The sequence below is a fragment of the Canis aureus genome, chromosome X (assembly GCF_053574225.1).
Source record: "Canis aureus isolate CA01 chromosome X, VMU_Caureus_v.1.0, whole genome shotgun sequence".
In the NCBI taxonomy this organism is placed as follows: domain Eukaryota; kingdom Metazoa; phylum Chordata; class Mammalia; order Carnivora; family Canidae; genus Canis; species Canis aureus.
In genome coordinates, this window is record NC_135649.1 from 89,686,624 (window position 1) to 89,969,375 (window position 282,752).

The window sequence follows — 282,752 nt, forward strand, 5'->3', positions numbered from 1 at the left end:
CCTCAAACAAATTAGGTGCATATTCTCAGGAATAACACATGGTTGCCATTAACGCTCGTGATGTTTGGGGTTTGGTGTAAACCCACATTTTATCCATTGAACGATTTCTTTTTTCCAAAATAGTGAAAAGAACTACAAAACACAAAAGCAATTACATGATTTAACTTTCCATCTCGGTCAAGCCGTGATTAAAAGTGGAAAATAATACTGGCACTTGGGTTTCTCGCTGGAAAAGCCAGAAAAGGAAATTTGTTGTGATGGTTGTTTTTTTGAATGCCATAAACTACCAGCGAAGAGAAGTGAGGCTGGAGATTCCCAACAGCGCAAGAAGCTGAGACAAAAGGCCTGTCTCCTGAGTGACAAGGGATGGGTGACGACTTGGGTCCTAGAAAAATGTGAGATCTCACCATGATGCTCCAGATTCTTGTTTAACCTCAGGTGCCTCATTTACTTCTCGTAGAATCCAAGAAGGCTCACTGTGATATTGTCATTTATAACAAGAAATGGGCATTGGGTCCTCACCCCATTCTGGCCCAGAGCTCCTAAAACCCTTGGAATTTCTTAAGCCCAGAGAGTGATCAAGATGTCTTTTGTTATGTTAATGAGGCGACTTTTGGAAAGCCCCAGATCACCTAAGGGTGGGGGCTGGTCAAGAGGAATCAGTGAAGTGATTAAAGGGTTGGAAGTTGCATTCCCAGCCCCTGACCCTGAATCGGGGACAGAGGCTAGAGGTTGAGTCAATCACAAATGGCCAGTGATTTGATCAATCAGGCCTAGGTACTGAAGCCTGCATAAAAACCCAAAAACGGGGCAGCCTGGGTGGTTCAGCGGTTTAGCGCCTGCCTTCGGCCCAGGGTGTGATCCTGGAGACCCAGGATCGAGTCCCACATCAGGCTCCCTGCATGGAGCCTGCTTCTCCCTCTGCCTGTGTCTCTGCCTCTCTGGCTCTGTGTCTCTCAAGAATAAATACATAAAATCTTAAAAAAAAAAAATATATATATATATATATATATATATATTCCGGAGAGCTTCCAGGGTTGGCAAGCACTTGGAGATGTGGGGAGAGTGGCTCCCCTGGAGAGGGCATGGAAGCTCCTCATCCTTTCCCCAAACCCTATGCTTTTCCATTTGCTGCTGTTCCTGAATTCTATCCTTTTGTAATAATCCAAGGATCTAGTAAGTGAAATGTTTCTCTGAGCTCTATGAGCTGCTCTAGCAATTTAATTGAACCCAAGGAGGGCATCATTGGAACCTCCATTGTACAGCTGGTTAGTCAAAAGCACAGGTGACAACTTGGATTTGTGACTGGCAACTGAGATGGGGGAGGAGGGCGATCTTGTAGGACTGAGCCTTTCCCCTGTGGGATCTGACACTATCTCTAGGGAGGTAGTGTCAGACTTGAGTTGAATGTAGGACCCCCCTCAGCTGGTGTCCAGAGCATTGCTTGTTGTTGGTGTGAGAATCCCCCACTGTCCCCACAAATTGGAATTGGGATCTGGACATTCCAATAATGTTTATCAATGAAGGGTAAGAACCGGCTCCTGATCCATCAGCCAATCAAGTATGAGCTCTCTGGATTCCCTAAAGGATTGGTTGTTGTTGTTGTTGTTGTTGTTGTTGTTGTTGTTTTAAGTTTTTTTTCTTTTTTAGGTAATCTCCATACCCAGCGTGAAGCTTGAGCTCATGCCCCCAAGGTCAAGAGTTGCATGCTCCAGTGACTGAGCCAGCCAGGCACCCCTCTTAGCAACTTCCAAATATGCAAGACCGTATTATTAACTATAGCCATCATGCTGTACATTACATTCCCAGGTCCTCCTCATTTTGTAACTGGAAGTTTGTACATTTTGACTCCCTTCACCCATTTCACCCATTCCCCACTTCTGGCAACCATGGACTTGTTTTCTGTATCTATGAGCTTGGGGTTTTGTTTGTTTTCTATAGACTCCACATATAAGTGAGATCATACAGTATTTGTCTTTCTCTGTCTGATTCATTTTACTTAGAGTATTCTCAAGGTCCATCCATATTGTTGAAGATGGCAGGATTTCACTCCTTTTATGGCTGAATAATATTCCATTAAATATATATCACATTCCCTTTAATTATGGTGTGGTTTATGTTTACACTTTGTTTCAGCCAATAGTCTGGGCCTTCCAGTGATCAGATTGCCATGGACAGTTCAGAAATAGGTCCTACCTGGGGCACCTGGGTGGCTCAGTTGGTTGAGTGTCCGACTCTTGACCTCAGCTCAGGGCTTGATCTCAGGATTGTGAGTTCAAGCCCCGCATTGGACTCCATGCTGGATATAGAGTCTACTTTAAAATATATGGATATGGAGGGGCACCTGTGGTCTGCCTTTGGCTCAGGTCAGATCCCAGGGTCCTGGGATGGAGTCCTGAATCAGGCTCCCCACAGGAAGCCTACTTCTCCCTTTACCTATGTCTCTGTGTCTCTCATGAATAAGTAAATCAATTCTGCTAAAAAATTAAAATTAAATTTTAAAAGTTTTTAAATGGGTCCACCCAGATTTCTCAGTGTTTCTTGTCTTATTTTACTACTGATATTGGATGTGGGGTGGGTTTTTTAATTTTTTATTTATTTATTTTGAGAGAAAGAGCAAACGAGGGGAGGGACAGAAAGAGAATGAAAGAGAGAATCTCAAGCAGACTCTATGCTGAGCAAGGAGCCATCCCAGGACCCTGAGATTGTGACCTGAGCCAAAGTCAAGAGTCTGACACTTGGCTGACTGAGCCACCCGGGCGCCCCTAGGGTATGTTTTTTAAAAGTTGGATTCATTTGATTGTTTGAGAGGCCAGGAATGAGAAGGAAGTTTCATATCAAATATAGAGGCACTCAGAAATATTAAAAGAGAACCTCTGCACCTCTGCCACTCTCAATTTTCATGGCATTCAGCATCTGAAGAGCCGCTGGAGTAATTAACCTGTTTAATTCCTAGAGCAGTAAAAACTGCTTTCTGTTAGAAGACATAGAAACCTCCACTAAAACTGGCTTCAATACCGATTGGGAGATATCTTGGTTCCTATGACCTTAGAGTCCAGAGGTAGAGTTGGCTTCAGGCACGCCTTGATCCAACGACGTAGTCTCCCGTGCTCTAGTACCTCCCCATTTCACTGACCTGCTTTCCGAGGCACAGGCTTCTTCCTCAGCTTTGCTCCCTGAGGCAGACACCATTGATGCCCCATTCCTTATCCCCTCGGCCTGCCTGAGTTCACTACAGCTGTGGGAGACAGTTAATTATACTCACATGCCTTCCCTTCCTCCAGCATATCTCCAATGCTCTACCTGGATACCATCTTCTGCAACAGGGGAGCTGGAAATTGATGCTGAGAAGGCATCCCCTCTCCCTGCAGCCACATATGTGGCTTGCACTGTGTTTCTATCAGACAGTGCAGCTATAGACTCTATAGAACTACACACTGTACGCCAAATCTGGCCAGCAACCTGTTTTTGTCAGTAAAGTTTTGTTGGAACCCAGCCACACCCATTCGCTTATATATTTTCTGGAGCCTGCTTTCGCTGCAGTGGCAGAGGTGAGCAGTTGCAACAGAAACCATGTAGCCCACAAAGCCTGAACTATTTTTTTCTCTGACCCTTTAGAGAAAAAGTCTGTCAATCTCTGATAGAGAATACTGACCCTAGGAATATTTTTAGGCTGCAAAAATATTACTGGTTTTCAGTAAACAAGAAAAGTTTGGGACACCTGGGTGGCTCAGTGGCTGAGCGTCTGCCTTCAGCTCAGGGCGTGACCCCGGGGTCCTGGGATCCAGTCCTGCATGGGGTTCCCCACAGGGAACCTGCTTCTCCCTCTGCCTGTGTCTCTGCCTCTCTCTCTCTGTGTCTCTCATGAATAAATAATAAAATCTTTAAAAGAAGAAGAAGGAGGAGGAGGAGGAGGAGAAGAAGAAGAAGAAGAAGAAGAAGAAGAAGAAGAGGAGGAGGAGGAGGAGGAGGAGGAAGAAGAAGAGGAAGAAGAAGAAGAAAAGTTTAGTATTTTTTGGAATATGTGAAAAATATATATTTAATATGTGTATATGCACATCTTATATGACTGGTGTGTGTGTGTGTGTATCTCTTGGACCAGGACGTTGAAGTCCCTGCTTCCAAGTGATGACTGTCCCCACGTGAATTGTGGTTAAAATGAAAAGTGTCTCTAACAAGCCCTTAACAACATGCCAGAGAATTATTTAAAAATATTTTTTAAAGATTTTCTTTATTTTTTTGAGAGACAGAGTAAGGGTTGGGGGAGCTGGTAGAGGGAAAGGGAGAAGGAGACTCCTTGCTGAGCAGCGAGCTAGACCTGAGGCTCAATCCCAGGACCCCAAGATCGTGACTGAGTCAAAGCAGACACTTAACCAACTGAGCCACCCAGGAGCCCCTAAAAATGATTCTTATTAGACTTAGGATGGCAAAGTAACCTGCCCAAAGTCACACAGCTTATAGGTAATAGAGCCTGCTCTCCAGTCTTTTTAAAGGAAACTATATTAAGGACGCCTGAGTGGCTCAGCGGTTGAGCGTCTGCCTTTGGCTCAGGGCGTGATCCTGAGGTCCTGGGATCAAGTCCCACGTCGGGCTCCCTGCATGGAGCCTGCTTCTCTCTCTGCCTGTGTCTCTGCCTCTCTTTCTGTGTCTCTCATGAATAAATAAACAAAATCTTAAAAAAAAAAATACAAAGGAGACCGGGCTTCGGAAGGTTACATAGCACACCTGAATTTACACCTCCAGGAAATTGTAGGGCTGGAATTTGAAGCCACTCCTGGCTCAACCCATCCTGGACTTTATTTTTTTTTTTAAGATTTTATTTATTTATTCGTGAGAGACAGACACACAGAGAGGCAGAGACACAGGCACAGGGGAAGCAGGCTCCATGCAGGAGCCTGACATGGAACTCGATCCCAGGTCTCCAGGATCAGGCCCCAGGCAGAAGACGGTGCTAAACCGCTGAGCCACCTGGGCTGCCTCCATCCCCGGACTTAAAAAAAAAAAAAAAAAAGTAAAGGAAACTATCTTAAACCTCCCAAAGAAAAAAGTTACCAAATAAAATAAAGCTGATATAATGTACCTATTAGTTTAGTGTGCCCAGGACACATTTTCACACTCCTTCTGATACTGCTTTGATCTCAGGGTCATGAAATCAAGCCCCACATCAGGCTCTCCACTCTGTGTGGAGTCGGCTTAACACTTTTCCTCTCCCCCACCCCCCGTCTCTCTCTCTCTCTCTCTCTCTCAAATAAATAAATCTTAAAAAAAAAAAAAAAAGATGTAATCCTGGGCTCTTTATTCCACATACTATTGGTATCTAACAGGTTATGGCAAGATGCAGCACCATAAAACAAGCATTTTATCATACTCCCAGATTCTGTGGGCTGGAAATTCTGATAGCACAGTGGGGATGGCTTGTCTCTGCTCCTCAGTATCTAGATCCTCAACAGGGAGAACTCAGTGATGGGGAAGGGTGGGGGATGGAATCATCAAGGGGTATCTTCACTCACAGGTGGTGGTTGACGTTGGCTGTTAGCTGGGACCACAGCTGGAGCTCTTCTTCACAACACTCTCATATGGCCTCTCCCCATAGTTTGAGCTTCCTCACAGCGTGGATCTCAGGGTGGTGGGGTTGGGCCCCACGTTGGGCTCTGTGCCAGGCATGGAGCCAACTTGAGATTCTCCATTTCCATTTCCCTCTCCCTCTGCCCCTACCTGCCCCCTCTTACATGTGCTCTCTCTTCCTAAAACAAAACACCCAGAAAATATAGATTCCATCTCTCAATGGGAGGAGTATTGAAGTCACATTGTAAGATGAACATCTGGGATGGAAGATATTCTTGATGCCAGTTTTTGAAAACAGAACCTGCCATTTTTTGATAGCCATGTGATCTGAAAAAAAAATTTTTTTAAAAAGGTCAATTGCCTCAGTGATAGAATATGGAGAGAGGATCTAGCAGGTGTGTGGTCCCCTGTGCCAATACCTAAGGCCCTGATTCCTATATTCACTCCTTAGATGTTAGAAGCTACCCCAGTCATCTGACCTGAAAGATTTTCTTCTTGTTTCAACAACTGTAAGTGGGTTTCTAACACTTGCAACCCTGAGTCCTAGCTGATAAAATAAATAATTGCCCATGTTGAGACTGAGAGACTTTGTTTGCCAAAGACACATAAACATGGACACAAGGTAATGCACTAAGTGCTGTGGGGGTGGAAAGGGCAGCATGATGAGCACAACATAGCCCTGAGTCACCCACAGGGGGTTTTACAGGCTGTCTTGGTCGGCTTGGGCTGCCATAACCAAATAGCACAGACTGGAAGGGCTTAAAAAACAGAAATTTACTTCTCACAGATCTGGAGGCTGGAAGCCCAAGATTAAAGTGTCAGCAGCTTTGGTTTCTTCTGAGGCCTCTCTCCTTAGCATGCAGTTGGCCATCTTCTTGCTGTGTCCTCACATGGCCTTTTCTCCTGGGGTCTCTCTGTGTCTCCAAATCTCCTCCTCTTAGAGATGCCTGGTTGGCTCAGTGGTTGAGAGTCTGCCTTTGGATCAGGTCGTGATCCCGGGGTCCTGGGATCGAGTCCCACAGCGGGCTCCCCACAAGGAGCCTGCTTCTCCCTCTGCCTGTGTCTCTGCCTCTCTCTTTGTTTCTCATGAGTAAATAAATAAAATCTTTTAAAAAGTCAAAACAAAACAAATCTCCTCCTCTTATAGGGACACCAGTCAGATTGGATTAGGGCCCACCCCAATGGCCTCACCATAATTTAATCCCGTTTTTTCTTCTTCAAGATTTTATTTAAATTCAAGTTAAGGGGCAGCCTGGGTGGCTCAGTGGTTTAGCACCTGCCTTCAGCCCGGGGCATGATCCTGGAGACTCGGGATCGAGTCCTCTGTCAGGCTCCCTGCATGGAGCCTGCTTCTCCCTCTGCCTGTGTCTCTGCCTCTCTTTCTCTCTCTCGGTGTCTCTCATGAATAAATAAATAAAATCTTTTTAAAAATTTCAGGTTAAGGAGCACCTGGATGGCTCAGTGGATTAAGCATCTGTCTTTGCTCAGGTCATGATCCTGGAGTTCCTGGGATCCAGCCCTGCATTAGGTTCCTCACTCAGCAGGAAGTCTGCTTCTCCCTCTACCCCTTCCCCTTGCTCATGCATTCTCTTTCTCTCACTCTCTCTCTCAAATAAATAAGTAAGTAAGTAAATAAATAAATAAATAAATAAATAAATAAATAAATAAATCAAGTTAATTCATATATAGTGTAGTATTAGTTACGGGGGGTAAACTAATCACTTTTTAAGGCCGTATTTCCAAATGAAATCACACTCTAAAGTCTTGGGGAGTCAGGGCTTGATATATGAATTTTGAAGGGACACGATGCAGCCTTTTTGGGATGCTAATCATGAGAGACTGGTGTTCGGCAAACATTCACTTGCCTCCCTCTCCCTCTTGGGGTGCTGTTTCCCCTGCCCCACTGACTTTGGGTTTGACTCTGTGACTTGTTTTAGTCAATGTATGTCAGCAGATAAGAGGCCAGCAAAGGCTTTAAGTGTGCTTGCACCATTCAGCGTGACTTTTGCTCTCTGGTGATCTACCATACGCCAAGAATGCCCCCAGGAAGTTGCTGGTTCAAGGAGAATGAGGAGACATGGGAGCAGGCCTGGACGCAAACTCCAGAATGAGCCAAACTCAGCTGAAATCAATAGAACAAGCCTCCCACCCATGAGCAGGAAATGAGCATTTTAAGCCACTGAGGTGTGGTGTGTTTAAAAGTTTTGTTACACAGCATGATTGCACCAATAACTAACCAATGTGATAAGTAATAAAGTAAATTACTACACCATGTAGATGGAAAGCTCTTTCTCTATGCTGAATTTCATTTTACCAAGGATTCCGAATAGATATTATTTCTTTTTGTCTAACGATTAAACCGATAAGCCATAAATTATTTTGATTGTCTAACATATTTGACAGGGAAGGGAAGTTTTTCCCAAACACGTTGCATATGTTTTCACTTTCAGGAGGATTGTTACTATTTCATGAGTGTCAGCAATGTGCTAAGTGCTGACCTGGGAATCCAGGAAACGCAGTTTATGCCCAGAAACCTCAATACTGGAGTCACCTAAGGACCATCAGACAGATGAGGTCATGAGCTAAGAATTCCTTAAATATGTGAAAGGATTGTGAGTAATTATGTAATTACACTGGTGATTAGAAGTCCAAGTTCACATACCATTAATCTCAGGTATGACTCCCTACATATTTTCAGACTGACATTTTCAGACTTGCATGGCCCTGGTTTGTCCAGTTTCTTATTTCTTTTTAAAGATTTATTTATTTATTGGAGAGACAATGAGAGAAAGAGAGAGTGAGTGTGGGTTGTGGGATGGGCAGAGGGAGAGAGAAAATCTCCAGCAGACTCCCCTTGAGTGTGGAGCCCAACACGGGGGTTGATCCCACAACCCTTGAGATCATGACCTGAACCGAAACCAAGAGCCAGACGCGTAACAGAGTGCACCCCCAGGCACCCCTGTCCAGTTTCCCATTTCTGATCCTGTGAATCTGCTCTGCAAGTTGGAAGTACGTTTCACATCCGACAGGGTTCAAACACTGGCAGCGCCATTAGCCACTCTTTTCCTAATAACCTGCCATGATTCGAGATTTGCAATCAACGGCATGGGATTTTGAACATGAGTTGGAATTACACTTTATATAGTCTCCAGATCATCTGTTTGCATTTATTTGGGCTCACCGGTTTCCAATGCATCTGTAAGCAAAGGTCACGACCTCTTGAAAAGGGCTCTATGGAAGGAAAAACAGCAAGTCTACGTGTTGAAGTAAAAGAATTTGGTTCACAAAATAAAACTAAGGCAACAGAAGGCAAAGGGAGTTTCCACTGTTTGAAAAGGGGCTTTCTCAGCACAAGCTTGGAAAAAAAATGTTGATGATTTATGCAAATGAGAAAGGAAATGTGCCCCGAGGGATCTTGGCACAGAAGCTCAAGTTGGAATTCTGAATTCAAGGCTGGCGGTGTCTCTGATTCACTCTGTGACTGGGGCTGAGCCATTTAACCTCTCTGTTTCTAAATACCCTCATCTATAAATGCAGGCTAACAACGCTGTTCTTCCTGCCCCTGAAGGGGAGGCAGTAAAAATGAATGAAATGTCGGGGAATTACTTCTAAGAGCCATCGATTAGAAATACAGCATATGGTCTTAATGAGAGCTTGTTTCTGCCACAAATTTTTTCCCGCTCCCTATGATCACTCCAGCTAGAGTGCACAGAAATCAACTTCTCTCCTCAGCTATCTTCACATGCTGCTCTTAAAAATCACAGAGGTCTTTAAAACAGAACTCCTGCCTCTTCTGGGTATGCATTATGAGGCCGTGGCTCCTGGCTCTTTTCTACACAGAGCCACGCAGCCCGGATTTTCCGAGACGGTGGTGATTTAAAATATTCTGTCCCATTGTCAGACCATGTGTTGGAACATGTGTCGGATCACGTGTCCTGATCATTGCTTCAGAAAATATGGTCGCTCACACCTTCACAGGAAAGGAAGCACCTGCTTGCTGCCTCAAGTCCTCTTTGGAAACGGATGGGAATAAGCAATAAAGCCATGGAGAGACCAATTGATTGATTGAGCAGCAGATATATACATAAGGGCGGGGGAGAGTGTTAATTTGACTCAACCATTACTACGTGCCAGGTGGGGTGGGATGAGTTATGTATTTATTAAGTAGCTAAGCTTGCGCTGGGCACTGGGCTAACCACTGCACTTACCGAGAGTGATCGACAACATCTCGGGCCTTGGCAGCTGGCAGTTCAGTGAGGGAGAAAAACAGGTAACAATTGACCAGGGGAAAAAAAAAAAAAAACAATTGACCAGGGAAGGGTTTGCTTGGGGGCTGTAGAGAAAGCGAGGACTGTTTGTGGGAATGCAGGGAGGGCTTCATGAAGGTGGTGACACCATGGCTGAGTACTGAGGGAGGAGGAGAAGTTCAGTGGTGGGCTGAGAGGGGGCAGACATTCCAAGCAGGGGGAGGAGCCCAGCAAAGACCTTATGGTGAGTTCTGTTGGTGCCTCACCCATGTCCCTCTGCCCACCCTGGAAGGCACCTGAAAGGACTTCCCAAATACAAAGAGGACTTCCTGAAACTCCATCAGAGAGAGTTCTCTGGCCTCTGAAGCATGTTCAGCTGGCCACCATATGTGTGGGCAGATCCTAAGTGCTTGGCTTCCCAGAAATAACCCTCAACTAATGCAGAATGGAAGCAGGGGTGTGTTGGAGCCGTGGTACTAGCTCTGGAGAGCCTGATTGTTACATATTCAGAAAATTTGCAAGCCAATTGTTAAACCATTGCTAGCTTAGAATCAGCCACAGTGGGAATATTTATATCATGGCAATTGGCAAACACTACAAATTGAGACTTTCTTTGTCCTCCCAGAAAGCTGGTTTACCAGCACACCACTGGATGGGAGTTGGTGGATAAATACTCCAGCTTCTTCACTCCTCACGAGGACAGTGCTGAGGGGTGTGCTACACAGGATCCCAGAGAGGCATCAGTGGGGATGGAGCCTCCTTGGCCACATCAGCAACCTACTCACCAATGCACCCTTTATTGGCCTTTCTCAATTCCCACTCCTTCACTGTGCTTCCTGAGATCACTGCTCTTATGCCCCCAAATTCGTGGCTCAGGGTCAGCTTTTGGAGGTACCCAAATTAAGACAGTAACAGAGCAAGAGAGCATGGACGGTGTGCATCAGTAGTGAGCAGGACAGTGATTACAGAGGGCTATTGTACCATTCAGAGGATGCTGAATCTAACAAGGTGTCTCAACATCTTGAAGAAATTTAAATAGGGAAAAGATGGCAAGGATCAAGGTTGCTTTTTAGGAAGATAACCCCAGGAGCTGTGTAACAGATGGATGCAAAAAAGAGCAAGACTGGAGGCAGGAGAATGGTGGCGATGTTTGCACAAGCAGATGGGTGTGCTTAATACCACTGAATTGTACACTTACAATGGTTAAGATAGCAAGTTTTTCTTTTAGGACAGTAAGGTTCACATTATGAGATTGCACCATAATAAAAAAAAAAGTGGGAGGAGAAAAGATTAAAGATGGGACAGTTGAAGACTAGGTCAGTGAGACAGTCCAGGGAAGAAATGGTATGAGGGTGTTAGACAATCATGGGAGGTGCCATCCATGTAGACCATGATGTAGTTGTGCTCACCACAGCACTGCTTATGGACAGAGATCTGGGCGTGGCCAACACTGTAAGGGTGGATACCAAAAGAGGAGGTTGGGAGAGAAATCTGGAGGGAAAAGAGGACAAGACACAAAGGAAGATAGTTTCAAGGAAACCAGAGTAAAGGGAACGTCAAGGAGGAAGCATCACCAGTGCCACAGGCCAAAGAGCAGTGGTTGTGAAAATTAAATAGGTAGGAGTTTAGTATCTGATATAAGTTTCCCATTAAAACCCCACAAAAGCCCTATGTTAAATGGCTGAATTCCTTTATTAAGTCTAATAGCTGGATTGTGAGGCTTTTTTGGATTTCTATGTGCACAGCCATGTCATCTGTGAATGACAGTTTCAGCCCTTCCTTTCACTTTGGATGCTTTTTATTTCTTTTTCTTGCTTTATTGCACTGGCTACGACTTCCAGAATAATAATGAATAAGAGGAGTGATAGCAGATGTCCTTCTAGTTCCTGATCTCTGGAGGGAAAGCTTCCAATATTTTACCACTAAGGATAACGTTTAGTGTAAGTTTTGTATGTACATACTCTTTATCAGACAAAGGAATTTCCATTCTCTTTTAAGTCTACAAAGCATTTACCTCATGAATGAGTGTTGAAATGTATTTCTGGTTTCTCTGGCTTACCCCAGGAAAATTACTTAAAACTGTAAACTGTAAAATGACCTCTTGCTTTGGCATTAGATACGCCTGAGTTCAAATTCCAGCTGTACCATTTTCTAGCTGGTACTCTAGGCAATTCAATTCAGTCTCCTTATAGAGAAAATGGAGATAATTATAGTCACTCCCTCATAGAAACCTGAAATTTTTGTGTGTGTGTGTAAGTTTGAGAGAAGCAGGACTAGGGTTTAACATCCAAAGCCCAAGGACTCAGACGCCTGAGTGGCTCAGTGGTTGAGCATCTGCCTTCAGCTCAGGCTATGATCCTGGGGTTCTGGGATGGAGTCCCACATCGGGCTCCCCACGGGGAGCCTGCTTCTCCCTCTGCCTATGTCTCTGCCTCTCTCTCTGTGTCTCTCATGAATAAATAAATAAAAATCTTTAAATAAAAAACAAAGCCCAGGGACTTAGCTCTCAGATACTCTGCAGTAGCTAATGCTCCCAAGAGCTTTTCCATCTCCTGCTCCTTACCCAGGATCTCTCGGAAGCCTTCTTTTTTTTCTAAGATTTTATTTTTATCAACCCCACGTGGAGCAGAAGAATCACCACTCCTAGTCTTGCTCCGATTCCTGGCTCACAAGACCATGAGCTACACTAACATGGTTGTCATTTTGAACCACCAAGTTGGGGCTGTTCACTGTGCAGCAAGAGATAACTGGAATATCTACCTTACGTGTTCAGTCTTCCGTCCTGGAAATGCGCCAAGCAAACCTGTCTCGTGCTCAAACCTATGACATCCCTCTTGGTTGACCCTATTCTAACCACTCAAGTTAACCAGATTCAAATAAGCAGTTTTTAAGTACTGAGAAAACAGTGAAAGAAGGAAGTAATTTCACTCTAAATTTCCTGCATGCTTTGTGCCTTAAGCTCCTCCATCAACAAGAAAGGGCATAAACATAATTCTCAGAGCAGCCCACCAAGCTAGTACCATTATATCCAGTTGTTTTTGAAGGCTGAGAAAGTGAAGGCTCAAAGAGAATGACTAACTTGCCCAGTGTCGCACAGTCTGTTAAAAACCAAGCTTTTTTTTTTTTTTTTTTTTTTTTTTTTAATCTTGGTTGGGGAACTCATAGCTGGCAATCAGGGAGACCCATTCATAGTAGCACAAGGAACAGAAGAGAATTGATAAGAAGAACAGAGGAACACAAGCACAGCCAGGCCTCCTCGGGGGCAGGACCTGGGCACCGGAGCCCCTCCAGGAAGCCATCTCTGCCCTCGCCGAGGCCCCATAGTTCTGAAGGCGCTCTGTTACTTACTGCACTTCTTCATTATTCTCTGCCTTTCTGCAGACCGCCTTTCCCCCGCCTGGCATACACAGGCTGGAACACAATGGCCCCACGGTCAGGCAGGACTGCCCACAGAATTTGCAGGGCCCGGAACAAAATTAAAACACACGGCCCCAGTCAAGGGCCGGGAAGACAATCTCCCTTTCCCGCCTCTTTCCTGCCTCCACTCAGGGATCACAGCCACCACGCTGGGACACACTCGGTGCCTGTATCCGCGGTGGGCGGGAAGCCCCTGCCAAGTTGCCAGCCAAACGTGCTGTGGCCCTCCCAGCCTCCCTACCCCAAGACGCCATGACCTCCCCAGTGTTAGCCCCCGAGTCCCAACCAGGATGGTATGAGGAGGGCTGGGCAGCATTGGGAGTTGGGGAGCAGGCATCAGAGAACCCCCCTCGGGGGAGGTACCCCAGGAGGTGAGACCATACAAGAGCCGAGGCTCCCCGCCCCTGGCTCATGCTCCATTGTCCCATCAGGCTTCACCTACCAAACATGAATTAGAAATGATATTCTTCAGCATAACAAGATGGCAACTGAGCGTGGGGCCCTTCTGAGCCAGGGGGCTACGTGATTGCGATGGTCACACACAGTGGAGCCACAGCCCCGGCCCGACTGATCAACTTTCTCTCCCAATCGGCGGTTCCCAGGAAAAAGAAAAGAACCGGCTCAGCCAGCGGCAGGCTCCACCTGGACCTACAGCCACAGTGAAGCCTGCTGGTGTCCCGACCCTGGGGAAGAAATAAAGGGCCACTTCCCAGAGAACCACAAAGCAAGCCAGGAACAGAGCCCCAAAGGTCCCTCCCGCACCCTCTCCTACCACCTACAAAGTGCTTTCCTGCCATCTGCCATACACTCTGTGAGTAGATGAGCAGAGGTGGCCAGTTGCCTATCCCAATGGCCATCCCTCCTCTGCCCTAGTAATAGGAGGTGGCCATGAACCCAAGCCAAAAGGCGACACTTCTCAACCTCCCTTGCAGCAAGAGGTGGCCAATAAGACAGAAGTGGAAATCACTGGGTGACACTTCTGAGAAATCTTTTTAAAGGAGGCTGATTCAAATGGAGGGGGGTGTCCCTTTTGCCTCTTGTCCCTCCCCTTCTTGCTGCTTGAAAGATTTTTAAAGCAGTGAGTGGCATGATCAGATGGAGGAGGCAAGTCTGGGGATGGTGGGTCCAATTGTGTCACGAAGAGTCCTCAAGGCTCTGAATTAAGGCAGAGGAGTAAGAGTATAGGATAGATGTCACAGATGGAGGACCCACAGGATTTGATGGCGGGGACCCCACATCCTGCACATTTTGTGCACCAAGACAGTAGAATGTAAACTCTGTGAAGGCAGGGCCGCTGGGTCTTCTTACCTTTGCACGCCCAGACCTAGCACAGTGTCCAGCACAACGTGGGAGATCCTGAAATATTGCCCAATAAATGAACAGAGAGAATAAATGAAAAGCGCTCCAGAAGGAAGCGGGCTCAAGGGGTCAGAAGCATCCATGCACCAAGAGGAAATGATTCTCAAGTATTACTTCTCTTGCAGTGTGCCACTTGTGAGTGCCCACCATCCCTACACTCAGACCCAGGCCAGGTTGCTTGGGGGCCCGGGGGAGACAAGCCCTAGGAATGCCACCCTGCATCATGCTATTCCCAACACTGGCTCCGACGCGGTTTGTAGGCCAAGTTAATGCGACTGTTTCCACAACATCACTTCCTCTGCAGCGTGAGAAAAGAGGAAGAAAACTCGCTCTGTGACTCTCCTCTTCCCCCAGGGAAAGCACAAAGCTGTTGGAAACAATGAGGGCAGCCCTGTGTAAAGGGGAGACTTTTGTCTGTGCAGTCAGGGGTTGCTGCGCCGGAGACTTCCTGCAGGGACATTCGGCAGCTTTGCAGAGAAATAAATGCTCACATTCAGAATGACCAGCCTAGAACACTTTTATGAGCCTTTTCTCCTCCCCAGGCTGTACACAGATAATAAATCAAATTAGCATCCTGAACCTCCCGTTCAGCATCACTTGTCACCCGTCCCCCTGCTCAAGGGGTAAGTGAGTTTCGGCAAGGCTGTCCTCAGCTACAATTGGGCCCACGTGAGATTGAGGCTGGTGGCCTCTTTGGAAATCATCTGGTGCTTCCAACCTGGGCTGGCCACGAGCTGAGGTCACAGGGTCTTGCTGGTCACTCCAGACAAGATTGTAAAAGAGGCCCCCAAAACCCCAGCCTTATAGTCAAGACCGGGTCGTCACTTAGAAAATAAATGTTTTCATTTCTTGGTTAATAATCCTAGGAGTATGAGCCAAAATAGACAACTGTCAGAAAGGGAGGGAGGGAGGGAGGGAGGGAGGGAGGGAGGGAGGGACAAGAGAAGGGGGAAGAACAGACTATATCAATAATCAGAAACAGAGACTAGGCATTTTCTTCCTCCATGTTCTGCCTAATATAGTGACTTAGACCGCAGAGGCATGCAACAGATGTTGGAAGGATCAAACTGGAAAGGAGAAAGTTTGCTTTCAGGTAACTGGAAGTGAAACTGGTCCTCGTTTACGCATTGCCCAATCAGTAGCATAGAAGGGACAACTGGTCAGGTTTAGAAAATTAGGAGGGAAGAATAACAACACAGTATAAAAGTACATTCTATGGGATTATCTAAATAGACGAAACAAATTTTTTTGGTCGCATCCTCTGTTAGGGGCCACCAGAAGGAGGGGGACAGCACAGAGGGCCAAGTGGCAGGTCTCCAAATGGCAGCTGTTGGTCCCACTGATGAGCATCTCAGAGCTGTCTGCCTTCAGACAGATGTGGCCTCACAGCTGGTGAGGGTGGTGACTGTGTGATGGTGGTGGTCCTGACGTGGTCCATGAATTCAAAAAAGAACCACTGAGCTGCAAACCATGCTTCCCCAACCAACCCGCCTGTGGAAGGGAGGCCAATGAGCCATGTTTGGTGGGTATACACTCCTTCCTTCTTGCTATATGTTCTGAATCACCTCAAATGCGGTTCCAGGCTGCCTGACCCTGAGCAGAAGCCTCCAGAGAAAGAACACGGTGGGAGAGAAATGGCTGACACCAAGTAAAAGCTGCTTTGGGTATGTGCCCCAGCAAGTTCAAATGCTGCCAGGCTGATTGGCTGGGAGGGAGGGGTGGGAGGTTAACATATTTTTTAATAAGTTTCCTGTTACCTGCTAACACTCAAAAACCAGAGATTTTATTAAGGCAGGACAATCATCTCGGGAGAAACAATAGTCAAGGCTACTTTCTGGAAAATCACTTGCACCGATTCTATCAATCATTCACCCACTCATTGATTCCACCAGCATTTGAGTGACCACTAGGTGCCAACCACAATGCGCCCTGCAAAAACATAGAGCCCGCAAGTGAATACTAGCTTTTGCAGATGGGTCTTTTTGATTCCAAGGTGAGAGCACTACAGCATAATGTTTAACCACCCTGGACTCTGCGTGACCTGGTTCAAATTCTCACCAAGTCATTTAACTAGCTGGGTGATCCTGAGCTAGTTATATAACTGATCTTTCTCTATGCCTCAGTTTCTTGATCTGCGAAGTTGGGGGTTCTGAAATACTAGCACAAAGCGGAAGTGGGAGCTACTATTCATTACTTGACGCACTCTCTCCATCCCACTCCAGCTCTGATCGGTGCCACGGGCCCACCGCTGGGTAGTATGTCTGAGGTTGACCAGGCCCTCTGCCGCTGGGCCGTGACCCTGGAAATCGGGTCAGACACTAGTCAAGGCGGCATGTGCGTGTGTATGTGTGTTTGTCTGTGTGTGGTGGCAGTGGGGTGGTTTCTTTTCGCGCTGCTGCAAGCATTTCCCCGGGGCCTCCGGATAGTCTAAAAACTCACTTCGGAGGAGAGGAAGGAGCGTGTAGTGGCTCTTTCGATCTGAGACACCCCCTCCTGGAGAAATCACCCCCCTCCCCCCAGCCCAGCGCCGAGTGAAATCTTAGAAGCCGCGGCGGCTGGGTTCGAACGGAATGCCGGAGTCGGTGGAAGCAGGAGCTGGTCGGCCCGAAGGTCAGCGAGTTGTTTTGAGTTCTCGTACCCGGAAGGGGGGGCAGGGAGGGGAGGACGCCAGGGCCCGAGAGACCCCGCGTAAGAGCAGAAATTGTTTGTGCTCCGGAACAGGCAGCTCAGCGGAAGCCACGACGGGGGCGGGTCACGTGCGGCGGTGGCGGCGCAGCTGGCGGGGGAGCCAGGCTGGGACAAGGGCCCGTCCGGGCGGGGGTGGCGGTTTCGCAGCCGAGGGTAGAACCGGCGTGCTCCGGGCGCTGAGAGCGAACGGCGCCCCGAGCCCCGAGCCCCGAGCCCCGGGCGAGGCGGGCGCGGGAGTTACGGGGAGGAGCGGGGGCTGCTGGTGCGGGAGCCCGGGTGCTCGGCGCTCCGCGTGGTGCGGCGCGGGCGGGACGAGGAATTGCTGCGGGGGGGGGGGGGCGGTGCGGAAGCGGGCCCCCGAGGCCGGAGTGGTGATAGCGGGACCGACGCGGAGACCGCGCGGGCGTCCGAACCCCGAGAATGGAGGCGCCGATCTCGTAGTCGCCGGCCTTGTTTTCTTCTTGCACGCAAACCCCGGAACGACCGGAACCGCCATCCCTGCCTGCGTCCTTGGGGCGCCCCATTCCGCGTGGAGGAGGCTGCATCCCGCCGGGCGACTCCGGGCGGGGATCGGCTGAGGCTATGGCCCGGGAGGGCTGCGGAGGTGGCTCCGCGGAGGGTGCGAGCCCGAGCCGTGGTGCACACGACACACACGCCTCCCCCTCCCCCGGAAGAGCCGGCGAGTGAAGGCGCGGCCGTCTCTGGGGACTCCCCGGGGGCTTGCGAGCCGTGAGGCGGCCGCAGAGCGGGGGAGGGTGCTGTAGAGAAACCATCGGCCCACCTTGAAGACAGGAGTGGCCTCGTGGCCAGGGGTGAGGAGTCTCACGCTTCCCCAAGCGGCGCGCGCTACTCCAGCGTGGGAGGGAAAGGACACAAACTTGGCCACCCGCCAGAGCCCTTGAAGACGCCGGACTCTGGTGTCCTCCCTCCCAGCCCCGTGGCCTGAAATGTATCCCACCGCCGCCGCCGTTGCCCACGAGGTCCAGGTCCGAGGCCTGGAAGAGTGGGGCTGCGTGGTCAGGCCTCGGACGGGAAACCCACCCACGTTCCTCTCCCGCGCCACGCGAGGAAGGCGCGGAACAGTTGTCTCGCAAAGTTTCCCGCGTCCCCTCACTGGCCCTCCCCCCAGCCGGGGAAGGGAGACTTTTCCGGACGTGGGGCAGGGGAATGGCCTCGAAACGGGGAGAGGTGCTAGTTCCTTTTCCCGAAACCGGGACGCAGGAGAGGGACGCTGGCCGCCAGCGTGTCAGTGTCCCCAGGGTGGCGGCGCTTGGCCCGCTGCGACGTCTGCTCGGGGTCGTGGGGCAGCGGGAGCTGTGCAGAGTCTGGGACGACGTGAGACGCCATTTGCATCCCCCCCTCCCTCCTGCAGGTTGGCGGGGGCGGGGGTGTCGCCCGCCGCGGAAGCGTATTCCTGGCAGTGACACTGATTAGATGCTGTGTCGGTACGTGCACAGAATCGGGGTGGGCCTTCACCTCTCCTGTGCGCATACACTTTCTGTTGGAAAAGTTGCAGTCCCCCCCCCACCCCTCCCCTGCTCTCGCCGCACAGCTGCTGTCTCCAGGGCGGAATTAGGCGAGCACGTTTGCTCAGCCGGAGGGAGAGAGGTTCGCGCCGGCGCGGGGAGGCCGCCGGGCCCGGGCCGCGAAAATCCAGCCCTGGCTTTGCGTCGAGCTGCAGAGTGCGGCGCTTACGCGCGCCGGGCCAGCGGAGGCCTGGTTTCCATCTGCCCCTTTTGCCTCCGTGTTAAGTTCGCCGGGGAAAACCCAATGATCCGTGCAGAGCCCCTCGGAGGAGAACCCACCGCCCCCCCCCACCCTAGCCCGATCCTGACCGATGGAAAAAATGACAGTATAGGTCAGAGCAGGCTGCCCGCGAGTATTAATGCGGCCGCCTCCGTTCCCGGTGCTTGGGGAGGGTGGGCGCCTCGCCAGGAAACCGCCGAAGGGGAAGCCACGAGGGCCGCCTGCCCCTTCCCGGGCTAGAAAACGTGGATTCTTAGAGAGACTAGACAAATGTGGTCAGACAGCGACGGGAACTTAGCCTATCTCAATACAGGTCGTCCATGTATCTTTCGAGCAGGATCATTTTTTTTTAAATCGAGTACACGTTGAGTCAGTTATAAATACTAGGAGAACTGGTTAATTACTAGATGCGGATGAGAACCTCGTTTTTTTGCCTAGTATTAAACGTATGCGCAGGAGGTGCTGGGCTGAGCACGATGTATCTTGGCACGGCCGTGTGTGTCCTAACAAGGCGCGCTCCCCTTTTTGCACTGCACCGTGGAGGACTTTTAATATAACTCTAAAAAGGGATTTATTTTAGTTGTAGTTTCTATTTGGAGGTTGCTTACTCCTTGCAAACTCCTGTCTGGGATTGTTTGTACTTACTAGTAGACTGCCCTGGGTTTGGGCTTTTAAAGCCCAAGTTTTTTCTCAGCTTTTTCTTTTCCTGCGAACGTGCAGCTGGATGCGGGGGAAACCGCCCGCCCCCTCTCGCGTCGTCCCCCACCCCCCGCAGCCAGACTTGTGCTGCCACCACCTTTAATCTCTCGCTGGCGCACCACGCGGCCTCGAAAGAGGGGAAATGTGAGCTCTCCGGGTGGCGCTCGAGAACTGGAATTCTGACATAGGGCTGCGGCTGTGTTTCGGGCAGCGGCTTGGGGGCCGGAGGCTGTAGAGGGGAAGCCCTGTAGGTGACCCTGAGGCTTCGGGGGAAAGACCTGGAGGCAGCCCCGTCTTTGTCTTCCCCCGGGGCTGGCAGCCTGGCACGCACAGTTCCGATAAGGATCAACCAAGAGGGAGAGCGCACCGCCAGCACATTTCAGTGATTAGGCAAACGCCTGCAGCCACGTAAGGCAAAGGCCATTTGCGTTGTCTCTGAAAAGGAAAAGGCTGTCCCACCTAATGAATTATGAGTGACCCAGAGAGGCCCAGCCTGGGAGCCAGGGGCACTGAGGCCTCTTCGGACCCTTCTTTGCCCCAGCTCCAAACCATCACACAGGAGACCCCATTTCAAAGGAAATGGGAAGCTTCTTGTAATTAGATATCTGACCAATTCTATGGACATAAATAGTAGTGCATTTATGTGTCCCTAAAATGAGGCCCAGCAACTAGGCCTGCCACATTCCAGGCCTGGACCGGTGTTAAACTCTGGCTAAAGTGCATCCCCAGAGGATGTGGCTTTTGCCCAGCGCCTCCAAGAACTGATTTATAGGAGGTGGCTTTGAGCCATCAAAAAAAAAAAAAAGAGGAAAGAAAGAAAAAAAAAAGAAAGGTGGCCTGGGAGAGTCTACTGGAGGTCCTCTTTCCACTGGTGCTGTTTACCCAAGGCCTCAGGGAGAGGATGGTGGGTAATGGTGCCTGAGCCCTGGCAGAAGCTTCCCATTAATCCAGTCTAAATGAGCACCATTAAAGCGCACGTTCCTCCCTACATCACCACCACACACTCAGGCCTTTAAGGGAAAGTGTAGCTCAGACAGTTTGAGCCCATCTTGCCTTCTGGCCCTTTCTGTTTGGCTACCAGTGCCCTCTCCTCCCTGCCCAAATCCCTGCCTCCATATGGACCTTTGGGAACTTTAACCTGGCCGTTTTCAAAAAGAGAGTACCGAATTATAACAACAAACACATCATAGCACTGTTTGAGAGGCAGTGCTCTAGGTGTTTTACATGTTAACTCATTATCCTCAAGACAACCCTGTGAATTAGACACTGTTGTTGGCCTCCTTTTACAAATGAGATCATTGAAGCTCAGAACTGTTCAGCAGCTGGGCCAAAGCAACACAGTTTAGGATAGGGCAGGGATTGCCCCGAGGGAGGGAGGCAGAGCTCTGGTGCTCTCCAGTGTTGGGTAGTGAAGGCGAGCCCTTTGGGGGATGTTTCGGGGTCGTCGGGGTCGACTGCCTGAACCCCTACCTTCTAAAGGAAAAAGTTAAGGAAAGAGCGGTGAAGGCCCAACATCTGGCCCTTATTTAGCAAAAGAAAGTTTCGGGTCTTCATACAGAAGCACGTTATTGTGGCTCCGCGTTGGAGAAGGGGTCAGAGAAGGCAGTGCAAAGGCCCCATGCCCGATCTTGCCGCATAGCATCCGGTGGTCACGACTACCGGAGGTGACTGGGGGCTGGGAACAGCCGATTGCGGAGGAACTCCTTATCACAAAGTGTCAGTGGTCTCGGGAGGCGGGGCTAAACGGACGCTTGTGGGGGCGGCTCGATCCCTGGGCTCCTCCCGCAGAACTGGATGGATGTCTTAGCGCAGCCCGCAGTTCCTGGCTCCCCTCCTCTTGAACCGCCAGTCCCGGGCCTGGAGCCCCATGGCGGGAGGCTGAAGAGGCCAGCCAGTTAGTCCCCGCGGGGATGGCTGGTTGTGGGTTGCTCACACCCACCTTGCCTCTCGTAAACACGGGACACCCTTTCCGGGCGAGAGCGCGCGCAGGCACACACTCACGCGCGCGCACGCGCAAGCACGGGTTCCAAGCGCACAGCCGGCCGCCCGGGCCTCCGCCTTCCCTTCCTCCCTCCCGCTACGGCGCTTCGGAAGCCCTCGGCGGTTGTGTGCTGCGCCGGCTGTGGAGTCAGGGTGGAGGGGCCGAGGTGCCTTCCTCTTCCCGGGCATCCGTGAGCACGCCGCACCCCGGGGCCCGCAGCCAGGCCTGTGAATCTCCCCTCCACCCCACCCCCTCCTGGCGGCGGCTGGCGGGGACCTGTGCGCCGTGTTTCCTAATGGCGGGGGCGGGGGGAGGACACACACACAATGGGGTGAGCGCGTGGATGGGGTTGGGGATAAATCCCCTTTCCCGCCAAGGCCGGCTTGGCCTCCGGCCACCGCTAATAGGAGTCAACCCTGCAGGTCTTGTATTGGCCGCAGCTTGACGCCCCTGCCCCTGCGTGCCTGGGCCGGCGTGAGGGTGTGTGTTGGGTGGGGCTGGAGGGTTCGTGGTCAGAGCCGCGCTGGGCGATCAGATCTCCACCTCCTCCAGCCTTTACTTTCTGCACGCGACGACTCGGCCCGGCTGCCCTGGCCACCGCCGGGGCCGCAGAAGGGCAGGCCGGCCGGCCTAGCCGCCCCTGCGGCGGTTGAGAGCGGCTCCGAGGGCCCGGGCTGGCCGCCGAGCGGAGGGAGGGAGCGCAGCAGCCCGCGCGCCTCGAGGCAGAACACACGCCTTTCCCGGAACCTTGAAACCCAGGGGAGCCGCTGCCATCTTCGCGTGACGAGCAGCGAGACGCCGGTGATTAAGTGTTTCTTTCCGGCTCCCTCCCCGGGTTGCGGCTCTCCTCCTTTCCACAGGGCTGGGAGAATAAAACCTGGAGAAAAACACAACTGCGCTCTCTCCACTTGCACTCCACGTCCCTGCTGCGCTCCCAGGGTGCTCGACGCGAGGTGCCCTCGGGCTGCCGAGCCAAATATTGAGGTCCGGGGCCACATGCCTCAGTTTCCATCGGCCCCGCCCAAAAATCGAAGAGTCTAATGGGGGGGGCACCCGTTTCCAAAGCCACCCCATTCCCCCCCTCCCCATCTCTTCTCCTCCCAAGGGGATTAAACCTTAACACAAGAATCCCCCACCCACACCAGGGACTAATCCTGCCGCCCCTCCTGGGATTAACTCGGCTCACAGGTCCATAAAACACTTCCGGCGGGGCCAGAGGGTCTGTCTGCAGAAACACTTTAAAATTGTCCTCCCGGGTCTGCAGTCGGAATTAACTTGGTGGAGGCAAGTGAGTAAACAGGAGGCTGTAAGAGCCGATCCGGGTGGTTTGTAGGCTGGAGAGGAGCTGCCCCAGATGGAGGCAGTGGGGGGCTGCCTCTGCCGGAGGGTGGCCCGGTAGATGGAGCTCAGAAATGGATGCGGCATTTGCTACAAGACACCGAACTGGAGGAGGGTGGGTGCGAGCAGGAGCAGGCCGGGGTCATCTGGCTTCTGGCCCTAGTTCAGTGAGGAAGATCAGATCCCTAAAACTTGGGGGGCGGAGGGGGCTCAGGCTCCTCGGCTGCCAAATGGGAACAAGGGCGGTGACCCTGCCCAGCTCAGGTGGGATTCTGGGGCCCACAGTGTCAAAAGCACTTTGTTAAAAGGGCACGACCCCTCCACTTAACCGGGATCAACGCCCAGCCTCTCCTCCTCTAGAAAACACAGTGATTTGATAATTAGAAAACAAAACAGAGTAAAAAAGCAGCCCTTCCTCAAATCCGTGCGGGAATGCACAAGAAAAAGGGAATCCAAAAGCAACTTAATATTGTGAACCTCTTTTTCTTTTTCATCGCTTCAAAGTAAGTTTCTGAAGTGATGGGAGAAGCTTTGGGATGTTGCAAGAAAAATCTCGGTCAAAAACGGGGGCGGAGGGTTAAATAGAAAGAAAAAAGACCCTCGAATTGGCTCAAACCACATTGTGAGGAGGAGAAACCGGGATGAAGAATAGATAAAAATTCAAAGTAGCTTTCAGGCTCCTTCAGTTAGTCTGAAGAGCAGATGCCATAGACAGCCACTCCACCCCGCAGGACCCCGGAAGTAGGCCCTGACTCTGCCTGGGTCATCTAAGTACGAGGTGACATTGGAGTTCAGGGCGAGGACAGTGACGACTGGTAATAATATGCTTAAAATGAACATCAGAAGAAAGACCTAGGCCTGCCTCCGCATCCTGAAGGCCCAGAGCTGCCCAAACTGTGTGGGAGGGGGCGCCCCGTGACCTCTGTACCCACAGATGGACTCACACAGCGTGACCAGCCCCAGGTGGCACCCAGGCACGCTGGGGAGAGAGGCCCTGGGCGTGCATTCACCCAGCCTAGCAGATTGTAGGCGGGGCGCGGGGGCGGGGGGTATGCTCTGGCTGGACCGCCCATCGACCTTCCTCTCCCCTCCCTGGCCCTGAGGCCTCTGGACAGGGTCAACTCGCCTCCACCCCACTGCCCCTTCTGCTGCACCCTCCCCTCCCTGGCACCCAGCCTGAATCCCGAGGCCTCCTCCGCCCGGGAGTCCCATTCCTCCCCCTCGTGATTCATTTAGCAGCGGTGCAGAAAGCCTGTTTACCTCTGCAGCCCAGGGCTACTCGATCTGCTTTAAAAGCCCTAACGCCAGCGCCGACCAGTAGGGGGGGGATTGTCCTATAGATTATTTCTCCTCCTGGGTTGGGTTTTTTTTTTTTTTTTAACGAGAAGGCTTGGTTGCAGAGGGGGTGGGGTGGCGTGTTGCTGCTGTTTTTTAAAACACCGTATTTGAAAGAGAAACAAAAGCCACACAAAAGCCGTTTAGGAGGTACCAAGGCTGTTTTTACATATAAAAAGTGCAGCGAATACCAAGGGGCCCCCAGCAGTGATAAACTAAATGGTTGGCCGATTCTGCCAATTAGCAGTTAATCTGTTATCTGCGATCTGCAAACAAGTTTTGAGGCTCGAAGGACACCGAATTCCTGTTCCCGTCAACAGGATCCTAAGCACTCCGATCTGTTGGGCACCTCTGATGCTCTGGGTTTCTCTGAATCCAGCTGCCACAAACACGTTTCCCGGGTTGGAGGACAGACTTGAGCCACGGAAAATTCACTTCGGCAGCCGAGGAACCCCCGCCTGCATCGCCCCTCGGCCTGAGCTTGTCCCACCCCGATTTCTCCAAATTGGTCACCCCACCCCTCATTTCGCCCACCTTCTAATTGTGCACGTAGTAGGCCTCCGACCAACGTGGAATGAATGTCAGAACCTAAAATGAGGCTCTTGGCCTGGAGGGCAGCCGGCTGCGCGGCCTCACCTTAGGAACCCCACTCTGGTGCCCAGAGCCCCCAGGTTGCTGCAGCCCGTGCGCAGCTTCAACCTGCGCGGGCCGGGCGGGCGGGGGAGGCCGGGAGGCACGAAGCGCCTGGAGCCTGCACGATGATAAATATTGCGCAGACAGCCCATAAATAATTTGCATTATGTTCAGCTGACAACGCAGGGCGATTAATTTTAATAGCTACATATTTGCCTGGGCTGCTGCTTTCGTAGGCCCGGTAATGAAAGGCGAGAGGCCGCCCTGGCTCCGTGCTCGCGGTCTCAGAAGACAGCCAGGAGGTGCGGGAGGGCCGGACGCGGCGTCTCCTCCACGCAGCCCCCGGGGAAGCCCTAGCCCCAGGGCCCGCCCTCCCTGCCGTGTAGGGATGGGGTGCGCGCGCCGCCGGAGCACCCCGGGGCCCGAGCAACAGGAGCCACCATAATGACACCGCACATTTGCTTGTATGAGGAGAGCCACTTGTGGACCAGAGACCCTCCCCGAGGCGATGCGCCCCACCCGGCCCAAGTCCGAAGTGAACTCCGGAGGGGATTTCGCGTTCCAGTCTGGTGGAGGTGGGGGGGTTGCTGGTGTTAGGCGCCGCCAATTCGCCGGTGGGCCCCAGCGCGGCGGAGACTTTTCTGCCCTCCGGACCAGGACAAGGGACAGAACAAAGCCCAGCTGCCCATGCGTCCTCTCCGCGCGCGTCCTGAGCCCTGCCGTCCCGCGCCCCGCGAGAGGACCCCCTAAAATGCTTCCCTAGCTCCTCCATTTAAAGGACCGCTTTCATAAAGGAGGGAAGAAAGTGTTCGGTGGAGCTCTTAAAAAGGGGGGGTGGGCGGGGAGGGGAGCGCTGGGAGGAAGGACACAGCGCAGCGGCCGCCGCGGTCCCGTGGTGGCCGGGTGCGCGCGTGTGCGTGTCTGTGTGTGCGTTCCGATGACAAAGCCCCGCCGCCGCCAGCAAGCTCCTGGCAGCCTGAGCACTGGTGGGGGAGGGGAAGGGGAGGAGGAGAGCCAGCGCTCGCGTAGGTAGCGGGGAATCGAAGCTTCCCCCAGAGAAAGAGTTCATTCATGAGCTGGCGGAGGCCTCCTGGCCGTGCCAGGTGGAGCCTCCCGAAGCCAACACCTGTGTATTTCCCTTTTTGGAAAGGGGGGGGGGGGAGCGCATCGATCATTACCATATTTTAATTGCCTTTCGCAAAGGTCATCTCTAATTACGGGTTGCGAGGAGGGTTGGCCAGAGGTCTGCAGCCCTTTATTATCTCTGTGTGTGCGCGCGCGTGTGTGCGTCTCGCCACTGAGACAATGCACCCAGCTCTTCTCGAAATGCCAATCCGAGGGTGTCCGTGCGCGCCTGCGAAGCGGTCACGACGTGCTGAATCCACGCAGACAGACCAGGCTGCGTGCACAATAAAAGCCGAGCAGGCGGCGAAGGGCCGCGCAGACCCACGGGTTTTCTTTTTAGAAACGGTGGTGCGAAGAGACTTGACAATAATAACACGCAGCAGGATTAAATCAGGGCGGGAATAAGAAAATGCATTTTCGTTTCTAGAACCGCGGACTGCGTTTAACCCATCCGGTCCCCCAAGAGTTTTTGTACCCACGTGGAGTCCCGCGCAGGGACAGGTGCTGGGCAGTGAGCAGCCCGGGACTGCCTGATGACGTCCTGGGACGGCCGCGTTATTTTAATATCAAACTCTTCCTTTAATTCAGCATGTTGTCAGTTACAGGGACGCGGAATCCTTAACGATGTCTGTTTGATGGGAAATGATCATCTGCGAGTCGAAAAGGAGAAAGAAAACGTTGAGGGGTTTTCAACTTTGGAAAGTCTTCATTTCCTTAGTTTTCGTCGCTTGCGCAAACCCTTGAGGCAGAAGTCTATTTTAACTTCATCAGAGGGAGAGGAGCAGTCCCGGAAGGTTGTTGGACAGTCAGGGGCTCTTGGGAGGGTATTTTGGAGATGAAGTGCAGGTGATCAGTAAAGAGCTACGTGGTCAGGAGTGGGCAGCAGCCACTCTGAACTTGACTTTCTCAAGGGATCCTGGCACCTCTGAGCCGCCGTGCTGTTTTGGGGACTCATGCCTGGCAGAGCCAGGGGCTCCCGTGAGGAGCCTTGGAGAGTTGGGGGCTTTTGTACTGGCTCTGCTTCCTGCCTGCCACCCCCCCACACCTGGCCTCCTGGCCTCACCAGCAGCCAGCTCTGCCCGGAGGAAGGCAGAGCCAGATGACTGGTCCAACCCCCGAGAGACTGCCTGGCTTTCTCCTCCCCTGTAATCAAAACCAGATGCACTTAAGCGCCTTTCATCAGAGGAAGCCCAAAGCCCTTTAACAGGCTTCAATAAAAGCCTTACTAGGGCCTACCAGCCTGCTCCGTGTCTGGACCCCTGTGCCCATTTTCCAGCTGAGGAAGCCTAGGGCTGTGGTCAGGGGCTAGCTCCTTCTCTGAGACCCCAAAAGCCAAAGGCAACTACTCAACCACTGTGGCCCCTCCAAGGCAAGTAGGGTACCAGGATCCCTGCCAGGTGTGTGGGTGCAGACCCTGTGGACAGAAGACAGACATGGGAGGGAAGCCAGCAGCCAATGCCTAAGGTAGAAAAGAAGAATGGCCTATGAGAAGGAACCAAAGGAGCTAAGAAAGTAGAGGTGGACTGGACAGGCAGTGATGCTCAGAATAGTCAGAAGGGCTCCATGGTACTCGGACCACCTCCCATTTGGCCCTCTTGTGCCACTGTATTGTGGGGTTTCTGTCTCCCCCACTAGACTACAAACCCTCCAAGGACAGAGACTGTCTCGTTTATCTTCTCAAGCCCACCTCAGGGCCTGGCACAAAATACATGCTCAAAATGTTTGGGAGATTGGAGTGCCTGGCTGGCTCAGTCCGTAAAGCATGTCATGTGACTCTTGATTTCAAGGTAGTGAGGTCTACCCCACGTTGTTGAACAGAGAATTTATTTAAAAAAAAAAATATTTGGGAGATCACAGGTGTGGTGGACATCTCAGGAACAAGACATATCTGGGCTTAAGATGGGAGCCTCTGTGCACCCCCCTCCCCTGCAGTAGTTGTATAACTTATCTGAACTTCAGTTTCCTTATCTGTGAAATGGGTATGAGAATGCCTACATCACAAGATTGGGGAAAGATTAGATGAAGTGATTGCATGTAAAACACCAGAAAGATGGGTAGCCCTGGTGGCTCACTGGTTTAGCGCCGCCTTCAGCCCAGGGCATGTTCCTGGAGACTGGGATCAAGTCCCACGTCGGGCTCCCTGCATGGAGCCTGCTTCTCCCTCTGCCTCTCTCTCTCTCTCTCTCTCTCTCTCTCTCTCTCTCTGTGTCTCTCATAAGTGAATAAATAAAATCTTTAAAAAATACAAATAAAAACACCAGGAAGATAATAATAAGAGCTTAATAAATATTGTTGAAGGAGTGACAGAAGGTTTGGGCTGATGTTATTTGGAGTATAGGAAGGAAAGTTCGTGCCAGGCCCTAGCTGGGCACAGATCTCACTGGCCTGGGATTTCGGTCAGAAGAGAAAATTGGTTCTAAAATGTGTGTTCCAGTAGCCCTGTAAATGGGAGCCGTGGGATCTCACTGTCCAGAGGGGACAGGCAGCCCCACCAGGAGCTCCGGGAGCCTCACCAGCCTTCATCTCAGGCTCTGGGGAAGGTGGGAAGGGGCAGGTCCCAGGCCTTTGGGCTCTCTCCTCTGCAGGGCTGACTTGTGCCTGAGCCCTGGCCGCACTCTGACGGTCAGGCCTCCTGGGATGAGTGACTGGCAGATAATCCCAGTTGGTGCTGGCTTTCTGTGGTCGGGGAACCGTCCCTTCCGCCTGACCTCTGCTCCTGTTTCATGGCTGTATTTTATCTTCGACAAGTTCATCCTCTGGCCTTTGGCAGGGCAGGGAGGGGGTGTTGCCTGCTTCTCTTTGCTGCTTGTCTTATTCTGGCCTGTTCAGCAGCGACCCACCTCTCACTCCCCACCCCACCCCACCGCACACACAATTTGGCAATTTCACCTCGTGGGCTCTTTCCTCTTGCTCCCTGACTGCCTTGCTTGTTGGGGGTGAGTGGTTACCACTCGGGCTCCCCACATTCCCCTCCTCAGTCTTCTGCATGCTAGATTGTTGCAGCCCCTCCCCAGGACTCATCGTCTGAGCTCAGCACTTCCCCAGGAGGGCCGGGTATGAATAAGGGTCTGTGAAGGAGGACAGAGGGTAGGACAGGCCAAAGGGCACTGCTGGGTGATTCTGTGGGCATATGGCCCAGCCAGTGTGACTCTGAGTATTGTGAATGAAAATACACGTGTCTGGAGGGTGATACCGGTGGAGTAGTTGGAGACAGGGAACGAAAGACATGGAGTTTGTGGGGGAAGAAACTGATGCTGACACTCCTTCTGTATTTCCATCCTTCCCCATCCCAGAAGGGAGAGCCTTCTTCGGGGAGAGGCAAGAAGAATGTGGAGAGAGAAGCGAATAGATGGGAGAGCAAAGCTAGCCAGGTGGAAATGCTTGGTCCAGGTCTCCTGCCCAGCTATCTGGCTGCCTTGTGCAGCCACTGTAGGACAGGAGGGGACAACAGATAGGGTTCTTTCAGCCAGGTCCATTAGGGAAGTGTGAGATCAGATTTGAGGAGGAGAAGGACACTGTCCTAAAGGGATTCCCTAAAGAACAAGAGATCAGTTATGTCATCAAAGGTGGAGGATTTGGGCCATGATCAAGTGTCCTATCCTCCACACTTCTGTTTTTAATCCAGCTCACCTTCTTCCACGGATTTAACAACATGTTTTAAAACTGATGACTACTTACTATCACAAAAATAAGGGTCAGAATGTGTCAGCTGCAGGGAAGCTCACTCAGAGGCAACTGAATTCGCTTGTGGGTTCTGTGGGTCCAGAATTCGGTGGAAATACAACAGCTGGGAGCTAGAATCGTCTGGGGGCGGCTTCACCCACATGTCTGGCTGCTGCCTGGGACCTCAGTTCTGTCCCGCAGCACAAACACGGGGCTGTCCTTGTGGCCTGGGCTTCCAGATGATGTGGTGGCTTCGGGAATGTAGGCCTTGGAGTCCCACAGCCACAGCTCAGAGCTCCAAACCCAGGCCTGCCCCCAGACGGGAAGAAAGCTGCATCACCTAGTCTGCCCCATCCTCAAAAGTCATGTGGTGTCATTCCTACTGTATTTTACCAGTTACAGGGAGTCACAAACCCACAGTAGAGGGAAGAGGACTTAGACCCTACCTCTCATCGGCAGGAGTGTCAGAGAACTTGTGGCCATAGTGTGTGGGGGCATGCCAGGCACTCTTGAGAGCTAAGCTTAATTAGCAGTGGCGGCTCCAAACAGAATAGTCTACATTGTAATAGGAACTGGTAATCTCAAGAGGCCGCATAAATTATACAGGGAGGTGGGTAAGAGCGCCTGGGTGGCGCAGTTGGTTGAGCTTTGGACTCTTGGTTTAGGCTCAGGTCGGATCTCAGGGTTGTGAGATCAAGCGCCTGCCTTGGGCTCCACGCTCAGGGGTGGCGTCTGCTTGAGTTTCTCTCACTACCTCTTCCTCTGCCCCTCCCCCCTGCTCTCTCTCTCTCTCAAAATAAATAAATAAATATTTTAAAAAGTTATACAGAGGCTGGGGGAGGCAGAATTAAAATTAGGCCAGGGTAGAAGAAGCAGATCCATAAAGCAAATACGGATTTTATGAAAAATGGACAGTATCAGGACAGCTCTGTGAGCTTGGGAAGCGTGGGAAGGACGGAGGAGAATTTTGTGTTGGGATCTGAAGCAGCACTGAAAGGGAAAGCGGTAGGGGACAGGACTCAGCTGCTCCCCATCCTTCGCCCTCCATCTTTGGGGGATCTGTGGCCACCCTTCATTGCTTCAGACAACAGCACTTGTACTATTTGCCTACCAATCGCTTTTTGTTTTTTCCAACATACGGATATCTCCGTGTTGGTACAAAGCTGGAGATGTAGTCAATGCATTTCCTAAAGTGAGTGTGGAAAAAATAATACATTAGTCTCATAATAAATTACTCTAATACTTAATGTTTGCCCCCTACCCTCAGGTGTGGTTTTAAATATCCAGCACAGAGAGCGTTGGGGCTGCGTACATCTCTAGGGCCCCAGGTTCTCATTATCTTTGTCTCTAACCCCTGAATGGAGAGTTTGACTTCTAATTTCATGCTAGGGGTTTCACAGGCAACATAATTGTATTTGCCTCTGCCTTTGATCTGCTACTTGATCCGCTGTTTCATTGTGGCTCAACTAGGAGACAGAGATGGAAACGTGGTGGAAAAACATGATTTTGTTTTGCTTTGGAATTGGCAGTTTTTCTTTTCTCTGGCTCCCCTAACGCGACACACCTTCCCTAAATCTGAAATCTAATCATTTTCCCGTTTTTGAAAATCCAAAAGGCATGTGCACCCTCTGGCCTGCTTTCCTTTTTGCTCACAAAGATTTAATTTTCAGCAAGGCTTTGGGGGCAGGATGCTCATGTTTTAGATCTCAATGAAAACTAAGTCCCCAGGGTTAGTGGAAAACTCCTGGGTGAACTTTGACCCACTTGCCCCTTTCCTGACCTCACCTCCACTTGCCTTGCTGTACCTGGCCTACTCGGGGCCTCCCTGCAGGTGATTTCGTTCTGTTTGTGGGGCTGGCTACTTCTCTTTCGGAAGCCAAAGAAACCCAGGTACTGCAGGAACCTTGTAGGTCAGAACCAAGCAACAGTCAGGGTGACCCCTGAAATAAGCTGGCTTCTCAGGCTGGGTCACCACATTGGTTTGTGCATTCTGTGCATTGCACAAAGGTCTCCAGCCAAGACAGGGAGGGCTGGAATTCAGGCCCAGGGCACCTTTCTCCCATTCTTACAAAATCACTGAGTAGGTTAGTGGCAGTTCTCTTCTCAGGGCAGAGGAGAAACAGATTCTCTCTCTGATCAAGAAGAAAAGAGATGGTGACACAGGGCAGAGCAGGGGTCAAAAGGGCATCTTGGGAGCAGAGTGGGCCTGCCTAAGGCTGCAGACCAAGCCAGCGTTGACCCAGCAGGTTGGAGCAGTAGGCCATTTACTCACTCTTTGCTTTGTCAGCTCTCATCTGAAGTCTACTGTTCCTAAATTACTGGGTTCCTTCTAGGCTTTATTTGGAGTATATATATAAAAAAAAAAAAAAGACAGGGTGTCACTCTATCTATGTATCTTGTTTAGCAAGCAAGGTGGCATTGGGAATGGGGGTACCATGTTTTCTTTGGTTTCAAATGTGAAGACTTTAAGGGATGCTGCTAACTGCAGGCCCTTACGGACTGGGTGTAGGCATTTGAGCGTAAGACCCTAACAGGTAGTGCAACGGAGTTTAACATCTTAACAAGTTACCTGTGAAGGAAAATGCATGCTAATGTGTAATGGATGAAGATAACTTACATTTAAAAGCAGAAGATGCCAGGGATTTCCTGGGTGGCTCAGCAGTTTAGCGCCTGCCTTTGGCCCAGCACATCATCCTAGAGTCCTGCATAAAGCCTGCTTCTCTCTCTGCCTGGGTCTCTGCCTCTCTCTCTCTCTCATGAATAAATAAATAAAATCGTAAAATAAAATAAAATTTTAAAAAATAAAAATAAGAGCAGAAGATGCCTGGCTGGCTCCATAGTAGAGTAGACCACTCTTGATCTTGGGGTCATGAGTCCGAGCCCCATGTTGGGCCTAGAGATTACTTTCAGAAATACAGAGGTAAAAACAAAAATATATAAAATAAATAAAAGTGGAAGATCAGGGTGTGTCTGGCTGTTTCAGTCGGTAGAGCATGCATCTCTTGATCTTGGGGTCGTGAGTTCAAGCCCCACATTGGGCATAGAGCCTACTTAAAAAAAAAAAAAGTGGACAATCATCCAGATAAAGCAATTCCTAATCAAAATTAAATAAGTCCAGAGTGGAATTTTTCTGGTGTTAGCAATAGGCTGGTAGGGAAAGCCTTTAGAAGCCTTCTAAATTAGCCCTGTAGAGCGTACTCCTGTTCATTTCTGTACTGGACAGTATTGGTATTCGGAATGCCATTAACACTCGGAAAGGTATTGAGAAAGGCAAATTTAGAGGACTCGCTCTTCCCCTTTAACCAGGAATGTATAGCCTGGAAGCCCCAAATCCATTCACTTCTCTCCCCATTTTTCCCACACTTCCGATAATTTGAATTGGGCATATTGAAGGATGGTTTTGAAGGACTACATCCTTGTGACTGAGAGTTTGCAGAGATTTTTCTAAGATTGTGGGTGGGGTCGTGCCCGGGTGGCTCATTCGGTTAAGCCTCCCACTCTTGATTTCAGGTCATGATCTCAGGGTCCTAAGACTGAAGCCTGCAGGGGCTGGGACTCAGTGAGGAATCTGATGGAGAGTCTCTCTCCCTCTCTGTCTCCTCCTTCCCCTGCTCACACTTTCTCTTAATGAATAAAGAAAATCTTAAAAAAAGAAAAAAAGAATGGGTGTGTGTTTCTTTAAATTTTAAAGTTTTATTTGAGTGAGAGAGAGCCTGCACATGAGTTGGGGTGTGGAGTTGGTGAGGGGCAAAGGGAGAGAGATTCTCAAGCAGACTCCCTGCTGAGCACAGAGACCAACCAGGGGCTTGATCTCACCCCAAAGATCATGACTCTAGCTGAAACCAAATGTCGGATACCCAACTACCACACCACACAGGTGCTCAGAATGTGTGTTTTTAATTTTTTAAAAATTGGAGTTGTTGGGCAGCCGGGGTGGCTCAGCGGTTTAGCGCCGCCTTCAGCCCAGGGCATGATCCTGGAGACCCGGGATTGAGTCCCACGTCAGGCTCCCTGCATGGAGCCTGCTTCTCCCTCTGCCTGTGTCTCTGCCTGTCTCTCTCTCTCTCTGTGTCTTTCATGAATAAATAAATAAAATCTTAAAAAAAAAATTGGAGTTGTTTCCAAAGGAATATTTGCCCAAAGTTTATGAGGCCAAATAGTATGCAAAGTCTTGGTACAAAAAAGCAGACCCCTCCCTTGTTCTGCCTGTTTCTTCTGGTAGATACCATCATATTTCTTTTTTTTTTTTTTTTAAAGTTTGTTTATTTATTTGAGAGTGAGGGCCGGTGTGGGCACAAGCAGGGGGAGGGGCAGAGGGAGAGGTAGAAGCAGAACCCCAGCTAAGCAGGGAGCCCAATGGTGGGGGGAGGGGGCTCAATCCCAGAACCCCAGGATCATGACCTGAGCCACCCAGGGGCCCCTACCATCATATTTCTAAGTAATATGTAGGTGTGGCCTTCTCTTAAATACTCCGTGGTAACTATCATCTGTTGACCTCCTAGTATGGGACAGGAGGATTTTAGTTCTCTGCATCGTACTTCCCCTCTCCCACTCTTACAGTAGAGCTATATAATTTCTTATGAAATTCATATCCACTGTTTACTTCGTGACCACATATATACTGTATATTGCTGAGGCAAATGAGCTTCAGTGATCACATTTCCTTTCTTGAACATTCCCCCCCCCCCCCCGGGGTTAATAATTGCCTCAGTTTTTAATTTGCTTAATTTTCTTTGACCTATGACTAACTTTCCCACACTCCCCAACCTCTGTACAAATCATCTTGGGACAGTTTTCTGCACGTTCACATCCTGGAGACCATCTGCAAATAAATAGGCCGATCTATTTTGTTTTGTGTGTTTTCTTTTTAATTCCCATTATCTTTAGGTCTGAAAGCTTTCTGGAAGTTTCTAATCCCCAATTTAGCTTTATTTTTCAAAACTTTTCTTTGTATGAAGTGTGGTGGGAGTTTTACCAATTTCAAACGAGGGCATTGTGTCTTGTTAGAAAATTGCATCTCTACCACCCAGCTAATGTCAAGAGCTGAGAGATGAATCCGAAGTTTCTGATTCTTGGTATTTTGCTTAGTTTAAATAAACTTTCACCATTTTTCCTAAACATCAACCTTTCAGAAGTGATGACTGTTATTCCCTGGAACCCTGGAACTAGCCAGTGTTAGTAAATTTCTATCCTTTCCGCTCCTCCCCTCTCAGAACGGATTCTACATTTTTAGAAAGTAAAGGTCATTTTAAAAATAATTAATTGGCCCTTCCCCAGGCCATTTACTGCAGGATTCCTGCCCTTTGTTTACATTCATTTCACGTCGCCTTTTATTTGTGTTTAGTTAGTCATTTACAAGTCTGTCTTCCCACCTAGACTGTAAATCATTTGAGGACCAGGGGTGCCTTTTTACAAAATTCACTTTTGTACTTTTGGATTCCCCTAGGACCTAACAGTGCCTTGCCCTTAGCAAGCTCTCCATAAACGCATGTCAAAAAAGTGGACAAATAGAGTGACAGTCTTCTCCAATCAAGATCCCCTTAAAGAGAGGGAACTTTCCAATCTTCTCTTGCCCCGAAAGCGACTGCGAAATCTGTCGAACAGCGGGAACTGCGCTGCAGGCCTCGCTCCCCGGCCCCACTGCCCACGCCCGCTGCCCCCACCCCCGGGAGCTGCCACCGCACGCTGCAGTCGGGAACAGCAGCCCAAGTTCGGCGGCAGAGGTGACAAGGTGTTGACCGTTGCAGGACTCCGGGAACGAGAGGTCGTTGCTTGGGATTAAAATCCGCTCTGGCGGTGCGGCGAGGGGCGACTCCAGACCGCGCTCCAAGCAGGAGCGGCCGCCCGGGGCCAGGGGTCAGCCGTGCCCTGCGGCGCGGAGGGGGCCCGCGAGGGGGCGGGCGCGGCGGCGTCCCGCGCGCCCCCCGCCGCCCCCGCCCCGGCTGCCGGGGAACGCCCGCGCGCCCGCCTCGGCCCGGCCTGCGGCTCCGCAGTCCCACCGCCGGGGGCAGCGCCGCCCGCGCCGCCCGGGCTAAGATGGCGGCCGACGAGCAGCCGCGCGGGCCCCGGGCGCCCGGGGTGGCGGGGGAGGCAGGCAGCGCCCCCCGCGGGAGCCGGCGCGGGTGGCTGTGTCTCCCGGGGGACCGCTCCTCCTCGACCCGCAGGGACCCCCGAGGACCCAGTCCTGCGACTTCCCCAGACAGGCACCCTGCCAGGCGCTCTACCTGGACGGGCCCTAAAGGGACATTTTATCAACCAACTCTCCCAGACTCGGGTTCCGAAGGGGTAGGGCCAGGCCTTGGCTGAAATAAGGACTGTGAGGGAGGCAGCCGGAGTACGCACGGTGGACGAAGGGCCAGCGGGTACCACTGGGTGCGGGCCTCACCCTCACCCCCGAGCCTTTTCCTCTCGCCTCGGCAGCTCGGCCAGTAAGCCCCGGAACACCTTTGGTGCACAGTTACGCAATGCCAGTGACCGCAGGGAGGGGGTCATGCCCGGCGAAGACACAGGGCCCAGGGCTCTTGAAATCAGAATTCTCTTGGAAAATCTGGTACATCCGGTTGTGAAATCCGTAATATTACCTAGTAAAGGCTATAGGACGTGGGCCGCTGGTCACATTGGCTCTGACATCGGTATGCGCACAGTGTAGGCTGCCTTCCTCCTAGGACACTCCAAAACCTGAGGTCCAATTTACCAGAAATGGCATTGATGAATGCGGTGCATTCTGAGTGATCTCGCCTCCGGCTCAGGTTGGGAGGTCAGAAGCCGCCTCTCCCCGCCCCGGGAGGGAGCAGCTGATGCAGGTAGAATCACAATGGTAGGAACAGAGATGTACCTGGAAAAGCTGGCCATTGTCCTCTGTAAACTTCCAGGCCGGCACCTCCCATGAGTTCAAGCTTCCATCCAAAGTTTGCCTGTGGTTTATCGGCTGAGTGTGAGAGGCTGAATCTGAACTTGTTTTGTTTTGGTGAAATAAACTTGTTCTGCATAAGGTTTGCACAGGCTTGTTACTCTTATGGAGAACACTTCCTCCACCCACCTAAGCAACAGCTACACCAGCCTTTCCAGCCTTCTGCAGCCCCTCTTTTAATTACCTCTCTCTTGCCCCAGTTTGGGCAGCTCCCAGTGCTTTGTTCATGGGCAGCAATAAACCCAAGATTGGACCTAACCTTCCGTCTAGTGGACCTGGAGCCTCGAGGGCTGTCCTGGCTCTCCCCAACTGATGAGGGCCAAGGACGCCGCTGGTTGTGTTGATGTGTTGTCTCCCCTCTGTGCACTTGTTGGTATTCAGACACAATGCTTTACCAAAAAATAAATCATATGCAAGAAAAAGTTCAAAGCGGCCCTTTGAAGCCAGGCCTCCAGGAGCTGGGAGTCAATACTGCCAGGGAGCCATCCCTTTGCTTTGGAAACCGCAGCCAGCGCCAACGGGTTACCGCTGACCACGTGCCCACAGAATTCCTCTGGTAACACCAGCTCCGATGGCCAGGGCGCACTCACCTCCAGCCCTGTCCAGCCCCATGCCCCTCCTGGGAGGCGCAGTAACCATAAAAGGCACGACAGGCAGCCCACCGAGCAGGTTTGGTGACGATTCCCAGGAGACCGCCGCCTGGAGCGGCAGGCCCCATCTGCAGTGCAGCTGAACGAGTTAAGCTGCCCCAAGTGTGAGCGGCCCGGGGTGGGGCCTGGATGAGAAAGAACCAGCGGCAGCGCCCGGCAGCCTGGGTCTCAGGATCCCGCAGTTACAGAACTGGGTGAACCTGACTCTTCTTTCGAACGGCTGTGTGAGAGGCCTGGAAGACCCCCCGTGAGGGGTTGGGGAGGTGGCCTCAGAGCCCAGTGTGAAGCTGTGAAGCTGCGCTGGGGACCTTGGCGTCTCAGGGGGGTCGCGCCCTAGAGGTCTCCCTTGGCATCTAAGGCGCTTCTGCGCCCTACCAGCAGTGAGGAAGTGCAGCATCCCACCCTCGGGCTCCGGCGGCCCAGATGAGCCCACTGAGCCGGCAGGCAAAGGAGGCACTGCTCTCGGTACAGCTCCACGTGCGCTGAGGTTACTCGCCATCTCCGGGCCAGTCAGACCTCGCGGTGCCACCCCTGCCCTCTGCCATCCGTCACCTGCCAGAACCTAGGCTGCGGGCACCAGGGCCCTGGAACCGCCAGACTCAGCCCGATGCGACCCCGCCTCAGCCTCACAAAGGCCGCGTGAGGCTGGGGCAGACGAGGAACGGCCACGACTCTCAGATCTTTAATTACGCCCCTACCCTTCCCCCCACCCCATCGTCGGCTTCCAGCCCTTTAATCAATTTCACGATATTAAATATTAATTTCCCGCCAGCCAGGCTTTCTCGGAGGAGGGGGAAGGGACCGGCAGGGCAGTTCCGAGGACGGGATGGCTTTGTAGGGTGTGACCCAGGTGGTAGGGCACCGAGGATGCAAGGGCTCCTTAAGTGACCTGCGCCAGGAACTCGGTCTGCGCTTTGCGGCGGGGGAACTTGGAGAGTTCTGCAGGCCTCGGAGAGGGGCGGCTAGGTGCGCCGGCAATCCCAATGCGCTGGGCGACCGCTTCCTGCTCCGCAGCCCCCCCCCCGCCCCCAGCCCCAAGTCAGCCTCACGCGGGCCCGCGGCGCGCAGCGATGATGGATCGCGCCTGGCGGGGGTGATTTGGTGTTGATCGCACATTATCACTGGCAGGTTGGACTGGTTGCTGATGGACGACTTCTAGCGGCGGCAGCAGCAGCGTCTTCAGACACGGTGTGGGGACTCGCTTGCTCTGCGAGGGTCTCTCTTTCCCCTGCCCCCACAACCGTCCCTCGCCCACTTGCCGGCGTCAGGAGGACTTGAGAGTCCGAGCGGGGTCCTGCCGCACCCAAGGCCGCCGGCCCTCGTCCGGGTCCTGGTGTGGGCCGCAGGCCGGGCGAGGAGGGGAGCCAGGACGCCTCTCCCGCTTCCTCCCATTCCTCCTTCCCTTGCCGCCTGCCCACCCACTCCCCATTCTTTCCTGCTTCCCCATCGAAATCGGGAGGGCCTGGGTCACCCGCCGGTTGGTTTCCCAACGCGGGTGCAGGCCGCGGGGGGGGAGACACCCCCCCCCGCCCTGCGGCCTCCGCCCCTCGCTCTCGGGGCTCGCTGCACCGCGACGCTGCGGTGCGCCCCTCCTCGCCTCTTTTTCTAAAGTGCCTGCAGATACAAAAGCGGTTTCGTAATGCCTTCCGTCTGCGAGAGCCGGAGGACCTTGGCTGACCTTTCGGAAACTGATTGCAACTGCCTGTTAACAGCCCGTACTGACCGCACCGAGCAGAGCGGAGGACAATCATTTAAGTGACAGACGGCGAGGTGGCCTCGGCTCAGTCGAGCGGCCTGGTTAAGCCCGCCCCACCCCTCCCCCCCAAGTGCCCCCCCAAGCCCCGGGCGCACTGCGGGCTGTGGCGGGCGCCCGGGCGGGCGGGGAGGGCGCGCCGCGCGCGCGCGGTGTGTGTGTGTGTGTGTGTGTGTGTGTGTGCGCGCGCGCGCGCCCGCCCGCCCGCCCGCGATCACCGGTTGACGGGTTAACCCTTCGCCGAGCTGCCGGCCCCTTTGAGGCCGGACGCTGTAGGCTTAATCTGCCATCTGCAAAAGAGGAATAAAAGGGCCGCCTCCGCCGACTTTCCCTAATGGATAAACTGTCTCCCCTCAGCGTGACCGGGGCTGCGTCCCCGCTGCTGCCGGGGAAAGATCCCGACCCTCAGCTCTTCCGGCACGTCCCTGGGTCCCCTCCCTGCGCCCCCTCCCTTCCCCGCACAGAAAGACGCCAAGACAGGAACAGCACAGGGACAGCGCGAGGGGTCCAAAGGCTCCGAGAGACTCGCGGTGCAGTGGACGTGGGTGTTCCCGGTGTTTTCTGTTTTGGAAACTGGAGAAAGGTGGGGACGGGGGGTGGGCCCGCACTGGGAAGGCGAGGTGGGGGAGGGGAAGCTGGTGACAGGGCACCTCGGGCTGCGCTCGCTCCCTCTCTCGGGAGAGATCGCCAGCTGCTCTCCAACAGGCAGCGCCCTGAAATCTATTTAAAGAGAGGGAAAGGGGAGGAGAACAAAGGGGGAGGAGGGGGGCGGTGAGCGGAGCCTGGGCGAGAGCGAGCGAGCAGGGAGGATCCGCCGCTCCGCGGGCACATCAAGCGCTCACATCTGTACACTCCGCGATCGATGGGGAGAATGGATAATATTTGTCAGCTGCAGACCTTTCTCTTCCCGGTTCCCGGGGAGGGGAGGGGGCGAGGGAGGGGGAGGGGCGGGGAGACCAGGCGAGAGAGGCCGCCTCAAGGACAGCGCGCTTCCCGCTGCAGCCACACGGAAACCTAGAGCCATGAAAGCCCGGGGATTTTTCTCTTATTATCATTATTAATTATTTTTTATTATTCCACAGCAGCCAGCGAACGCTCGGCGGCGCCCCTCCCCCGCTCGCCTGCCGGCTCCCTTTGTTGATTCTCAGCTGCGAGCGCGGCGGGCCCGAGCCGCCGCCGCCGCCGCCGCCCGCCGCCGCCGCCGAGCACGATCTGCTCTTGCGCCCTCGGTCGCAGCTGCGGCCCAGGAAGCCGGGGCTGCGTCCCCGCCCCCCACCCCCCACGGCGCGGCAGCCCCCGCAACTCCCCCCTCCGCCGCCCGCCACGAGGCCAGCCCAGCCTCTTCGCGGCTTCTCGCTGCGGCTCCGCGTCCCCAACGCCGAGCAGAGGCGCTGGCTGCTGCCGCCCCGAGCCTCCGGCTGCGCGGGCCCTTCGCCACCCCTCACCCCCCGGCGGCTGCACTCTGATGCCGCCGTCCCCACACATGTTCTTCATTTCGCACACTCGCGGCGTGCTTCCTCTCGGCTCCTCTCCTCGGGGCTTTTCGGAGCGAGGAGGGAGGTTTAGAGGAAGTTAGAAACCCAGAGAGCCCAGGGGAAAGGGGGAAAACCCTCGCTCTCAGTCTGAGCTTCCCAGGCGGAGGGGAGCGCCCCGCGGGGTGGGGGGCAGGGCCTGGGTGCCCTCCCCTTCCTCAGATGCGGGAAGGTGAAGTGAAGGGTGGTGGCCGGAGGACAGGGAGCTGGAGAGTGAGTGAGCTCCAGGTTTGCTTTGGCTCGTCCCCCTGCACGACGCTACCGGCCGGGGCAGAACTGACCCACCCCCTCGGAGCGGCACAGAGGGCCTGGGAGCCGATCGGATTAGCGGTCATCAAATGACACCAAAGACACCTCAGACTGTCCCCCACCTTCCGCGAGGGAGTTCCCCGGTCCTTCACCCCCTCCCTCCTCCAAGGTGTAAAGCCTGAAGCTGACGCCCCACAGGCCCGGGGTCCCGGCCCACTCTGGGGTGTGTGTGTATGTGTGTGTGTGTGCAGAAAGTTCTAGTCGGAGGTTTACTTGTGGCTTCGCGCACCCACCCCCACCCTCGCTGTCCTGCGATTCCGGGCCAGCCTGCGGCGGCGTCCCCGACTGCTCCGCGGTCCTGGGCAGGGCAGGAAGCTGGCACGGCCGCCGGCTGGGCCGGCGCCACTTGGCCGGGCCGGCTGCTCGCTGGAACTCGCGCGGCACCTTCGCGCCGAGTCGGGTTCCCGGGTCTCCCGCCCAGTCACCCTGAGCGGCTCCCCCGCCCCCCCCCCCCCCCCGTTCTTTCCGTCGTCCTCTCTCCGGAGTCTCCCAGTCTCCGCCCGCCCTCTCAGCTTTTCCCCTCCTCGGTCTGTCTCGGGAGCCCCGTAGCGCAGTCAACCGCCCTTCCCGAGATTCAAAAAGAAGTTTTGTGTTTCCCCGGGGGCAGCAGCCTAATGCTTCCCTTGTTTTCCGGAACAAAGCAGACATTCAGTGGGGAGGGGGCAGGCGCTGACTCCTTCCCCTCCCCGCAGCACCCCGCACCCCTGCAGGTTCAGAACGCTCGCTCCCGGGCCGGGCGGCCCGGGGATGGGGTGGGGGCCCTCTGTCCCCAGGCCCCTCTACAAAAGCCGCGCCCCCCGCGGTCCAGCTCCCCTAGCCTCCGCCCGGAGCCAGAGAGAAGGCGACATGGTGTTTGGGTGAGGTTCCCAGCCCGGGCTGGGAGGGCGCGCACGCAGCTGTTTACAGTGTGCCTGTGCTGCTGGAACTCACCCACCGCCGCCTGACAGCGTGGGGCACCCGCGCGCTGCCAGCTCAGAGGAGGCGCGCAGCGGCGAGCCCTCGGGCACTCGGCCGGAGGCCTCCGCAGCCCTGGGGCCAGGGCGCGCTGGGAAGCTCGAGGTCTCCAAGCGCGCGAGCCTCGTCTAGCCCGCAGACCGCCCCCTCCTCCCCAACAATGGCCTGGATCGGGTAGTATATCAAAGGGACTGGGGGAAGAGCTCGCGAGGGGCGCTCAGGGCAGTCCTTGCGCTGGGGTTCTTAGCAGCCCTTTCCCTCCCAGGGGTGAGCCCTCCGGCCAGAGTGAGCAAAGCTCTCCACTCTAGCGACTCGAAGATGCCTCTCGCTGCAGATAGCGCCCCGCGGCCCCACCCTGCCCGGCGGACTTCCCCTCACCCCGCCCCCGGGGGGACCGCAGCACTAGCAGTGCCCACGCGAGCCGGGCCTTGTCCGCGCATTGCTGCCTTAGATCCCGCTCCAGCTCTTCCCCTCTCCCGGGCCTGTGGCCGGCCCCCGGCGCCTCCAGCGCGTCCTGAAACTTGATCCCGTGTCGGAAGGACAGTGTGTAAACACCAGGCGCGCTCCGAGAGCCCGCGGGAGGGGCCGGGCGAGGGCCGCCCGGGCAGCGCCGAGGCCCCGCGCCCTCGCCCGCCTGCTCGCCCCGGGCACGATCGACGGGGCCGCTGCCTCGCTCTCTGCCTTCCCAGTTGGCTCAGCTAATTGGAACCGCAGCCGCCGCCGCCGCGGCGGCAGCCTCTTGTTGAATTTTCTAGATCGCAACCGTTCAGTCGTGGCTGCCTCCGGCTCCCCTCCCCCTCCCACAGCTGTTATCTCGGCGGCAACTTGTTGTTGATGGGGACGCCCCTCCGCTGACCCTGGCCTCAGACTCTGTGTTGACCCCAGCAGTTCGGGGGTGTTTTTCTGTGGGGCGTGGGGAGGGAGGTAGAGTCTTATCGAAGAGTGAGACTTTGCGCCAGAATCTGAGACTCGTTTTGGTGGGGTCGAATACTATCCAGGGGATCCTCTGGGCAGAGAGCCATCGTCCTCGCAGTCTTGCACCAGGAGTGGTGACAGTACCTGAGGGGCTTCAGGAGCAACTCCAGTAGTAACTACAGTCCATTCCAGAAAGATGTTACAGAAGGCTGGGGTGTTGGGAGGAGGAAACTACCTGCTGCCTTCTGCCCTGCCCCCAGTCCCTCTCAGGCTTTGGAACTTGCTGCAGCAGAGCTCTCTATCCAGCGCCTAGCCCACCTGAATGGGCTGGGGCCACCTTCCTGCTTAGTTTGAAGTACCAAGTGGGTCCAGGAGGCACTTGTCAGCCTCAGTGGGTTCTAGAGGTGCACCTTCCCCAAGCTGGGTCAGCTCTAAACTTGTGCCAGCAGGCCTTCCTGGGCCTTGGGTCCCTCCAGCTGAGCCTCCCTTCTCCCTTGGCCTGCCATCATATACCCTATCCACAGGTCCCTGCTTGGTACAAGCTATGGAGTCTGCAGACTGTCCGCTCTGCATGGGTCTAGAGGAGGCCCAGAGCCTGACCTGATGGCCAAGGGAGAAAGAAGTGAGGCAGTTGGATAGTACTAAGAGACTCAAGGAAACACTGTTCATGATACTGGAGAGTTGCCCTATATCCAACATCCGCCTTAGAACGAATTTTCCTCAGAGTATGAGTTTTTCCTAGTGGATTTCACAGACTCAGGGCCTAGGCTGTAAAAGTGGCTGCACCCCCAGCCCAGAAACGCCTAAATACACACCCGCAAACTCCCAGGGGGCTGGGTCTGCAAACCACCACCCAGGGGATCAGTAGCAGCCAGAGAGCCTCAGCTTTTCCTGTGACTCTTCTGAGAAAGGCACCGGTTGCCCTCCCCTTTGATGATTATCTGGCAACTGTTAGGGAACAAAGAGGCAGGGCCATTGGCTCATTTTCCAACACCTTTTTCCTTCCCTTCTAACTTTTACCCAAACCCCTCTTTGGAGGTTTTCCTGAGGTGTCCTCTCTATTCACAGAGCAAGGTTTCCAACTCAGTCCATATTGATTTGAGCTATGATAAAAGGGGAATCTGTAAAATTAATATGAGAACTTGGTGTCTAGGATGGTGCTTCAGTAGGTCGAGTTCACCTAGTTCTTTGGCATCTAAAAGCCTCCAGGCCCTTCCAATCAGATAATCAAAGTGTATTTTCCCACTGCTAGTTTCTCTTCTCTTTCTATAGTGGAAAAAAAAAAAGATTCTCCTCAAAGATGTTTATTCTTCTTCCCTTGTATCCTATCAGTCTGGAGAACCTTGTTTCTGTGTAGGGTAAAGTATATTCCTGTGTTTTGATAAAGAAAAGAGTAATTTGTGTTCTTCTTCGGGCCTGAAAAGATAATTATGTGTCCTGGGAGCTCGCTCTTCTCCTGGCTGTGTAATAGACAATCTGGATTCTCGTTCTGGAGCAGGAGTGCTTTGGTGTCCCAGCTTTCTCCTCGTCATCCCACCCAGCCATTACCAGGTCCTTGGGTGGGCCACGTGGAAAGAGGATTTCTGTCCTGAAGGCTGGTAGTGCCCCAGCAGACCTTGCTACTCTTGAGTCTGGTAGTAGGCATTCACGTTTCTTTTGCTGTGCAAAGAATATTCTGAGCCATTGGAATTCCTTTTCCATCTCCCTGAAAGCTTATGCCAAGAGCTCTCCATGGGGCCTATGGTGATGGATGTCATGAGGCCAGGGGAAGGAGCCCTCATGGTGGGAAGAGTTGAGTACTTGCTTGCAGGACTCAGACCTGACCCGCACCAAAATGCAAACAGCAACCCCCCCCCAAAAAAAATGCAAAGAGCAGCTCCATCCACCTGGTAGATGGCCCAGAAACAAATGCTACCCCTCCCCACCCACCCCCAACTCATAGAGCCTGGGGACAAACCATTCCTTTGGCCTCCCTTTAGCTCCACTTACTTGGGTACAGTTAAGCATACCAGGAAGCTGAGCGGCATCCACTGCTCCTCACTTCCCCTGGCGCTGGGCTCGGCTTGGCTGAACTCGCCGTTCCTGTCTTTTTAGAGGAGCTGGTTGTGTTCCTGAGGCGGGATTGCACTGCGCTGCCTCCCCAGGGGTCCTCAGCTATTGATTTTTAATATCCGTATTCAATATTGTGTATTAAATATTGAATCCATGCACGAGAGGATGTGATGCAAATCACCAGCCGTGCCTGAGACTTTAATAGTTGTTTTATTGCCCGGAAACCACAGTTGGACGCAAGGCATCCTGCAGCCGAGGCTGGGGGCGGGGATGACAGGCAGAGAGGAGAGCAGAGCAGAGGAGCGGAGCCAGGCCTCCCAAAGATAGGAGATCTCAGGAGTAGCCACTGCTGAAGGCACAGCCAGGCACACTGACAGCTCACCCCTGGGCAGGTGGGCTGGGGGCCAACTCTCAGGCCGCTACCGAAAGAGTGGCCAGATCTGTGAGACCTGGGGAGAGGAAGAGGTGTGGGGCTGTGTCCTTCCTTCCTGGACTTCCCTGCCTGCCTGGACTGTGCATTCCTGGCCGGCCATCCCCCTTCCCCTCCACACGGATCTTCCCCCAGACACACACACACACACACACACACACACACACACACAGAGCTGTTGAACAGGAAAGTGAACTTGGGGGCAGGAAACTCAGGCCTTGGGCTTCCTCTACCACTCTTAGCTCTATGACCTTGATACAGACTCTCTTAACCTCTCTGGGCCCGTTTCCCTCCTTTGCCAATGGGGGTAATGCTATCTGCTTTACCTCCCTCACAGCCCGGCAGTGAGGCTGGTGCAAATGATATAATATTCAGGGAAAAGGCTTTTGTAGACTCAGGCCCCACCATCGGCAGGCTGAGGGATTATTAGTGTTGGCTTTCCCTTTATACTCCTCCTCTCCCGCACGCTGTGTCTCCCGGTTGGCTTCCTTCTCTCCTGCATGAGCCCCCTCCTCCATTATGGGTTACTCCCCTCCTCTCCCTTGGCCACCTCCACTTGGTCTCCGTCCGTGGCTTCTGGCTCAGCATGGCTCTGGGCTCAGACTAGACAGTCAGGTTTCGAGGATGCCCAGCGGGAGACAGGAAGGACGAGAACGACTCTGTGTGTGTGTGTGTGTGTGTGTGTGTGGTGGGGGTGGGTGTAGCTAGTGTGTACAAGGCCAAAAGCCGAGGGAGTGTGCCAGTGTGCCGGGCTCCATTCGAGGGAGGACAGGCGTGCTCAGCCGCAGCTGCCCCAGGACTGCGAAGCTGGGGTTGGCGAGACTGGGGGGAAGCAGTGGGTTGGGGCTGCTGCTGGCCCAGTGGGGGGGGGGGGGCTGGTGGGCTCACTGTGCAGGCAGTGGGAAGGAGTGGCAGAGAACCTGAGCCTGGGGACCTCTTTGCCACATTGCACTGTTCCTCATGGCAGGTTTCCCGCTTGTTGGGAAGTCAGGGAGTGGGCTTTGCCATAAAAGCCTTAAGATCGGGAAGCCCAAATGTTCCTTCAGTGGAGGGTGGCGGCCCTCCAGAACCGTCCAAGTCAGGCAAACAGTTGCCAGAGGCCCCTAGGGCAGAGACGCAAGTTCTCCAAGGGCCCTGAGAAAGTGTCGAACCCCTCTAACCCATACCTTTGTCTGGGGCTCGGGGAACGGCAGAGACAGGACGGGTCCCTATTAGTTAAGACCACCCCGGAGCCGAGGAAGGCCCAGGCTGACTCGCTAAGGCGGCTCAACAGTGGTTCGGCAGTAGGCCCCGTCAGGAGTCCAGGTAGCTGTCCCCTGGGAGTGAACTGGGGTATGCCAGGACCAGCCTGGCTGCGCACGCCTCCGCGTCGGGGCTCCGGCGTCTGCTGCTGCCAGTGTTTCCGGGTCTGCGGCTGAGCCTCCCCGGCTCTCTCCTCCCGCTTTGTCTGGCTGCCAGCGCTTCGCCTGCCCTCGCCAGTCTCCTGGGTCGGCCGGTCGCGCTCTGCCTCTCCGAATGCATCTTGGCATTTACGCTGCCTTGCTCTTGCAAGCGCGCGTGTGGCCCCCTTCCCTAGATCCGGGCTCAGCTCGGGCCCTTCCCTCGGGCTAGTTGGCACCGCCTTAGGATCGCTGGGAGTGTCCACCCCTTGCACCCCCTCCCCTGGCCCAGGCCGGCGTGTCTGGGTGTCTGCGACCTTCGTAACTGAAACAGCCGGAGACTCTGGTTTAGCTCCACCAGAGCAAACCCAAGAGGGTCGGAGTATCCCTCACGGCGTTCCCTGATGCTCCCGGCCCTAGGCAGCAACTGAAGGGGGCTTTTATGAGACCTACTTTTCGGAGTGAAGGGGGAACTCTTCAGTGGCCGACCTGGCACCTCTGCGCGTTCTCCGAACTCTCGAGACTGTAAGCCCTTAAGAATTTGACTACGGGGTTCTGCCTTTGACCCGAAAGTTGGCCAGAGTGTGGGTCCGGGCAGGGCTGCCCGGAGTTCGGGTACATGTGTGCAGATCGCAGGGACTCTCGGTTAACGCTACAAAGGGGGGGAGGGGGCACTGGCCTCGGGCGCTTGGCGGGGGGCGGGGGAGGGGAGGCAGCCAGGGGCCTGAGAACACCCTAGGCCTCGGGACAGGTGAAGACACCCTTTCGGGCCCGCCCCCTCCCCCTGGGCCCGCACTCGGCCGGCCTTTGAGGCGGAAACAGCGACCAACTCCTTGAAAGTAAACTTGCCGCGAGGGGAGCGAAGGAGGGAGGGGGCTGGCGGGGGGGTCTGCGTCGGGAAGGCTTGTGTCAAGTTTCAGCCCCTAATGACACTCGGTGGCAAGGTGCCAAGGCCCTGGGAACGGCGGCAGGGGGAAGGGCAGCCGGGGTCGGGTGAGAGTGGCCGCGCCGGGTGGCCGGAGCCGCGAACCCCGAGGCGCACCGCGCGCTTTCAGGCTGGAGGAGGCCGGGGGGCGGGGGCGGCGGGCGGGGAGGGGGCGCTCCGAGAGCCGCCTGAGCGGAGAGGAGCGCAGGCATCTTCCGCAATCCATTCATGCACTGAAGCGCGTGCAGAGCTGCTGATCGCTGCCATTGTTACTCGCGGGCGGTGTGGGAGCCGAGCCTCCACTCTGGCGAGAGATAAATGGCCTCTGACAGCCCCTCCTCGCCAAGAGAGCTCCTCGGATTTCACCGCGCGGCGGCTCTCAGGTCTGTGCCTCGCTCGCTTCCCGGTGAGAACCTTTAAATCAGCCTCCCGGCCCTCCCTCCGCCCCGACGCTGCCCCCCGCCTGCTCAGGCCCCAGCAGGGCCCCGGGCACGCTGCGCGCCGTCTCTGGCCTCCTCCCCATCTGGGGGGAGGACGAGATGGGGAGCTCCGGGAGGACCCGGGCCGCGGGGGAGGCGGCTGGCGCCCCCCGCCCTGGGTCCGCACCTCCCCCGGAGCGGAGCCCCGCGCCCCGCCTCCGCGCCCACAAGATGGATCAGGCTACCGTGCGGAGAGCGGGCTGTAAATATTTAAAAAGTCTCTCGCGCGCCGGCGGTAATGGCTTTCGCAGTCGGAATGTGTGCTAGGAGAAGAGAGGAAGGGCGATGTGTGTACAGTGTTGCGAGGTGGGGGAATCGTTCCTATGCCTTCCACACCGGGTCCGGGGTGGGCTGCAGGTTCCGGCTGCCTGATTTCCCGCCCTCCGCCTCTCCACCGCCGCGTCCCACGGTAGCGTCGAGAACGCCAGTCGATAGGGAACTTGAGCATGGAAGGGCGACGCAGGCCCGGACGAGGTGACCTGGAGCCACTATCCCCTCCGGGGTCTCCCAAGGTCCTAGGCTGGGACTGGCCAGATTCCCCGTCCAGGTCCTCCTCTCGCTGATGCACGGGGGAGGGCGGGAAAAGCACGGGTTAGAACCCTCTGAGTTTGGGCGATCGCTGAAAGCCTGGGCCGGGATTTCTGCCGCGGGGGCCTGGGGTCCCCTCCACATGCCTCTCTTATGCCTCCATCCACTCTAAAGAAGAGCCCTTCCCTGCCCGCCCGCCCCCCCTTTCTGAATCTGAAAGTAGCTTTGTGGCTGCCGGGACAGAAAACCTGCGAGGAGGCGACGCGGGGAGATGGGGTGGGGGGCGGTGCCTAGCGCCCAGGCTTAGTGGAGGTCACACGTGGATGTGGAGGGGGATCATTTGCTTCTCTGGCGAGAGTGGGCCTGGGATCTTGAAGGCCGAACCCGGCCGGATGGAAGAGGTGGGGGAGGGGGCATCCCGTCTTCCCGGCTGGGAGAGGCTTAATGGACCCACCAAGGGGTGTGTGCCGGGTGAGGCCGTCGCCTTTGCCAGCAGCCCCTCCCTGGCGGGGCGGGGGCGCCGAGTCGCCCAGGGCTGGGGCGGGCCGGGCGCCGCTGGTTCCCGGGGAAGGTTGGAGGGATGTGCGCCCAGGCTGGGGCTGCCCCCCCGCACTCGTCCGCTCCGCCCGCTCGGGGACGGCCAAAGTGTGGGTGCTGGCGGCGTGTCAGGGCGCGCCGGGGCTGCTTTCCGCGTTCGAGCGCGTGGAGCTCCCGACTCCTGGCAGCTCCGCGCGCACTCCGCTTCCAGGGGCTTGTGTTGTGCCCTGCTCGCTTGTTTGTCTCGTGTGAGCCTCGTAAACCGCCCTGATTTATTACCCAGACTAAATGCTTAATTTGTGAATATGAAACAGATTAAAAGGGGCGGGGGGGGGAGGGGGCTTGAGGTCGGCATATTTTAGCAATCAGACCAAAGCAGCCAGGCAGATGTTTCAAATTTGTCGACATTTTCAGGCTCATGTGGAAAGCCAGCCAGAATGGTCAAGAGGTCTTCTCCTTCCTTCAACCTGAGAACTTGGCAGTGATCAAAAGGAGGTGATTAGTAGCTCCAGAGAAAAGACACCAGCAGGCAAGGAGTTAACAGAGGCTGAGCTCTTCACCTCCAGGATTGGGATTGGGGTGTGTGTGTGTGTGTGTGTGTCTTGGGGGCTGGGGGTCTGTGAGAACTGGTGAGAGCTGGTCACAAAGGCGAGAGAAGTCCTGGCTACAAAAGCTCCCAGAAGCTAACTTTGAAGAACAAAGTAGAGGATCCATTTAAAAGTTAATTCAGTAAATAAACTTCATTGGTGATAAAACAAACAAGAAAGATGGCAACTGAAAATGGCCAAAAGACAGTACAAATAGTTGGACGTGGCCTAAACATGTGCCTTTCACCAGGCAGGTCCCTGCAGCCAGCCACCTCACACAGGCCTCCCTGGAGCACCCTCTCCCTTTGAAAAGCCTTCGTGTGAATAGGCGATATTTTTTGGCATTTGTCATTTTTAGGCAACTTCACACATCAAAGGCAAACACAGTGTTCTTTGCGGCTCCCTGGTTGTAGCCGCCCAGTGAAGCAGATACAATTTCTATAAATTGGCCTTCTCCTCTGGGTTTTGATTGATCATCACCATATGAGATTATTGAAAGTCTAATGTCTTATTTCACTTTCTCCAAGGGGTGAGGAGGGGAACAGTTTATTGGAAGTCAGGCCACGTGAAGACTCTGGTGTTTGTGCAATAGTAATTTCCATTAGCCTGGGTAGATCAGCCTCCAGAAACTCCCATGCATCTCCTGCCAGTTCCTCAGAACCACCCCCCTCCCGCGCCTCTGCCCCCCACTCCAGCGCCTCTGCCCCCCACTCCAGCATCCTTCAGTGGCTAACAGGTACAGTACAAACTAGAGCCTCTGGAGCCTTTGTCACTGTAAGGAGAACATGGCTGTTGGCTAAAATAAGGCACCACAAGATTCATTTTTTTTAAGATTCATTTTTTAAAGCATATTTATTCTAACTCAAGAATTCCCTCTTGAGAATCCTTTCCCATTCCAAACTTTTTTGTTCCCCTTTTGCCTTGATACCATCTTTCATTTTATTAAAGTTGATTATGGTTCCTCTGCCTTGTCCTCAGCCAGACAAAGGCTTAGGGAAAGTCAGAGAACGTGTTAATTATATGTTTCTTGTAAACCGACTTTTCATTTCCCCCTAACACATTTAGTTGGCTTGGTGTTTAGTTTAACACTCAATTGCTGCAAATATGCTGCTTAAAAATGCTGTCTTTATTAAAACAAATAAATGAATGCAAAGACCTTTCTAATTTCAACTCGCGTGGGCTAGAAACAGAAGAGAAGACCGAAATGGAGAGCAAGAAGGAAGGAAAGGCAGTGCGGAAAGGAAAGAAAAGAGACCAGGAAACACACACACACACACACACACACACACACACACACACATACACATATTCCTTCTGCCATCCCTCCCCCAGCCGAGTTAAACTGGTCCATACAATTGTCCCTCACTGCACCCTGCAGCTCGCCAGCCCGCCTGGATTTTCCATCACTTGGCGCCTAAGGCGATCATTAGCTGAGAATGGACAACCTCTACCTGCTGGCAGCCCATCACTTACCAGTGGGGGGAGGCTGGCTGCAGGCTCCTGTGCCGGGGCTGGGCCCCATTTGCTCAACCCGAGAGGGGTCCTTGGTTCTTGCCCCTGGGTGCATTGGTGCCTAATTAAACTCTATCCAGGGCAACGTGTGCTAAATATACGGAGGCTGAGAGGAAGCTGGGAGGAAGAGGGGGTCATTACCTGGGCAGAGAAAGTGAATCTTCTGAGAGACAGGAGGACTGGGATCCTTCTGATCACACTTTCTGTTTACCTTCAGCAGAGCCACTGAGTGCACATTAACTATCTTGCTGAAATCAAGGAGAAATGGAAATTAGGGAGAAAAAAAATCCAGAGCCCACAGATAACGAAACAGGGCCTGTGTCACCACCAGGCAAGAGGGAGGTCTACCGTAGCTCCAAACAGACAATGCTGGCTGCAGAAAAATGACTCAGGTGCCCTTGTGGCATTGGAGTTATTGCTCATGTGCCATGGCCCCGTCGCATGCGGGAGCTGCAGCTGTATATATAAATGGCTGTGAGGACAGAAAGGAACGGATATGTCAGGAGCCCAAGGACCAGGTGTGTGTTGTGAAGCTAAACAGACCGTGGAAAAGCAGGAGGAGAATCCTCAGCAGAAGGCCAGGGACCCTACTAAAGATCCGGGCCCAGGAATGATCAAAGTGGCCCGACCTGGGTCATTGTCAATTTACTCTGACCCCGGGGTAAAAGTGACAGCCAGCAAATAGAAGTGGATGCATACCTTCTAGAACAGCCAAGCTACCAGGGCTTTAATTGAGCCCCCATTGAACCCAGCTGAAGAAACAGGTTCAGAGGGTGAAAAGAACACTCGCTCAAGGTGACCCATTACTGGCAAGAGTGAGACCAGAACCCAGAGCTCCCTGCTTTGGGAAACGCATAGGAGGAGGAGGGTGACCCATGGTTAGAGGGAGATCCAGGGTGCTCTTGGCCACTGCAGAGGCCCAGTATTTTAACATTTAGTAGGTACTTGCAGTGTACAAAGCACTACTCTGGGCATATGAGGCCCAGTGCTGTGAGACCTCCAAGGAATGTGCAGGGGAGCCACGGTCCTTTTTCTGTGCCTGGTAACAAAGGCTCTTAAAGGACCAGGTTGAGGGGGGCTGGAGAAGGAAAGAGAGAAGCCGACCACTCGCAGGGGTCCGCTTTCATACGCAGCTCACAATGAGGTTTTCCAGCAGGGCAGCCTGGATGGTGAGACTCTTCTCCCCAGGCAGGAGGTGCGAGAGAGGACATCTGGATCAGGCCCTCCACCTCACTTGCCTTGCAATGCCTGCCGGGGAGGCAACTTGCCCCACTCCAGGCGCTCTCTGTTGCCCTGGACAAACAGAGGAGGGTAGCTTATCCCCAAAAGCTCCTGGACAAATGTAGGCTCTCCAGGGGAGCTGGTAAGGGAATACTGCTTCCCTTAACAAAACAAACCCGAGACTCTCCAAGGTTTAGCACTGGAAACAGAATATCCCAGCAGAGAAGGGGAGCTGGTTTCAGCGTGTCCCCCCCACTCGGTACCCCCCAGATTCCACCTGCCCCTTGGGGCGCTCACAGTGTGATCACAGGTGCCCTCCCTGCAGCCATCTGGCCTCGGCCCAGCCTCTGCTCTCGGTTTCCCTAAGCAGAGGCGAAACATGCTGGAACCTTCAAAGCACATTCCTAAACACTAAGGGAGATCTGCAGGGAAGTGAAAACAAAGAGGCCAAGGAGCGCTGGAGCAGTTCAGCTTACAGAGTCTGTGGGCCAACAGGGCTGGCCCAAGTTCAGTCAGACTTCCTGGCCGTGGGCCAGCCAGAGCTGGCAGCGTGCCCTTGCCAGCCCACCACTCAGGCCCGCGTTGGCCCCCAGACCTGGGCACACCCTCGCGCCCAGCCCTGGCATCCCCCCACCCACCTGAGCCCGGCCGACCCCTGGTGGCCCCCTCTCGGCCCGCCCTTTCACCACTCAGGTGGCCAGCTCCAGTGCCAGTCGGCAGCCCCTGCAGGCCCCCAAGCCCACAACTTCCCAGGAGTGAGGGGCTGGCCCTCAGGGTGTCCCGGTGGCTCTGGCGTTGGCCCAGGCCCCTGACGGGTGGCTTTAGGCCTTGAGGAGCCATCTTGGGCGGTGGCTAACACTTGGTCACTTGTTGGCCCTGGCGCACTAGAAGAAGAGCACACCATCCGGCCGAGTGGTGACAGATGTGACATCCGGGCTCCAAGAGGTACCTGAACACATAACGGGGAGAGGGTCAGGCCCTCCACACCTAGCCCCTCTTGTGTGTTGGGCATCGCCTTTATGGCCATTGGGGAGTGGCTGGGGGATACCCCAGGGCCTGAGCACCTCCTCAGAGAACTTAAAATGTCCCCAAAGAGAGATAAGCCCCACTTGGCTGAAAACCTCACTGTGCTCACCCTCACTGAAACCTAGAGAGAGAGCAGCCCTGGCTTTTCCTCCTCGGGCTTATATTTTTCAAGCCAAAGAGTGGATGGTGTGCTTTTGCCCACTTTCCACTTATAGCTGGATGAGCAAAGGTTTCCCGCCAACTCTGAGCTGCGGATCTGCTGAACAGGGGCGGGGGGCAACGACTTGGGAACTGGGAATCCTGTGTTCTTTTCTGAGGCTCCACCCAGACAATGTCACAGTGGTGGTGGCAGACACTAAGGGGAATACCTGCCTGTGCCATTAAACTCTGAAGATTGATATCAGGAGTGTGCAGTGGGAAAGTCATCCGGTTCGTCTCTCTGTAGGGAGTCACTGCTCCTGAAATCTTGTTCACCCACCCTGAGATTGAGATTATCTATTAAGGCTAATTCTTTTTAAAAAAAATTATTTTATTTTATTTAAAAAAATCCCAATCCCACAGAAAAATCGAAGGAACAGTACAATGAACACCCATATATGAAGGCAGATTTTCAAAAGCGCTATATTTATTCAACACGCCTACCCTTGGAAAGAATTCAAAACCCCTTCAAAGACCTGAATTAATTTAACTTTATCTTCAAATGTTAGTTAGGAATACTTTGCCCTCGCAGATATGCCGCTCGTCCATCCTTCCTCCCCAGCCCCTCCAGCCCTCAGCACCTTATCAGTGTGCCCTGGTCAGAGTTGACCTTGAATAAATCTTGTGGGGTTCAAATAGCTAAGACCATGCAGTGGTTGGCAGGGTGGAGCCAAGGCTGATGGCCTGGCCTGGAAACCTGGCTCTGCCGCCTGACCCACTGCATGGCTTTAGGCAGTTACTCTCGGGGGCCTCACTTTGCCCTTCTATAAAATAGAAGGTAATAATATGGCAATTCAATTGGTAGATGGACAGAAAACACTTAAAATAGTGCCTGGCATATTTATACACACACACACATACACATATAGAAGATGCTTAATTTTTTTTTAAATTTTTATTTATTTATGATAGTCACAGAGAGAGAGAGAGGCAGAGACATAGGCAGAGGGAGAAGTAGGCTCCATGCACCGGGAGCCCGACGTGGGATTCGATCCCGGGTCTCCAGGATCGTGCCCTGGGCCAAAGGCAGGCGCCAAACTGCTGCGCCACCCAGGGATCCCAGAAGATGCTTAATAGGTATGGGGGTAGAGTGAGGCTGGACACTTAAACACATTAGGTATCAACTTTGCTTTGGTGATTGCATATTGCATGTTGCATGTGAGTCCTTTGGCTCTGAGTTCATTGGTTAGGGCAGGGGAGGCCCCAGGAAACCCAGGATGCAGCTGCATAATCCTCCCCCTGAGAGAATTGCCCCAGCTCAGCTCTGCTCTGAGCTGAAGCAGAGTGGCGTATAAGTGGCACGGGTCTCCCATGGACAGTTTCCACACTCATGGAGAGTTTCTAGCCATGCTTATTAAAAAGGCATTTGGAGGGAAACTCTCCCCCACCCACCTCCCACTCCATTTTCTGGTCTAGCTAGTTGCTGCCCTGCTGATAGAACCATCTTCCGAGATAGAACTAGCATTTTTTTTTTAAGATTATTTATTTATTTATTTATTCATGAGAGACACACACACACAGAGAGAGAGAGAGAGAGAGAGGCAGAGACACAGGCAGAGGGAGAAGCAGGCTCCATGCAGGGAGCCTGATGTGGGACTCGATCCTGGGACTCCATGCACGCTCTGGGCCAGAGACAGGCGCTAAACCTCTGAGCCACCCAGGGATCCCCGAACTAGCATTTATTTAGGGACAGAGCCAAGAAGAGCATCTCTCTCTCTCTCTCTCTCTCTCTCTCTGAGTTTCAGGCTCATAGAAGGCCCACTTTGGGCCCAAGGTCAGAGTCGGACAGCAGACAAGTGGGTCTCAGGCATCCCCCTGGTCTGATAAGCCAGAGAGGGTCCCTCAGACAAACTTGTCCTGGATGCTCTTCACATAAGACTGGTTGAGTGGTGGATGTCTTAACAGCCAGAGGCAAGAGAGGATGCAGGAAAGATAAAGAAATTTGTTTAAAGGTATACTTTGGTCTGTGCTATAAAATATTGTGCCTAATGTTAGGCTTTGATGGCTGTAATATCTGACCTTGACATTGTAGTGTTTCTGCCATATAATTCAATTAACGTGTGATGCTGGCACGATGCCAGAGAGTCAAACGTTCTGACAGCTCTCGGAAGCCACGTAAGTCCCTTTGAAGTTCCCCCCAGTGAACTAGCATGCGGAGACATCTCCTAAGGTGGAGGACAGCCCTTGATACGGGGCACAGAAATTCAGCTGGGTTGCGGTGACATTGGATGGCACTGGCCAAGCCACCTGCTGACTGGTCATGGTCCTAGAGGCCTGCTGTGGTTTCCAAGGGCCGCAACCACTGTGAATGGCTCCTCGAGGAAGAATAACTCATCCTTCATTGGGGAAAACATGAGGAGGTCTCCTGTGTGCAGATTTTTCTCCACAAAATGTTTTCTTCTCTGTCCACTTTGCCTATCACCAAGTCACCGAGCTTCATGCAAGAACATAAATTAGATAAGGGGCATATTACCTAAGGACAGAAAGGACTATATGCATCCACTCTGCACATAATTGACACTCACTGTGCACCTACCAAGGCTTTGGGCATTTATAGCAGGGAACAAACTGGTGTCTTGGCCATTCATAAAACTTCATTTCACCAGAGAGAGAGAATAAAGGAGCAAAAATATGTATGTAATATTTTAGGTTGTGGTAAGTATTATGAAGAATTAAGGAGGGTCGGGGTGCCTGGGTGGCTCAGTAGGTCAGGCGTCTGACTCTTGATTTCTTCTCAGGTCATGATCTTATGGTCATGAGGTTGAGCCCCATGCTGGGCTCTGCACTCAGCATGGAGTCTGCTTGACCATCTCCCTCTTTTTTGTTTTTAAGATTTTATTTATTCTTTTTTTTTTAAAGATTGCATTTATTTATTCATGAGAGAGAGAGAGAGAGAGAGGCAGAGACACAGGCAGAGGGAGGAGCAGGCTCCATGCAGGGAGCCTGACGTGGGACTTGATCCCAGGCCTTCAGGATCACACCCTGGACTGAAGGCGGCGCTAAACCGCTGAGCCACCTGGGCTGCCTAAGATTTTATTTATTCTAATGAGAGACGCAAAGAGGCAGAGACTTAGGCAGAGAGAGAAACACTCCTTGCGGGGAGCCTGGTGCAGGACTCCATCCCAGGAGCCCAGGATCATGACATGAGCTGAAGACAGGTGCTCAACCACTGAGCCACCCAGGTGCCCCTGTCCCTCTCCCTTCTGCTCCTCCCCCTGCTCCCTCACTTTCTCTCTCTCATAAATAAATAAATAAATAAATAAATAAATAAATAAATAAATAAATAAAATCTTTTAAGAAAAGAATTAAGAAGGGTAAGGGAATAGAGAAAGGTGGGATGTTCTTTTAGCTGGTAGATTGTGCATTAGGAGTCTGGGCTTGATAGAGTCACATGCTTAAGTGGTGTATCAGTCAGTGCTTGCCACCATAATGCCGTATAACAAACCACCTCAGAACTCAGTAGTTTACATCAATAAGTATTTTTTTCTCAAAAAAAAAAAAAAAGTATTTTTTTCTCACATATGTATCTGTGAGTCACCTGTGATTAGCTCTTCTAGAGTGTGCTCAACTGGGCTTGACTCTGGATTGTGGGTTGGGTCCAGTCCGCTATATGTGTCTCTTATCCTCCATGAACAAGTGGACAACCTAGAAGATGTTCTTCTTGGGGCAGTGGCAAAAGTGCAAGAGGGGAGAGTGGAAAGGCCGTGCCTGGTTAAGTCCTAGTCTCAGAACTTGCACACTGTTCTGCTTACATTCCATTGGCCAAAAGATGTTCTGCAATCTGAATGTCGATGGGATGGGAGGCACACTCCACCTCTAGCTGGATGAGTTGTGAAGTCACATGACAAAAGGGTGTGGCTACAGGGCAGGGTGAAGAATTGGGAACAGTAATGCAATCTGAAACAGATGGTTCAAACCCAAACTATGTATCTCTAGCTATGGCATTTATATATACAAATACATACTATCAAATGATATAACCACCTTTGCTGGAATCTTCTGTTTTGGATTAAATTTAAATAAATCCATGCAATAATTACACATTAGCATTCCTAAGGTGGTTTGTTATGGGACCAGAGGCTTCTGGGTCATGGCCACAAACCTCAGGAAACCTGGGAAGATGGACCACAGATCATCCCAGTGCTCAGAGAGAAGCATTGAGAACTGATTGAGAACTTTCTTCCTGCTTGGGCTTCCCTTGCAGGACTGCTGCAGGTGGGAAAAACCAGAGGAGACCCCCAGACCCAGTAAGTGTCCTTCTGGCCTCTGAGCATGTCCTAGAGTGACACAGATCTGGAGTAGGCCCCAGGAGGTGTCACACGGGGCCTCACTGTACTACCAACTAGATGTTTAGCTAACCTCCTTGGCAGTCTAGGATAGATAGTCATGTGTTCGTTGTATAAGGGCATCCAGAACTTTCTTGCAGCTCCTTTCCTCTTTATGCAGCCTTCACTTTCTCATGCTCTCCTTGAATAATGTGAGAGGGATCCCAATGTGTCTCTTCAGAAAGTGATGATGTTTAAAATCGGGCCTCTCTTCAATGAATTCCTCCAGAGCCCTGCAGTCAGCCAAGTACTGGAACCTGGCCCCTTCCTTTAGGAAGGAAAGCTTGCTGTTCAATTGATTCTGATGGCTAATGGAATCTAATCGCCTTTGGCCAAAGTGATTCCAATCAAAGGAATCCACTGTCTAAAAATTCAAGGTGGCAACCTCAAGATTTACATCTGGTAAGCAAAGATGATGGAGGCCAGGGGCAGATGTTTAATGGTGGGGCCCCATGAGGATTCAGACCATCTCTTATTTGGGAGAATTCTGGCTCCCATCTCCAAAGGTGTGTGAGGTGATCCATCTTCTGTAACTAATCCTACCCTAGAACTGGGAGGGGGACCAGCTGGATGTAACCGCCTTACAGATATGCTACCATTATGGAGCGTGTTGGCCATTCCTGACTCTGCAACTGGGTCTCTGATTCCACTGATGACTGCCTGATTTAACTGGGTCTATCTTGAACTGATCCATGTCAGAACCTCCCTTGGCTTTGTTTCTTTGTCACTCTCAGTGTTAATCTGTCTGCAACTCTATCCCAGAGGCCCTTCTGTGCTTACAGCCTTCATTCCCCATTAGATGATGATAATGACGATGGTGATGATTCACTTTTTGTTCAAGCCAGCTAGCTACATGGAAAAGCACACATGCCATTCGTGTGCAGCTTGATGACCACACCCATTTAGCGAGTACCCAGATCAGGAAACTGAACACCACCAGCACCCCAGAAATCAATTTGTGCCCTCTTCCAGGTACTGTGGCCCCAAAAATAACTGTTGTCCTAACTTTTTTTTTTTTAACATTTTTTATTCTACTTTTTAAAGTAATCTCTACACCCAATGTGGGGCTCAAACTCACAGCCTGAGATCAAGGGTCACACACTCCACCAACTGAGCACACTAGGCACCCCTGTTCTCCTAACTCCTAATAGCATTGATTAGCATTGTCTGATTTAGGACTTAACACAAACAGAATCTGCAGTGTGACATTTTGTTGTCTAGCTTCTTTTGTCCCACATTACACTTATAAATTTCATCCACAGTGTATATAGTGTGGTTCATTCATTCTCTTTGCTATGTAGTATCCCACTGTGTGAAAACACCTTTATTTATTTGTCTACTGTTCTATTGTGTGTTTTTTTTTAAGATTTTATATATTTATTCATGAGAGACAGAGAGAGGCAGAGACATAGGCAGAGGGAGAAGCAGGCTTCCTGCGGGGAGCTCAATGTGGGACTTGATCTCAGGACCCCAGGATCATGACCTAAGCCAAAGGCAGACGGCTCAACCACTGAGCCACCCAGGCATCCCTACTGTTCTATTGTTGATGGGCGTGTGGGCAGCTTTGCTTTGGAGCTATTGCTGATAGTACCACTATGAACACTCGAGCACATGCCTTCTGGTGAATAGATGGACACGTTGCTGTTGTATGTGTACCTAAAAGTTGTATTGCCAGGTTATAACTCAGGCCTCTGTTCAGCTTTGACAGGGCCAAAGTTTTCCAAGGCAGTCATGCCCATGTATACTCCCACAACCAAGTATGAGAGCTCTCCTTGCCAGAACTTGGGATTTTCGCTTTTTCCTTTTAGGCATTCCCGTGGACCCTGTTAGGTTTCAAAGTAATTTCCTTCCTTGAAAATTCTCCCAAGTGTCTCTCGTAAAGCCATCATGGGGAAAATGTTAGCTGATGCCCTGGGATGTAAGAGCCTGTGGTTTTCTTGTACTTTTCAGGAAAATCTGAGATTTGGTCCTTGATCTTTAAAAACAGTAGCTTTTGGAAACAGGGAAAACAAACTGGATCAGAGTCCAAGCCCCCCGCTCCCCTTCCCTGGGCCTGATCCCCCTCTACACTAGTTTCCACAAGCCGCAGGGAAATCTACCAGGCAGCCTCAGTTCCTGGGCCCCCTGCCTGCCAATGGTCTTCCTCTCCCTGACAGCCGGCTCCAGGTGGACCTCCTCCAGAGAGCCACTTGCAAACTCCTGGTGTAAGTTTAATTGTCCCAGATGTCCTTTGTGTTCAAAGCAGTCATGAACCCAGCTGAGATTTGTAGGAGTGGGGGCATCGACTCGTGGTGGAAAGAGTGTCAATAACCTGCAGCTGTGTACCTCGTGGGGTGGTTTTCTTTTTTTTTTCCCAACGATTTTATTTATTTATTCAGGAGAGACACAGAGAGAGGCAGAGACATAGGTGGAGGGAGAAGCAGGCTCCGAGGGGAGCCCAATGCAGGACTCGATCCTGGGACCATGGGATCATGCCCTGAGCCAAAGGCAGGTGCTCAACCACTGAGCCACCCAGGCATCCCTCATGGGGTGGTTTTCAAGATGAAATGAGTTGATCTCTTTGAAGTGCTGGGCCAACGTGGATTCTCCTTCTAGTCTGAGGCCTGGGAGCTCATGGGGCAAAGTCAGTGCTGGCTGCCGGGTTCTCAGTTGGAGTTGTCTACTGGGCTGTAGGGATGGGGTAAAGGGACAATCATTCTTGGTTTCTAGTCATTTCTAGTCCCTTTGCATAGTTGGTACAGGGCAGCAGAAGGGCACCTTCTGATTCCCTGATGGGGGTTACTGGCTACACGAGGTGTCCCATGGTTTCCCTGTGATCCCGTATCAGCCCTGCCCATGGGCCTGGTCCCAACTAGAAGCTTCTTGAGCTCCAAATGAGAACACTGGCTGAGGACACAATGTCTTCAGGTCAGACATCCTGGTGTGGGGCCCTCGGGAGGTCTACCTGTGTTGGGATGGAGAGAGTCGGGAGCTGAAGAAGTCAACGGTAGACCATTTAGGCCAGCTCGCTGGCTCCCAGAGGGAGGTGGGGCATGGATTACCCTCCAGAGCTGCCTCCCAGAGTAACTCAGGATGAGGCAGCATTAAAAGGGAGCCTGGGAAGGCAGAACAGAGGAGGGAGAACCATCATATGTGTCCTACAATCTGCTGTCATTTGAGAAAGGAGTGGTTAAGAGCTGTCACTGAGGAAGGGTCCCATTTACCCCTCTGGCTCAAGCTCTTATTCTGGAAAAAGGCAATGGAGCTTGTGCTTGGCAGTGTGAGGAAGCTGCTCTGTCTGGTCCTCCTGCTTCTCTTTCTGGGGCTCCTTCACCTCCCCCATCACCACCACTAGCCTCACGTCGGCTGACTGGAGTTCAGAGCAGAGGGTGTGTGAGGCATGGAGCTGCGTATCTATGCAACAGTTTGACCACTGGAGCTCCCATTACTGGGCCCCTTCCACACACCAGACACTGAGCTGAGGGCGGGAAATGGTCCCCAGGCCTCCATGATGCTGGCCGGGGAGCACAGGTTGATGGGTACACACCACTTGCCCGAGTGAGTGACACACACATGAGCACCTTGGGAATCTATGGCAGAGAAGGTCTCTGAGGACCCAGGAGGCCAGGAAGGGATCCCCACACAGAGTAACTAGGCTAGGCTGTACTGTAGGCTTCCCATCCACTCATAGCTTCGTGTCGCAGGTGCCCCATCTGTACAATGGGGGTGACGAGGTGCCTACCTCAGGTGTCATGAGGATGAAATGTGGGGGTGCAGATAAGCACAAGCTAGGCACAGTCAGCCCTTAATCAGGTGGGGCTTCAGGTAGGGATTTGCATCAGCAGGAGCCAGGGAAGAAAGGTGGGATGGAGAAGCCAGCAGGAGGCCAGACAGTGATGGAGGGGCAGTCTGCTCCAGGGATGGGCTGAGAGACGGGGGTGGGGGTGGTTGGGGGTGGTGGTGTGCTGTTCATTGTTCCTGCCCCCCAGGTAAGGACAGTAGAGGAGCTTCCACCCCACCCCCACCTCTACCTCCCCAAGACCTCCCAGCTCCTCCTTCCCTCCCTCCAGACTGGTTCACCTTCTCCCCGAGGCATTTCCTGGTGGCTCCACCCATTGCTCTGCCTCCTCTTACAGACTTGGCCTGGCCCCAGCCACCACTGAGGCCTGCCCCTCGAGGACCAGCTCCTCCTATTTCTACTCACCAGGACAAAAGTCCCCATTCTCCTTAAGTGTCAGACCTTGGAGGAGAGGAAAAACCATCAGTTTGGGAGTGTGGGCTCAGCAGCTTTGTGACCTCAGGAGAACTACTTAACCTCTCTGGGTCGATTTCCTCGTCTACAAAAAGGATAATAATCATGACTAATTACTTGTTTTGACTGTACTCCCACAAGGATTAAATAGGGGAATGCATTAAATATGCACCTGGTACTTAGTAGATGCTTAATAAAAGGTGGCTATTTTCATAATGGTGCTGTGGCTGTGTATCCTGTAGGTATTAGGTATTTGATTCATCAATGTTCAGGGATTTGACTGGCAGAGGGGGCCGCTTATTGTTAGAGGCTGAATAATAAAAAATAAAAAAAATTAAAAAAAAAGGAGGTCCTTCTTCTTGATGACTCAGGGAGAGCACACCCTTCCTCCTTTACCTCCTGAGGTACCCTGTGCTATGCCCCAGAATTGGAAACAGCAGATACAGACACAGTGGAGCAGGGTGGGGGAGTGAGGCAGCCCGAGCAAAGAAACAGTTCGGGATAAAGGATTTTCCCATTTCCTTGAGGGCTCCGCCGCAATATACATGAAAGTACACCTTCTTCCAAAATTTTTGGAAGGAAACCTTTCTACAGTATGTTTCAAGGAGATGTATCAGTTAGTTACTACTGTGTAACAAAGTACCCTACAATGTAGTGGCTTTAAACATCCGTGTATTCTCCCTCACTGTTTGGCAGTTCCCGCACACAGCTGGTGGCTCGCACAGCACAGGTGCAGTCAGCTGGAGGACTCCTAGGGAAGGCACACTGGGGCATAGTGCACAGTCTGGCAGTTGGCACCAGCTCCCAGGTGGGGTGAAAAGTGGCTCCCCTCCCTGTCACCTCACATCCTTTAGTACCTGAGACTCGGGATCCCTGGGTGGCGCAGCGGTTTAGCGCCTGCCTTTGGCCCAGGGCGCGATCCTGGAGATCCGGAATCGAATCCCACATCGGGCTCCAGGTACATGGAGCCTGCTTCTCCCTCTGCCTATGTCTCTGCCTCTCTCTCTCTGTGTGACTATCATAAATAAATAAAAATTAAAAAAAAAAAAGTACCTGAGACTCGCTTCATTCTGGGGCTGTTTTCAGAACTGCCTGAAAGAGTGAAGCAGATGGCTGCATGGTCTCTCAGGACCTTGCTTCTGAAGTCAGACAGCATCACTTCTCCTGGGCCCTGTGTGGCCAAAGCAGGTCCCTGGGCCAGCCCAGATTCTAGGGGAGGGGATGTAGAGTCCATAGTGTCTTAGTTTGCCTGGACCGCCATAACAAAGTACCACATGCTGGGGGTGTTGGAGGGGCTTCAATGACAGAAATATACTGCCTCACATTCTGGAAGCTACAAGTCCGAGATCAAAGTGTCAGTGGGGTTGGCTTCTGAGGCCTCTCTCCTGGGCTTGTAGACAGCCACCTTCTCACTGTGACCTCACATGGTCTTCCCTCTGGGTGTGTCTGTGTCCCTATTTCTTCTTTTTATCAGGACACCAGACAGATTGGATTAGGGCCCACCCTCATGACCACATTTTAATTTAATTTCCTCTTTAAAGACCCTAATTCCAAACACAGTCATATTCTGAGGTACCAGGGATTAGGACTTCAGTATGTGGATTTAAGGGGACACAATTCAGCCCATAACACAACCCCTTTGGTTGGAGGAGCTATAGAGAAGTAGTGGCCATGTTTAAACTACTACAGGGGATTATATAGTACACAACCATAGCAAATGCTCACGCATGCCAGCTGCTAGAATTACTATTTTATTACCTTCACATTGTGAGGTTAGTGACGAAACACTTCCACTAGAGGCCTTAACCCCCACAACTCACCCTCTCCAGCAATCACGCACCTTCCCCAGGGTGGCTGCCTCTAACGCCTGACAGCAGACTGCAGAGACCTCACCCGTCTTGCCCACCAATCTTCCCACTGGCTCAGCTGGCCTTAAGTGGACTGTGTGGGCAGCCTTCCAGAACTGGACAAGCCAGGCTGGCCTCAACAGCTTTTATCACCCCCACGTGCCCAACCACAACATACCCCTCCACCCTGTGCCTGACCAGTAGCCTCCCCAAGGTGCCTGGAGCGTCTTTTCCAGGGCATTCTGCCTTGAGAGCACATAGACTCATTCCCATAGCACCTGACTTATACATAGGGTGTGTTTCATAAGCATTTGTATAATTTCAGAATCTTCACGGTCCCCTTAAGGCCCTAGCTCAAATCTCAAAGTCGCAAAGAGCCCAGTGGGACTTCGGAAGGTTTCTTCCATCACAGCTTCTCTGATGCTCTTTCCTCCCCTCCTGCCCCTTACCTGAACCCGCTCCACAGCTGCCGTCCTCACCAGCTAGCACCTTCCAAGGATGCGGGGTTTTGACATTGAACCTGACTTATACCTGCTGTGGATTGTTGGGACAGTGGTACAGGGAGAGAGGAAGCATTTCTGCTCCTCCTGAACCTTACACTCATGCGCACACAAACACACACACACACACATACTGGGAACCCATTCTGTGCCCCAGCCAGTATCTCCTCCCAGGCTGTGCCCCTGCATTTCCAAAGCAAGATAAATGAAGCCAAGTCAGACACAGCTACAGGTGCACCCACACCAAGAGAAATGAGAACATGGGGAAGGAAACCAGGAGAAGAAAAGGCAGGGCAGTTGGGGGAGGTCAAGTGCCATATTCCTTGCAGCACTGAGGAGTGCACAGTGCAGCTTAGAGACTCAGGGATGATGGCACCCAACAGAGAAGGCCCACAAAGCTCACAGCAGTTGCCAGAGCCTCAGCTCTGTAGTGCAGAGGATTTTATTCTATTCGTGAACAGCGTCGTGAGCTGATAGTGAATACACGGAAGACTTCACCACGAAATGTGTGTAAGCCACCACAGCATCCCTACTGACCCTACATGGCCCTCCCTGCCCACAGTGCTCTGGTGGAGGGTCCCTGGGATCCTGTGCCACCCCCATCCCCACCACCACAGTTGCACACACAGCTTGGTGGCAGGCCAGATGTGACATCCCCTTGAAAGTGGGAGAGACATGTTCATCCAGAAGAGGAATTCACCCAGGGATTTCAAGAAAGAGACAGAATGGGGATTTCTGATCCCTGTGACCCATTTTGCAAAAGTCGCGGTTTCTTCCCCAGTGGATGTCTCGAAACCTCTAAAAGGAAGGTCAGCAAGTGTCTGAGACTCCCAGGCCTCGGAGTTGCCCCGGGGCCCAGGAACGAGGTCAGACGTGCTAACCGCCGTGCTGTGGCCAAAAGCTCCTGGCATGCCAAGCAGTTCTGCTAAGGCAGAATGTGTTCTCCAAACAGTCTGGCTGGTCAGTCAGGCTTGGGGCAGCAGTGGGTAGCAACAGGCGAAGTGTGACGCTGGGCTTGGCCCCAAAGTTTGGGCCTTTGTAAACCAGCACGCCCGCTTCGCTCTCTATTCTGAGGTGCCTGCTGGGAAAACATCTCTACCCAGGGTGGTGAGGGATCTAAGCCCTGGTGACAGGGAAGTTGAAATAGTCGAGACCAGCGGCTGGAGGCTGCTAAGAATATCCAGCCACAGATCTGACCACAGGCCAGCAAATGCCCCGCGGCTTCCGTGGCCCTCCAGGCACGGGTGGCGGGAGCTTACTGGGCAGCCGGTGCTCCTGGAGTCTCCCCAGTTGGAAGTGTACAGGCGAGGAAGTCAAGAATCCAGTAAAAAACAAAACAAAACAAAAAAAAACAGGGCAGCCCCGGTGGCTCAGTGGTTTAGCACCGCCTTCGGTCCAGGACGTGATCCTGGAGTCCCGGGATCGAGTCCCACATTGGGCTCCCTGCATGGAGCCTGCTTCTCCCTCTGCCTGTGTCTCTGCCTCTTTCTGTGTCTCTCATGAATAAATAAATAAAATCTTAAAAACAAAACAAAAAACATGAGTAAGCCTGCCCTGCCCTCAAGGCATATATAATCTGTGGAGGGAGGACATTGACCTACCAGAGGGGACTCACTGGATGTGAGAGATGAAAGCAGGGACAGCCATACAGAGGGGACACGAGGTTCCAAGTGCAAAGGAGAGAGCCCGCCCTGGCTTCCCGCAACCAGATGGGTGGATCTGTGGCCTGGCAGCTGGTGGCCCACCAGAGACAGGAGCCCTCCAGAGCCCTGGAGACACTGGCTTTCCTCCCTCCTGGGCCCTTGGTTTCTGCCTCTGCAAAGCCAGGGGTTTGGCTCAGGTCCACAAACGTGTTGCGGTCAAAGGTGACTCCCAGGTTCCTGGATCCCAGTCCATGCATCACGGCATATAATGAGCAGGTGGTCAGCAGGAGCAGCAAGAGGAAGCAGGGTTAGAGGACTAGTGGGAGAAGGAGGCTGGTGGTGGTGTGGGGGGGGGGACGCGCGTGCGCAATGGTGGGGAGAGGCTGCCCTCGGATAGGGGGGAGTGACAAGTCCAATTTGGCTGGAGTGGAAGGAAGTTCCTGTAGAGGAGAGGAAGATAAGAGGAAAGACAGGGTGGGGGCCTGGCCATCCGCCAACGCTGCCTGCTTTCCGCTCTTACTCTGGAGTCCTGGGCCACGGGCAGGGCTGCCGCGAAGCTGCGCCGTGCATCCTCAACCCGGGTGGGGGCCTGGCCACCGGCCAACGAGGCCTGCTTTCGGCCTGAAAGTTTGCTTCTGTTCACGTGATCTTCCCCTGTGCCTCCGGGCTGTGTCTAGAATAACCTCGCTGCCCTGTTCTCTCCCAGCCTCACTCCACCAGAGAGTGTCCCCACCCTCCTGCAGCCAGGTCTCCCACACAGAGCTCTAATACAATTAGAAGCCGTATTCTTTCTCCCCCCTTTTGTTTCTGGACGTTTTGCTTTATTGTATTTTTTTTATTTTGTTAACATTTTATTGAAGTGCAGTGCACCAACATTAAAGTGGATGAATCCTAAGTGTACAGCTTGATGAATTTTTACAAGCTGAACACACCCGTGTATCCTGCATCCAGATCAAGATGCAGAATATTCCCCCCCACCCCCCCAATTCCCCTTCGTGCTCCTCCCTCTACCGCAGCCCCAGCGCTGACTTCTGGCACACCTTAGATTGGCTTCCACTTTAGACTGGCTTTGCCCACTTGAAAACTTGATGTACATGGAGTCCTAGTGTGCGTGTTCTTTTGTGTAGCATGTCTTTCATGGGGTGAGCCCATGTCGCCCGTGCTGGCTTTGTATAAAAGAATCTTCCCAGGCAGCTGCCCACTCGAGGCAGGTAATGAAGACTGAGCTTCCGGAGATCCCTCTGGCCTGTGGAATCCTTCGAGGAAATCTTGGAGAATCCCTTAGTAGAAGCAGTAGAGGGCCCACGGAGACGTGGGGGTGGGGGGGTAGGGGAGGGCTATTGTGGATGTTTTGCACAAATGACGTGCTAAGCATTGTGTTCGGTGCTGCAAGGGATAACAAAGTGGAAGACAGGAGGGAATGAAGGGAACACGAGGCTGGATCTAGAGAGATGGACCAGGTTATATAGAAGAGGGTCTTAAATGGCAAGAGGAGAAAAGAAAGTAGCTCTCCCTTGCCCGCCTCCTTGGAGGAGGGAGAGACTGAAGCTCTGGAGGGGCGTGACTCCTGCCTCCCTAACGCACATCCTCCAGGCCACCTGGGCTCTTCTGGGAGTCTCTGTTAGCTAAAGATTGGAAGGAGGTGAGGTCCTTGCCTTGGGGGAAGAGACATTTGGAGTTTCATTGTCCCAGGGTCTGCGAAGCTTTTCCAGTGTGTGTGTGTGTGGGGGGGGAGCTTCATTCCTAGGGTGCTTGCTGCCAGATGGGCAGTTCTTGCTTCCACCTGCATGATGGCAGGGGTTAGAGGTTCAGAGAGAGGGAGGAGGCACCCCAGAGATTGAGATTGGCAGAGACACTTGAGAATCCCAGAATCCCAAATCCAGAGAGGATGAGTGACTCACCCAAGGTCACACACCCAGGGAGCCAGCTTTAGGAACCAGATCTCTTGTCCCCTCCATGGTTCTTTCCATTCCTGCATACCAACCCCTCACTTTATAAAGAGTCCAGTGTTGCCACCAAAAGAGTTGAATTCCCTCATTTTTGAAAGGTGCTATGAATTCAGTTCTATATTGTGGACCGGGGCAAAGATGTTGTGAGCAGGCATGACATTATAATTCATGTCCCATTTTTTCTATTTATCTTTGCTGGGTTTTGTGTATCTTTGGAAGCATCCTTAAATCATTATTGGAACAAAGTAGGGCAAAAAATAATAATATATAATTACAAATGAGGAATAGACAGTGTGATCCTATTAATTGCCTTCCCCGCAACCCTTATTCTTGGTATTTTCAGAATAATTAAAAGATTAGGCTTCCGTCAGTGGAGGTAGTGGGTTAACGCTGAACCCCAAACAGTCACATCACCTACTCTAGAAATGGCCCAGTGCCACCTGCCGCCTGCGACGCTCTCTGAGTAACACCAAGGGCTGTGCTCCAGTCTCTGAGTATTTACTCTCTTCAGAGGAGAAACTCTGGCAACGGCTGTAAAATAAACCCCAAAGCAGGGAAGAAGCCGACGAGAGGAAATACTCGGTGGTGCATTAATCATAGTCGTCAGCCCTAGAGCAGAGGACAGAGGCTGGATCGAGCAAAGACAGAACCTAAATTATCTTGGAGATTGATCTTCCCTCCTCTGCGCTCCCTGTGCCAGCGAGCAGGTCAGAGAGGTCCCCGTGCAGCCGCTGGCATTGAACCGGTGAGGGCACCCATGGACTGCCAGTGTGCTTTGTCAAAGAGCAGGGCAAAAAAAAAAAACAAAAAAAAAACAAAGAGCAGGGCAGGGATGACCACGCTCTGGAGCGGGGATCCTAGCAGGGTATCCGCGCGCCCCGAATGGGGTCTCATCTTGGACAGCTACTCAAGAGAAGACATACCTCAGAAGGACCTGAGGGACCATTATGTCCTCAGGGGACATCCTTGGTGTGCCAGGATGCCGTGAAGGCCATTTCCTTCAGATCTGCATAAAGCACCCAATTGTGGTGAGCCTGTGCAATTGGTAATGAAGCTGACCACAGGGGGCCCGAAAAGTCTGAAAGACTGCGTGGATAAAAGTTTGGGCTCTAGGAATCAGGTGATGAGTGCCCAGGCAAGTAGACTAGTTAATTATCCTCTCAAGTCTTAGTTTCTTCATCTGTGAAATGGGAATAATAGCACCTTTATTATAGGGTGGTTTTCTCTATGAAATGAGATTACTAGTGCATATAAAGTGTTTAGAACTGTGCCTGGCGGACACTAAGCTCTTAATAAACCCTAGCTATTGTTTCTTTTTTTAAAAAATATTTTATTTTATTTATTTACTCATGAGAGACACACACAGAGAGAGAGAGAGAGAGAGAGGCAGAGACACAGGCAGAGGGAGAAGCAGGCTCCGTGCAGGGAGCCCGACGCGGGACTCCATCCTGGGTCTCCAGGGTCAGGCCCTGGACCGAAGGTGTCGCTAAACCGCTGAGCCACCCAGGCCGCCCCCTAGCTATTGTTTCTTGTAAGAGCTGGAAAAAGCTAGTGACCCTCTTCTCCCTAAATCTCAAGAACTGTCCAGCTTCAGAAGGGGTGTGTGTGGTGTTCTTCCTGGATCATCTTTTCCCCTGCTCTGGCTCCCCCGGTGCTAAGAGCAGAGTAGTGTTTATCAAAACTCAAGGCAGGATGGGACGCATGGGTGGCTCAGCGGTTGGGCGCCTGCCTTAGGCTTAGGTCCTGATCCTGGGATCTGGGATCCAGTTCCACATCGGGCTCCCTGCGGGGACCCTGCTTCTCCCTCTGCCTATGTCTCTGCCTCTCTCTCTCTCTCTCTCTCTGTGTGTGTGTGTGTCTCTCATGAACAAATAAAATATTTTTTAAAAATTTAAAAAGAAAAAAAAAAACCTCAGAACAGGAGAAGGGAGGAAAAAACAACAATGTTGCCCAGAAGTATGAAAGGGCAAGGTGGTTTATAATCTTGCCAAACACTGAGCTGTAATTTAGCCAAACAGAGCTAGGGAACCTGCTTGTTCTGGGGAGCAAGGCCTTCCCTTGAACTTGGTCCCGGACTTTTTCAAAGCTTAGCTGGGAAGAAGGCAACTCTTCATTCAGATGATAAACTCTTAGGTTCCCATGGTGAACACAACAGATCATCTGAGACCTGCTGATCCCAGAAAGAAACAAACTCCTTTTGTGATAGTTGCTGCTGTTGGCCAGTTGCCAGGACGACCCCAGAAGGACACGATTAGAGAAGCTATGTAGGATCTGATCCCAGAAATAGTTTAGGGTTTGGGGGAATGGTGCCTGTGTGTGGGAGGCAAACCGTCTACTTGGCTGGAAAGAGCTCAGATTCGGAGTCAGGTAGAAATCCCCTGTAGCCAAACTCGGCCAGATAAGCTGGTATTTTTGGAGGGCAATTGTAAGAGCTCCCGTTTCCCTGACTATAATGTGTGAATAGTAATACCTCACCCATAGGATTATTTGGGGGGCTTATGGGATGTACATACGCAAACATATTGGAAATGCAGCCAATAAAGTAACTGCAAAGAGCAAAAGCCCTCAATAAACAGTTGCTATTTTTATCATGTAGGAATTATTCATTGTTAAAAAAGACCTGCTTTGCTACCAAGTGTGTCGCAGTGGCACAGTTACTGTTAGAAGTCAAATGGTGTGGAAATGAGAGAAGAACTCCAATTGCCTAAGGTCAAGTGTGACCAGAACCCACTCGTAAGGTTTCTGAAGGGTCTTGAGAAGAAAGCTAGTCACAATCTTTTGCCACCAAGTCAAGACCAGATGATTGGCAATAGGCAAGGTGCTCTAAGGAGGTTCTGGTTTTGGCTCTGGGTTTCTGGCTTGCTTTTGACTGTCCCTCACTCATCTCCTGAGGATAATAGTCTGTGGCTCTTAGCAAGGATACCAAGGATGTCCAAGGCCTTCCCCCCCAATGGGCACACCCAGGAACCTTGGCTTCTCTGGCAGAGACCTGTGGGTCTGCCCCCTGTGCTCCCATGGGGCCTCCCTTGGACGTTCCCAGACAATAATGGCTCTTCTGGATTCATCCTTCCCTTTTTCAAATTCTTCCAACAACTCAATCCTTGAGAGAACTACAGAGCCACTCCCAGCAGGCCCGGGGACCCTCTCCCCCACTTTTCCTTTAGCACACACCCACAATTGTCTTGCTCTCTTAAACACTCGGTTTCTTCTCTTGCTGTGATATAGGATATTGACTCAGTACCATCTTGCTGTGGAAGATGGGTCAGATGGGGGCTGACAGTGGCAGTACAGAGACCGGCTGGAATCATAATCTTTGGTTATTATTATGATTTTTTAAAGACGTTAGTTGTGGGCAGCCCTGGTGGCCCAGCGGTTTAGCACTGCCTTCGGCCCGGGGTGTGATCCTGGAGACCCGGGATCGAGTCCTGCGTCGAGCTCCCTGTGTGGAGCCTGCTTCTCCCTCTGCCTGTGTCTCTGCCTCTCTCTCTCTCTCTGTGTCTCTCATGTATAAATAAATAAAATCTTAAAAAAAAAAAAAAGATGTTAGTTGTAAGTCATCTCTACATGCAACTTGGGGCTTGAACTCACAACCCAGAGATCAAGAGTTGAATCTCTACTTAATGAGCCAGCCGGGCGCCCAATAATCATGGGCAAGTGAAGATCATGGCCTGGCCTAAAGTGGATGTGGGAGAATGGGAAGTAGGTTTATTGGACAGGACATTTGGAAGTAGAAACAGCCCTGCCACTAAAAGGTGAAGTGGGAGAGGAAGGAGATGCGACAAGAATGACCACTCCTCTTCCCCTCCCCCCCAGGATTCTGCTTTCAGTACTTGAGTGGCTGAGAGATTTTCCTCAACAGGGGAGGGAATTGGGACAAAGGGCAGGTTCCAAGCAAAGAGCCCATTTCCCCTTTTAAGGGAGAGTTTGTCCTGTTTATCATTCTTTCCCCAGCACCTGCCACAGGTCCTGGCATTTAGTGAATACCCGCACATATTGGTAGATTAATTCGTGATTTTAAAAATTCAGTTCTGGAGCACCTGAGTGGCTCTGTAGTTGAGCATCTGCCTTTGGCTCTGGTCTTCATCCTGGGGTCCTAGGATCACTCCTACATCAGGTTCCCCGCAGGGAGCCTGCTTCTCCTTCTGCCTATGTTTCTGCCTTCTTTGTGTCTCTCATGAATAAACAAATAAAATCTTTTTTAAAAAAGAATTCAGTTCTACACAGGCCTGGAGGCAGTGAAGAGAATGGCTGCGAACAGGAGATAGAACTGCATGGGTTTGAATCCCATCTCCAGCATTTTCTGAGTGACCTTGGGAATGTTTTGTAGCCTTTCTCAGTTTCCTCATCTGCAAAATGTGGATAAAGATTAATAGTCAATTTACATAAAGTGCTTACTAGAGGAGTACTGCCTGCACTATGCAAATGTTAGCTATTGTCATTATTAAACCGGACATAGATTGCCAAGTTGAGATGTCAGGTCTGCAGCTTGATATAGGGGGTGTGGAATGGTGGGGGTGGGGGGCTGGAATGTAAAAATCATCAGCAAATAGATGGTATTTAACGCCATGGGCTAGGATGCCTGGGTGGCTCAGCAGTTAAGAGTCTGCCTTTGGCTCAGGGCATGATCCCGGAGTCCAGGGAGTTCAGGGATCGAGTCCCACATCAGGCTTCCTGCATGGAGCCTGCTTCTCACTCTGCCTATGTCTCTGCCTCTCTCATGAATAAATAAATAAAATCTTAAAAAAAAATAAAGCCATGGGCCTGGATCCTCCCCTCTCCCCCTCCCCCAATCTCATCCAGGCCCAAAGCAAGTAGTAAAGCATAGAGAAGAACCTATATAGAAGAACCTAGAAAGAAGGTCAGAGGCAGGATGGAAACCTGTGTCTGTGGCATCAGGAAAGCCAAGAGCAGTTTGAGGGGGTGTAGTCAGGGGTGTTGAGTGTTTCTGAGGCCAAAGGAAGGACTGGCAACAAGGAAGTGACCGGTGATTTTGAGGATCTTTGCAGAATGGCCAGGGAGGCTGGTGTAGTTTGACGAATGTGATACATGATGTATCTATATATAATGAAACTCCACCAACCTTGGCACAGATAAGGCCCATCTTCCCATGCTGCTAGAAAATGATCTGTGAGATGTAGTGATAATAGGCAAAACAGAAAACAGTTTATGCTATACCCATTTCTAAAAATAAAACGAAGGAGGAGGGCATGCACATGTACAAAGAAAATGGTAGTGATGGGGTGCTCCCCAGCAGTGTTGAAGATGTTTCCTGCACATAATAGAGACGTGTCTATATTCCCCCCTACTTTGTTTTTATCCAAAGTGTAACATACCCAAATTGTAGCATACTATACACACCACTTCCTTCTGCACCTTGTTTTTCTCGTTACAATAGACCTGAAGGAAAAAAAAAAAAAAAAAAAGACCTGAAGGTTTCATTCTGTATCAGTTCACAGAGCAGATCTTAATTTTTAAAATAGCCACAGAATATTTCATCCTATGCACGTACCATCAATGTCATTACTGGACAAGTCGGTTGTTTCTCATCTAATGCTGTTACAGACAAAGCTACAATTTTCCCCAAATCATAGAATAACTTCAAAACTAGCTGATCTTGAGTGCACTGGAGGTAAGGAAATAGAAATGCCACATAGCTGTAGACACCTCTTTCAAGAAGTACAGCTGTGCAAGGGAACAGATAAATAGGGAGCCGGGGAAGGAGAGGTGGGGTCAAGGAAGGGCATTCTGAAGATGGGAGATGCTTCAAGGGAATGAATACAACAGGGTAATTCAATAAAGAGTGCATAGAGTTGGGGGAGGGGGCAGTCCGGAAGAGCCTCTGCTGTGATACTTTAGCAGGTGTAGGAGGATGACTTCAAATGGTATGACCCCTGATATGGGTGCTGTGGAAGCACCAGGATGGATGGATGGATGAATGGATAGATGGATAGATGGACTCAGGCCAAAAGAAAGGTTCTAGTCCAGCAGGGAAGCTACTGTGTTTCACAGATCAGTTGCAATATTGTTAGAAAGTGGTTGATTCTGTTTCCTAGGTACAAAGATCTCCCAACTTCCCACTGGCCTGCCTTGCTGGTGGAGTTGGCTCACATTTCCAGTGGTTCCCTGGGTTTCCTCTAAGACATTAGCTGGGGAGAGCAGAGGATATTTTGCCTGAAATTTGTAATTTTCCCATAGGGATTAAATGACGTGCGTGCCCTGGAAGGCTTAAAAAAAAAATCAGAAAGAAATAAATAAAAATCCCAAGAAGAATTTATATTCCTGATGGCTTTTCTGATGGTCTTGTAAATTGTATATTTAATCAAAGGCACTCGAATGTCTTTTTTTTTAACTATTGAAGAGCCATTTAAATGTCAACATAAGTGATTCCCTCCCAAATAGTGCTGTTTATACATTACTTCCCCTAATAGACCATAATGATTCATAAGGAGGCATTTCGCGCCTCCAAATTGTAGGCCTATTGAAATATAAATTAAGATGATAAATAATTTGACCTTACCTGAGAGTACTAAGTATTTACATGTGTCAAATACGAAATTACCCTGAATATCAGGGTCCCTAAAAGGCTTCCTCTCCTGGCTGAATTCAATAAATGACAAGGGTTTAGAAATTTCCTTTAGCGTGTGTAGGAAGGAGAGGGGCACACACACAAAAGAATGAGCCCGGGGCCCCGGCCCTCCTCGCCCTCTAGACAGACTTCTCAGTCCGCCCGAGTGGGGGGAGCAGGGGAGCACGGACCCCCCCCGCCCCGGGAGTGGAAGGCGGGTGCCGGCCGCCCCCGCACGGTCCGCGCGGGCTGGCTCTCTCCGGCCTCCCGCAACGCCGCTGGAGTTTCTGAACATGGAGTTTGAGCAGGAACTTTGCCAGGCCGAGCTCGCCGCCCTCTCGGGTCTCCGCCGCGGGATTCGCCCAGCCGGCGGCGCCGCGCCGCCTCCCCACCCCCACGCCCTCGGGGACCCGCTGACCCGCCGGTCTCCAGCCCCGCGGAAGCGCTCCGCCGGCTTCAGACCCCGGGAAGGCGTGAGGCCTCCCGGGCTCAGCGCCCCCGCCCGCCCCTGCCCGGGCCCTGGAGGGTGGCAGCGGGGCGCCCTCGGTGGGGCCCGAGCCGAAGCTGCCCGCTGGGCCTGTTCGTCGGCCGCCGCCTGCGCTCGGGGCCCGGGTCTCGGCGAGTTCTCGGCTCCCCCGGCCGGGGCCGAGAAGCGGGGTCACCGGCGCAGCAGAGGGGTGCAGGTCGTGGCGGGCCGAGTTGGCCGCTCGCGCTGGGTTTTTGTTTTGTTTTGAAGCCGGGCGTGGGGGAGGGGCAGCACCTTGTCAATGAGAAATTTCCTGTTCGCGAGACTCCGCTTGCAGAGTTTCTGTCCTGCCCTTGAACTGACAAGTGGATCTCGGCAGCGCCGGCCCCCCGAGAGTCCATGCAGCCGCGCCGGGCGCACGCGGGGGTGGGGGCGGGGCACCCGCGCCGTGGCGCCGAGGCCCCCGGAGCCCGGCTGAGCGGGGCCGACGCCTGCCCTCCCGGTTCCCGGCGCACCCGTGAGTGCTGAGCCGAGCGGTGACTAATCTGCGGCTCCGGGCCTCTTGGCGCGCAGCCCGGGCTCGCCTCCCACCCCCTCTCCCCCCCCGCCGCCGCCGCCGCCGCCGTCCTCCCGGCCCCGCTGCGCGGAGCTCCGCCAGGAGGATCGCGCGGGCCAGCGCCGCCGCCGCCGCCGCCACCGCGTTCCCGAGAGTGTGGGAAGCGGGTCGAGGTAGGCGGCTCGGAGCCGTCTCTCCAGTCGGCCTCCTACCACCCAGGCCCGAGTGTGCGTGTGTTTCCTTCCCCGTAAGCACTTTGATCAGCGTTTCCTCAGCGCCGCTGAGGAGCCAGGGCGAATCGGAGCTCTTAACCCCCTGCGTGCCGCCCCACGGTGGGCTCCGTGGGGAGGGCGCCGCGGGGAGGCCGGTTGGCACGGGGGCGATGAGTTTGTTTTGGCAAACCCGAGTCTGGAGGAGCCCAACCGGATCTGAGGAGCTTGCCCAAGCGCGGCAGGCTCTCTTGGGGAGAGCAGGCCGCGAGGCCCCGGGCGCCTCGTTAATGTTCAAGCCCGCCCCGGGGCCGCACAGTAACCCGACCTGCCCGGCGAGGCAAGGTGCGGGCGTGAGAGGCCCGGCAGGACGAAGCTTCTGGAGGGGATCGTGAGGCCCTGGGGTTACCCGCCTTCACGCACCCTGTACCCTGGCGCGTGGACCGCTCCCAGCCCGGGGTGGGGGCCCTGCGCTCCCCCGCGCACTCGGCTCCGGCCGCTGCTCCCTCCCTCCGCTAGCCAGGCCTCGCCGGGGAGTTAATGATTGATTTACTGGCTCCGCGCGGCCGGCGCCCTCCCAGCTATTTGTCCAAGCTGAGGAGTTGCTGGCGAGCGGCGCAAAGGCCAGGAGAGCGGGGGTCGCCCGGGATGGGAAGCCGCGCTGCAGACTGGAAGGAGTGGCCACTTGGGTAGCCCCAACTGAGCGGCTCTAGCCGTGTCCTGAGCGAGCCCGCTGGAGGCCCGGGCCGGGCGAAGGGAGCATTGGGAAGCGCCACACGTAAACGGGTTGGCAGCTGGTGATTAGGCCGCCCGGTTTTATGAGTCATAATGGGCCGCCCGCCTGGCCCACAACCTGCTCGCTGTGGACTCGGCGCGCTGGGGTCCAGGCGGTGCACCGTTCTGGGCCGCGCAGAGGGGGGACGATGCTCTGGGGGGCCTCGGCCGCCGAAGGCGTTGCGCAGGATTTCCTCTCATTTCTCGCAGAAGGCAACACAAACACCCTAAATCAAACCGCTCCGACAACCGAGGGCTGCACACAGACACATCAATAAGGATTTCGCCTCCCGCGTTCGAACGCACTGAAACACTTGTCCTATTTTTATGCAAATGACACCACACAAATAGATCTCGCAGGCCCGGGAGTGGGGCGAGAGGAGGAGGGGCGCCGCCGCCCCTGCCTGGGGGCTATGAAGGGGGAGGGAGTCCCAACCCGCACCCTGGGGCCCACGCCGGCTCGGGAGCAGCGGGGCTGGTACTGGCCAGGCGGCCCGCCCCGCGCGGTGGCTCCCTGCCAGCGCCGCCAAGTCGGCCGCGTCCCCAGGCTGCCTGCAGAGGCGGATTAGGGAAGGAGTGAAGCGAGCCTGTGACTAATCGCGGGGCCTCGGACCGGAGCACCAAGGCCATGTGCGACTGACAGGATCGACACTAGCAGAGGACACGGCGACGCCTCGCTTAATTGCAGGCTTAAAAAATTGCCGCCTGAGCAGCTCCGGTGCGGAGAGCCAAGGCGTGCGCGCTGGGCTGGGGAGCACGCCAGGGGGGACCTGCGCTCTTGCCCAGGGGAGGGAGGTCTGGCGTTTCCTGGATCCAGGGACCCGGCCCAACCATCCACGACTCTGCAGGGTCGCCCCACCCTTCAAGCGGGCCATGTGGCGGAGTCGGCCAGTAGAGTAAGATCCAGCTCCCAGGTCTAGGTTCCTGACCCTTACCCCCTGTGGACCCCCCGCTTATCCCCCCTCCTTCTCGCCCTAGATCCTATAAAGGAGCCTGTACAGTTGGGGGTGAGAGATTCCAACAAACCCTTAATAGAAAAGCCACACACAAACGACTTTCTTCTCTTCCCTCCCCTTCCTTTTCCACCAGCTGATACAAAGCCCCGAATGACCAAAGGGAGGGAGAGAGGACAGTCAGGGCTGCAAGGATCGAGGTTACCGCGTGCCCCAACACTCGGAGCTCACAGGCACGCACCCTAGGCTCTTCACCCCTGGTCACAGCCCCTCTGGCCCAGATCTCCTTCCTGGAGCGCCGAGGCCTCTCGGGGGAAAAGGGGGAAGCGTCGGCAGGCCGGCTGGCCTGTGTGTGTGAGGGGAGGGGGGAGGGGGGAAGGCGGGGTGGCGGGGAACCCAGCGAGAGAAGTTTCCACCACGCTCTGGTCGGCTGCTGCCAAAATCCCCGGGCCCCTCCCCGCCCGCACCGCCTTCCGTTGCCACCACAAGTTTGGTTTAACGAGAGCTCGGGACAAAAGCAAACGTTTTCTATAGACCTGGAAAACAAAGGGGAAAGAGACGCGCGGGGCCGCCGAGAAGCGGCTGCTAGCGTAATGGTGCCGGGCCGACAGCAGAGCATTAGAACTGCAAAAGCCGCGCGGGCGGGAGGAAGTGCGAGGCGGGAGGCGGGAGCGCGGGGAGGGCGGGCGGGGGAGGGGCGCTGCGCCATGTTTCCGTGTCACCCGCCGAGTCGCCGGCGCTGGGCTCGGCCGCCGGCTCCCGCCTGCCTCCGTAACAGCAGAAAGCGTGCGATTAGCAGCCAGACAGGCGGGGACTCCGGGCCCGCGGGGCCGCCGCACACGCCGCCCGCGGCCCGGGCCTGCGCCCCCCCGCCCGCCGGGTAATCATCCTCCTCGCTGCAGCGCTGTGTGCACTCTCATTAGAGCAGGGAGGCTTTTCTCTGCGCACTCGCTCGGCCCCCGCTGGCAAAACAACGCCTTCCCCGGCCGGGCCCTGGGCCAGGAGCCCGGGGAGGGCGGAACGGGGGAGGGGGGGTGAGGCAGGGCAAGCAGCGCGGGTCATCTGGGCCGCCCGATCTCCTCGGGGCACGGAGAAGATGCGGAGGGTCCATCCACCCTCCCCACGCGGAGTGGCAAAGTCTGAACCCCATACCAGTCCCTTCGGGGCGGGGGGGGGGGGTGAGTGGTGGAGGAGGTGCCAGTGCCGCCATGACCTACTCTCGTCCCCCGCCGAAGGCTAGAGTCCGGGCCGAGGGGAGATGAGTGTGTCTGGTTTGGAGAGCGGGGGCGGACACCGGGAAGGCTCCCAAAACAGGTCTTGCCCCATCTGTTTCGCGAACGACCTCTTAAGGACAGAAGTCGGATCCCAGGGGTGGCGGCCCTTCGATCCCCCAGGAGCCCCGAGTCCCCAGGCTTCGAGCTTGGTCGCACAGAAGGGGTGGGAGATGGGGGCGGCCGAGACGCGGCTGCGCCTGGCCCAGAGCTTCGGAGCCCCGTGTTCTCCGCGATCTCTGCACACAACAGTAGGCAGCCTCTCCCGGCACCACGCGCCCAGCTGCAGGGCCCCGGGAGCAGGTGTTCCTGCCCGGCCGGAGTGGCGGCTCCGTGCCCCTCCCGTCCCAGCTGCGAGGCTGGGACTGGGGGCGGGGCGGGGTGGGGGGTGGCTCTTACGGCGGCCACCGAAGGAGGTCTCACTGGACCGCGAGAAGGGTCCTCCGGGCTTAATTGGGGATGTCCCGGGGCGAGGGAGGCCGCCTGGGGCCAGGAGGGATGTTGGGTGACGCGCGGCCAGCCCTCGTCTGGAACAACCCTGGGGGCCAGCAGAGGCCGCTCGGGGCGGCGCAAGGGCTTCCGGTCCCGGTGACTGCGGCGGCGGCAGCGGCGGCGGCGGCGGCGGGGCGGCTGGGAAGTTCCCGGGGCGGCCGCGAGGAGCACCCTCCCCTGGCTGCAGCCTCCGCGCAGCTTTCGGAGCAGCGCCCTAGCAGCCTCCTGGCATCTGGCAGCCCCGCTCCCTGTCGGGAGCGGGGACGGGGGCTGCGGAGTGGTCCCGGCCCAGCCCCCAGCGCGGAGGGGGAGGCGGGGGCCGGGGACCCCGCGGGAGCTGCGGCGCGCCTCCCTGCCCCCTCTCCTCGCCGCCGCCGCCGCCGCCGCCGCCGCTGATATGGCGGGCACGTGAAGCGCAGCTCGGCGCCTCGGCGCCAGCTAGGGAGCGGCCTGCCCCGGCGGCTCAGCTTACCCGCGGGCCCAGGAACGCGGAACCGAGCCCGGTCGGGTCCCGCAGAGCCCGCGCCCCCGCCCCGGTCCCGGCTCGCTGCGGCCCCGCACCCCTCCCCGCCCGCGCCCGGCCTTGGGGCCGCGCCAGACGGCTCGCCCGAGGGGAACTCAGGCTGACTAATGGGACGCGTGTAGGCCTTACGTGAGGCCCGGCTGTCAGCGGATGCCCGCTCAGCTCGGCGCCTACGCCGCGGCCAGGCTTTTCGGGGAAGGGCGAGAGGAGGGGTTTCCCCGCTCGGCGGTTTCGGCTCCCCGGGGGACAATCCGGCCGCGGCCGGCCCCGGGCTTTAGGTCGCGCAGCCTGGCCCGGAGGGGGCAGACTCCGTGTGCATCCAGCGCCGAGGCGCGAACCCGGGATGGGGGGTGAAGTGGCTGGAGCCTTGGAGCTCTAAGCCGGAGGTGGGCACGGAGGCTCAGCCACTCGGCCTGGGGCGCCCGCCCTGATGTTGGCGATCTGGAGCCCGTGCCCTGGATGGGGAGAGGGGCAGTTTACAGGCCACCCCCCCCCCCCCCGGGCTTGGAGTTCAATACCGAAACCTCCCTAAACAAATACGAAATCTTCCGAAAACCCCTTTTTAATATATTTGTGCGGGAGGGTGGGTGGGGAGGATTTTTATCAAACTCCCAGAGAGTGCGGTGGGGCTGAGAGTTCTCGGGTTCTGGGGTGCATGATACCTTTTCCTTCCTTTACAGGGGCCTGCAAAAACCAGCAGAGTTTCTTATTATTTCGCATTAACAACCACGTAGTGTTGACATAGTTATATGACCCTCCCAAATATAACTAGCTGTTTAGTTTCAACACGCGAACGCGATGGAGAAACACAAACACTGGTCAGCAACTAAGAGAAGAAAACCCGGCTGCAAGCTTGGGGTTGGATGCAGGATAAATCCAACTCACGCATCCTTGGTTTTATTCAACCTAATTACACTAGTAATCCTGCCCCCCCTCACGAGAAAGCCTGAAACCCTGTAGTCAAGGTGCGACTTTTCCTGGGGAGCCCCACGGATCAAGAAGGGGTTGCTGGTGTAGAGGAGGTGGGTTTTAAATGTCACTTCCAAATGAAAATGCTTTCCCTCGGCCTTTTTCTTTCTTGCCTTTTTTTTTTTTTTTTTTGATGCAGTTTTCGAAAGGAGCATTTTTGCGAGATAAGAAGTGACCGATCAAAATCGCTGAGGGGAGGTTGTAAGCAGCCGCTTTGCCCCAGCTTAGCGTTATCTTATCTTTCACACTTGCATGGCGGAAAAAAAATTGGCTTATCTTTATCCCCACCCCCTTCTCGCCTTAATTGCTAAAAAACACTGGTGTGTTAAACGGGGAGGAAGGAGGTCTCTGGATTGTCAGTGGAAAAGGAAGATTCAAAATGTGGGCGCTTGGGAGGGGGGACAAGGGTGACAGGATTTATTCTTTCTCCCAAGCCTTTCTAGTACTACGAAGAGGGTCCAGTCTGGGATGGAAGGCTTCGATGGCCAGATTAAAAAAAAAAAAATTCTGGGGATGGCCTTGGGCTTGTGGCTTTCCCTAGGCCTTGCTTTCTTGGTGCTGCGTTTACCAATTTCTCCTTCCCTTCTTGTCTCAAAAGCCGGCGGTGGGTCTTGGGTTGAGGCCTCTCACTCTGCCTTCATTCCTCCTCCCCATATACATCCCCCTTTTGGGGAGGGGGATGCAAGACTGGGATGCACGGCCTGCTGGAAATCATTAAAATATATGCGAGTGTCTGCAAACACACACTTTTAAATCATGGCGTTTCCCCTCCACGCTGGTATATTTAAACTCCAGAGCGAGCTGGATCTCCTCCCTCTCTCTCAGTCGTTTGTCTGTGTCACCGACAGGCCGCTAATGGCCGGGCTTCCAGGCGCTGTGCATTATGCATTAGCCTCCTCCCTCCGCCGCACACAGAAGGTTCTGTCAGGCCTCGCAACACAAACCACCCTGCGCCCCCCTCCCCCCGCACTCCCAGCCAGGGGTTGCGCGGCTGCTAACGCACTGGGGTCGCAGAGACCGGGAGGGGCCCCCTCCGGGCGAGAGCAGAGCAGAGTGGGCCGGAGGGGGAATGGGAGAGGGTAAAAAAGTGCCATGCATTAGGCCAAGTGGAATCCCCAGCCTTGCGCTGGCCCCCAGCTTTGCTCCTGGCTGACCTTCCCGAGGCAACCACCCGCGCCACTCACCTCTGCGCCCGACTTTGCGGGGGGCCTCAGAGATTTTCAGAGACCAATGAGCGCCGCACTTCCATTTGCTGGGCGGTACTCCCTTTCTGCCCTGAGGGAGGGGCTGGTGGAGCCTTCCTGATCCCACCAGTCCCCAGGTGGTGCCCTCGAAGGGGCTTGGGCTCCCTGTGATGCGTTTCCGCTGATGACCCCCGGGAGTGGAGGAAGGAAGCTGGATACAGACTGGCTGGAGAGGAAAGCCAGCCTGCCGGGTCCCCAAGGGAAGAGTTGGTGGTTCTCCCCCACCCTGCTCCCCACTCCGTGGTTCCCACTCACTGCCCCCAGCCCGGTAAAATAGGAGCCGGAGGCCCCTTGCTAGGTAAGCAGCCAGGGCGGGACGGGTTGTCCAGGTTTATCTGCAGGAGCATCTGGTCCAGCGAGGCACCATCGAAGGCGCTTAAGCTGGGGCCAGGTGGAGCTCGAGCCAAGGTTTCCCTGAAGCCGCCGGTATTTATGCGCAATAAGCCGACACCCATCTACCCAGGGAAACCCTCAGTGTAAACTAAAGGGCAGCTCACTCGCAGATGCCTCGGTTTGAGCTCAGAGCCTGACACTAATAGAGCCCCGACCAGAAATTCCAAGAGACAGTTGGTGCTATCACGTTGGGCCTGCCTCTTGGACCCTCCTCCCCCAAAGGCCCAATAACCCCTCAAAGGCTAGGCAGAAAAAACAGCCGTCTTCAACCTGGCCACCGACCCCTAAATCTAGCAGACTTCTGCCATGGAAAGCAGTTACCTTTAGATGTTTCTGGATGACTGAAATCCCTGGAAGGAGGATGCCCCTGGGTTGGAGGGGATAGGCTAATGAATCTTCTCAGGGCAGCTGGGTAAGCCCAGAATTCTTTTACAAAGTAACCAGGGAAGACTATTAGTATGGGTGTCGGTGTGGTGTGTTGTTTAAAATAGTTACCATTAAGGGGCTAGCTCACACCATATGAAGTAAAAATACATTATCTGTGATCACCCAGATCCCACCTATTACAATAATCAGTGGTATAAATGGGAGAACAGCCTCTGAAGAGCCTCACCAGGGGTCTACAGAGCTTTATGCTTTAGATCATACACATATGTTACAAATGAACTGCACCCACAATGCTGGAACCCCAGAGTTCACCCAGTTCCAGGTAAGGACCTCACCGGGGGATGCGGGGCCTTTCTCCAGGCCTCAGGGGGGTGGTTGAAGGGACCCTGGCAGGTCTTGCACTATCGGCCTGGGCCAAAAAGGGTGGCCAGGCTCCAGGCCTGCTCTCTGAGGCACCAACCTGCTTACATCGTTGCAGAACCAGGATAGAATCTGCAAGCAGAGAAGTGCCTGAGAGCCTGAGGTTGAGCCATCTGTTCTGAGACCCTTCCGAGGGGACAAGAGGTGGGTGGGAGAGGGGTGGCTCCACACCTCTCCTTTCTGAGCCCATTTCTTTCTTTCTCCACTGCTCGTGCTGCCTCCCCTCCCTTGCTCACTCACTGCCTCTCTCCGCCTCCTCCTCTGCTTTCATTGAAATCCTTCCCTTGCTGAGTGCTGGGTAGAGCGGCCTGACCCCCAGGTCAGCTCCTGGGGGACTCCTGGGAGGGCAGGGGGAGGAGGAAGCCCAAGAAGGCCCTGGCTTCCCTAATACTCTGCAGGTCCCGAGGTGTCCCCCAAGCTCCTGGAGCCCATTCCTGAATGGAGACACAGGATGGGACTGCCCTGTGTGAGCTTTCTTCTCCTCCTCCCTGGACCGATTCCAACTAACCGGGCCAATAGGTGTAAACTCCCAACCCTCCCCTGCCTTAGAGCACCTCCAGAAAATCTCACATTTTAATTCCCAGTGAGTCACGAACCACCCTCCCCACACACACACTCATGCCTCTTAGGACTCCCTTAATAAGATATTTTTAAAATCCCACAGAGTTGGAAAATGTATCCCTCAGAGATGGAAGCGAAACCCTTTAATCCCACCAGCCCGCACGGGGATACCAGGGAGGCCAGGCTCCTTAAAAAAAAAGTCGGGGTGGGGGGGGTGAACGCTGCAAATTACGTCAAAGGCAAATTTACTGGCCTGTTTGTCTCCAGCATCAAATTTCTCCCACAGTCAGCCCTCCTCTCGGCCCCCTCGCATTTACAGCACCGCACCCCCCCCCCCAATTCATTTTAACTCTGGGACTTTTAAAGTTAGACAAACAGGCCCCTTTGTCAGCAGCCCCAGGAGGCCGCAGGATTCTGAGAGGCAGCAGGCTCCGTGTCTCGCTTAGTTCCTGGATTTTCCAAAAGTTCTGGACGGTTACATGCAACTCTTAACTCCGGGAAAAGCCTATGCCTGGGGGGAGAGTTGGGGAGGCATGGGAAGGGGAGAGAAGGTGGCCGGGCACGGTGCCAGGGTCTCTGCGGCAGCCTAACCCAGCCGGAAGAGCCTGGCACAGCTCCACACTCACTCAGGCCAGCTCTCCTGCGTGGCCCACAGTGGCACGGCGGCCTCCTCGCCTGGAACCACGTTCAGAGAGTTTCTCCACAAATACCCAACTTCAGCCTTCCTGGTTATTTTAGACTTGTTTTGAATAAAAGGAGTCGCTTCAAAAAGAAATGTTGCTACAACACACAACCAGAGGCCCTTTCTCCAGCTGTGTCTGTAACTCGCATGCGTTCAGTCTAATAACTTTTAATGTCTGGCCCTAAAATGTCTTTATAAAAAATAGCTTTACAGCATAATAGTCCAGGTGTCTTTCTGCTTGTTACCGGAGATTAAAAAAATGTGTGGGTTAGCTTTCAGAGACATCCACCTCCAGAAAAACCGGGAAGAAAAAGGCGTGCATTCCATTATGCCGGCGCGGGTCCTGGAAGTGGTGGCAGCCCGGCAGGGCCGGGCACTGTTCTCGGGGGGGCACTTGCCTGCCTGTCTTTTACATCAGTTGTTACAAGCAGCTCTGGAGCATGAAGATTTAATTCTGCCCGAAGTTTCGGGTTTCAAACGGTAGAGATGTTTCACTTCTGCTTTGAAAAGGGCTGTTTTTATAACTATGTACTGAGAACTAAAACAGAATAAATAACATCGCACCTAACACCGGTCCCGCAGTCAGTATTAAGTCTAATTTTTAAAAGGGCTCTGCTAGCTAGAGCTGATTTTGGCCTTGACCTTGACTTCGTAATCAACTTGAGATGCTTTTGATTATTTTTGGCATGGAGACACTCCAGGATATTTTAAAACTTTCCGTGTGGATTTACAAGCTACCTCCATTTCGGATTGATGTTCTCATCGAGCCTGCACCATCTTGTCCTTAGGCAGAAAGAGACTTCCCCCACCCCCAGCATAAAAAAAGACTCTAGCGAAGAGCCGAGTCGGATCACCTTTTGCCGCGAGGTCCGGGCCCGCGGTCTGGGTGCGGCTAGGCCGGAACACCCCTCCCCCACTCCCACCCCTTCCCGCCAGCTTCACGAACTGGGGCTTCACCGCTCGCCCCAGAGGCTCTGCGCTCCGGGGAGGCCGGAACCTCGCCTCCCCGCCTCCCCCTCCCGCCCGCCGGCCCCCGCCCTCCCCCCGCGGCCAGCGCCGCGCCGGGTGCGCTGGAGAAGCTCAATACGTGTCAATTGAATTGAACTGCTGCGGGCGCAGGCTGTACGCCGCCGCCGAGCACCGATCAGCACGACGTTACCGAGTGGAAATTTATGGGGCGAACGGTGTAAGCCAAAAGTTGCTCCCTGCCAAGGAAAATAAAACGCGGGAGATAATCTCTCGAGGCCGGGGTGAGGGGCCAGGACGGAGCCTCCAACCAGCTGAGGTGCAGACTATGAAATGCCTGTGACCGGGGAGAAATCCTGGCGGATCTCCGCTCCCCTGCCGCCCCCACCCCCGCTTCCTTGTGCCCCACTGACTGCCTTCCCCAACCCCCGCCCCACGTCTCTCCAAACAATTCCCACACAATTGAGACGTCCGGGGAACTCGGGTGCGGAGTTCGGGCAGAACGGCCACCGGGGCCCGGCGCGGTGTTTCCAGGTAGCTCTGGACGCCGAATCGGGCAAGGGCTCCTCCAGAAGGAGGGGGCGACTGTGGGCGAGGGTGGGCGCCGACGCGCACCCGCCAGGCTCTGCTGGGTCTCGGAGGGGACGCGCGAGCGGGAGAGCGCAGCGCTGGTGACGAGAGGAGGCAGCGGCGGCTGCCGCTGGGGTTTGACAGCTTTGGCTGCGCTGAGTGCGAGGCGCTTTATGGTAATTGCGGTCCTCCACTGGCCTTCTGGGTAGCGAGGGGAGTCTCGGCGCGCGGCTGGGAGAGCCGCCCCCGCCGCCCCCCATCCCCTCTGCTCGGGATCAGCGGGCCGCCCTCGCCGCCGCCGCCCGAGCCGGTCTCTGGCTCGTCCAGGACGCGCGCCCGGGCCGGGTGTGCGCAGCCAACTCGGTCCGAGCGGGGGAGGGGAGGGCGAGGGGCGAGGGGGAGAGCCACCCAAGTGGTCCGGGGCTCCGGACCCAGAGAGGCGAGACGCGCCTGGCCGGGAATCGATGACGGCTGGGGAAACTCGGGCAGACCTTTCCCGGGGAATCACCCCTCCGCAACCCCACCGCCGAGGCGCCGCAGCGGAGGGTGAGCGGAGGCTGGGGGAGCTCAAACTTGCGAGAGCTGGAGGCGGCGGCGGCGGCGGCGGGCGGGCGGCTGTCGCCCGAGCGCTGCGCCTGCGGGGGGAGGGGAGGCGGCTGCTGGGAGGGAGGGAGGGAGGGAGGGCGGGCGGGCGGGCGGAGGGAGGGGGAGGAGGAAGAGGAGGGAACCGGGGAGGGGGACGCGTTGGGATCGCGGCGTGCGGCGGCAGACGGAGCCCGGGCTCCCAGCGGCAAGGTGAGGCAGAGCTACGCTCCTCGCTGAACGCGGGCCGAGCTCGGCGGCTGCGGGGGAGACGCGCCGGAGCCCAGACCGCGACCGAGAGCGGGAGCGAGGCGGGCGGCGGCGGCGGCGGCGGCGGAGGGGGAGCCCGCGAGCCGCCGGGCGGGGAGCCCAAGCCGCGCTGTCGCCGCGCAGGGACGACTTGGCCAACACACTCTCTCTCTCTCACACACACACACACACACACACACACTCTCACACACTCACATACACCCAACCCGAGCGGGCGCTCGCGGCGATCCGTCAACATGGCGCTGGGGCTCCTGCCGGAGCGCGGGCGGCAGCAGCGGCGGCGCGGGAGCTGCTGAGCCCGGTCGAACCCGGCCCAGCCCCGGGAGCCCGGAGGATCGCGCGGGGCCGTCGCCACCTGCCCGGAGGCTTTGAGCCCGCCCCGCCCCGCCCCGCCCCCACCCGGCCCAGAGCCCACCCCTCGGCGGGGCCGACCCCGAGGGCAGCCGGCTGGCAGCAGACGGCGAGGGAGACGAGCGAGCGCGGCGCCGCGAGCGGGCTGCGGGCAGCCGGGGACGGCAAACTTTGCTGCTCGCCGCGCTTCCCCGGCCCGGCTCCTTCTCCGCTCGCTAACGTCGCCTCCCGACTTTCCTCCGACCCCGCACACCTCTCCCCACCCAGCCATCCGCCCCTTGCTCCTCCTCGCCGCCTCGACTCTGCTCGGGGGTAAAACTTCAAAGCGCCGGATCGCAGGCTCCCTGCTCACTCCCCGGCCGGGGATTTCAGGTCAGTGCTCCGAACACCTTTCCCCGGGGAGGCCGCGCGGGCGGGCGGGCGGGCGCGCCGCGGGCTGCAGTCGGCCCCCTCCCTCGGGGCCCCCGCCCGCTGCTGGTTGCTCCTCCGACACTCTCGCGTACCCCGTGGAGCTCGAAGCTTTCGCCTCGCGCTTCCCTTTGGCTGCTTGGCTCGCTTTCGTTTTTATCTCCTAGCTGTAAGTTATTAAAAATGCAGCCAGCCTAAGCGGCCCCGCGTGGGCACCGGGGAGGGAGGGGCGCGGCGAGGGGACCTGCCGCTTCCCCGGGGGCTGGGAGGAGACCAGGGAGTTCGCGGAGTGGAAGTTTGCAGCCTGTGTGTGCCTGTGTGCGCGGGAGCGCGGTCGCCGCCGAGCGCCGCGAGTCGGGCGCGGGAGGGGGGGGCAGCTGGGCTGGAAGCTGGGAAGCTCGGCTCGGCGTTAGCTCGCGAGCAGGAAGGGGAGGGCGGCGGGTTCCCGTCTGCTTTCTTTTTCGACTCGGGAAAGAACTGTAAAAACCCCCAGCCACCGCCGCCTCGTCTCGCCTCTCCAGGGGCCGGTCGTTCCTCCTAGTGGAACGACGGCGTGTGCGTGCGCGAGGGTGTGTGGCGGGCGCCCCGGGCCGAGCCGAGCTCGACCTGCCGCCGCCGCCGCGCAACTCGAGAGGGGAGTCCCGGGTTTTTTCTTGGCTTGCCCCAAAGCGCGAATCACGTGGATTAAAAAAAAAAAGGAAAGAAAAGAAACTACTAGGAAATCGAGCCGAGCTGAGCCGAGCGAGGGGGTTCCGACTCGGCCCGTCCGCCCGCCAGGTCAGACGCTTTGTTTTTTAAATGTTCTTCTGAAATTATAATCCGCGACTCCCTCCCACCCCCACGCCCTTTCCGACGTTGCGGGGTAGGTTTTAAGTTGTGAGCCCCCGGGGGCGGGGGGTAGATTGGGCGGGGGCGGCGGCGGGAAGGGTGGGCTCGGGCGGGGGTGGGGGGGCGAGACCTGGGTCCTCCACCCGGCAGCGGGGAGTCTAGTGGGGAAGCTGGTTGGGCGTGTGCGTGTTTGCGGCCGGAGGAAGTTGGTCCCACTCGGAGGGCGTGCGGCGCAGAGGCTGAGGGCGAAGAGGAACTCGCGCACCCGGGGCGCGATCCTCGCCGAGGCGGGGAGGGCGAGGCGCCGCCACCGCGCCGCGGGGCTCGCGCTCGGAGCGGGCGGGCCGCTGCGCCGCAGAGCCTCCGCCAACTCGGGGGCTCAGGGCGGCGGCGACGTGCGCCTGCTGTTTACCAAGCAAGCCCTGGGGCGCCGTGTGCGGAGCAGGGCGGCTCACGGCACGCGTGGTCCCGGCGGGCTTCCCGCCGCTCGCACTTTCCAGTGGGCACTTCCCCGGGTCCCTGTGACGGCGGGTTCTGGCCGCGTGTAGGCCGAGGCCGGGCGAGGCTTAATTTGCCGTTAATGAATCTTTTCCAGAAAGTCGCGATCTCCAGCTAGAGGCTGTGAGTGCCTGCGCGCGAGGGCGCGCGCCGCCGGCGTCTGAAGGGTGGGGGTTGGGGGAATTGAAGAGCGAAGGAAGGGGGGAGGGTTATGTGTATTTAAAAACAAACCTTAAAAAGAAACCAGCGCGCTTCAAATAGGTATTCACACAGACTCCCTGTGTCTAGACCAGACAGCTCAGGGTTTTAGCTGTTTTTTTTTTTTCCTTTTCTCTTTTTTCTTATCTTTTTTTTTTTTAAGAGAAGGCTAGGGGAGGGGAGTAGTGGTATTTGGGGGTAAGGGTAGCTTCTTGTCGAAAAATCCTTAAAAACGGCCTGGAAGTGAAAACAGGGAGGAAATGGCCCACCCCAGAAGGTAGTGGGTGGCGAACGCAGACAGAGTTGGGTATTTCTAGCCATCTGACACTTCCTGTGGCACTGGAAACGGACACCGCGGGTCGAAATCAATCCTTACGAGGTGTTGGATTCGGTTTTGCCAAAGGAATTGCTTGTGTGTAAGGCATTTTAATTGTCGGCTTCGGAGACTTCTGTACGTGGGCACTTGGAGAATACGTTCGCTTCTCGACCCTTCCCACTCCACCCCCGACCTGTTATCTGGTCTGGGCTTTGCAGTGTCGGTTCGCGTGTTTATTTGGGGCACGATTTCACCGCGTGGAGGAACGGGAGGGGAGGATGGCGGTGATTAATATGCCGTCCAGGTTTAATGCGAGGCTGGCCTTCAGCGTGCGGGTATCCGCCGCCCCTCGCCGGGATTGCCTGGGGTAGTTAGGGGAGCGCGCGGGTTCGGGCGCCAGGCGCTCGGCAGGCAGGTCGGGGCTGGGGCTCGCACGGCCCCAGCGCTGTCCTTTGAGGCGCTGTCACCAGTAGGTGACTGAGAGTTAATTAGGAAGTGTTCTCCGGATCAATGGGCCGCACAGCTCATTAGCGATTCTCCCTAGCCCTTTGCAGGGCCGGCCGGGCCTCTGCCTCCCACACAGGCCGGAGCCCCGCGGCCCGGGCTTCGGAGAGCGCGGCTGGGAAGTGGGGAGGGACCGGCAGCAAGGGGTGGGGAGAGGCGAGTGTAACTTCGCCGGGCTGCGCGTTGCGTGCGGCGCCGCGAGGCCCGCGCAGCCCGCTCTTTCTTCCTGCTCTCGGTCGCCTCGACTGTGTCTTTAACTCGCTCCTGCTCGCGTCGCTGCCTGGCTGCTCCTCCCCGCCTCCCTCGCCTATCTCTTGTTCTCTAAGCACGACGCCTGTGCTCCCCGCCCAGTTTGGGATTAGACAAGATAAAAATAGGACTGCCCAGCGCGCAGAGCTGTGACTGCCCCGGCAGCCGGGCTGGCGGGAGCGCCGGGGGCCGAGGCCAGGGCCGGCGAGAACCCGCGGTGCGCTCGGGGCGGCCCGCGCCCGTCGGCTCCCACCCCCACCCCGCAGGCGCGGTCACGCTCCCCGGGTTCTGTCCGCCGGGAACCGTGCGAGCAGGGGGACCTGGGCAGGGTCTCCGTGCTCTCGCGGGTGTTGTTGGTGTGCCTGTGATAGATCGGTCTAGACAGGCATGCAGGCTCCCTCCCGGCTGAAGGACGGGAAAGGGGGGGGCGGGCCGCGGAGGCGGCGGCAGACTCCCGTGAGCAGCGAGTGAGCGAGCAAGCCTGCGGGCCCTGTGAGCGGGGTGGAGGGAAGGCAGTGAGGATTTCTCTTAACCCTTTAAAGGCAATGGGGGAGTGTGATGGGGGAGGGGGCAAAGATCCTAGTAGAAATTCCTGAAGGCAGACTAGCCCCCCCCCCCGGAGGGGGAGGCGGGGCAGGAGTTTAGGCCTAAGGTTTTCCTTTCTCTTCTGTGCTTGCACGCTCACATCCTGGTGCATTGGACTCGATTCTTCGACAAACCAAATGCAGCTGCTAGGTGATCTACTTTGACCTAGGACTTTTCAACGGGGAGGGAGGCGTGAACACCCAGTGTGCACCCTCACTTAAGGAACTGAGTTTGGGAGATTCAGATCTAGACCTCCCAGAGAGAATTCATGTGGACGGTCTAGTAATGGGAAGGTCGGCTCAGAGGCTCAGAGCCGTAGTGGGGTGGGGCCTCTGACCAAGACTGCTGCAGATGGAAGACTTGAGGCTGAAATGTCAGGCCAGGGTATACAGGTATGCGTGGGAGACAGCAAAGAGGTCTTTGAGTTGTCTGTATAAATAGATGCACTTTAACCATGAACTTGTGGGGAGTTACAATCAGATATGTGCAAGGGGACAGCTGCTAAATAGGAGTTGGCTAGGGATGTGTGCAAGATTGATCATTCGCATTCACGTATGTGAGGTCGACATTGAATCTCCAAATTTAACATAACTTCGCAGGTGGTGGTCTAGTTCTTTCTAGAGGTTGAAATTGGTGGGTGGGTTCCCCTATATATAAATAAATCATTAGTTAATACACCTCTGTCTCCTTCCCCATCCTTTTCCTTTTAGGGTTTGTGGTCCAGGGGATCCTCTGGTTATATTTAAACTGCAAACCCATATTGGTCTAGCCTGGGAATGGGCCACACATTACTGGCAACGCAAGAATGTAAGTAGTGGGGAGGTGTAGGAGCTAGACCGGAATGCTCAGATTAAGATGTGCGCCTGCATGACATGTGCTGAGACAAATCAAGACACTTGGGCTCTGATGCCCACATGGAACAAGAGATACATAAGAGATAAAGAACTGGCCGAGAGGAATGTAAACACGGATATGCAAATACAGAGACCTATAGTGATATTCTAAGAGAAAATCCCAGACTTTGTTGAGCTGGAAACTGGGGCAGAATTTCTGTAAATGCCTACCAGAGACAAAAGCCCATTTAAAGGTGTGAAGAGGGTCACTTGGAAACACAAAAAGCATTCATATGTATACATCCATGCTTAGATACACGAGCTGAATGACAAAAACTCCTCCACGCCAGACGTAGACTCTCCGCCTTCCTGCCGGGTGAGAGCCACATGGGCACATGTGGCTGTGGGCCATACCAACACGTTCGTGCACGCACTCACAGGGAACTCCTGTGTGGTAGGCTGGAAGGAAACTGAGGGCAAAGCGGCCTAGCTAAGGGCGGATGGCCCTCACTAATATTACTTCTGGTTATAGTTTTCTTTCCTTCTGGGGCAGGGGAAGAGGGTACGTGTGGGAGCAGGTAAGAGGATCTCTAAGAGATGTTGAATTCTTGACCTTGAGTGGATGGATGGTGGAGGAAAAGGAGTAGCTTTTGGCTTTGGATCAGGAGGAATGGGAATGGATGGTGGCACTGCTCTGGAGTCCTGTTTGGCTAATGTGGCTGTCAGCCTGGTGGATTGATAAAGATAGAACCGAAAGAAGTGCGAAGTTCGCCCCCCGGGAGGAATAAAGAGGAGGTACGCTTTCATTTTGGTATGCTTTAATTTTTTTTTTTTTTTCCTGGAGGAGACCTTGCGGGAACAGCCTGTGTAGGGTGGATTAGTAGGCGCCTGTGTGACCCCAGACGCTCACGTAAACTAGGCTAGGGTTTGGTTTGCCCGCGGCGTCGATTTGCCGCGGTTCCTCTTTGTCTGAGCCCAGCCGGGAATTCCAGCTTTTATTGGGAAGACCGCACTCGGGTGGAGCCCGCGCCGGGTCGGGCGGGGCAGGGCTGGGCCGCGCGGGCTGGGCGGGAGGCCTGCAGGCCGCAGTGCCGCCCGAACTCCAGGACGGTCCTCGGGAGCGCACGGCAGCCCTGACAATGCCACCTTGGTGGTTTCCTCGAGGGCGCGGGGCCCGGCCGGGCTGGCCAGGCGCGGCGCGGCGCGGCGGGGCGGGGCGGAGGACCTCGAGGGTCCGCTTCGGCCGCCGAGTCCTCCCCCTCCCCCCGCGGTCCCCACCCCTCCCCCCGCCAGCCCGAGGCCGAAGCGAACTCAGAAGGCCCTTTGTTAGGCCCCAGGGTCACACCCGTGCCCTGGGGGCCGCGGAGGGGCGGGGAGCCGTGCTCTCGGCGAGAAAGGACCTTCTCCTTGCTTGGAGGCTTCGGCGGTCGGCTCACACGGTTCGGGGAGGGGAGGCCGGGGCCGGCCAAGGCCCGCCCCAGCTGCTCTGCCCGAGTGCTTGGCCCGCAGGATTCCGTCTGTTTGCAAAGCAGGCTGCGCTGCTGGGGCCTAGGTGGCGGCGGCGGGGTTGAGAAGCTGCAGGGGCCGGAGTGGTCGGCCTCCCCGCGCGCCCCGGGTGGTAGCCAAGCCGCCTTGGTGCTGAGTTCTTGGCAGGAGACTCCTCCTCCCGCCCCCCCTCCCACCAGCCCGGCTCGACGGCTTTTTTGCTGGTTGCCCCTAACGTATCCCTCTGGAAGGGATATCTGACTTTGTGTTGCATGGGAATTAATGAACGATGCTTTTCCGGGATGTTTCTGTAGAAGGCCCCCTTTCCCAGCACAACTCATCTGTGCCTGTCCCCAGTCTAGGGTCTTGGAAATGGGGGGGTCCCTCGCATGGTTATTTTTTAGAGCCACGTCTCCCTGAGCCAGCCATCCCCCCTCAGCACCCACGGGCTCAGCTCCCTGTGATTAGACTAGCGGGGAAGTCCGCTAGAAGATCCTGACAGCATAAAATATAATTTGTGATCTAAAAGACAGTTTCCAGTATAATCTCATTATGCACCACAGACTCCCGGTGTTATTTTGTGGAAGGCGGACAATGATCAATTTACATTGACCCGGGGCTGGGCGAGCTTTTAGATGGTAATTGCCATATTGATTTGCATGCAAAAAGGAGACCTGCTAAAATTAAAGACCGGAAGCTAAATTAAACTAAATTTATTGTCTAGGTGCAAACCAGAGGAACTACTGGGGGAGGGGGTGAGTCAGGTCGGGGTGCCAGGGGCAGAGCAGGTGAAAGTCCCAGAGAGCTTACCGAGGTCACAGATTTGGGAGCGATCTTTGCCCTTGTGATTTCATAATGTGAGGAGGGGGACTTGTTTAGGGTATGGGGACCCAGCGGGTGAAAGTTATAAACAGGTACTATTGCATTGAAGGCACTGGAGTCTTTTAATGCTAATAGTAACTGAGGAGGGGAGGAGAGGTTTATAGGGTTATAGGGGTCTTCCTGCACCATTTCCGGCAAGCCCCTGTTTCTATTGTTCTACCCGAGCTCTCGCAGCCGTGCCAGGGACACCCAAAAGTCTTGCAACTAAAGAGTTTCAAAAAGGAAAAAAAGGGGGGGGGCGCAGCCCCGCCTGCTCCATTCCCCCTCCCCCCGGTGTAAGTTCTTTCGGAGCGCGCGAGTGTGGGGCGCACTGCACGCGCGCCGCGGGCAGGCCGGGACCGTTGGAGGCTGCGGGAGTTCCTTCCCGGACGCGGCAGCCCCACGCTCGGCCGGACGCCGATCGCTTTGGGAAGCCGCCCGCTCCGAGTGGCTCCAGGTGGCTCAAGGTGTGTGTGGGGAGGGGGGGAGGGGGGGAGGGTGTCTGCCGGGGCCTCTGTCTCGCGGTACCGGGGCGGGGGTCGCCTCCCCGGAGGTTTGGAAGGGCCTGCACCGAGCTAGGGGTGGGGGGAGGGCGGAGGCTGGAAGCCCTGCCCGATCGCCAACGCCGGAAAGTTTAAGAGAGAGAGCGAGCGAGCGAGCGAGCGCCACTGGCGGGGAGCCAGGGGCGGGCGGCCGGGCGGCGGGGGCGTGTTCGGCTGGCTAGCGGGGTGAGGACCCGGCGCCGCCATCGCCTCGATCCCTCCCGCGCCCGAGGCCCCTGCCCGCCCAGTCGCTCCTGGAGCCATTTCGTGCGTCCGGAGCCTCGGCCTCTTGGAGGAGCCACCGGTCCGGGGCCGGAAAGCCCGCCGGGGCAGCTGACTGTCCGGTCCCCCTGCCGAGCGGGAGATGGCCCTGTGGAGCCTGGGTCGTCCGGTGTGCCGAGTTCCCGGAGCATCCGAAAGCCTGGGGCAGATCTGGAAACCGGGGTTGGGGCCGACTGGCGATATTAGGCCCCGACACCCCCCCCATACACACACACACCCCTTCCTTCTGGGATGAGAAGTTGGGGATATGGGAGATAACTCAGTCCTTGGCTTATCGCGGGCGTTGGCCTTTTATGGGGACCCCCAGTCCAGGAGGGCCTGACGTCTTACAAGCCACTTACCTCTTAGTTTCTACCCGCACCCTACTTTGGTCCCTGGAGGTTTTTCCTTAAAACCCTAGGAAAGGTAGGTGGAGGCACTCTTTCCAAAAGGGCTTTTGCTCTATCTAGATAATTTGATTTATTGCTTTCTGTGGCAAAACTAGGGTGGCAGGCCCAGACCTAGCACCGGGAGTCAGCACTTTCTGTGGAGACCTGACAGTAGCGACCCACCTACCCCTGCCTATTCTACGTTTCTGGAGGAGGGGAAAGTGAGGCTTTGTTGGAGCCCTGACCTCACACTGGGGTATTCCTGTGTAGGAAGTCACAGGAAATTGGGAAAGACTTCAAGTGAACCAAGAGATTACTGGATGTAGGAGAAATTGGGCTTCGGTTTCCTTGTGAACTAAGGTACATAGGTGTCAAACGCTCTTATCCTGCCCTCGAGTACTAGAGCTAAGGGAAGCTTTCTGAAATTCTTGAGGATTTTTCAGATGGCACGATTTGACCAATAATTGGCTCCTCTCCGGAACTCCAGGACTGAGTTTGACCGTGGCTCATTTTTACTAGCTGTGTGACCTTGGGGGCAAGTTATTTATGGCCTCTGAGCCTTGGTAAGTTTCTTCATTTGTAAGACTGGTAATAATTATCCACCTTTAGGATCAAAGGAGACTACTTGGCACATAGTAGGCCCCGAGAATTAGGGACTGCGTTGAATGACTGGTCATGTTCCTATAGGTTGCTCCATCATTCCCGGCTGCCCCCTAGAGCCCCTGAGACCTGTCTAGGCTAGTGTCAGGGACTGTCGCAAGTTAAATTCGCCTCCGTTGATATCCTTCTGCTCTGCCTTCATGGGTTCCTCTTTTCTTTTGTTGCAGTTCTTTGCATTCTGCGCTTTAAAGGGTTCCATATGAAAGGGCTTGGATGCCCCCCCCCCCCCAAAGCGGGATCATTATATGGTTAGGAATTGATTCCAGAACCGGGTATCTTGGTGCTTTTTGGCAAGCCTTCTCGTCCTCCTTTCTTGGGGGAGAGAAGAGCCAGGGGCTGGAGGGGAGAGACCTGGTTGGAAGAGGTGAGGGGCTGGCCTGCTGCAGAGGCCAGAGGTGCTGTGGTTTGTTTGATAGGGATTAAGTCCGGATGTTACGAGGTCTCAGTGTGGTTTTCAATAAAGTCTGCCAGGGATCGCTTCTTTTTTTATATCGATATGTATTTTAAAAAATTACCAGCATGAGAAGAAAACCAGACCTGTATGGATCCAGGCCGGTAGTAAGCTACTGTGATCAGGTTTCCTACTCGACTCCCAGAGGGGAAGTCAGCGTTTGATTGAAGCTACACTTGGTTCTTGACTCTCAGGGGATGCCTGCTCTGAAACAGGAGCCCTCCCCTTCTCTCCTCCTCTCCCCCCTCCTCCTCCCTCTTTTTCCCTTCTTCCCCTAAAAGCCTTTGTGCTGAAAGAGCTTCAGTAGGCACGAATCCTTGGTCCCTCTCTAAAGAATGCCTTCCAGCCTTTGCTGACATTGTTTTGTGAACAGTGGGTTTTACCAGGCCAGCAGTTTTCCCCGCATCTTAGCTCACTACTATTTTAGAGGTAGAGTGTGGCCAGGATGCGCCTCACTGCCATGATTTCCACACTGCGGAGCCGGGGCCTTGCCTGTAATCTGAAGACACCTTAACCTTTGCCCTGGATGCCCCCAGAGGGGGTGAAGGTGGGGAGAGCAAGGACAGGGGGTCGTTGTTGAGGGTCTGTTTGTTTTCTCCCGAAACAGAGGCAGAAGGTGGAGAGGGGGCGAGTCAGAGCCAGGACGGTCCAGCTTTGGGTCTGATTTAAAACTTGGTCTAATTGGAGAAGCTCTTAGGCACTCAACAGTTCTGTACAAATGCAAACTTGAAATAGCTCTAGGCCTACGTCATTTAGGACAGAATAAATGAAGTACAGAAATGTCCAAACTATGCAAATCCTGGAGTTGTCTGCCCTCCCATAAACACATGACAAGTGCCAAGGCATTTCCAGTCAAAACAGCCGTGGAAACCAGCAGCCTCCATCCTTTGTATTTATTATTTTATTAACAGCATTTTACACAGCAGTTAACAAGCACAACCCTGCCTGCTTTGCGCCGAGGCTCTCGGCAGACCAGGGGGAAAGACTGGATGGATGGCAGTGGGGAGGAGTGGTCTCTACCAGAGACGGCCCGCTGGAGGAATCTCTGCAGATGGGTAAGGAAAAAGTAGCATTTGGGGCTTCTTTCCACTGGCCAGAAAGAGGAGACAGCGAAAGTGAGGGTTTGGAGGAAGAGATCCCCTCTCCCTTCCCAAGAGGAAAGTTGCACAGATGTGGTTATGTCTGGTCTCAGCCGGGATTCCAGAAGGTGACATGGTGTCATTTCAGGATCCTCTCTGCCCATCAGTTCTTGCCAAGTTTCAAAGAATAAGTATTTGTCTGCTATCATGAGTCTATATCCTGGTGGAAAGTTTATAACGAAAAGTAATGCCTTTCTTAAGTCATAAAATGAGCCTTGTATGATTATTTAATTAAAATCTATTTAAGGACCGATTAGGCGTGTAATTTGCACTAATAATGACGATTATGGAAATGTTCGACTTAACCAAAAATCATAAAGGAGACATTTTGATCAGTGGGGCGGCCAGTAAGTATTCAGGGAGTTGGACAATTTTCGAGGCACCAGAGGCACTGGGCCGCGGGCTTCGCAAAGGGCAGAGCCTCCTGGCCCCCTGTGACCCAGCACAGGGAGCGGCAGGCCTCTCTGTCCCCGACCCCAGGCCTGGCCCAGCCCACGCCTTGCTGAGCGTTGAAAGCGACCCTGGGAGTCTGAACAACCTTTCTTCCTAGCTGAGGAAGTGGGGGAGGGGTGCTTCCCCGAGCCACCAGGAGGGGCAAACTCTGGGAGAAGGCTGATAAACCACACAGAAATCCCTGCGACATGGCTGTGCTCTTTTCGCTTTTACAATCAGCGGCAACAAACTGCACGCTGCCTTGGCTAGCCTTGGCTGGAGCCTGGAGGGGTGGGGGAAGAAGGGGGGGTCCCCTTGTTCCGGAGAAACCTGCCAGCTGCTGGGCTTGGTGCGAAGGCAGCGGAGGCAGACACAATGCTGCTGTTGTTGGTTTGATCTCGAACTGTGGATTGTTAGTCTGGCTTTAACTATGTGGTAAGGGGGGAATGTGAAGGCTGTTTACAGCGAGTGCAAATAATGTGACAGCTGTTGGTGCACGAGCAGCGCTGCGCTTACACAAAGCGTGCACTATGCAGGCCCGCGGAGAGCTGCAGAGGTGGCCGCCGCTTTCTGGCCACAGCGTCCTGAGATGAGAGAAAAAGTCGGCAGCGCCGCGCACCGCCCCACGCACCCCTCCTCCCCCAACACACACCTTTCTGGCTCCTGGAATCAGGACGGAGGTGCAGGATGGGTGCGTTGTGTGTTGTGCTTTAGGGGGCTTGTTCTGCAGAGGTGGTGGGAGAAGGCCCACAGGGTCCCAAGTGTCACTGCTCAGAGAGGGGTCTGGCCAGGATCGGCGGACCCTGGGCCCTCTGGTGCTCATAGGCATGGTTTTAAGATTTGGGGAAATAACTTGCAGCTCTAAGCAAGCTTGTTGGAAACAATGTGTTATTAACCAAAGGCTTTCTGGAAGTTGCAGAGTCTCTGATGGCCCTCGGTCCCCCTTGGAAATGGCTCTATTACTCAGACAAGTTAGAGTAGAGAGACTGGTGGGTACTGTGCACTCACCACCATTTCCCAGGCTGGAAACGCAAGTGTGTAGGTTCAAGACCCAAAGGGGGTTATATTGGAGTGGAGTAAAAGGGTGCAGTTTGGCTTTTGATTACCCACACCCCTTAACTTTTCCTCCTAAGCCTTCCTATTTCCATGAGCACATTCGACTTCAGCTGTAGGACGCAAAGGCGTGGTTCTGAGGTGTGCTTACAGCGCCACCCACTCTGTGACTTAATCAACTAGATGCCCACAGCCACAGGCCTTCTCTGAGTTCCTAGTCGCCAGCCAGACACTGGGGGGAGGCACCAGGGTGGGAAGGAGAGCAGTTGGTGGCAGTAGCCACCCCCTTGGCTGGTCCTGGAGATGCCCAGTTGACCTGAGCAGGTGGGTTCAGGGTGACCAGAGAGGTGGGCCCCGCCTCTGGGCTGTCCTGGGGCAAAATGGGTATCAGAATCACTCCCCTCCCCTTCACCTCCCTTGGCCCCCCAGGGTTTGGAGGATCCTTTAGAGCTGATTTGATTCTGTATCTTGTCCTTCTCTGTGATTTTGGTCCCTTGGATGTACAGCCTTCAGGATCTCAGCAAATTGAGTTCATTGCCCCTGGCCCCCCCAGGCCTACCCTCTTTGAGTTTTAACGTGGACTTTTGTATCCACTTGGGTTCCCCAGTGGGGAGCTGGGAAGATGCTTCTGGAGTGATACATGAACTTCGGTGCCAGTTCTATAAATTGGTCTCTTTTTATGACGTGTGCCATTTTCTGTAGGAATGTTGCTTGCAAAACGAGTTTCGCCTTGGAGGAAAGGCGGAAAGATAAACAAGCCTGTAACGCCAAAACACTGGCAGTCTTTCCCTCCTTCCAGCTCTCTTAAAGCAGCCGGGCTGTATTTCCAGGATTAGACTCGTGCTTGTGAAGAGGGACTCTGGTTGGCTTTTTTTTTTTCCCCAAGCAAATGCAAATTAGAGAAAAATAATTTTCTTTCAACGATATGCAATGTATTAGTCACTTGTTATCGTGCTCCGAGGCAGGCCTCATTTGCGCGTCTGCCAGCTCGCTCACATCTGCTCGGCGCTGTTCGGGGCATTTTAACCTTGGCGGTGTCGTGTCTAGTCCCACGGATCAAGGAGGAGTAATTAAGCTCTGAGCAGCGACAAAAATTCCTGGGCCCCCATCTACACCATAGTTGTTCCACAGCTTTGTTTGGGGTGTTCCGAGTTCCAAGAGTGAGTAGCAGACATGGGGTTTCTTTTGTTCCTTGTCAAGAAAGTGGGAGCCCCTCTGCTCCTCTGACCCTCATTCCCCAGCCCTCCCAGAACTCCCAGGCAGTGCACAATCATTTAAGGAACCCCGGTGCAGATCACAGGAGCCCGTGTGCTATGCATCTTTTATGCATAAAAAGTTCCTTTGTGCTTCCTGTGTACTCACGATCGCTGTTGTTGATAGCCTTACCATGTAGCCTGTTCCTTTGGCGGGGGGCGGGGTGGGGGTGGCTCGTCAAGTGTGGTTTTATTCCTACAAAACCCTGGTGGAGATGGCAGTGCATTGACACCCCCTCTGGAGTTGTGATACGGCTCCTTTATTCTGGGTTTGCCCCCAGGTTGTATAGACTCCCAAGTGGCAACCCAGCCCTGTTGGGATTATCCCGAAGGGGGTGTGAGGCTGGGGGTGGGGGAGGGGAGAATAAGGGAGGAAGGATGATTCATTGCATTCAACCTAGGTTTCCTGTCCTGGGCTGCCTCCTGTTGAGGGACACCGGCTTCCAAATAGGCCCTCTCTTGCCCATGTGGTGGTGTGTGGCATAAACGTGAAAGAAAGTGAAAGGAACAAAACCCCAAGGCTGTGGCCTGCATCGGTGTCGGGGGAGAAGGGGAAGTGTCCCAATGTTGGTCCAACAGCTGACCCTGGGTGTGTTTGGGGGGGGGGCGGTGGACCTCCAGTCTGCTCAGAAGGAGCCTAGGAGGAATGGCCAGGAGGAGGGTGTCTGCGGCGCCCATTCCTCGGCTGGGTCCGGCAGAGGAGCCAGGGTTCTCCGTATGCCCACCCAAAGTTCCTTTTTGTCAGAGATTCAACGGCGGGGTTCAGTCAGGGGGAACCCCGGAGGAGCACGCGGGCCGCAGGGCCCGAGGGGTTAATTGGGGTCAGTGGACTGGGTGATTGCGGAGGTCCAGCCGCGTCCCGGAGAGAGCGGGAGTTCCTGGAACGCTGGGCGGGGGCGCGTCGCGAGGGTGTGGGGCGGCCCCGCGTGGGGACCTCGGTGGAGGAGCCGCGAGGAGGGGCGGGCGAGCCCGGAGCAGCACGGGTGTGTGTGGTGGGAGAGAAAATCTCTTTGTTGCCGACCGATCGCGCTCGGGCTGAGGCGGGGGAGGGGGCGCCCTTCCCCCTGCTCGCCCTCACCGCCGCCGCCGAGGGCCAAGTTCAACCCCGACCTACCCGAGTGGCTCTGCTCTGACCCAGGCGCCCTGGGAGGAGGCAGGGAACGTTCTGGTTGCTCGAAAGGTCAGGACCGCGCGAGTTTCCCATCCTCCATCCTCCTCGCTCCCTCTCCCATCCAGCTTGGTGTGTTACTAATGCAAAACTTGGGGCGTGGGTGGGGACGCCCCCGGAGGCAATGGCCGAGGCTTGGAGTGTGCCAAGAGACAGCTCCTGGGCAGCCTGGATCACTCCTCCCAAACCCCCACCCACCCCCTCCAACACCCTTGGAGGGCTGGCTGACCAGGCCAGCCACCAACCTCAGTCACACCCCTGGACGACCGGACGCGCGCTGTGGGGGGGGCCCAGTCTCGGTCCGCTTCACCCTGCTGCTCCACCAGCCCCCCCAAAAAGCAGCCCAGGAGGACCCGCCCCCAACAGTGCACATCCGGGAGAGCGTTTTCCTCTCATCATCTACCCCCACACAGCCCCCCTCCCCCCCATCCTAAAATAGGAACTTCTTCACCCCTCCCTTCCTTGACACCAGGAGAGAAGTGCTGCTGTGCGTGACTCAGTCTGCTCTTGGAGCAGCCCCAGGAAGGGCTCCCGCGGGTTCGCTTTGGGCTTTGATGAAATCCACACAACTCTGCTGAAGGTCACCCCTCCCTGGCCTGGCCCCCTCTGTGTCCCTGCTTCAGCCTTCCCAACGCCACAAAGAAACTACGCGACCAATCTGGGGTTGTCACACGGTACGCTCTGTGGCATCAGATGCTGTTTAATGGGGTTAAACGTGGCCTGTACTAGGCATTGCCAGGCAAAACTCAAGTCCATAGTGCAGTTTAATCCTCTGGAAAATGCGGTGCCAAATATTTACAGATGAGGGGAGCAGGTTTGAAGAGATTCGGCCACCTGCCCAGAGACACACTGCTGGTGAGGGTGGGAGCTGGGAGGCTGTGGTGGTAATCAGGTTCTTGCGTGCTCTCTGCAGAGAAGTGGCTGTGATGGGAGGGAGGCCCCTTCCCCGAAGAGGTCCCCAGCACACACTACACACACACTGGGCCAGCCTTCCCAATGCCAGCTCTGCCTTCTGAGCTGGAAGCTCGCCCCCCCCCCCCACCTGCCCAGGCCTTCTTGACCATTGCCTGGATAACAGCCTGATGGGGGCAAGGGGTGGCAGTTGAGAGACCCAAGGAAGGGGCACCTCACCATTGGCGCTCGCGTGGTGCAGGGGAGCTGGGATGGTTTGATGGTGATGTTTTCCATTTTGTTGGTGAACTTGACAAGTGTGATGTGCAGGCTTGAATGGAGCACCTCCTCAAGGGCAGAGGCAGTACAGGTGGCCTGGTGCCAGGAGGAGCCCAGCGGAGAGTTCAGGAGGGGTGCCAAGAGTGGTCTGGTGCTGCCTCCTGTCCCCTTGCTCCTCCCAGCCTCTGAAGTCTGCAACCCGCTGTCTGTTGTCTGCCAGGGGAGATCGCCTGTAAAGAAAACCCAAACAGCCGTCTCCTTTTCCTCAGTGCATAACGATGTCCTCATGGCAGGAATGGGTGGTTGTGGTGGCAGCGGCGGGTGCTACTTCTGGACCCATGTGCTCCTTGTGTCCTGTCAGAGGCTTGGCAGTGCCCCTTCTCAGAGGTGACAGCTCCTAATTTTGGTCCCTCTGACCTCCTTCTGCCAGTCAGGCCCTTTCCTCGGTGTTCAAGCCAAGCCTAGTACTCTAAGCATAACCCTTGGCTCCCAGAGCAGATAACTGCCCATGTCTGTTGAGGGAGACGCAAGCTCTCTTGTGCTTTCAGTTACTGCCAGTTCAAGAGCTGGAGTCCACTCTGGGGGTGTGTGGGTGTGTGGGTGTGCATATGTGCACGTGTGTGTGTGCACTCGCGTGTGCGCATTTTGCCAGCCAGATCTCTCCCCAAAACTGGGTGTTCCAGCGGGCAACCACTACAATTCCTGGTCTGTTCTTTAGAAACCAGACACTCCTCAGTCTCCCTGCCTGACCCTTTCCTCTCAGCCACCTTCCCCTTCCCTCTCCATCCCCATCCTGCATCCTTGGCCCCTTTCTCTCCATTCACTGAAAAAGGGTTAAACCCCATCGCCAAGGTGCAGCTTAGCAGCTAACATGGAAACAGGTTGGTGCTTGTAAAGTGCTTTTCTTGAGTGACTTCACACATCTTGGCACTTCTAGCCTGCGGGGGGGGGGGGGGGGGGAGTTGGTGCCCGCGGAGAAATAAAGGCAAACAAGCCTCTCAGAGCCGCAAAGTGCCTGCTCTGTTTGTCATCTAAATCACATTATTTGTCCTCTCCACCGTGGCCTTAGGGTCAGCGAAGTCAGTTTTGAAGCACTTTCTCTTAGAGTTCAAAAAAAGACCCCAACTATTTCAACAGCCCCTTCTGGAAGTGGAGTGGGATGAGCATCGCTGTATCTCCGCCCCTTGGGCTCTTTGTGTTTCTTACCCAAATGCCGACCCCCTTAGTTCCACATCCCATAGAGGGGTGGAGGGGAGGTCCCCAGGCTGGCCTCCCGGCGGGGTGGGCAGGGTGGACGCAGCATGGCCTCAACATGGCCTCAGCAGAGGATGTACCTGCTGGGGATCTGGGCTCCTCCGGAGCAGGCTGGCACCCTGGAGAAGGGGCTCCCTGCAGGCCGGGCCATTGCTCACCAGCCGTTCCCACTTAGCTCCATCTTTGCCCAGGAACCTGAAGAGTTAAAAGTCTTTAGCTTGTTGCAATGAAATTATGGCTGGCAGTGGCGCCGCTGTTTGTTCAACAGACCTCCACTTTTAAACAGTTCACAAAAAGTTCATGGGGCAGCTAAAGATTGTGTGTGTGTGTGTGTGTGTGTGTGTGTGTGTGTGTGTAGTCAGCAGGATCCAACAATGTACCTCTCCCTCCCTTGTTTCTTCTCGCACAGCCTCCTCCCTCTCCTCCACCCCCAATACTTCATCTGACCCTGTGCCTGCAAAGCCACTTCATGCTGCTGCCCGTGTCACCTAAGTGTGCGGCATTAATGTTGAAAAGCCCACAGGAAGAGCCCTGCAGTGGTGGTGGGGAGCTTGAGAGCACCCAGGGCTCCCAGGTGTCTTGCATCACATCCACCCTTGTGTCCAGGGAAGGGGGCCGCTGGCCCTTTGCAGGGGTGGGGGAGTAGGAAGGGGGCAAAGTGGGATGATGGATCCTGTTTCCTCAGTCAGGTGCTCAGAGGTCCTTGTCACCAGGCAGCTACCGAAGGAGGTGGGTCTGTGGCAGCTTGTGGAAGGCCAGGCCACTTCAGGGACCACAGAAGATTGAAGTCTCCTAGGTGCGCCGTGTGCGTGCACGCGCGCGCGCGCACACACACACACACACACACACCCCTTTTCATTCCCTCATCCTTTTCCTAGGGGTACTTGATCAACCCTTTGGTTCCTGGTGTAATTTCTGCGTTTCCTTGTGGCACGTAGTGAGGGGATGGCCTGTGCAGTCCCACTGCTGCCGCTGAGGACCAGGACACTTGCATCAAGCAATGTTGCTCCACTGTCCACATTGGGCCACCCAGAATGTCTTCTTTTGTTAGAAGGGGCGGCAGGGGTGAGGGAGGGGACAGTCCCTTGAATGTGCCTTGTGGTCTTCTGTGCACTAGTGGTGGCCTTCTCTCCCACCCCCAACTTGATTTGTATGTTTGGAGGAAGGAAGAGAAGCCCAGAGCCCCCACAGAACCTTCTTCAAGACCCCAGTTAGTCTTTTTGCGGCACTGGGGCTAGCCCATCGGAAAGAGAAAGAAAGAGGCGCTTCCTCCAGAAGGTGCTCCTTCAGAATCCCACCAGGCCTGCTGCAACTGCAGATTTTCTGCCTCTTCCTCCTCCTCGTCCTCCTCGTCGTTGTCCTCGTCCTCCTCCTCCTCTTCCAGCTTCATTGTTGGGCTCTAACTCCGTGCCGTGTGTCTGTGTGTGTGGCTCTTGATTAACAGACGGTGTTCTATGTATAGGGGGCCAACAAGGATACTGGTGGACAAAAGGCCTAGTTAGCACAAAGAAAGGCTGAAGGATAGACCAGCCTAGCTTTTGGATTTGGGTCTCCCAGGTGCTCCCCCAACCGCCGCCCTCAGTCACTCTCAGAAAGAGTCCCCGGACCTGGTGCTTCCACCCCGACCGACCTGGCAGTCTGCTCCCTGTGCTCGAGTGTAAAAGCAAGCATTTGCATATTTTTCCCTGCTAACAAAGGAAATGTGTCGACTTAGGGAACATTTGGGCTTTCGGAAACTATGTGGGTGGGTGTGTGAGGGAGGAGAAAGGAAAGTTCCCCCGATGATCTGCACACCACTGACTTCACACTCCCGTTTGGGTCCCCGCGTAAAGATGCCCTGGCCCAGCCCCGGCCCGGACAAGGGAGATGTGTTTGTGCGCGGGGAATTGCCGAGGGCCATCGGTCCCAGGCATTAAAGGCTCCCCTACTTATTAACCCAGCATTTAACAGCAGGATATGGGCTGAAGCGCAGTCAAAAGAAACGGCTCAACCTCCAAAGAGCAATTAAAATCCTGCACGAGGATAAATCACGCGCCGTGATAATCCTGTTAATAAAATGCAGCTTGTCCTGACCCTTCACTCATGCAGCAAACTAGAATGTGATGTGGGGGGGGGGGGCAGCGAAGGTAAGGAAAGCCGGGGAGAGGTGCTCTCCCCTCCTCTGCCTGGGCAGCCTCCCCCTCCCCGGACAAGGAAAATGCGTGGCTTTTGCCTGCTCCCAGCCTGCCAGTGGCTCATAGCCCGGCAGCCTGGGCTGCTAAGACTTCTGCACTCACTAATGATTTCTTGTCCCCAGCGAGCAGGCGTCATGGAATTACTCAACCGCTTCCCTCTGTAGCTCTCCCAAGCCAAACCACCCAGGCAAAACCACCCGGGGTTCAGCGCCTAATCTAATCTAGGGCTGAGTGGGGTGATTCACCAGCCCACCGACTCTTTTTAACCCTCGATCTGTTAAGTAGCCCACACCACAACCCCGGAGACGCATCGTAGTTTGGGTTGCCACACCTGACCCTTGTACCTTCCACCACCCCTGGTCCTCTCAGACCCCAGAAGAACCTGCATATGGCTCCCTGGGATGCAGTGCCATAAACTGCCAAGCGTGTTCCCCAAAGGCTGGGAAAGGAGAAGGTGGGCGGGTGGGCAGGCAGAGGCAGCCGGGGGTGGCAGTGCGATGTGTGCAGTAGCGTGGATGGTGTAGTATATGGTTCTTTAACACCTCCCCGCCGGCAAGGAAGCTGCGGGCAGCCCTTGTACCCTTCGAGTCAGGTGTGTTCCTTCACTCCTGGACATCTGTAGAACATTGGGCACAGCCTGCCTTCTGTATGAATTACCTAGAAAGAGGGCCTCTCTGGTTCCCTGTTTGGCTCTTCTTTATTCAACCTCCTGGGATTTTTTTTTTTTTAAACAGACTAGACGCTTGAAGAAAAGCTGCCATCCAAGAAGACGACATGCTTTCAGCAACCCCCCTGTATGGGAACGTTCACAGCTGGATGAACAGCGAGAGGGTCCGCATGTGTGGGATCAACGAAGACAGGTGAATGTGCTGTCTGGCTGAGGCCTGGGGAGAGGGGGTGGGTGCCCCCGGTCCCGCCCCACCCCCACCCCATGCTCTGGGCTCTCCGGGCTGAAGCCCCCCTCACCTTCTCACAGCCAGAGTAGGCCCAAACAGGGTGGGGGAGAATGATCTCCCGCCTAGCTGCCGGCCCTTGATTTACAGTTTTAACAGGCAACCCGGCTCAGCGAAGCATTGCCGCCCTTTAAAAGATTAGCCCCTAAAGCGGCCTTTCAGTGCACTTTCGTCCTTAATTTATTATTTCATATTTATGAAGGAGAATTAATCCCAGTCTATATGCTGCTTTAACTCTAAATGTCAGGAGTGTGGGCCCAGGTGGATCGGCATTCGATGTGCTTTTAAAACAAATAGTTTGCTCAGTAATAAATGGGGAGATGGCCACCCCTTCCTTCATTTAAGCCCCAGGTTTCTTGGTGTCCTCTGCTGCCTATTCTGGCAAGGGCCTCGGCTCCTGGTCTCAGTTGCCTGGCAGCTCTGGTAGGCTCCCTAATCAGTAATTTTGGAGTGTGGGGTAGAGGCAGCTAAGCAGTAGATGATTGAAGCCGCTCTTCGGGGTATCCGCTGCTGCTTGTCAGCGATTTTATCCTGGGGATTTGGAAGTTGGCACTGAGCGCTTTCTTTATCGATGCTGTCTGATAACAAGTCCCAGGGCAGCCGCAGCAGCCTGGCACAGATGTGCAGCTTTCTCTGGAGCCTGGAGCAGCTGACATTTGTATGATATTCGTGTGTATCCCCCGTCATTTTGATAAAGGCAGTCAAATATGGCTTCATTATCACCATGGCAACCACTTTTGTAGAACATGGTACCTAACTTTGTTTGGGGAAAAGTTTTGAAAGCCTGCCCTCGTGAGGAGCACGGAAGTGACTCATGCACCCAGCCCACAGACTCCAGCCTGTGTCTCCACCTCGGTGTTTGGCCTTCGTACTCCCCTGATGTCAGTCCTCACGTAAAGCAGCTCAGGAGGGTCTGCTAGGAGGGCAGAGCTCAGATTGGCCTCCTTGGCCTCTCTAGAGAAAACATGGTGCAGGATGTTCATTTCAGTGGCGTCCGGTTTTGGGAGACGTTTGTGATTTTCACGTCCCCCTCGCTCTGAGCCCTGCCTTTCCTTTGTTTTCTTCCAACCCAGCTGAAGCACAATGTGGGAACAACTCTCAACAGGGGCCCGCTGGGGAGGAGTTGTTCCGGTAAGGGCAGTTTGAGACATGGAGGTGTTAGAAATTGGTCTGTTCTGGGGTGATCTGGGAAAGGTGGATCAAGTGAGGAATGCTTTCACGAAGTTTGGCATATCCTTTTTAACTAGGAAAATTCCTGTGAATGATGGTGACGCTTCAAAGGCCAGACTGGAACTAAGGGAAGAAAATCCCTTGAACCACAACGTGGTAAGAGACTCACGGCTTCTGTGACTATCAGTGATCTGTAATCCATCCTGCAGCTCAAGGGCCTTTTGGGGGCAGGGCAGGGGCAGGGCCAAGTAGGCTGCTGCTTTTTTGCAGGACCAGGTCCTTACCCCTGCTCTCCTTGGCCCCCACACTCCTTTTCACACGCTGCCCATTTATGTCCAAGTCCCACAGTGACTGCTAGGATACGTGCCTCCTTTTTTCTAGAAAGCCACATGCTGCCTCCATGTCCCCTGGAGTTGGGTAAATTTCCAGCCTCCCAATAGACCCTAAGGGTTTCCTTTTCCAGGAAAATAGGAAACACTGACCCATCTTCAGACAGCAGGGAGAGGAAGTCAAAAGACACAACCAGAGTTTGACCCGTGGCCTCTTCTATTGATCTAGAAATGAGACAGCTAAAGTTCTCCTTTCCTGATGGTCCATCCCACTGAAGATTGTTTCTTGTTATGTTAAATAGTAGTGCTTCCCCACCTCCAGGGGAAAAAAAAACCCTAGTGAGCACCCCCTCCCCCAAACCTAATGGGCCTGGGAGGTTCAGGTCCCTACCCCATGAGGGTGGTGCTGGGAGTAGTGGAGCTGGTGTCATCTCTGTTGCAGCAGAGAATTTTTGCTGAGAAGGTGAATTTTCCAGAGTTAATAGATGACTGAATTTAATGTATGGGCCCCAAGTCTAAAGGGATCAACCTTTTACAGGCTTTCAGGATACTAGTTGAACCGAGGTGAGAAGGCAGGCAGCAGAGGCTTTTGGATAAGTGGGCAGGGGACCTGGGCCCCTGTGGAGTCTACCTTTTTAACCCTTTCTGTTCAGATGTTGAGGCTGATGTCACATTGAACTAGTTAGCGGTTTCTCTTTGGGATGGGCCCTGCCTCCTTGAAGGAGCGTCTCGAGTAACACCCGTGTTCTTCTTCTGCAAAGGTGGATGCCACTACGGCCCATCGGATCGATGGCCTGGCCGCGCTGAGCATGGACCGCACTGGCCTGATTCGGGAAGGGCTGCGTGTCCCTGGCAACATCGTGTATTCTAGCTTGTGTGGACTGGGCTCGGAGAAAAGTCGGGAGGCCGCCACGAGCACTCTAGGTGGTCTCGGGTTCTCTTCCGAGAGAAATCCAGAAATGCAGTTCAAACCGAACACACCTGAGACGGTGGAGGCTTCCGCTGTCTCTGGAAAAGCCCCAAATGGCTTCAGTGCTATCTATAAAACGCCACCTGGAATACAAAAAAGTGCTGTACCCACAGCAGAAACACTGGGCTTGGACAGGCCTGCCAGCGACAAACAGAGCCCTCTCAACATCAATGGTGCTAGTTACCTGCGGCTGCCCTGGGTCAATCCTTACATGGAGGGTGCCACGCCAGCCATCTACCCTTTCCTCGACTCGCCAAATAAGTATTCACTGAACATGTACAAGGCCTTGCTACCTCAGCAGTCCTACAGCTTGGCCCAGCCGCTGTATTCCCCAGTCTGCACCAACGGGGAGCGCTTTCTCTACCTGCCGCCACCTCACTACGTCAGTCCCCACATCCCGTCCTCCCTGGCTTCACCCATGAGGCTCTCAACACCTTCGGCCTCCCCGGCCATCCCCCCTCTGGTCCACTGCGCAGACAAAAGCCTGCCCTGGAAGATGGGCGTCAGTCCTGGGAACCCCGTCGATTCCCACGCCTACCCCCACATCCAGAACAGTAAGCAGCCTAGGGTGCCCTCCGCCAAGGCAGTCACCAGTGGCCTGCCCGGGGACACGGCTCTCCTATTGCCTCCTTCACCTCGGCCTTCACCCCGGGTCCACCTTCCTTCCCAGCCTGCTGCAGACACCTACTCGGAATTTCACAAGCACTACGCCAGGATCTCCACCTCGCCCTCCGTCACCCTGTCAAAGCCATACATGACGGTGAGCAGCGAGTTCCCGTCAGCCAGGCTCTCCAACGGCAAGTATCCCAAGGGCCCGGAAGGGGCTGAGAGTGGCCCGCCAGTTCCCGGGCATGCCCGGAAAGCGGCAGGACAGGACCGGAAAGACGGTGGCTCGCCTCCTCTGTTGGAGAAGCAGACAGTTACCAAAGACGTTACTGATAAGCCCCTGGACTTGTCTGCGAAAATGGTGGATGTAGACGCTTCCAAAGCGGACCACATGAAAAAGATGGCTCCCACGGTCCTCGTTCACAGCAGAGCTGGAAGCGGCCTCGTGCTCTCCGGCAGCGAGATTCCAAAAGAAACACTATCTCCTCCCGGAAACGGCTGTGCTATCTATAGATCTGAGATCATCAGCACGGCGCCCTCGTCCTGGGTGGTGCCCGGGCCAAGCCCTAACGAAGAGAACAATGGCAAAAGCATGCCGCTGAAAAACAAGGCCTTGGACTGGGCTATACCGCAGCAGCGCAGTTCATCGTGTCCCCGCATGGGCGGCACGGACGCCGTGGTCACAAATGTCTCGGGCTCCGTGTCGAGCGCTGGCCGCCCGGCCTCGGCGTCGCCGGCCCCCAATGCCAACGCAGATGGCTGCAAGACCAGCAGGAGCTCCATGGACACCACGCCGTCGGTCATTCAGCACGTGGGCCAGCCCCCGACCACGCCCGCCAAGCACAGCGGCGGCACCAGCAGCAAGGGCGCCAAAGCTGGCAACCCGGAGCCCAGCTTCAAAGCCAACGAGAATGGCCTTCCGCCGAGCTCCATATTTCTATCTCCAAACGAGGCGTTTAGGTCCCCGCCGATCCCCTACCCCAGGAGCTACCTCCCTTACCCGGCTCCCGAGGGCATCGCTATAAGCCCCCTCTCCCTACACGGCAAAGGACCCGTCTACCCTCACCCGGTTTTGCTGCCCAACGGCAGTCTCTTTCCCGGGCACCTGGCCCCGAAGCCTGGACTGCCGTACGGGCTGCCCACGGGCCGGCCGGAGTTTGTGACCTACCAGGACGCACTGGGGTTGGGCATGGTGCATCCCATGTTGATACCTCACACGCCCATTGAGATGACTAAGGAGGAAAAGCCGGAGAGGAGGTCCCGCTCCCACGAGCGAACCCGCTACGAGGACCCGACCCTCCGGAACCGCTTTTCCGAGATGCTGGAGGCTAGCAGCGCCAAGCTGCACCCAGAGGTCCCCGGCGACAAGAACCTAAAGCCGAGCCCTGGCTGGAACCAAGGGAAAACTGTCGTCAAGAGCGACAAACTTGTCTACGTAGACCTCCTCCGGGAAGAGGCAGACGGGAAAACAGACGCCAACGTGGCCAAGGCGGGCTTCGTGGCCGAGAGCGTGGGCCCGAGCACTGAGCCCACCAAGCCCCCGGCCGACCCGGCCTTGCAGCCGCACCGCGATTTCGTTGCCCTGCGAGAGGAGCTGGGGCGCATCAGTGACTTCCACGAAGCTTATGCTTTCAAACAGGCCCCGGGCCAGCCAGTCTTCACCTTGAGCAAGGAGAGCGTTCCGGCCGGAACCAGCAAGGAGAACCTGGGGATGCCAGTCGCCACTCCGTTCCTGGAGCCAACTCTGGGGAGCGACGGCCCGGCTGTAACTTTTGGTAAAACCCAGGAGGATCCCAAACCATTTTGTGTGGGCAGTGCCCCACCAAGCGTGGATGTCACCCCCACCTATACCAAAGATGGAGCTGATGAGGCAGAGTCCAATGATGGCAAAGTTCTGAAACCGAAGCCATCTAAGCTGGCAAAGAGAATCGCAAATTCCGCTGGTTACGTGGGTGACCGGTTCAAGTGTGTCACTACGGAACTGTATGCAGATTCCAGCCAGCTCAGCCGGGAGCAGCGAGCCTTGCAGGTGAGCCACCCCCCCGCCCAGCCCACCACCCCCACCCACCCCCAATTTCAGTGACTTTGCCAGTTGTCAGTTCTTTTTTTTATTTTTTATTTTTTTTATTTTTTAATGTGGAAAGTGGATTGGGGGAAGTATGGTAGGGCAGGGCACCGGGCAGATTTGGTTAATGAAGCTTACGGTCAAGTAAATGTAATGAAATGTGTCCGGTACGGGGACGTGAGTGGTAGCACTTAGGAGGTTCATGTGTCTGGATACTTGAAGTTAAATTCTGTAGATACTGAGAGAACTCCACTCAGATGCTGCTAACAGAAGTATTAATGATTGCAAAGGACAGCTAAAGACTGCATGACGTTTACCTATCAGTTGCTTTGATTTCTCTGCCATTACTGTACGTTAACGAATAATACCTAGCAGTGCTGCTTAGAATGCCTTACGTGATACTTGGTGGAGGTGTGTAGCAGCCGCATGTCTGTGGGATTCGTGCAATTTTTTTTTTTCACCAAAAAAAGAAAAAGAGCTCGCTTAAAGGGATAGTCTGTATTTAACTTGCTAGTGAATGATAGATGTTGTGTAGGAATTTCCTTAAGATATTTTACTTTTAATTAAAAGATAAATAAAGCCAAATTGTGTTGCAATGTTAAGAAAAAAATTGGTTTATGCTTATAAAAATGGATGAAGTTATCTAAATGATCCATTGAGTGCCCATTTTAATTACATAGATGGAAGGATTACAAGAGGACAGTATTTTATGTCTACCCGCTGCTTACTGTGAGGTCAGTTCTTCAAATTTTTATTACTAGAATCTTACATAAACCTTTTGAGTTAAATTTCATTTCCAAATATACGAAGGGAAGTTTGTGGGCCATGGTCGTCTTTATTCATTGTGCATTTTGTTTTCTTTTCTGTTGTGTTTTTTGTTTTGTTTTCTTTGCGTTGTGTTTTTGTTTTGTTTTTATTTACCTTCAAAAGAGAATGTCTCTGTGCCATGGTGTATGTATGGATATACATACACAGCGCATATATATCTATATACATATGGCTTTATAAGTAAAGAATGTGTGATTACTTACGTATAGCTACTCTTACATTTTTATCTATTACATTTTAAAATATCTCAGTTGTATCATAAATTGTGGTTGGTTTTGGGCAAACTTTTCTTTGAAACTATTTTCCTTTAAGGTAAGGCAAACGAAATAGCTTTTATGGTAAGGTGTTGTGTTTTTTTTTTTTCCCCGTCTCCGTTCTCTTTCTAGCGTGCAATGATGCGCTTCTCAGAGCTGGAGATGAAAGAGAGAGAAGGTGGCCACCCAACAACCAAAGACTCCGAGGTGTGCAAATTCAGCCCTGCCGACTGGGAAAGGTTGAAAGGAAATCAGGACAAAAAGCCAAAGTCAGTCACCCTGGAAGAGGCCATTGCCGACCAGAATGACAATGAGAGATGTAAGTAACCCCAAGCAGCTTATGTGTGGTGGTGCACTGCTGGGGGGGGGGGGGGGGCACAGCTCCCAGAGCTGAGGGAGGCTATGGGAAGCAACTCTGCTGCTCTAGCCCTATGGCCAGTGGGCTGCTGAGAGAAACAGTCCGCTGTTGCCCTCTGAGGAGTGAAGAGCCGGTTGTCCATTTGAATGTGGTGATATCCAGGGATGAGGTACCCATGCGAGATTATTTCCTGGGACACATCTCCTTTCCTAGGGAAACACCGGTTCTATAGTTAGTAACAGTCTGATACGATAGAAGCAGCATAATGACAGCAGGAGACAGAAACGCGGCGTGTGTATTGTGTTCTGTTTCATAGCGGGTGCAGATACGGTTCCCTGCCCTTCCCTTCCTTTTTGTAGCAGTGGAATGATACTTCCAGCCAGAGGCACTCGCCACCCACCACGATGACGGTCACCCATGGAACGGAGGCTGCGGTTAGTCTCCCTCCAAAGGCAGAGGTTTTGCTAAAATGGGATGGAGGATCATGAGGGCACCACAGAGATAAGATCATGATGTTCTGTGGCAGGTCCATTGGCCTTCATCAGATGTTGACCACACGATCCGAGGATGTGGTAGAAACAAGGGGGTTTTTCCCACCGGACAGAGGTTGTATTGTGCCTGGGAGGCAAAACGGCAAGAAAGCTACTGCTTTTCTCAAGTCACTCATTGGGCCCAGCAGCTGGTCACCCACTGCAGTGTGACTTGCTCAAAGGGATTGGCCAGAGACTCCCCTGGCCAATAGGATGTGTGGGTAGCAAGTGGAGCAGGTGTTTCTCCTCGTTTCTTACATATGCAGGCACGAGGCCTGCAGCCCACTCTAGACCTTGGAACCTTCACTGGTGGTGGTGTTAGGGCATCTGGCTGAATGTCAAGGGGACAGTGGGTGCAGGATCCTCCTGACACAGGACAATAGGGGTGGGAGGTGAATTTGTGAGATGTTGGATGTCACAGGTTTGGTGTCTCCCGTGTGCACCTACTTAGTTCATCGGTGCCCAAAGGAGTTTTGGGAGAACTTGTCCCAGACAGGGCGCTTCTGACTCCCTGGAGCACAGCCCTCTCCTCCCTCCACCCCCCAGTCAGCTCTGGGGTCAAAGGCCTGTGGCTGGTTTCTGGGTAGGCCTCACCAGGACCAGTCTGTTTTACTGAAGTCTCAAAAGAAGGGAGTTTTTGTTGCTGGTCAGTGGTGGGGACGCTGATGTACCTGGAGTAATAAAGATTTGCCTATGTTTCCACGGGGGGGGGGGAAGGGGGGCATTGATAGGGGAGTATGGAGGGTCTGAGCTGCTCTTGGGTAAAGCAGCAAAGAATGCCTTCCTCCTTCCAGATGCTCAGTCTGGGCAGCTCTTTCTTTCCCGGACTTGCCCCTAAGCCCAGCTGTTGGGGAAGTCTCCGGGAGACCGGGTAGATGTGGGCTAAACCAAGTTAGTGGGTGGGTGCCTCTCTGGCAAGAGGAAACGGGGGAGATAGGCCAGAGGAAGGGAGCAGGAAGCTAGCCAGCCTGGAGTCTCCTCACCCTTTGTCTGGCTTTTCAGTAACGTGGCCGGACCCAGGGTGGCTGCTGCTCTTCACATCTCACTCACCCTGGCTTTCTTCCCAGGGAAGTTTGTGTCCTCCCCATCTTTCCTGCTGAACCTGGAGTTGAGCGCTCAATCTAGGCAACGGAGAGCAGAGCCCAGATGACTCTGAAAGGCTTCCGTTCTCTGCTGCCCTGAGTCCCTCCAGGCTCAGACCAATGGGCTCACTTTTAAAGACCTGGTGGGGGAAGGGGGCCCAACAAAGGAGGCGGGGCACCATCCCCAACCTTCTGGGGACTCATGGCTTGTGGTTGGTCTAGAGAAGCCATTGTCCTTGCTGTCACCTCCTCATCCAGAGGATGGTAGGTGCTGGATCCATTCTGCTGCAAATTAACGGGCCTTCTGGTCCTTTTGGCCCTCATGTCTTGCACCCATGGGGGCTCGGGCCCTGCTCCACGTTGGTTCCCCTCACGGGTGTCCACATGGCAGAGAGCCAAGCTGAGCACATGGCAGCTGGGGTAGGGATGTGGGAGGGGCAGGGGCGACAAAGAGGGCACAGGATGCCTTCCAGATGCCTTCCCTCTTCCAAGGCAGCCCTCCACTCCTGTAGCCCCCAGGAGCTTGTGAGATGGCAGGTGCTTCCTGCGTGGCCCCAGCTGCCCAGGCATGGGTGCATCTTGTTGGGAGGGGCTGACCTAAGAAGAGCAAATGGAGTCAAAAACACCATCAGGATTTTCATTTGCTCTTTATGGTAGTAGGGGTGGCTGGATTAAGTTTTAATTTTAGAAGTCTGACAGATGCCTCAGGAGACTTCTCAAACTTGGAAGTTTGTTAATAGGGGAACCATCAGTGGCCTTTTGAAGGTGGGGAGGGACAAGGAGATAATTGGCCGCACCCTTATGAACCAAGAGTGATGGTCTCTCTTGCCAGCCACTTGACTGGGGCAGACCCAGGACCTGCTCAGTGGCAGTGCCTGGGCAGGACCTGGAAGAAGCCTCAGTCAAGGGGCTTTTCACGAAACTTCTCTTTCTCAGACTGAGCACCTGTGTGTTTGTAAACTATGTTGAGTTTGGTAGAGGGCAGGAGCTTCCACAAAGTTAGCCTTTGTTGGAGGTGCTATAGTTCCGTGCAGAGGAGGGAATTTCCATCCTGGGGAACCCTCCCATCTTGTTTTGGGCTCACAGGGGAGGGGGTGCTGACAGTGGGGAGGGTGCTTTGTTGCCACGGTGACATTTACATGTCACCATGGCAAGGTTTCTATGAGGCAGTACAGTGGCACAACTGAGATAAACTATGGGATATATGTGTTGTGAGTCATGGGACCTCGCTGCAGGGAGCAAGTGGTAAGCCACCCAACACAGCCACATTCACATCTGCTTAGGTCCAGTGACCAAGAACACATGCCTTCCCACTCGTAGAAGGGCTCCCTGTAGCAGTGATGGTAGACCTGGTGGTTAGGACCCCTGTGTATCTAGCTCTCCGTCTCCTTTGCTTCCAAGGGCATTCCTGGGAGTTGTGGCTAGAATAGCTTCATCGACGAGCTCTGGGTCAGGCATGTGACATGGAATCTGCCCCCCTAGCCGTGGCCATGTGTATCTCAGACAGTCATGATGGGTGCTCTTGAGAATTATTACTGGCCCGGGTAAGGTTGTGCTAGCGTGAGGCCTTGGGGTGAGGCGGGCCTTCACTGAGTTGAATTGGGATCTTGGCCCCGAGAGCCTTGAGATTTGTGGAGAGGATAGATGTACCTAGCCTGGGGAAAGGTTGTCAAGCAGATTTTACCAGAGGGGGAAAGGCTCTTGCCCACTTGGGGGAGAAGGGACTGTCATTCAGCCAGGAACAGGGAGACAGGTCTCCAGTCACTGCTTGCTGACATGGCGAGAGGCCAGGTAGGCGAGATAGAAATGAGCCGCACTGTTGGAAGTTTGCAGGCAGGGCGAAAACTTGTGAGAAGCCTCCCTGAGCAAGACGTGTGTCTTGAAAAGAACTGGGGCTGTTACCGATACAGGTAGTTGTGAGACTCGCAGCCAGAGTGTAAAATGTGGAAGTGACCTCTGAAGCACTGGGGTGGAGAGTGGCTTAACTGATCAGGGTGCATGTCGGGTGTGAGCCGAGGTGGCCAGGGCCCCAGGCCGGCTAAGCCACTGCCTGGTTGTGATCCCTAGAAGGTGCCCATCATCTCCCAGTTACCCCTGCTTTCCAGTCACCTGGTTTGAACCATCTTTCCTACCTAAGGTGTGGGGAGAGGGATGACACATATACTGAACTGACTTTAAAATTAGCACGCGGTGGCTCTGAAAGCTAGCTGATCCCCAGCACCTCCCACGGGGCTTTCTGGATGGGCCGACCAGAGACGTCAATTGGTGTTAACCAGGAGGGCTCACTTCCTAAAATCTCATGCAATGGGGCTAACATTCAAGCTAGTCTGACAGTCTTGGCATCCGTCTGTTGTTAGAGTGATTTCTCCAGCCTTTCTCTTAGCTGGGCTCAGCCTGTGTTTATGAAGCCCACCCCGGGAGGCAGCTTGCAGTAATATTCCCACTTTACAGCTGAAGGGGGCCGAGTTGTAAAGTAGCACTGTTACTGCTAGAGCAGTTAAGAGGGTCACAGAGCAGCAGGCATGCAAGGCACAACCTGCCCCGTTTGCGTGCCGTGGCCCAACCCAGGCCGGCGGTCAACCCGGCTGCCACTGAGCTTTTGTGTTGGGATGCTGCGGTGACGGAAGACCCACGTGGTGGGGTCCTTCCACCATTGAGCGCACAGGCTAGCCAAGGCCAGGGAGAAATTCCACACACACACCCCCCCCCAAACTGCTGACCATCACTAAATGGTGGTGATGTCCCCAAGAAAACGCATATTGGGGCGGGAGTGATGTTTGTTTTTTGGTTTTGGTGGGTTTTTTTTTTTTTTTTTAAGATTTATTTATTCATGAGAGACAGAGAGATGCAGAGACACAGGCAGAGGGAGAAACAGGCTCTTCGCAGGAGCCCGATGGGCAGGAGTGATATTCGAAGTGGCCAGGGGTCGGGAGGAAATAGGAAGAGGAATGGGGTCAGCATATGAAGAGTGTGTTTGTGACTTCATCTGGACATGGACTCGAGACTCGAGCAGTTCTCAGTGTTAACCGAACTACGAAACTCCCACTCCTTAACATCTTGGTGATGAGTATGAAATTATTTGTGTATTAGATGAAAGGTGACCCAAGAAGTTGAACCATTTCTTGGGCCAGGGCACCGCCTGTGCATGATGTCAAGCTGAGACGATTTAAGGAGAGGTCCCAAGTCCCAAGGCCATGCTTGGTTGAGCAGAAGGAGCCCACGTGGCATAGGGAGCTCTGGAGCTAGCAGCTCAGCAACTACAGGCCTTAGCACAACAAGACACCCCAACACTGAAAGGGGGCGGAGCCTTGTGTTTGGAAGTCCTCCAGTGCTTGCATGTTAAAGGAAGGCTTGAAAGGGGTGCCACTTGGGTGAACTGGTGTCCCCGTGGGTATGCATGGTGTCATTGAGGTGTCGGGGGTAAAATACACTTTTTCTCTCCCCGGATGTGAGAGACACACGGGATGCGTAGTGAATCAGATTGACTTCTTCGAAACTGCCCTTGACCCTTGTTGCGCACACTAGGAAACCTCTCCTTTGGCTTCCCCCAGCTCCTCTCCCAGTTGCCCTTGGGCCCCCAGTTTCTCTGCCTGCCAGCACTCCCTCCCTCCCCAGCCCCCTTTCTTCACGATCTTCCAGTTGACCCAAGGGGACATGGATGCAGTCCCTTCTGCAGATGACATGGAGGAGCTATTTGTTCTTTTTATTACATAGCTTTCCTTTAATTTCAAAATAATACCCTCAGTGAATGTTTCCGAGAGATCTCTTGGGTCAACCCTAGCTTGGTTGGATCTTCCTGTGGGATCACCTGCCCTCCTGCCTGCCCCGTCATGGGAAAGGGCCCCCAGAAGGGACCTAAGCCTATCGAAGTTGTGGCGATGCCTCATCTTCCAATTCTCCTTGTGCCCCAACCATAAGAAGGTAGAGAAAGCGGAGTGTGGCACATGCCTCACTTTCTGCTTTACTTGCTGAAGCTCTTCAGCTGCCCTTCCTTCAGGACCTTCTGTCTCGGTGGGCTTTGTGCCTCTAATGTGCCAGGCGCCCCGGGTCTTCCGGAGAGTGGGCTGTTGGTGGCAGATTACCGTGGGCAGGGAGCTCCTGCCTTCTTGTGGTGACCTTTGGGCCTTCATTCCTTGTGCTACTGTCTTCCCTCCCCCAGGTGAATACAGTGCTGGAAACAAACATGATCCTTTTGAAGCTCCAGAGGAGAAAGATCTTCCTGTGGAGAAATACTTCGTGGACAGGCAGCCTGTGAGCGAGCCTCCCGCTGACCAGGCGGCCGTGGATGTGCCACACAGCCCCACCCTCCGGCTGGACAGAAAGCGCAAAGTCTCAGGTGACAGCACCCACACTGAGACGGCCGCCGAAGAGCTGCCGGAGGACCCTCTGCTGAAAGCCAAGCGGAGACGAGTGTCCAAAGGTGAGCTTGGTCGGCTTCGGCCGCCTGCGCCTGTGGCCAGAGGTGGATGGACACAAGGGGTGCTGCCCACCCGAGCCGCGGGGCGCCCAGGGGAAGTCCCTAGTGCGGAGCAGTGGAGGTCCCCCATGTCCCGCCCTGGAGCCCCGGGGAAGCCGCTCATGCCTGCCCTGGCCCCAAAGCCAGCTGCAGGAGTCGGAGCCCAAAGATGGCCAAAGATGAATAAGTCCCCTCCCGAGAGACTTGGTGGCCCACCCCTCCCCTCCCCCACCCCCTTAGTGATGTGTAAGACAGATTGTTCCCTCCCCCCCAGGGGGCTTTTTGATTAATTTGTAGTTATTTCTCCATTAGATGACTGGCCTGAGAGGGAAATGACAAACAGTTCCTCTAACCACTTAGAAGAGCCACATTATAGTGAGCTGACCAACCTGAAGGTGTGCATTGAATTAACAGGGCTCCATCCTAAAAAGCAACGCCACTTGCTGCACCTTAGAGAACGCTGGGAGCAGCAGGTGTCGGCAGCAGAGAGCAAACCTGGCCGCCAGGGCAGGAAGGAAGTGACCCAGGCCACCCAGCCTGAGGTCACCGCCCAGGGCAATAACAGCCCCGAAGAGAAACCCAGCAGGAAAAGGGCCGAGGCCAAAGGCAACAGAAGCTGGTCGGAGGAGTCCCTCAAATCCAGTGACAATGAACAAGGTATGCAGAGGCCACCCCACCCTGGCCCTGGATGGTGGCTCACCTGCCTTCCTGCAGGGAGAGGCCCCGGGAGCACACCAGAGAAATGGGTGGCCTGGGATGTGGCCGGGGGAGTGCTTTCCCCCGAGGCCCTTCCAGCCCCCAGTTGCCCTTGGGAATGAGTGTACAGTGAGGGGCTCTGGAGGGAGCTTGGCTTCCTAGTTCCTGCTCACCGGCGCTGGGCAGGAAAGGCAAGTCAGTCTGGGTGACCCTGAGGGGCTGGCCAGGGGTCCCCCCGCCACCCCCTGTGGGTGGGGGTGGGAGATATGGAAGGGCTGGGCTCCTGCCCTCCTGTCCCAGTCCTTTGAAGAAACTTGGCTGTGCGGCGTTTTGTGGGTTAACCTATTTGCCATTTCAATGTGGGATAATTAAAATATTAATGCTTTGGAAACATAATTGGTATATCTTTAAAAACTGAAGCCGCTCCAGTGATCAGTGCTAACAATGGGCTTTTCTTTCCGCATCGGCTACAACTGTGTAACGCCCGCTTCTTCTCCCCCTCCCTCCTTCCCGCCCGCCACCCCCTCCGGATTTAGGCTTGCCTGTGTTCTCCGGCTCTCCGCCCATGAAGAGCCTTTCATCCACCAATGCAAGCGGCAAAAAGCAGACTCAGCCAAGCTGCACGCCAGCCTCGAGGCCGCCTGCCAAACAGCAGAAAATTAAAGAAAGCCAGAAGACAGATGTGCTGTGCACAGACGAGGAAGAGGATTGCCAGGCTGCCTCCCTGCTGCAGAAATACACCGACAACAGCGAGAAACCATCCGGGAAGAGACTGTGCAAAACCAAGCATCTGATCCCTCAGGAGCCCAGGCAGGGCTTGTCACTGACAGGAGACTACTATGTGGAGAACACTGATGGCAAGGTACCTCTTGCCCCCCCTGCTCCCCCGCTGGGCCTGGGAGAGCACTGCCTGCCTGCCCGCCTGCCCGCCTCTCTGCTTCTGAGGACGGGGCTTTCCTTTTCCCAGGTTCCTTCCCCTAACAGTCACTGCCCCCCCATTCCAGGCTGGTGATGAAGTTTCAAACTAGTAAGAATGAAACCCCTTCTCTCCACCCACCCCTGGCCCCTCTCCACACCTCCCCCAAACAAAAGAAAAGGGAAAAATGCCTGCCTCCACTCCGGTCCGTTACTTGGGGAGGAGGGGAGGAGAAGCTGGTGTCGGAAGCCGGACCTAACCATCCGCGCTGCCTGGTTTTGTGATAGGTGACTGTCCGGAGATTCAGAAAGCGGCCTGAGCCCAGTTCCGACTACGATCTGTCACCAGCCAAGCAGGACCAGAAGCCCTTCGACCGTTTGCAACAATTGCTGCCAGCTTCCCAGTCCTCACAGCTGCCACGCTCAAGCTCCCCTCCAGAGACCACCCAGTCGCGCCCGATGCCTCCAGAAGCACGGAGACTCATCGTCAACAAGAACGCGGGCGAGACCCTCCTGCAGCGGGCCGCCAGGCTCGGCTACGAGGTGAGAGGCCTTGGGAGCCCTGCATTCCAAGACCCCTGACCCTCGTTGCTCCTTCGAGGCTGGGGGTGGTGGGGGTACCCCCCCCTCCCCGCCGCCGCCGCCTGCCCCAGGGCAGGGGCTCAGCCCCCTCCACATCAGGGGCCAGGCTGGATATTCCAGCAGGATGTTTGTGTGAGCCCCACTCGTGCTCCCGTCTCTTTGCTGGCTTGTTCAATCGCCGTGTGAAAAGAAAGGCCTCTCTGATGTTCAGTTCGTGTTCAGGCAGGTAGGCTGCTTCGGCATCCTCCAGTCTCGCTCACTTATCTCTGATATAAAATCTGACATAACCCAGGGCTTGGCGACTGGGGGAATTTTAATGAGCCCTTTTGGATTCTGATTAGCAAGGGGGAGAGAAGTTATTAGCTCTATTTTGGGTTGCTTCTGCTGTTTCAGGCAAAGCGGGGACCCTGTTGGGAGGAGGTGGGAGATGTCTGGGCAGGGGTAGGGGTTGTAGGGTAGGGTGCGGTGGGGGGCACACCAGAAGAGAAGGGTCTTTTTTTTTTTTTTTTTGAGGGCCCAGGAGCCTGAGGGGGAGGAACTCTGGCTCTGCCTAAGACTCACCACCCCCTCCCTCTCCCCCACCCCACTGCTCTCCAAGACCCGCTCACATTGGAGTTGCCCTCTGAGAGATAGATTACCCCCTCTGCCCTGCACGGCTTCCCCACCACACTTGTCAGATGAAATTGTGATGTAATAGCCCACAGGGCAAAGGCATTTTTTATGCTGGCATCAGCCCTCTGGGAATTGAATGGTGCAAATAAAACGGGGCTCAGCAGGCTAAGTGTGGAGGTGTGGACGAGGCCCGAGGTGGCAAGACCTGTGCCGGCCCAGGGCTCCGTCGAGGGCTCCCAGGACTTGCCCGGAGTCCTGGCCCCCATACCCTGGCCAGCTCTGTGCCTCTGTCTGCTGTAGGGGGGAGCTTGACCCCAACCCAGCCCCTTCCACCTGCCACCCACTCCCCTCCCTTCCCCAGGGAAGTGACTGGGTAGGAAGTAAGAAGCCCTAGCAGATTTCTGTTTGGGGGTAGTTTAGGTTGTCAGTTAATTGTGTTACCGTTTGCACCGACATGTCTCTTCCAGAGATCTGTGGATTGCCGGGAGAGAACTCTGGAATAATTCTTTGGTTAGGGGAGGTGAAACCCACGTGGCACGGTTGGCTTCCTGGGAGCTGAGAGCTGCAGCACTTAAGAGGACAGGGCAGATACTCTACACGCTGAGCTAGAGCCCAGGTGCCTGGCGTTCGCTCGTTATTGGTCATGGCTGAGAAAAAGGACCTGTGATTTGGCAGACACTGGAGAGCAGGAGGGTGACCCTGCTCCATTTGCCTTAGAGGGCAGGGCTCCCAATCTCCCCTCTGAACTTGACATTTCCAGCAATCCCCATTTGGGACCAGAAACCTCAGGAGACCCTTGTTTGTCCTCTAAGGAAGTTTCCATCTTGGTTTTTGTGGAACTCAGGGGGTCTCGGGCCTGGACGGAAGAGCCCTTACTCAATCCACGCATTAAGCTACGTAACAGGTTTTGTTTTTTTTTTTTTTTGTTTTTTTTTCGTAACAGGTTTTGATAGTGTCTGAAGCCCTGGGAATGTTTAGGTCAGGACAACTCGGGGGGGTTTACCCCTTCACAGCTAAAGTTCAGTATGTAAGTTACACAAATCACCAGTTTTGATGCCGAACATTTAACTATTCACTTTTAACCCCCAACTTTCTAGGATTTCGTTGGGCAGGATGTAAAATGTCGGGATGGTGGCCACTTAGATTTGACAGTCTGAATCTTTGAATGTTGAAGGACAGTTTGTTTAACCCCAGTAAAGGCGTGTTTTGCGAAGCCATTGATTTGGGGAGGGTCTTGCAGAAGTTAATCTTTACCACTGTGATTTTTCTGCTTACCTAGAGATACTATGTGTCATAGAAGGTTGTCTGAGCTTTGTGTTGTGGTTATCTGGTCCTTATGGTTTAGAAACACCCTCTGTGTTAAATAGACCACTTTGCATGGCTAGAGACACTTGAAGCTCTCCCTCCTGATAAAAAGACTTCTGTTTCTTAGGCTAAAATGCCAGTGTGCAACCACATGCTTGTGCGTTTAGTGGTGATGGTTAAATTTTCTATGAATTGAATAAATCATGTTTTTAAAAAAGTTAATGAGGCATTTAATTAATTAACAATGTCGGGTTTATGGCCTTTATGGTTACATTTTGCGGTTAATGGCATTCGGCTTATAGCCGCTTAACAGAGAATTGTCCAACGAAAACAGTTTAATTTTGTTTGGAAATGGGTGGGCTGCCCTTCAAACACTCCCATGTCTAGCATAGAAAATAAAGCAAGAACTGTGTTGGGTAGAGGACTGGCCCAGCCTCGTAGCCATCGTCCCTGTGGGTGACATCAACCACTGTAGAGGCCACTGCCCTCCTTGCAAGGTGAGTGTACAGAGTGGGCCTCATCACAGCCGGACTGCATCCCTCTCACAGGGGCCCTCTTGGACCTTCAGGATCTTCCCTCCTGACTGGTTACCTGTCGACTTGAGCTGTAGATCTAGTACCTCACCTTCATTGAACTTGGGGTTTAACCTCTCCAGACCTCAATTTCCTCAAGCGTTGAATGAGAATAGTACCACCTTAACCTTCCTGCCGTCCCAAAGGTTTACTGTGGGATAGCAGGTGATGGACTCATTTGGGGAAAATAAGACATGCTCTAAATAGCACAGTTCAGTTAGGGCTGCCCATGATGGGCAAAGAGCCCGACCTGGCCGGCAGGTGACAGCTGCCTCTCCTGCCACCCTCCAAGAAAAGAGAGTTGACTTACCCATCAGCTTCGTTGTCCTTTCATTTCTAGGTTCCCTCATACCCGCCCAGTAGCGATGAAGGTTTCCAGGTGAAGGCCATAATTGTCAGAGCAAATAAACCCTGGGTTGATAGGACACCAGGCAGGCCGCCGGGACCCGGGTAAATTGATCTGCGCACAGCAGTCGGTGGCGTTCAGACCTGATCCCAGAGCCACGTGACAAGGCCTCTCCCTGGCTGGGGCACACAACTCATTAGCTTGCAGCCGTCCACTCGAGTCTGGCTAGTGAGGGCCTGCTAAAAGAGCAGCAGCTTCATGCGGTATCCTGGATACCAGGGCTTGGGGCAGGTGGCCTGGGAGCCCAGAGGATTGTGGGCTTTCTGGCAGGTTGGGGTCTGAACGAAGAAACGCGTCTGTGGGCATGCCTCCTGTCTTCCTCCTCCTCCTGTCTTCCTCCTCCTGTTTTGGAAGCAGGACCTGAAGCAACAGGGCATCGATGGCCAAGTTTACCAGCATGCAACATTAGGTTCACAGGGTGAACATATGGAACATTCTAGTTAACTCCCAAGTATATGGTCACTTTTGATTGATGGGTCCCAGAAAGGGCACAGAAGGTTTGCAGATCCCACCTTACATCTGTGGGTGGCTGGAATGACCCCAGTTTTAGGTTTAACAGATGAGTTATTTAAAAGTTGTTCCAGGGAGGCCTGCTCTGACCCCGTCCAGCTCCCCACTAGCAAGTAGACTGAGTGTAGGCAGGCCCCGCCTACCTGCAGCTCTGGGAACCTGACAGCTCTCTGCTGGGCATGACTTGTAGGAAAACAGTGTGGTGTGTTTTCTGGTAGCAAATGCTGTTCTGTGTGTTTGAAAACTTTCTTAATCAAGGTAATAAAACATTGAATAAATTACTGCTCTGCTTACTGGGAGCGGTTCATATTAATATTTTAACACACCAAAGAAGTCAGATTAATAACAGTGATTCTAATGCAAACCGTTGACACAGGATACCTTCTGATACGGGGGCGGGGGGTGTGTAGACTTGTTTTATTTAGTTCTCAAGACGTGTAGGGTGCAGCGTACAGGTTTCTGGATCTCTGTCCTTAACTTAAGGAACTATGAAAATCTTACATGTTGGTTCTTCTCCAAGTGGGGTGGTGTGAGGTAGAATAGAGAGTGGGATTATCTGAAGCATTTGGTGTCCTTTCTCGATGTTATATGTGGTGAAAAGAGAGAGTGTCTCTTTTACCCTATTTACCCTGCAAGCAGGAGCTTGGGAGGACCTGGCTAACCAAACCTGGCCCCCCCCACCCCCCCTCTACGTGAAGGAATGTTCTCCAGCTGATTTAATCTCTGGGCATCGGTCATCCACGCTTTTATCTAGACTTGTGTTTTTCTACACTACCACCTACTGAATGGACCCATTCACTCCATCACATGTGCTCTTGCCGCCTTGCCAGCACATCCCCCCCACCCGCCTGTGTTGCAGGGGTTCTGAGCCCCAGGGATGCACATCTTTGAGAGTAGGCACTGCCAGGCTATGGACAGGACACCCTCACAGGGTTTGTTGAGCAGTGCTCTGATGGTGTACCTCTCTCTTCTCCACCCACAGGAGGTGGTCTTGTACTGCCTGGAGAACAAGATTTGTGACGTGAACCATCGAGACAATGCGGGTTACTGCGCCCTCCATGAGGCTTGTGCTAGGGGGTGGCTCAACATCGTGCGACATCTCCTCGAGTACGGCGCAGACGTCAACTGCAGTGCCCAGGACGGAACCAGGTCAGTGGCTGTGGGAGGAACCGGGAGGGCATGGGGAAAACCCCCGAAGGAAAGATGAAAGGTGATAACCTAAGCATGTTGATGGCGGAGTCTTCTAGAATGGAATTGAACAAACCTCTCTGGCAAATTTAGATAGGACTTTTAAATTAGTAAAGCTCCCCTGGACAGAAGTCCCTGAAGATGTTGGAGCCTGCGTGAAATAACTGAGGGTCTTGTCTTTTATTTTAAAGATTTTATTTATTTATCCATGAGAGACCCACACAGAGAGGCAGAGACATAGGTGGAGGGAGAAGCAGGCTCCCTGCAGGGAGCCCGATGCAGGATCCAATCCCAGGACCCCGGGATCACAAACTTGAGCCAAAGGCAGATGCTCAACCACTGAGCCACCCAGGGGCCCAGATGTTGTATTTTAAAACCCTAGACTCTGTCAGCATCTCTCAAATTGCTGTATTTAAAATATATGTAAGTTGATAGTCTCAGGAATACAGACAGAGGGCCAATGGCCACTGGCCCCGTAGGACCTGCCATGTCCACCCACGTCCTCAGGCCTGTCCCCTATCCTGTCCTTGACCTCAGGTCAGACTCCTAGGTTGGAGTCCCCCAAGCGTCTTCCTGGTGGTGTACATGGGATGCTACCGGGAGGTGGGCATAGGGCTTTCCCGACAGGCAGAGAATTAGCAAAACTTAAAAATATTTGGTATCTTGCTACTTTCCAAATAGCATTCCCTCAGGATTGGACTGAGGGCAATGTTCTGACCTCGGTGGACATGGGCTGGAGGACTCTACCCTCCTGAGATTTTGCCCCAGGGACTCTACTTCTGGGCCAGAGGCTTGATCATTGATCTCTAAGCTGCTCATGTGTGGCTTTCAGGAGAGGCTCCACTTTGTACGTAGTTTTTTTAAAAACGAGTAGGCTTTTTTTTTTTTTTTTAATGGTAGAACAATTGTTTGGTGTTTGGCTTCTATAATGGTGTGATTTTTGTTTGTTTGTTTTGCCCCCTATAAATTCTTTTTTTTTTTTTTTCCAGTCTATCACTACTTAAGTTCTTTTGAAAAGAGTTTCATTTTAATGGCTTGAGTTCCTCCTTGGGCCCTGGATTAAAAATAGATCTGCATCTGCAAATTAGGCTTGAAATTGTCCTTTCACATGCCTTGTAAAGGGTTACTCATAGAAATAATAGCAGAATAAGTTGTTGCTGTACCTCAGGCCACTCATAGTGCTTCAGTTTCCCTATCTGGAGTGGCAGCAGTGGTACACACCGCACCTCCTTGGTGAAATAGTGTGCCCGGGGGGCTTGGTGCACACACGTCCATTTGCCTGTGGGAGGCAGGCACAGGTCCCATCCCACCATGTGTCTCTCCTAGACCTCTCCACGACGCTGTTGAGAATGATCACTTGGAAATTGTCCGCCTGCTCCTCTCCTATGGTGCTGACCCCACTTTGGCTACGTACTCAGGTAGAACCATCATGAAAATGACTCACAGTGAACTCATGGAAAAGTTTTTAACAGGTACGACAAAGTTCAAGAAATGGTCTTAAACTCAACCATACTAAGTATAAAAAAAAAAAAAACTCAACCATAGATGGTTTCTTCACACACTTCCGTCCAGTGACCCTCCCACCCCCACCCCCCAACCCACAGGGCCCACTCTTCCTCCCTTTAAGTTCTGCTTCCTGGGGAAAGCCTGTCTATCAGAGTAGGGATAACATGATTCAGACGTGTACTGTCTTTGCTTGTGAGGGCCGAGAAAATTCTTAGCTTGCCAATGTAGCCTTTTTGGTGGGCCAGGGGCAGGAAAGGTAGTCCGCCCATCAGGAAGGCAGGTGGACAGGTATGCAGGTTCTGGTCCCATGTGGCCAAGAGCAAGGTATTGGAAGCATGCCTAAGAGGGAGCGCTGTGAGGTGGAATGTAGGTGATATGACAGCCCTAACAGTGACCTCCCCATGCCTCCCCTAAGGCGGCCAGGGTTTGATTTGCCCCAGTGGGTCTTACCTTGTTTTTCTCTCTCCAGATTACTTAAATGACCTACAGGGTCGCAGTGACGAAGACTCCAATGGCTCCTGGGAGTTCTATGGCAGCTCTGTGTGTGGTGAGCAGTGGTTCTTTTGAGTTCAGTGGCAAGTGAATGAGTTACAGAACGTTTCTCCCCGGTGTGGGTGAGGGGCAGTGGGCAGCCAATGCTGTAAGCAGGGCTGAGTTGGGCAAGAATTTTTAGAGTCCTCTTTTGACAACAGCTGAAATCTTGTGGCAGCTTACTGATTTCTTTATCTCTTTTGCCCTCCATCAGAACCAGATGATGAAAGTGGATATGATGTTTTAGCAAACCCCCCAGGACCAGAGGACCAGGATGACGACGATGAGGCCTACAGCGATGTGTTTGAGTTTGAGTTTTCAGAAAGCCCCCTCTTACCGTGTTACAACATCCAAGTGTCCGTCGCTCAGGGGTGAGCATGACTATCATGTGCTTGAGAACTCAATGGGTTGCTCCTGAGGTGGCAGGAGTCAGAAAGCCCCATAAGCAGATGAGGGCGGGTGGGTGAATGAATCCTCAGTGCCCACAAACCCCACATAATGCAGTCAATCCTTTCTAGAAAAGGTGTGGAGGGGGAGTACAGCATGGTGTAAGTGCCCTTAACAGGACCCCTACCCGGAGCCCAAAGGACATTGAATTCAGTGACTGGAATTTCACAGAAGAGTCTGGGCACCTTGGATCCTTAGGTCACTAAATTCTTTGGGTCCTCCTCAGGAGCCCCCCACAACAGGCCACCTTAGGGACCTTCCAAGGCATTTGAGATCTGTTGGCTGATGCTGCTAGACCACCTCTCGTGTAAAGCTGGAAAGAACATTATACATTAGCTGGGATCTTCTTGAGCGTCATCCAAGTTGGTTAGATCCAGTCTTGCCCCCATGGTCCAGCCATGGGGCTGCAGATGACCAATCCCCTGGGAGTGTGTGCACATTAGGGGACTGTTGTGCTATGTGTTGACACAGGTGCTTAATGAGTAACATCCTCCCCAGGCTCCAAAGTTGTAAACACATAGCCGTTGTGGTGACATTTTATTAGTAATAGAAATCATAAAGCGTGGCAGGGCATACAGAAGGAATGTAACACCTTCCTTCTCCAAAGCGTCACTCCCTCCCAAAAGCACCGGAGGTTGGGGATGGAGAGTGTGGGGAAGGGAACGCGAGCCAGCCAGCCTTCCACATTTATAATGCTCCATTTGGGGGTCTCGGCGGGGAGGAAAGACCCCAGGGGCCTCCGAGAGCAACTCTCAGGCCGGGATACAGAAGGCTGCCCACGGTGACAGGAGTGAGGCACTCGCCTTGGAGAGTGGTGACCTGAGCTGTGGCCAGGGCTGAGTGAGTGGGTCCTTGTGTGTCAGTTCTGGCAGCACCGTGACACCCTGAGACGAGGCTCCTTCGGGGTGCTGTCTCTGCTTCCCTCTAAGTCAGCCGGTCATCTCTCGATGGTCTCTTAATAAATCCAGACAGGTCCAGCATTCTCGCCTCTGAAAGTAGATCTTCTGAGGATGGTGAGAAGCGGGGTGGCAATGTAACTGCAGAAGTGACTGTCCTCGGTGGTGGCCAGCCCAGGGACTCTTCTCATCAAGGGTGGGCGTTCGTAGTCCTGAGTGCTTCGAGGTTGGCCAGAAGTTCGAACTACTCTCCTGTCTTGTTCGCAGGCCTCGAAACTGGCTGTTGCTTTCGGATGTGCTCAAGAAGCTGAAAATGTCTTCCCGCATATTCCGCTGCAATTTCCCGAATGTGGAAATCGTCACCATCGCAGAGGCGGAATTTTACCGGCAAGTTTCAGCAAGTCTCCTGTTCTCTTGCTCCAAAGACCTGGAGGCCTTTAACCCAGAAAGCAAGGAGCTCTTAGATCTGGTGGAGTTCACTAGCGAGCTGCAGACTCTGCTGGGCTCGTCCATGGAGTGGCTCCACCCCAGCGACATGGCCTCGGACGACTACTGGTGAGCTCGCCAGACCCGCCGTGTACAGTGTGTCATAGTGTTAATCTTTGTGCATATGTGTCATAATACGACTATTTCTGTAAAGAAAGGACACTATTACATATGAAAATATCTCTTCTTTATATAAGAGAAACGACTCCAGTCAGAAGGACTTAGCAACATGTGGTGTTTTTTGTTTTGTTTTGTTTTGTTTTCCTTTTTAAACTTCTGAGTCAGTTTTTACAAAGTTGTTATAATGTTTCTTTACTTTTCAAATGCACACCTGCTTTGGGATATGTTCGTTTTTACTTGGAACATTAGTTTCTTTTCGTTTCTTTTTTAAGGAAAAAAAAAATGAGGAAAAGGAGCTGCACACTTGGACTCAAGGTGTCACACAAAGCTCCCATGACAGAGGCCACCACTGTTTTCAAGTGTGGCCAGAACCATACGGTTGGTTTGGGGGAGCGAATTGGGTGAAGGCACTTGGTAATTGTAACTTTATGTTTTGTTTACAGAGTACCTGCTCAGGCCAGGTAAATGCTATTGGATGTAATCCAGTAGCGTGTAATATAAATTCAAACCATATCCACACACAACAACTAATTGTATGAAACTTTTATATCCTAATTTAAAAGCTGTGAAATTAGTTTTCACGCATCAAACCGGATTGTTTATATGTTTAAACATTTTATGCTCTTATTTAAAGAAGACTTTGAGCTATTTTTTTCTGTACCCTGTAAAATATTGAAAACTAACATAATATGTTGAGGTTGCTTGAAAATGTACATAAAACTAAAATTTTCTGAATTGTGTGTTTATGTTTGAAATCTGTGTTTTAACTTTGTAAGTAAATTCTCTGCCTTTGTATTTATATTTTACAAAAATTTTCTTAAAAGGCAATAAACCTGTTGAGGAAAGGAGAAAATTGAAGTATTTCGTGTCCGATGTATTCCTAAAATGTTACTATTGTTACAGATGTGACAATGGCAGTCAGTCCCCTACCAGTGACTTGAAAGGGAATTTATCATTTCTGTAAACGAAAGCCAACTGAGGATTTCAGGGGAGTTAGCCTTCCAACACAACATGTGTCCCAGCCTAAAAGCTCAGTTCGTGGGCGTGTATTTATTTTGATGTCTCTCAGAATCTTCTCTTCCCCATTAAAAAAAAAAATTTTTTTTGATGCCCTAGTACACCTTTACATGGTCTTTGGCCTTGATGGACTATGATAACTCCATCACGGCCAACCCTTTATCTTGAAGGAGCAATCGTTCTAGAAACCCAACTGCCGTGTCCCTTCTCTCCCCAGACCTCGCATTGTTTTACCTTTTGCGGCCCAGGCCCGTAGTTTTGACCCCTCTGCCATTCCACTGCTCTTACTTTTCCAGCAGTATCCATGTGGGGTTCTACCAGTGGCACTCAGTTTCTGCCCTATGATCTTTTATGTCCTTCCTTCATCACAGAGGCTGGAAAGCTGTGAGCTACTAGACTCTCTTGCAGCTAAGATCTGAATGTTCAGTTTGGAAAGCAGAATGAGGCTGAGGCATCTTCCTCCTAGTAGCTGCTAAGAGAGCTCATCGAGACATGTTGGCCATTTGGAGTGACTAGACCAGCCTTCCAACCTCAGTTCTTTGGAAGCAGTAATGGCTAGAGCGTTCGCCTTCTGGTGCTTGGATGACCTCCTTGAAAGATTGTTCTGGAACCCAGTGGTCTCCCCCAAAGATTTTATGAGTGTGTGATTCCTTGTGTCAAATCCATTTGTGCTCAAAATGCCGAGTGCTTTCCAGTCCCACATTGAACTCTTGAGAACACGAAGGCAGAGCCAGTGCGGGGGCGGGGGGGGGGGGCAAGGAGGGAGGAGGCCAGGGAGATGGAGTACTCAAGGGGGTTCTTGAAGTATGTGAAGGGAGGGGTCAGCAGGCTAGCAAAGCAAGGCGGAGCTGGGAAGGGAGAAATCCAGCACCACTGACTAACCTGACTAGCCCGGCATGTGCAATGAAGGAGCCCTTTGTTGGGGAAGACTTGCAGTACTATATGACGTTTGGGATGTATCCTGAAGACAAGGGGTAGCCAACAAGTGTTTTTGATCTACTAATTCTTCCAATTAGAAGGAAATCCAACTTTCACTGTTAAACCAGTCCACCCATTTCAGAAACACAGGCTCATGTCATCCATCACCAGCCACCTTTTCCTCCCATCCCCCACTCTGGTATCAAAACACCTGTTAATAGTCTGCCAAATTCTTGTTTTTTAAGAAGTCACTTCAAACAGCAGGTGAGAGTGGCAAAAAGGGAAAAGCAAATAGCAAGACCTGTCAAACAGACCCACGGAAGTACTTTGAGCAAAAGAGGACCGGTGAGCCCAAACTATTGCAGGCAGTGAGGGGCTCCCGTGAGCCCAAATTAAAGCAAAGGCTAACTCCAGGGCGTTCAGCTCTTTGTATTTGTATTTGGGCTGGAGGCAAAGGGAGGGCCCGAGGCCAGCTGAGGTTCCACCCTGGATGAAGGGCATTTCTATGAATTAAGCCAAGGAAACAGGTGGGAGCGACAGGTTTAGGGAATAGATGAGGGGAAGTAATGAGCTTCGTTCAGGAAACACAGAAGGTGGTGGTTCATGCTGTTGGAGGAGCATTACAGAGTATAAAGAACATTTATTGAACTGCCAGCATGTTTGGAACCGTGGATGAAGGAGGGCCAAAGCCTTGACTGTGGGTAGAGACAAGATAGCATATGCGTAGAGGCTCCCCCTGTGGGAATTGAGGGGATCCTGGGTATCGACCACAGCGCACTGGGTGTGGACACCGAAGATGCGGTGTGAGATACGGCGACCACCGTGGCTGCAGTGAGATCACAGAGTGATTCACTCGCTGCTCACCGAGGGTGGAGAGTGGCCATGCGGCCGTGCGGTTCCTTCAACTTCTGAAGGTCTCCCTAAAGGTGTCCTGTCCTCCCTCTCCTGGCTAGACTGTGGTCGCGACCGCTATAGCCAGAGCAGCAACCCTGGACAGAGAAGCCTGCGAGCCAAGCGCTCAGGGTGTTGAGCAGGGCCTGGGTCCCTGAGGCCCCTGGTGTGACAGACGGAGGCAGCACCCCAGCCCTGCCCTGCCTGGCTTTTTTTTTTTTAAGATTGTATTTATTTATTCATGAGAGACACACAGAGAGAGGCAGAGACACAGGCAGAGGGAGAAGCAGGCTCCGTGCAGGGAGCCTGATGGGGGACTCGATCCCGGGACCCCAGGATCACACCCTGAGCCAAAGGCAGACGCTCAACTGCTGAACCACCCAGGTGCCCCCCTGCCTGGCTTTTATGGGGGAGACCAATAAGTGATGACTTTGAGGCAGGCCACTGTTAATTTTGAGTTTTTCCTGCTACTCCAGCCAAATCTGATCTTCATATGCTCACCACCTGTGTGACCTTGGGCACGGTCCTCTTTCAGCCTTGTTCTCTTTTGGCAAATTGGCCTGATAGTTGTTACTAGTAAAGGACCAAAGACATCCAAGTCTCTGTCAGCCGGGTTCTGGGTGAATTAACGGGTGCATCCGTGCAAGCGATTGAGGACGGGCTCTCTGAATTGCTTTAGAATGTTCTTCACCGTATATCATTAAATGAAAAGACAAGGTGAAGAAAAGTGTGCGTGGTTTCCTGCTATGTAAGATGGGGATGGGGAGTTAAGCATATACGTATATCTGCTTTATTTTAAAAATGAAACACCTTTGAAAAAATGCTGACATCTGGGGAAAATAGAACGGGCTGCAAGTGAGAGAGGGTGGAAGCTATATCTCTCTGAATTTCCTTATTGTATAGATTTGACTTTAGAGTTTCCATAGTTTTCAACTGAAAGCAATGCCTACAAATCAAAAAGCAAATGAAGCAAACCTAACTTGTATCCAGTTGGTAGCACCACCACACAGAAAAGAACCATTTCAAATGACTTTAAAACACAATCAATTGATTATATAATCCTTTGCGGATTTACCCCGAGGACAGAAAAGGGCAAAAAACATTTCAGATTTGTTTTCAGTAATCCTACCGTTGGTGATAGTGTCCGCATTGTTATTCTGAACCCGTCCTGTTTGTGTTGTGAGATAAAGCAAAAATGTATCTGTTGTTGAGACCTGAGATTTTCAGCACGGGAGAAAGGAGATGCAAATGTACGATTGGTGAGGTTGAATACAAATTATGTACTCTTGAAGCTGAATTAGAAGTAAGATCACTATGAAGTCGTGATAAATTTTATCTTAAAAAAAAATATTTCGGGGTACCTGGATGGCTCAGTCAGTGAAGCATGCGATGCTTGGTCTCAGGGTTGAGAGTTTGAGCCCCATGTTTTGTATAGACATTACTAAAAAATAAAATATTTTAAAAATACATTTCATAGCTCTGTCCACTGAAAAGGCCTAGACACAATGACACATAGAAATGGGCACCACTAGGTTCCAGACTGTGGTCTCTAAATACCTCATCCCACTAAAAATAATTGAGCTTCCTTTGAGACATGGTTGGTTGCAAGTTGGGGAGAGAGATAGTAGGAGGGGAGTATGGATGGACATACATAATAAGCTGGTGGGGCTTTGTCAAAATGATGCAGCAGCCAACTTGGAGAAGCCAACAGGATAAATATGGGCTGCTTTGTGCATGAGCGAAGAGAGCCACAATGAATATGAATAAGCATCAATATGTTCAAATTGTGAGTTCATAAAGGTATGCAAAACCAAACTCCTTGCTCCCCCACTGGAGGAGTGTTGAGGAAAACCTCATCATTTGAAAACTGGCAAACAAGGGAAACAATCAAGCATTTCCCCTCTTTAATATATGAAAGGAAATATTTTGCTCCATGACAGTACCCCTGCCAGCATCTGAAGAAATACCAGTTTACGACCCTTGATGAAACAGTGGATTGGGACGCCTGGGTGGCTCAGCGGTTGAGTGTCTGCCTTCAGCTCAGAGTGTGATCCCGGAGTCCTGGGTTCCAGTCCCACATCGGGCTCCCCACAAGGAGCCTGCTTCTCCCTCTGCCTGTGTCTCTGCCTCTCTGTGTGTCTCTCATGAATAAATAAATAAATAAAGTCTTTAATAAATGAATAAATAAATAAAATTTTTAAAATATATATTTGTGAAAACCAGGGAAATAGGAACACTGAATTTTTTTTGGTGAAGTCCTTATCCTTTAGTAATACATGCTAAAATATTCATGAGTGAAATAAAAAAATATCTGGGATTTGCATCGAAATCATCCAGGAGGGGATCCCTGGGTGGCGCAGCGGTTTGGCGCCTGCCTTTGGCCCAGGGCGCGATCCTGGAGACCCGGAATCGAATCCCACGTCGGGCTCCCGGTGCATGGAGCCTGCTTCTCCCTCTGCCTGTGTCTCTGCCTCTCTCTCTCTCTCTCTCTCTCTCTCTCTCTCTCTGTGACTATCATAAATTAAAAAAAAAAATCATCCAGGAGGAGAGGTAAGGAAGAGGTAGAGACGAAATAAGCTTGATCATCAGTTGGTAATTGTCGAAGCTGGTGATGGGTACATGGGGAGTTATTTCCATTATACTCTTATTCTCATTTTGGTTATATTTGAAATTTTCTACAATAGAAAAGTTTTTTTATGGGGTGCCTGGCTGGCTCAGTCAGTAGAGCATGCGACTCTTGATCTCAGGGTTGTTGATTTTGAGCTCCATGTTGGGTGTGGAGCCTCCTTAAAAATAAAAAAAAGTTGGGCAGCCCGGGTGGCTCAGCGGTTTAGCACTGCCTTCAGCCCAGGATGTGATCCTGGAGACCCGAGATCGAGTCCCACGTCTCGTGCAGGACTTGCCTCAGGGAAACGTTTCTTTGATGGGGAGTTTATGAGATTTCTTTTTCTTGTTTATGCTTTATTTGTGGTAACGAAGGAGTGAATGACTTCCACAGCCATGGCCAGGCAGGCCAGCAGGCAGAGCGGGGCCTGGGGCTGCGGGGCTGCGGGGCTGTCCCTGGTGCAGCTGCTCCTGAGGTGTGAGGGGGCTGTGGCTTTTGTGTGGCACAACTATGTTGGTGTTGGGGAGTGGTATGGAAATTGTTAATCTTGTATAAAGCAACTCAATAAATTGTTTCAAGGTTTCAAAAAAAAAAAAAATTCCTGCATGGAATTGCATGGAATAGCTTCTCCCTCTGCCTGTGTCTCTGCCTCTCTCTCTCTCTCTCTCTCTGTGTGTGTGTGTCTCTCATGAATGAATAAATAAAATCTTTAAAAAAAGTTAAAAAAATTAATGAGCATCAATACCTATCTTTCAGAGTTGTCGTGAGGATTAAATAAGATGAAATACTAGCACACCAGGCACAATGCCCAATAGACAGTAGGCACTGGATGTTTAAGTTCCTCCTTTTAAAAAAAGTTGTACACTTAGGGCACCTGACTGGCTCAGTTGGTATAGCATAGACTCTTGATCTAGGGATTGTGAATTTTTTTTTTAATTTTATTTTTGATAGTCACACAGAGAGAGAGAGAGATAGGCAGAGACACAGGCAGAGGGAGAAGCAGGCTCCGTGCACCAGGAGCCCGACGTGGGATTTGATCCCGGGTCTCCAGGATCGCGCCCTGGGCCAAAGGCAGGCGCTAAACCGCTGCGCCACCCAGGGATCCCCAGGGATTGTGAATTTGAACCTCATGTTGGATGTAGAGATTACATAAAAATAATCTTAAAATAAATTAGGATGTCATATTACTTAAAAAAACAGACCCTGAAATGAGCCTGCCCCTTCACACACAACTTGTAAATTTCTGCAAACTAGATTTATGTTTTTGTTATTTCTACCATTTGGTGATGACCTATTTGCTGGAAAGATGCAGAGAAACCATGGCAAATGCTAGCTCTCAATGGTAAAGGCTAGAGGGGTCACAGAAGGGACCAGACTTCCCTGTGTATGCTGATTATATAGTTTAAAGTGGTTTCAATATCCAAAAGCCAAAAATAAAAATGAATGAATGAGGGCTAACAGTGAATTTGAATGTAAACAGAAACAAACTAAACTTAGTATTACAGTGACAACATCACCCCACAGAAAAAAATTGACCTAAGTTTCCAACATAGTATATGGAGTGTACAGCCTTAGTGGAATATACTCTGACTGTTCCACCCAGGAGCCCCTTTCTTTCCTTTTCTTTTTTTTAAAGTAGGCTCATGGAGCCTAATTATGTAGAATATATTCTAAGGACAAAAATAACTGCAAAGATATCTTGAACTTTACATAGCCAATCTCTTGTAGTGGTATTTGTATTGTAATTCTGAAAGTATTTTATGTGCACTATAGGACAGAGCAAAGATATTGGTGATGTTGGAAACCACCGTGTGAGAAAAGAAATATGAATATAGAACATAGGGAGGAGAAACTACCTCGTGATGTCGGATTTGAATTGTCAACTCAAGATTTAAACAAAACAAATACAGTGTGGATTTTTTAAAGTTTTGTCCACAAAAAGGGCTTAAAAAATGTTGACATACTCCAAAAACAATGAGCACATCTAGCACCAAGTTCTTGGTTTCTAAATACCATTCTCCACCATCAAGGACCAGGGGCTGCATGAAGAAATAGCTGATCCTGAGTCTGTCGCGGGGAGCATACAAGGTGAGCCTTGCCAGGAGAGGGACAACCTAGCACGGGTATTGTCAGGACACAGCATCACCTCGGTGGTGTTCTTGTCAAAAATGTGTAACCTGAATCTGGTTGTGAGGAGACAGATAAATCCAGAATCTGGGGCATCTGGCAAGACAATTGGCCTGGCCTTCCTTTGTTTTTTCATTTTTATCAATGTCATGAAAAACAAAAGCAGGAGAGATGTTCTAGATTAGAGAAGGTGAAGAGACAAGGCAATCAAATGCAATACATAAACCTTGATAGACTTCTAGGACAGAGAAAAAAATCGCTATAAAACTCTTTGAGGGGGCGGGCACCTGCGTGGCTCATTCTGTTAAGCGTCCGACTCTTGGTTTTGGCTCAGGTCATGATCTCAGGATTGATTGTGAGATCAAGCCCCACATCTGGCTCTGTGTTCAGCACAGAGTCTGCTTGAGATTCTCTTTCTCTCCCTCTGCCCCTTGTACTCTCTCTCTCTCTCTTTCTAAAAATAAATAAATAGAATCTCATTTTTAAGATTGATTTATTTATTTGAGAGAGTGAGCACTGAGCGGGGGCGAGGAGCAGAGGGAGAGGGAGAAGCAGACTCTGCTGAGCAGGGACTCTGATGTGGGCCTTGATTCCAGGACCCTGAAGATCATGATCCAAACCAAAGGCAGCTGCTTAACCAACTGAGCCACCCTGGTGCCCCTAAATAAATAAAAATCTTAAAAAAATAAAAATCTTTGGGGACCACTGGAGAAATTTTTTAAAATCAATCTTAAAGAGGTATAATTTACATACAATAAAAGACACCGATTTCAAGGGTACAGTTCTATGAGTTTTGACAATTTCATACCCATGTAACCACCACTCCCAGTCAAGCATCAAACATGTCCATCACCCCCAAAAGTTTCCAGGTGCCTCTTTGCTTTCAATGCCCCCCTCACCCCAGGCAACCACAGATGTAGTTTTTCTCACTATAGAACCAAATGGGAAATTGAAATAAAGGTTATAAATTAGAGGGCATTATTGAATAGACGTACATTTTCTTAGTGATAATGGCGTCGTAGTTACGTAGGAAAATGTTCTTATTCTGGCGCGATGTATGCTAGGGTGTTTAGAGGTGAATTATCATGATGTCTGTAATTTACTTTCAAACGGTTCAGCAGAAAGTACACACACACACACAGATCACAGAAGCATGGCAAAATATTACTAATTGTGAATCAAGGTGAAGGGTATATTAAACTGTTCTTTCAACTTTACTGTAGATTTGAAATTTTTCCAAATAATAAGTTGAGGGGGAAAAATGTAATTTTCATCTCAGACTTTTTTTCAATGCCTCTCAACACGGCTTCCTGAGAGAAAGATGAGACAAAGGCAGGTTAAAACATTTATTACCTTGTCACTCTTCTTTTTTTCTAAAAGGTATCAGGATGCTGCCAGAAAGAGAAGGCCCAAGAGGTTTTGTGCCCCTCTCATCACCGCCACTCCTGAAGCCCAGGCTCAGAGTTTGAGGGTGGGATGAGGGTCTGGTTTTGGGGAGGGGGTGTCTTTCCTTCTCACATTGAAGTCATCCTCTGTCTTAAAATTCATTCACAGAGTACTGGAGATGAGGGGGCTCCTAAACAACAGAGATTTCTGTTTTTTCTTTTTTAAGATTTTTATTTATTTATTCATGAGAGACATACAGAGAGAGAGGCAGACACACAGGCAGAGGGAGAACCAGGCCCCCTGCGAGGAGTTGGATAGGGACTCAATCCCAGGACCCCAGGGTCACGACCTGAGCCAAAGGCAGACATCCAACCACTGAGCCACCCAGGTACCCCAACAACAGATTTCTTTCTCAAAGTTCTGGAGGCTATGAATCCCTGATCAAGATACCAGCGTGGTGGGTTCTGGTGAGAGCTTGCAGATGGCTTTCTTTCTCCCTTTCCTTTCCTTTCCTTTCCTTTCCTTTCCTTTCCTTTCCTTTCCTTTCCTTTCTTCTTTTCTTTTCTTTTCTTTTCTTTTCTTTCTTTCTTTCTTTCTTTCTTTCTTTCTTTCAATGATTTTATTTATTTATTTATTTGAGACAGTGAGAATATTTGAGCATGAGCAGTGGGAGACGCAGAGGGAGAGGGAGAAGCAGATTCCCCGCTGAGCAGGGAGTGCTACTGGAAGGGTGGGGGTGATGAGGGATCCCAGACCCCAGGATCATGACTGGGGCCACCCAGGCGCCCCAGATGGCTGCTTTCTTATCATGTCCTCACATGGTGGAAAAGTAGCTAGCCAGCCCCATGGCCTCTTGTATCAGGGCACTAACCTCATTCATGAGGGCTCCACCCTCATGTGTCCCATCACCTCCTGAAGGCTCCACCTCCCTAAGACCATCATCTCAAGGGTAGGGGTTGGGGGAGATGTTGAAGGACACAAAGGTTCTGTTCGTAGCACCCTCCTTCCCAGAGCCCCCTGGTTCACACAAATGGATCTCAGAGGATGGATCAATCAGCCCTGTCTCCCCCAGAGCAGACAGGTGCTGAGGCAGACTCACTCCAGCAAGTTGCAGGGCTCCTCCAGTGGGCAAGTGGGCTTCGGCCCCTGTGGGCCAGCTGAACTGGAGAGCACTCCCTCCGAGTCTCACCCTCCCCTCCTCCTTTCCTCCCCACCTTCCGCAGGTGTCCCACCTGATGGCGGTGTGAAGGCTCCCCTCACGTTCTCCGGTTTCCTCCCCCAAGACTCCCTTTCCTGTCCCATTCCATTGTGCTTCTGCTCCTTGGCCCATCTCAACGCACACAGTTTCCCTCTGCCAGGCATGCTATGAAAAAGGACCCGAGGGACGCCTGGGTGGCTCAGCGGTTGAGCAGCTGCCTTCGGCTCAGGGTGTGATCCCGGGGTTCTGGGAGCCGGTTCCGCATCCGGGTCCCCTCAGGAGGAGCCTGCTCCTCCCTCTGCCTCTGTCTCTGCCTCTCTCTGTGTGTCTCTCATGAATAAATAAATAAAAATTTTAAGGAAAAAAAAAAAAAAAAGACCGAGGCCAGGGTTAGCAGGGGCCAGATCTGCCTTTGGAGCTGGCGTTTTTCCTTGTGTGCTTATATTAAAGAGAGGAAGAGAAGGAAAGAGAACGAAAAGGCTGGCTCTAGATGAGTGGTCCGGCCAGGGAAGGCTTCTCTGGGAAGGTGGCGTTGGAGCAGAGGTGCAGAAAAATAAATCGGCTTACAATCAACCAGTGAGATCCGAGACGCCAGCTGCAGCAACCAAGGCAGGTACGTGTGGCAGACGCAACTGATCAAAATAGAAGGTAATTTACGGAAGAATGTGCATGGCATGACACATTCATGTAACATTACAAATAGGCACAGTCCCCTGTTAGAGACTTAATGGGTTTCTAACTAGTTAGGAAAGATATAAAAAAAGAGAAGAGGAGTGATACATACCTAATTCAGGGTAGTTGTCACCAAGGGGGGGCGGGAGCAGTAGAGGGAGGGAAATGGTTACCAGATGGGGAGGGCGGGAGAGGGGAGAAGGAAAAAAGGAAGGGAGGGAGGGGGAGAAGAGGGAAAGAGAGAAAGGGGGAGGATGGAAGGATGGAAGGAGAAAGAAATAAAGGAAGAGAAAAAAGAAAGAAAGAAGAAAGAAAGAAAGAAAGAAAGAAAGAAAGAAGAAAGAAAGAAAGAAAGAAAGAAAGAAAGAAAGAAAGAAAGAAGAAAGAAAGAAAGAAAAGAAAGACTAAAGCAAGCAAAGCAAGTGAGCAAGCAGGCTAAGGACATTACTCTGGAAGCAGAAGTTTCTTCTGAGTGAAGCCTGCGTGGTGCTTAAAATACCAGAAGTAAACAGTTTCTGGTCTTCGGGCACATCCTACATCTACAATCCTAGAAGGAAAAGCCTGAGAGTCTGCGATGATCCCTCCCTCACCTGCCCAGCTTTTCTCTATAGCTCAGTCTCGCTGGTGGGCCGGAGCCTGACCCCGAGCACGTTTTGGAGGCAACTTTGAAGCTCCGTGATTTTTGCCTCTGCCTCTGCCGCCCGAGCTCTGCTGCATGTGCCGGGTCTATACAAGTGCTAACAATGCTCCCAACCAAAGGCTTGGACGAGAAGGGCTGGCCCGGTTGCCCGGTAGCCACTAGATTTCAGGGCTCCAGTAAGGAGCAGCCTTCACGCCCCTTTCCCTGGGGCCGTGGCTGGCATTTCTAGGATAGACTCAAATTTAAGCAAACAGTAGACAGTAGAAGCGGCGTAAAGAAGTTAGGAAAGTTCCTGTCACTCCTTCTTTCAGCTGCCTTTCTCTTTCCCCATCTTTCACTTGATTCTAATATTTTGTCTAATATTTTATTTTGTTTTGTTTTTTTTTTTTTTTTTTTTTTTTTTTTTTTGTTTTTTTTTTTGTTTTTTTTTTTGTTTTTTTTTTTTTTTTGTTTTTTTTTTTGAAGTAGGCCTTGCACCCAACGTGGGGCTCAAACTCACCACCCCAAGTTCAAGAGTCACGTGCTTTACAGACTGAGCCAGCCAGGCGCCCCTCACTTGATTCCTTCTGTACGTTCTCCCCTCTCCGCTGGCCCCTGTTCCAGTTGTGACAGCTGTAGAAGTCACCTCCATCTTCTTACATTTTATTGTAATTCTCTGTTGATGTGCCTCTTGTCCTTCTTTAGAATGTTAGCTCATTCTTTTGAAAGTTGGATCAAAGGGCGTCTGGGTGGCTCAGTGGGTCTGCCTTTGGCTCAGGTCATGATCCCCAGGTCCTGGGATGGAGCCCCTCTCCCCTGGGGCTCCCTGCTCAGCAGGGAGTCTGCTTCTCCCTCTCTCTCTGCCCCAACCCCCACCCCTGCTCCTGTGCTCTCTCTCAAATAAATAAATCTTAAAAAAAAGTTGGATAGGAATAGATCATCAACTTGATAGAAAAATACACACGATGTGACTAGAAGGGTTATAGAAAATCATGCAAATGGCCTTGAAACCTATGAAAAGACATTCGATCTTGCTAATAATAGAAGAATATAAATTACTATGTTACTACTTCTTATCTGTCACATGGACACAAACCCACAAGTTTGACAACATACTCTGTGGGTGAGGTCGTGTGGAAACAGGCATTTTCATACATTCACGGTTGGAATACAAAATGGTGCAGCCAGTATGGGGGGAAATTTGGCAATATCAAACAAATTTATAGGTTTTCACCCTTTGGTCTTGGAACTGCACTTCTAGGAATGGATCCCAAAGATATTACTGCAAAATCTATGAGAAGATGTATGCAGAAAGCTGTATTTTGCAGCAGTTTTTTTAAGATTTTATTTTTTTATTTCTAAAAGTTATTATTGCTAAGTGATTTCTATACCCAATGTGGGCCTCAAACTCACAACCCCGAGATCAAGAGTTGCCTGCTCCACCAACGGAGCCAGCCAGGCGCCCCTGTAGCAGTTTCTGTAATAGCAAAAGATTAGAAGCAACCCACATACCATTAATAGAGGACTGGCTGAATAAAATGAAAGTCATCTCCAAATGTTATGGCTTATACTGGCATAAGGACATATAGAACAATGCAATAGCATACAATAGAGGACCCAGAAATAAACCCTCACATAGATAGTTAACCGACTTTTGACAAGGTGCCAAGACTATTCAATGGAGAAAGGACAATCTCTTTAACAAATGATGCTGGGAAAATTGAATCCACATGCAGTGGATGAAGTTGAACCCCTAACTCACACCATACCCCCAAATTAACTCAAAATGGAGCGATGACCTAACTATAAAACTTTAAGGAGAAAACAAGAGTGAATCTTGGTTAGGCAATGACTTTTCAGATATGACATCAAAAGCACAAGCAACCAAAACAAAAATTAAGTTTTTTCAAAATTTAAAACTTTGGGTTTTTTTTTCTTTTTTTTCCCAAAAATTAAAAACCTTTGTGCTGCAAATGATACCATCAAGAAAGTGAAAAGATGCCATGCCTGGGTGACTCAGTCAATTAAGTGTCTGCCTTTGGCTTAGGTCATGATCCCTGGGTCCTGGGATTGAGCTCGGCATCTGGCTTCAGGCTCATCAAGGGAGCCTGCTTCTCCCTTTCCCCACGCCCTACCCCCCATCATGGCTTGCACTTGCTATCTTTCTTTCTCTCAAATAAATAAATAAAAATCTTTTTTTTTTAAGTGAAAAGACAACGCATAGACTGAGAGAAAATTGTCACAAATCATACATCTGATAAGGGACTTATATCCAGAATATATAAAGAACTCTTACAACTCAATAATAAACAGAGAAAAAAAAATAAAAAATAAATAAAAAATAAAAAAATAATAATAAAGAGACAAATTAAATTACCCAATTAAAAAATAGATAAAGGAGGGGCACCTGGCTGGCTCACTTGAAGGAGTGTGCAACTCCTTGATCTCAGGGTCATGAGTTTGAGCCCCATGTTGGGTATAGAATTTACTTAAATAAATAAAAACCTTAGGGATGCCTGGATGGCTCAGCGATTTAGCACCGCCTTCAGCCCAGGGCGTGATCCTGGAGACCCGGGATTGAGTCCCACGTCGGGCTCCCTGCACGGAGCCTGCTTCTCCCTCTGTCTGTGTCTCTGCCTCTCTCTGTGTCTGTGTCTTTCATGAATACATACATAATCTTTAAAAAAAATAATAATAATAAATAAAAACTTTGAAAAAAATGAGTAAGAGACTTGGATAGAGGGGATCCCTGGGTGGCTCAGTGGTTTGGCGCCTGCCTTTGGCCCAGGGCGTGATCCTGGAGTCCCAAGATCGAGTCCTGTGTTGGGCTCCCGGCATGGAGCCTGCTTCTCCCTCTGCCTATGTCTCTGACTCTCTCTTTCTCTCTATGTCTATCAAGAATAAATAAATAAATAAATAAATAAATAAATAAATAAATAAATAAATCTTAAAAAAAAAGAGAGACTTGGATAGAATATATAAAAGGTGAATAAGTATAAGAAAATATGTCATCTGGGAGATGCAAATCAAAACCACAGTGAGCTACCACTTCACACCCATTAGGATAGGATGTAATTAAAAGACGGACAATAGCAAGTCTTGGCAAGGACGTGGAGAAATTGGAACCTTGTACACCACTGATGGAAATGTAAAATGATGCAGCCACTTTGGAGCGCAGTTTGGCAGTGCTCCAAAATGTTAAATAGAGGGGCACCTGGGTGGTTCTGTAGTTGGGCATTTGCATTCTGCTCAGGGTGTGATCCCGGGGTCCTGGAATTGAGTCCCGCATCAGGCTCACCGCAGGGAGCCTGCTTCTCCTTCTGCCTATGTCTCTGCCTCTCAGTGTGTCTCTCATGAATAAATAAATAAAATCTTAAAAAAAAAAAAAGTTAAATGGAAAATTTCCGTTAAGTCTGCCCTGGCCACTCTTAGGTGTGTACCCGAAGAGACGCAAAGACATACATCACAGAAAAACTTGTACATGTGCATAGCAGTATTATTCATAAGGGCCAAAAAATAGAAACTAGATGCCCATCAACTGAAGAATGGATAAATGAGAAAATGTGGTCTATCTATCCAATGCAATCTGATTCAGCAATAAAAAACAAGGTAGGAGTGGCACGTGCTACATCACAGAAGGACTGTAAAAATGCGATGCTGAGTGAAGAAGCCAGACACACAAGGCCACATATTGTACGATTCCGTGTATAGGCAACGTCTAGAGCTGGCAAATAAATCCACAGAGTCCCAAAGTAGATTAGTGGTTGCCAGAGGCTCCAGGGAGGATGGAGAGAGGGGAGTATGGGGCTTTTCTGGGGAGGGATGTAAGTATTCTAACTTGATCATGGTGATGGTTGCACAACTCTGTGACTCTACTAAAACCATCGAATTATACACTTCAAGTGAGTGAATTTTATGGCATGTGAATTATATTTCAATAAAGATGTCAAAAAAAGAAACTTCTCGTTTGGCTGGGTTACAAAGGCAAGCATCCCTTAAAAGCAAGGACCACTCAGAAGCTGTTTCCTGGGGTGCCTGGGTGGCTTAGTTAGTTAAGCATCTGACCTCAGCTCAGGTCATGATCTCCATGACATTGAGCACCGTGTAGGGCTCCGCACTCAGCAACGAGTCTGCTTGTCCTTCTCCCTCTGTCCCTCCCCCTTCCCCTGCTTGTGCGCGCTCTCTCTCTCAAATAAATAACATCTTAAAAAAAAAGAAGCAGTGTTTCCTGTTATGACATACCCTGAAAGTCCCACATTGCCATTCTCATCACACTTCCTCTGCCCCGCACATGCTCCAAATCTTCATAGGCGGGAAATCCTTGAGTGAGTGTAAACCAAGGAACCCCATTGAAATGCCTGCAGAGGGCTTTATGTTTCACAAAGAACCTGCACACGAGCAGTTTGGGCCCACTGCTCATGCGTGCCCGTCTTGGGGTGACATGTGGACTGAACAGGGCCCCATGGAAAGAGGCGGGCGCTGCTCTGCGTCAGACCGTTACAGCGTCTTCTGACTTTTCAAAGAGAAGCCAGTAATCCAGGTTTTATGTGAGCTCTCACAATCATTCATGACATTGATAAAAGCGTTCTCTAGGCCAAATAAAGCCATCCCGGTTAGGCCCCGGGGCTCACCAGTTCGCCAACTCTGGTGTCCATCCTGGGGATTTTTTTTTTCATTCGCACAAAAATACGGCAAAAAATTGCTAGAATTGTGCATGGTCTGGCTGATTCGCCCCCCATGTAGGGGCAGAGAGACCACTTCAAGAGCCTCTGACTCAAATGTTCCCCAGAGAAACAGTGCAGTGAGGCCAGCAATCCTGGGGTCTTTGTTAATTTCCTGGTAAATAAATAAGTGAATCCAGTGTACAGCAGGAGTTTAAAAAATTCTTTTAATTTAAAAATTTTAAATTTTTTATTATACAAATGAACTGTAAGCCCATGAGGGGGGGAGGCGAGGTTTTGATGATTACGCCTTCAACTTTCTTTCTCTGTGCATCTATTTATTTTGTTTTTTTTTTTTAATGTGCTTTAGAAGCAAGTTTTAAAAGAATAATATATGGCAAACACCTTTTTTTTTTAAGGATTTTATTTATTTATTCATGAGAGATCCAGAGAGAGAGAGAGAGAAGAGAGGCACAGACACAGGCAGAGGGAGAAGCAGGCTCCATGCAGCGAGCCCAACGTGGGACTCGATCCCAGGTTTCCAGGATCACGCCCTGAGCTGAAGGCGGTGCTAAACTGCTGAGCCACCAGGGCTGCCCATCAATGTAAGTATACGTCTTTGTCAATATTTTTGATGATCGACATGGTATTTTATTGTACTAGGATGTATTTAATCAACACCCTGCTATACCAGTAAGGAATAACTTTGGATTTGAGAACCAAAACCAAAAGGGTGAACAACAGCAGCACATGAATAAAATAATAGTGGCTTAAATAAAACAGAAGATATAAAAAAAATAAGATAGATGTTTAAATCTCATTGACATCAGGGAGGTCTAGAGGTAAGCAGTGTTGTGTTGCCGTACCATCTCTTGGCTCTGTCTCTCTCCACACATTTCTTTTACCTCATGGTTCAATGAAGCTGCCAGAGTGCCGGTCATCATATCCACATTCCAGAGAGCAGGGGGAAGGAAGGGACAAGTCACAGCTGCCTCCTTTACGAAATCTCCCAGAAGTCATCTCCAACAGCTCCATTTATATGCCATGGATAAGAACTTAGTCATACACTCATAGCTAGCTGCAAGAGAGACTGGAAATACAGCCTTGACTCTGGGCATCCTGTGCCCGTTTAGAAATCCTAGTGTCCAAACTGTGGCCTCTATTCTTTTTTTTTTTCTTTTTTTTAAGTAGGCCCTATACTCAACATGGGGCTTGAACTCACAACCCTAAGATCAAGAGTTGCATGTTGTACTGACTGAGCCAAACACATGCCCCTAAATTGTGGCTTCTAGATACCATTTTCTACTGAAAAGAATCAGGGTCTCTTGGACAACTGACTGATTCCAGACCTGGAACAGAAAGTACAAGCTAAGTCTGGAACATCTTATATTAGAAAACAAAGAAACTTTCAAAGCTTGACATGGATTATGTGAAATAAGCATCTCTCTTGTCAGGCAACTATTATTATAGCCTTTCTGTGCCACATAACCGTCCTTAATCCTGACTAATACAGCAGTTTACCTTTAGAATGAGTAGCAGAGGGGGCACCTGGGTGGCTCAGTCGGTTAAGCATCTGCCTTTGGCTCAGGTCATGATCCCGGGGTCCTGGGATCCAGCCTCACATTGGGCTCCCCACTCAACTGGGAGTCTGCTTCTCCCTCTCCCTCTGCCCCTCCCCCTACTTGTGCTCACGCACGCTCTCGCGCGCGCTCTCTCTCTCTCTGTCAAATAAATAAATAAAATATTTTTTTAAAAAAGAAAGAATAGTATCAGAGTGCTCACTTTGGCGGCACGTATCCTAAAATTAGAACAATACAAAGATTAGCATGGCCCCTGCTCAAGGATGAGACACAAATTTGCAAATTCGTGAAGCGTTCCATTTTGTTTTATGTGGTAGCTACACTTGTGGCGAGCATAACATAACATAGAAGTTGAATCACTAGGGACTCCTGGGTGGCTTGGCTGTTGGGTGCCTGCCTTGGGCTCAGGTTGTGATCCCAGGATCCAGGATCGAGTCCCACATCGGGCTCCCCAAGAGGAGCCTGCTTCTCCCTCAGCCTATGTCTCTGCCTCTCTCTCTCAGTCTGTGTCTCTCATAAATAAATAAATAAATCTTAAAAAAAAAAGTTGAATCATTATGTTGTACACCTGAAACTACTAACATTGTTACATTACTCAAAAAAAAAAAAAAATGAATGAATAGTCGGGGGAGGGGGGTGGGGCGGGAAGCAAACAGAATATGGTTAAATCTGCATTTCAACCCAGGTCTGAGTTCAAATCCATTGCCTCTTCTGTAGTTTAGAGTAAGAATGATGCCTAGGGTTGCCTGAAGGATTAAATGAGATCATATAAGTAAATGGCTTAGGCCAATGCTTAGCATGATGAATGGATTCCGTGCTGAAGACATGCCAGCTGCTGTAAGGCTTGCTATTATTTTCACGGGTATCTCAAACTCAAAACTGTTCAACATCGACCTCATGATAGTACTTCCTCAAGGGCTCCTCCGCCAGGGCTCCCTGTCTGATGAATGACTGCACCACCCTCCCGGCTGTGCATCCCATAAACCAGGGGGTCGTCCTCTCTTGCTCACAATCGTTCTAACTGATAACCAACTGTACTGCCCTCCTAAACACCTCCACTCTGTGTCCTTCTGGCCACCTGTATGGCTCCTCCCTCCTTCTGTCTCCTTCCTTCTCCATCCACCTTGCTTCCTGAGAGTTTTTTTCAGAGGCAAATCCCATCGAGTCACTCCTGCTCTCGATTTTCTAGAACTTTCTATGGTTTTGACAGACTAGTGGACCCTAAGACCTGTATAGTCCAGCTCTTGCTTCTCTTCACTCCTCCTGCCCCTCCGCCTTTTCTCCCTTCACACATGCATTCCCTCTACCTGGAAATACTTGCTCCCTTCTACCCTCACTCTGGTGGAATTTCTTTCTTTTTTTTTAAATCTATTTATGAGAGATACAGAGAAAGAGGCAGAGACATAAGCAGAGGGAGAAGTAGGCTCCCTGTGGAGAGCCCGATGTGGGACTCAATCCCAGGACCCCAGGATCACGACTTGGGCCAAAGGCAGACGCTCAACCGCTGAGCCACCCAGGCGTCCCACACTCTGGTGGGATTTCAAGTCTCAGCTTAAGTTTACTTTTCCAGGGGAACTGTATCCAACTTCTCTATCCCTCTTTATAAACTTTTCTGCCCTGCACACATTTCTTTTTTCTTTTTTCAAAAGATCTTCTTTTTGTAAGTAATCTCTATACCTAACATGGGGCTTGAACTCACAACCCCAAGATCAAGAGTCACATGTTCTCCCCACTGAACCAGCCAAAAGCCCCACATTTCTTTTTAAGTAAATTAGTGATCATGCACATGATTACACAGAAACATATGTGGTTGTGTGTACGTTTAAAGATTTATTTACCTGAGAAAAAGAGAGCACATGCTTGCACATGCACGCCTGGTGGGAAAAAGGTTAGAGGGAGAAAATCTTCAAGCAATCTTTTCGCTGAGCAGGGAGCTTGAAGTGGGGCTCGATCCCACCACCCCTGAGACCATGACCTGAGCCCAAACCAAGAGTCAGACACTCAATCGACTGAGTCACCCAGGTGCCCCTGTGGTTGTGCGTTTATTATCTTTTCACCCCGCTAGACTGGAAGCTCTGGGAAGGCAGCATTGTCTCCCTTACTCTGTTTCTATTGCTCAAGTACCACACAAGCAACATTCTCTCAACTGTTTTTATTGAAATGTAACATATAAAAAAGTATACAAATTATAAATGTGGGGATCCCTGGGTGGCTCAGCGGTTTAGCGCCTGCCTTTGGTCCAGGGCACGATCCTGGAGTCCCGGGATCGAGTCCCACGTCGGGCTCCCGGCATGGAGCCTGCTTCTCCCTCCTCCTGTGTCTCTGCCTCTCTCTCTCTCTCTACGTCTATCATGAATAAATAAATAAATAAATCTTAAAAAAATAAATTATAAATGTACACATTGATGAATACATGAATTTTCACAAAGAGAGCAGACCCATGTAACCAGCACCCAGACAAAATAGAACATGACCAGCACCGCAGAAGGCCCATTCTGCCCCCTTCTCGTTGCCCACCCCCTCCCCCGGGATAGATAACTCCTAGCATGTTGCCTAGCATGATAGATTAGTCTGCCAGGTTTTTATATTTTATATAAATGGAAGTATACTCTGCGTATCCTTTTCTTTGGCTTCTTTTGCTCAACATGTAGTTTCTGAGATCTGCCTATGTGGTTATGCGTGATTGTAGTTAGTTGACTTTCCTTGCTATGTAGTGTTCCATTCTGTGAACAGTCCACAACTTTTCGATCCACTGGTGTGGTGACAGTTGCCTTATATTTAAATCCCAACAAAAATCTCTTGCTTTGGAGAACACTATCAATGACTATTTTGAACAACAAAGTGGTGTTTGGGGAAGACCCATTAACCCAAAACGGCCTCAATCAATGCTGGTTTGCAGTGCTTAGACAGGTCACCTAACAGAATTGGTTTACAGGGTAAAAAAGGAAAAAAAGGAAGGAAGGAAGGAAGGAAGGAAGGAAGGAAGGAAGGAAGGAAGGAAGGATGCCTGGGTGGCTCAGCGGTTGGGTGTCTGCCTTTGGCTCAGGTGGTGATCCGGGGGTCCTGGGATAGAGTCCTGCATTGGGCTCCCTGTGGGGAGCCTGCTTCTCCCTCTGCCTATGTCTCTCTCTCTCTCTGTGTTTCATGAATAAATAAATAAAATCTTAAAAAAAGAAACAGAAGGAAGGAAGAAGGGAAGGGAGTTCAGGCTGTTGTAACAGAATACCATAGACTGGATGGCTTATAAACAGATACTTATTTCTCACAGTTCTGGAAGCTGCAAGTCCAAGATCAAGGTGCTGGCAGACTCGTGTCTGGTGAGAGCCTGCTTCCTGGTTCATAGACGTTAGTCATCTCTCTACTGTGTCCTCACCTGGTGGAAGGGAACAGGGCTCTCACAGAAGCTTCTTTTAGAGGGCACTAATTCCTTTCACGAGGGCTCCACCCTCAGGACCTAATCACCACCCAAAGGCCCACCTCCTAATCACCTCTGGGATTAGGTTTCAGCATCGAATTTGCCGATGGATGGGGAAGGGAGAGACACATTTGGTCCATTGCAGAGGCAAAGAAGGTTAACCAAGGTTTAGTTATCATCCCTGGTTATGATACAAATATTGGAAGTTATTGTGAATAAGCCCTTTAAGACTTCCTTTCAAAAGCAACAGTCCGTGGGTCGATCGTGAGGGCCATGAACGCACCAAGAAAGAAGGCATGAAAGAAAGACAGAGCCTAATGGTTGGACAATGAGTTCTTGTTTTTTTTTTTCTTTTTTAAGATTTTATTTATTTATTCATGAGAGACCCACAGAGAGAGGCAAAGATATAGGCAGAGGGAGAAATGGGCTCCCTGAGGGGAGCCCAATGTGGGACTGAATCCCAAGACCCCGGGATTATGACCTGAGCCAGAGGCACACATTCAACCACTGAGCCACCAGGCGTCCCATGCCTACAAATTCTTGAACACCTCTCCTCTCAAGAGATAATGCCAAATTCTCTTTTCCTTGTCTGTGGGCTAGACCTGGTAGCTGGCTTTTAGTGAATAGAATGAAGGGAATATGGCTTGATAAAAGAATAAAGGGGACATAAAGCTGTGTGACTCTGGAGGCTAGGTCACAAGGTACTGTGACATGTAGTTACTCTGTATCCTGTGCTGTCTCAGAGCACTTACGTCTGGGGGAACTATGCTTGCCATGTTGGTAGCTGCCTTAAGAAAAGGCACACGTGGTGAGTGAGGGAAGCCTCTGGCCACCTGTAGCGAGGCAGCAAGGCCTACCAACAGTGTGTGATACTCTAGCCCTTTTAGCCCTGCAGCCCTGGCCCACATCTAATATTCTAGGCCTACAAGTTTGGGGTAGTCATAAAAGATATTTGGGGACCTTCTCATTAGGAAAACATGGGATCATTTTACTTTTGACCATATAAGACATTTGATTCAGCCACTGGATGGATGGATGGATGGATGGATGGATGGATGGATGGATGAATGGATGGATGGATGAATGAATGAATCTGGGCTTAAGGATAGACCTGGGTGGCTCAGTCAGTTAAGCGTCTGACTCTTGATTTCAGCTCAGGTCATGATCTCAGGGTTGTTAGAACAAGCCCTGTGTTGGGCTCTGCACTCAGCACAAGTCCACGTAGATATTTTCTCCCTCTGTCTTTCCCCAACTTGTGCTAGCTCTTTCTCTCTCTCTCTCAAATAAATAAATAAATAAATAAATAGATCTTTAAAACTGCCCCCAAACCCCACAAATTTGTAATATAGTCATTGCGACCACAAATTCTTTGACACTTTCCTCATTGAGAGGTGGAGTCTATGTTTCCGCCCCTTGTAACCAGGCTGACCTTAAAGAGATTTGCTTGAGCAACAGAACATGGCAGAAGGGACATTCTGGAACTTCCTTTTTTTTTTTTTTTAATTGAGGTGCAACTGACAATAACATATCCATTTGTTACATTATATATTACATATATTTTTACATTTATATATTACATATATATTGTGAAATGATCACTATAATAAGTCTAGGTAAGATCCATCACCATGTATACAGTTACAAAACTGTTTTTTTCTTGTGATGAGAACTTTTAAGATTTACTTTCTTGCAACTTTGGAATATTCAATACAGTGTTACTAACTACTGTTGCCATGCTGTTCATGATATCTCCATGACTTATTTATTTTATAACTGGAAGTGTATTTCTTATGAGCCCCTTCACCCATTTCGCCCACTCAACATTCTGGAAATTCTAAGGCTTGGTCAGAAGCCTGGCAGCTTCTTCCTTATTCTCTGGAACACCCTCTTTTTTTTTTTTTTTTTTTTTTTTGTGAGAGAGAGAGAGAGCGTGTGCGTGCGTGCTCTCGAGCATGAGCCGGAGGAGGGGCAGAGGGAGAAGCAGACTCCTCGCTGAGTGTGGAGCCCCAAACAAGACCTGATCCCAGGACCACCCCCCCATCATGAGTCAGATGCTTAACTGACTGAGCCACCCAGGTCCCCCTGGAGCACTCTTTTTGGAGCTATGAGCCACCATGTATGGGGTCCCACTATCAGAGGTTGCTGTGATGGAGAGCTCACTTGGACACACGACATGAAGACACTAGGATACTGTCTAGAGGTACAAATGCCCTAGGAGCCCCAATCATTTGGATCATCTCATCTGAGTCCCCTGATATTGCCTGGAATAGAGAGACAAGACAGTCCACCAAGCCCTGCCCACACTGCAGGTTCAAGAGCAAAAGAAATGTTTGTTGTTTGTTGTTTTCAGCCACTAAATTTGGAGGCAATTTGTTACATAGCAAAGATAACCAGACCACTAATTGATGTGCCTCTTTAATTAGGAATTAAATAACGAGACCTAGCAGCAGGTCTAACAAATACCATAATTTTGCATTAGTGATGAATGTAATCAATGTATTGAGACATTGGCATCAGCTGTAATGTGATATGAAAATATCTGTGATTTTGATTGGTGACCAAGTCATAGATGCTACTCATACAGCTGTAACTGTTACCTACACGCACGGCCAAAGGAAATGCTAACTTGCAGCTGAAGATGGATGAAAAGAACAATATAAAGATTTCCCATCCAAATTCACAAGTCCCCCGAATTCTAGCTGCAGATCTCAAGTTAAGAAGCCCTATTTTAGAGAGAAATCGGGGCATCCCTTTGATGACTGATTCTGTTCTTCTTAAGAATTCAGTGAAGTTGCTTTTTTATAGACAGCTGAACAGACTGTATTTTTAAATGTGTTTTACCGGAAGCTTTAAAAATACCCATTTTCATTCTTCTCACTTTCTGATGTTCTTTCTCATTTTTCTTCCATGGCAGCTCTTGCTGTTCCTTGGTGCTCTCTCCTCCTCTCCATGCCCAGAACACAGAGGGTCAGGCCCCTGTGCCCCGGTCTGGACCACACAGAAGGTTCTTTTAGGCTTCGGTCATGTCTGCTGCCACCCACTCACTGCCCTGCTCATGAGGGCTTCCTAGAACACAAATGCACGCCCATCCCCTCCAACTCCCAAGTCTACCCAGTGAGCAAAGGGGAGACAAATTTCTATGATAAAAAAACATGCTAGAGGAGTGCCTGGGTTGCTCAATGGTTGAGCATCTGCGTGATTCTGGGCTTCTGGAATCGAGTCCCTCATCAGGCCCCGTCGGGGAACCAGCTTCTCCCTCTGCCTGTGTGTCTGCCTCTCTCTTTGTCTCTCATGAATAAATAAATAAAATCTTTTTAAAAATCCCCCAAAACAAAACAAAAAACAACACACCAGAAGCAGGCCCCTCTCTCCCGGCCACTATTATTAGGTGACACTTCCGTTACTACTCCTGGGTGCTCAGGCTAGTTCTGGCCTCCCTGGGTTTGCTTTTCCATATCCACTCTCTGGGGACACCTTCTCTCATTCACCCCCAAGCTAACGTGGACTAATCCGTGAAGACCAGCAAGGCCTCCGACGCCTTCTCCAGGAAGCATTTCTTAAGTTCCCCACCCTGAGATGAATTAACCACTTCTCCCTCACTGGCCCACCCATTCTATGGAAGAGTGTATTTTTTTTTCTCACACATTTTATGGAAGGACAGTACACCCACAGAAAAGTGCACGTATCATAAGTGTATCACTCAGTGGATTGTCATAAACTAAAAAGACTTGTCGCACTGTGTGGGCAGCAAGGAACAGAACCTTCTCGGACTTTTGGAGGTGCCTCTGGTGCCTCCTCTTGATCACTATCCCTTCCTCCTAGAGGGTAACTATTATCCTGACCTCTAACTGCCAAGGAGAGTTTTATTTTTTATTTTCATTCTTTTTGTTTTTTTTATTTTAAAGATTTTATTTATTCATTCATGAGAGACACACAAGAGAGAGAGAGAGAGAGGCAGAGGCACAGGCAAAGGGAGAAGCAGGCTCCATGCAGGGAGCCCAACGTGGGACTTGATCCTGGATCTCCAGGATCACACCCTGGACTGAAGGCGGCGCTAAACCACTGAGTCATCCAGGTGCCCCCCAAGGCAAGTTTTAAAATTCGAGTATGTGGAATCCTACAGTATGAGCCTTTTGACGGCTGGCTTCTCCCACTCAATATCATGCTTATAAGACCCCCTCCATATTGCCATGTGTGATTATGGATCGTTTATTTTCACTGCTGTATAGTATTCTTTGTTTTTTTTAATTTTTATTTATTCATGATAGTCACAGAGAGAGAGAGAGAGAGAGAGAGAGAGAGAGAGGCAGAGACACAGGCAGAGGGAGAAGCAGGCTCCATGCACCAGGAGCCCGACGTGGGATTCGATCCTGGGTCTCCATGATCGCGCCCTGGGCCAAAGGCAGGCGCCAAACCGCTGCGCCACCCAGGGATCCCACTGTATAGTATTCTATGGTGGAAAGACACCGGTTTCTTTCTCTGTTCTGCTGCTGATGGGCATTTGGGTAGTTTCCAATTTGGGGCCATTGCCAATAGTACCGCAGCAAACCCTGCCTTTTGGTGAACACGGGTACACAATTCTGGTTGCGTATATACCCAGTAACCTACAAAAACTTGTTGAAATGTCTGCAACCCTTTATGGTACATCACTATACTTTGTGTCCCGGCTTCCCTCTTCTGGATTGGGAGCATCTTTAACCATGGACCATGTCTTACATTGTTTAATATCCTGGCCGACTAGCTTATAGTAGCTGTTCGATACACATCGTTCAAGTGACTGGATACCGAAGGCTGACAAATTGCTAGAAAAAAAGTATTGTTTCTATGGCCTTCATATTGTCTCTTCCTTCTTTTTTTAGATTCTCACAGATTCTGTTTTTTTACTATTTATTATAATTTGGTATTGGTGTGTTACTTTTTAAAAAAAATAAATTTGCTCAAATCCTTTGTGGAAGAGCATGAAATACACACGCATGCACACGTGTGAGCACAGCTTCCCTTTTCCCATCTAAGCTCACAGAAATGAGTGGAACAAAGTAATTTGAATATGTGATGGTTTCCCTACTCTTTTTGAGGAGAGTCTTGGTGACATACCAAGTCCCTGTCCCTGGGACAGGAAGCAACCTGAGTCATTTAGGTCACCCTTCAAATGTTTTATCATTTTGGTCGTTGAAAAATACCATGCACATAGAAAAGTTCTTTTATCTTTGAATCGCACTTCGGGGCATACCTATAGGAGATTCACTCCTCTAAAACTTAGTCATCCTGGTTTTGCTCTTCACGCTTCTAGTGGCTTCTTGTCGGGTATGAATGTGTGTTTTGTTTCATTCTGACTCTATCTCTGAGCATGGTTCCTCTCTGTTAAAAGGGTAATGAATTCTTACAAAGATGTGACTTTCAACTGCAAAGTGATCAAAGAACTATTTAAAAACTGTTTTACTTCTTCTGTTAGTTTATCATCTCTGTTATTGCCGGAAACATTATTTTGCTATATATTTAGTTCACTCTTTGACTCCCCACAATGTGATGTAGGTTGCATTCCTCATGGCTTTTAGATAATGGCTCTCAAGGTTGAGAGAAATGGGTGGGTGTCTTCTTTTGAGGTTAGAAGAGGCACATCTGGGTGAAAGAGAAATGCATTTCATGTCATCAGAACGGTTCAGAGCTACATCCCAGTGCCAAGACTGACTCGTGTATCAGTTATCGATTGCTGCCTAACAAGCCACCCTGCAATTTGGCGGCTTAAAACAACAAACATTTATTATCTCAGCGTATCCATGGGTCACGAATTCTGGAGCAGCTTGGCTGAATGGTTGTGGCTCAGGGACTCTCACGAGGTTGCAGGCAAGATGTTTGTTGGGGTGGTGCCTGGGTAGCTCAGTTGATTAAGTGGCCGAATCCTGACTTTGGCTCAGGTCATGCTCTTGGGGTCTGAGAGTGAGCCTCAAGCTCAGCGGGGAGTCTGCTTGAGATTCTTTCTCTCCCTTTCCCTCTGCGCCCACATCCCCGCCATCCCCACTCTCACACCAGCACACACCCATTCTTTCTCTCAAATAAATAAATCTTAAAAAAGGAAAAAGATGTTGGTTGGGGCTGCCATCATCTGAGGGCGGTGCTGGGGCTGAAAATCTTCTGAGATGGTTCATTCCCAAGATGGCCTCAGTTCATTGACACAGGGCTGCTTGAATGTGAGCAAGACTGGGCCGCTGGCTTCCCCCAGACAGCAACGAGGAAGCCACAACACCTTGTATATCCCACTCATGGATGTCCCAGCTACAGCCACATTCCAGCCATTAGAAGTGAGTCACTGAGTGCCGCCCACAACTATGGGAAGGAAAAATCAGGCACCACCTTTTGAAGGGAGGAGAATCAAAGAATTTGTGGGTGTATTTAAAAAAACCACCAGAGATGGTAAAGAAGTTAACTGGATCCCATCAACTGTTGAGGCAATGTGGACAGTGACTACGTATTTCTCTCTCCTCTAATCAGATGACAGAGCGGAGAATACAGAGCGGTTAGAAGAGAAGCAGCGTGGGATTTATGTTCAACTTGGAACCTGAGGTTAAGAAAATAATTCCACCTGAAGAGGATGGCCTTGGAGCTCCAGTTGTCATAGCAACTATAAACAGGATTAGAAAAAGGCTCTGTGGGGGTCTGTCTGGGGTGTAAGCAAATTCGCCCTGGAGATCTGGAGGGCCCAGAGCTTGCATACCGGCTTCCACTTGCTAGCTGGCCACAAATACCATCCACACAGCACGAGGAACCGCTGACCAATGTCAAAGGAGGATTCTCAAAAGAAGGCTCTCGAACAAATGTAAAATGAACCCATGTCGAAGATTTTCTTTAACCCATTAATAAAATGAAGAGAGGGGCAGGATATTCCAACCCCTTCAGAGGAGGATTCCAAGAACAGAAACACATATAGGTAGGGAATATTGAAATGCATTTGCAAATGAATGCAAAACTGGCTTTTGGGGTTGGGGTTGGGGGTTATCCGTCCCTCAGAAAGAAGTTTATTTGCTTGTTTGTAGGCAGGGAGTGTTCACCGCTATTAGGTATCTGGGCCTTCTTCAGTTGTAAAATAGCCTGGTCAAAGACAAAGGGTCAGGGATCCCAGTAGGTTCAGACAACCCCACCCACCCCCCTCGGGCTTCAACATTCCAGTGAAAGAATAGCCAGTAATCTCTTGATTATTCCAAACCCATAAATTTGTCCTTACACCTGGTAACCTCAACTCCCTTGAGATGGCAAAACACGTCCCTCAGAGGGGGTCCTCTTAACCTCGGGAAGGTTGAGAATTGAACAGGGAGCATGTGAAATCAATCGAACGTACTGTAGCGATAGGTGGGCGTTCCGTTAAGGAACAAGCTGCGTATGCCACTTGACTGTAAGGTTTGTGAAAACTTGGGAGTTAGCAAAGAATCTGACAGACAAGCTTTATGATTCCGACTTGAAATTGTATCACAGACTTTAAGCTTGCAGTTTTCAGGTAAAAGGAATTAAGATTTGACTTGGAAAGCAGAGGGGCAATTGTTGAAGACAACTGGAGCTTCACTATATTTACAAATTTAATTGATTTGATTTACAAATGTTGGAGTCCTCAGGGAGGTTTTGCTTATTAGGGTCATAAGTTTGTCCATTCAAGCGTTCATTTGAATGCTTGAAAAGAAGATAAAAATGAAATATACATATATACATATAAATATGTCTATTACAGTCTAAGAGGTTTAGGTGGGGCAGCTGGCTGGCTCAGTCCCTGAGGCCCGTGACTCTTGATCTCCAGGTCATCAGCTCAGGCCTTGTGTTGGGTGTAGAGATTACTTTAAAAATTTAACCCTCCCCCCAAAAAAAACCCAAACGTTTAGGAAAAATTAGCTGAAGTTATATGAGTGGGACAGTTTAAGAACATTTAGTCTGGAAACAAAAAGAATAATTTGTCTTATCGAGTCACCTTGCCGTGATTAAGCCTTTGTCAAAGACAGCTCTGAAAATGACGGCTTTCAGTTCATATAAAAATAACAAGGTTAATACGCGGAAGTTAGAAACTCGTGAAAGTCGAGATTTTAAAGTCTGGAACTCTGACAAATCAATAGCAATCCAAAACCCAAAGGTAAAACGGTCTTTTCTCTACTCACAGCCACAAACTTACTGGGATGTCGAGTAATTCCCGGGGACGGCTGGGAGGAAGGAAGAGATGCGGAAGGGACAGCACGGGATGAGTGAGACGTGGAGCAAAACACGAAGGCACGTAGCCTATTTTCGTTTAAAATGAGTTATGTGTCAGTTTTTAAACAGAGCTCCAAGATTCTTTGACTCACCTCCCACTGAGGGATAAGAGGGAGGGGCCGACACCTTCTCCCCCTGGAATCCGGGCTCTGTGGCTTCTGGGCCAATAGAACATGGCAGCAGGAACACTGCTAGCTTCCAGGCAGCTTCCCCTTCCCCTCTCTTGGGTGCTCGCTCTTGGCAACCAGCCACCATGCTGTGAGGAGGCCCAAGTGATCTTTGGAGAGGCCCACACAGAGGAGAAACAGAGCCAGCACCAACTTGCCAACCATGTGCGTGAGCCATCTTGCAAACGGATCCTGGAGCTGCTGTCGAGCTGCCCCAGCTGACGAGGCGGCGGTGCAGAGGTGAGCTGTCTCTGCCAAGCCCTGCCCCGACTGCAGATTCTTGGGCAAAATAAATGATGATTATTGTTTACACCACTAAGCTTTGAGGTGGCTTTACACAGTAATAGATAACCAAAACAGGATATAACTTACACATAGTAAAGTGTACAAATCCTAAGTGTACAGCCTGATGAATTTTTACATTTCGATATAACCATGTAGCCATCAATCAGATTAGATACAGAATATTTGCATCTCCCCTGAAGGTTCCCTTAGTCAAACGGCTTCTTGAAATACTACCCAGGCACCTGAACTATTAGCCTACAGCTCTGGGCAGCTCAGCATTTATTTTTTCTCAGAGACGTTTCCCAACGAAAGGGGATTAGAAACATTCTCTCCAGCGTCCATCGATGAAATAAAAACAGGCTATGATGTGCAGGCCAGAAAGGAGCCGAGGCTCAAATGGAAGACAACCAGACTGCAGGCTGTAACCTCTGGGAAGTAGGTCGGCAGGAAAATGAGCTGATCTGCTCTTCGACTCCCCATCAGCAGAGTCACCTCGTAAAATGCAAGCACATAGGGTGCTGTCTTAATACCTGCGGTCAGGCCTGCGAGGCCTGATTTGGTACGTATAATCCTAACTGCCCAAAGCAACTGAGGCCAAAAAGGCTTTGGGGAATCTTTGAGTTGGGCGGAGGAGACTCCCCCTCCAAAATCTGCTGCACCAACTGCTTTACTTCAAACTGTGGGCTGATTTCCATTAATCACACTTGGCCCTAATTACCCTGGAGCAGCCTTTCTTCCTTGGGCCTGGGGCAGGAATTTTAAGGGGCTCCTGACAAAGCAGGTCCCTGAGACCAAACAATAGTGGAGACTCCAAGAAGAGGCAGGGTGAGGAAGCGTCCATGCCCGCTCCTCTCTTTCCGGAGACCCAGGTTCCAGGCCGGCTTGTGATCTCCCCAGGTAGGAACCCGAGTTCCTTCACTAAATAGATTTTCCTTTTGTTGTCACATTAATTTGCAACTCATTAATAGTGACAGAAGTGAGGTACTGCACCGATGCTATTTGCATATTCATGAGTGACTTATTATTAAACAAATAAGATTTTCCTATCTTCGCGAGCACCCAAAGTAAGGCTGAACAGTACATTACACCGGCCCCGATGCTTTATTCTCTCTTTAATATGTTAATAGATTCAGTTGATTTCTTTAAGTAAATACGCATCTATAAAACAACACGTACTTTATAAAAAAGAAATCATTTAAATAATAATCCATTAGCAAAGTTGGCAACAATTTAAGAGGAACAAACCATTAATACCAACGCGTGAGAATCAATTTGCGAATTTTAACTCGATTGGGTGGTGGGTTGCGGACGGCCGAGGAGGACGACCTGTGAAAGCGTGGGAGCGCTTAAAAAATATATATATATATATATATTTTTTATATATGATATATATATGAGTTTCCGGAGACAGGTACTCGAATTTTCCGCGTCTTTCGGGTGCAAGTTCCCAGTAGGGCGAACACTGCCTGCGTCCCGACCGGGATCGGCGTCTTTCCGGCGTCCGCAGGGCACCGGACTTGGGAGCTGAAGGCAGGCCTGAGCGCCTCGCCGACTCGGCCGCTTTCCCAGTGTTCGTCGACCCCGGATTAGCACCCGGTTCAGCGGGGTGGGGGCGGGGCGGGGCCTAGTCTCTCTCGGCGAGACTCCCCCACCCGGCCGGGACTGGTGGCCTCCCCTCCTAGCCGCCCCCAAGTCGGGCATGGCTTTCGTCACAGCCGGCTCTTTCCTGCCCGGGTCAGGGCGGGTTCCCCCCGCGGCGGCGCAGAGCGCGGGGCCAACCGCGCACCCTTATCTCGGCCGAGTCAGACACTCGCCGCGCGGAATCTGTTGACATTTACTATTGTTCGCAGGAGTCCGGAGCACGGGCGGGGGCGGGATGGAGGCGAGGAGAGGGAGGGCGGCGAGTGTGGGGCAGTCGGCCCGAGTGTGTGTTTTGTGTGAGCTCGCGAAGGTGGGGGGGGGGGTGTGCGCGCCGGCTCCACGGAAAAGAAAAGTGGCCCGCGGGCCCGGAAGCTTCCGAGCCGGCTGACCGGGCTACGCCGGGAATTGTGGCGGTGCCGGGCGCGCCGAACGGGAGATGGGGCAGCCGGCGGTGGGGTCCGCGGTCGGAGGGGGTTGGTTCCAGCCGCACGGCCCCCGGTGACCCGCAGGACACAAGTGCATTTGTGCCGAGCCGTGGCGGGGATTAAAGTGCCATACGGCCCGAGCGAGGGGGGCGAGGCGGGTGGAAAACAACTCCCCGCGCGCACAAAGCGCGCATTGTTCCAGCCACCTCCATTATGCCGCGCTGCAGCCAAGAGCCCGTTTCGCAACTGCCCGCCCGGCGCGCGCGCGCGCACGCACACACAGACCGCCACACACACACGCGCGCGCGCGCACACGCACACACAAGCACGAATTCCCCCGGGCCGAGGCCAGGGGTGGGTGCGCTCTGCTGGGACTGGGAGAGGCCGCTGGGGCCGGGGTGAGAGGGGCTGGTGCTCGTCGGCTCAGGGCTGGGCTTTTTAATGTCTTCTCCCTCTAATTTCCTCCCCCGCACTTTTCCTTTCCTCCGTCTCTCCAGGCCTACCCCGAGCGCACCCCGGAGCCTCGAGCTCCCCAGGAGAAGCGGCGACGGCGGGTGTGGGGATCAGGGAGGGGCGCTCTCAGCCGCTGTCACCCGCGGTCGCAGCCCCAGGCGTGCAGCGCTTGCCGGCTCTGCTGGGGACACGTGCTCGGGAGGAACGGGGGAAGCATCCCGCCTTCCAAGGAGAGGCTCCCGGAGCGCCCCCATCCCGGGCTCTCCAGGACTTCCCCTGGCCCGGAGCGGGAGCTGCGGAATCCCGCGCCGCACTGCCGGGTCTGCCGGTTGGAGCTCGCCAACTAGGACAGCTCGGCCACCACTACCCTCACCACGCCAGTGCCCGGGCCCCGTCCTCCGCTCTCGCTGGCTTTCGCGGCACTGATGGGCACCCAGAGAGGACTATCAGGCCTGCCCGCCTCTTGGGATCCTACCCTGTTCTTCCCCGGGAGCGCAGTGGGGATGGGGGAGGCCGGGAGAGAACTAAGGCACCCTCTTCGCCTCCCGCCGCGCCCTCCCTGGTGGGCAGGTGGGGAGCGTAGGAGCCGGAGCGCGGCGAGCCAGCGCGGTCTGGTTTCCTTTACGTTTACAAGCTATAAATAAACTTCCCCTTGGGCGGATGCGCGCTGCGTCCAAGGGCGGCTTCCCGCCGAATCGGGCGAGTGGTTTACGATCCGGGCCGGGAGCTGGTCCTAGCGCGGCCTGAGCCCAGGGTGGGGCGCTGGCTCAGGGAGAGCTCAGAGGTCAGCCAGGAGTGGCCGAGTGACCCTCCATCCCCCGCGGGGCTGGGGCGCCTCTGCGGTGAGGCCCGAGGGTGGGGCCGGGTGATTTATGAGCCGTCACCCCACCCCGCCCCTCCCGTTTCACTTGTTTTCCTCGCCTTCCTCCCAAAGCCTCGCCTCCAACCTTGCCCAGGGACGACTTGGCAGTTTCAGGCTGCCGAAGCGCCAACAGCGGGCCCGGCGGGGCGCGTGTCCGCAGGACGTGGGTGAGGCCCTCGGTGCTTTCACCCCCGCGCCCCCGCCCGGGCTCGGGACCCGGCCGGCTGAGCGCGACGAGGCTGGGCGGCCTTGGCCGGAGAGGCGGGGAGGAAGGGCTGGCCGCGCGACTCCGGAAACCGCGGGCCTGCGGGGTGGATCGCTGACCCCCAAGGTCACCGGGCCTGGGGAAACCACCGGCCCACGCCGGAGCAGAGGCCACCGCTCCAGTCGGAACCCTACTGGGGCGGGGGTGCGCAGCCCCGCGCGGAAGCCCGGAGGACAGGAGACGCAGCGCGGAGGCCGCCACGCGTGCCGGCACTGCCCTCCCTCAAAGGGGCGCCGTTTCACTCGCACCGCGAGCCGTGCCTCCTCGAGCCCTCAGCACACGTGTGGGGCGGCTGGCGTACACGGAGGGTCCTATGGGGACTGCAGAAGGAGTGGGGTGACTCCGGCAGCGGCTGCGTTCGCTTCCGCCGAGACTTGGGAGGCTGCGGGGGAGAGAGGCGGCCAGCCGAGTGGGCGAGGGCCTGGCTTGGGAATGAGGAGGGGGCGCCCTCCCTCCTGGAGGCTCCGTAGCGAGCGCCCCCAGCGTCGCCTTCCCGCCGGTGTCTGCGGCGCGAGGGCCGCGGCCCCACTGCACCCCAGGCTGGCTCTTCTGCCTCGTGTTTGCTTAACCCTCGACCCCTCTGCGGCAGCTGCGGGTAGACGGATTCCTGGCGGCGCTAACGCTGGGGCTGGACCCCAACCTCGGGCAGTCGGGAGCGCCCCTCCCCCTGCCGAATCTCCAGGCCGAAGGTCCCCGTGGGCCGGCGTCTCCGCCACCTACACGGGCTTGGGGACCTTCAGGGACTGACAGAAGGGGACCCTTGGCAAGGTCCCCATTGTTCCCCGGGAGCTGGGAAGCTGACTCACGCTCTGAACAGAGCGATGCCGAGTGTTTTCTCGGCAGCCTTTACCCGAGTGCTTTATTTAGACAGGCTTTATTTACAGTACACATGTTTTCGGCTCGTTATTCTGGAAGCGGGAATGGAAACTGGGCAAAGCAGGAGCTCTCCCCGTGAGCCTCACGTTTGGAAGGGGCTGAGGCTCGGCGCAGTCGAAGGATCCCTCTCTGGCTGGCGAGGTTCCCTAGTGAGAGGCTTTGGAGGAAGACAGGGAAGCAGGAGCATAGAGGGCGCTGGGGCGCACCCAGGGGGTCAACCCCTCCCGCAGGGCCACTCTTCAAAATGCAGAGCACCCCAGAAAGGTGACACACCTGCAGCTCATTACACAGACTTCAGGGAGGGCGATGGCAGGCGGGTCACATGGACACCAGTTCAGTGAGGAAAGCAGGCGTCTTTAATTTCATTTCCTAGGCTGCCTCCTTATGCTTTGGACCTCCGGGGTGACCCAGATCCTGGTCGCTCTGGATTCTGTGAAGTGCCTTGTCCAAACTCCTGAGTGCAGGGTACAGGCCGGCCAGGCCGCTAGAAGGCCCGTGGTTGCCAGCCTGCAGTCAAGCCTGCTTTTTGGCAGCTGTTCAGTAAGTGGGGTGGTCCGGTTAGGGACTGCAGGAAATTGTCTGAGCTAGATTAAATATTTTACAAAACCTTCGGGGGGCCCACGGTTGACTTGAAGCTGGCAATGTTAAACCAAACAAAAGTTAACGAGTTCTCTCTCCTGACTTTTTAGGTACAGTTCAGAGAAAACTGGGGGTAGTGCTCTTTAGAGGAAGCAAGTTTAATGGCGTTTCCTCTAATTTTTCTCCACATCGAGATGTAGTCTTCCTGCTGCTTGCAGAACTCAGTAGCTTCTCTGGAGTTGGGGTATAAGAAAGGCCTCTCTAGGGTCTCTCCCGGGGCAAGGGGCGGGGGTGGGGTGCAGCTGACTTGATCTCCCGTGGCCTCTGAATTCTAAGTCCTAGGCCCTTTGCTTGCTTCTGACTCCTGCAACCTGACCGGAAGAGGTGCTCTGGCCCTCGGCACTGCACGGGACACAGTGCATACCCAGGAGCCCCTTCTCCCAGCCTTCCTATAACTCAGCCCCTGGGAGAGAATGGCCTACTCCTCAGGGGCCAAGGCCCAACAGCCTGTGCCTGGCCTGAGTTTCTCTCCCTTTCTTCAGTTTCTGGCTGCAAAACCTGAATTGCTTTTTGGGGTTAGTCTGCAGGGTTCCCCTTTCTGAATCTCACATCCCTTGGTCCCTGCCCTCTGGCTTGCAGGGGGTGCTGACTTTTCCCTGGTGTGGATACCCACCCCAAGCCCATAACCAAGCTGCAGCATTTGAGCTCCGCAGGCCAGAAGTGAACCATGGTCCTGTGAGAGGAGATGGCTTGACCTTTGCAGGAGGGGAAGAGAATGGAGATTCACAGCTTGCTGCCCGCGTGGCGGGGAGACCCAGTGTTGCACAGGGAGCCGCAGGCAGGCTTGCCACAGCCCTGGCGGCTGATAGGAGTCTGTAAGAGGAACCCAGCTCTGGGAGGCAGAGATCTTCTGTGCCCTGGCGAGGTGCACAGACCACTCAGCCAGTGGAGCTGCTTGGGGGTGGGGGCTGTGGCTGCTGCCAGTGGAGCCGGGTACGTGTGTGGGAGTGGTTCACAGAAGCTGGGGCCAAGGTTGAGGCTGCAGTGGAGGATGGGGCCTCTGGAGAAGACAATGGCCAAAGGAAGCTGCTCTTGAGGCCCAGCCACCTGGAGACTGGCTCGTTTGATGAGAGACCCCCCCCCCCCCCCCCCCCCCCCCCCCCCCGCAAGAGCCTAGGAAGGATAGAATTGCCAAAGGATCTAGGTTGGGCCTTTAAACATGAATATTTGGGGTGATGTCTTCCATACAATGCCTTTCCAGGGGGAAACAGGCCCTTCATCTGCAAGTCCCCAGAGACTTCAGGCACAATGACCTCAGGGCTAGCATGCAGGTCCAGGCACACCTAAGGGTGTGTGTCTCAGGAAGGGGCAACCCATGCTGGATCTTTCCTAGGCTCTGAGGGAGGGGTGGGCAATGATGGGGTGCTCCCACCCGATGCTGAGGCCGCTGCCGATGCTGAGGCCGCTGCCGTTGTGCTTGAAGCGGGAAGGTGCTGCCTTTAGCTTCGCTGCTGGAAACCATTGTTTGAGTCTGCACCCAGAGCTTCTCCAGCCGGGCTAATTCTCCACGTGTCCAATTTTCGTGTCTGAAAAAAAGCAGCAGCACAGAAACAAAACCATATGACAAGACTGGGCTGCAAACCTTGAAGAATCAAGAAGAGGGTGGGGGAGGTGGCGGTTGGAAAGGGGGAGGGGAAATAATGTATGTGTGTGTGTATGTGTGTGTTGCGGGGGGAGGGCGAGGGCGGGGGCGGGGAGAGGCAACGGCGGCGCACAACTCAAAGTTTCGACTCTTTCCTACCCGATCTCACCTCCCAGGCGTGCTCATCTGATGCAGTTCCAACTCCCTCAAACGATTCCGCAGCCCCGGCGCTCGCGGGAGTGTGGAATTACAGTTGGGAGGCGAGGCGCTGGGGGACAGGCGACGCGCAGAGCTGGGCAGTGCGGAAGCACAGGCCCTCGGCGGCCAGACGGCTCCGTCCCCCTTCTGGTGCAGGGCGGGAGGTCGGTCCCCACACACCCTCTGCTGGCTGGGGGCTGGGGCGGGGAGCGGGCCGGGGCTTCTCCCGCCTACCTCTCTAGGGCGCGAGGTGCCTCCTCCCCTTCCTGAGATCCATTTCCTTAAAAACTAGCCCTAGGGCCAAGCATTTAGCCACGGGTTCCGACCCCCGCCCCGTGCCCTCTCCAGGTTCTCCAAACCAGCGAGGGCACTTTAGGCCCGGCCTCTCTCCCCCACCCCCCACCCCCCACCCCCGCTTCCGTCCGTGCACGAGCCTGTGGCGGTCACTTGTGCGACTCTGGAGGGCCGACGGCCCGGAGCTTTGTTCTCTCAGGGCTTCCCCTTTTCCCCTAAGTCACCTCTTCCAGGCTTTATCTGCCCCCCCCCCTTCCACATTCGCGCATACAAACAACCCTGGTTCATAATCTCATTAGCATAGGCCTGGGTGTGGGTGACCGCGAGGTTCCCGGCGCCCCAGCGCAGCGCTCTACTTCGCTGCGAGCCTGAGTTTGCACCAGGCGTGCGCCCTGGGCGGGGGGGGCGGGGATGTTGCGGGGGGCCAGTGTTGGCTCCGGGGCAGGATTGGGGCCAGCCGGGAGGAGGAGGCCGCCCGGGGCAGCCGGAGCCGCGGGAAGGCCCCTCCCAGCGCCCAGTTGCCGTGGTCCCCGGAGCAGATGGCAACTTTGTCTCCTGGTGTGCGCGCAGCGACTTTCAACACATTCAAAAGGCTGCGCTCAGCCTGTCGGGGAAGCCTCGCTGACATTCAGAACCGATTAAAGACCCGAGACGGTGCCAGGCGCAGTGGAGAGTTATGAATTAATCATGGGGGTTACCGATATCTGAGGCTCCCCAGGGCAGCCCCTCTATTATTAAGCAGCCCCCACTGCCCACTCTTGACCCCCCTCCCCCCCCCACAAAGGGGTAGGCTCGGCGTCTTTTACACTGCCCAATTAACAGCCACCGGGTAACGTGAAAAGTGTTTGCCCCGCCACCCTCGGTGCAAGGCTCAGGTCGCGCCGCTGGGCCTGCCAGACGCGCGTCGGGCAGAAAGCTCAGCCTCTGGGACAGGCCTAGGGTGAGCGCCCCGCCCCGCCCCGGGCCGGGGGTGGGGTGGAGTGCGGCGCGTTCTCAGGCTCGGTGCCCCAGGCTCGGCTCCTTTCACCTCCGCAGGGGCGGAGGTGGGGAAGGCCCTGGCTGGTGGGCGACGCCGGGGGGCGGGGGAGCTCTTACCGCGGGGTACGAGTCCTGGGCCCCCCAGAGTGGCGGCAGGTTTGTGGTTTCGCGTGGTGGCTCTGGTGACGTTCCAGGCATGCAAAAGCGAGGTTCGTGTGTGCTGTGAAAACCCGCACATTTCCTGGGCCTTCCAGGAGGCCAGCTGACTGGAAGCCTCAGGCTCTAGGCAGCCAAGGGTCACCCTCTGTGCCCGGCACCCCTGGGAACCCAAGCATACACTCGACCACCGAACTCCCTGTCTGCATATTGTTAAATCACGTACACCCTTCTAATCTTCCCTATTTATTTCCTGGGCCTGCCTGGCCACAGATTTCTGCAAGACAGAGCAGTCTTCGGGTTCCTCCTGCTTCCAGAGGGGCCATAAAAAACAGATGGTCTCATTAGGAACAATTTATGCATATATATTTCGAAGAGTTCAGCAGAGCCGGGGTAGGTTTGCAGCCCCTGCGTCAGGCAGGAGCAAAATATCACCACTTGCAAATGTTTCCAGTTTGCAAAATAATGGCCTATCCAAAGTAGCTAAGCAACGAATTACTCAAACACTAGAAGGTTAGATGCCAATATTATCACATTCCTCGTGTTCCTTAAACTGTCCTCCTCCGCGGTCATTGGATTTCGGAGGGAGGCTCGCGAGCCTCGCACCCCTACGCCCGCGGCTTCCTTTCAACGACTATTTCCAATCTCCAAGTCAAATCACTTATTAATTATAGAGGCAACTCGAGCAAACCCAATTACCCGTAGGCAGCCCTTCCCAGATGGGAAGTCTGTCTCGCGGCTCCCACGGTGGCCCAATTTCTGGGGAGCCTTTTTTTTTTTTTTTGCGTCCGATTTCTTTTTGCCAGTGGACTGCCAGCGGCCCTGAATGTTTCCTCTCCCTGATTCCTCTTCCTAGAGGCAACTCCATTTTCCTACCCAGTTCGCTTTCCTTCCTCCAAGGAGACATCCCCGCCCCTTAGGAGGCGCTGCCTTCAGGCTAAATTTACCGCCGCGCCAGGTTTAAGCCTTAGGCGTCGCAGACCTGGCGCAGGAATGGCGGAAGCCGTAGACAGAGCCCTATTCATTTGCAAAGGCGGAGGGCTGAGCGATTCGCTCCCTCGGCTGCCCCTCGACTCTTCTGTCCTCCCCTCAGGCCTAGCTGGTGGCTGGCGCTCACCTCGATTTGTGAGCTGTGGCCCTGGACCCCCAGGGGTTCACTCCCCGGTCGCAGGAAGGCCACCTCGCTTTTAGTGCTGCCACAATTCTGGCCACATGGTAATAATGCTAACCGCCTGCATTCTGTGCCAAGGCAGTTTCCATATACAGCTATCTTTAAACCACACGGCCACGCATTTATACGGACAGCATTCCTCCCATTTTGCAGATAAGGAAACTGAGGTTAAGAAAACTGCCTCAAATCACACAGTTGGTTGGAAATGAAGCCCTTAATCCCAAACCTGAGTTTTCATTCACAGCTTCAAAGACACCTTCCGGAATAGTATAAAACCGCGGCGGGAAGGAGGGGGGCAGTTGGTTTGCGTGCAGCAGAGGATGCCTGCCTGGTAGCGCGAAGGCCTCGGAGGTTTCAGGCAAGTGGTCTAGGCGTCCACTTGGCAGTTGGAAAGCACACCGGCTGGACGCGGCAGAGACCTGGGAAACGGAGGCGTGCTTGGGCTTTGGGGCGCTAGGGTGGCTGCGCTGGCCGGGGGCAGGATTGCGGGGCAATGCGAGGCCACAGGGGTCTTGCAGCGCGTGGAGAAGGCTCCCGTCGCCGCTTCCGGGGCTGCGGCGCTCGGGGGACGGGGGACGCGTTGCCGGGCGTGGAAGGCTGGTCCGGGCGACCCGGGGGAGGGGGGAGGAGCCGCGCGGAAGAAGCCTCGGGGGGTCCCCAGAGGCAGTCGGCCGCGGTCGGGCTTCCAGGGCGCGCACGCTAAGATGGAGCCAGCAGCTCCGCGGAGGGGAGGGGAGGGGAGGGGAGGGGAGGGGAGGGGAGAGGAGGGGGCAGGGATGCGCGGGCGAGCTGGTAACCGTCTGCAGCGAGGAGTGTAATTGCCCCTGTGACCGCGGGCGGCGAGGGCGGGGCGCGCGCCCGGCCTCCTCCCTCCCACTGCGCCGCCGCGGGGAGCCGGCTTTTGGCTGGGAGGGCGCGGAGCACCTCGAGGGCCTGGCAGCCTCGCCGTCCGGACCGTGGGCCTCGGCGCCCCCGCCAGGGGCCGCGCCCGAGCGCGGAGGCCGCTCCCTTTGGCCCCCGGGCCCTTCCGCGCACCAGCCTCCCGCCGCCTCGCCTCGTGCGTGGTGCGCCTCGACCGCGGCCTGGGGCGGGCTGCTGCGCCCTGGTGACGTCGTTCCCTGGAGAGCGGCGGCCGGCCCTCCACCCCATCCCATCCCCGGTTCCGAGGCGGCCTGAGCCACCCCAGCCGGACACGAGGCCGAGCTGGGCTGCGCGGCGCCGGCCGCCGGTCCCCGGGTCGGGAGGGAGACAGTCCCTGCGCCCCTGGGAGCTCCCCGCGCCGTCGACGGGCGCGCTCGGCCCTTTGGTGGCTTCCTGGCCCCGCGCCGAGCCGAGGGGCCGCGTCGGAGGTGGGAAGGGGGCCCGGGCCGGCCAGGGATTCCGGGGTTTGTAACCCGTGTAGTTTCTGGCTTTCACGGCTCGTTTGAAATCCTCCCACAGGAAGATGTCTGCCAAGGAGGCCTGCGCCGCTCGGAGCCCCGCGCGGCCACCCGGGTGTGCGAGTGTGAGCGCGCACGCGTGTGTGTGTGTGTGTGTGTGTGTGCGCGCGCCCGCGCGCGCTCGAGACCTGGGGGGATGGGGGAGGGAGCGGGCCCCGGCACCTTCTCGCCGGGCGGCCGAGTTCCGAGCGTGACCCGCGGCGCGGGGCCTGGCACCCCGGGCTCGCCCGCGCCCCCGCTTCGGCCCCGTGGGCGCCCGGGAGTCCCTCCCGCGCCTTCCTCCTCGCCCCCGCGGCACGAACTGTTAACCCAGGCAGGTGACGGCGCCCGTCGTGCGTTGGTCTTTATACCTCGTGAGTTCAACACTAATGAGTTATGGGTTGGCCCACGAAAACATAATGTGTAAATTAGGAATTTAATGATGTGTAAGATTAAAAGCTGCGCAGGGTTGCATTTATTTAAGGCTGCCATCTTGTGTTCGCAGAGAAATTACTCGAACGACATTGACCCCCCTTGCCTGTGGGCCTGGAAATGGCGCGGGGGCGGGGATGGGTTCTGGGGGCTCCGGGCGGTGGAACTCGAGGCCCCTCGCCGCTCTGGCTGGGTGGAAGGGAGGCCTCAGCGGAGCAAAGTGTGGTCTGGGGAGGCCCAGACCGTGGACTGCTTCTGAGTGGGCCCATTCCCAGGAAGCCTGAAGAGGGGTTGATGAAACTCCCTCCATCGCCCCCTCCCTGCTTTCTCGGGTTACGGATTGGCAAGGCCCACAGGGTTTGCCAATTTCTGGGATGCTTTCATCTCCTTCCTGCCCTGGTGAGCTCCTGTGGTGCAGGGGTCGTCTCCAGAATTCAAAAGCACCCATTTTTTTTTTTTCTTGACCATTTCTCTTCATATGAACGAGCTCCAAGTGTTGAGTCTGCTCTCAGGGACATAAAACCTGTCCCATGAAGTGGCCAGGGCCCCCCAAGACCTGGGCAGGCCTGGACTTCTGCCTCTGAAACCTCAGGTTTATGCAGATGCAGCTCACTCTGGTTTTTTTTTTTTGTTTGTTTTCTTTTTGCAAATTCAAGGGGGATATAGAAAGCAGAGAGTCCCTGCTTTTATGCTCTGACATTGGGGTGCCCCCCCCCCCCCCCCCCCCCCGTGACAGCATGCCTGGGTGCAGGCCAGCAGCCACCCTTACCTGAGTCCTGCTGGGCCCCACCTATTCCTGGGAGCTGAGGAGATTCGTTTTTTCTAGCAAAAGCTCCTGATCATGTGTGTGGCTTGAAGCTCCCTCTCGGTTGCTTGTCAGACTCAGATGAGGAGTCTTGGGAGGCTGTGCAGAAACAGCCACTGGGCCAAGCCTTCCCTCTGGTTCTGCTGCCAAGGTGACTGGCAGGTGGGACGCCTCTTATGAGCACCCCATGTGAGGCCTCTGGGCCGATCTTTGCCTAGCCCTGCAGCAGCTGAGAAGGGGGCAAGGCAAAGTGGGGTGCTCTTGGGGCCCAGTATAGAACTCCTTGCTAACCTCCTTCCGCAAAGAAATGTGGGCTTTTCTCTGTGAGGCTGCTTTTTTGCCTGGTAGTAAGAGATGGCCTATTTGGGGGGACCCGAGATGAGTAAAAGCAGATGGAAAAAGGAGCAGTTCATGAACTTTTATTTAAGGAATGAAGGCTTGTCTTGGTAAATTCTAGAGTACCAGGACCCCATGGGACATAGGCCTCCAGCATGTGTTTTGTAGACCTTGAAAGAGTTAATGGAAGAAATGTTCACGGTTTGTCTGTTTGCTCAGGCCCCATACTTATCTAACCAATCGCTGAAAGGGTATAACTTTAGAAGTTTCCTTCTGTCTCCCGCTTGGCTGGGAGTTTCAGAAAACCCTTGCTTAAGTAATCATGATAATCCTTTCAGAGTCCTTAGGGTCTGAAGCCATTTGGTGTTCCCACTTGAGTCGTTCCTAGAAGAAAGGACGAGGAGAGAAAAAGGCAGCCTATAATAAAGGGCACTGCAATGTACCCCTCTGAGAAATTTCCTCCCTGACTGGCTGTGTTGTCCGGGTAAACTTACTAAACGCGTCCCCCAGTTTCTGAGAAATGGTACTGCCAGGCCTGGATGTTGGCAGGGAAGGGAAAGATCAAAGGGAAGCCAGGTTGGGGGGGCCATATTTTCCCTCTGGGTGAAACCGTGAAGGGGATACCTGACGTCCTTGGGCAGCTGGTCAGAGTGGTAGGCCTTTGAGATGCTACTGGTAAGACACTGTTGGTATCAGAAGGAAGGTGTGGGGGGGCGCCTGGCTCTTGATCTCGGGGTCATGAGTTCGAGCCCTACTTTGGGCCTAGAGCTTACTTAAAACCAAAAAAGAAAGATGTGTGGTTTCTTGCAGTTCCTTCAGGAAACTTTTTTTTTTTTTTTTTTAAGATTTTATTTATTCATGAGAGACACAGGAGAGGCAGAGACATAGGCAGAGGGAGAAGCAGGCTCCCTGCAGGGAGTCCGATGCAGGACCCAGTCCCAGGACCCCAGGATCATGCCCTGAGCCGAAGGCAGAGGCTCAACCACTGAGCCACGCAGGTGCCCCTCCGCCAGCCAACTTTTTCCCCTTGCTGTATGTAATGTCATGTCTCTAAGGGGTCCCTCGGCCCTGGGCCTGCCCCCTGCAGCCCAAATCAGCCCGTCATGGGAAGTGCCCTGCCACCACCTCCCTCCTAAGCCACCCTGTTCCTGATCTGGGTCCTGAGGGCCTCAGACATCCCGGCTCTTTATACAGCCTAGCCTCTTCACTCCCAAGAGGATCTTTATCCCCTAAAGAAATTCTTCCCTGAGCCATCGCAGTAGGCTGGCCAGACCTGTCCCCATTTCTGGTGACATTCTCCAGGCTTTTGCTTAGTCGTTTATATGCCATTCCCAGAGAAGCTGCGGGCGGAAGTGAAAGAATGCTTGGCTGGATTTTTGTAGGTCTTTTCGAGTCTGTTCTGCGGCTGATCTAGCCCTACAGGCTTAGGCAGGCCTATTCCCCTCTCCGCGCCCTGGTGTGGGGCAAGATGATTTCAAAGGGCCTTTTCAGTTCAGACTTTCTGACAATTTCTTTGACAAGGCTGGAAGTGGCTGGGATTCTAATCCTCAAGGCTGGATACAAGGAAAAGGCAGTTTTTGATTGATTGGGAGGTTTCGGTGTTTATGGCTTCTTTGGCAGCTGCTCAGAACCACTGTGGTAGACAGTTTTAGCTTTGCTCGTCCGACATTTGGTTCCCCTTCTCGATCCAGAACCCACACCCACACTGTTTGGGGAAACCATTCCTCTCTGACCCTCAGTCCAGGTGCTTTGTGGGAGGGGTCTGACTCTCTCCCTGCTGCTGAAATGGGATGACTGGAGCATTTGAACCTGTCCCCTCACCCCACTCTGGCCACACTGATTGCTTCAGAGATTGGTATGTGAACTGAGTGTGACCCAGAGAGACAGTTTGAGAACTTGCTGTTTCTGGTGGAAAAGAGAATGACACTTTCTACGGGGGTTACCAAAAAGATAGGTTCTAAGCCTGGGCTGGCTGGCTGCCTGAGAATGGAGCCGGTACAGGCAGAGAAGAGCCTCACGACAGAGTCTTCATTGTTTGAGCCCCTGGATCCCACTGAACCTGAAGCTAGCCCTGCCCCAGGATATTTCGGTAACGTATGCCAATAAATTCTTTTTCCTTCCTGAGATCACTTTGACTTGGGTTTTCTGTCACTTGATTTACCTGCGACCCTGGGGAAACATAGAGGTCACTACCCCCAGACAGGTTCCCAGAAGTTAAATCCAGGTGGTACAGAGCCAGGACAGGAACCCAGATCTCTCCTTCCACGGTGCTTGGCCCAACGAGTTTTGTCACCCTTTTAGTTTTCTTTCTCTGGCCTCTAGATGTTTCCAAGGACCCATCCAGAAGTAAACCTTGTATGCTGGGGCATCTTCATTGTGGTTGGTGCCAGGGGAGAATGTTTGCTTTTATTTCTGGCAGAGACTGTTCAGGATTTCACGCTTTGCTCTCAAACCCCTCCTAAGCCGTCCTCCCAAGATTAACTTCCTTTCGTTTGGTTTTCTGTTTTGTTTTCTTGCCCTCATTCCAAGGACATTTTCTTGACTCCCATCCATTCCTTTAATCTGATCTTCTATATTCTGCTATAAAGACACTTCCCAGGCCTGGGTCTGGAGACAGTGCCTAGCACATAGTTGTAAGTGCCTGGTAATTGTTAGTTTGTTGTGGTGTGAATTACATCCCTTCCTTCTCCTTGTTCACCAGACATCGATACTTTGTCTCCCTTCTTTTGAGCAGCTTCTAGGGCCTCAAGTCTTTCATTGAAGCCTTATCAATATCTGGGAAAGAGGTAGCCATCTTCTCTGGCACTGGCCTAGATAAACTAGTGTGGCCCTCTCACCCCCAATCGCAGCACCGCCAGCCCTGTCCTGTCGCAGTGTAAAATGCCAAGAGGCCTGGACCAGGAGATAAGAGATTTGGTATCAGGCAAATACGGTAGTTAGTCTCACTCACACCCATTCCAACTCCCTTCTGCTTTCTCATTCTCTACCATAGAGGCTAGATAGTGAGATTCTCAAATCGCTAGGCTACTTTAGAGCGAGTGGTAGCCAAGTTCTGGCCAATGAGAGGTAAGCAGAAATCTCTGGGAAGGGTTTCCCTTCCCAAATAGGTAAAACCCTGAACAGAGAAGACCTTTAATCCTTGTCTCTTTTCCCTGCCTGGGATACAGATGCTGTGCCTGGAGGTGCAGCAGCCAGCTTGGGATCATAAGGATGAACCCCACAAGCAGTGGACAACAGCACAGGAATATAGAGAGTTTTGTGATGACTTAAGTAGATGACTGAGCCCTGAATTCTGAATGTTTCTTTGGATTTTTCATACAAGAGAAAAATAAACCGCTTACTCAACCACTGTTCATAGGATTTCTTTTTTTCTTTTTTTAAGTAGGCTCCATGCCCAATGTGGTACTTGAACTCACAGCCCTGAGATTAGGTCACATGCTCTACGGTCTGAGCATGCCAGGCATCCTAGGATTTCTGTTACTTGTAGCATTCCTACTTGATATACCTGGGCTCCGATCCTAGCTCTGCTCTAACTCACAGTATATTCCTGGGCAAGTGACTTCACCTCTCTGGGCCTTAGTTTCCTCATTTGTAGAATGAATATTTGTGAGTACATGCTTTAGAAGATTTTATATAGCTAACGTATTCTGATTTTAGAAATGTGGCTTTGTGTCTTTTCCCCTTGTCTCTACCTGTATTGAGGCCTTATCATCTGAGACTGCCATCCAGTCTCCTGACCTTCAGAAGGACCTCTCCTTCTACATTTCACACGCCTCCCTCTGATTAACCCCAAATATAGGAAGTCTGCTTTGTTATGCTTGAAAATTGCTAATGGTTCTTCTTACCCACAAAATAGATCCCCGAGTCCTTTTTTCTTTATTCCCTACAGATGTCAAGGGGTGAATATACTGCTGTGATAACCAAGATCCTGTGTAATTGGCTCTAAAACAGAGAACGGATCCACCAAATAGGAATGATTCTAGAAGAGACGAAAAACGCTATGATAACAATCCATGACAAACCAAAATAACCAAGTAACAGAGAAAGGAATAATTATTTAATAAATGCCACAAGTACAATTTATTGGTATAGAGGACTAATTGGGATTTGGATTTGTATCTCACACTAGACTCTGTCCTCCTCCCACCCCCACCCCACTCCTAAAATTCTGGATGGGTCAGAGTTAACTATTAAAGCAAAGTAGAAAAAAAAAATAAAGCAAAGTAGAAGGAGTGCCTGGATGGCTCAGTGGTTTAAGCACCCGACTCTTGGTTCTGTCTCAGGTCATGATCTCAGGGTTGTGAGATCAAGCCCCGAGTCAGGCTCCACACTCAGTGCAGAGTCTGCTTAGGATTCTATCTCCCGGGATGCCTGGGTGGCTCAGTGGTTGGGTGTCTGCCTTTGACTCAGGGCGTGATGCCGGTCTGGGGATCGAGTCCTGCATTGGGCTCCCTGTGAGGATCCTGCTTCTCTCTCTGTGTCTCTGCTTCTCTCTGTGTCTCTTAGGAATAAAAAAAAAAAAAAAAAAGATTCTCCCAGGGATCCCTGGGTGGCGCAGCAGTTTAGCGCCTGCCTTCGGCCCAGGGTGTAATCCTGGAGTCCTGGGATCGAGTCCTGCATTGGGCTCCCTGCATGGAGCCTGCTTCTCCCTCTGCCTGTGTCTCTGCCTCTCTCTCTCTCTCTCTCTCTGTGTCTCTCATGAATAAATACATAAAATCTTAAAAAAAAAAGATTCTCTCTCCCTCTTCCTCTGCCCCTCCCCCACCCACTGCTCATGTTCATGCTTGTACTTGTGCTCTCTCTCTCTAAATAAGTAAATGAAATCTTTAAAAAAATAAAAACAAACAAACAAAATCAAAGCAGAAATATCTCAGCAACAGCAAGCACAGAACTGGAAGAAAATAGGCACGTATTCATTGAATATATCTATAGGAAGGTAAGGTGAACTTAGTAGGAAATGACAAGGACATTGATGTAAAAATAAGGAAAAGTACTACACAAGAAAAGTGTGGGTCTATTTTGGGGGTTCTGCATTCTTCCCTGTGGATCTGTGCGCCTGTCCATCCAACAGTATGATACTGTCTTGATTATTGTAGCTATAAGTAATCTTCATGTCAGAGTGAAAATTTGAAATCTTTTGACCACAAGCTGACTCAGTTTACCACTCTTCTCCCCCCCACCCCGACTGCTCTGATTTGTGCAGTGTCCCTCACATCTTTCATGGGTGCACTTGAACTCATTGTTGGCTGCCCAGAATGATGGGCTGTAGCCTGCATCTGAGACCAGCTATTTCTTTAAGATTTATCTCGGTTTCTTCTTTTTCTGGGAGACCTTTCTTGGTTCCCGCTGCTTCACACCTGAATCTTAAAAGCGAGGGTGCTTCCCTCTTGAACTCCCTGTCCTCCATATCTGTGTCATTCACTTAGACTTTCACAGGTTATCCCTTTTATGTACCTGCATTCCCAAGTGTCACTATCACCTTCTTGAAGATGGGTTTCAGGTACCTGACACCCAGTGTCTGGTATACAGGAGGTATTTAGCAAATAACTCGTCCTCAGAGCAAAAGAATAAATCTGATTCCACTGCTACTTCAGGAAGGCATATGTGTGTGGTCATAGGTGGGCAAAGGGACCCATGCTCCCTTTGAGTACTGGTGTGCTTGGAAGTGGGTTTGCAAGAAAAGTTTCTGACACCATATTGGTGCAAAGCCAAGTTTCCTGTATTAACAGGTTGATCGAAGCTCTATCTCTATATATTTTTTTAAAATTATTTATTTATTTATTTTTTTATGATAGTCACACAGAGAGAGAGAGAGAGAGAGGCAGAGACACAGGCAGAGGGAGAAGCAGGCTCCATGCACCGGGAGCCCGATGTGGGATTCGATCCCGGGTCTCCAGGATCGCGCCCTGGGCCAAAGGCAGGCGCTAAACCGCTGCGCCACCCAGGGATCCCTATCTCTATATTTTTTAAGATTTTATTTTTATTTATTCATGAGAGACACACACACACAGAGAGGCAGAGACATAGGCAGAGGGAGAAGCAGGCTCCCTGTGGGGAGCCTGATGTGGGACTGGATCCCAGGACCCTGGGATCACGACCTGAGCCAAAGGCAGATGCTCAACCACTGAGCCACCCAGGTGCCCCCGAGGCTCTACATTTAAACAGAACCTGGAATGGATGTAATCCCCATTGCTACCACCCAGCTGCATAACAAATGACCCCCAAATCCCCGTGGCTTACCACAAACACTTATTTCTTACCCATGGCTGGTTGTGGCTTCTCTGCTCCAGGCTAGGGGTAGGATTGAGGTCAGCTCCATGCATCTCTCATTCCGGGGTCCCACATTGAAGCCACAATAGCTACCTGGAGGCATGTCCTTCTCACAGTGATGGCAGGGGTTCGGTGGAGGGGGTCAGGCGAAAACAAGGAATCATATTTAAAGCCTCTGATTGTATCATGTTGACTGATACTCCATTGACTGAAGTGAATGGCTTTGCTGAAACCAAGGTTAGCAGGGCGGGAGCATACTCTGCCCCTGCAGGGGGTGCGGGGGGGCTGGGGGGGTCTGAGGGGGAAGGGAGGAGGGAGTATTTGCTGAGCAGTAACACAGTGGGCTGCAGTGCATAAGCAAAGATCAAGATCCCAGCTACGAAGGCCTTGAAGCCAGAGGGGTGGACCTGACCTCTTGGGACGGTCCAAAAAGATCCAGGAGGAAGCCAAACTGCATGGGGGATCGCGCCGGGTCCTCAGCGAGGAAGAGCTGGGAGCTGGCGTCAGAACCTGCAGTGCATCCTTCATGGTTTGCGCGTGAAGTGCTCCTATAACAACTGCACGCTGCTCTGAAATAAATCCAATCGGGCTGAAGCGGCGGACTCATCCAGGTACAGGTAAGGACATGGAATCTGCCGTAGACATTGCCAATCAATTTCCCCCCTCTGTGATTTCTCTGTCATTGCACCCGTTCATCCTTAGTGGGGAATAATCTTGATTCCCATTTTCTTAGTATGAAATATTGGACTGTGGGAAGGCATAACCTTTGAAAAGAAATGACAGTGAAGCTTCTGGAGTGGGGAGTCTTTTCTCTCAGAGAGAGAGAGAGAAGCCAGGGATCTTCTCTAGATGAGGGGAATAGCTGAGATTTTGCTGGAATGTTTCTGGGTTCTTCTCACTGCCCCTCCTGGGAACTGAGTCTAGAGAGGAGCCAGTGTATTCCAGAGTCTCAGTGCCCGCACGGTACAAGGGAGAGACTTGGCCCTCTGCCAGCTGACCAAGACGTTCCCATGTCCCCCTATGCTTTCCCAGTTAACTCATTCGAGGCTTGCTTCTGAAGGTGGCTCCAGAAGCCAGCGCTCACCAGCCGAGGAGAACCAATTATACCCATCTCTTCCCAACTCTGCAGTCGGAGGCGATGTCAAGTCGAGAGCTTGAAATCGGCCACGGTGGGAGAATTTACACCACGCAAATGGGCAAACACGACAGACAGGCTTTCCCCACCCAGGAGAGAGTCCATTGTTAAATGTTTACCAGCACATCACTGCTGCTGAGGGACACATCCGTCCACGCCGTCAAAACCTTAGAAGCATCTTTCTCAAGGTTTCTTAAAAGTCTGCTGTTCTTGTAAAGGCAAAACGGGAGTTTGGGAGTGTGGTGGGGGTGGATATAGGAGAAACAACTTGTGTTTTGTGTGTGTGTGTGTGTGTGTGTGTGTGTGTGTGTATAGGAATGAGGGAGTTGAACTATCCCATGTTTATTTAGCACTTTTTCTTTTAAAGATTTTTAAAATTTATTTGAAAGAGAGAGTGCATGAGCAGGGTGGGCGGGGGAGGGGCAGAGGGAGAGGGAGAAGCAGACTTCCCGCTGAGCAGGGAGCCCCAGGCAGGGCTTGATTCCCGGACCCCGAGATCATGATCTGAGCAGAAATCAGACACTTAACCATCTGAGCCACCCAGGCACCCCCAGCTCTTAATATAGACAAGAAGCCTTAAAGCACTTAGTTTTTAAGTTCAGCAAGTCCAGTGTGAGGCTGGGGGCTGCCACTAGGACAGGGGAGGGTCCATGGTGAGAAGGCTGGGGTGTGGGGGGGTAGTGACCGGATCTGCAGGGGGCCGTCCCTCTCTATCCTTTTCCACGGAGCGCACGACTGTCATTCACCACCGGAAAAGGTTATAAATGTACCCAGTATTGAAAAGCTCCGGAATGAATGAAATGGAATTAGAGGTGTACCATGTGAGAGGGCTCTGCTGGCTGTCTCCCCTTCATCCTAGGTGTGGGGCTTTGCCAACATGACCAGGACTCCAGGAACCCACTGAATGAACGAGTCGGGGGCTGGAGGGGGGGGAAGGAGTTTTGCATGCCTCTGTTATTCTCCTGTATCGTCATTCAGCAAAGCTTTTTGGGGGTACCCAACCTGTGCGGGGCACTATGCGCCCCCTGGCTCCCTAGGCACCCCACAGGGGGCATCTTGCCTGGTCATGGCCTGTGGCTTCACCTACATGGTCCGTAGTCTGTGGTCCGAGGGCAGGATCTGGATTCTTGACTCCCCGGCCCCCTGCCCTGCCCTTAGAAAGCCCATCATTAATTCCTGCGGGAGCTGCCACCGCCCCCGTCTCTCCTTTGGCATGGTGTTGGCAATCTCTTAAGGAGAAAGGAATAATTTTGTCTCCTGTCACGTAGCAAAATCAAAGCGTTTGGCAAGCACGAAGCTGGGAGGCCTTTACTGCCACACGTATAATTAGAACTTTGGGCTAAACCCATCCCCGAGGAGCAAAACATTACATTTTAAGGCACATGCTTTTGGATTTATTTATTTTTACATTTTTTTTTTCCAAAAAAGCCGTTCCCTTCATTCCCTCGGATGACATCACGACTGAACACAGCACACAGTTCTGCACCGCTTTAGAGGGGGAGCATTTTGCATGCCGTCTTTCACTTCAAACCCTTGTGAACCAGACCTTCACCAGGAGCCCGGGATGGGTATTCTCCTTCAGGGGCAAGGATCATTACAAGGCAAGCATTCTTAAACCGGGTCTGCTCCCAGCACAGCATTTCCACATATGGATATTAATTTATGTGATCACTTGAATACAAACGCTCAGCTGTCTCCATAAGTTATAGAAGCAATCATCCCAGGGAGCATGGGAGATACCGAGAGTCAATTCCTGTGTAATAATTTCATATTCGAGCCAGGGATGCCAAATCACGGCCCCTTTGGATAAAATGTGAGCCTGTGGAAACACTCCCCTCCCCCTTTTTATTATTGTGCATTTTATTTCTCCATAAAATACGTTTATGCCCTGGAAAAACAAACCAACCCAGGGGGCCAGGCTGACAGCGTGATGCAGGAGGTGCCTGCTTGGGGCTGCCCGAAGCTTCTGACTCAGCCACTAGCAGGCACCGTGATGAGGGAGTGTGTGCCGGAGCTGCTGAGAAAGCCCTCCTGGGGCCGGACCTCAAGGGGGCAGGTGGCTGAAGATCGCCAAACCCTTGGAATAGAAATCACCCAGCCTCGGAGTGGAAGGAGGTCATCCAGCCCCAGTTCCAGCTCAGTTCCCATCTTGGGAATCCCTCTTTTTTTTTTTTTTTTTTTTTTAAGATTTATTTATGTATTTGAGAGAGGGCAGGGGGAGAGGCAGAGAGAGAGAACCTCAAGCAGACTCCCTGCTGAGTGTGGAGCCTGATTCGGGGCTTGATTCCATGACCTGGGCTGAAACCAAGAGCTGGGTGCTTGACCCACTGAGCCACCCAGGCACCCTGCCTCTATTCCTTTTTTTTTTTCTAAAAAAGCTTTATTGAGAGATAATTCACATGCCATACAATCCACCCATTTAAAGTGTACAATTCAGTGATTTTTAGTACATTCACACAGAAATGCAACCATCATCACTTTTTATCATCCCCCAAAGAAACCCCATATCCATTAGCAGTCACTCCCCATCTCCCTCTAACCACTCCCCGGTCCCAGGCAAGCGCTCATCTACTTTCCGTTTCTATAGATGTGCCTGTTCTGGAGATTTCATACACACAAAATCATGCAGTGTATGTCTTTTGTGACTGGCTTCTTTTACGTTGTATGATGTTTCCAGGGTTTCTCCGTTGTGTGTCAGTTCTTCCTTTCTTTTTATAGCCAAATAATATTCCACTGTGTAGATTCACCACATTTTGTTCATCCATTCCTCAGTTGGTGGCCATTTGGCTTGTTTCCACCTTTTAACTATTGTGAATAGTGCTGCTCTGAACATTTGTGGACATATGTTTTCATTTCTCTAGGCTGTATACCTAGGAGCAGGATTGCTGGGTCATATGGTAACTCTATGTTTAACTTTATTGAGAAACTGCCAGACTGTTCTCCACAGTGGTTGCACCATCCATATCCCCACTGGCAGTGTATGTGGGCTCTGATTTCCTTTTTAAAATTTTTTTGTAAATTGTGGTAAAGTACATATAACATAAAATTTACCATTTTAACTATATTTAAGTGTACAGTTCACTGGCATTAGTAGATTGACAATGTTGTGTCAACATCACCACTGTCTGTTTCTTTCCTTTTTTTGTTTTAAAGATTTTATTTATCTATTCATGAGAGACACAGAAAGAGAGGCAGAGACATGGGCAGAGGGTGAAGCAGGCTCCCCGTGGGGAGCCCAATGTGGGAGTCGATCCCAGGACCCCGGGATCACGACCTGAGCTGAAAGCAGATGCTCAACCACTGAACCACCCAGGTGCCCGCCCCCCACTGTCTGTTTCTAGAACTTTTCCATCATCCTAAAGAGAAGCCACATCCATTAAGCGCCACTCCTCATCCCCCCCGCCCCCGCCTCCTGGTAACCTTTGTTCTACTTTCTATCTCTATGAATTTACCTGTTCTAGGGTTCCAATTCCTTTTATAGTTCTCCTGACAGATGTTTGTCTGGGTTCAACTTAAATACCCCCAGCGGCAGCAGGCTCACTCCTTTGCCGGGCATCCCATTCTGGTCTCAAAAATATCTGTTGAAACATCTTTTATGCTTCTGTCCCCATCAGCTCCCATCAGATCCATCGACTGATGTTTGTGTCAGCCTCTGGATATAAGACATGTTGGACAAGTTGACCTCCCCATCCACAAGATAAGCCCGTCCTTTTCCAAACAAAACCAAGGGCTTGTAGGATCTAGCTCTGGAAAGAGTCTTCGCAGGATAAGAAGTGAGCAGCTCTGACCTTGGGCCCCCCAGAGCCCCCTTCCTCTGGGGGATCCTCACTCTGAGATCCACTGATACCACCAACCAGTGTTGCCCCCTCCCCAGGTTACGCTTGGGGCCCCTGCATGGAGAACGCTCTCTCCAGCCTGGCTCCTCTTGAGACTTCTAAACACTAAGGGAGGTCCGAGGGACATTGACCCAGAGGCCACAAAACATAAAAGCAACCTGGCTTACATAGCCAGTCCCACAGAGGCTGCCTCTTGCAGCACCGTCCTCAGCCACAAGGATTGGGATGGTTTGCAGGCTCTTTCCCTCGTCTTCGCTAGGCTTTCTTTCTGAAGACCCCGCTAGTCCTCCCGTGTTGCACCTCCCGGACAATTGTGTATGTCTCTTACCTTCTCTCACGCTTTCTTTCATCGTGCTCTGTGTTCTGGAATAATCTCTTGATTTTTTTCTTTCAGGCCATCAATCAAGTTCTCTCACTCTGTCCCCCTATTTTATTTTAGATTTTAGATTTTATTTATTTGAGAGAGAGAGAATGTGCAGTGGGGAGGAGCAGGGGGAGAGGGAGAAGCAGACTCCCCGCTGAGCAGGGAGCCCGACATGGGGCTCGATCCCGGGACCCCGAGATCATGATCTGAGCAGACACCCAACCGACTGAGCCACCCAGGTGCCCCTGTCCCAGTATTTTAAATTTCCAAGGGTTCTTACCTTCTCTGATTGTTAGGCTTGCTTTGTGGATGCAATAGCTTCTCACATCTGAGGGTAAAGCTTTCCTTCTCCCTCTCCTCTTCCTCCTGCCCCCCATCCCCGCCTCCTCTTGCTCATCTTCCTTTAAATTCTCCCCTGTTTACCAAATTATCTGTTTCCTCCAGGATCAGTCTGCCTCATGTTCTTCCCTGTCTTTGTCTTTGAAGTTGCAGGCTTTCCTCAGACGAACAGCCGGGGAGGGCGTCTCTCCCTGTGTAGCAGGAGGAACGTGGACCAGAAGTGTGGCGTTGCCTAGGTTGGGGATTGGTGGTTGGGGAACTCCACTTAGGTGAGCCTGTGGGGAGCTGGGGTCTCCCAGATGATGGATTGTGGGGGGCTTTCGTCCAATCCCCTTATGTGCACAAGAGCCACTTCAGTTCTCCTCAGAAAATGTGTCCCCTTTCTTTGGAAGAAAGTCTTTCCTGCTGTGGCATGAATACCAATGTCAACTCTAAGGAACCAGGAAGTTTGCTCATGGCTGTCCTACCCCCGAAGGCGGGGACGGTGGTGGTGGTGTGGTGGTGGTGGTGGGCGGCGGCGGGGGGGAGGTAGCGTGTGACAGCAGGTCTGCCTGTGGACCCTCAGTCCATCCTGTTTCCAGTCCTAGTTCCTACTCCTGCCCTTGGGGACCCCCATAGGCTCAGCCTGGAGCCTCTTCCTTTTGCTTCCCTGCCTGGGAGGATTCCAGCTGGGGCTCTCTCTGCTCTGTGTCACCTGTCACCACCCTTCCTTCTGCTCTCTGTCTTCCAGAAATGTGTTGAAATCCCTCATCTGGCGACACCCTGCCCCCCCTTCCTTATTGTGGGTTTATACCGTTTTTGTTCCTTCGCGATTATATTAAAGGGAGCTTGGGAGGGAGGGGAGATAAATACATGTGCTCTAAGTATGTAAAACAGATAATCTGTGCAAAGCACTCTGCACGGTATCTGCTCAACAAATGTGAGCTCCTCTTAAAATTATCACCTGGTGTTGTGCTGTCTTGGGGTGTGCGGGGAGAGGTATCAGGGCCAGGGGGACAGTGGGTTCTCGAGTCAGGGTGAGCACATAGGTGGCTAAACGGTGGTCTCTCTCTGTGAGTCTCCTGTGGCTTCTAGCTATAGTTTTTGCTCTTAAAAATTTATTATTTAAAATAGATTTTTAATTGCATTAAGAATAAAGGAGTACGTGCCTTTGTAAAAAGTGTAAAACCTCGAAATAGCTTCACACCAGTTCCAATCCCCTTCTGCCTTCTGTCTCAGCTCCGATCCCGGAAGCATGCCCTGACACAGGAGTTTGAGGGCCAGCCCTTTATGCGGGTGGTAGTCCCCAGGAAGCCCCAGTAGAGGGGTATGGAGATGAGCCATGAAAGGGAAGGAAATAAAAACCAATAAAGGCATGGTTACCAAGCAAGTTAAGCTGTGGGCAGCTGGAGCTCAGTCCCGCTGGGGATCTGTGGCCATCAGCAGAGAGCAGCCCACCCAAGGAGCCAGGGCGCTGGGGGATTTACCTGCCATGCTTGCTTCTTGGCCCTGCTCCACAGGGCGGGGGTCCTGGCCATGGCTTCTGAGGCCGCAGCTTGTGTGGTTCACTTCACTCCCACCTCCCACCGCCCCGACATTCCTCTTAGAGGTAAGAGGCTGCCAGTCACTTCCACTCCTGGAGCACATATCATGCTGCCCCCTCCACAGTCTTGGGGGATGGGAGTGGGGGAGCTCTTCAAGTCTTTCTCCAGATAGCCTGTTTCCCTCTTCCCCTCCAAAAACCTTATCCCATCCATCAAGCAGTGGCTGCTGGAACTGGTTTGAGCTGGCAGATGGTGTGCATCTCTTTCTAACTCTGAATTCAGGGATGTCACATTGGTAGCTTGAAAGCAGCCAGGGGGGAAGTATTTATACCACAGAGATTGGCCGACGCCCCAGGTGTTAAACATTTGCCACCACACGAGTGTGTGACTTCCAATGGGGAGCAAATACAGGGGATAGACAAACAAGCTAAATGGCATCACAAGGAACCTCCTGATATATCTAGAAGGTGGGACATTTTGCAGAACAACCTCTCTTATTCTCTTTGGAGCATTAAGTTCATTTAAAAAAGGAACTGGCCTGGGGCGCCTGGGTGGCTCAGTCTTTTAAGCATCTGCCTTCAACTCAGGTCATGATCAACTCAGGTCCTGGGATTGAGCCCTGCATTGGGCTCTGTTCAGCGAAGAGTCCGCTTCTCCCTCTCTGTGCTTATGTTCTCTCTCTCGATCTTTCAAATAAATAAATAAAATCTTAAAAATAAAAAATAAAAGAGGACCTGGCCAGACAGAAAAAGACTTAAGTGACATAACCAGATGCAATCCAAATTGGATTGGATACTGGTTTGCAAAAACATTTTGGGGTCCATTGAGAAGCTCTGAATATGTTCTGGGTATTAGCTGAGATGAATATTTACTGAAGTGGAAAGGTAGAGGGAGAGAACAAGGGAAAGGGCAGAGGGGGGGAGAGAGAGAGAGAGAGAGAGAGAGGGAGAGAGAGGGAGAGAGAGAGAGAGAGAGAGAAAGAAAGAAAGAAAGAAAGAAAGAAAGAAAGAAAGAAAGAAAGAAAGAAAGAGAATCTTGAGCTGAAACCAAGAGTCGGATGCTTAACCGACTGAGCCACCCAGGCTCCTTACAAATATGTCTTTACAAATATACTCGTGCAGAGAAAAATGTAGACAGATACGGTGGTGGGCAGAACCCATACCCTGATCCCGGCACCTGTGCAAGTAAGGAGATTTCACTGCCGTGATTGTGTGGTGGGATAAGGCACAGTTGACCCCAGGCCCAGGATTATCCCGGTGGGCCTGACCTAATCACAAGAGCTGTTTAAGAGCAGAGCATTCTCTCTGGCAGGCAGAAGGAGAAGTCAGAGAGATTTGAAGCATGAGAAGGGCTCAGATGGGCTCTTTCTGGCTTGAAGGTGTGCAAGAACCAGAGGACAGCCAGAAAGGCAAGAGGGAGGCCCTCAATCATGCTGCCGAAAAGACCTGAATTCTGGTGATGACCTGGACAAACTCGAAAGTGGATTCTTCCCCCAGACCTCTGCAAATAAAAGTCCAGCCTGGCTGACACCCTGACTTTGGCCTTCTGAGGCTCAGAGCAATCTACCCGGACTTCTGACCTGCAGCAGTGACAGGTAGTAAATGGATGGTATTTTAAGCTGCCAAAGTTGTGGTAATTTGCTACACAGCCGTAGACAACTAAGACAGACGTGCACTTAGGTGTTAATGGTAGTGATATCGGGGAGGTGAGAGTGTGAGGTTTTGATTTTAACCTCTCTGATGGTCTGTAGGTTCTAATGTTCTACAGTATGCCTGTTCTCCCATTATATCAAAAGGGTATATTTTTGTAAAACCCTTTTAGATTGCTGGAAGGGTGAGGGGGAAGCGCGTCCCTTCATCCCCTCCCCATCCAAGACAGCCTATTACAGCATTATTCTGTACCTCCTCCGTGACAGTTGCTGTATTTTGTGCTGCTTATGTTCTTAGTAACACCGTATTTTTAATTTAGATCATCTTTTCTTTTTAAAAAGACCAAACCAAACCACCCAAAATACTTTAGCCTCCCCCTGAGCAGTAATATTCATGAAGTCATGGGTTGATTGTACCAGTTCTCTTTTTCCCAGCACATCAAAATACATAACCATAATTATTTAAAAAAAAAATACGAGTCTGTGTACCTCCAGTGGTATACAAAACAGGCTCCGGGAACGGCTGATCCCATATAATCCTTTTGCAGCTTCAGCTGCAGTTGAAAACAAAAGCCTGGGAGGGGTTGGCTCCTGGGTGCCTGGCAACTTCAGCCGTGACCCTGCCCACAAAAGCCCAAAGGCTGGGGACGCCAAGGTCTGGCCACTGTCTGGGTCACGGAGGGGGAAAGAACCTATGGCAGGAGGAGATAAATCCAGATTTGTGTTTCTGGAAACTGCCCTGCCCACGGCTGGGTGTCAGAGCCCGAGGTTCAGCTGAGCCTGGCCATCTGACTCCTCAACCCTGGACTCATGCCACTTTTCCTCCCAAGGAAAAGACCAGAAGCATGAGAAGTCCCAGAAGGAATCAGGCATCAAGCAAAGACTAGTAGACACAGGGCTTTTTGTCCAGTTTTTGGTTTTACCCAGAGGAAGGAGAGAGCAGGAGATAGAGTGTCAGATAAATTTTTTTTAAAGATTTTATTTGTATATTCATGAGAGACACACAGAGAGAGAGGCAGAGACACAGGCAGAGGGAGAAGCAGGATCCTAGGACCCCAGGATCACATGCCTCTGATGAGGCCGTGGGTGACCTGAGCCGATCGTGCAGCCAGCGGTGCTGGGGTGGCGGCAGGTGGTCCTCTTCTTCCCAACTTGATCATTGGCCTGGTGATGAGAGAAGTGAATTTCTTTCTTTCTTTTTTTTCTTTTTAAAGATTATTTATTTATTTATTCATTCATGAGAGACACAGAGAGAGAGAGGCAGAGACACAGGCAGAGGGAGAAGCAGGCTCCGTTCAGGGAGCCCGATGTGGGACTCGATCCCGGGACTCTAGGATTACACCCTGGGCCGAAGGCAGGCGCTAAACCACTGAGCCACCCGGGCTGCCCTCTTTTTTTTTTTTTTTAAGATTTTATTTATTCATGAGGGACACACAGAGAGGCAGAGACACAGGCAGAGGGAGAAGCAGGCTCCCTGGGGGCAGCCTGATGTGCGACTTAATCCCAGGACCCCGGGATCACGCCCTAAGCCAAAAGCAGACACTCAACCACTGAGCCACTCAGGAGTCCTGATAAATTTGGTTTTAATCTGGGTAGGGCTCCTGGGGAAATCTGTGCCAGATTTTTCCTGGTCAAAGAGTTTACAAACGGGGCAAATTCAGAGTGAGTCACTTAACTTCTCTGTTTCTTTATCTTTGAAGTGGGAATAATGGAAAAGGTGGGTTTTGCCACATACTGGTGACGAAGGTGAAAACACTTCCTACTGAAATAATATTTAGTGGTACATTTGTGGTTCTCGGTGTCCGGATATGGATCATGTAACCTCTTCATGGGTGTGCTCCCCTTCTGCCCTCACCCCTCCACAGTTTGCTCTAAAAACAACAGCCAGTGGGGTCCCCTAAAACCCGAGTCAGCTTCTGGTGCTTTTAGCTTAGAATCCTCCAGAGCCTTCCTATGTCACTTGAGTAAAAGTTGAGGGTGGTAGGAAGGCCCTGACCCGACTTCTCTGAGCACCTGGCCTGTTACCTCCTCTCCTTTTCTTTGGCCACACTAGCCTCTTCGCAGTTCCTGGAATACACTGGGCCATCTCCACCTCAGGACCTTTGCACTGGCTGTCCCCTCAGCCTGCTCTTTCTCCTTTACCCACATAGGGCCCTCTCATACCTCCTCGAGGCCTTTGCTGAAGCATCAACTTCCCCCCTGTCCTCAGCCCCTTACCCGTGTTCTCTATTCTCTTCCCTACGCTGTTTTTTTCCTTCCCGCTTCCCACCAGAAAACATGCCGCATGTTTTGCTTATTTATTTGTTTTCTACCTTTCTCCCCTGCAAGAACGTAAGCTCCATGACTACAGGGATTTTTAAAAAATCTGTTTTACTCACAACAGTTTTCCACGGCCTAGAACAGCGAGTGACATATTGCAAGTGCTTAGTGATTACTCGTTGCATAACGAACAAACGAGCAAGGGGCAGAGTGGGTGCACAGTGGCCTAATTTTCAGAGGGTACCGCCTCGGGCTTGTGCGGGCCTTGGCCCGGGGAGCCTGTTTCTCTCCCAGGACCCCTTGCAATTTGAACGCCAGTGGCCACGCTGTCTGCTTTTCAGCAACCATCCGGGGCAGTCCTCAGTTGGCTCCACTTTTGCTGGATTCTCAATACGTGATTTCCCCCCATGGACAGAACAGGAATCATTTAAAATCATTCATGAGAAACTCATGGCTGTGCTTTCTGCAGGCAGCTTTGCAGGCCACGGCAGGTGAAAAGCAGAGAGGGGAAACATTGTGCCCATTTTCTCATCCCCTGTACTCTACCCTCCCAGGTTTCCCCAGGCCTGGGATGCGGGTGGGCAAACCTGCAGCGCGCAGTGCTTCAGCCGGCTCAGCGGCGGGCACGGTCATGGTGGGCTCCTCTCCCCACCGCCGCCCCCTGCGTCCCAGGCCTGCAAGCTGCAAGTTCCCCAGGGCTCGGCCTGGAGCCTCGAGCCTGCCCCGATCCTGGCCGAGGCTGCAGGCTGGGCCCCTCTTCGGCCCAGTGGCAGATCTGTCCCCAACCTGGCCTCCCGTGGCTCAGCGCAGAGGAGTCCATGTTATGCCCTCACTGGCTCCTCTTGGTCTGATTCAAATGGTTAGGGGCAGCCCCTGGGGTTCATCTGTGTAGACTCATGTGCCCTGCAGCCCTTTGCTAGTGGCTTAATCCGTGGGGTTGGGATTTTGCCACGCAGGCGGGCGGCCCTGCTCCTCCGGCTGGCTTGCCTTGACCCGCCCTTTGCAGCAGACACTTTCGGGGGGGGGGTGCCCACCCACCTGCTGGTAGCCTTGGCCTTCGTGCTGAGGAGATTGTTTACTGCAAATGCCTGTGACTCCCTGCCCGAGCGGGTTTTCTGGCAACACACTCTTCCTGTGTGCGGGGGCACAGGGCAGGCTAGAGCACCCATGAAGGCGGGGTGGGGTCAGCGGACGAATCCCACAGTTCGCTTAGGGGAACTTTAGGGACATGTTCTATACTGTCTCCCTGAGGTCCCCAGTGGGACCCAGCCCCACCTAGTTGGCTGTACTAACCGCCTTTCCCTTCTGTGCCCTCATTTCCCTTCCTGTTATCTCTCAGGTCGTGGTAGGTGAAGACAGCCGCAAGCTCCTCGTCATTCTCCTAGCAGGAGGCAGGGTGCACACATCAGCAAAGGCACACTGAAGTCCCAACCCCCAGGGCCTGTGGATGTGATCTTGTTTGGAACCGGGGTGGTGGGAGATGTCATCAAGTTAAGACGAGGCCGTACTGGAGTAGGTGGTCCCTAAGTCCGCTGGCAGGTATCCTTTCAAGAAGAAGGAACGAAGACACAGGGACACACACGTCCACCCGCCACGTCACAGCAGAGGCAGAGATCAGGGTGGCTCGGCAGAAGACAAGGGATACCTCGGAGTATGGGCGAGCCCCAGGAGCCAGGAGGGAGGCCGGGAACACACTCTCTGAGGCCTCAAGAAGGAACCTACCTCGCTGCCGCTTGAATTTTGGACGCGTGGCCTCTGGACCTGTGAGAGAATGCATTTCTGGGCTGGCAGCCGGCAGCCTGCATCGACTTGCTGGCTCTTTAGGAAATGGGTCTTCCAGCCCAGCTGATGCTCAAATGGTAAAATTGTGAGCAAGTAAGTGATTGTTATTTATTTTAAGCCGCCAAGCGTGGGGGTGGTTGGTTGCCTGGCAATAGACAACTGAAACACACATGAACTTCTGGCCCTGAGATCCTTGTTTTAGAGCCCTACATCTTCCACGTTTCGTCTTGCAAATTGGCTGCACTTCAAACCCAGTCTGCTTCTCGCGGCCCCTTTCCAGGCCTGGTCCCCCGGGGACGGTGCTCCCACCCTCAGCCACCTGCCGACCCACACCCGGCTCCCCTGCCTCTACTGGGTGTCCCCTGCACGTCTTCCCCAGACGTAGAACCGGGACTGGTGCCCCGGCCCTGCTCCCCTCAGCATGTACACTGTCCTTAGCCCTGCAGGCTGCCTTCGGGAGGCAGCCTCCTGGAACTGGCAGGGGTGCCCCTGGGGGAAGTTAGTCTCTGCCGGTTCCTGGTTTGCAGCCCTTCTCAGCATGTGTCCCACCCCCACAGCTCAGCATTCTCACGGGGTGGCCGTCCCAGGTCCCTGTCCTTTGCCACATTAAACCGTCACCTCTGCTACAAACCCCATGAGATCCATTTTGTGGTTCTTGGCTGGCATCCACAGCGAAGTCCTGCCCTTGTGGGCTTGTGGAGGGCATGGTGGCTCAGTCCCTGATATGTATCACTCTGCTGGGTGGCCGATCTATTTATCTGGCTAGGGATCGGGTCAGGAATGGACCTGTGGCTGAGTCTTAACCAATGAGACATGATGCGGCAGGGAGGGGTGTCTACTAGGGGCTTCTGAGGAATATTGACTTAGTATTGACTTGCTCCTAAGAAAGGTACTCAGAGTCTGGCCTGCCTGTTTTTTTTTTTTTTTTTTAAGATCCATTTATTTATTTGAGAGAGAGAGAGAGAGAGTGAGCGAGCGAGCAGGGGGAGGGGCAGAAGGAGACAGAGACACGCAGATTCCCTGCTGAGCAAGGAGTCTGACTTGAGGCTCGGTCCCAGGACTCCGAGATCATGAGCCAAGTCAGCTGCTTAACCGACTGAGCCACCCAGGCGCCCCTTGCCTGTGTGTTTTGCTTCTGGACTTGTGTCTGTCCAAATGTCTCGTCTGGGATGGCCAGGAGCACCATATGACCTCCAGAGAACACAGGCTGAATGTGAGGCTGACAGGAGGCCAGCTGAGTGGGCAGAGGGGGCCACTCAGGTCCTTGTGGATATAACTGAGCTGATGAATGTCCCTTATCTGGAGCCAGCTGCACCTTGATACTGGAGTCATCCATTCTTTTTGTGTTTAAGCCAGCATTTTCCCACCTGTGGATCAGAACCCATTAGAGGGCCATGAAATCAATTGGGTGGGTCACAACCAACAATGAAGACAAAATGAGTTAGAAAAAGGAAGAAGAGGGGCGCCTGGGTGGCTCAGTCTGTTAGGTGTCTGCCTTCAGCTCAGGTCATGATCCCAGGGTCCCTGGATAGAGTCCTGAATCTGGGTCCCTGCTCAGTGGGGAGCCTGCTTCTCCCTCTCTGTCTGCCCCTCCCCCTGCTCCTTCTCTCTCTCTCTCTCAAATAAATAAAATCTTAAAAAAAAGGAAAAAAGAAACAGGAAGAAAGGAAGTGAAGATATCAGAGCATAGCCCATCCTCTAGTGCTTTGTAAAGAAACTTTTGTCTGGTGATGGGGATGAGCATGTACAGAGCCAAAATGGAGAGTATTTCTCACCGTGGACTGTGGTCAGAGTTCTAAAGCCATTGGCCAGAGACAAGTTGAGTCGAGGTTTTCCATAATTGCAGTCAAAATTGTCCCTGACACCCTCTTTTTCCATCTCCCACTCGACGCCAGCTCTTTTCTTCCTGTCCTTCCTAACCGGCCACGTGGCCTTCATTTCTGACTTAAGTCTTGGTTCTTATTCTCACCCCCATCTGCTAAAGCCCTTTGGCTCTCTCCCGTCTCTCCCTACCCGCCCGGTCTGATCTGGTCCTTCAAGTCCTGGCTCGAGCCCCACCGAGTCTGTACGTCCTGCAACTCCTCACCCCGGGTCTTATCTGCACGGTTACACATGGGCTGTGCAGCCCACTCCCTGGATTCGAATTTCGATTCTGCTGCCTATGGACTCTGTGAACTCGGATGAGTCAATGAACTTATCTGAGCCTCTGTTGAATCAGCTGTGAAATGGGGCTCATTACAGTGTGCGTTGAGTAGGGTCATAACGAGGACTAAATGAATAAACATGAACACTGTTTGCCAAGTGCTAGGACAGTGCCCGGCACAGCCATGATGCTTTATAAATGTCCGGGAGGTAAATGGCAGAACTGAAAGTTGTCATCCAGCATTTGCAATCGTATGTGTCTGCTCATGTGGCTCTTGCCTCTCCCCAGGATTGGCCTTGGGTCTCGTTCTTCCTGGATGTTGAACTTCCTTCCAGGTTCCTGGCTGGCCCTGTCCTCAGCTGTCTACACCACATCCTCCCATCTGGCTGCTCTCACACCGGGTGACTGTGTCCATCCCCTGGCAGCACAGTGCTCAGACCTGCTTCTTCCAGCCTCAGCCTCAGCCTCAGCCCAGGAGCCTTTCTTGTCAATCTGGATGGGAACCCCGGAGGTGCCTGTCATGGGCAAATTTGATATGGAACTCCGATCTTCATTCACCAGGGGAGAAAGGGGCTTAAGAGCACTCGAGTAGAATTTCATGGCTAGACAGGTGGCATGAGGGATCCCTTCGACTGCCTAAGGTTTGAGAAGCATGGCAGTCATACTCCTGGTGGTAAGAAGACAATAATGGGACCTCTGAGCAGCCACTGAGCGTGGTGTGTGTGGCCCTGACCTGCCAGCTCAGGCTGGATGCTCCATTCAGAGCTGCCTCACTGAAGCCCGCCACCGTCCTGGCAAAGGAGGGACCACTCTCCTTGCTTTAAAGATGATGGAACTGAGGCCCAGAGAGCAGGGCCTCAAGACTGGCACAGCCAGGAAGAGGCTGGGAGTGGAGAGCAGGGGACGGGAAGCCGGGAGGAAGCTCAAAACAGCTTTGGGAAGCTGGTTCCCAAAGCACACTCTGCCCTCCTCCTCCTCTGGCCACCTTCCTTGTGCACTGGCCTGAATTGTCTTGAAAGCCCGGAGCCCACCAAGCTGCTCGGGTGCCTCCTCACCCGTTCTCGGCCTGGGCTGTCCCTCCCCAGGCCAGCTGGGTTTTGCTCGAGGAAATGTGATTAAAGTTGGTCTCTCCAGAGAGGGTCTGTTTGAAAGAATCAAAGGCTCGGAGCAAGCAGAATGTTCATAATGTTGGAATAAACCCTTTGCTTGGGCGGCTGCGGAAATATTAGACCTCCCAGCAAAACCTGCAGGGTTGTCAATTCTGAGATGGGGAAGGGGAAGAGGGGAAAAAAAAAAAAGCGCAAAGCCCCATCGCCAGCAAATGCTAGAATTCCAACGGCACCGGGTCCCTGGAATCCTCACGGTGTGAATTCAGGAGGAAGAAAATATCTATCTGGGAGAGCAGGCGGTTCTCCATCTCACTTTTAATTGCACCTGGAAAGGGGCTTAATATCTCAGCCAATTTCTGCATCATCTTTTGCAAATCTTGGGCTGCTCAGGTCCCCGGGGGGTTTGTGTAATAAAACGGGATGGTTAAAGGGCATGTTTCTGCATTAACGAATCTTTCCGCACTGGCTGGGCCCGAGCATTATGTAAATGTTTATTGTAATTAAGAGATGAAGTTGTCACGGTGTAGTATTTTGGTTGCTGGTGTGGGGTTCTTGCCGTGCCCCTGCCGTGAAGAGTCACCCGGGGAAGGAGGAGGACCAGAAGCAGCAAAGAGAGGAAAAGGCAGGGCGCTTGGCTACCCCTGGGAATAATCCTGTGGTGGTAACGGGCCATCCAGCCCCAGCTGCAGGGGGAGCCGGGTCGCCTGCATCCCTCGGGAGGACGGGTCTGGGCTCGGTCTCGTGGACTCGCCTTCCTGCCACTGCTGTGGTGGGGTGGCCACGCTTGTGTCATGTGGCCCTGAGCCTAAAGGTAGGATTTCTCATGCTGCATCCCAAAGATAAGCAGATACTTGGAGTTCCAGGGCCTCTACTTGTTGTACGGGTTTGTTTGTTTTTGGAGGGGGAAGTGGCAGAGAATTCTGGCATTAAAAAAAAAAATTGAAGTATAATTTTCGTAGGGTGAAACACACATCTTAAAACAAAAATATAGCTTTTTTGAGGTATAATTGACATACGATAAACTGCACATATTTAAATGATACAATTTGATCTGTTTTGACGTTTGCGTCCACCCGTGAAACCATCACCCTAATCAAGACCATGAATATATACCCAGTGCCTTGTGAGGTTTCCCCATGCCCCCCTGTAATCCCTCCCGCCTGCCTCTCCCTGTTCCCCATCCCCAGGCAACCGCTGATCTGCTTCCTGTCACTGCAGACTAGCTTGCATTTTCTAGAATTTAATATAAATGGAAACATGCAGTATGTGCTCTCTGGCTTCTTTCACTCAGCATGATTATTCTGAGATTCATCCATGTTGCGTGTTTGTTCCCTTTATTGATGAGTTGTATTCCACTGCACGGATATACCACAATTTGTTTATCCATTCATCTGTTAGTGGATATTTGGGTTGTTTCCAGTTTTGGGTTCTCACAAATGAAACTGCTGTTTGTGTGCATATACTTTCATTTTTCTTGAGTAAATATCCAAGAGTGGAATGGCTAGATCACCCGGCAGGTATATGTTTAACTTTGTTAAAAAAAAAAATTTTCCAAAGTGGTTGTACCATTTTTCACTCCTAGCAGAGATGTGTGGCTGGGGTGGGGTGGGGGTTGTCCCATTGCTCCACCTCCTTTGCCAACAGCTGGTGTCATCATTCTTTTTAATTTTAGCTATCCAAGCTTGTGTCTGTGTGTGTGTTTTAATTAAAATCTCATTTTTATGTGCCTTAAAACTCTGTAAGCTACCTGAGTGTGTGCATTTGTAAAAATTCGTCAAGGTGTACACCAAAGATTTCTGCATTTTCCTGGGTGTAAATCATTTCTCAATAAAATACTATAAACAACACTGTAGGGAGAAGAGTCCCTTGAAATGAAATCATCTTCTATTTCTGTCCTTCGAAATGGTTTTCCCGACTGAGGCAGGGCCCCAGCTCTGGTAATAGGACCTTTAAAAAAGCCTGCTAGTTGTTGGTGGCAAGGTGAGGTGTGGGCCTGGGAGGTGTGGTTCAAGCTGAGGAAGGCACAGGTGACTCATCCAGTTTCTTGGATCCTGGAAAATTGTGCCCTGGGCTTTTTTTCGAGGCTCTTCTTTGAAATCTCAGAGATGAAAGCTTTGTAAGCTGTGGCCACTCCTGGCCGCTGATGGTGGTGGCAGCCCACTCCTGGCCAAGAAGCAGGGAGGCCGCTGCCCTGGGGTCGGGGTGGTGAGGTGGGCACAGGGGAGGGGCAAGATACCTCTGCAGCCCCAGACCCTGTCGCCTTCCCCAACACCTCGGTGTGAGGATGGCTTGGCTCTGCTGGCCCAGTCTGGTGGCTTAGTCATTGTTGACTTAAAATGCCACAAATGGCCCAGTGTACCCAGATCAGGGGTTCCCAACCTGGGGGTGCACTGCCCACCACCCAGGGGGTGTTTAGAAATGGTGTTTTTGTTGATCACGATGTCAGGGTGCCATATGGGTGAGTGGGCAGGGATAGTGTGTGGGACAACCCTGTGCAATGAATGACTGTCCTTCCCCAAACGCTGACGGTGTGCCCTAGGTTGAGAAACAAGCTGGTTTTTTTTTTTTTTTTTTAATTTTTATTTATTTATGATAGTCACACACACAGAGAGAGAGAGGCAGAGACACAGGCAGAGGGAGAAGCAGGCTCCATGCACCGGGAGCCCGATGTGGGATTCGATCCCGGGTCTCCAGGATCGCGCCCTGGGCCAAAGGCAGGCGCTAAACCGCTGCGCCACCCAGGGATCCCTGTTGTTGTTGTTGTTGTTTTTTTTAAGTAGGCTCCATGCCCAGTGTGGAGCCCAATGTGGGGTTGAAATTGAGCTAAGATGGAGTCAAATGCTTAACCGACCAAGCCTCCCAGGCACCCCAGAAATAAGCTGGTTTTGGTAGGTAAGAGTTAATTGATTGCTTCAGTGGCAGATATTCCTGTTCTTTAATACCTTGAATTCATCATCATCTTTTTCTTCTTTTTTTTAGAGTTAGCTCTACGCTCAACGTGGGGCTTGAACTCTTGACCTTGAGATCAAGAGTCGCGTGTTCTACTGATGGAGCCAGTCAGGCGCCCCATCCTTTTTTTTTTTTTTCAGGCGCCCCATCCTTGAATTCACCTCAGGATGTCCACTGGAGCCTTCAAATCTTGCTGGCTGCACCCATACTGCATGGCCGCTACTGATTAAGAAATACATCTGGAATATCGACAGCACAAAAACCCTCCGCAGATCAAAACCTTTCTCATCTTAAAGGTTACGAGTAAGCCTGGCCCTGTCTCTAAACTTTCTGGCCCTGGAACACATAGTTTTAGGGATGTTTAAAGAGCCAGGTTGATTTCCAAAGCCATGAAATAAGTTCTCGGTCTTATTTCATTTTAATTTTATTTTTTTTAGAATTTGTTTTGCACCTAGTATTTGAAGTCAACCTAAACTGCTCTGCTGGTCTTGGTGCTGGAAGAGTTCTGGTTGGCGTGACCCATGCAGAGAAGGGAGTTGCAGTTTTCTGACATTAAATATTAACATGGGGGATTAATAATGAAGGCTGACAGTTCCTTTCTCGGTGTTCCTGAGCGTGTCTCTTCCCAGCCTGCCAGGCCCTTCCCCTGCCCGAGCAATGTGGCTGGAGCCCCCCGCTTTCCAAGGTCAGGAGAGGTAAGGACAACAGCCCTCATGTCACCCAGAGAGGCAGGAGTGCCTACCTGGACCACTGTGCACAGCTCCAGGCTTGTCCTCACCCTCTCTGGCGGCAGGAAAGCAGCTGGTGGCAAAGGAAAGAACAGGAGGTAGATGTGGGGCAGGGGGTGGGGTGAAGATGGCCTCCAGGGGCCCCAAGGTGGCTGGAGGTGGAGAGGGGCCTCTGGCTGAGAGACAAGGGGGGCTGGGGTTCCTTCCCCAAGGATGTGTCACCCTGAGGAGTGCTCACATACACCCAACGCCTCCTAGGCTTGGCCCCCACTCCCGAAGCCTTAGAGCTTCGTTATGAGCTCAAACAGCATCCCCTTCTTTTGGGCCAGGAGGCCGCAGACTGGTTGGGGGTGGGGGTGGCAATGTCAGTGCCATGTAGACCTGGGGGCCACACAGATGCTGATCTTGCTGCTCCTGGCCTTGCGCGGGCACCCCAGCTCCCCTGGACGCCCTGGTGTTCTGCCGCGCGAACTGCCAGGCCTCCTGAGCTCCGGCGACTCGGGGACGAAGGAAGGCAAGGCCAGCCTCGAACTTCCACACAGGGAGCTGGGCTGGCTGAAGTCTGTGCCGGGAGCTGGAAAATTAGGTGCCCAGTCATCTCTTACAAACATAATAGAAGTGCAAGGAATCAGATGTGAAATAGTCCCTATTTCCCACATTCCATCTATGGATGATTGTGTCTTCTCTTGGCTTTAATAAAACCTCGCCTCCCTCCATGTACGTTTTCTAGAACTTTCTGTTCTGGGCCTCCCCTTGAGCGGTGATGGTGGAAGGCGTAGGAGAAAAATAGAAGGCTAGGGGCAGAGGGAAAGCGTCCGTGTCAGGATTTGCCTTTCTTTACCTGTGGCGAGGGTCAGCGCGGCCGCCGGGCCGTAGGCCTCTGCAGACATTTGCGGGAGACCCAGGCCACTTAGAGCAGGGGCTGGAGTTTTCGGTCAGTGTCCCACCGGCTTGGCGCTAGGACCTCCCTCTGACGGAAAAGGAATGTAATCTGAGGAAGGAGCCAGCGAGGCGCTCGGAGGAAGACAGCCATTTTCTCTGAGGAAAACTGTCCCATCAGAAAACCTCCAGGGACGCCGAGGGCTCACGGCCCTGCAGCCTGGGGAGCCAAGGCCCGGACGGGGAGCCTCTCCCGGCCTTGTGGTGGCCCTGTCACCGCCTGCCTGACTTTGCCCCGAGATAGGGCAAGGCGGCTGGAAAGAAAGAGGGAGGGGGGTGGGCCGGAAGCCTCCGTCAGTGGTGCTAATTAATTGGGCTTGTGGTCGCCTCGCACCTCTCATCTGAGGCTGTACAGGTGTTCCACAGACGTTAATTAATTAGGGCCGCCGCGCTTCCTGTGGGGTTTGGACAGATGTCTGATTCCAGAGGCCCCGTCTTCCCAGTAGTAGGGCAGAGCGCAAGGGGTTTGGTTGGATGGTGAGGAGGGCACCAAGCCACCTGACCTGTCGCCGTCAGGAAAGCTGGAGCAGGTGTGGAATTCCCTCTGAGGGGTTGATTGGAAGAGATTTCTGGAAACACAGTTGATCGGTATTCCCAGGTCCAGGCTCTATTCTCAGCATCCTCCTCTGTGGAGCATGACAACTAGGCCCCAGCCGGTGACCGTCTGGTTTTGGCATCAGAATGGGGATCACTGAGAAAAAAAAAAAAGAATGGGGATCACTGCCTTCCTGCTCGCTGACTCACCAGTGTGGTGCCAGCAGGGACGGTTGAGTCCTTCTTTCGGTGGAAAGCCACACAGGGGAAGGAAAAGGTTATTTTCATGGGCAAAAAAGTTCCTGAGTAATGGTTTCTAGAATCTCTCCTCAGCGAATATAACCTCCTCAGCTCTAGGCTTCTGGCTTCTGAATAATTGTTCTCGGTAATAATACAGAATACCTTCATAATAATACATCCTTCTGTGTGTTCAGGAAAGTAGCAATTTATTCCAGGCAAGACTGAAAAAAAAAGAAAAAAGGAAAAAAAAGTTGCCTTTATTCATCTTGAGACCTGCCCACCCCAGAGATCAAGCGGTGAGGAGGCTGGCTTTTTGGAGGTCTTTAATGAGCGCCTATGGCATGCTCAGTAGTGGGGAGAGGTGCCGTGAGGGAAACAGGAAAAATAAGCCAGAAGAGCTAAGAATATTTCTGGGAAGGTCAGCCCAAACTACGTACTAAATTTGTTTTCCTTAAGTGCCCCCTTCCTTGGGGAAGATACGGTGGGTTGATGTTTAACATCCATCCCAGCCTGTGCTAAACAGTACCTTTCTCACACTCCCTTGCGGCTGGGGTTCCAGGTACGGTGAAGGTCAGCCTATCACATGCTCTGGGGCAACACTTGACTTTGGATCTTGGTCCTCAGTGACAGAGGGAGAGAAGCATGCATTTTGCTTCTGTGGCTCGTGGCTGAGGCCACAGTGTTCTCAAGCTGGTACTGGTGGCTTCCAATTACGTAATGGCTCCCTGATGGTGACAGCTCAGTTCACCCAGTGGTGTGGCTTTGGAGCACTCTTCTGGAAGCTCGACACTGGGTGGGTCTTGTCCCCCCTCCAAATGATCCTGTAAAGCCTCTTAATACCCTACGAGGAATCCCCTTCTGTTTAAACTGCCTGGAGTGGATCTTAGTCTCTGCACTGACCCCTGACCCCTGACTGACACAGCTCTGCTCTGGCACGCTTGCTCCCACACTGCCTCTGGGTCACCTGCCCCATGCCTCCACCCCCTCCTGTCCCCCCATCCCCCGAGGTCATCTTCCTTATGTAGGTAACTCCTACTCATTCCTCAAGACTCAGTTCACATGTCACCTTCTCTGGGAAGGTTGCCCTGATAAGTATGTCACCTCTGCATCCCTCGAACCTGATAGCACCCAACGCTTCCCTTCACAGCACTTCTCCCATTGGATTATCAGCATCTTTTTCTGAGCCTTCCTCCTCCACTAGACTGTGAACTGCTTTAAGATAAGGACTGTGTCTTTTCTTGGTGATTCTGGTGCTAGGCTTGGCTTTCACCAAGAAAACATTGCTATGTTGTTTGCACCTAGTAGGTCCTCAATAAAACTTTCTCATTGAATTAGAAAACAACATATGGCAAATACTCGCATGTGTGGTTCAGACCTCAATTCGGTAAAGGGAGAGGCCACCGTTGCCTAGAGCAAGTGGCAACCTCCCCTAGGAGAAGAATTGGTGACCCAGAAGCCAGGACAGCCTCCTTTCCTGGGTCTGGTTTCCTCATCTATAGAATGAGAGGTGGGCCTTCATTCGTGTTTCCTGCTGCAGATCTCTCGGAACGTTGCTTCTGTAAGGTGTTTCTTTGGACACAAGCGTTCCAGGAGCAAATGAGTTTGGGGGAATGTTGGATTCAGCAAAAATTCAACAGGTTTCTCTACTACAGAACTTCCCAGGGCCTTTACTGTACTAACGGGCATTGTGACCTTCCCGTGGAGAGTTCTAGTATGCAATGCTGTATCAGTTGTCTTTTGCTTCAACAATGCTACCAAACCTCACTGTCCTACCACATTCCAGATTTATGGCTCATGTGTCTAGAATCGCCTGGGGATTGGCCGGCCTGCTCCTGTGTCTGGTGGTGGCTGGCTGGAAGGCCACCTAAGCTGGTCCTGCTTGGGATGACTCCGGCCGGTCTCCTCTGTCCCACCTGTGTGACATCCTCCAGTGTGCTACCTGGACATGTTCTCGTGATGGCGAAGGCTGAAGAGAGCAAGCCTCGAAGTCCCAGCTCGCTGCAAGTCTGCTTCCCTCAGGCTTGCTAGCATGATCATTGGCCAACTGGTCGAGGGCTGGGCAGGTCGCCTGGCCTGCAATGGGAGGGCACTGCAAAGCTTCCTGGCATTGGGCATGGATTCCTGGAGGGGCAAAGAATTGGGGTCACCGTGACACTCTGCCTCACGGTGTTTCCCAGAGTCAGCTGACTGAGGAACTCCTCTTTACGCGTGACTGGCTCTTACAACATACCCTTTGCTGTCACAGCAAGGCTTAAAATCTTTCCCAGTTCTGATGCCCAGATTCTGCGCTCGGAGTAGCTTCAAGGAGCTGGTAGCAAATCTGGATCATGCCGGTTGGATGGGGTTGGACCAGAGGCGTGGCTGGAGGTGAGTGCCTGAGCGCCATACCATCCGGGAAGTCTCCTTCAAGATGGTTCCCTGCAGGCCATTCCCATGATGCTCCTCTTCTTCACCTCCTGTCACCACCAGACTTTTTGCCCAACCACTGTTGGGGAGGGGGGTGAGCAGAGCCCTCCCGGAAGCATCACTTCCTGAGAGGCGTAGTTCTAGGAACCGTGTGGCAGGCCGGGAAATTCATTTTTCCTGTGTTCTCTTGCTCCAGGAAGGCATTTCCCGGAGGCTTGAGTTTGGGGTGGCCTTCCTCCTCACGACCGTGATGCCTTCAGCTAGTCTTCCCTGGGGCTCCAGCCTGGGGGCTGTGTTCCTGCCATTGAAGACTCAGCCTGAACTTTCAAGGTTCGGGTTACCTGCACCCCCGTTCCCACCAGATCTGGAGGCCTGCACTGCCCACTTACCTCCCCTGGTTGGGGGGCAATCGGCCTGACCCCCTTTCCACCCGCTGGCAGAGCTGTCACGACCCCCCTGACTTCACCCGGACTTTGCCACGTCCAGGTAGAAATGACAACCGGAAGCCCCGCAGGGGACAGTGCCAGTGACGGACCACGGAGGTGGCCCTGAGCACTCACCCAGCGCTTCTAGATTTTGCAGACTTGAATCCATCCAGCAGCCCCGCCTGCCTTCCACTAGGCGCGGTGGAAATGCTTCCTGTTTATGACTCCCTGTCTTGTGTCCCCAGAACTCAGAGAGAGGTGGAGTTTCCGACCAGACATCAGGGACTGCTTGGGTTTTATCAAAGCCCACCCGACCCCCTTGTGAATGCCCTGTGGCTCTGGTGCGGGGAGGGGGGTGATGGTGGTGGGTGGGCTCTGCTCTGGGGAGGAGGACAGCTCGACAGCTCGGGTTCCCTTTGGGGTACATAAATTTGGCCTTGTTAAGGAAACCTGCAGGGACTCAGGGATGAAGGTGATCAGGTTACAAAAACACACCAGGCCTCTGTGGCTTCGCGGGAGGCCCGGGGCACACAAAAGGCCCTGGGGCCTGGGGCAGGCGGGGGTGGGGGTGGTGGCAAGCCACCTCCCACTAGGCCTCCATGGAGCTGGCCCCCAGGCCTCCCTCACTTTCAGCAGCTTAGAGGGGGTGAGGGTGGAGGTGCTGGTCCCGCCAGAAACATCCCTTTCCCCCTCCTGGGTGGAGAGCGCCTGGAAGTGTGGTGGTGTGATTTTATCAGAAATCAACACAACGAAGTATGTGCATAGAAACAATACTGAAAGGGAGCCCGGGGCTCTGGTATGGGTGGAAAATCCTCACTTGCAATTAGAGGTCATTTACATTTCTTTTTTTTACACTTTTTTGGTAGTTTCCAAATTTTCTACAGTGGTCACATGGTATTGTTAAATTAGACCAAAAAAAAGTGAGGAAAAAATAGAATGGTGCCTTCACGTTTTTGGAGAAGTGGTTGTTTTATAATACTTTGTGCTGTATATTCAATAGAATCTCAGTTTAGTAAAAAAAAAAAAAGGATAAAAGGTACATAGGAAAGGCATAATATTGTTATCGGTGCTTATGTCTTGGAAATATGGTTGATTTAATTTTCTTTATTTGTTTTTATATTTTCTAAAGGAATGTATGACTTCATAAAATTAGGGAAAAGTAACAGAAGAAAATAAAAGTATTTTTATTTTTACCTCTATTCCCTCTGTAAACTTGGATGGGGCATATCCAGGGACCCTGTGCCTGGGCTCCTGGAAATAACCACCGAGGGAAACCCAATCACCTGGTGACCCCCCAGGGTGTACACTTGCCATCTGCCACTGGGCCCAGACATCCAGGTGTCTGACAGGGTATAAAGGTCCTGACCGAGTCTGAGGCATCCAAGAGTCTGTCCTGCAGAAACCACGTTTGAATGGAAACTGGAAGAGTAATAAGGGGTTAACTAGATGATTGCTTAGGGAAAGGGTTTTCCAGGCTGGAAGGCTGGTACAGGAGGCCTGAGGTTGGAGGGAGAGTTCTGGAGAAAGACACAGGAGGGGGTCTTGGGGTCCTTTTCAGTTTAGAGCTTTATCAGTGGGATGCCGCCAAAAAGATTTAAGCAAGGAGGTGAGGTGGTAAATTGCATATTTAAAAACAACTGCAGGAGAACTGTCTAGGAAAGGAAGACTGATAGCAAGCATGGGGAGGCCTGTTGGGAGGCCTGTTAGGAGGCCGATCGGAGGCCAGTGAGGCCCAGACCAGGATGGGGAGAGGAGGTGGAAGGAATCACTGGAGTCTTGAGATCCAGGTGCATTTCAAGGTGCAAAGGGGCTTCTGGGTGGAGGATGGGTACAGGCCCCGGGGGTTTCTTGGAGCCCGAGTGCTTACCTGGTTCTCTCTTGCCGGCTCAATGGCCAGGGCCAAGTTGGGTCAGGCTGATCTGAGCAGAAGGAGAAGCAGCCAGCCCCCTGTAGCATGGAAGCTTGTCGGAGCTGTGGGCCCCAGAGAACGGCCAAATCTAGAGAGGAGAGAAGCAAATACGATCCCAGCTTCCAAAGCCCAAAAGAGACAGAGGTGGTAGCAGTGGACACGCTGTCCTTCTCAGAGTTGTCGCCTTACACTGCACAGTTTGGAACGGTTGACTTGCCCCTGCCACCCCAGGGATCCAGAAAAGGTAAAGGCGCGGGGGAGGGAAATGGGCAGAATGTGTTTGAGAAGGGGTTGCTCATTAATCAAGCGGCCACAAAATGCAGCATGCCACAGCCTCCTGATGTGGTCTCTGACCTTTTTTGACATATTAAGTGCAATCTCCCACCTCTCCCGAGAGGGCTTTTGGAGGACATTTACTCCGACGGGCGTGACCCCTCCACGCAGCCTCCGGACAGGACCTGGCTTCTCTCGGGGAGTGAGTCTGTCTGTCTGGGCCTTCTCTCCCTCCCTCAGCCGCTGGCGTTCCGTGGCATCCGGCTTCTGCTCAAGGCCTAGGCGGTCCTATGTAGCCAGGGGGTCCTCCAGGCCGCATCTGGGCCGGGCCTTCTGCACGGATACAGGCTGAATAAATATTCCATCTCACACCTAGAAATACGACCGTTTTCCAAATGTCTGCAGTGCTGCTGTGTTGAGTAAAACACAGCATTTGCAAGACTCACAGAATTCCGACTTGCCTCATGTCGTTTCGTATTGTTTGTAACAGATACTGAGAGCGCAGCGAGGGGGAGAACTTTGGGGACCTTATAATGAGCGGGCTCTGTGTGTGAGAAGGCTGGGGAGCACTGTTTGCAGAGCTGACCCCTTTTGTCAGGGGACCGTGCCATGTCCACGGGCCTGCCTATTAGGCCAGCCAAGCTGTGGTCTGGGAGGGCGTTCAGAGGTGCCACCTGCCTCTCTGCAGCCGGGGCCCCTGCTGCCACAGCCCGGCACCGCACAACACCTCTGGCTCTTGGTTGGCAATGGCAGAGTTTGGATGCTGCCCCAGGGTGCTGGATGGGTTTCACCACAACCCCTATAGGATCCGCCACCGCTGCTGGTGAAAGAGAGCAGGGCATGGAATCAGGTTCAAGGGTGCTCCCACTGTCTCTTGGACTCTCCAGTCTAATGAGTGGTAGGGGAATTCTGGTGTAGGTTTGAGAGCAATCACAGTGGCTCGGGTGGGTGGGGATATGCATGGGATCCCACGCTTTGTCTGGAATGTTTCTTTCACAAAATGAACTTTGGCAAACACTAGAGACCTGTTTTTTACTGTTAGTTGCTCGAAGTTTTGGCCTATCTGGCATGCTAGACACCGTGGGCTGGCTCTACACACTGCTTTCTTCCTTGCCTTCCTCTATCACAGAGGCTGGAAAGCACAATTCTACGATCTCCCAGGCTCCCTTGCAGCTGGTGGTGCCCATGTGACTCAGATCCAGCCAATTGTATATAGGAGGAAGTTTTTTGTGAAGGGCCATCTCAGCTGGCATGTCCCCTTAGCCCTTTGTCCACCCCCGCCCCCCGCCCCATCTTCCTGTATGGAATGCAGGCTCATGCCTGGAGGTATAGCAGCTATATTGTGCCCATGAGGACAAAAGCCACATGCTAAAGAAACCAGAGAAGAAGATAGAACATCCTTGGCCTTCAGAGATGTTGTTGGGCTGCCATACTAGTCCTGGAAAGCCACCCTCTTCATTTTTTTCTGTATGAAGCAAACAAAACTCCTACCTGTTTAAGCCATCGTTCATTAGGTTTTCCATAACTCAGCCAAATTCAAATCCAAATAACACACATGATTTTATCTTCAGAACAACTCAGTGGCACAGAACTGACATCTTTGTTTTACAGATGAGAACACTGAGGTTCAGTGGGTTCAAATAATCAAGGTCAGACTGCTAGTTGCAGATTTAAGATTTGCATGCAGGAGTGTCTGACTCCAAACCCTTTCTTTATTTTTTTTAAAGACTATTTTTTTTTTTGAGAGAGAGAGAGAGAGAGAGAGAGAGAGAGAGCATGCACCCGTGAGTGGGGAGAGGGAGAAGCAGACTTCTCACTGTGTAGGGAGCACGAGGTGGGGCTCAATCCCAGGACCCCGAGATCACAACCCAAACCAAAGGCAGATGCCTAGCTGACTGAGCCACCCAGGTACTCCATGACTCCAAAGCCTCTCTATACTCTTTCTACAACACCCCCTTCCATGCAGTAGAGAACCAGCCGTATTTGCCTAGTGGTGGAAACCCATCCAGGGTATCATACATGTTGGGTTTGAGGTTCATGAGTAGCAACGAGAATTTTCCCTGTTATTGATTGGTGCTTTTGCCATGATCACAAACATGCTCTCTGTTATGAGTGGAATTGTGTCCCATCAAAATTCATATGTTGAAGTCCTAAGCCCAAGTACCCACATTTTAATACAAATGTGACCTTATGGGAGGCCTGGGTGGCTCAGTGGTTGAGCATCTGCCTTTGGCTCAGGGTTTGGTCCCGGGGTTCTGGGATCGAGTCTCACATCGGGCTTCCTGCATGGAGTCTGCTTCTCCCTCTCTCTATGTCTCTGCCTCTCTCTCTGTCTCTCATGAATAAATAAATAAAATCTTAAAAAAAAAGAATGTGACCTTATTTGGAAATAGGGTCTTTATAGAGGTTATCAAGTTAAAGTGAGGTTGTTAGGGTGGGCTCTAATCCCATATGACTGGTGTCCTGATAGAAAGGGGAAATTTGGGTAGAGACAGACAGACAGACACAGAGGGATGAGGACATGAACACTCAGGGAGAAGATGGCCATCTATAGGCTGAGGAAAGAGGCCTGGAACAGATTCCCTCACAGCCCTCAGAAGGAACCAACCCTGCTGATACCATGATCTTGAACTTCCAGCTTCCAGAACTGTGAGACAATAAATTTCTGTTGTTTAAGCCACATAGTTTGTGGTACTTTGTTACAGCAGCCCTAGCAAAGTAATCTACCCTCCTAGGTGAATTTCTCCTGTTCTTCCAGGCCCTTCCTCTTGCCTTACATATCAGTCAGCTATCTTTGTAATCCTGCTGTGTAACAAACCACCCCAGGATCCACAGAATTCAGATTGGATTCAGATCTGCTCCTTGTGTCTCTTGTCTTCTTTGGGCCATTGGGCTACCTGGAGCACCTTTTTCTCATGGTGATGAGAAGTGTAAGAGGCCAAGCTTGGCCCCACCAGCACATTTTAAGCCCTTTCTCATATCAGAGTCTGCTAACATCTCATTGGCCAAACAAGATCGTGTGTTCCAGCACAACAACTGGGGAGAGGCAGCAGTGTACTTTAACCCACAAATGGAGAGGGAAGGCAGTGAATATTTACTAAACTATAATTCAAATTTCCACCCTTCCCAGAGGTGCTCTGGGCTTGGAATGAACCCACATATTCTTTTTCCTCTTTGCCTTGATCAAAGGCTCCTCACATCTTCCCATCCTATGGACACTTTTGTGGCATTCCTTCTCCTTCCTGAAGGCCATTTCCTTCTTAGTCTTCTGTACCAGTTAGAATGATTTCGACTAGAGGGACAGAAAATCCAGCTGAACCTGGCTTAGACAATAAAGGGATATAAGGCTTCAGTAACTGACAAATTTGACAGTTGGATGAGCTTCAGGGGTGGTGTGATCAGGGCTCCGACTCCACTTATCTGCCAATCTCTTGGCTCTTTTCTGCTGTGTGTCAGCCTGCTCCTCCAGAAGGCTTCCTTTAGAGTCAATCTATGATTACAGCAACACAGTGGTGAGGTGAAGGGAGAAGCTGCTCACCTGGCCTACAGGTGAGGAAAGAGGAAGGGGAGAAGGAGTAAGGGAAGGTGGGAAGATGAGGAAAAGGCAGACCTCTCGGCCCCACTGGTGGGCTGGAGGGGACATCTGGAGATTTTGAGGGGAGCAAGAGAGGCACTGGGAGCACTAGGACGGGAGTGAGGGAGTAGCCGGGGATGGTAGCCTGCCCCTCACAGCCAGGGTCTCCTGGTGACCATGTGAGAGAAACAACACTGAACTATTTACCTGACCCCAAAATGGTATTTCTTTCTTACAAAATTTAGGCTCCCATCAGCAGCAGATGAAAGTTCCTGTTGCTCTATATGTTGTCAACGCTTGGTATGGTTGTAGGATCTTTTTATCTTTTTTTAATGATTTTATTTATTTATTCATGAGAGACACAGAGAGAGGAGGCAGAGACACAGGCAGAGAGAGAAGCAGGCTCCATGCAGGGAGCCTGATGTGGGGCTAGATCCCGGGACTCCATGACCACACCCTGGGCCAAGGCAGGCGCTAAACCGCTGAGCTATCCAGAGATCCCCATTTGTAGGATCTTTTTAAAGCATAAATCAGGATGTGTTTCTGTCTTACTCAACCACCTCCCCCTGCCCCATGCCTTCCTGTAACATAACAAAATCAAATCCTAACTCTTTACGTGGCCTGTGACAAGGTGCAACCTATTTCTCAAGAGGCCAAGCTTGGCCTCACCTCAGGACATTTGCATTTGCTATGCTCTTCACCCCTGCCCTTTGCCTGTTTTCCTCTTCTCATCCTTCACATCTGTATGTTTTTGGTACTCCTGCTGCATAACAAACCACTCCAAAAGTTAGGGGCACGAAACAAGAATTTTATTATGCTCATGGGCTCTAGGAGTTAAGAGTGCAGACAGGACACAAAAAGCTTGCTTCTGCTCCACCGTGGCTGGAGTCTCAGCTGACAAGACATAAAGGCTGGGGATGACCAGCAGCTGGGCCCCAGACATTTCTGGAGGCTTCTGGCACCTGTGCTGGGATGACTCAAACTCTCAGTCCATCTGAGACAGCTGGTCACAGCAGGTACATGTGGCTTCTCTTGCTGTTTGAGCTTCCTCACAGCATGGCGGCCTCAGGCTAGGGAAGCTCCTCACGCAACAGCTCAGAGCTCCAGCATGAGCATTTGTGGGAACCAAACAGAAGCTCTGTGGCCTTTTGTCACGTACTTTGGAATTCTCTTGGTGTCACTTCTGCTCTACTCTCCTGGCTGAAGCAGCTGCAGCATGCCTGGATTCAAGGGATGGGATATACTTATTTATATGTTTTTTCCTATCACCTTTGTATCACTAGTGGCTGGCACCATACCTAAAACACAGTAGAAGATCTGTTAATATTTGTTGAAAGGAGATGATTTAGTGATAAGCAATACAGGGTGCTCTGGGAGCACAGAGGCTGGCTTTTATTGGGGAGTCCAGTAAAGGGCTGCTTGGGGGAGGTGACAAGAGCCGAGCTTTATTTTTTTATTGTTTTAAAGATTATTTATTTATTTATTTATTTATTTATTTATTTATTTATTTATTCATTTATAAGAGATACAGGGAGAAGCAGAGACATAGGCAGAGGGAGAAGTTGGCTCCCGGCGGGGAGCCTGATGTGGGACTTGATCCCAGGACCCCGGGATCACAACCTGAGCTGAAGGCAGACGCTCAGCCACTGAGCCACCCAGGTGCTCAAGAGCTGAGCTTTAAAGGACTGCCAGGTGTATGGCTGGTAGGATGGGATTTGCTTATTCCACATGAAGAGATCGCTGGGGACCTGGCGCATGGGACCCAGCCGGGGCACCTCCCCTTCAGAGTGTGTGTGTGTGTGTGTGTGAGGAGGGTGGAGGGGTGGTGTGGGGGACAGACTGGCAGAGCTGGAGCACACAAGGCAAGTCTGGCCTTGCTCCTGAGGGCCGCAGAAAGCCCCGTGAATAATTTTAAGCTGATATTAAATGATGGGATCAGATGAGCTCTTTTCCAAAGGTCATGTCTTACAGATGGAGTGTTTTTCCCACGGGCAGCAGGGATCCAGGCGGGCACTTGAGCAGGGCCTTGCATGCAACCTTCCATCCCTGCTCCCATCTTGGGTTCTCATTATGCCGCAGACACACCTTCTATTCAGGCTGCTGCAGGGTCCAGGTGGCCCGAGGTCTGGAAACTGATGGTTGTCCCAGGCCTCCTGGGGATGTGTTGGGCTGAAGTTCGTCTCGGTTTCACCACAGTAAAGAGGGACAGCTATGGGCAGAGGTCTTACTCCTTGACAATAATCTACCACATTATTAACAAAACCCAGGATCAGGAGGGTGAAGTCTGTGGTGTGTGTGTGGGGGGTGCTGAGATGACACAGGGTGGGTGGGACAGGACTGGCCCCGGGGGTTGCAGGCTGTTGAGGCTGATGATGCTTCTCAACAGTTCCTTATAGAATTCTCTCGATTTTTGTTTGGAATTCCCCATAATAAAAAGGTTAAAAAGACATCACAGCCACCCCAATAAAATCATAGTCTCCCCTTCTCCATCTTCTCTTTCAGAAAACCATCATGTTGGGCACATTCTGTCCCAATAATTTTAAAAGCAATAGCTTTTGACCATAATGTCAGGATAACAGCAAGATTATTAGCAACTCGCACAGGATGTGAAAGCAGTAATCTTGTTTTTCAACTTATTGGAGTGACTTAATGGTCATATATTTTATCCTGAAGCGTGGAGAATGCATATTGAAAGTGTGTACTCCAACACAAAAGCTATTATTTTTAACGCTCAACTTTATGTCGAGTACAAAAGTGTCAACTTTCATAAGGCAAGCAGGGAGACTAAACTTTATTGTTTTGGAGGATCTAGCGACAGATTCTAAAGCTAAAGGCAGCATCTTTCATACTCAGCCAAGTACACCTGGGCTCTCTGAGACTGAGAGTTTGGGGCTGTGAGGACAGAGAGCAGTAGCCCCAATTCTACAAGGAGCTCCAGGTCCACAGTGGAGCTCTCAGTGTCTGTTTTCAGACCTACCCTTTCTGACAAGGCCGCCAGTTCCAGCATGGCTGCCAGTTACTGCTGTTGAGTACCCCTACTAGGCACTGCTGCTGTTCTCAGAGATCTGAGGGGGAACTGCTGTCTCAGGTTGTGAGGAGCCACTCCTCTAAAGGAGGGATCTACTAGGTTTGTGTACATGAGCACAGAGATATGCACTTCTGTGGATGCCCAAAGAGACTGGGGGATGAGGTTAAGGTGAAGCTCTAGAGTGAAACACAGCCAATCGAGGCTACAAGGTTGACTTCCCTGGCTCTGTGGGTTCCATTGCTAGCCAGAGGTTTGTAGAAGGCACAGTCAGGGCCTTCCCAGAGGCAGGCCATCTTAGAAGTGAGGGGTGACAGGTTTTTCCATTGAGGCCCACCACAAATGCTAGTAGATGGATATATAGGGGAAGAGGATGGCTCCTGGGGCAGGGCCAAGCTGTGGGTACTGCATCAAGGTTGCCCCGGTCTGCAGGTGGCCTCTCTGACAGGCCAGCAGGAGGCTGGAGACCTAGGGGTGGGTGTGAGGGCAGGCCTCATCTCAGTGCAGGGGGTTAGGGAGCAGAGGAGTCAGAGGGCTGGAGGCTCACAGTTCCCACCCTGTCAAGTGGACACTGAGGAGGAACAGTAAAGACCTCTGCTCAAGGCTTCTGGGGAAGGGAGAGGTCTTCAGGAGGTTCATAAATACTTTGTACTGTGGAACTGTGAGCATGGAACTTAAGGACTGTTCCTGGGGTGGGAAGCTCCTATGATGTGCTGGCAAATCCCAGTGCACTGGCATACCGTGACCGCAGTCATAGCAAAGGCCCGAGATAATCCTGGGCCCTGTCCCCATCCCACTTGCCCGCAGGGAAGCCTTGTCTCTTCCAGGACCTATGCCCCAGCTTGGCCTCAGGGGCACTCCTTCCCATAGGAAAGCAGCTCGCCACTGTAGCTTCCCGGTCTTCAGATGGCTCACCTCCCTTCCTCTCAGTCTGAACACATCACATTTTGCTCCAGGTCTTGCTCTGATTGACAAGGCCTCTGACCCCTTCTCCCTACCTCCCTGACCTCTATCCTGTTACCCACACCCCTCCCCCCACCCTGCTCCAGGAACACATCAGGTACACTCCTACCTCAGGACCTTTCCATGGACTATTTCCTCCTCCTGGCATGCTCTTCCTCCAGATATCTTAATGTCTTGTTTCCTCACCTCCTTACATCTCCTTCCCAGCGACCCCTTCCTTAACACACTATTGAAATGCCAACAGCCCTCCCTCAGTTCCTATTTCCTGTACTTCCCCACTCCATAGCCTTTATCATCATCTGCAGGGAGACACATTTGAAGTGTCATCTATTTCCCCTCATTCACATAGAAGCTCGGAGCAGGAAGGGACTTTTCACCTCTTTCATTCAATGCTCCATCCCCAGAGCTTAAAACAGTGCTCGGCATGTACAGGCACATGGTAAACAGTTGTTCAGGGAATGAATGACTGCACTCACTGTGGCACCTTTGGGTCCCTGCTCTTCACTTGGTCCTTTCCCACAGGCTCAAATCCACCTTGGCCCCCAGCAAACCTTCTGTCTTCTCCCTCTGCCAAGCTGCTTGTCCCTGACCCTTCTGTGCTCACTGCCCCCACATTGTGACCTCCAGTGTGCTCTTGACGCTGCTTCCTGCAGGCCCCGACAGCCCATGCACTCAGTCCTCCTGTTCTCTTCACCGTGTCCCTCTGGCCCCTGCCCAGCACACAAGCCCTCCACCCCCCATGGGCCTCTCCATGCTCCTGTGCATCTCCTCCCCACTTTCCTTTGTGTCCACTCCCCACTATGGCTCAACTCTCCTCCTGGCCCGAAGGTGTCCTCTGCCTCCTGCTTTTGTCTCCGGGGGCTCTCTCCCTTTAGAGGTCTACTCCATCAATCTCCTCAATCCAAAATCAATGAGGAAAAGCCCAACAGCCAAGTGCATGGATTAGCTAAAGAAAAAAAAAGCAATAAAAAAGGAGAAAAAGAATAAAGAAAAGTCTAGCTCATCAGCTTCTTTTCAGCTCAGCCTCTCCCCCGTTCCTCCCATCTCTGTTGGTAGCCTGACCATTCCCCTGGGTGCTGGAACAGAGGATCAGTATCACCTTCGGGGGGGCCCCCATCACATGCCTCTGGGAGGTCCTGCTGCGTTACCTCTTCTGAGGGCTCTTTGAGCATCTTTTCTCTTTGTCTATTTTCCTGCCACTGCCCCACTTCAGGTCGCAAAAGCTGTTAAGTGGGGTCCTCTGTAGCCGACGTGTCTTCTGAAGCCAAATTGGATCCAATTACCCTGTATTAGTGAGGGTCTAGCCAAGAAAACAGAAACCACTCTAGGTATTTAAACATAGGGAATTTAATCCAGGAAACTGGCTTCACAGACACTGGAGAAACCAAGGAGCCAAACGGGGCACAGTGAGGTAACACAGAAGTTAGCAACCCAGAAATTAGTAGCAGCAGGAAGCTGCTGGCACCCCTAGGGCTAGAGGGACAAAGGGAAAGGGGGCGTGGTAGGAGCCTGGAAGCCAGAGTCAGCTAACAGGAGCTGGAACCACGGAGAAGATGCTAGAGAAGCAACTGACGCTGGCATTGACTGGGGAGAAATACCCTGGCTTCTCCCTCTTGCTTCCCACCTAATCTCCCACCGGTATCTCCTATTGGCTAAACTGAGCTAGGGGCCAGGCACAAAGCAGCCTGGGAAATGTAGTTCCCTGCTGTACTGAGCAGGAAAAGAGAAGGGTGGAGGATGGATCTGAGGAAAGAGACAAGTGACTGTCCATGCTCCTTAGCAAAGAAGCCTTCTGTAGTTCCCGTCTCCCTATCAGATAAACTCCATCTCCTGAGTCTTTCTACATGCTCTGGGTCCCCTTCTTCTTCTTTTAAAGATTTTATTTATTTATTCATGAGAGACACAGAGAGAGGAGAGACACAGGCAGAGGGAGAAGCAGGCTCCCCACAGGGAGCCCGGTGCAGGACTCCATCCCGGACCCGGGATCACGCCCTGAACTGAAGGCAGACACCCAACTGCTGAGCCACCTGGGAGTCCCTCTATGGGTCCTCTTCTGTCCATTTTTCTGGCCTTATCTGCCATGGCCCCTGCATGCTCACATTGAATGTGAATGATATTGAGACCCCTGCCACTAGCATCTGCCGCCTCTGTCCCTGTCGTCACCCAGTATCCTCTGTCCAGGAGCTTGCCCTTCCAGCAATGCTTGTGCAACCTCACTGAGACTTTAATGGCCAAGTGAAGTGCCACCTCCTCTGTGAAGCCTTCCTGCCCATCACTTCCAGCCCCAAACACACACAAACCTATATATTTTTTTCTTCCCCAGCACTTCCTGCATTTATTCCTTGCCTCTCTTCTCCCTGTATCATAGTTATTAATGGGCTTGTCTAAGCTCCTCCATTAGACTGTAGGCTTCCTTAAAGGCTTGTTCAAAATGAAGCCTCCACAGCCCCCAGCATGCAGCACCCTGCATCTAGGGAGGGTGTACCGCATTCTAGTGTAATAAATGAACAAGTAAGTAGCAAGCAACCCATCAGCAGGTAGCAATGCCCAGTCAACACAGGTGAATTAATTTGGACTTTTTGGCAATCCGTGCCTGGGGCGGGGGAGTGGTGACAAGGCTGGGGAGAAGTGAGCTGGGGAGTCGTTCAGGGCGGGGAGCAGATGTCCACATTCTGCCTTGTTATTACTTCAGCTTATTGTTCCAGGTTTTTTCTTTTAGAGAGAAAAGAATCCGCCCATGTTTTCATGTTGTTCTCATTGAAATCCACCCACAGGCTTTGAAACGAACCCACTGGTGAAGTGCGAGGAGAGAGGGTGGCAGGTTTGTTTCTTTAGCGTGGTTGGTGCAGCAGCTCGTGGGCCGGGGCTCCCCCAGGCTCCCTGGGGCTCCCCAGGGCTCTAGCATGGGAAGCAGAGGGTGGACTGCCCCAGCGGGCTGGAGAAACCCCTGGGCTGGCAAACATGGCCTTGGGTAGGTGCTCCAGGTTGGGAGGTGGGTAGGGAGGAGGCTCAGACGCTGGAGCATTGAAGATGTGTCTGAAGTCATGTTCGTAGGAAGCATTTTTCAAGTGCTTACCTCTCCTGGAATGAAAGACTCTGGGATGAGAAGGGATGTGGGTGTGAAGCTGAGCACAGGGCAGAGGTGGCCCTGGGGCTTGGGGGTCCCCGTTGTAGGCCAATTATTCATGAATTGTGGTTGCCCATTCATTTATTTCATGAACACGAATTGAGGAGCCACCAACATGATCAGACTTCTGAAGCTAGCCTAATCCCCCTATCTGAAGTTGAAGGCCCAGAAAGGTTAAGGGACTTGCTCAAAGTCACACTGCCGGTTACCTGCAGTGTAAGATTTTAACCTGAGTCTCCTGCCTCCCAGTCCGGTGCTCCCAAGGATTGCCGGGCCGCCAAGAGGAGTCCAGCCTGCCCTTGCCTTGAGGCCTTATAATCCGGTGGACATTGGGTCTAAGGGTCACTTTTGGAGTGGCTTTCCAGAGTCGTGACTGGCTTTCCTGGCTGGCTGTGACACTGGGGAGGGACGGCTGTGTCTGGCACACTTTGCATCCAGCCGAGGGTCCTGCCAGCCAGTGGAGAAATGTATCTGTCTCTGAGCAGATCTTGTTAGACCCCTCACACCCCAACCTGTCCACAGCGCTGTGCCCTGCCCCCCCCCCCCCCCCCCCCCAGCGTGTATCTCTGCCTCGGGTTAGTACAGACTGCATTCTGTGCTGTGTGTTTATAAAGCCCCGTCAGCTTGGGGTGTGGACAGAAATGACCTGCACTGTCTAAACAAACCACGAGCTTCTGGCAGCCTGCCTGCCAGGGTGCTTGTGACATCCTCTGGCCCGGCAAGGTGGGTTGGGTTGGGAGTCCTGGCTTTGCTCATTTTGAGATCTCGCCAGTATAAACGCAGGTCTGAGCCCTTGGCTTCCCCGGAGTGAGTGGTGGAAGCTGGCGCTAATCTACGATGCAAAGGTGTGTGGGGGGGGGCCCCCCAGGATGTTACTGCCACTCCCTCCGCCTCCCCCACGCTGCCATGCCTCCCCCACCCCACCCTTCTCTTAATCACCAAGGCACAAAGAGAAGACCCAGCGGCAGCGGAAAGAAGAAAAAAAAAATCCCAAGCAGATTTTACCAATGAGAAACCACAGGAACAGGTACATTTAATAAAATGAAGGCCTATCTGCTTCTTTCAGAGATTGTGCCTGAAATCATAACTTCAGTTTCTTCTCCTGGATGCATATTTGAAAAATGAGGCTTAAGTCTGTCATTTTAAACAGCTTTTCAAATGACACAGAAATTATACTATTTTTAGGTCAAACACTCTGCAAAGTTGACATTTCAAGGTTCGGCTATGTGTGAAAACATCCAAAAGGAAACGTGTGATTTCTCTCTCTCTCTCTCTCTCTCTCTTTTTTCCCCCAGAAACAATAAACAGGAGTGGCTTTGGTTTATTTGTGTCCGTTCTAATCCCCCTTACATTTGCATCTCCAGTGTTTATTGGTGTAATTCTTCAGGCGCACACTCTACATGGCAGATGTCACCTGAAGGCCGCCCTTGGAGATGTGGTCCCTACAAATAAAAGCAGGTCGTTAGACTAGAACCGTCTTTGTTCCCTTAACTATGGCGGTTTCTCCCTCTGCACAGAGCACGCTCTATATAAAGCCATAACCATTCAGAGTCACACGTAGACTATATAAAGGCGCTGCTGAGAGATGAAAGATGTTTTTAACCCCTTCCTCTCGGGCGGCGGTGGCAGCTGCCGCTGCTCAGTTCCAGAGCGTGCAGAGTTCTGTTCTGGGCCCATGCGGGGCTGGGGGAGGGGGAGAGAAGGGGGGTGTGAGTGCAGCAGCAAGGTGGGAGAAGTCCCCACCCTCCCCCTTGCCTCGCCTTTCCTGCCTCGGTGTAGAGTGGTGGGGAGGGGGGGACCCCAAGATGGAGCCGGGCTCATATGCTGGGAGTAGGAGGAGAAGCAACCTGTTGGGGGCTTTCATCTGTGATCTTATTTGGGGATCAGTGCACTCTGCAGTCTCTGCAGGGGTGCCAGGACCCTGGGGACAGAGGGGTCAAGGTGGCAGTGCTTCCTGGAGGATCAACTGTATTTGATTTTAAGTGACTGTCAATGTCGCGTTTATGTGAAAACAAGCCCAGGGGTGTCTGATGGGACAGAAAGCAGATGGGCATGAATGTCAAAGCTAAACATGGAACACCAGAGAAGTGCCCGGGCTCGCTGAGGTGCTACTTTGAGCTCTAGCTTGAGACCCTCGGGAAGCTGTTTCGGTCCCTTTGGGGACAAAGTTTAAGCTGTATCCAAAGGGCCCCCACCCCAGGCTGGATGGCTCTGTAAGTTAAGCAGCTGCCTTTGGCTCAGGTCACGATCTCAGGGCCTCGGCTCAGCGGGGAGCCTGCTTCTCCCTCTCCCTGCCCCTCCCTCTCTGCTCGTGCCCTCTCTTCTCTGTCTCTCAAGTAAATAAATCAAAAATCTAAAAAAAAAAAAAAAAGAAGCCATACTTTACCAGCACATATAATCATCTGCTAAATGCAATGCAGAAGTGGTTTAGTGCAAGGGACGTGGTGGGGGTTCAAGGCCTGGCTCTGCTACTTGCTCGCTGTGCGATTTGGGGTGAGTTTTTTTTACCCTGAGTCTCGGTTCTTTCCTTTGTAAAATGAGACAGGTCCTGGCTCCTTCCTTAAGGGACCAGGCCTGCCTACTCTTGGAGCCTCAGGGTCTTGTGCGGCCCCCCTTCGAGCTGACATTCCTGTGAGGTTGCCCTTGCATAGAAACAATCCAGTCTGAGCCCAGCTGCTGGCAGGGTCACGGTGGCCACCAGGCAGGGCAGCAGCCTTTGTCCTGTGAGAGCACAACTGTGAGCGCTGAAAGCAGGGAGGACACCCCCCCCCGCCGCCACCCCGAGGTGCAGTGCAAAGTGCAGTCACAACGTGCCCTGGGTTATTAGACATCCGAGGGCTCCCCGCCCTGGGCCACCACCCGCGCCCCACGGCACTTGGCTTTTCTCACTTGTTCCGCCTGACCTACGTGGTCGCTTCTGAAACAAGCCACGTCTGCTTCTGAAACTTGCTTTCATGGATAACGTGACCCATGTTCGGTGGGAGAGGGGTCGGGAGCCCAGCTGGACGGGCAGGCGTGGGGAGAGGAGGAAACAGCTGGTGGAAACTCCACCCTGGAGTGGACACTGTGGTGCTTTGAAAGATGTGTCCACACATTCTTTGACACTCTTCCCCTCGAGAGGGAGGCCAGCTGCCACGTGGTGAGGACCGAAGCCTCCTGCCCACAGAAACCCTGAGATGATAAACGTGCGCTGTTTTAAGCCACTGGGTCTCGGGGTCATTGGTTCTGTAGGAATAGATACGGACATCTCCCCTTGTCCTTCAGAGTGCCTTTTGAAAGCTGCCAAGACTTCATGGATGCCTTTCTTTTTCCTCCTGGCTTATGAGAATGTTGGAAGCTGGAAAAAGAAGGGACGTGGTTTTGGCATAGGGCAGTCATACTGGGGGGATACGTGCTGAGTGTTTTCCGTCCGCCGTCGAATCATCTCAACCATCCTGAGGGCCAGGGTTATTAGTCCCATTTTATAGATGAGAACACGAGGCTCAGATAGGCTAAGACTTTTGGTTGAGATTACACAGGAAGCTTGGCTGATGGGACATCCAATCTGTGTTTCTTCATCAGTAATGGGCTGCCTCTGCTTGGGAATAAAGCAGCTAGCCCAAGGTCCTGGCCTTGCCTCTGATGAATTACATAGCCTTTGGCAAGTTACTCTTCTGTGGGGGCCTTTTTTTCTTTGTGAAATGGCCCATGTCCCATTCCTTGTAGCACAAGGGGCTGTCAATCAGAGTGGCCCACTCTCCTGTGGCAACAGGCGTGGAACATGTGTTCCTGGTCTGGCCTATCAGAGTATCTTATTCCCCTGGCCACAGTGATTAGGTAAGAAATATGCACGTGATTCTAGCCAGGCCAATCAAAAGCTCCCTCAGGGCATCTTGGCCAGAGTTACTGGTGGGGGCAGCTCTTTCTTTCTGCTGGGCTTGCTAAGCCACAAGGCTGTGGATCTGGTGCTGTGGGGCTGGTGGGCCCGCCCCTCTGCAGAGTCAGGTCAAGGCAAGCCATGAAGGGAGGCAGAACTGTGGAGCCACTTGAACTCCTGGATCCAGCTATGCCTGAAGCCACCCCTCTTTCTGGACTCCTCAGTTATGTCAGTAAATTCCCACTTTTTTGTTTGTTTGTTTCAGCTGATTTGACATGGGTTTGCATTGTTTGCGGTGTAGTGAGCAAACTTGGGAGTTGCTTTTGGCATATCAGAGCAGTAGAGCATAGCTCCTCTATACGGTGACCAAACATAGCAGGTGCTAATGGTGCCCTGCTGGCCCATGCTGGAGGTCATAGTAGACTGTTTCCTTACAGGCCAGTGGTCTCCTGTATCTTTCTGCTTGAGGTGTTCTCTGGCTTTAGGACCACGTATGGGCCGTGTGTGTGTGTGTGTGTGTGTGTGTGTGTATGCACATATACATGTGTCAGGGGGGAGGCTGTTCTAAAATGGCAGGGAGTTAATGCCTCAGGAGTGACCCTCTTCCAATGACAGATGGAGGTGGATGGATACATACTCTGGCTCTCTTGCCCCTTGAGAGGACAATTTACAGGTGTCTTCTACAGTCTCCCTGAGGGTCCCCAGCAGGACTGCACCCCAGTAGCCTGAGGTGGGACTCCCCCCACAGTAAAGCAAAGCACCCTTCACTGGTTCTCTCCCTACCTACTTTCTCCATTCTTTCACTTGTGATTCCTGGGATCACTTCCCAGATAAACTACCTGCACCCAAACCCTAGTCCCCGGGTCTGCTTTGGGGGGAAAATCTAAAGCTAGCACATCGATGAATGGGATTTTGATTTTTTCCTGGAGTTGACAGATCTGGAGATACTTCTCATCGTTGGGAAGCCTGAAACTGCAAGGTTCCTAGTCATAGCAATTTTGTGGGCTAAACAGTCCCATATGGGACCAGTGAGGACTGCCCCAAGACTGGGGCGGGGGGGGGGGGGGGGAGGCAAGACAGCAGGGGGTGAATGACAGGCTTCGGAGATTCCATCAACTTGGGGGAGCCACCCTGAAATTAAAGTTGAGGGGACAGATGAGGGCCGGAGCATTTGGGCAATTGGGGGTTGCGTCAGTCTGGCACTTTGTGGGGTGCCTGCCTTCTCCCTTGCCCCCGCCGCCTAGAAGTGTCTCTGGACAGACGGCTCTGGAGCCCTCCCGATGACAGCAAGAGAAGGGCTTGCTTTCCAGCCCTTGGGCTTGTTTGCCTTCCTCCACTGCCCCCCCCAGCCCTGCCTTTGTTCTCTCTTTCCTTTCACTGCTCTGGTTTATTTATGTTTAAACACGTCTTGTCCTGTGTCGCTGCCTCAGCGGAGTGGCAGGAGAGCAGACGACAGCGGGGTTCCCACCTCGCCCTCCCCCCGCGAGGCTGGGGCTCCTCTGTGCTCAGGCCGTTTCCCTGGGCTGGGGACAGAGGCGCGTCTGCTGGCCTGGGGATGTTTGGCTGGCGAGGCCGGCTCTGACTCCCGTCTGCTGTCGCTGCTCCCGGAGGGCGGGCCCCCTCCCCCGCTGCTCCCCCTGGTCACTTCCGCGGTGGCATCTGGGCCGCACGCACGCATTGTTTTCCTCTAATTGCATTGCAGCCAAGGAGAGCCACGCTAATAGACGGAGCGCAGGAGAGGGGCCTGGCAGGGCTCGGGCCCAGTGGCTGCGGCTTCTGCGCGGGGCTTGGATCAAGAGGGAAATAGAAAGGTTCGCTTGGGGTATTGGCCCCCCTCCCCCCCTCAGAGGGGATGTCCACTCCGTTTTGTATTTCATCTTTTCCCTTGAAGGATGCCGTGGACAAAGAGCGTCCAGTGCACTAGGCGAGCACCTTGATGGAGTTTTACATATGCCTACAGCACGCCACCCCCATCCAGGTCAAGATACAGAACCTCCCCATTGATCCAGAATCTGGTCCTGCAACGCCCCTCCCAGTTAGCATCCTGCACCCACTCTCCTGACCTTTCTCACTGGAGATGGATTGCCTATTTTGTAACTGCAAGATTGAATCATCCAGCTTTGTCCCCTTCTTCTTCTTCTTTTTTTATGTTAAAAGATTTTATTTTGGGGCACCTGGGTGGCTCAGTCTATTGGACATCTGCCTTTGGCTTGAGTCATGATCTCAGGGTCCAGGGATTGAGCCCCATGTCCGGCTCCCTGCCCAGCAGAGTGTCTGCTTCTCCCTCTCTCTCTGTGGTCTCATGCTCCCTCTCTCTCAAACAAATAAATAAAAATCTTAAAAAAAAAAGATTTCATTTCACTCAAATTCACAACCCCAAGATCAATAGTCGCATGCTCTGCCAGTCAGGCGCAGGCATTGTCCCCTTCTGTGGCTTCTTTCGACCAACATTATGTCTATGAGCCTGTGTAAAAATGATCTCCTTTTTTTTTTTTTTTTTTTTTGTTGCTGTGTTTTCTTTGATTCCTCACCACGGAGGGTACTGAAAGTTCAGACCCTGCAGAGTGTAAAGCTAGGAGCTCCAGGTTCAGATTTGGCCCCATCGGCAGTCCCAGTGGTGGCTTTCCCTGTGGGCACCTTCCCTCCCAACTGTGGGACGGTGATGTGCCGATTCTGCCAGACGCCAGCTCAGGAGGCTAATGCAGCCTTGGGCATCAGGTTCTCTGATGATTCAGGCTGCTGGGCCAGTAACCTCAGGTTGGCAACCTCACTGGCTCTTTGGGATGCTGGAGGACACTGGAGCAGCCCCAGATGTGGGGTGGGTCTCAGAAATACTAAGTTGCAAAGAGAGAGAGAGAGAGACACTAAGTTGCGATTTGCAAACATACAGACCATATGGGACTCTGCGCAGGGATCCTGCTAGCTGGTGGAAACTTCTCTCTCTGTTCCTCCTGGTCTATGGATCTTAGGAGACATTCCTTTCTATTCCATCTCCCCAGGGAGGTTCCCAGCCAACCCAGTCTACCCTGGAGAGCCTTGGTTCCTGGGGTCACTTCATGCACCAAGATGCCTGCTTCAGCTCCTGCCATCATAACTGCATTCCAGCCAGTAAGGAGGAAAGGCAAGGAAAAGGGTTCCATTTTCCTTTACAGTTCGTAATAATAATAATCATAGCAGCAGACACTTACACATCATTTACCATGTACCAACCCCTGTTCTAAGTACAATATCATCCTATAAAGTACTATTATTTGCCTCATTTCACAAATGAGGAAATGGAGACACAGAGAGGTTAAGCGATTTGTGCAAGGTCATATAGCTAGGAAGTGACCAAATCAAGATTTGAACTCAGGCAGTCTCATTTCAGCATCTGGGTTCAGAAGCCCTCTGTTTTTGTGCTTTTCTCTTCCAGATCTTCGTAGACCCTCCCCCCTCTTACAACCCATTGGTCAGAATTTAGGCACATGGCCATACCTACCTGCAAGGGAGGCTGGGAAATGTAGTCTTTGTTCTAGGTGATCACCTGCGTAGGAAAAATCTGGGGGTTTGATTGCTGGGGAAGAGGAGAGGACAGATCCAGGAGGGTGGCAAGAAGTCCCTGCCCGAGGTGGTAATTGCCATTCTAACTCTATGGCTCTGTTATGTGACTTGTTGGTGGGTACTCGGCTTGCAAGAAAGGCTCTCGCCCGGGCCCTGCGTAGGAAATGGCAGTCTTTGTCTTGCTGTGGACTTTAGGTCTAGAGAAGCTCCTTTTAGGATCCAGAATAACGCTATGCAAAGAGTGGTCCCTAATACGTCAAGTGATCCAATGCCTTTCTAGGGAAAGGTCCCATTCTCTGTTCTCTGGATGTCAGGAGGATGCACCTGGCCTAGTTGACCACCCTCTCTGTTTTGAAATGGTCTTTGGCTTGGCTTCCAGGGCACCACGGTCTGGAATCTCCTTGGACCCTCCAGGGCTCCCTCTCAGTCTCTTTTCCAGGGGCCTCCTCCTTGGCTGGCCCTGTAGGTGCTGGCTGGATCTGGGCTCAGTCCCTGGGCCCTCCTCTACATTTCCTTCAGCCTCTCTCCCTGGATGATCTTGTTTCCTTCCCTGTTTTTTTTTTTTTTAAATGCCCTCCATGTGCTGATCACTTGAGACTTGTCTCTTCTCAGAGCTCCAGATGTCCACAGCACCCCTGCCTGCTGGCATCCCATGTGGCAAGGTCATCGGTACCTCAAAACTAATGTATCCTTTTTTAAAAAAGATTTTATTTATCTTTTTCATGAGAGACACACAGAGAGAGGCAGAGGGAGAAGCAGGCTCCCTGCAGGGAGCCCGATGTGGGACTCCATCCCGGGACCCCAGGATCATGCCCTGGGCCGAAAGCAGAGGCTCAACCGCCGAGCCACCCGTGCGTCCCAAACCTGCTGCTCCTTGAGTGTTTGTTTCCCACCTTAGTCAATGGCTCTTCCAGCCCTCCAGTGGCTCCTTCCAGAAACCCGGGAGCCATCCTTGGTACTCCATGCCTCATATCCAGCTCGGGGTCTGGCCCTGGCCACCTTACCTCCAGCATGTCCCCTGAGTCCATCCACTTGTACCCAGGGCCACTGGACCCTCAGCTAATCCCCCTCCTCCCTCCTAGACCATGGAGATGCTTCCCACCTGTTCTCCCACATCCATCCCTCCAGCCCCTTCTTCACGTTGCAGACTGAGAAATCTGATCATCCATCCTCCTGCTCTTGGTCCTTCAATGACTCCCGAGAGCCTGCGCACAGCGCTCCCAACCCTGGATGTGGCCCGTAACCTAGATGCTCTGGTTCTCAACGCCTCTTCAGTCTCACTTCCAGCTGTGGTCCAGTTACTATAGCTGCAGAGCAAACCGCCCCAAACTTAGAGCCATAAAACAACCTCCATTTATTACGCTCACAGATTCTACGGGTTAGGAATTTGAAAAAGGCACAGCAGGGACGGCTTATTGCTGCTCCTCGGTGTCTGGGGACTCAGCTGGAAACCTGGAAGGCTGCGGGGTGGGACCGTCTGAAGGCTTGTGCTTGCACCTGTCACCGCCCCACCCGGTGGCTGCCGGGTAAGACTGCTGCGTGGAGCACCTGCCCTGGCCCCTGCCTGAGGCTCAGGCTTCTTCACAGCATGGCAGCTTCAGGATGGTTACATCTCCCATGTGGCCGCCCAGGGACCCACTGGGCCAATCACCAAGGTGCCAGCTGATTCCCCTTCTCTGACCCAGCCTCCAAAGTCACGTGGTGTCACTTTGGCCACACGTTGATTGCGGGCCAGACAGAAGCTCACCCAGATTCAAGACAAGGGGACATAGATCCCATCTCTCCATGCTTTGGAAAATGCTCTCTGCCCCGTGGCCCTCCCTTCATTGCCTGGGCCTCTGGCGCATTGACGCTCTCTCTCTCTCTTTTAAGTTCCTTAAAAGCTCCAAATCCTTTCCCTCGGCTCACTTGCACACACTGCTCTCTCTTTGCTTCCTCTGGCTCACTCCAGCTCGAGGCTTATGTGTCACTGCCGCCCCCAATCTGAAACAGGTCCCTATTATATTCTTTCCTGGTTTCCGCCGCTGGGCCTGCATCATCCTTCCTGCAGCTTTTAATTATAGGCACTTTGGTTTGTCGAGATGTTTAGTTTTCGTCTCCCCCATTGTAAGTGAAGCTTCCCGAGCCAGGAGGGGGGACACCAAGGAGACTGCTTGGCTTGCTGCAGTGTCTCCGGAGCAGAGCCAGGACAGGACAGGCCTGCAAAGGAACGTTAGAGTTTTCAAGCCAGTTTCAGGGAAGAGCTGTCTACAGGCTAGCAATGGCTATGAGGATAGGTCAACGATGGTCTATCTCAGAGAAGGTGGAGTGTTTTTTAGGAGTGGTTGTGAGCCAGGTGGGCCAAGATGGAAATGACTACAAGAAAGACAATTTCTGTACCAGTTCTAGTGGCTCTCTTAGGGGTGGGCATGCCAACACCAGCTGCTTGCCTTGCCCCCCACCCCCCCGACCCCGCTCCCCAGCCTCACTGCACTTTCTATCAGACTTGGTTACTCTGGCTACTCTGGCACACCACGACTTTGCATTGATCAGCTCTCCTCCTAGGCACACCCCTCCTCACTTCCCTGACTGGCAAACTCCAGACCACCTCTTCCAGAACCTTCTCTGACTTCTGAGGCCACTCTGTTCCTCCCTTCCCTAACTCTTCCTGCACGTCCTCATCATGAGAGTGTATACCACTCTTACCAGCAGTGTCCTAGTCACACCACCCCTCTCCTCCCCTGCAGCCTGAGGGCTTCTTAAAGACAAGGCCCAGGCCCTCGGGGGGCCTCTATAAATTGTGGGTGACAGGCCACATTGCCTGCTGGTGTTAAGGCTGTCGCAAGGCCCCCTCTGTCTGGAAATTGGCCCTGAGCCCCCTGCAGGCTGTGGGTGGGCTAGGTGGGGGCTGAAGGCAAGTTGCTCCTCCACTGGGGCTGCCTCTTCTGCCTCGGGGGGGGGGCCCAGCCTTCTTAGGATGCTTTCTTCATCCTGACTCTGACCGGAAGTTCCTCATTCCTGTGTAATTACATTGAACTTTTATGATGGGGATCTGGGCGGCCAGCAGCATTACTTTGCAGGGGCAGATTGCATTCCTGGTGTCTGGGTTTACCTTCCTTCTCAGTCTGTGCCCTGGAATGCCAGTCTGTGGACAGGTCCTCCTGCCAAGCCTGGGTCTAGTTGTGGGGTCTGCTGGCAGCATGCTGGCAGCAGGATAAAGAGTCAGAAGTATGTTCCCAAATCCCAATCCCAATCCCTCCTGCAGGGCAGGAGGAGGGAGCTGAGGCCAGAAAGATGGCCCAAGCCCGCTTTCCTAGCTGACACCTGCTTGCTGTGGCTTCAGAAGCCTCATAGTTGTCTGCCTCACACACATAGCTGGTCTGTGAGCGTGTGTGTCCATGTTCAGGGACTTTCTGCTTTTTTTTGGTTTAAAGATTTATTGATTTATTTTAAAGTGAGAGAGAGCATGAGCAGGGGGAGGGGCAAAGGCAGAGAGAGAATCTCAAGTAGACTCTGGTTGAGTGTAGAACGGTTTTTTTTTTTTTTTGAGTGTAGAACTTGACGTGGGGCTCCATCTCACGACCCTGAGACCATGACCTGAGCCGAAATCAAGAGTCAGATGCTCAACTGACTGAACCACCCAGGCGCCCCAGGGCCTTTCTTCTTAAATCGCTTCTTCTTCTTTTTTTTTTTTAATACTTTATTTATTTATTCATGAGAGACACAGAGAGAGAGAGAGGCAGAGACACAGGCAGAGGGAGAAGCAGGCTCCATGCAGGGAGCCCGACGTGGGACTCGATCCCCGGTCTCCAGGATCACGTCCTGGGCCAAAGGCAGTGCTAAACCTCTGAGCCACCCGGGCTGCCCTAAATTGCTTTTTCTTTAAAAAATTTTTTGTAAGCAGCTCTAGCGTATAAGGTTAGGACCCAATCTCACCACCCTGCACAAAGATAAATACCAGGTAGATTAAAAATCCTGATAAAAACCTGAGATGAAATCTCACAGTAGGGATCCGTGGGCGGGCAGGGGTTTAGCGCCTGCCTTTGGCCCAGGGCGCGATCCTGGAGTCCCGGGATCGAGTCCCGCGTTGGGATCCCCGCATGGAGCCTGCTTCTCTCTCTGCCTGTGTCTCTGCTTCTCTCTCTCTCTCTGTGTGACTATCATAAATAAATAAAAAATTAAAAAAAAAGAAATCTCACAGTGGACTACTTAATAATCGTGAGGTAGGAGGGCGTTCCCAACACAAATAACCAACAACATATGAGAAGATGCTTATATGCAGTATAATTGAGAAGGGTATTGGAGACGGTGGAAGGGGAAAGGCGCTCTCATATGCTGTTGGTGGGGATTAAAATTGGGATAGCTTTTCCTGGGGAACAGTTTGGCCTATCTATGCAGATTCTTTCAAGCCTATGTGAGCAGGTGGACATATATCCGGGGAGGTTCACAGCATCGTTGTCTTATGGCACAAATTTGAGAACAACCTAAATGTCCAACAGAAGGGGAAGGTTAAGTGAATGAGGAGCATCTCTGCCATGAAATGCTATACATCACTTAGAAAGAATAACAAGCTCTGACATGGAATGTTTTCAAGAAATATGAAGTAAGGAAAGAAATTTGCAAATCCCTGTGCCTAACCTGAGTTCCTTTATATCCAACAATCTGTGTGTGGATTTATAAATGCAGAGAGAAAGGGGCTTCGAGCTATATGGCCAGGATGGAGGTGGTGGTCCTTCTACAGAGGTGAGCAGTATCACGAAGGATGGTAAAAGGGGAGTTTCACCTTTTTACCTGGGAACTGGTTGAATTTTTATAAGCATCTATTACTTCCTTGAATTCAAACTGTTTTTTTTTTTTTTTTTTAAATCTCAAAGGCAACACCTGCCCCTTGTAAAAGGCTCAGGAAATCGAGAAAAATGATTAAATTGTGATGTATCTATTTTTTTTAAAGATTTTATTTATTTATTCATGAGAGACACACAGAGAGAGAGAGAGAGACAGGCAGAGGGAGAGCCCGATGTGGGACTTGATCCCAGGACCCCAGGATCAGGCCCTGAGCCAAAGGCAGGCGCTAAACTGCTGAGCCACCCAGGGATCCCATGATCTATCTATTTTATTTATTTTTCTTTTTAAAAAAATTTTTTTGTGATGTCTATTTTAAAGATTATTTATTTATTTATTTGAGAAAGAGCGAGAGCGAGAGCGAGAGAGAGAGAGAGAGAGAATGAGAGGGAGGAGCAGAGGGAGAGGGAGAGAGGGTTAGGCTGAGTTGAACTTTGTAGCCAGTTTATTTTTTTTTGTATTTTTTAATTAGAGTTCGATTTGCCAACATATAGCATAACTCCCAGTGCTCATCCCGTCAAGTGCCCCCCCTCACTGCCCATCACCCAGTGTAACCAGTTTTTTAAAAAGGGTGTGGGCAGTGTAGGAGAAGATGTGCTGGATACAGAAGGCCGCTTTGAGGAGGGCTGGCCAGGAGTTGGCCTTCAGCAGAGCGCTGCTCCGAGGTGCCAGAGCAACCAAGCCCATGTCCTCACCAGCACCCACGCCCCCCCCACCCCCTTGGCCCTTCCACCTTCCACAGCTGCCCAGGGCTCATTGTTCCGGAACAAAAGCAGTTGAGATCTTGAGAAAGGAGAAAAAAAAAAAAAACCTCAGCTGAACTCATCTTGCTTGTAAGTGAGCAGTTGGCTCTGGCCACTGAGTGGGGAGTCCTGCAGGGCGGGTGGTGGCAGGAGGGCCCTGGGGACAGTTTGACTGGAAGGGAGCAGGGGCAGGGAGGTGCGGCGGGACTTGAATGGTTGGTTGGTGATTTATGGCACCAATAAGCACAACGGCTGTCTTGCAGTTTTCCCTGAAGATGTGTCTGAACGCGGTCCCCTTGGAGCATCACCTGTGTGTGCTGTGGCTTCAGGTGCGGCCTTTCTGGGCACAAAAGCCCGGCTCCTCTGCGCCCTGCTGATGGGTGCCCCTCTCCGCTGGAGGCCCAGGGGGAGCCCCGCCCCGCCCAACTGAAGGCAGTGGGAAGATGTACCAGGAGGACCTAAAACGTACTGTGATAGGGACGGTGCCGGGTGATGAGGTGGTGAGCAGGGAGTCTGGCTTCCTCTTTGGGGCAGCGTGTAGGATGCATAGATTTAGGGAGCCTTCTGGAAAATCAGCCAGTGAGGAACATTCACTTTGGCAGCTGTGTCACTGCTTCGAGCTTTGGCGAGCAGGCCCCGAGCTGTCCTTGGCTAGGATTCTGGGGAGTTAGAGGTAGGAAGTGTTTCTCAAGGGCCTACTATGTGCCAGGCACTGGGCTAAATTTTGAGCATTTTCTTAATGCTCTTTAAACTTCACGATGCCACCCTGACATCAGTATTATTATTGTTAGTTTCATTTTGCAGAGGAAGAAAGTCATGCTTGGAGAGCTCAACTAACTTACCCAAAGACCACAGCTAGGAGGTGGAAGAATGGGGATTCAAGCCTAGCTTCAGAACCAAGGAACCTTAACATACTTCGATGCCTAGGGGTTGAATTTGCTGAGGGGCAGGCCCAGAGGTACCCCGAGTAGGATAGGGCAGCTGGGCCCCCAGAAGCCCTCCAGAATGAACCTAGACAACTTTCTAACAGCAGATTGCTTCTAAAATCTGTGAAATCTGGGGTCCACTATGGCCTCTGGATCTTTTGCTGTTAAGCAATCTGCAGATGCACCTCGAGGACTGAGTTTTTCTTTTGGAAAATCTGATTTCCAGACTAATTCCATCTGGCTTGTTGGCTTCTAGTGCTATTGCTGACTGCAGAGGAAGAGAGCAAGAGACAGCAGGAGAGAGAGCACAACACTGACCTGTAAGCTACTGAGGGTCAGAGTGTTGGCTTCCCACCATGGACTTTGGCCTTGGTTGCTCTCAGCTGTTGGGGTCACTCAGAAGCTCATCTTTGTTTGGTCATTTGTTGGGCTAAGAGTGAACAGGCAGATGGTTCTCCTGGTCATGGGTGGCCATCCTGCCCCCTGCCCCCACCAGTCGACTCCTGCGCGTCCCATCCCTCCCTCCAAAGGCAGGCACTCAACAGAGATGTTTCTCTTTCCTGTAGGAGCTTGGGTACTGGAACCTGCACGATTTTAGCTTGAGGAAAAGACAAAACCGGCCCAATTTGAGATATTATCGAAAATTCCGATGACCTTTCCTTTTCCTGTGGGGAAGAGTCCCCTGCCAGCGCAGGGCCACCAGCTCCTGGCAGGCCACAGGAGACCTGGCATTGCTTGCAGGCTGCCTGGCCTCCTGGGAAGGCTATCTCCTGGCTGTGTGGGCCCCTCAATAGAGTATCAGCAAACTCCTGCGGGCCCAGTGAGGTCCACTCTGTGTGTGTGTGTGTGTTTGTGTGCGTGTGTGTGTGGTGCAGGCAGGGGCTGATGACCGGGCATCTCCTTCCCCTCTTAGCCTGCTGTTTTCTGCACCCCAAATCTGCATCAAGTGAAACAGTGGCAAGATGATAAGGGGGTAGGGGACAGAGGATTGCATGGCTATAGGTCTTTCTTGGGAGGGCCCGGCTGAGGACAAGTTGCCAGACTCTCGGCACTTTCATCCTTGCGGAGTTGTGAGTTTTCTTCCAGGAATTCTGGAATGTTCTCGAGCCAGGCTAGAGGGGGAAAGGAAACACAGCCTGGAGTCCCTTCCTCCCACCCCCGCACACTCCTCGCGCGCCAAGATTGATTTTCTATCAGAGCTCAGTGATTTCCAAATGGTCAGCAGCCTCCAGGCAGCTGAGAGGGAGAAGGAGAGGGAGCGAGCTGCGTGTGGAAGAGGTCCCCCGCCTGCCAGGTGATGGCTCCGAGGAGGAGCGCTCCCAGGGCCCGGCCATCGCCAACCGCAGGGGCCCAGAGCAGAGATTTGTTTTCCGTCTGTGACTGAGAGGTTTTCAGGCCCCTATGGCATGAAGATGGCCCTGGCGCTTGGTGGACAGGCAGAGACAGCCGGCATACCCGAAGCAGGGGCTACACAGGGCCACCTGGAGGCCCACCGGCAGGTGGCCCGGGGGGCTGGTTGATGGCGGCCAGTCTGGGAGTCAGATGGACCCAGGTTCAAATCCCGGCTCCATGACAAGAACCCCACTGAGTTCTTTTCCCTCCCTGATCCCTAGCTTCCTGGTCTGTAAACTGGGGACAGCGACAGCTTCCTCCAGAGGTGAGCACTGCGCGCAACGCCCGCCACACAGCAGGTGCACGGTGGCGAGGTAGCTGCTCTTCTTATTCATCAGTGTTTTCTCTTCCTTCCCCGGCGAGCACCGTCTGTCCTGGTGTGCCTGCCGTCTTTTTTTGGGTGCTGGACTAGGTGTTCTCAGGCAGCCAGAGGGGCCTTGGTGAGAAGTTATCCGAGTAACTGGCTCCTGCCTGGCAACAGGGCCTGAAAGTGTCCATGTCAGGAGGACTTGCATTTTGGCTCATCTCTGTCTCAGGGGGTGAATTAATTTTTTCAATAGACATTGATTGAGACACTGGCTTCCACTATAATCAGTGTTATCACCTTACGCCCACCATGTGCCAGGCACATTGATCTCACTTCGCACCAGCATTATGAAGAAGGTTTTAGCATCTTTCCCATTTTACAGATGAGGAAAGAGGTTCTGAGAGGTTAAGTCACCTGCCTGAGGTCCCGCAGCCATGCCCCTGGCTCGACTGGCTCTGACATTCACTTTATTGATTGATTGATTGATTTTTTATTTGAAAGAGAGCGCAAGGGAGCCTAAGCAAGAGGAGCAGCAGGCAGAGGGAGAGGGAGAAGCAGGTTCCCCGCTGAGCAGGGAGCCCATCGGGGCTCGATACCAGGACCCTGAGATCATGACCTGAGCCGAAGGCAGACGCTTAAACACTGAGCCTCCCAGGCGCCTCTACCATCCACTTTGAAAGGGTAGGCACCATGCTGGTCCCTGGGGCCACAGACAGGAATACACTTCGTCCTCAGTTGCAAGGACCCCCTGTCCTGCAGTGGGGCCTGGCAGAGAAAACGGGTGGCCAACTTTCAGGAGTGGCAGTGGGCACAAGGTATGGCGGGCCCAGACTAGGGGCATGTGAGGCATTTGGGAGCAGGAACCAGCGTTAATTCTTTCCTGTGGGGAACCCGAAGCCACACAGAGCAGCATAAAGTTTATACTCCCACTTTCTGAGGACGAGGTCCACCTACCCGGGATCAGCCCCTCTCCAGCCTGGGAGGACGGCCTCTTGACCACGTGAAATGACTTCAAGGGCGTTTTTTGGAATCAAGAGCCCTTCCTCTGTGCCGCCCTCCTCCCAGCTTCCGATGTATCCTTCGGGGGATACAAGAGGATATACGTATTCGATTGTATATAAATATATCCTTTGCAAAAACCACAAAGGAGAGTGCACTATAAGCCAGTAGCGCAATAGGACATCTACATCACGTATATTTATATATAAGAGCAAGTCAGCTTCCAACTCTCTTCCCCTTCCTGAAGGCCACCCCTGCTGCCAACATCTAATACAAGGTGATACATATATATCCTTTTAAGAAAGACAAATGATGCCATATCATAAACATATGATAAAGTTCTATACATCTTGTTTTTTTTTAACCCAACACTATGTCTCACAGAGCGTTCTGCAGCAACACCTAGAACTCTATTGCTCTTCTTTTTAATGGCAGCATAACATTCTATTATGAGGCCGTGCCAGACTTTATTTAACCAGTTTCCTATTAATGGATAATCATTCAGGATGTTTCTGGCCCTTTACAGCTCCAAAATACCCGGCTATGAATATCCCTTTACATAGGTTTTTACTCACATGTGGTATGTCTGTATACTTTTGCTGGATAAAGACATATGCATTTCAAAATGAAAAACCATTAAGGCATACCTAACTATGTAAAATCCGTGCCTAAAAGCTCATCCAAAGAAATGAATCACTAAGTGTGGAATTCTGACCATCAGCAAGCAACACCTTTTGCCTGAGTAGAGACTGCCTGCTCATCCTGGGAGTGGCCCTCCCTCTCTCCAGCTCCCAAGCCTGAGTGCCATCGGAGCGGAGATGGCTGGGGTACCCTGGCTCTTGAACCCTTTGGGGGGGGGCACAGAGTGGGCTGGTGGTGTATTCTCTGTGGACAGAAGTTCCCTCTCTAATCAGTTTTCCCACTGCATTTCATTGGCGGCCAAGAGAGACTTTCCTAACTCTTGCTATCTTTACAATATGTCGTTCAAATTTAAAACATGCTAAAAGGGAGAAAATATTTATAGAATTTTTCTCTGGAAGTAAAAAAAAAAAAAAAAAAAAACCCTACTTTTAAGCCTAGCCAATGACATTTCTGGAAACCACGGAGAGAAAACAGCAACAACTCGCAGAAGATAAAATGGGCTAATTACACAACAGATCTCTAATTTAAGAAACTAGCTGCATTCTTCTGGGCTTTTTTTTTTCTCTTAAAGATGACAGAGAATAAAAATACTGGCTTAGCAGCTTATTAAAAAAATAATCCAATGACTCCTAACCTCCTCTTCTGTGAGATGACGTGTGTTTGTGCATGCGTCCACATGGCAGGCCTGCTGGCCTTGGTAAAGGCCGTAGAGAGGGGTCCTGCTGGTGGCGTTTCTTGGCCTATGGGCTAGTTTCCCATGGGAAGGAACAGGAATTCTGCTGCCTGAGTTATTTAAATCCTGCCGTATTCTTTCCTTTTCCAAAGCTCTGGGAGTGTCTGCATGGCCCTAGCTGTAGTGGACGCTCGGCCTGGCTTTGGGGTGGCCGAGGTAGGCCTGTGGTCACCTGTGATTTGCCCTGTCATGAACCCAGCCCCTGGAGCCGCCACCGGAACCCCGGCTGGCCACCTTGAACAAGGACCCTGCGTTTCTAGAACAATTCCTCAGCTGCAGGGTGGTCAGCAAAGACACGGGGAGCCCCTCGCCCCTCCATTGTTTCTGCGAATCCGAGTCAGAGCGCTTCCAAATGGGCCACCAAGGGAATCTTTCCCTGGCTAGAATTTCCAGAAGCCAATAAAGTGACTGCAGCCAAAACCTCCCCGTGAACTTCGTTTCTGTTTGGATTTTTATGGAAACTGTTTCTCCCAGACACACATCCTGTGGGACTGTGCTCCTTCCCCTTCCCTTATTTTTATGTATGAGTGGATTATGTCGGCTGTTTAATGGGTTTGCAGCAAACCCAGGCCACCGAGCGGTTTTAATGAAGCCTTGGGGCTGGCTGGCCTGTGGCTTTCGGAGGCCTTTCGAGACCTGAGAGAGGGGTTCCCTGGTGCCCGGATGGGATTTGCTCTGTGCTCCCTGCCTGGGAATCGTGGCTACCCTAGCGCTGCTCTGATTTGCTGGGGGATTTGGGGAAAGGTCTTTAATCCCCAAGCCTGCAGTGTAGACCAGAGCTCACACCAGCAAGCACCGCGGCCCTCTCGCTGAACCAGGATGAGGAATCCTAGTGGAGAACAAAGAGTAACAGTGAGAAAGGAGTGATGGGGGCCCTGAGGAGGGGGTGTGCCCGGTGGGAGGGGGTGGTTCTGCTGAGGGCCAGGGTCTAGATGGGGATTCTCATCGTGAGTTCAGTTGGGGTGGCTAGGCCTCCATTGACCTGGTTTGCCTTCTTTTACCCAGTAGGCTCTGGTCTGTTGATTTGGGAATGTATTATCCATCTTTAAAGCGCACAGATCCAGGAGGCGACTTGGGGTGAGGGGGTGCTCACCTGGGGGCCGCTCTGGACAGCCCTTCACCCCTTGGGGAGAACAAGGATTCTGCGGGGAATCAAGGCGTGCTCTCTCCCCAGTGATGGGCTCCTGCCACTAACTCACCCTCCACCCCACGGCCACCAAGATCTCGTTTCCTCAGGCTGGCCAGAGGCAGACCTGAGAGGCAGGGCACCTTCCCTCCTCGCCTTTCAGCCTCCTGCCCGGCCTGGGGACCCCTCGTCGCCAGCGTTCCCAAGGGGCCCGCTGTCAGCAGCTGCCGGCAGGGCTGACGGATGAGGCTACCCCACAGAAGGTTCCCGCCCCTCTCTCCCAGAGCTCCTTTTATGATATCCTTCCCAGGGCTCCCAGGTTGACAGTAGGCTCCGTGGGGAAGGCCGGCGCTTCCCGACCCATTGGATTGGGCGGGGAGGGGGGTGGCAGGGCGGGGCGAAGCGGCTGACTGGGTCAGAGCATCCCACCGCCACCCCGACTCCCACCCGCAGGCCCCTGGGCTGCCTGGCCCACGCTCTTCACATCTGTTCTCTGCACAACTGGCTGAACGATCTGTTGAAAACGCACACTGGGCTCTGTTAGTCCTTCCTGAAAACCCTTGGAGCCGCTTCCAGGGCCTGGAGATGGAGGGTGGTTTAGGCCTCCCGGTCCCTGCTCTCTGGCTTCCATCCTCAGCCTGCAAGTGGCCACGCGCCTCTCCGCGCCGCCCCCAGCCACTGGGCGCCCCAGCCCGCCCTGCCACCGCCACCAGGCCGCCCGCCGGACTTCGTTTTCCCTCTTTCTGGAAGAATTCTCTCCAGTCTCTGGATCACCCCTATTCTGCTGTCAGGAGGCAGCTTGGGCATCACCTTCAGAGTCTCTCTGCAAATCTTTAAGCCATGGATTCCTTCATTTTGTTTTCCGTCGATCGAGACATATGTAACTGGCCATTACGGCTCCGGATGGGCGGCCAGCAGCCTGTCCTAGAGCTCATGCCTCGCCCGGAGCCAGCCAGTCGCGATACGAGAAAGGGGTCCTTTGAACCAGGGGCCCGGCTCATCCCTCACCGCCCTGCTGTGTGCGCACCAACGGATTGCTCACCCCTCTGCCTCTCGGGCCCAAGGCCTTCTGTTTGCCTGGTTGCCCAGAATTGCTGAAGGAGGAAATTCACAGAGGCCTCTCTCTGACCTGTTGTCTCTTCCTCCAGGCTTGGTCTCCTGGACTTTAAGTCCATCCACTTCTGCGGTCCGGGGTTCCTTGAGAGAGGCCGAGAGGTCTCAGACTGCCACTTTCTCAAAGCCTGTGGCCACCAGCTACATATGGCTCACAGCAGGCCTTTGTGAGGCCCTTGTATGCGTCCTTCACTCCCCGGGCAGCCTCTACTCTCCCTTACCTGGGTGACTGAGGCACCCCCACCCCACTGGTCTCCCTGCTTCCCCTTCCACTGCCTCTTCCTTCTACTTTCCACACAACAGCCAGGTGATCCTGTTAAAACGTGAGTCAGATCATGGCAATCCTACCTCAGAACTCTCTGGTGGTTTTGCATCATGCTCCAGGTGGCCTCAAGGCCTCCCCATGGCCCACGACCTTCTACAGAATGGTCCCTGTCACCTCTCTGATCTCATCACCTCTCACTCCCCGTCACTTACCCCACTCCAGGTAATTGGCTCCTTGCCATCCCTCCCACTCCCTGGAAACATCTGGCCCCAGGCCCTTTGCACTTGCTGTTCCCTCTATCTGGAATGCTTCTCCCCCAGTCCTCTCCCTTCCTTCAAATGTCCCGATCAGTGACACCTTCTCCCACCACTCTATGGAGAATTGAACTCCTCTCCCCAGCACGCCTTACCCCCTCCCTGCTTTCTTCCCCTTTCCTAGCACTTACCACCTAAGAGATTATACATCTTTCTTATTGATCTTGATTATTGTCTATTCCTTCCGTGTGGGACTGTAGGCCTCTGTTAGAGCAGAGATTTTGTTTGTTTGGTCTCCTTAGTGCCTAGAACAATGCTTGGCACAAAGTCGGCTCTGATTAAATATTTGTTGGGTGAGGGAAGAACGGACAAATGGATGGATGGAGTGGCAGTTGGGTAAATGTTCCACTGTCTCATGGGCAACGTCTGAAAACCAAGAACGTTGGTTGGCTACTGGAGGGACACTTGCTCATGATTCATAGGTCTAGGAGTGAAGGGACTCTGAAAAACTCGATGGTCATCGGTCCTGGAATTCGATTTCTTCCTCCTCCGCTGACTTTAGATTCTCCTAACGTGGATCGTAGAGTGATCATCCACTATCTTCCTTCTCCGCAGGCTGCAAGAGAGTGTTCATGGCTTTCCTCTTGCTCTGCTGTAGCTCATCCCTGGCAGCAGTTCTGCATGACTTCCTGCTGGGCTGTTGCTCTTGGAACATTCGAGAAACCTCATGAGCCCCAGCAAGAGGAGCATGAGCTTTAACGTCACTGCTGGTGCCAATGGCCCTTGGTGCACCTAACGATGGAAATGAGAGAGCTTCACTTTGCCATCAGCTCTCACAGGCTGCTTAGAGGGGGAAACTTGCCTCCCGGAGCGAGGGAGCCTTCCACTTTCAAGATGAAGTGCTTACTTTGCCTGGAGGCATGGTCTTAGATGACATTCACTGGGCCAGGGTGTTCGGTTTGCACATCTCTAAAATGGGGCCAGTGATACTGACCCCGCCTGGTTGTCATGTGAGGAATAAATAAGCGACATAAATTAGGCAACCTATAGAAGTGTCTGGTGTTATTGTTACCAGTGGGGCCCGCTCCTTGGGGTAAGCTCGCTGCTCTGCGGGATGGGGGACCTCTATGGGGCCCTAGAAGAATTCGGTACCTTTTGGCAAGGTCCTGTAGCTCACGTAGCCTCTTCTGCTCACGTATGGGGTTTGGGTATGGCTCTGTGTGCAGCTTCCTGCGACTGGAGGGTGGCCTGGCTCCCGGGCTGCTGGTGGCCAGATGGAAACGGTGTGTGTGTGTCAGGAAGGGAATGACCGCTGACCTTTCTTAGATATTCTGTGTCATTCATTTGCATTTTCCAGTCAGCTGAGAGTTTATTAGCCAGCAAAGGGACTCTCAGCTCCAAGCCCCCAGTTGCTCAGCGCTGAAGAAAGTCAGGCAAGGAGGCAGCCTGATGGCACAGGGAAGGTGCGAGCCCCGGGAGTCTGGGGATTAGGGTCTCCTCCTCATTTCATTCTTCCAGTCGGTCAACTTTGGGCCTGTCAGGTCGTCTTGCTGGGCCCCAGCTGCCTGTCTGTGTCCCAGGGGGCTTAAAGTAGACCGGTCCTGTTCTGAGCTGGTGTCATTTTATTCTTGTGACTTTTCAATGACAATCACTTCAAACCTGGAAATGAAAACCCTGTTGATGTTCCCTCTTCTTCTCCAGGTGGCTGCCCGTTATTCTGAATTTCTGGGGAGTCTTGCCTGAGGCCCGCTCTGGTTTGGTGGCTCTGTCTAAGGAGATTCTCCACTCCCAGAGGTAAACTCCTAACTGGCTGACACCATTGGGATCCATTGGTCTCGCGGGTGCCCTGGCTCCCCTCATGCTTCGATGGCACAATTTTTTGGCGTGCTCGACATGCTCTCTCGAGGTCCTCTGAGGGCCTGGACCCCAGTCACCCACAACAAAGCATTGCTTGTTCCTCATTCATCCTCTGCCGGCACCCTCCCTTTCTGCTCTCACTTCCCCCACCCTTGCCATTCTTCCTGGATCTCCTGCTGTTAGGAGCCACATTGTGTTCCCTGCAAATTCAGATGTTGGAGCCCAAACCCGCCATACATGAGAATGGGACTGCATCTGGAGCTAGGGCCTGGGAAGAGGTGAGTCACTTAAAATGAGGCTGTTAGGATGGGACCTGATCCCACTGGTGCCCTTATAAGAGGAGGAAATTTGTTCTTGTTTTTTTGTAAAAGGATTTTATTTATTTATTCATGAGAGACACACAGAGAGGGGCAGAGCCACAGGCAGAGGGAGAAGAAGCAGGCTCCCTGTGGGGAGCCCAATGCGGAACTCGATCCCAGGACCCTGGGATCATGCCCAAGCCAAAGGCAGATGCCCAACCACTGAGCCACCCAGGTTCCCCAAGAGGAGGAAATTTGGACATGAAAGGGGACACCAGGGGCCCCACACACAAAGGCATGATTGTATGAAGTGGAAGCAAGACAATGACCATCTGCAGGTTAAGGAGAGAACCTCAGAGGAATCCCACCCTGCCGGAGCCTTGATCTTGAACTTCCAGCCTCCAGAACCATGAGAGAAGATCTCCATTCCTGAAGCTACGCTGCCTCTGGGATTTTGTTATGGTGGCCACAGCAGACAAATAAACTACCTGCACCCACATCTCCAGCGTGGAGTGTGCTTTTTTGGGGAGTGAAAGAGATTTAAGAAATCATCATCCAGGGACAGAAGATCAGTACTACATTTTGGGTGCTGTGGTCTTATCTGGGGTGTCACAGACCGGGTCTCCATGGTGGGGTCTGAGAGCGGTTTGTCAAGATGCCGGCTCATCCCTCTCAGGTAGAGAGGGAAACAAAGATCTAGAGAGCTGGAATAAGTCAAAAACATCTTCATAGTCACCTTCTTGTATTCAGATTTGGGCCTGGTTCACGGAAAAGAGCCGGAATCCTGTGGTGAAGTCTATACTGGGAGTCCGGGCTGAGATAATGCGCATTACGCAGTGCATGAATACAAATGCTTTTATTCACGTGAAATTGCTTCAGAATGAAGGGCTGCTTGAAAACTGACCGCCAAATGGAGCATTTTGTGTTACAAAATAAAATTGCATCCCTTCGGCTCCGAGAAAAATGCATATTGCCCTCATCTGAAATGTGGTGATAATTATATGCCACATTATTCATCCCGTGTCATTTCTGGTCACATTCAGCATTTGGCACAGTGGCAATTTAGGGTGTGCTGGAAACAAAGGCAGTCACGCAAAAGGCACAGGGGACAGAGTGCGGGCAGCCAAGGTAATGGGGATGGCCCGTGGTACCTCAAGGCTCCCACTCTCTGGGGATGATGCACCTCCAATTTCGAATGTTCTCCGTGGAGAAGGACCAATGTTGACATGCTTTTCAGGGAAAAGGGGAAGAGAGAAGAATAGGAAAAGGAAACCAAGTCAAATAGCGCAAAGATGTCAGAGGAGGGTGTGTGTGTGTGTGTGTGTGTAGCAGGCCAGGGAAGTCAGAGCCATGTGCTCTGGCCTGAGCAGTCTTGGGGCTGAGGGAGGATTAGTTATTAGTGCATAGTGTTAGGCTCTCAGCTAGGAGCTGTGTTATTTATCTGTTGCTGAAAGAGCTAATTACCTCAAAACTTAACAGCTTAAAAACAGCAAACAGTTTCCTCGGGTCAGGACGCCGGGTCGGCTTAGCTGGTGCTTCTGGCCTGGGTCTGCTTGGGGCTTGCAGTCAGCTCAAGGCTTGCCCGGGCCTGGAGGCCCAGCTTCCAAAATGGCTCAGGCACATGGCTGTTGGCAGGAAGGTTCAAAGGGTCGGTTTCTAAGCTCACTCACGTGGTTGCTTTGTTCCTCCCCATGAGGGTCCTCTATAGGCTGCCAGCGCATCGTCAGGACAAGTCAGCTGGCCACCTGGGGGGCAGAGAGTGAGTGCCCCGGGAGAGTCGGGGACTGAAGTCACAGTCTTTTTGGGACCTAATCTCCAAAGTGACTGCCTGTCCCTTCTGCTCTGTCCTGTCCCCCAGCCTGGCCCACCCGCAGGGCATGTGAACACCAGGAGGAGGGGGTCACCGGGAGCCATCTTAGAGGCCGCCTGCCACCGAGGTCAGGCCCTCGACCACCCCCGGCATCCGAGAAGGTTCTCGGGCCTGAGAAAGTTGCCATCATTACGAACAAGTGCTGGAGAAGAGAGCTTCAAACGTGAGATTTGCAAGAGCCTGGTTCTTGCCCCGACTCCCGACTCTCTTTCCTGTCTGGGTCTCTCAGAACAAAGACAAAAGTCTGTCAGAGTGGGTTTCCGCGTCTGTCACATAGGGACAGCAACACCGAGCTCACGGAAGTGGGGCTAGTTGAGTGACATGAGCAGCAAAACGCTCTCAGATGGAAGGAGCCACACTGGCGGTCTCGAGAACATTCCCCGGTGTGCTGCTACCCGGCCAGGACTGGGGGACCTGGGGCTTACGTGGGTGACAATTTCTACTGTGGTGGGCTTTCCTGGCCACTCTATTCTAGGGGCTTAAGACCAAGACTGACAAGAGCCTGAACAGTCATTAAGTAAGTGACCGTTGCCAGGTGGCGTTCTCTGTCCAAGGAGATGGCAGAGGGTGACGGGCAGGCCACAGCCCCTTGGAGCCCAGGTCTCGCCTTTCCCCTTCTTTCCACTGTCCTTGGGTCTCCCCAACTCTGATTTAGACCTCTCTCCACCCACCTCTTGACTGGCTCGAATGGGTAAGAAAAATCTTTTAATAGTCTGGTACTTTCCAAACAGTATTCTTGTTTCTGGTCCTGAGTGTTTTATATTTCCTCTGGTCAAAAATAAAAACATTGACGTTTCCCTTTTGTGTGAGGTCCTGGGGACCAGAAGCCTTCAGGAGAGGAGGGGGAGAGGCCTGGCATTCCTCTGTAGGAATGGCAGGCCGGAGGGCGCTGGGCAGCCTGGTGCCCTGTGGAGGAGCAGCCTCTGGCCTCTGGGGCAGCTGCCGCCACCTCCCGGGAGCTCCCATCATGCTCTGGGGTGTGCTGTCCCCAGCCACGCCAAGCAAGCCTGGTAGTGACTTGGGAGCAGGGAGGATGTCAGGTCGCCTCCAGCTCTGTCACTTATTAGCTCTGGGGCCAGACAGAGGGTCCCTCTGGACGGGCCTCTGCCTGCCCTGTGCACTATCATATCTCCTGCTCCTGGCACAAGCCCTGCCTGAGATTCTTTTTAATTTAATTTTTTAATTAAAGCCTAATTTGCATGCATTGAAATGCACAGAAGGTGTACACCGTGATGCGTTTGGGCAAATATATGCATCTGTGGAGCTACCCGCGCGAGATATAGAACATTTCCATCACCCTCAAAAGTTCCCTTGTCCCCTACCCAGTCAATCGCATCGGTCACCAGAGACAGCCACCCCCCCACCCCCCCAGTCTGATTTCTGTCACCGTGCATTAGTTTTTGTCTCTTTCTAGATTGGATATAAATGGATCATACAGCATGTGTTCTCTTGTGTTTGGCTTCTTTTGCTCGACATCACATCTGCGAGATTCATTCACATTGTTGTGAGTCCTGTGAGTACCTTCCCTTGTATCACCGAGTACTGTTCCGTTAGACGGTTAGGCCGCACTTTGTTTATCCCTTCACCAGTTGATGGATATTTGAGTCGACTCCAGTTTGGAGCTATTATGAATAAAGTTTCCGCGAGCATGCCCGTGCAACTGTGTTTCTGAACATACGCTCTTATTTCTCCTGGGTAAATACCTAGGAGTGGAATTGTTGAATTCTAGGGCAGCTGTATGTTTAACCTTGTGAGAAGCTGCCAGACTATTGTCCGAGGGGCCCTGCCATTTTATACTCCTGGCTGGCATTCGAATCTTTGAGCAGAAGGGTAGAGGTTGTTTGTCTCTGGGTCTGCCTTGGCCCCTGCCAGTGCCAAGCTTTCTTATCCAGACATCCAATCTACGATGCCAATCTCCGATCGTCTTCCAGTAAATTTCCTTTTTTTCCCCCTCATTTTTTAAAAAAGATTTTATTTATTTATTCATGAGAGACACACAGAGAGAGGCAGAGACACAGGCAGAGGGAGAAGCAGGCTCCATGCAGGGAGCCCGACGTGGGACTCGATCCCGGGTCTCCAGGATCACACCCTGGGCCGAAGGCAGGGGCTCAATGGCTGAGCCACCCATGCGTCCCTAAATTTCCTTTTGTAGAAACAGATTTTATTAATTTATTTGAGAGAGAGAGAGCGAGAGAACACGATTTGAGAGGGAGGGGCAGAGGTAGAAGGAGAAACAGACTGCCTGCTGAGCAGGGAGCCCAATGCGGGGCCCAATCCCAGGACCCCAGGATCAAGACCTGAGCCGAAGGCAGATGTTTAACCCACTGAGCCACTCAGGGGCCCCCAGTAAATTCCCTTCTGCCCAAGTTAGTCAGACTCTGTTTCTATTGTTTGCAATCCAGGAACTCTAGCTAACTGATGCAGCACGGTGCACACAGTAGGTGCTCAGTGAAACGGCGGCTGCTCTGGTATTTGTGGTGTTCAGTCCAGACAGTCACAGGGAGAGGCAGAGGGAGCAGGGCGAGGCTGCTAGATTGGGTGTGTGTAGGAGGGAGGTGGGTGCAGCTACAAAAGGGGAGTGGAGGAGGAGGAGATTGTTCTAAGATGCTTGGACACGGAAATGTTGTTTCGTCACTTGTCTGGGGAAAAGGTCCTTTTCATGTAGCTTTTTAGTCCTTTGTAGTATGGACTGTGGAGCTTCAAGGGGCACCTGCCTTTCGGGAAGGCAAAAGGGTTCATGAGGCTCCCGGGACACCGGCTTGGCAGGGCCCCCTGCCCCTCAGGATCTCGTTTCCCTCTTCTGCAAGGAGGCAGCTGACCGGGAGGTCCTCGAGGAGCCGACGTCGACATCGGCAGCATCTACACTCACTCCATCCTGGTCATGCTGGTGATCTTTTTGAGGCTGAGGGAGATGGATAGGCCATGCTAGGGTGGTGGTCCTAGCCTGAACACCCGTGCATTTTGGGGAGCCACTTGCTTCACACAGAGGGATCACAGCAGAAGTTGGGCAGGCAGGATCTCAGGCTGCTCTGTTCCTGTTGTTCCTACTTGCATGTGGACATGCGGGGGGCTGTCTCCGAGAGGCCCCCCCGGGTAGCCCTCTTCCCAGACCTTGATGGTTTCCAGTTTGCACTGCCATGGCTGACCCAGTGCTGAGCTTGGTCTTGCATGAAGGGCAGGTAACTAGCTGCAGTTGGGTCCACGGGGTGCCACCTCCTGCATTTTCACCTGACGCCGCTTTTTTTTTTCTTTGTTTAAGTTCAGGTGCAGCTTCCATACAGGGAAATGCACCAATCTTCAGTGCTAATGTTCGAGGAGTTTTGGCAAAACTCAACCCTTGCGTAACCTATCCTCCTATCAAGATACAGCTCATTTCCATCATCCCCAGAGCACTCTCGTGCTCCTTCCTTTTTCTGACTTTCATTACCATAGTTTAATTTTGCTTGTTCTCGAATTTCACATAAATGGAATCATAAAGTGTCTCCTCTTTCACGCTTGACTCTTTTCAGGGAGCAGATGCATTTGAGATCACCCAAGTTGTTGTATTTAGGAAGAGTTTTCCTCCTTTTGGTTGCTGAGTACTTACCACTGTATGGATGTACCATAGTTTTTATATTTATTGACCCACTGTTGGACCTTTGGGGTTGTTTCTGGTTTGGGCTGCTATGAGCAGTGTCACTGTGAACACTGACATTCAAATCTTTTTGTGGATAAATGCCTTCATCCCACTTGAATGGGTACTCAGGAGTGAGATAGCTGGGTCTTATGGCAACTGCATGTGTAATTATTTTTTTAAAAATGTTGTATTTATTTATTTATTTATTTATTCATGAGTGACACAGACATAGGCAGAGGGAGAAGCAGGCTCCCCACGGTAAGCCCGATGTGAGACTCAATCCCAGGACCCCAGGATCATGCCCTGAGCCAAAGGCAGATGGTCAACCACTCAGCCATCCAGGCACCCCTGAATGTGTAATTCTTCTTTTTAAAAGATTTTATTTATTTATTCATGAGAGACACACAGAGAGATAGGGAGAGACATAGGCAGAGGAAGAAGCAGGCCCCATGCAGGGAGCCCAATGTGGGACTCAATCTAGGGACTCCAGGATCATGCCCTGGGCTGAAGGCAGACACTCAACCGCTGAGCCACCCAGGCATCTCTGAATGTGTAATTCTATAGGAAATTGCCAAACTGTTTTCCAAAGTGGCCTTATCATTTTACACACCCATCCACAAGGTCTGACAGCTCCAGCTGCATCTCACCCCTGCCCGCACTTGGTGTTGTCGAGTGTTTTTAGTTTAGCCATCCCAGTGGATGTGAAGTGTTTTCACATTGTGGTTTTAACCTTGGGCCGTTTTTCAGTTCTGGGAGAAGTATGATTATTTTGAGGAGTGTTGAGAATGGCTCTGTGCCTGTGTGATTATAACCTGGCATTTGAAATATCAACAGAGAAAAGCTGATTTGGAATTCCAGTGAGTACTATTTGCTGATCCTTGTACACACCAATAGGGTGTCTCTCGATATAATACATGACAGCAATCCATTTCAGTGCCCTCCTTACCATCCTTGTTTTGCATTGAGAGAGAGTGAGTTCCGCACTCTGCCGGAAGCTGGCACAGCCCCTCCTGGGGTTGAATATCCTGCTGGATAGGATGGCGCTGCTCATGCACTGTTGAGGAAATGTGTTGGAGCTGTCTTGGGGTGCTCCCTGCCCTCTCATGGGATCCTGATCAAAATAGCTGAATCGCTACTGTTCACACACGAGAATAGGGTGAGGTCCTGGCCAGTGCTGCAGAGGTCCTGCACGCAACGTCCATGAACTGAGACCACAGGCAACTGCAATCCCTCTGACGTTGTATGCACAGTTTTGCATATACATGATTTCTGTTTTTCTGTGAAAGGGTTCATAGCTTTCATTGGGTTATCAAAGACAAAGATTGCTAGTTGACTCCCAACATTTATTTTGTTCCCCTTTTTTCCAAGTAATGGAGTCCCTGAATTCTTTCCGGACACATAGGCCATGTGAAATAAGGACTACATTTCCCAGCCTCCTTTGCAAGCTAGAGGTGACCTGTGATTAATTGTTGGCCAAGAAGATGTAAGTAGACATGTCATGTGCAAGTTCCAGGAGGTGAAGGGACCCTTTTTCTTGGCTGGCTGGACTGTGGATGTGCTGGCTAGAGCATGAGCAGCCATCTTGGACTAAGAGGGGGCAAAGAAACAAGATGGAAGAGGTCTGGGTCCATCAGGAGCATGGAACATTATACCAACTTGGGTATAGACTTTGTGAGAAAGGGAAATACATTTTTCTCTTGTGTAAGCCACTACTCTTGGGTTTTGTGGTAGGCAGCTGTTAAGAAAGACTTCAACGAACCTGCCTCCCACACTGTTCCAGGGTTGGTTTGTATGACCAATAGCATATGGTGGAAGTGATGGTGTGTCACTTCTGAGATTTGGTTATAAAAATACTGCTGCTTCTTTCTTGGGTTCTCTCTCTCTCTCTCTCTCTCTCTCTCATGGATCACTGGTTCTGGGGGAAGCTACGTCATGAACACCCCCACGAAGAGGCCCATGTAGCAAGAAACAGAGGCCTCCGCCAATGGCCACATGAGTGTGCTTGGAAGCGGATCCTCCTGCCCCAGTGAAGCCCTAAAAGACTGCAGCCCCAGACAACAGCTTGACTGTAGCCTGAGCCAGAACCTCCCCCAGCCAGGCTGCTCCTGGATTCCTGACCCTCAGAAACCGTGTGAGATAATAAATGTTTGCTGTTCTAAGCTGCTAAGTTTGGAGCAATTTGTTACCAAGCAATAGATAATGAATACAGGCTTCCTGTCACTGAAACAGACAAAGACCATCCTGCAGATTAGACCCACAGAATATTAAGAACTTCTTTGCTAAGTAACATCTAGGCATCTCTGTCCCTGGGTTCTAGCCCCAAATTTCCAGAAACGTGCTCCACGGCATTGGACAAATCATGTCGCCAATCTGGGCCTCGGTGTCTCCAGCATCAGCTAAAGCAACTGCTTTTTCCAGCTAGAGTCTCAAATTGCAGAGAGTAAGGAAGGCAGGAGAGGGTGGCATGGGCCGAGACCAGACCAATTTGGCTGGCATAAAACTATTGCAACACTTTGGTGAGGCTCCTTGGGCATTTCCCCAGTCCAGGGGGGTGGTGGGTAAGGCTAAGTGAGGACTGAATTGCTCTGCCTAATAAATTAAGAAAAACTGTCCAGGGGAGCTGTGTGCAAGTGGGGGGGAGGAGCAGGCAGGGGACGAGAGGGACCAAAGGAGAGAAGCCTGTGAACACGGCCATGGGTAGGAGCCAGGGAGGAATTCCCTGATGCCAGGAGCTGCTGATGAATTTTTAAACTAGTGAAAGTATCATCTAAATTGTTTCTTGTATTGTGCTGAAATCTATTTCGAAGACTCCAAGCTCTCTCTCTGTCACACACACACACACACACACACACACGTGCGCACACTCAGGCACATCCACACACACACACACCTACTGTGCCTTCTTACCCCGGCAGCCTAGCACTGGGGAAAATTTAAGAGCGCAGAAGCAGCCCCGGACAGGCCTGGCTTTTTGAATCTGGGCTCTGTTTCTTACCAGCTGTGTGACCATGAATCTGCCGCCTCCTGTCTCTGAGCCTCAGGTTGACCTGATACAGTGAGGCTAAAATAAAGCGTCCTTGATGGGAGTTGCTGAGGGGGACACCGGATTCTGTCCTCCAGGCCCTCGGCCAGGGCTGAGCTCCTTGCCAGAGCGCAGGAGCCACTGCTGTGAGCTCTCGGGGTTGTCTTTCCTCTGCTTCTACCCGCCGCAGGCCAGTCATGCTTCTGGAAAGGGCAAGCTGAAACCTCCTCCTCTGCTGGGTGCCCACCAGCCCAATGTCCCTCCTCTCCCCTCCCCTCCCCTCCCCCAGCCACAGAAAGAGACTGCGCTGTGTGACATCGTCTCTGAGTGCCCTCTTCCCCTAGCCTGGGAGCCCAGGCCAACCTGGGTGGGTGGGTGTGCAGGTGGCTTCTGGTGAAAGCATAAGGTCCAGGCTGGTGGCTCAGGGGCTGCGGTCCTGCTCTCTCAGAGGCAGGGCTGCCAGCAGGGCTGTCACCTTTTTCTAGGTGTCCTGCTTGCTTTTCTGGGTACAGAAAACTTCAACCAAGTGGCCCAAGTCCAGCAGATGCCACTGGGGCCCGTCGACTGGGAGTTAGCCCTAGCAGGAGTAGGCCGGATGTGCTGGGCCCGGGGTGAGCATGGCTGCCTTGCAGAGGTGCCACTGCTGGCAATGGCAACCCTAATGATCATCGCCACCCATGCGCTCCCCTCCCGCTCCTGAGAAGCCAAGGTGTCCATGGATACTATATCTCGGAGGCCATCCCTGGGGGCTGGACAGCATCAGTCCATGTGAGAGGGGAAACTGTGGCACAGAGCTACGTAGGAGGCCGTGGAAGGTGCCAAGGGGACAGAAGCCATAGAGGAGCCCGCTGTGATCCTGGTGACAAACATCTGTTACCCCTGCTGATGCTGCCAGTCAGATTGGATTAAGCCCACTCTAAGGGCTCATTTTAACTTGATTCACCTCTTTAAAGGTCCTGTCTCCAAAGGGAGTCACTTCTGAGGTCCTGGGCATTAGAGCTTCAAACTATGAATCTGGGTGGGGGAGGGGAACATGATTCAGCCCTTAACAAGCTCAATTTAGTATGAGGCATGTGACTGCCCCTCGGCACATTTCTGCCAGGCGGGCACACAGACTGACCCAGGAACCCCAGCCTTGGGTCCAAAGGTCACTTGGCTCATGAATGCTTTGACGCTTCTCCCGCTGAGTGGCAGGGTCCATCTCACCCCTTCCAAGTCCAAGCTGGGCCCCGGCAGAAGTGATACGTGCCACTGTCAGGCTTAGTTGGCCCTTCTGAGCGCCGGCACCTTCTGCCCTGGTCTCTTGGGGGCCCTGAGACCACTTCAGAAGTTGAACCACCCTCCTAAGAGACCCCACGGAGAAGTCATGATGCCCTATGGCCAGAGGGACAGGCCCAGCTGAGCCAGCCCCCTGCCTTCCTCTGTCAAGGCACCAGGCATAGGAATGAAACTGTCTTGGGTCCTCTAGACACCACAGTCACTGGAAGAAGGCCACCAAGTGACCCTAGTCAATGCCAGGTCCTGCTGAGGATTTGTCCAGTTGAGCCCTGCCTGCGTTCCCGACCCCCTACCTCATGAGAGATAATAAAACGGTGGTTTTTATGCCACTAAGTTCTTTTTTTTTAAGGTTTTATTTATTTATTCATGAGAGACACACAGAGAGGTGGAGACACAGGCAGAGGGAGAAGCAGGCTCCCTGTGGGAAGCCCAATGCAGGACTTGATCCCAGGACTTCGGGATCACGACCTGAGCCAAAGGCAGATGCTTAACCACTGGGCCACCCAGGTGTCCCTATTCCACTAAGTTCTGGGGTCATTTGTTATGTAGCGAGAGATAGTGGACTATTTGGTGACTCTCGAGGTGGTGTGGTGGGAAGGGGGTTCAGTGATGTGGAGGGACGTTCTTGCCAGGCTGGGGTGGGTCATTCTCCCCTCCATGGCTGAGCAGGCTGGACTCGGCTACCTTCCCTGGCCACGGTTGAGAGGGCAGGCATCCTCTTCCCTCTGAAAGTCCATTTTCTGGAATCTAGGAAAGCCTTGGGCTGCGGGCTGTGGCCACCCCTGAGGCCATAGGGGTTCAGGAAAAGAAGGAGAAGAGGAACTGCTATCTTTTTTAACGATTTATTTATTTGAGGGTGGGGGAGGGACAGAGAGAAAATCTTCAAGCAGACTCCCCACTGAGCAAGGAGCCTGACTTGGGGCTCGATCCCCTAAACCTGAGATCATGACCTGAGCTGACACTGAGTCAGATGCTCAACCAACTGAGCCACCCAGGCGCCCTGAGGAACTGCTATTTTTGAACACCTCCAATGAGCTGATGAGTCCTCCAGGGAGGGACATTCCATCCCATCCGCCCTGTTTGTCTGACAGGAGGCCTCATTTCCTGGGTCATACCAACCTGAGCCTATGTTTGGATGGAGGCGGGTCAGATTCCCCAGCCAGTGTTCTGACCCTGACCCCACACTGTCTGGGCCGAGTTGGGAGGAGGGTGGGGGGAGGATTCTGACAGTCAAGCAGCTCTGGATGGGCTGACACGTGAAGGTTTGAGAAGGTTGACCAACAGGCCAGAGGGTAGGCTTCTGCAGCAGCCAGGCCATGGTGGGTGGAGGCAGGCCTTGGCCACTGTCCCCAGCCTGTCCCACATGTGGGGATGCAGGCAGGGACTGGGCCACAGATGTGGTGAAGACCAGGCCTGAGAAGCAGGGTGCAAGGATGGGGCTGGTGTGCCCCCAAATACTCTGATGGCCCTGGCTTGGGGGACTAGGGAGACCCAAGGCCTCAGGTGAACATCAAGGGGCCTCCCTCTCCCACCACGAGGAGAAGTGGGACTCAGAGACCGGATCTTACTGAACTGGATCTGTGCCCTTGGGCAGGTGTGTACACTTCTGAACCTCAGTTATCTTATCTGTAAAATGGGTAAGTTAGACTAGGTGATCCCCTCCAGTAACGCCTGGCTCGAAAAAGTCTGTACTTTTGTTATAAAATCCCTCCTTCTCTCTCACTCTCCCTCCTTCCTTCACACCCTCCTGTCCTCTGTAAGCCTTGGTTTTGTTTTGTTTCATTTCTTAGCACCACCCAGTGCTGCCTGTCTTCATGGATCATACAGTCTGCTAGCAGAGAATGGAAGATTGCACTTTCCAATCGACATACGCCATCCCACATGCCCGTCTTCCAGGTAGCCATTGACTCGTCTCTACTGAAGTGTCTACATTTCCTCCTGGGGCATCGGAGGGCCTGTGATTATGGCAGGAGTGATGCTGTGCCACATTTGAGGTGGAGCCATAAAACGCACTCGAGTTCCTGCCTCGCCTTGGGGTGCTCTCTCAGAATCTGCAGCCATACTGGGAAGGACCCTGAAGCCACGTGTAGGGGTGACGACCCCAGTCCCAGCCGATGGCCCTTGTGAACTCCCAGACATGAGAGGGGCCGTCGGATGAGCCAGCCCTGGCCTTCCAGCTGCCCTGGCTGACGTGGGATGGAGCAGAGATGAGCTGTCCCTGCCATGCCTGCTGAAATCACAGATTGATGAGCAAAATAAATGTCACTGTTTTAAACCATTAAGTTGTGGGTAATTTGTTATGAAGCAATAGATAGCCAGAACTGGGCGAAGACAGGTTGGAGAAAAAAAATGTAACACCGGATGACACCGTCTTCAACGAAGGTATATATATGTCACAACCTGGGCGCAAGGGAAGAAAGATAAACTTTAACCAATGTGTGTCCATGTATGTGTTTGTGGTGGGGGGGAGGGTTGCACCTGCCATGGTGGAGATGGGGATGGAAATGGATTTTTCCAGGCAAACAAAATGGGGTGGGGACCATGCTCCGCAAAGGAAGAGCCAGTGCAAGGTCACGGTCCTGCCAGGTCCCAGAGCTGCCGGGTCACAGAGCCTGGAGATTACAGAGGAGCAAGGTCACAGAGCAGCCAGGTCACAGCGCTGACAGGTCACGGGGCCACCAGGTCACAGAGTTGCAGGTTACAGAGCTGCCGGGTCACCGAGCCTGGAGATTACAGAGGAGCAAGGTCACGGAGCAGCCAGGTCACGGCGCTGCCAGGTCATGGGGCCACCAGGTCACAGAGCTGCCGGGTCACAGAAGTGGGTGGCAGCCCAGGGCTGAAGCTGAGGAGGTCATGCTTGCACCCAGCCACCGGCCATCACCGCAGTACAAGGCTCCAGCTCCGGTTTATGTATTATTTTCCCTTAATTGCCTCTGAGGCTGGTGGATGCCAGCCAGGGAGGGTCTTAGATCACATCAGGGAGCCATCTGCAAATCTTCGTGCAGGGGGTGGTGGCCTGAGGGCAGCTTTCCTGAGGGGAGCTAATCCCAGGCAGGCTCTGTAGCTCCTCAGGGGAGCTGGGTGGGGGTGGAGTGCCTCCCCCCATCCCCAGCCTGTCTTAGATTCGGGCCTTTAATTTGGATGGTGGTTGGCTAGAGGCCCGAAACCTTGAATGCTGGAGGCTGCTGAGTCTTGCCCACCCCCCTCACGTAGGGAGGTGATCCCTGACTTAGCGTGATGGCTCTGGAGTCCGTGACGGGGAGGTGAAGCCAGGGTAGCTGGCTTTTGGGGAGCCACTCTGGTGACCTGGCTATTCTATGTGACAGAGGCAAGCCTAAGCCATTCCTAAAGCCCTCACCTTTCCGAGATCCCTGGGGCCAGGCCCCCACAGCTCTCACCTGGCTTCCCTCAGTCAAGGTCAAGTTGAATGAAAGAACATGGAAGGGCTTTGAGGTCCTTAAAGGCCCAGGCAAATCCAGGTGTCTGCTGGGGCCCTGTACTAGGCCCTGTACTAGGGGGCCCACACCTGGCTGCTCATCTACTGCCCCCTGCGGCCACCCCTTAGCGTGGTGGTGAGGAAACTACAGCTTAGGGTGCCCAAGGCCACTCGGAGTGACACAGGCCTACCCAGCTCCAGGCTTCCCACTCTCCACCGGACGCCAATACTGCTGTGAAGACCAGAGAGACACCCTTATTCCCTTGGTCTGGCCTGTTGTTCCAGGATGGGGACTCTGGAGCTAGGCCCCGGGGGACAAACCGCGCTCTCTTCGTGTGACCTCAAGCAAGTTACTCAACAGTCCTGGCCTTGGCCTCATCACTTGTGACTGATCGAGCAGCAGCACCTGCCTCCGAGCGGTGGGGGGGCGGACGGGCTGAGTGGGGTGCCAAGGCCTCCCAGTGGGTCTACCAGGCCACTGAGCTGAGATGGCCTTTGTCGGTCGGAGCCACGGCACGGGGCGGGGGGCGGGGTGGGGTGGTGACTAGCTCTGTCTGCCCACCACACCGGGAACTCCTGGAGGGCACGGCCGCCAAGAACTTACAGGAGCAGGTGGGGACGCACGCCCTCCACTCCGCCCCATTTGGGATGAGTCCTCTGCCTGCAGAAGGACACGGAAAGGAAAGAAAGGTGGCTCCTTCGACTATGGGGTCTTAGAAAGCCAGGGAAGAGGGTATCAGGCAGAAAGGACACTGGGTGGGGTGTCAAGGGGCATAGTGCCCATCCCTGGGAGCCAGGACTCCTTGCCCTGCCTTCTCAGGCAGCCCGGGCCTGCCCCCAGGGCCCTGCAGCCTCCACCTGTTCCCAGAACCCCGACAAGCGTCTCCTTGTCTTCCCGGGCCTTCTGGTTCTGGGTTCCTTGTCCGGCCCTGTTCCCTGCAGCTCTGCACACGGCTTTGGGCCAGAGCGGCCCGGGGCCCGGAGGGAGGTTTGTGAGAGTGCACTGCCTCCTAACGAGGCGAGGCGGTGTCCCTCTGCAGCGCCCACGCCAGGGGAGGGGGGTAGGCAGGGCTGAGCCATGAGCCGGGTGGGGGGACGGCCCAAGCTTAAGGGATCCTGTGCCCACCTAGCTCTGCCCCCGGCTCCCCCGTGGCTTCTCCCCGGCCCATCATAACCGTGCTGTCTTTGCTGTCCTGCTCTGTCCTCTTGCCCCGTCTGCCAGCTCCGGGCATCTCAGGGCCTGGCCACGTGATGGGCCCAGTGGGAATGGCTCTGGGTGTTCCCGAGCCTGGCACACAGACAGGCCCTGTCCCTGCTGCTTACTCTGCCATCTTTCCTGATAGTTTCCATCAAGGGGAGTTGACCGGCCCTACTTTTCCTCTCCATGTCCCACAGCTGTCCCTGTCTTTGCCGGAGACTTCTAGAACTTCCAGATTGAAGGGAATGCTCAATGGCTCCATACTGCCCTCAGGAGAAAGTATGAGTTCCTTAGCTGAGCTCCCAGAAGCTTGCTGTGATGAAGTCCCCCAACTTCTCCAGCCTTGTCCTGCGTCTACACCCCCACCCCCGTCATCCCATGTCTTAGTTATTTGCAGCAGCCGCCAGGCCCTTGGTGGGCTAGACTGTGGCCCTATCTTCTCCCCCTGCCTTCCTTTTCAAGTCCCTTCTCTCCCCTGCATCCTCCTCATGCACCTGGGCCTCCTCTGTGAAGCCTTCCCTTACCACTCCCCACATGCAACAGATCACCTGCTTCGTCGTGCTCCATGGTGGGCTGAGTAGCCTTCCATCACGGCATCTATAATGCTGGAGCTTGTCTGGCATTCTCCGTCATGCTGCTTCTCCCACCAGGCCAGTGGCTCCTGAAGGGCAGGGCGCATGTCTTTCTTGATTTCGCTTCCCTAGACCCTAACATGGTATCTTAGATAAGAATTCTCTAGAAGTACAAGGAATCGTGTGCATGTGATTTATGGAGAGTGTACTCTCTGGAGAGGCCAGTGAAGGTGTGAGGAAGCAGGAAGAGCAGAGGAGGGGGAGAGGGCAAGGATGTGGTTTCAGGGGGTGTCCGGCCCCAGCCTAGCCCGGAAGGGGAGCTCCCGGTGTCAGTTGCGGTGGAGAGCGTGAGAGTCAGAAAGTGAGGTCTAGAAAGAAAAGAAGAGGAAAGATGAATGAACCAGTGAGAGAGGAAGGGGAGGACAGAGAGAGGATAGGCGGGAGAGAGCTGGAAGGGCAAGGTGGGGTAGAGGGAAGAGAGAGAGAGAGAGAGAGCATTGGAGGAGGAGGGTAGAATTTGTGCTGGCTAGCATAACCCAAGCCTCGAGGTCCCGGGGTCCCTGGCTGCCCCAGGCTCTCTGGACAGAGCCAGGAGTCATGGCCTGGGTGCGTACCATGGAGGGACAGAGCAGGGCCTCTCTGGCAGGCTCCACCTGCCATGCCCCTGACAATCTTCCTGAGGAGGCCCGAGGGGAGAGCAGGCCCTGGTAACCACCCCTCCGCTAGCATTTCTGTACAGACGTGCATTCTCTAATCCCACAGCTCCTGGAGGACAGGGCAGCCTTGTTAGTGTTTCCATGTCACCACGGCGGAATCTGAGGCCCAGGAGACTTGACAGGGCTCCCAGGTGAGTCACCAAGGAGAATCCATCCCCAGATTCCTTCTCCTCTGGGAGGAGAGATGCAACTCGGGGTGGGGTGTGCACCCACCACAGCGCCCTCCTCTGCAGCAGGGCTTGTCCAGGTGCAAACATCAGGGCTAGGAAGGGGGTGGGAGAGCCATCCCCTGTGCCTCCAGCCCTCAGGGACCTTGCCCAGCTCCTGCTGGGGGTGGAGCAGGGCATCCCTTTTTTCTACCTGCTCAGAACTAATCAGAGCAGCAAGGGCGGGTACAGGGCCTGGGGCCTGGTAGGGAGGGAGCAGCACCCGTGTTCTAGTCTCAGCTCTGCCACCAAACATCATATGACCTTGAGCACGATACTTAATTCCTGGGAGCCTCCAGTTCCTAGTCACTAACAGGCCCAAAGCCTGTCTTACCCATCACTTCAGAAGCTTGTTGTAAGGGCCCATCCAGGTAAGACAGCCAGGTCCCAGCATGTAGCACAGTCTCTTAGAAGCCTCTTGGTGGCCCCAGGGAAAGGCCTTAGTAGTCTAGTGTCAATGCTATAACAGATGACTGCCTGCTCAGTGGCTTAGAATAACAGAAGTTTGTTGTCTCATGGTTCTGGAGGCCAGAAGCCTGCCATTGGTTTCACTGGGCTGGGAGGTGTCAGCAGAGCCACACTTGTTCTGGAGAATTGAAGGGACAATTGGTTCCTCGCCTCTTCCAGCTTCTGGTGGCCACCGGCATCCCTCGGCAGGTGGCTACATCATTCCAAACTTTAAGAACAGCGGCTTCAAATCCTGGTCTGCTTCGTCCTCACATGCCTTTTCCTTTTATCAATGCGTACACCAGGATCAGGGATGTTACACAGTATCCCAAGGTCACAGCCAGTGAGGGAACCAGAATTTGAACTCAGCCTGTGGAGACTCAATCCTGTGATCTCTGCTCCATCTCAGCTATGACCTGCCTGAGCTGGGCCTGCCCTCCTGAAGCCTCTTTCTGGGAGCCATCTGGAGCTGGCCTGTGGCCATCCCCAGCTTGTCTCCAGCCAGTGGATCTGGGACTTGGAGACCAGCTGTACTATGGTGTCTAAATAAAGGGCATCCTCGAGAGTACAGCAGAAGTAGGGGAGGATGCTGGCTGTGGCTGACTGACCATTCAGGGTGGCCTTGGTGGCCCATCACAGGGCTGGGCAGGGCGATCCAATCTGGATCTTCAGGGCTGGGGTCGGCCCCGGGGTCAATGCCGACATGAAAGCCAGCCAACTTAAGCAAGACCACCTACGTATTTAAACAGTTCTTTGAGACTGAAGGGGCCATGTCATCGCTTGGGCCTAGAGAGACAAGATGGGCCTCAGGCTGGGGATTAGGGCCTTTTTTTGGTTTGAGAATTTTTCCTGATGCCTGACAGGGCCTTTTCTGCCTCTTCCTTCTCTTGTCCTGTTGCGGGGAATAGCAGGGTCTGTCCTGTTTAGTATTTAGTTCTGGGGAAAAGACAAAATGAACCTGTGTGCATGTGTGTGCAAGTGCCTGTGTGTGTATGTGTGTGTGCACATGCATGGGCGTGTGCAGGCCTGAGTGTGTGTTGAGGGTGAAGGGATGGAGCTATTTAATTTTTTTAAGCCAGCTAGGCCTGCAGAACTCAACACTGCTTACTCTATTCCACGTTTCAGACCCAGAAAAAGGGAGCCAGAACAAGAGATCCCAGAACACGGGAAAGACGGCTGTGGCTGAAGTCGTATCTGGGTTAAAACCCCAGGAGTGCTCCTCTTTAATTTTTTGGTACAGCAGGATCAAGGAATCGATTCACTCTGGTTATGCTTCCTCCCATTGTTTCTGTGGGCCGTGTTTGATCTGTGTTTCACGTGTAGATCTGCTATCCACGCTCTGAAAGAAATAATATATTCTGCGTTGCACTGGGTCAGGCTCAACCATGAAAGCCCCTTTTATTTTATTTTTTTTTATTTTTTGGATGATTTCAAAGGCACACACACACACGCACACATACACACGAGCACACAGGCGTATATACATGCGCGGGCGCACACACACACACTGTTTGCGTAAAGGATTAAGAAAGAATGAAAGGCCCAGTTCCAGAACATGAACAGGGTCCGGGACACGGACGGGCCTGCAGGAGTGGCCCAGGCTGTGGCCTTCATCTGTGAACCTGGGCCAGCTGTGTCCCCTCTGAGCCTTGTGTGCCTGACCCCTGCGGGCAGGGGGGTATACCAGCGGACCCTTTGACGCTGCGCCTGGTGAGGCTATTATGAGTGACAACGGCTTTCAGTGAAAGAGAGTCATTCTCCCAATGGGGAAGTCTTCCCCTTCCTTCGGGTCAAAAGCTGAACGGGGAGGCCAAGGACACCCCCCAGTGCTGGGTCCTGGGGGTGGGGGGAGCGGGGCGGTGTCCGGGGTGTCAGGGGGATCGTGCACGTGAAAGATGTGAGGCCAGACAGGGAGGGCAAACAAATAAATAACCTGGCGCTGGCAACCAGAGCCGAGCCTGACGTTTCGGCGCGGGGGTGTAAAAGTTCAGGGGGGCCGCTTGGACCGCAAAGGCCCCAGGTGGGTATTGCTACCAGACTCTGCCAAGCACCCGGCTGGTGAACATGACAAAACTGAATCGATAAAAAAGAGAGACAACAGCCACCACAGGAAACACAAAGACGCAACACAACACAGCGACAACATGGCAATCGCAACACGAACCCACCCACGCAGCGTCCACCCAGCCCGTCCCGGGCCAGCCTCCTGTGCGCCCGTGACGACATTGCACTCCGCGTCCTCTCCCTTTATTTAGATAAGGTGCCTGTCGCCGCCGCCGCCGCTGGCCACCAGCCAGCTTTCTGTCTCCGAACTTGGGGCTTCAGCGCCACACAGGAACGCGACTCTGATGCCGCGGGCCTGAGTGTCAGCAGCACCCCGAGGGTCCCCGCGGCTTTGTGTTCCCAGAAGGATGATTTGTTTGACAACGGGCTTGCCTTCCAGACCGTCCTTCCAGGCTGGCACGGCGCGGGGGTCCCCCGAGACACGACGGGGCCGTGGAGCGCCGGAGCAGGCACCTCGGGCCCCGGCCGGCCACTGCCTAATTATGACGGCCACATAAAGGAAACGCAGACACAGTGGAAGGCCAGGGAGGGTCTTTGGTTTCACGGACTAACTGAAGCGTTTGTGTTCATCAGGCCTGAAAAAGTTAAGCGCTGGGGGAGCGGGGCAGACAAGACTGGACTCATTCTGTGGCACACAAAAGATTTTTAATAAGCTCCGAGAAAGGTCCCCACCCCCACCGCTCGTGTCTTTCTCTCCCTGTCTCATTCCAAAGCTCCTGTGTTAGCCAAAGAGACAGCTCGGAAAAGCCGCCCGGGAGGTGGGCGAGGAGGCGGTGGGGGAGCCGTTCTACCAGGCTGGTCCCCGCTGGGTGGCTCCCACAAAGTCAAGGCCAAAGTCATCCTGGCCAGGCCTGGGGCGAGACAGCCGTGAACAGTGGGGGCAGGGCTGGTGTCCGGTGGAGACCACCACACCGTCTCTGCTCCCATCTCCTTTCAGGCTTGCTCCGGGGATCTCGGATCTTAAAGCAGCTTGACCATTAGCCACTGGGCTCCTGGAAGCTGGTGGCGAAGGCTGGAGGGATTGATTTTACAAGCGACACTTGGAGTCAGTTTATAGGGGCCTTTGGTGAGGAACCACAGAACCACAGGAGTTGGGCAATAAGAATCCCTCTGCAGGCCGGGGTCCCCCTCCTCACTGTCCCAAGCCCTTTCCCTTCATATTCACTGAGGAGTAGGCCCCGGGAATAGCTGGGACAGCCTGCCCGCCCCCCGCCCCCCCCCCCCAAGACATCTGGTTGTTGTCTTAGGGACATCAAGGGAAGATCTTGCCTAGCTGTCATATTGGGACCAGTTTGGCAGACTGTGTTAAAGGCAGGGAGTGGTCAGCATGGGGTCGAGAGGTCTAAAGTGACCTCCAGCAGGAATTATCTAGTGCTGCCCAGGCAGAGACGCTGACCGCACCTCTGCTTCTCCTTTCCATGGTCCACCTGTAGCACTCTGACTCTGATTCCCAGGAACCTCAAAGAGGATAGTTCAGAGGTGAACATGGGCTTTCCTGCCCCCGGGGAAAGAAATCTGCCTGTTGCCAGTGGCTGTGTTGGCATCGATTTTTCTGAGTTTGGCTTGGCTGCCCCTGGTCTGCTCCAGGTACACTGACCAAATTCTGTTTCCGAGTCAGTCCTCAAATATGGTCTGCCAGGGTTAGCCTCCCCTGCTCCCTGTCTGAAAGTTTCCCTCCCCCTGGAACTGTAGCAAGCCTTATTCGCGAGGCCAATCTCTTATTTCGGGCCAGGGCTCCTCTTTCCCTTTTTTTTTTTTTTAATATTTATTTAATTTAGAGAGAGAGAGAGAGAGCAGGGTGAGGGGCAGAGGGAGAGGAGGAGATTCCTCAAGCAGATTCCCTATTGAACGCAGAGCCTGATATGGCGCTCGATCCCAGGATCCTGAGATCAAGATCTGAGCTGAAACCAAGAGTTGGATGCTTAACCTACTGAGCCACCCAGACACCCCCCGCACCCCTGCCTTGGTTTTGACTGGTGCACGAGGCAGGTGAGGCTGTGGGTGGGGTAGGGGTGGAGGGGTGCTCTCAGAGAGGAGGAAAAGAAGAGGGGAAGGAGACAGGAGGAGGCCTGATCCTCATTTCACATCCCTCCTCATCCGGCAGCTGCCTTTTCCACTTAGTCTTGGATCTTTGGGGGATTATGTGATGGGGGGCTGAGAAGAGGAGAGAAGTCAAGAGCTCCCATTAAGCCTCTGAATTATAACCTGTTTCTGGAATGAAACAAAACTGATGGCTTGAATAAAAGGAGACAAACTATAAATGGCTACACTTTGCTTATCTAGAAGTCATTTGACTTAGCAACCTCAAGTATCTGGAACAATCTGGAAGAGCCAAAATGTGTTAGGAATTCCCTGCTCTAAAGTCCATTGACGGTGCATGGGAGCCTGTTTACTCTTATTTCACAAACTATTTTAACGACCTAGCCGACTCCGAAATTCCATCTAACTCCTGCTTTTGTTTTCGTTTTTGTTTTGACTTCGATGGCTGGGTGAGCACAGGGGCCATTCACCAGGCTCAGAAATACAAGAGGAGAAGGAGCAAGCTGGAGGGAAACGTAGTGAGTTCCCGTGGGGGTATAGACTGAGATGCTTCTGGGGTATCAGAAGCATCAGGAAGGGGTTATTGTCCACATCTGAGCAAAAGAGAAGCCGAGAACAAGCGAAAAGGAAGAGCTCCAGGGGACAGCAGGGTGGAACCATCTAGTGAAGGAGCGCATTGACGCAGAAGGCTGCCCCGTCTTTCAGCATGACAGTTGTCCATGTCCCAAGGGAGCAGGCCACCACGACAACTTCAACTGTGTCAGTGCCCTCAAAGGAAACAGGGAAATGTATAATGCAGTTTAGATGTGGTTTACTTAAAAACAGGTACACTTTTGTTTTTAAATCTTCGAGTTTCCAGGGGGTGAGCTTAGCCTGCACGTTCATGTCTTTAAAACAAACCCATTCTTCCCTGGTGCTCGGTTAGGGAGGGGTTAGTGTTTTCCCTACGCGTTACATCTTAAAGATGAAAAAAAAATTCTGCTGGCTGCCCGAGAAAATTCAGTATATCTCACTTGACATAGGAAGCTTGGCATTCCTTTGAATGCAAAATGCGAGAAGCATGCCCATCAGAGCATCCCTTAGTTTGAAAACAATTGATTTGTAGCCCTGTTCCCTGGCTTCCAGGAGGGAGGATTGAACAATAGGAAGCAGGGTGCTCCCGCTCCCTTTCTGTTCCTGACAAAGAAGGGGACCCTCAGGCTGGCGGAGCCCACACTGGAGGCTCCATGGGTGCAGCAGGACTAGCCCAAGAGCTCCCTCCTTGGTTAGGCCGGGGGCTGAGCCTAGGCTTTCGTTGCTACGCATCTTTCTTCTCTAGGTGATTATCTGTGGGACACACACACACACACACACAAGCTTGAGAACCACTGCTTTAGAGGGAAGGAAGCTCATTTATTGAACATCAGTGCTCTGCCTGGCATTTCATAGGCGCTCAATGCAGATTTGTTGGAAGGAAGGAAAGTAAGAGGAAGGAAGGTCACTATAGTAGTCCAAAGCCTTGGATCTCAACCCTGACTGACCACACACTGGAATCACCTTGGGGGCTTTAAAAAGTGCTGATGCCTCCATCTCAGCCCCAGAAATTCAGACTTGTTGGGTCCAGAGCGTGGCATGGGCATGAGGGTTTCTGGAAGCTCTTGGAGATTCTGGTGTGCGGCCCAGGGTAAGGACCACCGATCTAAAGGGTCTGGCTTCAGCGTCAGAAAGAACAGGCCTCCATTGACTCTTGGAGCTTCCTCGGCTCTATGCCTTTGAGCAGATGGCCAGGGTCTCAGTCTCCCTATCTGCCGAGTGGGCAGAGGTCCCGCCCGGCTCCTGGTGTCTGCTCCCTGGAGGACCGAGTGGAACGGTGTCTGTGAAGCTGGAGCGCAGAGCAAGGTGCTCTGGAACAACGGGTAACAACCCGTGATTCCTGGCAATCCTGTGCTGGAAAACAGCCCATGGAAAGATCTAAAATCACCTTCCCATCCTCCGGGTCTTGAGGTTGGCTGTTTCCTATCCTCGTTAGCTCCAACTCTGTTGCTCGCATGTGGTCGAGGTTCTCGAAATATTGGCGGGTTGACAGAGAACCTGCAAGGAGAGCCCGGCAGAGTTCGGCAGACCCCAGGAGTTTGGTTTTTCCTTTTAAACCTTGCGGAGGAAGGATGGAAAAGAAATTCCAGATGCAGGTTTTATGATGCCCTTAGTGAGTGCTGTGAAAACAGCTGAGCGGTGGAGACTCCCGCTGCCTGCCCTGGGCCATCCCGGGGCACGTATGGTGACAGGGCACCCCAGCCGAGCGCTCTTGACTTGCGGCCACCCCACCCCGCCCGCCCCCCAGCCTTTGATGAGAGACACGGAGCTAGCGAGTGGCTCGCAGGGAAAGAGAACGCTCTTTCCTCAGCCCTGGGGACTTGTTCAGCTGTTCGGCATTTAGCAAAATCTGGCATGCATTCTGCACAGCCCTGCACCCCTTCCCTTCCAGCTCAGCCTCAGCAGCATTTCCCAGGCGAGCTTCAACTGCCACTGACTGCAAACCCTCTCAGGACAGGGGAGCTGCCCCCCGGGGCTCTGGCCACCCAGCCCGGCTTCGGGTGACCTCTACCCATGCTCTGGTCTAGCGATGGGGAGTGAGCTCCCCCCAGCTGGAACCCAAGCTGGCAGGCGCACCAGGGGGCTCTCTGGATCGGGGGGTGCTGTGCCTGGGCTCCAATGTTCCGGTGATGATAATGACTACCGTGCTTCGCCTGTAATTACGCAGTCTCTAAGTCCCCGGGGCTGGGATGGTGTATTTGCCTGTGCTGTTTGGGGGTTGATCCTGCTGTCAGCGCTTAGCAAGAATTAACAGTGACGCTCTGCGCACCCCAGTCATAACACTAAATCTGATCTGCATGTTTATGATTCATTAAAAAAAAAAAAAAACCCACCGTCGCTGAAACCCCTCCAAGCCCATCATTGAAAGAAATTATGCTCAGTTGAAAGAGCGATTTGACGTCACGGAAGACCTACGTGCCTTTTCATGAGCGGCTGGAATTAGAAGCCCGCGCTTCGGTAAGTGTAAACGGGATCCAGACTTGGAAACCTCTGTGCAGCCAGCAACCTGTTTTCCAGGTGCGGGTTGCTCACTTTCCGGATCCTCTGAAGCAGAGTACTTTGAGAACCCATGGCAGGCTCGCTTATCATGTCCTTCTGGGCCACGCCAAGCTCCTTCAAGGCAGGTAGCTTCTGGGAAGGCCAGCCGGTCTTTCTTTTTCTTTTCTGCCTCTTTTCCTCTTCTCCTTCTCCTCCTCCTCCTCCTCCTTCTTCTCTCTCTCACTTGCTTGCTTTTTTTTTTTTTTTTTTTGGATTGTAGGAGAGGCCCACACTTCAAGCGGGAAGGACAACCTGTTCCTATAACACAGCTTCCAGTAATTCTTTGACATGAGGTCGGAAGCCGTGAGGATAGCCTTTCCCTTTGAGGTCCTGGCAGCTCTGTCCTGTGGAGGAGCAGGAGTCTGGGCAGTAGGACTCCCGTTCAAGCCTTACATTGTTCCACGGACGCTTGGGCAGTTTGTACTTCCGTATCCACAAAGATGGGTCATAAGAAATTCTACCTCACCCTGTCTCTTAGAGTCAGATAGGGATAAGGAAACAAAGCAAGAGTCAGGGAGGATGTGATCTCTTGGGAGAACTTACTACTGCTGTGTAAAATATGACCTCAAACTTAATGTTATAAAATCACAAACATTTTATTATGCTTGCCGATCTGTGGGTCAGAATTTAGGCTGGGCTCAGCTGGCCGATTCTTTCACTCTTTGTGGAGTCCAGTGATGCATGGGCTGGGTCTAGATGCTTCTATCACGTGTTTGGTGACTTGAAGGGCATGAGCTGTGGCCTGGAGCATCTGTGCATGCCCCTACAGGGCAGCCTTAGGTTGGACTTCCTATGGGTTCCCCTGCAGTGAGTACCTCAAGATACCTAGGTGGGAGGCTTTTTCTGACTTAGCCCAGAAGTCACACAGTATCCCATATGCCATGCTCTATTGATTGAAGCAGTCACAATCCCACTGGGACTCAGTGGGAAGGGAAAAGGAACCCAATTCTTTTTTTAGGGCCTGATTCTTTATGGGGAGAGAATCAGAGGACTTGGAGACTAGGACTTGGCTAGACTTTACAACAGCTCCAGTTTCCACTCTTTTTTTTCTTTTTAAGATTTTATTTATTTATATGAGAGAGAGAGAGAGAAAGAGAGAGAGAGAGAGAGAGAATGAATGAGCAGGAGGAGGGGCAGAGGGAGAGGGAGAAGCAGCCTCCCTGCTGAGCAGAGAGCTCAATGCGGGGCTCTATCCCAGGACCCTGGGATCAAGACTTGAGCCAAAGGCAGATGCTTAACCATCTGAACCACCCAGGCACCCCACCAGTTTTCACTCTTACACAACTTTTCATTTAGGGCCTCATATTTTACAGTGTTGTCACTGCCAGTATTTCTTTTGGCTTTTGCAAAAACCTTCTGATGGGGGTAATGTTATCATCCCCATTGTGCTGATAAGGAAACTGAGGTTTGGAGAGATGACCTGATTTGCTCAAGTTTGTAATGGCAAATAAACAATGAAATGAGGGGTGCCTGGCTGGCTCAGTGGGTGAAGTGTGTGACTCTTGATCTCAGCATCACAATTTTGAGCCTCAGTAGAGATTACTTTAAAAAACGGGAAATTAAAAACAAATAAGATGAATTTTATTTGTTATTTTTTAAAATTTTTATTTATTTATGATAGTCACACACAGAGAGAGAGAGAGAGAGAGGCAGAGACATAAGCAGAGGGAGAAGCAGGCTCCATGCACCGGGAGCCCGACGTGGGATTCGATCCCAGGTCTCCAGGATTGCGCCCTGGGCCAAAGGCAGGCGCTAAACCGCTGCGCCACCCAGGGTTCCCTATTTTGTTATTTTTTATTTTGTTTATTTTTTTATTTTTTTATTTTTTATTGGAGTTCAATTTGCCAACATATAGCATAACACCCAGTGCTCATCCCGCTAAATGCCCCCTCATTGCCCATCACCCAGTCACCCCAACCCCCTGCCCGCTTCCCCTTCCACTACCCCTTGTTCATTTCCCAGAGTTAGGTGTCTCATGTTTTGTCACCCTCACTGATATTTTCACTCATTTTCTCTCCTTTCCCTTTATTCCCTTTCACTAATTTTTATATTCCCCAAATGAATGAGACCATATAATGTTTGTCCTTTTCTGATTGACTTACTTCACTCAGCATAATACCCTCCAGTTCCATCCACGTCGAAGCAAATGGCGGGTATTTGTCGTTTCTAATGGCTGAGGAATATTCCATTGTATACATAGACCACATCTTCTTTATCTATTCCAAGATGAACTTTAAAAAAATATTTATTTAAATAAATAAAATAAAATAAAATAATAAAATAAATTCATGAGAGACACACAGAGAGAGACAGAGACATAGGCAGAGGGGGAGAAGTGGGCTCCCCACTGGGAGCCTGATTAGAGACTTGATCCCAGGACCCTGGGATCATGACCCAAAGGAAGATGTTCAACCACTGAGCCACCCAGACATCCTAACGAGATGAACCTTGAATGCACTTTCCCAGGTAACAAATTTTAAAGAGGTATGTCGTACAGATGAGAAGTACAGAAAGATGTTCTTTAGAAACAGCATCTCTATCTTCCCAAACAAGATTTTTAAACATCTGAGGAGTTGTCTGGGAGATGTGACTTCCTCTAAGACACAGATGGAATTGAACCCGTTCTCTGTGGAGAATCTTCTGGGCTGCTACCTCTTGTCTTCCTCCTCTCACCTTTGAGTCAGAAATCAGTGGCCCAACAATAAAATGTGAATTCATCTAAAATGAAATGTGGAGAATTAAAAAAAAATTGGGGAGAATTGTAGAAGTCAAGCCCAGCAGACGGGCAGCTCACAGGGTAAATATTTGATCAGTGAGTAAAAATTCAAATTTGCACTATTTGCTGAAGATGAAAAGTATATTAGGGAATGAATGTAATGGAGGTTAAGTGGGTCTAGAGAGGGCCTCCTCCAGGAATCCTCCTGCCAGGATTCCGCCTCCAGAAGCCCCCTGCCTCTTGGTGACCCAAGTTATAAGCAAGAGGAGGCTGGGTGCCTCCAACCAAGGCCACCCTCCTGGCAGGAGCATGGGGGACCATGGGGGTAGAGCTGGAGTTGGCTGGATCCGTTCGTGTGCTTGTATGTGCTTGTGTGCACTACACCCTCCCCTTCTGTTGTCCCAGCTCCTATTAGAGTGCACCTTTCTTCCCACTACCAAGTAAGCTGGAAGCTGCTCCTGGCTTTGCCTGTCAACCCCCAGTACTCTCATCTTCTGCCATCATTTGTGTCACCTTGGCTGGGCTTTAGACCTGCTAAACAGAGGGGTTAGGACAAAGGTCAGGAAGGGAAATGAGGGCTAGGGTTTGCCCAGAATGTTTAGCTCCGTTCCCACGTCCCCAGATCTATCCTGTATCTCTTCCAGGCCCTTTGCATTTCATCCGGAGAAAGCAACGATACTTTGGAACAGCCTAGGCCAGTGTGGAAGCTGGCAGGTCTCTGGAGAATGTGTCAGTCACTCCAATAACAAGGCTCAAAAGCGGGGCCGGGGCTCCGGATTCTTGAGAGGCCAAGCTCCATGGCTGAGTGACAGCTGGTTACTGGCAAGCCGTGGAAAGCAGGGGACAGAGCTGGAGGCCGGTGAGGACCACGCTTGCCATGGCTGATGAGCCGAGCCGTGGAAGGCTTGTGGTCCCGGTTGGCTTGTCCTATTTAACGGAGGTTGACTTCCTCCGAGGCTTGTCCTGGGCCGCCCAGTGCCCGGTGGGCGGCACAACGGAGCCTAATGACCAGCCCTGGAGAACCAACGCTAAAGCCCAGACAAGCCGTGGCCTTGGGTCCCCTGCGGTGGCCAGCTGTGAGGCCGCTGGTTACCAGGAGCAGAGCCTGAACGTAGCAGGAAACCGCCGTGAAGGAATAAGACCAGAATTTTCATCCATAGGCCCCGGGAGAAGTGAGCAAATCAAAAACACCCAGCTGGGCTAGAGTCAGACTGGCTTCCAGACACGCATCAGCCTCTGGAGGAACAGTGAGGGGGGCAACGGGCCCAGGGGAAACGAAAGCGATTTATGCATCCAGATGTGTCAGGAGCTTGGAAATTAAGGCAGGGGCGAGGATGCAGCACACACAGAGACCCCTTTGAGGAGGGTCTCTCTGTTCTGGCTGGGGGCTGAGGGGTCCCCCGGACAGCCTCCAGCTGTCGGCTCCTTTGGGGTTGGCCTCAGCCACCTAGAGCACTGTACCCCAAGCCACGCCTTCCTGGGCAGCCTGTATCTGGTGGGGGGTCCGTCCTTATAAAGGCCCGGCCACTCTGGCTGCAGGCCAGACACAGTGCGGGACGCCCCGACACCAGAGCTCTCTCCGTCAGGTTCCTTGAAACTCTGCATTTCAACTTGTCTCCCCACTCTCCCCCCACCCCCAGTCCTGCTTTCCCCTCCTTCCTCTGAGGAATTGATCTCTCCCCAACATCCTGCCCCCTAAACTCCATCTCAGAGTGTTCTCAGGGAGCCCTGTGTGCAACAGAGGGTCACCTCCACCTTTGGGTCATGGATTCCATGCCAGGGACCGTCAAGCCCCCAGATGCCATTCTCTTATAGTCCCTGGGGGGTTTTGTCCCATTTCCTTTAAATTGTTTTGGAAATTCCCTCCACCGATTGTACTTTATCTCTTCTTGCGTTGAGAGATTACCCTGAATGTAATAGAGTTCTTCATTAGGGGCAACCCGCCCCCTCCACCCTGGCCCTCAGTGTGAATTTTATTCTACCCCATTTTATCCGGCCCTCTGCCCTCCCTCTCTCCGCAGACACCCCCAACCCAGGGTCCAGCCCGTGCTCCTGTAAAGGGCTCCTGTGGCCCCTCAGGTCTGCTCTCCTCCCGAGCTCCTTCCTGATGATCGTGGCTCTCTGCCAGGGTCATTCGGAAGGTGTCTCTCCGCACGCAAAAACCTCGTCTCCTGCCAGACACCGGGCCTTTATTATTGGCGTGGGGACAAGCCAAATAGCTTGGCAAGCCACACGCCTGCTCTTAGTCACTGTCTCGTCACTGTGGACATTGTTGCTGCCTTAGTGCCCCCCCTTGGGATCTCAGTCATCATGGTATTCGTTGGCTTCTCCTGCGGGCCTGGAAGGGACCAGCCTGGGAACCCTGGGATGTCACCTCCCATGGGCCCCAGGGAGGTCCAGCTTAAGGCTCAGATCCTTGACTCATCAGCCGGGAACTTCTCTGACCTGCTTGGCAGCCACCTCTCCCCTAACACCAGATGCCTAATTAGTAGCTCAGGATCTCCTCTTCCTCCTTCCTCCTTTCTCGTCCCCCCCCCGGCCTTGGGCCCCACCTTTACCCTTATGGGATGATCCTTGAAATCAGGGGTATATTTTCAGGTATTGCACGGCAAGGGTGTGAGAAGAGATGTTTCCAGACTGTGCCCTTGGTTTCAGCCAGTTCAATTCAACACTCCATCTATTATGCGCGGTGGCAGCGGGTCCCTGTCCCTGGCTGGTGTGAGGCCTGCCAGGGGGCAGCTGGCTAGCAGGGAGTGCCTCTTATGGCCCACCGAGCTGAGGGCACTGCTAAAGGACAGAGCGACCTGTTTTGAGGCTCCCCCTTCATCAGCAAGATAAGAACCTGCTCTGGCAGACCTGAAGGCAAGGGGCAGGCCACCCCTGAGCCAGCTGCACATCCCTGGGGGGCACCCGAGGGGGTTGCTCCCCCCACCCAGGCCTCAGACAGGCTCCCGGGAATCCTCCTCTCGGCTTCATTTACACAAACAATCCAAAAAGCCAACCCAACCCAAATGAAATGCCCACATTTTATTGCTTGCAGTGTTTTAGTTCTAATTTGGCTTCATTTGGAAAAGAGGTTTTACTAAGTGGCATAAATTGAGCCTAACAAATTTTAAAACTAAAACAGCAACACCCTAAATGTTTAAAACTGTAATTGGAGAGAGAGAAAAAGTGAGTCGTCTGGGAGGGGCGGCGCGGGAGGCAGAGGAAGGGGGAGGGGAAGAAATCCAATTTCCGTCCTACTTGGCAGGAGGGTCATTTCCTGCTCCCCCTCCCCTGCACCCCAGCCCTGTCCCCTCCCTCCCTCAGAGAATGCACCCAGAAGCCTCCAGAACTGGTGCCTGTGCCCTGCAAGGTGACTTGTACATGGTAGGCACTTACGAGAGACTGGGTGAGCGAATTCTTTTCCTCCATGTGGCCATGGACAGACGGACAAAGTGGATTCCTTTCAGGGGATCCATTTGCCCCCACAGGGGAGGTCTGCAATTTCTTGGCTGGGGGGTTGGGGGGGATACAGGGAAGTCCTCCTTGCAGGAGGCTGTTCCAGCCTCCCTGTGGCCTCTCCCCACCGACCTACTAGCCTAGCCCCCTCCCCATCAAGTCAGGATCCTACCAGGGAGGGAAATATCTTGAGACCTCTGGGCCCCTCTGCTGATCTGAGAGAAAGAAGGTACAGGTGGGAGAGGGCAGTGGCCAACCAGGTGGCTCAGTGTCCCACTTTCCCCACTTCTACTGTGAAATATCATCAGGGATGATGGGTAGGTGGGGAGAGCCATCCCTGGGTGCAGTGCATGGCCACATGCATCCCTGCAGAGGTGGCCTTCCTCCGTAGGGGCCTGGCAGGAGGCCCTGCAGGCCAAGCATATGTCTTTAGGGAACCAGTTCCCTGATTTGTCTTTAGTGAGCTGGCTGTCCCCTCAGGAAGGGCAGCATATACATAAATAAGCATAGGTGACCTTGGGAAGTATCCTCAAATGCTGGACAGGAAGAGTAGGGAGGGAGCCAAAGAGGTGGTCTGGGGCTGGGCCACAGTCCCTGGCTATGCTAGCCTGTACCCTCTCCAGGGAACCGTTCAGCACTTAGAGCCTTAGCCCGGTGCCTTAGCCTGTGTTTATAGAATGCTTCAACCAGGAGGCAGCAAGATGGGGGTGGAGTGGGGTGGGGCAAGCCCATTGGCAGGAGACTCCTCCTGCTCATGGCCGGCCTCCATCCTTCGTGGTCGAGGTGAACTTGGCCAAGCCCCTGGGTTGTCCATTTCTACTTTCTCTAGCTATAAAGTGAGAAGTGATGGCAACCGCAAAACTCTTTAAAGCAGGAATATGCCATGTGCGACGAATCTGCTTTCTTCTTTTTTGCAGCTGATAGGAAAATTCTTTGTCTTAGGACGTTTGTAATACCAAGAATAAGAACATTGCTTAACTTAGTTCCAGGAAATAGGAGATTTAGTAACAGGATACCAAGGTCTCCTATAGAACCCGACTACGGGAAAACTGTTGGGGCCCTGGAGACTGGAGCAGAGCTCCTGGAAATGGGGCTGCGGTCCATCTCTCCCTCAGATGGGGTCTGTGGCTGCAGGTCTCTGGGTGATTGCTGTGTTCTGTCTCTGTATCCTGGTTCTTCTTGGTTTGTTCGTCTGATTGTACGTGGTTCCATGTGACCACCCTAAATGGCAGCCTCCAGCTCGGCAAAGTGGTCTAATGGCTCCAGAGTCCACCATTCTCTGATTGATTTTGTGTCTCCGAGTTCGAGATCTCAAAAGAGAACCTAACTGGTTTAGTTCAGGTTATTAATTGGGTCAACCTTAGCTCAGGCAGATTGCCTTGTCCAATCAGCAGTGACCAGGGAGGTTGGGCCACGAGGAATATATCTGGTCCCCTAAGCTACCCCTTAGGCAGAGACCATGGGTAGAAAAATGTGGAGATTTAACCCTAGTCATTCCTAGGACATTCCCTGAGTACCATGTCATATATTTTTTTTTCTGGATATAATGAGTCTTTCTGACTCAGAGCCCTGAAAGCAAGAAAGTGCCCAAGACATAGTTGCTGATTGTTTGAGGGAAGGTTATCTTCTGCTCAGTCTCTGCTGTCTGTGTTTCCTTCCTTTGTCATTAGGCTTCTCATCTGGAGTGTATGGTTTCAAGGAAGGGTGATCACAGGCAGAAAGCTAATCATCTCGCCAGTATATAAAAAGTTCCTAGAAGTCAATAAGAAAGCTATCGGTGATCCAATAGGAAATACATACAAAAGATATCAACACACAAGTTACTGAAAAGAAGGTACAAATGGTTTTTAAACACATGAAGTGTTGCTCACTGTCACTCAAAATAGGGAAACACAAATAAAAGTACACCAAGAGGGCAGCCCGGGGGGCTCAGCGGTTTAGCGCCGCCTTCAGCCCACGGTGTGATCCTGGAGACCCGGGATCGAGTCCCATGTCGGGCTCCCTGCATGGAGTCTGCTTCTCCCTCTGCCTGTGTCTCTGCCTCCCTCTCTCCCTCTCTGTGTCTCTTATGAATAAATAAAAATAAAATCTTTTAAAAAATAAATAAAAGTACACCAAGATATTCTTTTTCACCTAGTGGATTGATAAAAATCTAAAAACGTGATAACATACTATGACAGTAGAGCTGTGTATAAACAGGTGTTCTCATACATTGCTTGCAGGAGGATAAGCTAGTCCAACATTTAAGCAGAGAAAATTGGCAATATCCATCAAAATGTCAAATGCCCATACCCTTTGATCCGGCACTTCCTTGTCTGGGAGTTTGTCTTACTTGCACAAATATTCCATAGTGTATCAGTTAGCTAGCGCTGTGTAACAAACCGTTCCAAATTTTAGAGCCTTAAAACCACAGCTCCTTATTATTTCTCACCACTTGATTGGCTGGGTAGTTCTGCTGATTAGACTCTGCTCATCTTGGTTAAGTTCTTTCATGTATCTGTGATCAGCTGGTGAACTGGCTAGGGGATGGCCTGTCCAGGACAGTCTCAGCTGGGCCATTTGCCCCTGCTTCATGCAGGCTCTCAGCCTGTAGCAGGCTAGTCTGAGCTTGTTCTCAGGCTGGCCTGGTCATGTTTTATGTCAATTGCAGAGAAGCAAAAGAGGAAGTGGAAATCTCTATTGCATTTTTAAAGTTTCTGTTTGCATCAAGTCTGCTAAGCGAGTTAGGTGGTGAAGTCCAGATTAAGCGTCAAGGAAGCACACTGTGCCTCTTTAGCAAGAGAAGCAATAGAGTCAAGGGCCAAATGGCAGGGCTACAAGAAGAGGTAAAGGCTTGGAGCCATCAGTGCAATCAGTCTTCCGTGTGTGCGTTGACATTTGTGCACGGGTACTTACTGCAGCATTGATTGTGATAGAGACAACCGAAATGGCCATCAGTACGGGATGGGCTAAATAAACTGTGGCATCCACGTGCCGGAATAATCTGCAGCTGAACAAAGGATGAAGAATCCCCCTGTGTACGGTTGGAGAAAATCCTGAAGGTAGATTAAGTGAAAAAAGCCAGGTGCAGGATGGTGTGGATAGTATGTTACCTTTTATGTAAAAAGGGGAGAGAAATAAGAATATATGTATTTGTATTTGCTTGCATTTGCATATATTAGCTCGAGAAAGAGAAACAAGAAATGAATAGTGTGGGGGTGGGGGAGCACTAGGGAGACAGGGGGCAGAGCTGGGTGGAGATGCTGCACTGTATAAATAAAAATAAGTCCCATGCCAATAGGATAATACAGATTCAAAAAAATTAACATAAAATAGCCACACACGTGTAATAGTGATATAAAAAATGAGAGAGGAATAAACAAAGAAAGGGAAAGTCACAGGTCTGCTTGGCTTTTAGAAGCCTAGACAGAAGGCTTTGTGGATCTAAATTAGACCTTGGTACCTAACCTGCTTTGCCCTTTGCAGATCCCTTTTGGGAAACACCCGTGGTCCAAAGGCTGGTGTTTCTACTCCTGGGCTGTGCCGTCCCCGAGGAATGTCAGAACACTCCCCATCCTTGCTTATGACCAGGAGCTGACATTTCTAAAAGATGCCATGTGCATTTTCCAGACACATTTGTGGGTTGATTTGAGCTGGGATATATTCCGTGGCTCTTCAAATGTCAGCATGCTGGTCTGGGGGAATAGGAGCCCATTTCTCTATCAGTGCCCAGAGCCACGTGATAATGGGTTTCCTTCCCTGTGGTACGTCCTCATCAGTAGGCTCTGGAAAAGAAAGAGCCTCTGCAGAGCAGCAGATGCACACCTGAGCCTATGGTGATAGTCAGCCAGACCCCTGCTGGGGCATAACCCAACGTGTCCCTACACTGGGCCCAAAGCAACCTAGGAATGTCACTCAAGCTGTTGGATGCCCTTTCTAGGCTCCTAAGGCACCAAACTGGACGGAGTCACAGTGCCCGTGCCCCAGCATCCCCCTCTGCCTGCCTGTAGGACACAAGAAGGGATGCAGGAGAGGCCGAGTTTGGCAGCACCTGGAGAGATGAAATGACCAATCTGTCCCTGTGCCCGATCTGCAGCAACGAGGAGCCACCAGGCTCACTGTCACCACCAGCACCACCACCACTGCGCCTGCACAAGCCAAGCACCTACACGTGCCAGGCATTGCCCTGAGTACCCCGATTCCTCAGGAAGAGAAGCTAGGGACCGAAGCTTGTTGGCTTGAGGGAGGCCAATCAATAGGGTCTGATGTTTGCTTCATAGTTGAATAAATCTCTTCTGTTGCAAGGGACAAAACTCAATTCAAATTAGCCTAAAGGAAAATGGACTTAAAGTTTTGCCATCATATATGTGGAAAGGAATGTCTCATAGATCTCAAGGCAGTCATGTGTCCAGGCTCGGGACACTAGGAACCCAGGAACCTCTTCTCTCCATCTCCTTTCTGCTCGTCAGGATCTCTCTTCTCTCTCATGCAGACTAGTTTCTTCATATATAATGCCTGATGCTTTGGGGACATGATATCTCACAGCTTCGACCACCTAGTCAGAGATTCATTTACTGCTCTCCATTCCAGGTGTAAATGTTCCGGAGAAGGTCTCACAGGCGCTGCGTGGTCAGGTGTCCAGCTCTGGAAGGGTGCGAGGTCTCAGGGTAGGAGTGGCCCTGCAACCACGTGGAAGACCAGATTTCAGGGACGCCTGGGTGGCTCAGTGGTCGGGTGTCTGCCTTCGGCCCAGGGTGTGATCCCTGGGTCCTGGGATCGAGTCCCACATCAGGCTCCCTGCATGGAGCCTGCTTCTCCCTCTGCCTGTGTCTCTGCCTCTCTCTCTCTGTGTGTGTGTCTCTCATGAATAAATAAATAAAATCTTTAAAAAACACTAGATTTCAGCTTAAGGAAGCAGGGAGAACCCCCCCACACACACACCGCAAGCCTATAGCAGCAGGACCCTCAGGATCTCCTAGGGAAGGGATGGAGGGGTCAAGACAGGAAGCGATGAGCCTCGGTAGGAGGTGTTTCAGTAATCCAGGCAGAACGTGACAGAGAGAGAGAGAGAGAGAGAAGATTCCAGAGACATGGAGGGGATAGAGCAAGGGGAATCTGGTGGATGGGATGTGGGGGAGAGAGAGAGAATGGGGTCCAGGTCTAGGTGGCTTCTAAGGTTTCCAGCATGGGCAGCGGGAGAAATGGCAGTGTCATTCACTGAGAAGGCTTGCTTTGGGTCTTACGTTGGATAACCCTGAAGCAAGATCCTGAGCCCAGGACATATTTGAAAGTGATTCATTAGGACCTGCTTTCAAGGATACCAAACAGGGGTGTGGGGAACTGGGATGAGGAAGGGAAGGGGCCCGAGCCAGGGTGTGTTCCCACACCAAGTCCGATGGAGGGTACCTGAGCTCAGTCCTGTAGAGGCCTTTTGGCGACAGGGCAGGTCACTTCTCAGAGTTGACCCTTGTCTGGGACCAAGGGGGCCACAATGTCTACTGCCTCCCCAGAGCTCCAATTATTAGTTAAGGGCTCATTTCAAATTGCCAGACACTCCTAACTGTGTGCATGGGCAAAGTGGGTCTGGCAGCCTGAGGATAGTCCCCGGCCACAGGACACTGTGTCAGCCTCTGGGCAGGCGCAAAAATGATAAAAGGATTCGAGGGATACGGGGCATGTGTGGTCCCGGATGGTGTCAGAACAGGGGCACCCCCTTGGTCTCTAATTGTGCCTGTGTCCTGGTATTTATGCCAACAAGTGGGCTCCTTTCACCTTTCCCCTTTCTCCCTAAATTTCCACTTGGTATTTGATTCCTATGATCCTGTATTCTTTTTTTTTTTTAAATTTTAAAAAAGATTCATTTATTTGTTCATGAGAGACACACAGAGAGAGGCAGAGACATAGGCAGAGGGGAGGCTGGCTCCCTGTGGGGAGTCCGATGTGGGACTCGATCCCAGGACCCCAAGATCACGCCCTGAGCCAAAGACAGACTCTCAATCACTGAGCCACGAGGCGTCCCTGATCCTATATTCTTGTCCGAGGTCATTCCTGTCATCTGTTCGCTCCTTCAGTATATTCCTCGGCCTTTGCGCGCTTGTGCCTTCCGCCCCATCCTGTACACGCACAGCTGTACATCGCCGCAGCTGGTCCCGATGTCTGCTTCATGGCCTTTCTCTGCGGCCAGGCCTTCTCCTCGGGGGCCTCAGCGGCCTCAAGGGCCTCAAGGGCTTCCTCGTTCCACCCCCTGAGGTCCCCAAGGTCAGGCCCCAGGCAGCAGCCCTGGGGAGTTTCAGGACAGTCCCTGGCACCACAGCACCAGTGTTGGTCGCTCCAGTTTGCTGCCCTGTCGCTGAGCAGATCCTGTGGATGAGGATTTTGCTTTCAGCCCTCGGGCCTCTGCCATAGGGGGGATGGCTTTGCTGGAGTCTGGCCCAGTGGCGCCCGGGGGCCAGGAGGGGAGCCTGGGAGCTACTGCTCTGTCCAGTGCCTCTTTTATACCAGCTCCTCGCCCAGTGGGCTTGTGCTGCCCCATCGTACCCCACACCCCCAGGAACGTGGGCTCTTGCCCTGATTTCTGCCATGGAGAGGCAGGACATGATGGCCCCGGGCCTCAGGTGGATGGGTAGACGCAAGAGCCACATTTGGAAAGCTTCTCTTTCCCTTTTTGTTTCATTTCTGCTTCTAGCCACCCCCCATCCGACAGACACTTCAAAGGCACCTTTGGTTATCCCTGGGGTTTCTCATGGCTCTTTGGTTGTCTTCTGGAATATGTGCTGCCCTTTCATTTCTTGGGCATTTCCAGGCTTGGGAGAGGGAGCCACTGGTTCAGAAAAGGCTGCCTCTTGCCTGGCTGGCCTTGGCCTCACACTTAGCCTAGAACCTGGTCCCTTCCAGGCGGCCTGCTCAGGTCTGGCTCCCGCTGAATCCAGTCCAGCCCCATCCTGGCTTTCAGTGGCTTCACAGACCGAGCTTTGGCCTCATGTCTCCTCTCTAGGCATCTGGTCCCCAACTGCCCCTGGTGAGTGGCTTCTCCTCTCCTCTCATCATGGTCAGCTCATAGCACCCATTCCCAGTCTGGTTGGCACGGGACCTACACATCTGCTAAAGGCTGCAGCCATTGGATCTGCATCGATGCCCGAGGGGAGGGACAGGCTGCTGGAGTCACTGCTCTGCAGCTCGGAGAAGAGAAGGGTGGGGGTGCCATGACTGGGCACCCACCATTCAGAGCTGTGTCGGAGATCTGGGCTTCTGGAGGATCTCTGTGCTTTGGGAGTCCCAGGGGAGCAGCCGAGAGTGGGCAGGGTGGCAGGTGGGGCCATGCAGGGGGCCTGGAGCAGTGGCTATTTACTATATGGTACGGAAGCATTTCAATATTTTAACAACCAGTACAGCTGTTGCAGCCATGCCTTTCAGCTGAATGCCGGTCCAGGTTGTAGGTGGTGGTGAGCAGCTGGGCTGTCACGCAGACGATAAGAGCAGATGGAGTGGTTATAAACTGCGACAGGAGAAATTTAGGCTAGTCACTGAAGAATCTGTATCACTACTTTTTGCCGAGGAGGGCTTGGCGGAAGTTCTGTCTGAAACTTTGGGGGCGATAAGAGGCGGGTCTTCGGAACAGGCTAGAGGCAGCTTTTTGTGAGGCTGGCCTGGCGTTAGAGGGTTGGCACAAGTGATTTCTTTGGGCCTCCTCCTTCTCCTTTTCAAGCTAAGGTCCCCAGATTATATGCAGTAACGATGAATCAGAAACCTTTTTTGAGCATTTGCTGTATGCCAGGCATGGTGCTATGTCATGGGCTTACCAAGGTGAGTAAGTCAGACTTTCCGCTCTTCTGGAATTCATGTTGGGGTCATGGGGGAGCCTGGGGTAGATGGGACACTTACCCAAAAGATGACCACAGAAGCAGGCAGTAGGTGTGATGTGCTGGATGAATCATAAGAGGAAATGATGTTGAAGCTTGTATGGGGTGCGAGGCTGGCAAGGCTGAGGAGAGACCTTCATTTCAGGTCTGGAACAGGGATGGAACCAGCCTCTGAAAGGGTTTCCTTCACCTCTAGAAACAGTGAGGTGGTACTACTTGGTTCTGATTTTCACCTCCAGATAGCAGGACACATTTCGTCCTTGAAAGCACTCAAATCGGCTCGCCTCGCCAATGTGAAGTCACTGCTTGTTAGCTATGCACAACTGAGATCAGAATCTGTCCTCCTGCCAGCCAGCCAGCCAATACTGAGGCCAAGTGTCTCACAAGCTGCTCTGAAGGGCTGCTCGGGCACCTTCCTTCTAAGATTTCTCCAGCCTGAGGAGGGGGCAGAGGGCTGTGTGGATCTCACCTTCTCCCTCCTATAAAAAACAATGCCTAGGAGACTGGGGATGTCCCTCTGTGAGATCACCATCCCCAGAGAGAAGGCTAGTCTCTCTAGTGGATCTCACAGCGTGCCCTGGTGGGTATCTAGGCCAGTCGTTTCGTCTCTGGGGATGGTGTCTGGGAAGACGTGTTTTGGCCGCAGTCCAGAGCTGGAATGAGTGCTGTGCTCCATGAAATCCTTGGGGGCCTGGGATCCTTCAAGCTCCATGCTTTGCCTTTAGCCCTGTGGTCCAAGATGGCGGCCATGACGGCCACGCTTAAGGATAGGATAGAGGAAGCGACTAAAAAGAAAGGGATGAAAAGGCACGGACCAGCTGTCTTTTAAGGAAAATTCCTGGAAGCTGGAACGTCATGTATTCATTTATGCCCTATTGGCCAGGACTTAGTCACATGACCACACCTCATTGGGAAATGAATCTTTCTCCTGGGCAGTCGGGACTCAGGAGATATTTGGGTTAGCTTGAAAGGATTCTGAAAAATGGCTCAACCTCATCCAAATATTGGGGTACTTCAATGTAAATGCTCTGTAAAGATCTATTAGGAAAAGAAAGCTATAAGTGAAACAGAGCCTTGATTTTAATTTTAGCTATTGAGTGTTTTGGCCCTTCTATGGCTGATCCTTTCAACTCTGAAAGCAAAGCATTTTTACAAATGTTTTTCCTCTCTTGTTCTCTAAGGACTTCTTTTTTTACATCTTTGATTTAAAAAAATCTTGTTGGGCAGCCCCGGTGGCGCAGTGGTTTAGCGCCGCCTGCAGCCCGGGGCGTGATCCTGGAGACCCTGGATCGAGTCCCGTGTCAGGCTCCCTGCATGGAGCCTGCTTCTCCCTCTGCCTCTCTCTCTCTCTCTGTGTCTCTATGAATGAATAAATAAAATCTTAAAAAAAAAATAAAAAAATAAAAAAATCTTGTTACTTGCAGCCCAAAGCATTTCTGACTGATACAGGTCCTTTCTTCCATGGCCAAACTCTCTCTCTCTCTCTCTCTCTTTTTTAAAAGTAAACCCTAGGGCAGCCCAGGTGGCTCAGCGGTTTAAGCACCGCCTTCTGTCCAGGGCCTGATCCTGGAGACCTGGGATCAAGTCCCACGTCGGGCTCCCTACATGGAGCCTGCTTCTCCCTCTGCCTCTCTCTCTCTCTCTTTCTGTGTCTCGAATGAATAAATTAAATTTTTTTTTTTTTAAATAAAGTAAACGCTATGCCCAACATGGTGCTCAAACTCATGACCATGAGATCAAGAGTCACATGCTCTACCAACTGAGCCAGTCAGGACCCCTAATGTAGCCAAACTCTTTATGGGGGAGGTCTAAACTGGTTGGGTCCCACCTCTCAGATGCCTCATTCCTCTTAATCTCTTGCCACTAGGGATCCCTGGGTGGCGCAGCGGTTTGGCGCCTGCCTTTGGCCCAGGGCGCGATCCTGGAGACCCGGGATCGAATCCCACATCAGGCTCCCGGTGCATGGAGCCTGCTTCTCCCTCTGCCTATGTCTCTGCCTCTCTCTCTCTCTCTGTGACTATCATAAATAAATAAAAATTAAAAAAAAATTAAAAAAAAATCTCTTGCCACTAACTTGCTTCTACTATGACCAGGTCATAGTCATTTTATTCTTGTAAATTCTAATGGCTGTTTATATCACCTGTGTCCACTTCGAGCTTAAGCCTTCTTACAGAAACTCTTTTTCCCTTTGGTTTCTAGGATCCTGGATTTCATAGTCTACATTCTATCTTCTGAGTATGACTTCTACATTTTACATAGTGGGAGCCTACTCTTTCTTTTGCCCCCTAATTCTAGATATTTTATTCCCCAAAGTTTTCATCTCAGTCCCTTTATGGTTTACCAGCACCATTACTCCTCTACAATTTCTGCTATCATCACCATCTCCTGTCAACTACAAACATGATCATTAGTCTTCCAATCTTCACAATAGCTATATAAAATTAAGTGATATTATTATCTCATGTTGCAGATAAGAACACTGAAGCTCTAAGATTTTCTGTCTTTTGTCCAAGTTCAAAAAGCTAGTAAGTGTCAGAGGTGGAATTTGAATCTTGGTATGTCTGATGTCAAAGCATGGGCTCCCAATATACCATACTTTGTCTTCCTTAAGATGTCACAGGATTTGCTCCTCATGTCTCCTGACAACAATGGGTGTGAAGCCCTTATCACCACAAGCCTAGGTTAATACAACAATCTCCCAGCAAACCTCCTTGAGTATAGTCATCCAGTCCTCACCCCACCTTCATTGGCCCCTGTATACCCATATGTCCAGCATTGGACTGCTGATCTAATTATGCTTAAGTCAACCTTTTTCATGTCCTGTCCTGCTTATATGCCTACAGTGACTCCCTGATATTTCATGGGCCATATTCTGGCTCTCCAAAGCCTTTCTCCTCTGTGCCGCCCACCCATACTCTCCATACCTCCAACTGCCCACAGCTTATCAGCATTCTGAAGCCAAATGTGGAGGTTATCATTAGTGTTTACCAACAGCCGATTCTTCTCTTCTTCCTGGGCATGGGGGAGCTCACACTTCCTAGTCCCTTTGCAGTTAAGCAGAGCTGGTCACCAGTACAGGTAAATAAAATATATGTGGAAGTGATGTATAATATACTTTTACATTGAGGCAATGGAAAGGCCCTGTAGGAACCTCTAGCTCCTCTCAATCCTTGCTTGGTGAATAATGGCAATGTTCCAGATGGTGGAACCTCTATTAGCCTGAGTCCCTGAGTGACTATGTGGAGCAGAGCACCTTTCCTCCTTCATCCATTGCCTTGCAGTGAACCTTGCAAGGATGTGAAATTTATTTGTTGAGCCACTGAGATCTGAAGGTTGTTTGTTACAGCAACATAACATAGCATGTTGGTAGGCTGGGTATGCTGTAGTAACAGTTCTAAAGTCTCAGTACATCACGATACAACAATACAGGTTTGTTTCTTGCTCACGCTACATGTTTTATGTAGGTTGGCAGGGAGAGAGGCTTTTGTCATAGTCATTCAGGTATCCAAGTGGATGGACAGTCCATCTTTTTTATGTATATTTTTAATGTATATTTTTAAATTGGAGTTCGACTTGCCAACATATAATATAACACCCAGTGCTCATCCTGTCAACATCCCATCCCCCTACCCACCTCCCCTTCCACCACCCCTTGTTCATTTCCCAGAGTTAGGAGTCTCTCATGTTCTGTCACCCTCTCTGATTTTTCCCACTCATTTTCTCTCCTCTCTCCTATAATCCCTTTCACTATTTTTTATATTCCCCGTATGAGTCAAACCATATAATGATTGTCCTTCTCCAATTGACTTACTTCACTCAACATAATACCCTCCAGTTCCATCCATGTCAAAGCAAATGGTGGGTATTCATTGTTTCTAATGGCTGAGGAATATTCCATTGTATACATAGACCACAGCTTCTTTATCCATTCATCTTTCAATGGACACCGAGGCTCCTTCCACAGTTTGGTTATTGTGGACATTGCTGCTATAAACATTGGGGGACAGGTGTCTTGGCTTTTCACTGCATCTGTATCTTTGGGGTGAATCCCCAGCAGTGCAATTGTTGGGTCATAGGGTAGCTCTATTTTTAACTCTTTGAGGAACCTCCACACAGTTTTCCAGAGTGGCTGCACCAGTTCACATTCCCACCAACAGTGCAAGAGGGTTCCCCTTTCTCCACATCCTCTCCAACATGTGTTGTTTCCTGTCTTGTTACTTTTCCCCATTCTCACTGGTGTGAGGTGGTATCTGATTGTGGTTTTGATTTGTATTTCCCTGATGACAAGTGATGCGGAGCATTTTCTCATGTGCTTGTTGGCCATGTCTATGTCTTCTTTGGTGAAATTTCTGTTCATGTCTTTTGCCCATTTCATGATTGGATTGTTTCTTTGCTGTTGAGTTTAATAGGTTCTTTATAGATCTTGGATACTAGCCCTTTATCTGATAGGTCATTTGCAAATATCTTCTCCCATTCTGTAGGTTGTCTTTTAGTTTTGTTGACTGTTTTTTTTGCTGTGCAGAAGCTTTTTATCTTGATGAAGTCCCAATAGTTCATTTTTGCTTTTGTTTCTCTTGCCTTCATTGATGTATCTTGCAAGAAGTTGCTGTGGACAAGTTCAAAAAGGGGGTTGCCTGTGTTCTCCTTTAGGACTTTGATGGAATCTTGTCTCACATTTAGATCTTTCATCCATTTTGAGTTTATCTTTGTATGTGGTGTAAGAGAATGGTCTAGTTTCATTCTTCTGCACGTGACTGTGCAATTTTCCCAGCACGGTTTATTGAAGACACTGTCCCTTTTCCAGTGGATAGTCGTTCTTGCTTTGTCGAATATTAGTTGAACATAGAGTTGGCCCATTTCTGGGTTCTCTATTCTGTTCCATTGATCTATGTGTCTGTTTTTGTGCCAGTACCACACTGTCTTGATGGTCACAGCTTTGTAGTACAACTTGAAATCCGGCATTGTGATGCCCCCGGCTCTGGTTTTCTTTTTCAATATTCCCCTGGCCATTTGGGGTCTTGAGAGTCCATCTTAAATTTGTGCTCTGTGATCACCTCCAAGGGAGGGGAGAACATGGTGAATCATGCCCTACTCTGAAATTTTCCACTTAGAAGGGACACAAGTAACTTCTGCAACATCTCATTGGTCAAATCAAGTCAAATAGCCACATATAAGTTAAAAGAAGAGTAAGACGATATAATTCTACCATATGTCATGGTATCAGAAAGGTGGAAATACTTGGTGAATGGTACTATGGACATCTTAACAGATATGTCAGGTGAACTGAGCCCTCCATGCCCTACTCCATCCTGCCTCTAGGACTTATTTCATGCTGGCTCCTGACCTTTCAGCTATAGCTCTGGGCCCATCTTTCCCAAAAAACCTTCCTCAGAATTTCCAGTACATGCTTTCCCTGCTTCTAAAACTCTATGGCCTTTAGGTTGATCAAAACTTAGTTGGTTATTCACTGATTCGTGCAGACACGATGAGACTATTTTTGCTTTTAATGAACACACCCAAGTGCATTTGCATATACATCTATTTATATATATACATATTAATGTACCTTATTTACTTCAGACTATCACCTGTTTATTTCAATGATGGGTTCACTGCTCCAAGATGTCTGTGGAATTGCCTTGAAGTTTGTGGCAGTCCATTTCCTTATCTGTCAAGTGAGATACTAATGGTGCCCATTTTATATAGATGTGTGAGAAAGAGAAGGGTTGGTGCATATAGAGTGCTTAGAACGGCAGCTGGCACGCAACGGGCACCAAATACACTTTCGCCATTATTATTACTCCCCTAAAGATCTCTGCTGATAGCAATCTTACCTTCTGAAGGTGGATTTGATCTCTTGCTGATGGTTCAAAAGTCATCCCGATCTGTAGCAGGTGCCCTCCCCAGAGGCCCCTGCTGACAGTTCTTGTACCTGCAGATGGCTTCCTGCATGTCTCTGCCAGAAGGGGCTGTCTGGCCTTGGAAGGGATGAAGACCCTTCCATGTGGCTTGCAGGCAGGATACCAGCAGTGTG

At 52.3% G+C, this 282,752-nt stretch overlaps 1 protein-coding gene, 4 long non-coding RNA genes and 1 other non-coding gene across 15 annotated transcripts; 4 read left to right on the plus strand and 2 right to left on the minus strand.

The window, feature by feature from the left end:
* The first annotated feature begins 17,071 nt into the window (after nucleotides 1-17,071).
* Nucleotides 17,072-132,131, plus strand: BCOR (BCL6 corepressor). Of its 8 annotated transcripts, XM_077889581.1 has the most exons (16): nucleotides 87,469-87,764; nucleotides 106,838-106,963; nucleotides 108,304-108,382; nucleotides 109,317-112,160; nucleotides 112,877-112,930; nucleotides 113,411-113,597; nucleotides 119,408-119,668; nucleotides 120,017-120,361; nucleotides 120,937-121,262; nucleotides 121,604-121,858; nucleotides 126,285-126,451; nucleotides 127,817-127,962; nucleotides 128,466-128,543; nucleotides 128,742-128,898; nucleotides 130,138-130,425; nucleotides 131,865-132,131. In XM_077889581.1, coding segments are annotated over exons 2-16 (5,274 nt in total). In that variant the 5' UTR covers nucleotides 87,469-87,764; nucleotides 106,838-106,877; the 3' UTR covers nucleotides 131,866-132,131. The 8 variants fall into 8 exon arrangements, with proteins under 8 accessions (XP_077745706.1, XP_077745703.1, XP_077745707.1 ...); XM_077889580.1 differs by lacking the exons at nucleotides 87,469-87,764; nucleotides 131,865-132,131 and adding an exon at nucleotides 17,072-17,198 and having other exon boundaries at nucleotides 130,138-131,334; XM_077889577.1 differs by lacking the exons at nucleotides 87,469-87,764; nucleotides 131,865-132,131 and adding an exon at nucleotides 86,906-86,984 and having other exon boundaries at nucleotides 130,138-131,334.
* Nucleotides 69,568-75,721, minus strand: LOC144307720 (uncharacterized). The gene is made up of 3 exons (XR_013374462.1): nucleotides 75,514-75,721; nucleotides 73,522-73,585; nucleotides 69,568-71,710 (listed from the first exon to the last, which is right to left on the minus strand). It is a non-coding gene; the product is annotated as an uncharacterized LOC144307720 (long non-coding RNA).
* Nucleotides 132,132-148,344: 16,213 nt separating the features above from the next.
* Nucleotides 148,345-148,456, plus strand: LOC144309280 (U6 spliceosomal RNA). Its single transcript, XR_013375334.1, has one exon. It is a non-coding gene; the product is annotated as a U6 spliceosomal RNA (small nuclear RNA).
* Nucleotides 148,457-181,619: 33,163 nt separating this feature from the next.
* LOC144307688 (uncharacterized) lies at nucleotides 181,620-186,522 on the minus strand. The gene is made up of 3 exons (XR_013374447.1): nucleotides 184,660-186,522; nucleotides 184,344-184,440; nucleotides 181,620-183,831 (listed from the first exon to the last, which is right to left on the minus strand). It is a non-coding gene; the product is annotated as an uncharacterized LOC144307688 (long non-coding RNA).
* Nucleotides 186,523-191,115: 4,593 nt separating this feature from the next.
* On the plus strand, nucleotides 191,116-239,636 carry LOC144308074 (uncharacterized). The gene is made up of 5 exons (XR_013374707.1): nucleotides 191,116-192,023; nucleotides 198,272-198,826; nucleotides 238,693-238,785; nucleotides 239,032-239,126; nucleotides 239,486-239,636. It is a non-coding gene; the product is annotated as an uncharacterized LOC144308074 (long non-coding RNA).
* Nucleotides 239,637-251,716: 12,080 nt separating this feature from the next.
* On the plus strand, nucleotides 251,717-256,774 carry LOC144307927 (uncharacterized). Of its 3 annotated transcripts, none has more exons than XR_013374589.1 (3): nucleotides 251,717-252,788; nucleotides 254,902-254,986; nucleotides 256,634-256,774. It is a non-coding gene; the product is annotated as an uncharacterized LOC144307927 (long non-coding RNA). The 3 variants fall into 3 exon arrangements; XR_013374588.1 differs by having other exon boundaries at nucleotides 251,717-252,714; XR_013374590.1 differs by lacking the exon at nucleotides 251,717-252,788 and adding an exon at nucleotides 252,831-253,059.
* The last annotated feature ends 25,978 nt before the right edge of the window (nucleotides 256,775-282,752 follow it).

Excerpts from the sequence above, each read along its gene's own strand:
- BCOR (XM_077889580.1), top strand. The coding sequence starts at position 106,878 with ATGCTTTCAGCAACCCCCCTGTATGGGAACGTTCACAGCTGGATGAAC. Across the intron at positions 121,263-121,603 it reads TGGAGAACACTGATGGCAAG|GTGACTGTCCGGAGATTCAG; the intron begins GTACCTCTTGCC and ends GTTTTGTGATAG. Across the intron at positions 121,859-126,284 it reads CCGCCAGGCTCGGCTACGAG|GAGGTGGTCTTGTACTGCCT; the intron begins GTGAGAGGCCTT and ends CTCCACCCACAG.